Source organism: Delphinapterus leucas, chromosome 17 (assembly GCF_059928025.1).
Source record: "Delphinapterus leucas isolate spDelLeu-1000000601 "Yukka" chromosome 17, BTC_Dleu_Yukka2, whole genome shotgun sequence".
NCBI classification, from domain to species: Eukaryota; Metazoa; Chordata; class Mammalia; order Artiodactyla; family Monodontidae; genus Delphinapterus; species Delphinapterus leucas.
In genome coordinates this window covers 21,669,578-21,900,554 of record NC_143145.1, presented here as the reverse complement: position 1 = coordinate 21,900,554, position 230,977 = coordinate 21,669,578, and the positions used below count along the sequence as shown (strand labels likewise).

General features: G+C 40.1%; 2 protein-coding genes across 3 annotated transcripts in view; one reads left to right on the top strand and one right to left on the bottom strand.

The window, feature by feature from the left end:
- Positions 1–128,544: 128,544 nt before the first annotated feature.
- Positions 128,545–215,453, bottom strand: EIF3H (eukaryotic translation initiation factor 3 subunit H). Of its 2 annotated transcripts, none has more exons than XM_022555591.3 (8): positions 215,307–215,453; positions 195,516–195,672; positions 143,157–143,324; positions 141,535–141,634; positions 140,159–140,308; positions 132,633–132,753; positions 130,497–130,629; positions 128,545–128,768 (listed from the first exon to the last, which is right to left on the bottom strand). In XM_022555591.3, exons 1-8 carry the CDS (start codon positions 215,436–215,438, stop codon positions 128,671–128,673), a joined length of 1,059 nt encoding a protein of 352 aa, XP_022411299.1. In that variant the 5' UTR covers positions 215,439–215,453; the 3' UTR covers positions 128,545–128,670. The 2 variants fall into 2 exon arrangements, with proteins under 2 accessions (XP_022411299.1, XP_022411300.1); XM_022555592.3 differs by having other exon boundaries at positions 132,633–132,750.
- A 13,780-nt stretch (positions 215,454–229,233) lies between these two features.
- The window catches only part of UTP23 (UTP23 small subunit processome component), a 7,363-nt gene continuing 5,619 nt past the window's right edge, over positions 229,234–230,977 (top strand). The window contains exon 1 of the mRNA XM_022555604.2: positions 229,234–229,523. Coding sequence (XP_022411312.2) covers positions 229,336–229,523 — 188 coding nt within the window. The 5' untranslated portion in view covers positions 229,234–229,335. The remainder of the gene's footprint in view (positions 229,524–230,977) is intronic.

Genomic DNA, 230,977 nt, shown 5'->3' with positions numbered 1-230,977 from the left:
CTATAACTAGATGAGGGCAAGGCCCCGAGAGCAGGCTTCTGGACTTCTGCCTCTGCTTCAATCACCCCTGCAGTTCCACTTTCATTGATTTTATATACTAGATCCCATGTCAGAATTTATTAATTTTTTAAAGTCATATTGCTTTAAAAATTTTTGAATTGTTTAAAAATCAATACCCTATAACTAGCACATTACTCTATAACTAGTATGGTTTCCATACTAACATGCTTTCAGGATCTCACCCAGTGCCTGCCCAATAATAGTTATTCCATGACTATTTGCTAAGTGATTGGATTACTCTGGAAAACTGTAATAAACACACAAAACACAGCTAAGGTGGAAATCAAATCTATCCACCTTTAACCAGCACAAGCAGCTATGAATTTAAAGTGGACAGGATGGCTAAGGATAAGGATTGGAATCTAGAAGATTTTATTTACTGTTTTCAATCACTCAATCCAGTCAAAATATTAAGATGAGAGAGAAGCAATGTAAAGTAGGTGAACAGATAATTAGTTAAAAGAGGAAAAAGAAGCACAGACTCTGACGTCAGTCAAATCTGGCCTGAAATTCTTTGTTAGTTAGGTAACTTTGGCAAGTGACTTAATCTAGCTAAGCCTCGGTCTAGCCGTAAAGCGGGGATAACAACAGGAACTGTTTCATTGGGTTTTGTGCAGATTAAATAAGATATTCCATGGAAAGTTCTTAGGATGGTATGTGATACATAGAAAGCACTCAAATGTTAGCTGCATATATATATACACATACATACTCTCTCTATATATACACACTGTATATATATATATATATATATATATATACCCACTCTATGTGTATATACACACTATATAAACAGGTGCACACACTAAGTGAATATATGTATACATATATATTTCATTAGAATTTGAAAAATGAGGAAGATATTAAAAATCATATAATCCTGTGATTTTTAATAGGTGTTTATTAGCAGCAGGACCCTTCCTTCAAATACATGGAAGAATCCCAATGTGTGGATTCTCTGGTGCAGTCAAGAGGTTCGAGGGCCCGTTTCCCCCTTCCCACCCCCTCCACGCACGCACACGCATGCACCGCACGCACGCTATCTCACCAGCCCAACAAACACTCTCTGTCTTAATTTCTCTTGCTAGCACTCAGCAAGACTCTAAGGCTCTTTGGAAAAGCCTTAACCGTTAATCAAATCCAATTTCCTCATGTGTCAACAGCATAACCAGGCCCAGAATAATGAAGATATTTGCCTGACGTTTATGGAATATCCAAAAAGAACAGCTCCTATTTATTGATAGTTAACTACACACCGGGTACCATGTTGAGCAGTTTACCTACATTATTCTAATTTTTTCAACAGCCTTGTGAAATAGGTAGTATCATCATCACCATTTTACACATATGCACACTTATTAAATAAAATGGCCCAGGTCCTAGAGCTAGGTAGTTCAAGAGCCTGGATTTGAACCAGATTTGTATGATTCCACAGCCTCAGTTCTATTGCCTCTGACCTGTACACTTGGCATCTTGATTCCCTATTTCAACTTAAGTCCTGCCCTCATGTTGATCCAGATCCCCTTCTTTTCATTGGAGAATATGGAAGTCCTTCTCTCTGGTTCATAAAGGACTCAAGGCACAGTTTTCATAGGTCTGATGCCCCAGCCAGGGAATGTAAGCCATGTCTACCCAATCAGTACTGTTGGCGTCAACCCAATCAGCTCATGGGAAGCATGCTGTGAAACCTTGTTTAAACATTTGATTTTGGAGAAAATGAAGCAACAAGAGAGAGGGTCACCTAAAGTTTTCAGCTCTCTCCCGGCCATTTTGGTTTCCTTTCAAGAATGGCTCACTGTCTAAAGAACAAACATCACGTTCCCCTGACTTGCAGAGAGCACTTCTATGATCAGGTTCCCAAAGAGCAACCAAACAGTCTTGGAGATGGACTCATCTAGTTGTGTTCCCTTCCCATGAGCCCCAATAAAATAGGCATTTGCTACCATACTTAAAAGTCCTTATTAAATCATAGAAGACAACACAGGCATCCATGATTAAAAGCAAGAGTACTACTGTGATATTGGGTTTTCCTGAATGAATGAATAACACTGTTAGCAATATACTTCCTTGACTGTTTGTGTTTCATAACTCTTGCAGGCAGTTATGCCTGTAGGGTAACTTAACATTTCACTCTCTTATTTATTACAAATTTTTAAGCACTTACTTTGTGCTAGGCCCTGAGCTAGAAACTGAATATGAATTTTTTTAATACAAAATTCTCTATTACTTGAGTGTTTACCAGGGTTCAGGTACTATGCTAAGTGCTTTTCATATATTCCTTCATGTAACTCTCAAAACTGGGCTTGAAATTGGTATAATCCCTGGTTTACAGATGAGAAAACAGAGACTTATCAAGCTAAACATTTTGCTCCAAATCCCACAGCTATTTAGTAATGGTACTGGGAAACTTTGAATCAGAACGGGTTTTTTTTGTGTTTACTGAATGACCCCAGTGGCGTTTGACCCCATATGGTGCTTACCTAATGACCTCAGTGATGTAGACATCACAGAGTTCTTTGGAAATACAGTAGAGATTTTGACCTTTAAGAAGTCTATTGCTTAATTTTGTAGATCAGTGGTTCTCAAATGAGGGACATTTTGCCCCCAAAGGGACATGGGACAATGTTTAAAAGCAATTTCACGTTCACAATTGGGGGTGTGAGGATGCTACTTATATCTAGCAGGAGGAATCCAAGGATGCTATTAAACATCCTACGATACAGAGGACATCCTCCTGCAACAAAGTATTACCTGGTGCAAAATATTAGCAGAGCCAATGTTGAGAACCATTGTTACAGATAATACAACCCATAGAAAGTGAAAATCAACCAATAATGTACAAGTTGAATTATGTAAAGGCACTGCGGGGAAAAAATATTGGATTATGGAGAATGGCTCAGAGAGGAAAGCTTTGGAATTCACGGGCTAGAATACAAGCTTTGCAGTTGAACAAACCTGTATTTGATCCCAGGTCTGACCTTAACTGATGGTGTCGCTTTGGCCAAGTCTCAGTGTCCTCATCTTTCAATGGAAATAACAATACTGACCTTGCAGGAATATTATACCAACTGAGATGATGCATAAATTACCTATGTCACCCCCAAAAGTGATAGCCACTCTGGAGGGGTTTTACTTTTCCAAGTTACAAATCATATTGAAGTGACTAAAATAAATAAAATAGTGGGAGTGGGTTTAGTATGATGAGGTTATGTCAAAAATTTTAATGATATGAGGAGTCACCATGTGGTCTCTCAAGCTGATTGCTGCCCAAAGAGTTGCATTCCTGGACAAGCCCAGAATGAGAGTCCAGATGCCTGCAGTCTCACCGATACCCTTGGCCCCCTCATGTTCTTGGTCAGTAACTGGTATAGACCGGATGTTTGTGTCCTCTCCATCCCCTAAATTCATCTGTTGAAGCCTAATTCTTGATGTGATGGTATTAGAAGCTAGAGCCTTTGGGGTGATTAGATCATGAAGGCGGAGCCCTCATAAATGGGATTCATGCTCTTATAAAAGAGACTCCAGAGAGTTTCCTCGACCCCTTTCACCATGTGAGGACACAGCAAGAGGATGGCCACTTATAAAGCAGAAAACAGGTCTTCACCTGACACTGAATCTGCCAGTGCCTGGATCTCGGACTTCTGAGCCTCCAGAACTGTGAGAAGTAAACTTCTGCTGTTTATAAGCCAGCTAGACACTCAGGTGGTCTGCTGTAGCATCCCAAATGAACCAAGACACTTACTTCTCTCCTTTAGGCCGCTACACAATTCCTGAGTTGTACAATTCCACATATCCCCTTTGATTTAAAAACCGGGGTAACATACAATCTGAATGAGGACACTGAAAGCTTAGTCATTTTCCACGAAAGCAGTTCCTACCTGTCCTTCCTTTCTCCACTTTTCTCATTCCCCAGCATGCCATTCTTTCCAATGTGATTTTTTTTCTTAACAACCTTTTTATTTTGAAATAATTTTTTAATTACAGGAGGTTGCAAAATTGCATAGAGTTCCCATATACCTATCCTTCATCCAGTTTCCCCTGATGGTTACATCTTGCCTAAACCTTGTTACGTTTGTCAAAACCAATAAGTTAACATTGATACAATGCTATTAAGTAATCTACAGACTATATTCAGATTTCATCAGGTTTTTCATGATGTCCTTTCTCTGTTTTTATACAACCCAGGAGTCAAACATCCCACAAACTCCAGTGAGATCTGTATCCTCAGAGGATCCACCAGAGTAACCCTGAAGCCAACCAAAGATGAGTTCAGAACTCCCCAGACAGATTCAGGCCCAGGTCAGAGTCCAAAGGGTACGATGGATTAGGCCCTGGGGTTGGGGATGAGATTTAGGCTCCCTGAAGATGTGGCAGAAACCAACTTGCTGGGTAGGCGAGGTCACACCAGGGCCCAATGCGGCAACTGTAAATTTTTTTTTTCTGGGAACCTTCAAATAGTCCCACTTTCCTGAAGAAAGGAACCTGGAATATCTGGGACTTGTTGATGAAGCACTTTCGAAATAATCCTCCTACGTGAGTCTGAACACGTCGCTTTGCGAATCAAGAGATGGCAGCTGGCCCTTGATAAGCAGTAGATGGGCTTCCATTGCTCTCAGCTGCACACACACACAGGGCCCAGCAGGGCCTGGCCTGGCCATGGTCTTGCACCAACTTATCTATCATCAGCATAGAACCGGCTCGGTCCAGGCTTCACACACTGGGCCCTGCTCTTCTGCCTGGGCCCAGCCAACTCAGCTTGGAGCACGTTTGGTCACTTTTTGTAAAACACTTACTGAGATCTACCATTTCTCCGTGCCATGACCTTTCTATCACATCTAAAGTGGGAATTTGCCTCTCTTTTCACTGAAGAGGAAAATTTTCCTGCATTACATGTGTTCCTGACATATCCTGCTCTCTCGTGCGCTACAGGAAAAAGAACAGTAAAATCAGACAAGCAAGTGTCACTGTAGGACCCATCACCTGCTGAGTGAGCTGGGCTCACAGCCTTACGCTTCAGCATCTTTCTCTGAGACGTGGAGCAAATTGTACCTGTCTCAGAGGATTGCTTGGAAAATTAAATAAAGAAGTGAAAGAATATTTTTCAAGGTCCTTGCTTAATGTCCAGGACTCGGAAGGCACTCAATAAATGGTGGTTGCCGTTGTTATTGTTGTGATTATTATTGCGGTTGTTCAGTTCCTTTATCTGTAAAAAAATGCATGTTCATTCATTCGACACTGAACTAGGCTCCAGGGATACAGTGGTGAACAAGACAGACAAGATACTTGCTAGCATGGAAACTACTTCCAAAGGCAGAGACACAGACAATAATTAGGTGAAGAAATGAATGAACAACATGATTTTAGATGGTGAGAAGAACTCTAAGAAAAACACGGCAGTTATGGAGAAGGCCTGGTTAGAAATGCAGAACTACTGCAAATTCTATAATCACAGGAGGTTTCACTGAAAAAAATTACATTTGTGCTAAAAACTGAGTGGCAACAAGGAATCAGCCAAAGAAAGAATTGGGGCAGAGGATTCCAGACACAGAAAGCAGCAAGTGCAGAGGTCCTGAGGCAGGAACACACTTGAGGTGCTAGGGAAAAGAAAGGAAAGAATACCAGTGTGACTGTAGCACAGTGAGCAAGGGGGACAGTGGCTGAGATAAAGTCAGAGGAGCAGGAAGGAGTCAAACAGAGTAGGCCTGGAGGTCAAGGTAAGGGATTTGGATTTTATTCCAAGGGCAGTGGAAAGCCAGGGGGAGTGTTTAAGTAGGGAAGTGATGAGTTTTGAATTACAGTTTTAAAAGATCATTTAAACTTTAGACTTGACCATAAGAGGGCAAAAGCGAGGGCAAAGGAGTAATTAGAAAGCTAATATGCAGTAACCCAGGGTGAGACGCTGGTGACTTGAGCCACAAACAATTCTTTCCTTCTCCAAGTTGTTGCGAAGAATAAATGAGAGAGAGAGGCATGGACATATATACACTAACAAACGTAAGGTAGATAGCTAGTGGGAAGCAGCCACATAGCACAGGGAGATCAGCTCAGTGCTTTGTGACCGCCTGGAGGGGTGGGATAGGGAGGGTGGGAGGGAGGGAGACGCAAGAGGGAAGAGATATGGGAACATATGTATATGTATAACTGATTCACTTTGTTATAAAGCAGAAACTAACACACCACTGTAAAGCAATTATACCCCAATAAAGATGTTAAAAAAATAAAATAAAATAAATGAGATCGTGTAAAGGCACCTAGGACAATTCCTGGCACAGAGCGGATGCTCAAAATATTTTAATTCTCTTCTTCCAACACTATAATATAGCAGAGATCTCTATTCCCACAAAGCACCCTAAGAGGCAGATATAACACGTGTAAGAGTGAATGCCAGCATTCTCGTCAACTGAATGTTGATACAGCAACATTATAATAAGGCCGAGTAAATGCCAATTCCAGCCTGGTACATATTGCCTTGTGTTGCCATTTCATTAAAACTCCAAAAACTATTATGCTTGAACACTGTAAACTCATTTTTTAAGAAGTAGCATGGGGACCATAATGCATTTTGAATGCACAAACTAGGATCGCCATTCTCCTCTAGTCCAAAGAGAAGATTAAAAATTTTCCAATTTAAAACTCTACCAGATTTGTCCTTCAATTAATGCGGAAGCCACAATCCAGCTGTCTTGAATTAAAGCTACATGCTTTGTTATCAGCTAATGGATACTATAAAGGAACTGTTGGAAAATAAGAGCAAGAAATACAATGTTAATTGTAATTCAGATGAGGAATAAGAAATGTAATTGGTACTAGAGAAGCTTCGGATTGGACCATCCACAATGAGTCAGGAAATAGAAAGCATCACGTCATGTTTGAGAATCTGGGTTCTAAAGAAAGAAGACTTCCTGGGGGTGGTATCTGTCCTCCCCTCATTTAGTCTTATGTTTGTATGCCTTTGGGGAAGTCTCTTCACCTCTAAAAATCAACTCCTCATCTGTAGAATGTGAAAAATAACAATACCTCATCAGATTACGGCAAAGATTACACATGAGCATCTACTTGAAGTGTTTAGCATGATGCTGGCATAGGTTTTAAAGAAATACCAGTTATCTTTATTACCCTCCAGTACCCTGAGGCTCAGGTGAAAGAACTAGAATTATTTATTCTGGAATTGAGAAGGCTGAGTGTGTAATTTAGATTTTTACCATGAAAATTGCCACAATGTATGGAGTCCTCGGAGGCTAGATACTATGCCAAGGGTTTATGTTTAATAAGAGAAAAAAATGCAACCTCCAGCCTTCAGAAGCTGGCCTGGCACTCCCAGCAAAGTCTTGTTATCCTCCTGTTAGACATAAAACATCTCTCAGAATTCCATCCTCAGACGAGGTTGCTGGGAGACCATGACAAAGTGAGACAGAGCAAAGCCACTTCACAACATCGTCCAAGTGCAGACAAAAGCAAGGTCTCTGTGCCACCCTAAAAATACCAACCCCCCCCAAATGAGTGACTCCTAAGTATTTACCAGTCACACCTTTATACTCATGCTGGTCTCTGCTCCCTGTAGATAAGATTTATTGAGATACACAATCATATTGTGTATTGCCTCTGCTTTCTGACAACATCTAATGCAGAGCGAACCTTTCGCCACCCAAAGCCCCAATTCTATGACAGATTCTTTCTAACGCCCTCTTACTGAGCCATCCTACACTTGCCTGGACTGTGTGTTCTCCTCGATGCAACAAGTAATAAACCCAACCTGTTTAACTATAGGTGTTTTCCCAGTGGTCTTTAGGCGAAGTGCATTAATTTTTAAACGACAATATAAGGCATGTATTATTATCTCTATTCAACAGCAGAGGAAACTGTGGTTCAGAGCAATTAAGTATCTCGCCCAAGACCCTCCACATAGCAAGTGACAGAGAATGGACTGGAAGTCAGGTCTGTTCTATTGCAAAGCCCAGGCTCAGAAATGCCCCAGTTTTATCCTAGTCTTAAGGGGTGCTCAAACTCTGAGTAGGGTCCAACTGATGACTGAACAAGAAAACCTGTCAAGAAGCAGCAGGATGAATTAGATGGGGGGGTGCAGGATATTCTTTATAGGAAGGAGGTAGTATAAGTGTTGGAAAGGGGGACTAATTTTCCCACCGATGGAGAATTATTCTTTTTAAATTAAAATATATTTAGATGATTTAAAGAAGGTAGAGAGACATTTTGACTTTGGAAAAGTTGAGCAACCTGACAGGACAAGTTAGGGGAGAGACAGGCTGTTCTCACGCCCTGCAGCTCTTCTATTATTTGCTTCAGAGATCATGGTCTATGACAGAATGGTAACTACAATAGAAATGAAGATATGAAAGCCATTGTGGCTAATATCATCCTTTAAATGATTGCAAGCAGCTCACAGGAACAAGAAAGAATCGTTTTTTTATATTTCAAATTTATCTCAGTAATTGGATACTATACGATTTGATTTTATTATTTTTTCAAGCAGAAAGAGAATAACTGGCAGGTGAACATTTAATGGGGAAATATATAGCTTGCACAATTTAAAAATAAAATCTAACAGTTTGCCTGTTTAGCACCTTTCATGCAAGAATTTTAGAGCGGTTTTGTAAAAATGCATTACACTTCCTTCCCGCTCGCCACCACCCACGAAGAAGCTTGAGAAGTCTCTCGTGAGAGCGTGACAAACCTTGAGTGCCCAGGGATGTGGAGGCGTGTGGAAGATGTGGGAGTCCTGAGTTGAAAGGAAAGCTTGGATTGATCTTTTGAACAGGAGCCCACTCACACGTGTCATGCAGTCTCCAGGGAAACGAAACCGCTCCTTTGGGACCCGCTCTCCCCTCTCCCTTTGCCCCACTCAGTCACTTTAACCCCTTTGTCCCCCTCCTCTGGGACGCCACATTGTTTTTCCCTCCACTCCAGAAGTCAGATTATATCTGGTTTCCTTTGAATAGTCCTTAGAGAAATGATGGGGAAGGAGAAGATCACTGGGGAGGCAGGCTTTAAAAATCATGTCCTTGGAGGCAGCACCTACAAAATAATCAGACCTTCACGTGGCCATGGTAGGCTTTGTCTCAACTAAGCTAGTGTGAACTCCATCCATTTGCCCAACAAATATTATTGAGTATCTAGTTATCTAGGCAGTACTGTTCTAGGGAATACAGCAATGGATGAAACAGAGGAGAATCTCTGCCTTTATGGGGTGTATATTCTAGTTGAGGGAAAGTCAATAAATCAAACAGATTTATTTTTAAACCAAATTATATGATATATTAAAATGAGCTAAATGCTATGGGAAAAAATAAAGCAGGGAATGGGGTTAGGGACCTAGGAGGTTAGATTTTTAAATGACGTAGTTAAGGAAGACCTCATTTAGAAGGTGATGTTGGAGCAAAGATTTGAAGGAAGTGAGGGGCAAATGAGGGAAAGGAATAGTCTAGGAAGATGGAATACAGTAATAAAGGTCTTGAGCCAGGAGGAAACCTAGAGTTCCTAGAGCGTGGCTGAAGTAGAGAAAGTGAGGGGAGAGAAGTAGCAATCGTAGAGGTAAATGTGGAACAGGAGTCAGCAGATTGAGTAGGGTCTTGTGGGTCACTAAGGACCTTGGCTTTTCTTCTGTATCAGATGTAGAGAAATTGGAATTTTTGAAAACAGGAGTGACATCATCTTAGAATTTAAAGGGATCTCAATGCAAGTTGAGAGTGGAAGCCAAGAGTTCAATGAGAAGCATATTGCAACAATCTATGTAAGAGAAGATGGTGGTTTAGACCATCATCTTCAGAGGTGAAGGTGGAAAGTGTTAGGATTCTCAATATATTCTGAGAGAAAAGCCAATAATATTTGATGACAGATTGAGTGTGGGATATGAGAAAAAGAGAGGAGTTGATGATGATATCAAGCATTTTGGCCTGAGCAACCGGAAAGACAGAACTGCCATTTACCAAGATGGGAGAGAATGAAGGTGCAGCAGTTTGGGGAGGAAAGATCAGCAGTGCACTTTTAGCGATGTTTCATTTGAGTTGTCTACTAGACATCCAAGGGGAGATGCTCAGAGGCAGCCGAACATACAGATCTAGAGTTCATGAAGAGGTCGCAGTTGGAGATATAAATTTAAGAGCCGTCAGCAGATTGACAATATTGACAGTCATGAAAATAGATGGGAGCAGTGAGAGAGGATGTGGGTAACTAAGAAGAGGACCAAGCACTGAGCCCATTATATGTTGGGAAGATGATGAAGAATCAGCAAAGGAAACAGGAGCAGCTGTCAGTGGTGTGAAGAGAAGACTAAAAATGCGTAGGATCCTAGAAGCCAAATGAAGAAACCATTTCAAGGAGAAGGAAGTGACCACTGTGTCTCAGCGTGGGCACTAAAAGTGGAGCAATGGACTTAGCAATGTGAGGTTACCAGCAACTTTGAGGGAAAAAGTTTCTGTGGCATGATGGAGGCTTTAATCAGAGAAATAACGTGTAAATATTTGTATGCTGATGGGAATAATCCAGGAGAGGGGAGAAATTAATGATATGGGGAACAAAATTGCTGGAGCAATGACCTTGAGTAATGCGAGAGGCTATGGAATCCATAGACACATGGAGTGGTTGTCTTTAGATAAGAGTATGGACATTTCCTCTCTATGGTAACAGGAGGGATGCAAGAATAGGTCAGTACAGGTACTGGGAGGTAGCTAAATTCGGTGGTGGTATTCTGTAGGAAGTTATCTTTTGATTGCTTCTGTGTTTCCAAAAAAGTAGGAAGCAAAGCCATCTCTGGTGACACAGAGATGCTAGAGGTTTGAAAAAGAAAGAACGGGTATAAAACAGTTGTCTAGAAGAGTGGGGTGAATACATTAGGAAAAGGTAGTATGATTGCTGGGAAGCATTAGATATTCACATGAGGTTTATGGTCATAAGGTTAACAATAAAACCAGTCATTGTGTGTGTGTGTGTGTGTGTGTGTGTGTTTTCCAGCCACATTCAGTGCATAGGTACTGAATTAGGCAGAGTTGGATTTAACCAAGGATGGGTTTTTTTCCAAGTCAGTTCAAGGAAGCAAGAGAGTCAAAAGAATTGAGAGTAGGTACAAGGGTATGATTATAATAACTGAGCACAGGATTTAAGCTGGGAAGGGAGGAATTAGGATTAGGAGGAAGGGAGAGGAGAAAGGTGGTAGGATCAATAGATTGCAGGTCCCAGAGAGTTCAAGGAGTGATGGCGTCAAATATTAGAGGAATTAAGCTGAAAAGATAGGAAGTGGAGGTCAGAGGGTGGGATGTTTGAAACTGAAATTATGGACAGGTCACAGGAAGTCTAGATTCTAGTCTAGAGAAGAATCATGGGAGGGAGGGGACTAGAGGAAGAGTGTGGAATGAGATCACTGGAGGAAAGGAGGTCAAGGAACTGAGTGGCCAGGATATCAGAAGTACCCTCTGGATATTAAAATAAGGGAGAATTAAGAAAAGAGAGAATGACAGTCAACCAGGAATGAAAGTCTTCAACAAATGAACAGGGGTGATCCCGGGGTCCACAGACAAAGAAGGTGGTAGGTGGGATTGTCTAATGACACGGGAGTCAAAACTGCAGGGTTCTAGGGAAGAGGGAAGGAGAATGAACAGTCTGGAAATGGAAATGGTGAACTAGGAAGACACCCAAATGCACCTTCATGACCAATGGTCCAGGAGGTGATGGAGGAAAAGAGCCATGACCAGACAGGGCTGCAGGGAGAGCGGTGTGCTCAGAGGAAGTCCAGACCTAGGTTAGTCTAGTGCACACACCGTGCATACCTGCATACACTCTCAAGCACACACATACACATGCACACACACATGGAAACATAGAGATGGATGGATGTTTAGATGAGTGGATGTCATGGTATGTGAAATATACCTCGATAAAGCTGTCTTGTTTTGTTGTTTTTAAGAAGCACACGGAGACCTTTAAGAGAGAGGCAATCAGACACATTTTAGGGGAGGTCAAGAAAAGCCTCTTCAAGAAAGTATCTGATCAGGATGTCCCAATATGAAAAAAAATCTTATATTTGTAGCACATAATGATATTACCGTTTCCCCCTTTGGATCCACAGTACTGTCTGAATTTCATTCATGGCCCTTCCATGACAATCATTTGAGTATCTATCCTAAATTGTCTACAAAGTTGTAAGGCCCCTGTAGGACTAAAGAATGTGTCCCTCAGTTTGATATCCTCTGCAGGATGTAGGACCATGTCTAACTCACCAGAGACTCACACAAATATTTCTTCAAATGTGTTGAATTAATTTAAATATTTATTATTTCAAAGTATCAAAGTAACAACTTATGAAGGCATTTTCAAAAGAAATAGGAAATAGTTTTACCAAGTACTATTTATTTAAACAAAAAGTACATTTTCATATTTATTCATTTGAAAAGTAAATCAAACATAAATGAGAATATTTTGTGAGTTGTCATTAACTAATAGTCATCTTACGGTCAGAGGCAGAAAGAAATAGTTGAAGTAAATATCAAAAGCATATCTAATATGCAACTTTCAGAATTATATGGTAAAAAAAAACTAGTATATAATTGCCAGGAAAGTTATTTAAAGCAGAAATATGAGATTAAAAATGCCAAAGGTGTAAACAACTTTAATCTGTTAATTTATTACACATGCCTCTTAGAGCCAAGTTTTATTTTAAGATTAGATCTTGGATATTTTCACTGTGTTGCTGCAAATGAAACTAAAATTTTCTAAACTCAAATGCTACGCATGTTTCACCTTTTAGATGTCACTTCATCTCCTCTGAAACCAAGTTCATGTCTACAGTTTAAGCATTGTGACTCTACATATGTAATCTTTTCTTATAAGGACATACTTCTACAGTGTAAAAGGCACTATGACAATGCTTACCCATGTCTGTATTCCATCAACAGTCTGCATTAAGGAACAGGCAGGCTACAGAAATAAATAGAAGTTACTTTTTTATTATTAGAACAGCAAACATGGCTTTAACTAATAAAGATGATTCAGGACCACTTGCTGAGGAAAATCATCCTTTCAATCATAAATGCAGGAGGTGTGAAAGTGTATTATGGACCCCATATTACACACTGGACCCAATTACCTGCAGCTCTTTCCTCTCTTATGACCCAGATTCTGCTTTGGTTTCTGGACATATCTAATTCTGTTAGCTTAATCCTCTAGCTATATGAGGGAGCAGTCACAATAAGAAATCGAGATCCAATCAGTTATTTAAGAAGTGATTCACTACTAAAGGTAAGTGGCTTTTGACTAGGTCTATGTTCTCAAACTTTCCAACAGGGCTCTGCTACCTCTAGTCCTAAGAAACACAGTTCTCCAATTACACCACTATGAAATGTGACCTTTCCCTCCAGCTGGCACTAGGGTTTAGCCATAATCATTAAAAAGGTACGGGTGTGCTGACAGTTCAAGCCAGCACAACAGTGGCATCGTATAAGACTTGGTGGATGGGAAGTGGGAATTCACAGGAAGGCTTGCACAGAATTGAATCCTTAATATGACCTCAATAATGTGAGCTCTTTAAGCCAAATATCTGGCCTCTTCCCACTTCTTCCGTGAAATATCATGATTGACTGAGAGCCTATATAAAACCGCAGTTCAGGGATATGGTAGGATTTGAATGCATGAAGTACAATATTTGCTACATGTGTGCCATTGTCCAGTTGGACTTTGCCTCATCTCCTTTGGCAATGCAGTCCCCAAAAGGGTGTTGGGGTCACTGACTAGAAGAAGCTTCAAATCGTCCTGGTGACAAGAAAGGGCAGAACTAGGACCAGTGATGAAAAGCAGAAGATGGATTTCATTTCTCCCTATGGAAGGACTTCCCTATGGAAGCTTTCCATCACAGGAGGTGCTGAAGAGACAATGAGGGATCATCTCTTAAGACATCTTGGGGGACTGAGACTAGTTGACCTAAAAGGCCTCTTCAAGCTCTAAGGTTTTATTCCAGATCCGCAGGCAATACACTCTAATGGTGTCAGCATGTTTCCTGTTGTCTGACAGCACCATCCTATCTCTTACTTCTGAGCCTTTGTACATCCCATTCCCTCTGCCTGGGCACCCTTCCGCCCCCTCACCACTTCAAATAGGAGTTTATACGTCTCTTTCTTCACTTCCTTTACTTCCTTCCAGGAAGCCTTCACTGACCCAGCAAATTTAGGTAAGGGCACTTTCCAATACCCATTTATGGCACTCTACCGCTCCGCTCCCATAGTACCTACTCCACTTGACTGGACTTCCTTAAGGGTAGGGAACATGTCCTTGTCATAATTGTATGTCCGTCACGCACACAAGCCCTGCAGCAGAGCCCATTCTCAATGAATGTGTGCCAAATGCCTAAATTACTTTCTTGTTGAAAACTCTGCTGTGTCTTCCCCAGAATCCATTGCACCTAGAAACAGTTTAACCAGAGATACTTTATCTTGCTTAGTTATACCATTTTATGGGTCTCAAGTCCTTTTCCCACCCAAGAAGTGCTCCCAATAGAACACTGGTACCACTTACATGCTATAGACTTGTGCACTGTCGTATCACAAAGGGATCTTTAACCTAAAGCAGTTAATGACTATCTGTTAAGGCTTCACATGCTTAAAAGGCCAACAAATAAAAGTGAATAAGTGCATTTACAGCAAAACTATCTTACGGTCACCATCTATATGACCCAGGTTCTCATTTTGGGTGGGGTGGACCAAGTTCTAATTAAGAGTTCTGATGCTGCCTTGCCAGGGCCAGTCCCTACAAGGACCTTCCACTCCTGTTAAAAAATGCTCTGAATGGCTATGGTGTATAAGACACCTTGCTCAGCTACTTCCTGCAACTCTGTCCCAGGGATCGTGAGGATACATCAGAAACTGCAAGGAATGTGTGGACATCCAACCAAAATGCTTAATTAAAAGAAGATAGTTCAAACCACTTTTCCATAGGATGTGGAAGCCATTTCTTAGCAATACTAATTTAAGATGATCAAAATGAACCCAGATTGAGTAGTTTAAGTGACTAACAGTCAAATAAACAATTTCATCATTTCTCAAATACTTCCTACTTTTAAACTATGACTTTTTCATGGCTATCATGTGAAAACTACTCTAGTCATTTGAAACTCAGTAAGTGTAGGTGGTTGATAAGAAGAATCAGACAACTCAAGCAAGTGCCTCCTACCCACTGACCGTGACTGAAGATGAGAAATGTCCACAGTTAACAGCTCCATGACCAGCCTCCAACCATCTTCCCATTTCCTGATAAATCTGAGACCCTGTTCCCTCCCAATTCTTCCTGCTTAAGCACGATCTTCACTACCTTTACCCTCTGACACGTCAACCTCACACCTTCATCCCTACTTGACTATTGCCTGCCTAGACCAATGTTTCTCACACTGTAAGGTGCTTGGCCATCATCTAGGGATCTAGTAAAATGTAGATTCTAATTTGATAGGTCTTGAGTGGAGCCTGAGATCCTTCTCTTGTAAAAGCTTTTAGAGATTGCTGATGCTGCTGGGCCATGGACCGTACTTTAGAGTATCAAGGACTAAGGTCAAGGACTCAGCATAGAGTCCGTCAGTCTCAGCAACTTCAGCAGGTCTGCAAATTCCTGCAATTTTTAGCAAATGTTCTAGGGACAGGGTCTATAATTTCCATCAGAGTCTCAAAGGATGCTACACAAAGTTTAGGATCCATTGGCCAAGGCCACCACTGCTCTTCTCCTGGCTATGCCATGTCTCCTTCTGGTCTTCTTCCCCAACTCTCTCCCGCTAGCTGCTCCACAATATTCATCCAGCAATCCCACCAGCAGCTGGCGTTCTATGCCCAAGCAGATTGACATTATTCGAGGTACCTGGTATGCTGGACACATTCATTTTGAAGAGCACCAACAAAAAAAGAGATTTGAGATTAATGACTCTGAGATGCAAGGGCTACAACAGCATGATGTTGGGCAGAGAAAATCATTCTGAAAAGCAAAAAGAACTGAGTTTGAATCCTGGGTCTGTATCAACCTAATTCCGTGACCTTACATTAGTTAGCTTCTCTAAGCTTCGATTTGCTCCTCTGTAATAAGATCTACTTGTAGGCCTCTGTGAACATAACATAGCAAAGACAAACTTCCAGGCACACAGTGCTTCCACAATCAATTGGTTACCTGTTCCCTTCCTCTTTATCGTAGAGGAAGGGCAAGGATAAATTAGGATCTAAATTGTTAATAAATAATCTTAAAATAAGATCTCATAAGTTAAGATCACATTAAAAGAAATATCCATTAGGCTTAGATCCCGAATAATAAGAAAAATAACTATTTTTAAAATACATTTAGGTATTTTTAAAATACACTTAGGTATTTTTTTAGGTATTTTTTTCCTCTCGGATCTAAAATAGAAGAGAACTGAAAGTCTTGGAGGAATTTTTAAGGGAAAGTAAGGAATTCTTACACCACATTTCAACCTTTTTTGATTTAAGTAAATTGTGTTAGAAAATGCCTCCTAACCAAGAACTCACAGCAAATATGTATCCAATTTTAATACAACACTATAAAACTGTTCTGGAAAGTTAAAACTAGTTATTAAGAGAGTCTGGGTGGGAAAAATATCTCTAGGGGTGAAATGATTTCCCTTGTGAAGAACTAGGTTTAGGGACCCTTGATCATGAGCCTTTCGGATATTACATAATAAAAACGCCATTGGCTCCTTATCAAAGGACAACTCAGCCCTCACTAGCACATTTTCATTGAACCTCAACGCAGCTAATCACTGTAGAGCTAACGTAAAACATCCCCCATTTCATGCTCAGTGTGATATTACACCTTTACTTGTTTGTCCCAGAAAGTTAAGCATTTAAAAGATTTCATGGCCCCAACACAGGCTTTTAAGGGCATACTTATTCTTTTATCATATTCTATTTTTTAAAACTACTGGAAGAATTTGGAAGAAAAACTATCTCCTTGGTCCAATTTGTCAAATAATGAGAGTTCAAAGCTCGAGTTATCTCTTATTCTAAAATACTCTGTTATCCCTCAAGGATAAATTTTCCATTTCTGATAAGGTCCTTGTCGAATCCAAATTACAAGCACAGGAAGTCTTGGGGGGAAAATATGTTTACTTATTTTTCCACGTAACATCTTCAAAGAAACTTAAAGGAAGAAAGAACTGCTCCTAAGGATATCTTCCAGGAGTAAAAAATTCAGTAAGACGTTTTCCTCATCCTCCTAAAACAATCTTTATCTCCAAGGAAATTGAACCAATACTCAAGATCTTACCTCTCAAAGCAATGTTTTTCCAAAAGAGTTGTCCTTATTCATCTAATATAAATATCATCTGTGGAGTCATTCTCTATACCCCCAAGATTCACATTAAAGCTAGTTTAAAAATAATTTGCCATTTACATATGTTTTCACTAGATTGAAAGCCAAAAGCTCTTCAACCCTTGCCATTCCGGCAACAAAAGACAGAGCCACATTATCTTAGGGGTTTCATTCAGGAAGATAGAGCGCTGGGCCTCTGAAAGAGATACGTTTCTCATGGTGAAGGGTTAAAAGAGGACACCAAGCCACCCTCTGGAAGTCATTAAGTTACAAAGCCCCAAGAAGATAAAAGTTTCCATTTTCTAAAATGTAAATCAAAAACATATTCATTAGTATTGCAAAACAAACATGCAAATCTTCACCACTTGAAAAGCTCGGCTAAATATGTACAAGGGCTAAACCCAAAAATACATCTGGTCCTCGGTTACAGAACTTGCGTTTTTGGTTTTATCTAAAGAGTTTGTCTGTCTTCCATGGTTGGCTTCTTGGATTATTGCAATTCATAATAAGCCTTTTAGCTAAGGATGAAATAAACAAAGATAAAGTCTATGTCCTAGTTTTAAATGGTCCAGATGGGATGATTTTTCCATATGTTTAGCACACCCACTGTTTATTAATCATTGCTAGCAGAGCTTAGAGGATTACTGGGTTTATTGCCTGGGCAAGGGCTGAAATTTACAGTTTGTATAATCTCTGCACACCTTTTTAATAGTCCATCCTTTCCGGATTGTCCTTTGTGCTTCACTCAGGTTGGGTGTGCATCCAAATCTGTGTATGTGTGTGTCTGTGTCTCCGTGTGTGTGTGACATATTATGCAGCGGGGAGTTTCAGCCAACTGATCAAGAGGAGGTTTTTGTGCCCAAATTTGGATACAATATCAGACTTCAGGAATGTGTTACATCATAACAATGACAATGTGGGTAAAACTGGCAATACTTGACTCACTACCCTTTATAGTGATTTACTTAGTGTCTGGCAATCTGTTTTTCATATGATGTTTGTTTCTCATAAACAGTTTCAACATGGGAGAGTATGGTGTCAAGATAACAGTTATATCATTTGTCACTGCAGAACATCTATCGGGCTTGCCAAGAAAACAAGACTCTTTTATCTTGGGCTTCTTACAAGTGCTTGAGTTCTGGTGATTGTTTCTCTTCAACGTGCTGTATTATTTTTTGAAACCTGACCATCACCGTCTCAGTTAGATTGTCACTTCAATTTCTCGTAAATAAAGTGAAGGCTGTGGAAAAGTCAGCAGAGGGGAGAGTGGAGGAAAAAATGCTAAGAGTGACAGAGACAGAGTGAGATAGAGACACAGAGACAGAGCGGAGGTGATTCCCAGACAAGGTATAGCCTCTGAGAAAGGCACACCCCAAGCAGAGTTAATAATAATGAGTTTAAAAGCACCTTGATTGTTTCCTGTCATTTTTTTAATGGATAGGGTCTCAGATAAAGTGTATGACTTCCATTTTCATCAGTGTACCAAGTTCTTAAGCACATTTTTAGTTGTCAGATGGTTAAAACAACCATTTGGGGGGGGGGAGAAACCTCTGTCTTTTTATATCACAATCATAAAGCCACCCTGTCAATCTGAGGGAATTCTGACAGAAGGCTTCCATATTTGGAACACCCCCTAAAACTTGGAAGGAGAAAAAAGAGGGGAGATATTCTTTAAAATTTCTTTTAATAGAATTGGTTAAGACAGTTAATGTAGAAAACGTTCTATTAATCATGGATGCTTTTTATAGTATTTTTACATGGGTTTTGAGATGTGGTTTTATATCTTCAACAAATAGAGGAAAGGAAGGCCTCCATAAAGCATAAGAATAGACAGCTGTGGGTACAGAAAACTGAATATTCGGTCATTCCAAAAGGCTTTGAAATCATTCTGCTGGAGTCTTGTGTACAATAATTAAACTCTGAACAAGTATCTTTTATGATATCCTACCCTATGCTGTGGGCACATAACATTTGCCCTATAAAATAAAATAAAGAATGTGTACTCAGGAAACAGCATTTTCAAATGAGTTACCTAAAGGAGAAGCATCTCGCTTATGTCCATGAATGGAAATGATCTAACTTGTACTTGGAATATCAGTTCTATGACCCAGACAATGGTCAGATATTCTGGGAAATCTACACACAGAATCTCCTTCTGATAGTTCGCGTTAGTTTATGTAGCCAGGAAAGCTGCTCCGTTTAAGGCATTGTTGGCAGGCAAGTTGGTGCCTCAGCCTCATCCAAGGTATTTAGGCTAAGCCTACTTTTCTATTCAAAGAAAAAAAGATGTGAATATGACTAACCAAGGAAGGAAAATATTGTTCCTTTTAGGGATCTGGTGCACAAACAGCAAATCTCGTCAACTACCCTACCGACTTTGGGGCTTTCTGCCCCTCATCATGCCCTATCACTTTCATACTCTCAGCCTATCATTTCCCTTCTCTTTGCCTGTCCCAATTCTCCCTAACCTCAGTTCTAGCTCAGGTCGTTTCTGCTCCATGAGACCTTTCCCACTGCCAAAGTCCATATTGATGTCTCCCTTCTCTGTACCACTAATGTTCAGTCTGACTGACTCTAAAAACAGATACATAATCATATGTTGCCTTGCATCATTAATAATAGTTTCATGTCTCTTTTCTGTTTACTTTACTTGACTATGTGCTCCTGGATGACAAAGGATTTTTTTCTGAAATGCGCCAGTAACTACTGCATTGAGCACTTGCTATATGCCAGGCACAATGTTAGGCACGTTCCCTAAGTTATGTCACTAAATCTAGAGTATAGCTTCCATGGAAAGACATCTGTGCCGCCCACACATTGCCTAGTAATATGAACAGAACTCCAGTGCCTAGATCAACACTGAAGACCCAATTTTGAGAATAATTCAAATGCAACACAGGAAGTGCTAAATATACAGACACTTAGGAACATGACAGTCAATGGCCAGAAAAATAATTCCGGTAGAATGAAAATATTCTCTCCTCATCTCAGAATTGGCTCACCAGTGGCATTGGTTCATCTCGTGTTACTTTAAATGATCTTTTTTGACACTTCATTATTTGACCGTGATTTTCCATGGCTCCACCCATGACTTTCAGTCACTTGTTAGGACTTCCTGAGAGGACTGGCTAGAACTCAAAGTTTCTGAGTGGTCATTTTGTCTTTTGAAAATACCTGACTAGATTATACCGTTTAATAATAGTTATTTTCCTTTTTCCACACTTTCAGTAGTTCAATTATATTTGGGAAGAAAATAAGGTTCCCTAAACCACTTCCACTGCTTTGTGCCTCTCTCCTGGATTCTATTCCTTTGGTGTTGAAAGAACCTTTATACCCCTGTAGAAACGTAAGAGTATCCCATCAGAAACAGTCAAGCTGCTCCCTGACAGGCAAAATGTAAAAAATGCTGAGGCTCAAATGTCCCATGGAATTAAAATGGAAGTTCAGAGGTCAGGTTGATTCAGATTATAGATCTACACTGGCAAGACTATATCCACACAAACCCCACCCAGCACTGTACTTACATCTCTCAGAAGAGTGAAAGCCATGGATGCCAACTGAAATGAGAAATTATAAAGCCAGCCTTGGCCCAGTACGGAGATATATTTTATCCTACCACATTTTTACATTTGCATACATGGCACCCTTCAAAGCCAGGAGTTTATATTTTCCCACCAAGGCTCAGCATGTGTGAAAAACGCTTTCCAAGAAACAAAGGCTGGCCAAGATGCAAATGCAAATGTGAACTTGTGGGCAAGCAAATACCTTTTAACTTAACGGAGATCTTTCCTGCTTATCTTGGATGAGTTTGTTAATAACCCAAGTCTCCTCCAGACAAGAACCTTGAACCTCAAAGTCAAACAACAACAACAACAACAAATAATAATTGCACAAGGACAGAATCACTGGAAAAGCAAACACATTTCTCAATAAAGAACACTCTAACTTGGAAAAAGGGGGGACTCGGCAAGAGATAAGCATGCTCGAGGCTGGGAATTATTTGCTAGTTCATTCTTCCTATAAAAGGGATTATCTCTGTGGCCACAAATAAATTCCAAAGCCGCTGATTCCATGAGAGTTTTTTTCCCTTGGAAAAGAAACAGGTCTAGGATTCTACCCTACTGCTTTGCAACGCTAAAAGGATTCTCAAAGTAAGGATGGAGACAGAGGCCTTGTATTAAAGGGGGTGGTCAGATTCACCTATTTGCTTTCTCTCCCCACCACCCTACAAAAAAAGGCTTTCTGTAGGTTGTCAAATGTTTATACAGGTTTAGGTCTTAGAGGATATAAACATATACATAACACATATCAGAGCCAGAAGGAAGTAGCATACTAGGGCTAGACGACATGGAGGAAGTTGGGGCAAGTCTGAGATTCCTGCTATACTGGACTCCATCTTTCCAGGTCACTGGACCTTGACCCACATTATGTCACCCCTGAGCAACTTAAGATGATTTATCCTCAGTGGCACTGACTCTTTCTTTTTGTGTTTTTGGAAACAAAAGAAAAAAGATGTCCAAGAGAGATTACTTGGAGATTTGAAAAAGTTCTTTAATGCATGGTTATTTGCCTACATATGGCCTAGGCCTGTTTGGCAAAATCTGCCAAGTATCTTAAATGGTTCCCAGGAAACTCCCAGCTTCAGCTCCACTGCCATGACTTTTCTGTACCATTTTAATTGTTCCAATAAGATGCTGCATGGTGAACAGCCAAGCATTGATAAACCAGTAATTTGCCAATGTAGATGTTAAAACCAAACAAGAAATACAGAGATACTCCCTACTCAAAGAAGAATGTCTTTTCAGTGAACATTTTGCTTTTAACTTTTTTGCAAATAACATTTTATTTGGATCAGCTTCAATTGCCAAACATGAAAAATGACAAAAGCAGGCAATGGAGAGTGGCACTGTGCCCCCAGCCCAGGGTCCTAAGAAGTAAACAAATATTTCTGTGGTGTGGTACCAGGCCAGATCATACAGGGGAAGCCAAAATGCTAAATGATGGCTGAGCTCATAAAACTGTTCTTTCCCTTATCAAGATGAGGTTTTAGTCTCTCAGATTTCAAGGGTTTGCTTTGATTTTTATATTTCTTAGACCAGCGCATGTAGCTGTCATGTTTTGCCTTGGGCATTAATTAATATGGGTAACCAACACCTCACGTAGGAAAAAGCAAAATCAATTAACAAATAGGAGCTGTTTGTTAACTGCACACTATGTGCAAGGTTCTAGGCTAGATGCTCAAAGAACACAAAAGCACACGCAATGCAGCTACATCTTGAGTTCCTCACAGGGCTAATTGAAGAATAGAGATGAGAGATAATAACAATAAAATACACGTTAAGTGCCAAAATACAGTCAGACAAATCAGTGTTTTAGAAGTTAGAAAAGGGCCTGGGCCAGTTAAGAAAGGCCCAAGAAAACAGTTGCGATCTGAGCTGAATCTGAGAAGGAAGAAAACACAGACTAGCAGAAGAGAGAGGATAGACCTTCACGGCGACAGGTAAACATGTTAAAAAAAAAAAAAAAGTTACTGCTGAATCTGACATTGTAGTAATTAGAGCTTATACATCTTCTTTTCTCTAAACCTAATATAAAACTATTTGTAGTGGAGAACAGTATGGAGGTTCCTTAAAAAACTACAAATAGGACTACCATATGACCCAGCAATCCCACTACTGGGCATATACCCTGAAAACACCATAATTCAAAAAGAGTCATGTACCAAAATGTTCATTGCTGCTCTATTTACAATAGCCCAGAGATGGAAACAACCTAAGTGTCCATCATCGGATGAATGGATAAAGAAGATGTGGCACATATATACAATGGAACATTACTCAGCCATAAAAAGAAACGAAATTGAGCTATTTGTAATGAGGTGGATGGACCTAGAGTCTGTCATACAGAGTGAAGTAAGTCAGAAAGAGAAAGACAAATACCGTATGCTAACACATATATATGGAATTTAAGGGAAAAAAATGTCATGAAGAACCTAGGGGTAAGACAGGAATAAAGACACAGACCTACTAGAGAATGGACTTGAGGATATGGGGAGGGGGAAATGTAAGCTGTGACAAAGTGAGAGAGAGTCATGGACATATACACACTAACAAACGTAAGGTAGATAGCTAGTGGGAAGCAGCCGCATGGCACAGGGAGATCAGCTTGGTGCTTTGTGACCGCCTGGAGGGGTGGGATAGGGAGGGTGGGAGGGAGGGAGATGCAAGAGGGAAGAGATATGGGAACATATGTATATGTATAACTGATTCACTTTGTTATAAAGCAGAAACTAACACACCATTGTAAAGCAATTATACTCCAATAAAGATGTAAAAAAAAAAAAAGAAAAACTATTTGTATATTTATGTCCCTGTAAAGGGAAGCAGTCTTTGGGTAAATTAACAATAGGTGGAGATTGACCAAGGCCAGGTAAATGATTTTTCAGATACTGTGGGAACTATGAGAACACTAAAGTGAAAAAAAAATATGAATAAAGAATAATCAGTAATATGAAGAACGGCAGTGCCTGTGATATACATTTGGTCTGAAATCTAGATTCTTTCAGAACCAAGTTAAAGGTTAAATGTAGAATTCTTCATCCTTGTGAACAAAACTTCTGATGAGTTCTTTGAAAACTGGGCCTGTGTCATCCAGCTCTGCATACCAAGTGCCTAGTAAACTTTCTGAGTTTATAGTACGTGTTCAGTTAGTATATGTTAAACTGAACTGGTCTAAATCACATTTCAAGCTAATCAAAATGGAGACATTTGTGAGCTATAATTTCTCCAGTATTAATTGGTCTAGAGCAAACTATGCCTAGAACAACCTCAAAGCGTATTTCCTTATAATATTAGTCTTTTAATCTCTTCACGTTAATCCTCTCTCTTTTTTTTTTTTTTTGCGGTACGTGGGCTTCTCACTGTTGTGGCCTCTCCTGTTGCGGAGCACAGGCTCCGGACGCGCAGGCTCAGCAGCCATGGCTCACGGGCCCAGCCGCTCCGTGGCATGTGGGATCTTCCCGGACCGGGGCACGAACCCATGTCCCCTGCATCGGCAGGTGGACTCTCAACCACTGCGCCACCAGGGAAGCCCCGTTAATCCTCTCTTAATGGCCATCACGATAAGCATGATTATAAACACTCAGTCCATCTATGCCATCTCTGGACAGAGAGAGAGGAGTCAGGATTTGTAGGAGTCCCCTTATCCTCCTGGGTCCCTAATGTATTCCTTAAGTTCTTGTGTGAAGAAGAGCATAGCCCATGGGGTAGAGTGAAGCTGACCTCAGCATGATGACACTGATTAAAAAAAAAAAAAGAAAAACTTAGGTCATAAATTAGTGGTGTGCCGTTAGAGGGGCACTGGCTTAGAGAGGGTATACACGCAAATGAGTTTCAGTTTCTCTCAAAGCAACAACAATTCACAATAGAAATTATACAACATTCTGAGGAGTAACTGAGCCAGTCAGAAATTAAAGGAACTATGTATACACAACATAATGAACAGATTTATTAGGGGAAACACACAGGTGATGAGGGAACTCTTGAGCCAGAAAAGAAACGATGGAAAAGTTTGCCCAACACAGTTTCAAGGCTTCACATTGACTCCTGGACAGCCTTCTTGGTCTCCCAAAGACATAAGCTATTCAGAGCCTACTTTTGGCTACTAGGTCTTTTATTTCTTCAGAGATCTTATAGATCCTGAGTCTACATTTACTACCAGTTGACATGGGGGTCCTGTCAAAGATAAGGGAGTCAAAAGCAAAGCAGAAACTCAGCTTATCAGTAGCTCTGCATTCACGATCACTCTGAATTTCCATCTGGTTCTTTAATGAACACACTCATGATTAATGACTAGTGTTTCTAATTTTCCTGGCACACATATAAGCCTGGCATTTTTCAATTCCTATCCTCTGAATCTTTATTGAACAACAACCATGTGCCAGTACCTGAGCAGAAACTCCATCCCCAGGTCCCATGGACGCGATCATGAATAAGCCTTTGTCACTCCTCTCGAGAAGCTCATTATGATAGATACAATCAAATCCTCATGGCTGTGGACTTATAAATGAAGATAGAAGACACTCACTTAACACACAAATGGATGCTGAAACAACACAACAAATGATGGCAACACGAATTGATTCATATCAAGAAAAGGTTTAGCGTTTGGGACAGAAAAAATGGGTGTGATGATCTTGTGAGAAGAGCGAGTAACGAGCGCATAGAGGGGAGTGAAACTTGGGCAGGGAGGCATTGGGACCGACTTACTCCTGGGTCCTGTTTAGCTTTTGATGACCTTCCCACAGGTGTTATTCTGCTGCCACTGGAAGAATCACTTGGGAGGCAGCCAGGAGTCGTGTTCATCTTTGACTCTGCAGCCACACCCAAACCTACAGTGAGAGAACTCCCAGGCTGCGGTACCCACCTCAGACACAAAGGACAATGCAGCACATAAAGAAACAAGACTCCGGAGAAAGAGGGAAGGGCTGGTCAGGCAGACAAGGCTGGGACACGCCCTAACAAAGCCAGTAATGGCTAGTCCAGAGCTTCAGGGAGTGGCTGTCAACAAGGATGAAACCATCCCTGGGCTGCCTTGCGAGACAAGAGGAGCACTTAAGCCACCGACTCTTTAACAGATCACACTGACCCTCGTTTAAACTAAAAACATATCCATATGGCCTTGCAAACAGTTTTACAAAGTCACCAGATCTTCCAAATGCATATTTGGCCCTCCAGTATAGATGGAGTTCAGCCAAATAATGGAGCTTCCTCACCTCTCCCATTGTCCCTCTGATCCCTAGCTAGACAGAAGGCAAGACCTGCTCTAAGCCAATGGACCTATAATTCTCCTTCAAACTTCCATGGGGATTGGGCATTTTGGTTCTTTAAAATCTTCAGGTGGCGCAGTGGTTAAGACTCCACACTCCCAATGCAGGGTGCCTGGGTTCAATCGCTGGTCAGGGAACTAGATCCCACATGCATGCGGCAACTAAGAGTTCGCATGCCACAACCACGGAGACCATGAGCCACAACTAAGGAGACCGCCTGCCACAACTAAGACCCGGCACAACCAAATAAATAGATAAATATTAAAAAAAAAAAAAAAGACCCCATAAGCAGTAGTTTAAAAAAAAAATCTTCGGGTTATTTCTCTCGTTTGGCACTGCTGGCTTCTCAGCCTGGGGTTTCTGAGCCAATGCTAATGTTCATGACCCATTTAGATGCACCATTGGCTGCCACCAAAGAAGGCACTTACGTTCTCAAGAGCACCTCCACTAGGCCTCCTCCCAGACTTTCCTTTTCCATTTGTCCCTGAAGGAGGGGATGACAGATACCTTCCTAGACTTCCGATATCCTCTCCCTCCTCCCATCTCCTCCACCCCTACATGCCCCTCACCTCCCCAATCTCCTAAAGGCCCCTCCTTATGACCATAAGTTTGAACTGGCAAAGAAAGACGGCTCTCAGCCTAAGGCTTAGTCATTGGTTCACTCTATCACGGTACTGATTCAATTATTTTATTTAAGTCCCCCTACTAGGCCCTGTGACACACACACACACACACACACACACACACAAAGATCATCCATAGCCTTCTGCTTTTAAGGCATGAACAATCTAGCAGTCCTGTCCAAAATTAAGTATAAAATGAGATGCCACCATCACAACTAGTATCTGCAAGTTGCTTGGCGATTTGACCAGGATTTCCCCATTTATTATCTTGTTTAATCCTTGGAAAAAATGCTACATGATAGCAAGAGAACAATCAACAGCAAGCAGACTTGACTGCAGGAATTCCAACCCCAAACACTCTGCTCTTTCCCAAGTGAGGTGATGGAAGCAAAGCACAAAGAAGGTGCTATTGGAATTCAGAGGAGGAAGTGCCATGAAAAACCAGAAGGTTCTCAAAACCACATCACAGGTGAGTTTCTCCCCCAAGCATCTGGCTGCAGTGTCTCTAGTAACTGGTTTATCAAACAGTTGCTGCAAGTTCAGCCAACAGGGTCCTTCCCTAGAGCTGCTTCTCTGTCACACAGAAGAGGCCTTTGTGGCCTCACTATTGTTATCAATTGTTCTGGAACATCCAGTTCATCTTTATAATTGCTAAGATGTTAAGGTTGCCAGATTCCTGTATCGAACAACAAAAGCACTGTGAATGATCAGATTTTTAGTAGAAGACATGAGAGGAAAAGAGAGCCTCAAAGACCTTTGGGTGACTTAGCCATCTCTAAACTAGGAAGTTACAACATCAGAACTTCAATCGCTTTACTAATTCATTCATTCAACAAACATCACTAATTCCCTACTTCATGCAAGCCACTGGGCTAATTGCTGCGGTTACAAAAGTGAACTAGCTGATGTACACGGCACAGGCAAAAAGCATGTGTGCCTACCTCTGCACTATATACTACACATGTGAGACATTTTGCTTCCTGGACAATGGGAGAAGCCATTGACAAGCCATTCCAATTCAAAATAACCCTGTCTATAATAGATTCCTAGCAAGATGAATTCTGTTATTCAGTCAGTCAATAGCATTTCATAGTCCAATTCTCCAAACTAAACTGTGTCCAGAAATTTCCTGACCATGCACTTTGGGAATTCCTACTTTGATGGACTTCCAAGCCCTTTGGGGCCTCCTTGGGAGACAGTGACAGCTATGTCAGAACTGTCCCTCCTCCTGCCCCTAAAAAGCTTTCTCTCTGACCGTCTTAGAAAGATGGTAATCATACACTTGGAAACCAAACCCAAACTCACCATAGTTTCCCAACACAATTGCTGATAAAGTTGAAAAGCCATATTTCAGGCTCTTCCTCTCTCTGCCAGGAAAGAAGTGTACACTGCGAGGGCCTCCCACCAAGCAGGAGTGGCACGGAGAACTCCACTTTCAGCTTGGCATTTTCCATCATGCCGGTAAAAGCTTTCCTGTCTTCATGTCCCAGCAGTTGGGCTGTGGAAAAATTAGGTTCATTATTCTTAGGAGCCTAGCTTTTCTGCGATCTCTCTCCTCCCCCTCTTTGGCATTTTCAGTTTCTGCATTGCTCACAATGCAAAAGGAATTAGGGTTAAAAAACAAACAAACAAAAAATACTTTATTCTAGGAGCTCCTTTGCAAGAGCAAATATTCCTCAGTAATAAACATCACTTTTGCTGAGTTTATAAAAGCACTCAGGCCTCTGGGTCAGACCTACTGTGTTCTACAGTGGAATGAGGTATTTCCCACCAAGATGCTCTGAAAGGCCTTAGGGAAAAAGAAAAAAAAAAGGAAGCTCTTCAATGGAGCGGCTCTTGTATTCACAGAGAGAGAGAAATAAATAAAATAAAATAAAATAAAATGATGTGATCCTGGGTAAATTATTTGACCCTATCTGGATGTTCATTTCCTCAAGTTCCAAATAATATTTACATGTGTCTAAAACTACTGTGCCTATTGATGACTATTATGGAACTGCTCATTCTGATAAATGTAAGAAGACAAACACAGTAGAAAACTTTCCATGAGAATTCCATTGTCAAGGCAGGAAAAATTTACCCAAGGAAGCCAAGGAGTCATTCAAATCGTACATGTTGAAGCCTGGGAGGACACCAAAAGATCGTTTCCAAAGGTGTGTTTCTCAGAATTAGAATCCACCATCACACTCTCCCATAAGGTGCTCTGTGGTCTCACAAGATGGGGATACTCAACAGAGAAAATGCCCAAAGAACACAAGAACACTACTGTAGAAAAACAATGAGAAGTGCCATCTTAACCTAAATTCATTGAACCCTTCCTTTTAAAAATTTATTTCACCCAGATGTTGGATTTTTTTAAAAAAAGCATTTATTAACATTTCACAGATGGGAAACACTGTAGAGAAGGAAATAAATCCATCTTGAAAGAAGGATGGTTTCCCAAAACTGAACTGATTTCCTCAGCATGTAACTGGCTTAAGGGTATAGCAATGTCGTTATTATATGTCTGTCTAGAGCCTGCCAGGCTGAAGTCATGGCTGACGCATTTTTCCTTCTCTGAGCAGCATTCTAAGCCTTGGCACCTGGTCCTTAATCTGAATCACAAAACCCCACCTCCCTTCAATAAAGTAGCCAGCCTTACGGAAGCCACTTCTGCCTTGCACACAGCCAGCCTTCAGAATTTTTTTTAATATCCCTCTATGCCTGTAGCTCCTACCCCAGAGATGGGTGACCACTGCTCCGACCGTATTTCGTAGAAATCAGTATTTGTCTAGAACACATTAGCCCCACTCAGGTAGGGAGGCCGTCAATCAAAATCTAACTGCCTGGAAGTCAGCAGCCACTGAAGGTGCTATTGTTTGAAAGATGGCTAATAGGACATGCAGCTGGCTAGGAAGCAAGGACAATGGGAAATTGGACTGGAAAACCAACTGAAGGTGCCTCCCTCCTGCTCTGGAAATGAGCCTGTTAGAATCCCATGACTCTGGCTGTTGCAGCCTGGTAGAATTGGAAAAACATCTGCAGGGCCCGACGTGTGGAAGACGCCCTTCCAGATGGGGTGCGCGTCTGGGTCCCCAAACTCTGCTCTCCCATCAGCACACTGATGCCTTGCCCAGTTCACCAGGAGAAGAATACGCTTTCTATTTCCACGGCGTGTTAGAAGTTTAAAGTGTTTTCCTCCTGGTTTGCATCTTCGCTCTGAAACTTCTCAGAAGTCATTTTCCTCAATGAACTTTTGTTTTTTCTCATCTGCAGGAGGAGAACACTGGGCCATTTGACAGCTGGGATTCCTTTTTGCTTTTCATTCATTTGCTCTTTCAACACAAGGATTTGCTGAGTCCTCCCTAAGTGTCAGGCGGTGTGCTGCACACGGAGAGGTGGTCCCTACAGTCGATAAGGCAGGCAGATGTTTGATAAGGCAAACCAACCAACAAACACAATATTACCAGATCAAAATTGCTTTCAAGAAAATATATAGGGACTTCTAAGAGGAAATAAGAGAGAAGTCTGTAACTCCACAATGCTTCCAATACCCGTGGACAGAAGACAGACTGGGAATCTAAAACTTGCTGAGATATTAAGCTGGGAGCTTTCAGCCACACAGCTACCTTGGGCTCCTGGGTCCCAGGCTGTCACTTTCTCCTTCAACCCAGGGAGGTAATTCACTGCTTGCAGCCCAGCAGGGAGGATGTACAGTTTTTGAAGCTGTGCAGCTACAAGCACTGTGATTGAGAAAGGATGAAAAGGAAAGGGGGAAAAGGAAAGGGAAAAAAAAAAAGAAAAAGAAAAGAAAGAAAATTGCCAACCCCCCCCCTTCGAAAACCAAAAAATGCAAACCGATCAATCAAACAAACAAACAAAAAAATAATCCTCCCCCATCTACAATCTGGCTTGGCCTGACAGCCAGATTGAAAATCTAGGGCAGAGCACAAGGGACCTCCCACCAAGAACTATAGCTGATTATTCCATTCTACATTTTAAAAAAAAGAAAAGAGTGGGGGAAACTGCTCAGAAGTGCAAATGAGGCTTGAGTGTCAGTAAAGCACAATAGGCCACCATTTCTGAGCAACAGGGATTTCATTCCCTGCGTGGGGATAGGGTCTGACAAGATAAGTTCACTGCAGTTCACATCGCCGTCGAGGACAAGGGCCCAGGAGGCTTGCATCTGGGACTCGTTGCACACAAGCTTTACCACCATTACAGCTGTGGGTCATTATTAGCAATAATAATAGATAATATTTACATAGCCTGTTTCAACTAAAGATCCCAAGGCATATGATGATCCCTCCACGTTTAGGTATGTACAGCCACCCCCAATGACCTGCTGAGGGATGGCTTTCCCCCCAATGACACGCAGATGAAATGCGGACACTCCCACGCGTCAGCAGCTCAGGACGGAAAGCTAAAGGAGTAAAATTTCAATATGAATTTAGGGTTTGAAAAAAACATGGATTCAATCCTTAAGGAGAAGCAAGAGCATGGTGGATGCATGTCGTCATGCATTTGTCCAGATCCACAGAAAGGACAACACCAAGAGTGAACCCGAAGGTAAACTTTGGACATTGGGTCATGGGGACACACCAGCGTAGGTTCACTGATGGTTACAAAGGCACCGCTCTCATGCAGGCTATTTATGGTGGGGGAGATTCTCTATACTTTCAGTGCAATTTGGCTGTGACCCTAAAAATGCTCTAAAAAATAAAGTCTTTTTTTTTTTTTAAAGCAAAGAGGCATAGAGTTTCTTCATGAGAGTCTGGGGCTGGCTGGTTCAATATAACTCAGATGTCTTCTGCTTGAATCCCCAAATTACTTCAGAAAGCTTTCCTGAGGATTTCTGGATTTCTTCAGAAACAGATTTTGGGATTCAAGTGCCAGTAGAGTGGTTGGGAGGTGAAAAGGCTGAAGGTACCAGTCATGAGCTGGGAACTGTGGCGGGGATGGGAAAGAAGCATAACGGGTACTTTGTATACAGGGAGGAAGCACCTGGAGCTTGATTCCCATGGGGGACACTGGTAGACAGTGAGGGTTCTCCCTCAGAGTTATCCTAACTGAGGAGCAAGAAAGCTGTGGCTTTTATCCACCGATTCCTCATCCTTCATTGGCTGAAGCTGCTTCTGGAGAATCAACTCCCTAGAACTTCCAACTTACGCCACAGATCCCAGCCAGAAAAAAAGTCCCCAAGCAAAGAGTCACAGATGTCCCAGTAAGCAGCCTCTCGGTATACAGTAAGTCCCAGACATAACGAACCTTCAAGTTGTGAATTTCAAAGGTGTGAAGGTGCTTTCACATTTCATTGTCTGTGAACACGTCTGGAGGATTGTATAGAAGCTTCTATAGACAGCTGGGCATTTGGGTCCTTTTGAGGACCTCATTTGATCAGGATATATACCGTGTTAAAGAATCATCCTAATGTTTAGAGGATCTTTATGAGTACAGACAGAGGACATTTTATAAAACACAGAGCTTTTGCCTTTACAGTAAGTCCCCTACATACGAACCTTCAAGTTGCGAATTTTCAAAGATGCAAAGGTGCTTTCACATGTCCAGTCACATCAGTTCACGCGTCTGGCATACAATGTCACGTGTGTGCATCCTCTACTAGTGGTTATGCTTTTGTGCGCTTTACTGTACCATACTGTATAGAGTGCAGTAATACAGTATCTTTATTTCAAGCCCAGGATGTCCAGAAGCAAGCGTAAAAGCAGCGGTGATGTAGCTGGTACTGCTAAGAAGCATCAGCTGTTGTACTGCACTGCTGTACTTTTCAAGGTACTGCACTGTAAGATTAAAAATGTATTCTTTATTTTTGTGTTTGTTTTTTATGTATTATTTGCATGAAAAGTATTATAAACCTATTACAGTACAGTACTATATAGCCGATTGTGTTAGTTGGGTACCTAGGCTAACTTTGTTGGACTTACAAACAAATTGGACTTATGAACGCGTTCTCAGAACAGAACTTGTTCATATGTAGGGGACTTACTGTACAGGTGAATGCCAAAGAGGGTGTAGGTCGGTGGGCCCCTGACAGCAAACACTGCTCTGTTCCAGCCCCCAAACAAATAATCAATCCACCTACTCCAGCTAGTGAATTGGGCACAGGGACTCAGATGTCATAGAAGAAAAGAACATTTAGGCCCCTTTCCCATTCTTAAGAAAAAAGAAACAACTAAAACTGTAGATGACAAAAGGTTTCTAATATCCATGATTACATATTGCAATGCCTATCCAAAAAAGGTGGTAAATTATTTGTTTTAGTAATTAACAGAGCCCTCCGGTAAATAATCTCATTCCGTGACGAGAGCAGGGCTTGGTGGCACTGCACGTGGAAATTCTCACCATGGAAATATGTGGATGCGTTTAAAGCGTATCAGATTTCTAGGAGATATGTGAGCAGCCATGGTGGCACATAATCAGATAGGTCTCAAGATGTCCCCTTAAAACCACCGTTTCCTTCAAGGGGGTAAACAGTAACGTGAAACATGTTGTTTTGTGCTGTGAAGCTTTAAAGAACTGCATTAACCAGAATAATACTGAGGCTTTTCCCTTCATTAATATGCTAGTTAAATATACACCAGGGACAAGCCTGCCGTGCCTTATGATGTCCTGGGACAACATTAAAGAAAAGTTTTACATTGTCTGCTGCATCGATTGTGTGCTAAGCAGGAGAAAATAAGGAAAAGGTTTTTTTTATTAAGGAACACGATAAAAGAGATTTTTAAAAATCCTTCTACTTATAATACACATTTATGTTAAAGTATTATGGTGCTACTCTTGAAATAGCCGTTTGATATTAAAGACAGATCCCAGGTTGAAAGTGAAAGGGTCAAAGGTGACATAACACTGCCCAACAAGCTCTTCCAATCAAAACCAACCTTTTCTATCCCTTCATCTCCCCTTCCCTACACACTCCACTCCAAACCCGCCAAGCTGAGGCATACATAAGAAACATTGACAGGCCAAGGAGACACGAAAAACAAATGCTGTTTAAGAGATGGTGGCCAATGTTGAGCAGCCTAGAGGAATTAACATGGAATTTGACTCTTCTTCACGCGATTAGACATTATCTGAGTTTCTAAACTACAGTTTGGACAAGTGCAGAAATCCCCAGTGAAGAAACATGTTTTAATATGTTTAGATTGTTTTGTGTCCTCTTTTCACCAATTCGACTGAATCATTTCCAGCTTCGGTAAAGAACACTCTGCTCCCATTTAGAGACTTAAATTTATACACTGCATTAAGGGATTGATTTTTGGTTTTGGTTTTCCTACTGTGGAGGTCAAGGATCTGACAGGAAATAAACAACCTTTTAAGGGCCTGTCTTAAAAACTGCAGCTTAACAAGGAGATGGTAAACATCATACCCACACTAGGTTTCTTTTTTTGTTGTTTCGTTTGTTTGTTTGTTTGTTTGTTTGGGGTTTTTTTTTTGTTTTTTTGTGGTACGCGGGCCTCTCACAGTTATGGCCTCTCCCGTTGTGGAGCACAGGCTCCGGACACGCAGGCTCAGCGGCCATGGCTCACGGGCCCAGCAGCTCCGCGGCATGTGGGATCTTCCCGGACCGGGGCATGAACCCGTGTCCCCTGCATCGGCAGGCGGACTCTCAACCACTGCGCCACCAGGGAAGCCCCACACTAGTTTCTGCTTGAAGCCAGCATAGGTACCACTCCTTACTTCTTTATCTTCCTCAACAGTATGAAGCAGGGTGCCTACCACTGAGGGCCAGCAGCACCTGGAGTCCTTCGTCCTGGACCAGTTACTTCCTCCATTTCAGAATCAAAGCATTAGAGCAAATGTTTTTAATCAATCATCTATTTGTACATACAAATGTTTACTGGGTGCCCTCTCCAGACCACGCACAGTTCATAGCATGAACAAAACAAAGGCTCTACCTTAGTGTACTTTGCATGCTGGTGGCTCAGGTCCTACGGCAGCTCCTGTAGACACCTGGCTGACGGTTCTCCCTTCATGCTGGAGTAGAGAGGTATCCCGAACACTCACTAGTTCTCTCCCACCTGCCTTGAGGCCATTCTGCACTGACTTTGACCCATGTCCACCCCCCGAGTCATGTCCCTCTTCTCCTGGCCCTCACTGTTACTTAAACTTGGAATCTAACATTTCTTGTCCCATGGCCCCAGGAGTCTCTGCTCTCCAAGGACACTCTTTTAGAAATAAGCAAGCTAGGGACTTCCCTGGTGGCACAGTGGTTAAGAATCCACCTGCCAATGCAGGGGACAAGGGTTCGAGCCCTGGTCCGGGAAGATCCCACATCTTAGCTGCAGAGCAACTAAGCCAGTGCACCACAACTACTGAAGCCTGCACGCCTAGAGCCCATGCTCCGCAACAGGAGAAGTCACTGCAATGAGAAGCCTGCGCACCGCAACGGAGAGTAGCCCCTGCTCACCGCAACTAGAGAAAGTCCGCACCAGCAATGAAGACTCAGTGCAGCCATAAATTAATTAATTAATTAATTTTAAAAAAATAAAAGAAATAAGCAACCTAAACACAAACCTCAAATCTTTCCCACAGCTCCTCTCAATTGTGTTTAAAGGAAATTTTGAAGTTAGACCCAGATTCAAATGTGAACTCAGCCACTTTCTGGCTGTGTATTTTTTGGGAAAGTTATTTAACTTCACTGAGGTTACTTTCTTATTCTTCAGAAAGGATAATAATACCAACCTCACAGGTATGCTGTGAGAATTAAAGATAATATTTATATGCATTTAGCATAGTTCCTGTTATAATTCTCTCAGTTAGTGATGCTACTATTAACATGTAAATTAAGGAAAGAGATCAATTCATATATATATTGACTGGTCTTGCAATCTGGATAAACCATTTTCACAATATTATAGAAGACAATTTTGGTAAATACATGTGCAGCTTTCATCATGGGCGCTGGCCGATAAGGATATTCATTTACTTATTATGTAACAATTATTTGTTGTCATGTGCAAGCTATTGTGACTTGGTTAGAATTTTAAATCTACATGTATAAAGCATGTATTCTGTGCCAGGTATTGTATAAGCACATTGCATCCATCAGCTCACGTAAATCCCATAGGTCACGATTATCCCTGTTACACAGATGAGAAAACTGAGACTCAAAGAGATCAGGGAACTCACCCAAGACCAGTCCATTGGCTGGAAGTCAGAGTTTTAGGCCAGAGCTACCTGACTGCTCAATAGAGGGACAGGCTCACCATAGCAAAATCGCAAATTCGCATTCTTTAGCTCATGATCTGAGCAAACTCAACCCGAAAAATAGATATGGAGAGAAGTTCCAATTGTAGCCTAAATCCATAGGCCTCAATTTGAAGGAAACTGAGCTGAATTGCAAAAAATGAGGTTTCAACCAGGAGAAAATTCTATTTCAAATTGAAGGTAATAGCTTTAGATTTTTTCAGACTACATCTCTCTAGGACCTTCGTTTATGATGTAGGTAAGGGTGGAAGGAGCTGGGAGATATGAATCTGCCAGTAAAAACGATCTATAGCTGTGCTTCAACAGACCACAAATCTATGCTCCAGGATTCGTAGCAGCTGTTGTCAGAAGGCAAAATGTTCTCTTTTGCAAGCTGTTCACTAGATGTGAATCAAAGTGACTTAGACTCAAGGCTGTCCTTTGGAGAGAGAAGAGGATGGTGAAGAGCCACAAAGTCATTTCACATTATATCAAAGGCCACATGTGTTTCCCATTAAGAAGCAGTCCAGGCAAGTAACACAAGGTAGAGTTGTTCTCTTGGATGGTGGTATGTTGTCTGGCCTCCAGAAAACTCTCATCTACCCTGATTCTATGGGGTCTCTTGGACGCTGACTCTCAGCCTGTGCCCTAACCAGTTCTTTTATCTGAAACTTACCCCTTGCTATTTTCCATCCCCCTAAGTAGTAGACTTCTGCTAAATTCTTCTTCAGAGAGAATTCACCTGCTTCTGTAGTAACGCCCTGACACTAACTCCCTCCTAATTAACGGTCTCTGGTTTTGGACTCTATTTTGTTACTTACTGGCCCTTGCCTGACTCTGGCAAGGCTGACTTCCCACTGTGTTCTAAGACACCATCTCTGGCCTCCATTCCAGACCCAACCTGGATCATCTCTTCGGTTGAAATTAAAGAAATAGGAGAAATGTTTGAAGGAACGGAGATGTACTAACTGGAGAAAAGAAGATCCAAGGAGGCCACTGCAATTGTCTTTAGATAACCTAAAGGCTGCTAAACGGAAGAAAAGTCTAGACTTGTCTGTGGCTCCAGACAGAAACAAATGGGAAAGGCAGCCCTTTGCTCAATATAGAGAATTTTCTAACAACTGTGGTTGTCCAACAATGGAATATGCTGCCCCTATAAGTAATGTGTCCCTATAACTGAAGATATTCAGGCAAACGTTTAATGACCACTTCTTGGGAATGTTGTAGAAGAGACTGGAGAATCAAATAAGAACTGGTCTAAGTACAGCTAAGTCAACCTTTGCAATACTGTGACTTCATATACTGAAATTGTTTTTCTCAGCCAACGGATAACAGTACAACTCTCAAGAAAACCCCCTACTGGTGCAACATTTCCTGAATTATCTCTTCGTTCTCTTTTTCTTTTTATGAAGAGGGTTCAGAATGCTGGGGAGCCCTACACATTTCTAAGGCAGATGTTACTGTGAGAGGGGTGGAAACTCCCATTGCTCTCCCAGACACAAACAAGTGCTTTCAGTGCCCCTTTCAAGAAGGATGGGGCAAGGGAATCCCAAAAGGGTGCTCTGTTAGAATCTCAGGAGAAAGTTCTGGGTATCAAGACCTGAATCCTAGCTATTGTGGGAGAAGGCAGTTTGTGGCCTATTTCCCACCTCCAGTGGAAAATGTTTGTGATTTCAAGTTACCATCATTTAAAATTTCAAAAATATCTTTGCAGCACATAACCTGAGGCTATATTCAGAAACCAATGAAATTCCATGGAAACCATTTACCCTGATTAGTGGATTGCAAGCCTGTCTTAAACAAATGTTCCTTGCTCAGGGAATTTACAACACAGTAGAGACACTTCTCTTAAGTTAGTTACTCAACTTTACTGCTTCCACTCTGACTCAAAACACCAAAGGGGGGCCATGTGGCATTCCTACACCTCAGCCTTTAATATGCTTGCAATGATTCTTTAAGCTGTTGGGCTGAGACATTTTATCACCACAAAGTATCTCCTTAAAGAACTGCCCACTTCCATTTGGTGGAATATTACACAAGCTTTAAACATTATGTTCATAAAGAGTTTATAATAACATGGAACTACACTAATGTTATTTTTGTCAAGTAGACAAAAAGCAACTATGTACAGTTTACAAAGGAACAAAACCTGTGCGTTAAAGACTAGATTTCTGGTCAAGGTGCCACAGTAAGTCCATTCTCCATGCCATGGGCTCTAAACGTACAAAATGACTGATAAACTATAATAAAGAGAAACCAAGAAGGCATAGCTGGTTCAAAAACAAGATAAATACATTTGTATATTTGTGGACTACAGACGGGACAGAAGCGCAAAATGCCATCCTAGGCGGGACTGACAACTTAAGACTGGTGGATTCTGGGCTCAAATATGTCAGCAATAGGTAGGGGTGTGTCTCCTTCAGGGTAAAGGGAAATGGGGTCACAAGCCAGGCTAACTGCTTGAAGTCAGGGACTAGAGTGGCCTCTCTCAACCTCTTTACTGCAGAAGAGGCACAAAAGTAAAAACAGGTCGGGTCAATCTCTGGAGCAAGTGCACTTCCATAGATGTGAGTCCAAGAAGGCCGGTAGAAGCTGCCACCAACTCAACTAAACTCTGCCCCTGTGATGGTGCCACAGTATTCCCAATATCACCCTAATACTAATGCAGGGTCCTAGGCTGCCGTAACAAAGTACCACAAACTGGGTGGCTTAAAACAATAGAAATTGATTCTTTCACAATTCTGGAGGTGAGACACATGCTCCCTCTGAAGGCTCTGGGGAAGAATCTTTCCTTGCCTCATCCAGCTTCCAGTGGCCCCAGATGTCCCATGGCTTATGGCAGCATAACTCCAATCTCTGCCTCAGTCTTCACATAACTGTCTTCTCTTGTGAGTGTGTCTCTGTGTCCAAATGTCCCTCTCCTTTCTCTAAGAAAACATCAGCCCCTGGATGAGGGCCCACCCTCATCCAAGATGACCTCATCTTAACTTGGTTACATCTGCAAAGACCTTATTTCCAAATAAGATCGCAATTACAGGTAATGGGGTTAGGATTCCAACATATCCTCTTAGGGGACACAGTTTTACCCACAAAACACCCTGAGGCAGGAATCCATACAACTGCCTTTATCAGACCTGGCTATGGCTTGGGGACTCAAAGAAATGAATGAAGGAAACTGCAAAACCACGAGAGAAAAATAAACAAAACTAAGATCCCTCCTACTCAAAAAGAGCATAGAAATAAAATTTTCAAAGTGCACGGGAAAATATAATGCCCCAAACGATAGCCAATAAATAAATAACTTGAACACAAATGTACTCCAATATGAAAATGATTTTATAGAAATATCGAAGACTTATTTAAGTACATTAAAGAAGATGGAAGCCAACATGTCCATTAAAAAGTTCAAGGACTTAATAAGCAGCCAAAAATCAAAGAAGAGTAAGAAGCTATGAAAAAGGACCAATTAAGCCTAAAAAGTAAAAATTGTGGTCATTGAAATAAAAATGCCATGACAGGATAAATCTCGGACTGTTCCTAGTTGAAGAGAGAATTCATTCATTAGAAGATAGTCTTGAGGAAGTCACCCAGAATATGACACAGAAAGACAAAATGATTTTTTTTAATTAGGACAGCTCAGAGATTTGGATAAGAGAATGAGAGTCTCCAGTATTTAACTAATAGCAGTCCATAGAATAGAAAATGGAGGCACTGGCAAAGAAGCAATATCTGAAATGATATTTGCTGAGCATTTCAAAGTGAAACAAAGTGAGTTCTCAGAGCAATAATGTCTTCTGATACATAAAAATAAATCCATACTGACAGGACATTAAGGATAGGAAATCATCTCAAAAGGGCCAGAGAGAAGACACAGATTACACACAAATGTGCATGCACTAGCTCTCAAGAGGACTTCCAAGCAGCAGCCATAGATGGCAAAGGACACAGCAGTAGTACCCACAAAGTGCTGAGGGAAAAATAAGCATTAATCTTGGTACGCGGGCCTCTCACTGTTGTGGCCTCTCCCGTTGCGGAGCACAGGCTCTGGACGCACAGGCTCAGCGGCCATGGCTCACGGGCCCAGCAGCTCCGCGGCATGTGGGATCTTCCCGGACCGGGGCACGAACCCGTGTGCCCTGCATCAGCAGGCAGACTCTCAACCACTGCGCCACCAGGGAAGCCCGAGCATTAATCTTGATAGGAGTGTAATGGTGGAAGGTTGAAAAGTGCTTGGCTTCTGGATATATTCTGAAGGTAGAGATAAGGAACTTGTTAATCGTTACCTGTGAGCTGAGAGAAAGAGACCTAATTCTACACTTGATTTTTCCAGCAACCTCCTCCGCTCTCCAGGACATGACGAGGGCTCCTAGACATCTTCCTAATCTAGGCAAGGGCAGCCCCTTCTACGGATCTCTTGGAGGAGAGAGCCTAAGAGACAGACTCAGAGGAAAAAAAAGGCTTAAGAGGTGCAAACTTTGACTTGAGTAACACCATCTGCTAAACGTAAAGGCAAGCATTAGAAGCTGTTTCTATCCCTTTGATTGCTTTTATTTAAACCCACAGAGGTTCCAAAGGAGAACTGCTATCTGAAGTGCCCTGCATAATCTCCTTTTCTCCCCTTTCTCCACTCCCTGCATGATAATCAAATATTTGCCAAGAGGAAGGAGAGAATTTTGCAACAAAATACAATATACTCTTTGAAAGCTGTATCCCTCCCCACGATCCTCTGAAGGATGCCACTGCACACATCTGCTTTATCAAGTCTTTTCATAGGCAGTAATTACTCTAGCGTTAGAGATTTAAAAAACAAAACAAAACAAAACTGACTACGTCCCTATCTGTTTGGGTCCTCAGAGTTTCTTTTTCCTTAGTAAACACCCTGGTTAACTGAGGAAGGGAATCTTTTACTCCAAACCCTAACCAGACCTCAGTAGTATGAACTAAAGTTATATTCTAAAGAAGAAGAAAAAAGTCACACTATCATGTTGTATCTTTTTCATTTGAAAGCATGTTCTAAAATGGATCAGCTAGCCAAAGAGTTTAATATTTCAGGGGAAAAAAAAAAAAGACAAAGAGCCATTCTAGATAAGGGGGAGGGGAGTTTACTTACTATAGGTCGCTGGCAGACTGCCACGCTGTACACGTTTTTACATTTTTAAACAGTACTTACCCAATGCTCTCCTTAATCCCATTAAATGAAAACTTTCTCTAATTTTAAAATTAAATTTCCTGTATTCCCTGATAGGCTTCCAAGTTCTTCTCTCTCCCTCCTCCTCCCTGAGTCCCAGGGTATTTCTACAAGAAGGGGGGTATTAGACTCCTGGACAGATTCTATTCGGCATAATTGCCCTTGGCCTTGCTTTACCCCCCTGGGCTTTTCCATTGGGCACAGATTGTTCCCTTACTTCCTATCCTGAAGTAGTGGCAGTATTGCCCTAAAGCTCATGGCTTGCAGCTGTGAGGCTGTGACCATTCCACCTGCCACGGTGGGGCATGCTTCAGTCATGTACTCTTCAATAATGCAAGCATTGTACTCCAAAATTCTTTAATCACTCACCCCAAACATAAGTAGATTTTGAGCACACAACTTCAACATGCATATATTTATTTATAAACTATTCCCTCGCACTACTATACACATAACTTACATAATTTTATAAAATATAATGAAAAACAGAAATTAAATAAATATTGCTCTACTATGTTATATTTTAATAATAGAACAAAATGATTAAATTATTATTAATAATATTTTAGTGCAAACAAAGGGACTGAGTATCTGGCATTACTTGAAAATTTTGGTGATACTGCAATTCGATTATGTGTTTTTCAGTTCTGGGTATTTGGCATCCAGATATATAAAGCTAATTTATTGCCAGAAAGATGCCTTCCACAGATACATACCAGTGGAAGAAAGGCATCATTGGCTATACTTATATAGCCATGCTTATTAATTATAGTATTAATTATGCAAAGGTTTCGATTAAAATTCAGCTGGTAAGTTTCCATCTTCCCTTATGCCACTCATTTTTGCTTGCCAACTAATTGGAAGATGCTACATTTTTATGTTTCACAAATGGGTTAAAAATCCACTGAAACTCTAGACTTTCAAGCAGGTTAGAAAATTCTCTTTTTAATGTTATTTAATATGCAGATATAAAAGTTTTTGTAGACAAAACATGTAATCATTTTTGGAGACAAAGACATACCACATACAATCTAGTTTCTACACTTGCCTCTTTAAGAATATAAAAAAAGAATGTCTATATGTGTATAACTGAGTCAGTCTGCCGTACAGCAGAGATTGGCACAACATTATAAATCAACTCTACTTCAATAAATAAATAAATAAACTTGCATCTTTAAAACTCTCCATGGCAAGAATTTCTTTTGAAAATAGGTTATTTCTTATTTATTTTCAAAATATCACAGTTATCCGAAGGGACAGATTAAATGTATTGATATTTTCAAAAATATCTCTTAGGTAGCATTTTAGTGAGGGCCACTTGAAATAAATTTGAAATCCTTGTGATTTTGTAAAAATCAAACAAAGAAAAACATTAGCAACTTATCTTTACATTTGATAACAAAAAATTTGTAATAAGATTATTGTTGAAACTCTGTATAGTACAAGATATGGACATTCACCATCTCAATAAAAAATGTTAAATTTCTAGTGTTGTGTTAATCAAGGTTTTCCAGAGAAACAGAACCTATAAAATATATTTAGAGAGAGAGAGAGAAAGAGATTTATTTTAAGAAAATGGCTCACACAATTGTGGAGGCTGGAAAGCCCATAGAGCAAGCAGCAGGCTGGATATTCAGGTAAGGGTTGATGTTACAATCTTGAGTCTAAATTCTAGGCCTGAAATTCATGCAGGATTGTAGGTTGGAGTCTTCAGGCAGAATTCCTTCTTCTTTAGAAAACCTTAGTCGTTCTTAAGGCCTTCTACTGATTGGATGAGGCCCACCCACATTATGGAGGGCAATCTGCTTTACTCAAAGTCTATTAATTTAAATATTAATCACAACTAAAAAATGACCTTCACAGCAACATCTACACAGGTGTTTGACCAAGCAACTGGGCACCATAGCCTAGCCAAATTGATACATAAAATTAATCATTACATGTGTAGAAGTCTTTTTATTTTATATAAATACATATGTGTATACATATAATTTTATAAAATTAAACAATTTGATGCAACACCTAGCATTAATATGCATTCTGTGGCCATACATGGGAAGGAAATTAAGGTCACCATTGTTGAATGTCTGCATTGAGGGGTTTCCACCCTCACTTGGGGTACCATGACTGCCATTTGTGACCCATGAAGTGAGACTCTATGACCTAAGTGTGCAGTGCCAACCCATGTATTAAATGTAATTAAAACTTGCTTTCCGTCTTAATTTTTTAGATAAAAAAATAAAACAAAAATTGAACTGTTTTCTTACTACATGTCCATCTGGAATTCTTTGGTCTGAAGCTTTAGGAACTGATGAGGAAGAAGGTTTCAGAGCAATGATTTTTAGAACACTAAAAGATCACCTAAAAATTGTGTTAATAATCCATATTTCTAGGTGAGAGCCACTGAAACCTTTACTCAGTAGAAGGGGGTAAAATCCAGGGATCTGTGTTTTAAACCATCACCCGAGGGATTCTGATCTAAGTGTTCGTTCCAGGCATCACCACTGGCCTGTTCTGTCACATACCAAACACTCAGCTACAAGCACTGGTTGACTGTCCACCGAGGACCAGGCGCTCTGCCCAAGAATATGATGAATTCCTTACCCCCCAAAGGCACAGATTGAGACTAGTCTCAAAGAACTAATTTTGTTGGATTCTTATCTTTTGAAAAGTATTGATACAAGCCATTATTTTCAAAGCCAGTGAATATCTTCTGTCTGTAAGTCTATAAGGCGGCAATTGTTTAGTAAAAATATTTCTCACTTCTGCACCCTGCAGCAGGGGGTCAGAGAAAGTGCCCTGACTGAGGACAGAAAACCCAGCTTCCGGTTACAGTTCTGCCACCAACTACCAATGTGACCTTGAACAAGTTATTAAATCTTTCTATATCTTGGCTTCCCTAAATATAAAGTGAGTGGGTTGGATTACATTATTTGTATTAGTCAAACATTCTGTGACTCTGCCTGTACCTGGGAAATCAGTGTAGGTCTTTCTTCCTAACAAAAGCAAGGTCCATATTCAAATAATTTTAAAAAAGACAGATGTCTTCAGTACTTTTCATTCACTGAATTAAATTTCATCCAATTGATATAAATGAACAGGCCAGTGTTGCACCTCCGTCCTATTTCAATAGTGGTCCCATTCTCCAGAGATCAACCATATCTCAACTAAGTCAAAGAAGGATAAAGTGGAAAAGTGAAAACAACCCAAGACCAACCTAATTTGCCAGCCTAAGGCATATGTTTGCTCTGAGTCTGTCCCATGCTAAAATAAATGAACTTTATCAATTGCATGGGGGGAGAAAAATCACCCAAACTAGTTGTTTAACATCCTAGAAATAAAGCAAACCGCTCATACATTAAATTTATTTTTAATAAAAATAATTTTTCACTGATGGACTCATTTTACCATTATGCACATGCATTTTAATCTTTCTTCTGTTATCTGTATAATAATATAAAACTCTCCATTTAGATAAGGATTCATCAGGCAGTCTCTGCGTTCACAAGCTGTAGCCCAGGGCGAAATTGTAAAGTAAGTGATTTGTCTCCAACGGCACTCCAGTTTTCATCACTTCCAACAAGAACTATTATTATTGAAATAAATATAACATGTCTGATTAGTTCTTTAGATTATATGAGGCAGTTTCATATACATCATTTCATGAGGTCCTCAACCACCCTGAGAGTTATGCAGAGGAGATATTATCTCCATTTTACAAATAAGAAAACTAAGTTACAGAGAAGTGAAATGACTTACTAAAGTTGTATAGTAAAAAGCAGCAATTTGCAACCTGCACACAGGTTCCCTGACTCCAAGATTTAAGGGGGTCCCATGATAATGGCGCCCTGGTCGACTAGTGCACCTACCTGTCACCTGCAGCTTTTATCCAGGTGTGAGACCTTGTCTCCACATCTACACTCACCTCTCCTTAGTCCCATTCCTTATAGGCCTTCTTCCTGAGGCCATATAACTAAGTGAATTCTTACTAAAATGTTAATGGATGCCACTGAGTTTGTGTTTTCCACCTCCTTCTAGATAATACAGAAATAATCTAAGAGATGTCTAAAGGCAGTGCCTTAAATCAAAGAGTGTATTCTAATGGTGGGGAACAACCAGGCCAGTTAGGAGGTGGAAAGTGAGCATATTTTGGATCAAGAGAGCTCTTGCTACTGTTTGAGTATAGTCACAAAGGCGCATGGCATGCCCGAATGCTCTCTCATGAAGGCAGACCTACAAGGCAAAGAACAGTACAGATAACACCACTCAAATCCCACCTCAATGTAAGTCAACAATTACCGAGTGCCAACTACTTATATGGCAATGACCCACGTAATATTGAAAGTCAGGTAGCTAAAGAGTAAGACCCTTAATCAGCTATAGCCAGAGAGCCCGCAAAGAGAGACAAAAAATGGCAGGCCTTTCCCTTGAGGCCCCTGGAAAAGAAATAATTAGTGGTAGCATTCAGCAGAGAACGCCAGAGGAAAGGAGCTTCCTTTGAACAGAATTGATTTGATAAAGCTCCACTACTTAAAATACCAACTTTAAGCAATGGTAGACCAAAAGGCTGAGAATTAACTTCCCATAGCAATAAAGATCCCAATACGAAAAGAGCCTGATCCAAATATCACAAGACATGCAGAAGAGGGTCTGTAGAACTTGGACCCCAAAGAAAAGAAATCGAGACTTGGAACAGGGACAGACCCAACTGTCTGTCTTTCACCAGATTCACAGTGAGAAGGGGTTGGAAATTTATATCAAGCTTTCACTATGATTGTTGTACCTGATGATGCCTAAGTTAATAGACAGTAAACTGTATATATTTTCTATTACATGGCATAGAATTCAATCTATCTCAATTTTCTCTTTAGATGCCTTTATAAGGCATCCCTGTATTAAAGAAGCCTTTTAAGCAACTGATATGTTTAAGTTATTGACATGTCCCTGGACTGGGTGGATATTATCTGGCTATTATAGCTCAGAATTGAAGACCTAAAAAGACTTGAACAGACACCTCACAAAAGAGAACATCAAAATAGCCAAAACACATATAAAAAGATGCTCAACTTCATCAGTCATCAGAGGAAAAAAAAACATTAAAACCACAATGAGACACAACAACACACTCCCCAGAATGGCTAAAATGTAAAAGACTGACTATGCCAAGTGCCGACAAGAATGTGGAGCAACTGGAACTCTCTTACCTTGCTGATGGGAGAGAGAATCAATACATCCACTTGGGAGAAAGTCTTGTAGAACCTACTAAAACTAAACATACATAAGTCCCTTGACCCAGCAACTCTCCTGGATATAACCCTTACGGAAATGAATGCTTTTGACCACCAAAGCACATACATGTGCAAGGATGTTCATAGCATCTTTATTTGTAAGAGCCAAAGCTTAGAAGCAATCCAAACATTCATTAAAAAGTAAAAAATGTAAATAAATTGCAGTATATTTATACAATGGAACACTACTCAGCAATAAAAAGTAACAAACCCTACTGATAAATGGAGCAACATGGATAAATCTCACAGATACAATGTTGAGTGGAAAATGTCAGAGTGTATACTATATAATTCGATTATATGAAGTTCAAAAATAGGCAAAACTAATCGATAATGATGGAAGTCAGGATAGTAGATGCCTGAGGGTGGAGAAGGGGGTTACTGACTGACTGGGAGGGGTCCAAGGAAGACCTTTTAAATTCTGATCATGTTCTGTACTCCTTCATCTAGATGGTGGATGAGAGGGTGGGTATATATGCATACATAAGTAAAAATTAGTCAAGCTATACATTTAAGATTTGTGCACTTTCAGCACGTAAGATGGACAAAACCAGATGAGAACACCCTTAATAAATGTGCCCCTGACTGGGTTTTCCTAGTCCAGGTAGGTCTCATGCCCCTGTCCTCAAAATGCCTACAATCTAATCATAGGTGGGGGAAGGGATGAGTTCACTGTTGCACTACATTGGATTGCAATACGTAAAAGGAAGGCTGCAAAAGAGAGTAATTGCACAGGAAAGCCTTCAGAGGGTGGAACATTGCAGCTGGGCCCTGAATGATGAGTAGAATTTAACCAGCAGGGATGGCAGGGTTGGGGGGGCAGTGCATTCCAAGCAGTGAGCGTGCAGCATAAGCAAAAATGTGGAGATGAAAATGTAAATGGCTTCCTCTGAAGGGAAAAAAATGTAATTTGTTGTGACAGAAGCATAGACTGTAAGGGCAATGAGAGGGGTGTAGGAAGGAGAAATGTGGATTAGGGATGGACATGATGGGTCTTGAATGCTACGGTTAGATATTTTGGACTTGGAGCATGAAGCTAAGAGTTGGTGTCTGGAGACACTATGGAATGAAGACAAGGAATACAGGTAGACCAGTACAGGAAAGGAAGTACCTAATTCAGCTCCAAACCAGCTTTTTCAAACCAAAAAAGTCACCCATTTCTAAGACCCAGAAGTTTGCCCTGAAGCATGCACAATTTTCCGACCCACCCCAAACCTCCATAGCATGCTAAGACTCTCCCTAAGCCAGTTTTCTGGAAGCAACAAGTCTGGCTCTGAAAGTGATATCTTTGACTCCAATATATGCCCAAGATTCTGGACCCAGTGAAATGAACTATCAAATACAAAATTAGCCTCATGGGGTTAACATCAGACCTGGTTGAAGCCCCAGTTCTCAGTGCTCTCATTAACTATGTCTATGCAGAGAAAAATAAACAAAGATGCTTTTAGCAATTCAGCCCAAATGCTGCTCCGAAGCCAGGAGTTGTTTACATTGAGAAGAACAGACTGCTTCTACAGCACATTTGAGCAATTTCTCTTGTTCAAAGTATACCGTATTCAGAGTTGCAGCACGTAGTAATTAGCATGCTCTTTTAATACGTGCTTTATTAAAAAAAATTTCAGCAGTAGCAATTTTCTAACATTGGCCAATAAGTCTTTATTCATAGGGAAAAAATACAGATTTCCAGCTTTAATAAAACTTTGAGAATTATTTACTGATATTTTTGGTAACTAAATTATAATCATAATTTGTTATCATATAGTTCTTTTCATATCAACATAGTTAAAACCTATTAAAACTGTGGCAGAAGTTAAGCTCATTTATGAACCAGAGATACTTTTCTATGAAATACATCATGAAAACCGTTAACTAAAAAAATACATAACATGAAGCTAAGGCTCCAAGAGTTTAAAAGTGACCCACAATCACACAGCTAGTAAGAAAAGAAGCTGGGATTTTGACCCCAGATTTCTCAACGCAGACCTGACTCTCATTCTATCCTGGCCCCCCTCCAAAGGCAGCACACAGAGGTTATCAGCGGTATGGTCAGTGGGCCTAGAACTAATGTTAGCTAAAGATGCCTGAGGCAAAATGACAAGCTACAAAGGTCATCTTCCGTCTCCTTGCTCCTCGGGGCTCCCTTTCTTCTTGCTTCCAGGTTCTGTTCTGAAAGTTCCTCCAGGTTCTGTTCTGGCACTATCTAAAGCCACATTAAAGATCTCTCTTTGGGACTTCCCTGGTGGCGCAGTGGTTAAGAATCCACCTGCCAATGCGGGATTGGTTCGAGCCCTGGTCCGGGAAGATCCCACATGCCGCGGAGCAACTAAGCCCGTGCGCCACAACTACTGAGCCCACATGCCACAACTACTGAAGCCCGCGTGCCTAGAGCCCGCATGCTCCACAACAAGAGAAGCCACCGCAATGAGAAGCCCACGCACTGCAACAAAGAGTAGCCCCTGCTTGCTGCGACTAGAGAAAGCCCGTGTGCAGGAACGAAGACCCAACACAGCCAAAAATAAATAATAAATAAATAATTTATATTTAAAAAAAAAAGATCTCTCTTTAATGGAGATGCCATTAAAGCCAGCTCTCGAGGGGGGAGTCTCTGGTGTACATACAGTGAGTGCAACATGGGGCCAGGGACACATAACAGGGCCATCATAGGGTAGAGGTTCAATTGCTCTTCCTTGCCCTTGCTTAAAGTCTGTACCTTCTTCTCCAGTGTAGTGACTCTCCTGTGAATAACTCCACTATAGTACAAATCACCCTACCACGGTTTAGTTGACCATCTTCCCCAACAGAATCCACTTGCCAATGCAGGATTGGTTCGAGCCCTGGTCCGGGAAGATCCCACATGCTTTTAAACTGTTCCAAAAACAGTTTAAAAGAGGGGAAAAAAGTCTAGCTTACTGCATTTCCCCTTTCCAGCCTCTCCTTTCTTCTCAATTATCACCCTCTTGTCGGAAATACAAGTGCAGCTGTCCACAATACATGAGCTTACATGCCGTGGGATCCTAACAATATATTCTCTTTAGAAAGCATGTTGCACAAAGAAAAACACACAGCTTAATGCCCCAGAACTTCTAAATCAGCAAAGAGAACGAGAGAGGGGGTGAGAGAGGGAGCTGAACAGGGAGCAAGAGAGCAGGGAGAAGAGTGCGGGTCAGAGAACATCAACTCTGCTCAGGTGACCCTGTCTTCATCCCGAGGCCCAAACACACAGGACTTCATATCCCACCAAATAACTCACTCACACTAGGGGTATTAGCAAATAATGTGAATTTTACTGCAGAATTCATGGGGGGCAGGGAGAGAGGTGGGAAGGGGTGGATGGGAGAGTTTACATCATGTACCCCAAGCCCACACTTCAGGCATTCGACAAGCCTCTCTGCCATACCATACTATATATTTTTATAAATGTGTATATACATCTTTTTTTCTTTTCTGATCCCAGGACCCCTACCACCACCGCAGTCCTAGTATCTTTCCTCCTTTCCAGAGCAATATGGCTTTACCCAAACCTTTCCAAACATGTACACCACCCTGCACAAACACTTAGCAAAGGGCCCTCCAGTACCAAGATTCGCTCTCTCTAGGATCATAGGAGATTAAAAATAGCATTTTTCTCCTATAACTGATAGACAGACAATAGCTTAAGTAATTATGGAAAAGGGACAGACACTGGCATTTTCAAGCGCTTATGCTTGAATATGCTGGTGTTGTTACATATGCCTTGCCCAGTGGCAGTACTTAAGGTTCTTACACTTGGTGAAATGTATACAACAGAGGACAGATATACCATCCCCGTTTCCATTGCCCAAGTGGAATTTCCATCTCCAACCCTCTGAGATGTGGAATATGTCTACAATGAGAAAGTAAGTAGCGCTAATTTAAAGAAGGGTGTTGACATGACAGAGAGATTAGGAATGCACCGTGAGGTCCAGCCAGCTCTGGCCATCTTTTGAGGCTTCAAGATAATTCGGGATATTAGATGTGAAATGTTCAGTAAAAGAAATGAAAATGGCTGGGGAGCTGGACAGGAAGGAGATGTCATATCAAAATCTATCCTTTTCCAATGGCAAACAAGGTTTTTTTTTTGTTGTTGGCTCCAAATGACAACTAATTCCTTCCACTTAAAGAAATTCTATAATTTGCCCGCGACCATCCTCCACGTCAACATTTGGCGTAGCCGGGGAAACACGGAGAAGAAAACACTGCAGTGTTGGCAGGCGGGGCAGCAGCTGAGACTCCAGGGCCACAGACAGAATGACCTAATTTGCAGAAGGCTTTGGTGGACAGGAATAAAGACTGGTTCTCTGAAAGCTGGGAAGGGACATTTAGCCTTGGAGAGTAAAGATTATTTTATCAGGAAATAAATCAGAGGGCTGTACAATGACCACTTTTTTCCAGTCACATCTTGGTGATGAGGGTGTGTATTCAGACCACAGGAATCTCAAAACCAGCCGTCCTCCCCATTAGCTCTCTGGGACACCAGGCACATGGCTGGTGAAAGCCCCAGACAACAGCATTCTTTGAGTTTTCACTTCATGCCTTTATGAGCATGTGTGGTTTCTTTCATTTGTGTTTGTATTTGGCATTTGTTTGTTTGTTGGTTGGTTGGTTGGTTTGGACAGTCTCATTTGGAGGCTGGTGGTTGCCGTCCTTCCCTCTGGGAAGTGGCTGCCAAGGCACCGAGTGTCTGCCATGCCCTGCTTCAGCCCCTCTGGCCAGCCGCCAGGTCTGAGGTGATGGCTGGTGCTTCTGCTGGCCCAGCACACAAAATACCAAATTCCAGTGGGCACCAGGGAAGCAAGGAGAGGGGCACTTAGAGGCAGGGGTGAGACAGGAGTCTACCAACCTGTCAAGCAGTCCCCAGGGAAGAGGCAAGTGTCTGTCACAGAGATGTCCATTGAGAGTAAAAAGACTTAGGCTAGTGAAAATATCAGAGACAGGGAACACCTTACTCTCGTTGCCAGTCAATACGTCCTTTTGAATAAAAGTAACCCGCGCTCTTATGGAGGGGAGGGGGAAGTGGAGCTTGGGGTCCTAGTGGACATTTGTAAAAAGACAAAGGGGAGAGACAGAACTGCCAACGCAGTTGGACGTCTTCCCTCCTGTGGCCCAGAGGTGTGTCCCACTTCAAAACCTGAAATAAACTCGAACACCCCACCTTCAGAGAAAACGGAGTTATTTTTTAAAAATAACGCAGGCTTTCACTTTGAAGCTATTTCAAAAGCCTAAGATATAATTTAGTTTTGAGGGGGGAAAGCTACCAGAAAAGGAAAAGAAGTAGAAACACAAGTTGTAACAACAACAACAACAAAACAAAAATAAAGTCCTAGAATTAAATTTTGCAACCAAAACATAGGCCTTTGGGTTTCTCATCAATCACAGCTCTGTGTTGCTGTTTTGGTGAATAGATTTCTGAATTTTATTTTGAATGGTATAATTTTCAGATTAAGATTTTAAAAGAAGTACAGGCTCAAAGGGGGAAAGAAAAAAAAGGAAACTACTCCACACAACTACTTCAGACAAGTGAGGGCGTAGACACAGATGCGCCTAAAAGAATGTTTCTTCAAATTTTCCACTATCCCCTCTGCTCTTTGCACCCTCTGCAGTCTGTAAATTCTCTCTGCTCAGAGAGCTGGGCCTGTCTGCATATTATCAGAGATAACATCAGGTCAGCGCTTCAATTACCAAATCCCTGTTTTCAGAGACTTAACACAGGTATAAAATGTGTTTGGGGCTCAAACATGGCAGATAACATCTCAAGCCAGCAGTTAATTCTCTAAAATGTTTTTCAAGGGCAAACATCTTCTAACTGCTTATTTTCTGATCCCATAGTGCAAATAAACACAAGGTCATACATTAAAATTATCCATAGCATGTCCCAGAGCCAGCAGGCCCTGACTAATTGGATCCTGAGAAAGCCGTATGTAGAACAATGCTACTTTTCAAATGGGGCATTCTTTGTAGGGAAACATTCAACATGGAGACGAGGGTGGTAGGGGAAGGGGAAAGCTGTTATTATGAAACTTTTCTTGCAGTGTGTTTCTGGAATATCAAGAAGAAACCTGAAAGGAAAAGGAAAAAATAACTTCTTCATTTATCCTCCTCTAAAAGCTCTATAAAGTGTTTGTATTCATGTCTAGAGCTGACTGATTTTTTTCCTTTTTTTTTCTTCCAGCTTTATTGAGATATAATCAGCATTTAATACCTTTGTATGGTGACACATTATAACTAGAATTATGGTGATCATTTTGAAATGTATAGAAATATCGAATCACTATGTTGTGTAACTGGAACTAACATAATGTTGTAGATCAATTATACTTCAAAAACAAACAAACAAACTTATAGAAAAAGAGATCAGATTTGTGGCTACGGGGGTCAGAGGGTGGAGGGACGGGGGAACTGGATGGTGGTCAAAAATTACAAACTTCCATTTGTAAGATAAATGAGTACTGGGGATGTAATATACAACATGATCAAGGTAACTAACACTGCTGTATGTTATATGTGGAAGTTGTTAATAGAGCTGTCTGATTTTTAAAAGCACAGAATATGATATTATGATCATGTACCACCTTTATGCTGGGCATTCATCCTGGGGGCTTGGGTGACTAAAAGACAGAAGGCATGGCCACTGGCATCATGGTATCAGGTTAAGGATATGGAACAAATAAAAAGACAAGGGAAAGTATGTGGTGGTATCAGCCACATACTAAATATACTGGCAGTAAGTGGAGGGGGTAGAAAGACTAGAAATGGCCTAGTAGGCCAGATTTGCTAAATGGGGTTATTAGCGTGAACTTTAGAGCCAGGCTACCTGGGATTAAACCTGACCCTGCCTTGGGCAAGTTACTTAATCTCTGTGTCTCAGTTTCCTCATCTGTCAAATGAGGTTAAATATAATACTGGCCCTGTTGGAGCAGCGCCTGGCACACAGAAGCACTAAAGGTATAAACTGGTCTATTATTATAAGAGAGAGGTTTACGCTGGAGAAAACTGAAATGAAGGGAAGGGAGGTGACTGAACTGCTCTGCTCCTCTATTTTTTCTTCTTGAGTCTTCAGTGTTCCATAATCTGTTGCCTAAGATTCCTAGAAGATTATGGACAGTTCCCACTCCCCATTTGCAGATCCTATCAGTTGCCTGAGGAGAGGACAGCTGGATTCAAGGCTTCTTCTCCTCCACTTGTGTTGCCCTCCCTGATTCAGACCTGCAAGGGAGGGGTGACGTAGCTCACCAAACACCCTAGTTCCGCTATTCCCCTGTTTCCAAGCGTGACACGCACCAGTCCAGATTCTTTCAGATGCAAGTAGCAAAACTCAAACTCAAACCAGCTTTTGAGGAAGAATGGATTTGTAGGAAGGGTGCCGGGGAACCCCCATATGGGAAGTTGGGAAAGTGGGGACAGGATCCGCTCTGGGGGCCTCGGGCCTCAACCGGTCAGGATTTTCTTCACTTCCGGTTTGCTTCTCTGTGCCATTGGCTTTGTTCCTTCAGTCTGGCTTTCTCAGGAGGCAGGAACCAGGGCCACCAGCAAGCAGCTCCTGGCTCACTTCTTCCTATTTTGTCACGAGAGAGAAAAGGGGCCTTATTTTCTTAGTTTCAAGCTGCAAAATCCCAGAGGATGACTCTGGTTGGTCTTGGATCACATGTCCAACCTTCTGCTACTCCCTGTGGAAGTGAGGATGAGATACTGTGTTTGGGCCAGCCGTCTTCCCTAGAACAACTTCTGTGGCCAGGTACGTTGGGTCCAATAAGAACATGCCAGCTCTCATCACATTCAGACATGTTAGGGTTGGGGTTGGTAGAAGCTGTTCCCCAAAACAATGAAGTGCTGTTACGTAAGGACAAATTGGTGCTGAGAGGACGGATATCTTCAACATTACAGATTGACATTGTGGAGATGGTACTTTTACAGATAAGATTTGGCAGAACTGAGTAAAATATGTTGTTACCTGCTTTCACAGATTCTTCATCCCTCATCCTTCATGATAAATCAATCCCTTCTTATACACACTACTGTATTTAAAATAGATAACCAACAAGGACGCACTGTAGAGCACAGGGAACTCTACTCAATATTCTATAATAACCTAAATGGGAAAAGAATTTGAAAAAGAATAGATACATGTATATGTATAACTGAATCACATAGCTGTACACCTGAAACTAACACAACACTGTAAATCAACTATACTCCAATATAAAATACAAACTTTTGAAAAATAAAATAAAATCAATCAATCCCTTCTTTTTATTTCATAAAGGCAAAATGCACCTGTGCAGGGACACCACATCACACAATTCTAAAGGTCTCCATTCACTTTATATTCTGGAAGGTAGAACATAGAGTCAGTCCCTTGGAGATCTCTCAGTGCCTTGTACATGGTGGCTTCTCAATAAAGCCTTGCTGCCTGAACTTAGGAGTGAATGACTACAATGTAATTTTCTTTCTCAAATGCAACAGTGAAATTGTAAAACACATCAATCGTACACCTAGGTTAAAATACAAGTGCTGGGGCTTCCCTCGTGGCGCAGTGTTTGAGAGTCCGCCTGCCGATGCAGGGGACACGGGTTCATGCCCCGGTCCGGGAAGATCCCACATGCCACGGAGCGGCTGGGCCCGTGAGCCATGGCCGCTGAGGCTGCGCGTCCGGAGCCTGTTGCTCCGCAACGGGAGAGGCCACAACAGTGAGAGGCCCGCGTACCGCAAAAAAAAAAAAAAAAAAAAAAAAAAAAATACAAGTGCTTTTGCTCTTGCTGAAGGCAAGCTATTTTATCAATGTAAACCCCAATTACACCCTTTTTAAGATACAAAAATAATAATACCTCTCTCAGAGGACCGTCATAAAGAGTTAACCAACATAACAAACATGACAGTGAATACATATTGCTCAGGACGCTGTTTTCCTATTAACTTTGTCCTTTTTGTTTTTTACTTCACAACTGCCTCAACCCCTTGAGGGAAAAAAAAGGTAGCATCTTAGTACTGAAAGAGGAATTTAAAATAATTTAGTTCAATGTTCTCATGTGCAAATCACTGACTCCTCATAGGCTGTAGAATGTATTTTCCGGGGCCTTTGAGAACTACGCAAAGATTTTTACTTTTATTTGCTTCCCTTTCAAGAATTATGTCAAAAATTAATATAAGCATATTCTGGGTAAATTCAATGACCATCTTAAAAGCAAGTACTGCCACCAAGCTCCTACTAACACTTAGGATTTTTTTTGATGATAAATAACTGTCTAAGGGAGGCTAAACAAATTTTTATTCAAATCTTATTTATAGATTGACAGATGAATAGATAGACAGACATAGATTTGGACATATTATATATCATCTGAGTGCCTGCTTTGTGGCAAGCTCTCTGTTGGGATGTGAACTCAACTCATCCTTTCCACAGCACTCCAGATAGTGTTATTACCCAGGTTCAGATTTATGAGGAAACTGAGGTTTCAGCAAATTTAAGCAATTCGTCCAGGGCTTCAAAGCCAGAGAGTGGGGAGTCAGGACAAGCCTCATTATAGCTACTGTCAGAAAACCCTTCCTCCTTCATGGCACAGAATCAGCTCTGTGCCCCTTCAAAGCTCTCCAGCTATTTCTCTTCCCCAAAGTTTTTTTTCTCAGCCTTTCAAAATCTTATCTAACACAAAGAAGAAACTTACAGTAAAGAAAACAGAGAAAAAGAGTCGTGTCTGTGTTTGTGTGTGTGTGTGTGTGTGTGTCCCTACTGGACAGATTATTAAATGAATGAATATGGATGGATGGATGGATGGATGGATGGATGGACAGATGGATGGGTGTATGGAAGTCTTCTCTGCCAGCCTCTACTTCTTATCATTTAGGTTGTTTTCTACTTTTCTCTCCAGGATTCCTAATCCAGTAACGAACACCTAGAATTACCTGTTTGACTTAAAATTACTTACAAAAATGGAGAGACTTACATGAATTAGTAACTTAGACACGAAGTACTGTTAAAAAATGCTTTAGAAGGTTGGCAATAACTACCACATCTAGAACGGAACAAAGAATTTTCAAAGAAGACTAGCGTTTCCTAATATATCTTACAGTTTAGCATGATAGCAATAAATGTGTTCATGCATGTTTTCTGTTTCATCCTCACATCAAAGCCTGCAAAACAGATATTATTACCCCCAGATATTCTTATTCCTTATTTTCAAACAAGGAAACTGAGACTCAGAATAAATAACCTGCCCTAGGCTGTATATCTAATATTTGACATAGGCAGGATTTAAACTGGTTCTGCCTGGCTGTAGAACCCATGCCCTCCCTCCCTCCCTCCCTCCCTCCCTTCCTTCCTTCCATTATTCCTCCCTTCCCTTCCTTCCTTCCTTCCTCCTTCCCTTCCTTCCTTCCTTCCTTCCTTTCTTTCTTCCTTTCTTCCTTTTTCTTTCTTTCTTTCTTTCTGTATTGTGGTAAGAATACATAACTTGAGATCTATTCTTTTAACAAATTTTTCAGTGTACAATACAGTATTGTTAACCATAGGCACAGAGTTGTACAGCAGTCTCTAGAACTTACTCATCTTGTGTAACTGATGCTTTGTACCCATTGAACAGCTCCTCATTTCCCTCTCCGCTCAACTCCTGGTAACCACCAATCTACTCTTTCTTGATTATTTTAGGTATTTCATATAAGTGGGATCATGTAGTTTTTGTCCTCTGTGACCAGCTTATTTCATGTAGTAGAATGTCCTCCATGGTAATTCACATTGTTGCATATGACAAGATTGGCTCCTTTTTTTTTAAGGCCGACTAATATCCTATTGTATGAATTCACCCCATTTTCTTTATCCCTCGATGGACATTTAGTTGTTTCCATGTCTTAGAGATTATGAATAATGCTGCAATGAACATGAGAGTACAGATATCTCTTTGAGATCCTGATTTCAGTTCTTTCAGATATATATCCAGGAGTGGGATTGCTAGATCATATGTTGGTTCTATTTTTAATTTTTTGATGAACCTCCATACTGCTTTCCATAGCAGCCGCATCGTGTTACAGTCCCACCAACGGTGTACAATCTATTTTAACATCAAATTTGCCTTTTGTCTGAATCACCACTTTTGTCTATCGAATTTATATAAAGTTCAGTTCTCTCACAAAGAAAGTCAAAGATTATTCTGCGTCCACAAGACCAGTAAATTGGATGATAAATCACAGCACAGGCTACAGGTGAAGTTCCAACTCTCAAGGAACTTTTCTTCTGGAAAAATAGAGTGAGTCATATCAGCTTACAGAAGTTAAATTCCTGCTTCAGAGGAAGCACAATTTGAAAACTATTGGCCAAACTTCTTACTGAAGCAAAAGGGCTTTCATGTTTCAACCTCTCCCTTCCTCCCAAGCTCCATCTTTTGATATTCTTCAACCTGTACTCAGTGTTCCAAAAACTGTTTTTATTTCCCCAAACACTCCATACTGATCTATGATTCTGTGCCTTTCCTTATTCTGTTAACTCTGCCTAGAACAAGCTTACCACACACCACACAACCTATATTTCTTGTCTACCTGGAAAACTTCCAGAGAACCCAAAGAGATGAGTCTGTGAAACTTTCCAGACTCTCCACTTCCCCGACTCATCACAGGGACATCCTTTCTCTGCACTACCTCTAAGTCTTGAACATCTTGTGTAGAGCTAATTATGATGTTCTGTAATAATTTTTTACACACTTGTCCACTCTGCTGGACTGTGGGTACTTTGAGGACGATACCGGATTTTATTTTTACTGATATTCCCCTGTAGTGTAAGGGCCTGACATTAAGCTTTATGATCGCCAAGTCTTCCAGTTCAAAGACATCCATCTCAAAGAAACACACTGCCAGTCATATGACACATGTACTAGCAAACCAACTGGACAAAGAACTAGGCCATCCCCACCATGAAGTTCCCTTTTTAAAAGCCCTTGGTAACCTAGATAACTGACCACTTGAATGATCCCACTTCTCCCTTCCCACTCCCCAATTCTCACTCTTATGTTTTAAATTCGCCAATGAAGAGTGAACCTGCTAAACCCTAGACACCCCACCCTCAGACATTAATAAAGGCAGGGCCCCAGATCTGCACGCTCCCTTTGGACCCACACCCTCACTATGTGACTCTTGGGTGTGCCATGTACCCTCCAGGACCTGTGAGTAATAAATTTTGTTCTTTGAAGTTCCCTGCTGGTTGTTGCTGAAATGCATCCCACAATCATAATAAGAATCACAAGGGCTGGTCCAGCCACAACATTGGTCCCAGTGCGGGGAATATCCACAGGGGCTCAACACAAGTGGTACAGACCCTGGCGAGGGCCTCGGGCATTCCTAGCTGATAGCATCACTGTGAATAGGCTGGGACTGACACAACATGCCCCACAGTAAAGACCACTAATGATGTTTAATACATGACATTAGATTAAATCAAACTGAATTGATTGAAAAACAACTGAAAAGGTATAAACCTGAGATTTTCACGACTTCAGTTCCTTCTCATTTCTTTTGTTTTAGTGTTTGTCTCCTATGCACACCTATTTATATTCTGGAGAGCTTACCTCTGGGTAAGTTGTGCTTACAGGTGGTCCTTCCTTCTCTGTTCTCTTCCTTCATCCAACAAGCATTGATTCCTACTGTGTCCAGACACTGTTCTGAGCTAGGACAGAAAGATGGGTGAGCCAAGACGCCTGCTTTAAAGAATCCTGAGGCAAAATGGACGGATCATTGCCATGTAAGAAATACAACAAAGTGCCTTGAGGGGTCAGAGAAGAAAGAAAACATCCAAAGGGAAGAGTCAGAAAACACTATCCAGAGGAAAGGGTGTTTGAATGAGGCCTTGGGTTTTGAAAGAATATATGTGTTCTCTAAATTCCTCTCAAAACAAGATTTTTTTAAATTTAATTTAATTTTTTTTTTTATACAGCAGGCTCTTATTAGTCATCCATTTTATACACATCAGTGTATATATGTCAATCCCTATCTCCCAATTCATCACACCACCACCTCCACACCCTGCTTCTTTTCCCCCTTGGTGTCCATACGTTTGTTCTCTATATCTGTGTCTCTATTTCTGCCCTGAAAACCTGTTCATCTGTACCATTTTTCTAGGTTCCACATATATGCGTTAATATATGATATTTGTTTTTCTCTTTCTGACTTACTTCACTCTCTATGACAGACCCATCCACATCTCTACAATGACCCAATTTCGCTCCTTTTCATGGCTGAGTAATATTTCATTGTATATATGTACCACATCTTCTTTATCCATTTGTCTGTCGATGGGCATTTAGGTTGCTTCCATGACCTGGCTATTGTAAATAGTGCTGCAATGAACATTGGGATGCATGTGTCTTTTTGAATTATGGTTTTCTCTGGGTATATGCCCAGTAGTGGGATTACTGGGTCATATGGTAATTCTATTTTTAGTTTTTTAAGGAACCTCCATACTGTTCTCCATAGTAGCTGTATCAATTTACATTCCCACCAGCAGTGCAAGAGGGTTCCCTTTTCTCCACACCCTCTCCAGCATTTGTTGTTTGTAGATATTCTGATGATGCCCATTCTAACTGGTGTGAGGTGATACCTCATTGTAGTTTTGATTTGCATTGCTCTAATAATTAGTGATGTTGTGGAGCTTTTCATGTGCATCTTGGCCATCTGTATGTCTTCTTCGGAGAAATGTCTATTTAGGTCTTCTGCCCATTTCTGGATTGGGTTGTTTGTTTCTTTAATATTGAGCTGCATGAGCTGTTTATATATTTTGGAGATTAATCCTTGGTCCACTGATTCATTTGCAAATATTTTCTCCCATTCTGAGGGTTGTCTTTTCATCTTGTTTATGGTCTCCTCTACTGTGTAAAGGCTTTTAAGTTTCATTAAGTCCCATTTGTTTATTTTTGTTTTTATTTCCATTACTCTAGGAGGTGGATCAAAAAAGATCTTGCTGTGATTTATGTAAAAGAGTGTTCTCCCTATGTTTTCCTCTAAGAATTTTATAGTGTCCAGTCTTACATTTAGGTCTCTAATCCATTTTGAGTTTATTTTTGTGTATGGTGTTAGGGAGTGTTCTAATTTCATTCTTTTACATGTAGCTGTCCAGTTTTCCCAGCACCACTTATTGAAGAGACTGTCTTTTCTCCATTGTATATCCTTGCCTCCTTTGTCATAGATTAGTTGACCATAGCTATGTGGGTTTATCTCTGGGCTTTCTATCTTGTTCCATTGATCTATATTTCTGTTTTTGTGCCAGTACCATATTTTCTTGATTACTGTAGCTTTGTAGTATAGTCTGAAGTCAGGGAGTCTGATTCCTCCAGCTCCATTTTTTTCCCCCAGGAGTGCTTTGGCTATTCGGGGTCTTTTGGTTCTCCATATAAATTTTAAGATTTTTTGTTCTAGTTCTGTAAAAAATGCCATTGGTAATTTGATAGGGATTGAATGGAATCTGTAGATTGCTTTTGGTAGTATAGTCATTTTCAAAATATTGATGCTTCCAATCCAAGAACATGGTATATCTGTATTCCTTTTATTTCTTTTTCTTCTCTGATTGCCATAGCTAGGACTTCCAAAACTATGTTGAATAATAGTGGTGAGAGTGGACATCCTTGTCTTGTTCCTGATCTTAGAGGACATGCTTTCAGTTTTTCACCATTGAGAATGGGTTTGTCATATATGGCCGTTATTATGTTGAGAGAGTTTCCCTCTCTGCCCAATTTCTGGAGAGGTTTTATCATAAATGGGTGTTGAATTTTCTCAAAAGCTTTTTCTGCATCTATTGAGAGGATCATATGGTTTTTCTTCTTCAATTTGTTAATATGGTGTATCACATTGATTGATTTGTGTATATTGAAGAATCCTTGCATCCCTGGGATAAATCCCACTTGATCATGGTGTATGATCCTTTTAATGTGTTGTTGCATTCTGTTTACTAGTATTGTGTTGAGGATTTTTGCATCTATATTCATCAGTGATATTGGTCTGTAATTTTCTTTTTATGTAGTATCTTTTTCTGGTTTTGGTATCAGGGTGATGGTGGCCTCATAGAATGAGTTTGGGAGTGTTCCTTCCTCTGCAATTTTTTGGAAGAGTTTGAGAAGGATGGATGTTAGCTCTTCTCTAAATGTTTGATAGAATTCACCTGTGAAGCCATCTGGTCCTGGACTTTTGTTTGTTGGAATATTTTAAATCACAGTTTCAATTTCATTGCTTGTGATTGGTCTGTTCATTTTTTCTATTTCTTCCTGGTTCGGTTTTGGAAGGTTATACCTTTCTAAGAATTTGTCCATTTCCTCAGGTTGTCCATTTTATTGGCATAGAGTTGCCTGTAGTAGTCTCTTAGGATGCTTTGTATTTCTGTGGTGTCTGTTATAACTTCTCCTTTTTCATTTCTAATTTTATTGATTTGAGTCCTCTCCCTCTTTTTCTTGATGAGCCTGGTTAATGTTTTATCAATTTTGTTCATCTTCTCAAAGAACCAGCTTTTAGTTTTATTGATCTTTGCTATTGTTTTCTTTGTTTCTATTTCATTTATTTCTGTTCTGATTTCTTTCCGTCTACTAACTTTGGGTTTTGTTTGTTCTTCTGTCTCTAGTTCCTTTAGGCTTATGGTTAGATTGTTTATCTGAGATTTTTCTTGTTTGTTGAGGTAGGCTTGTAGAGCTATAAACGTCCCTCTTAGAACTGCTTTTGCTGCATCCCATAGGTTTTGGATCATTGTGTTTTCACTGTCATTTGTCTCTAGGTATTTTTTGATTTCCTCTTTGAATTCTTCAGTGATCTCCTGGTTATTTAGTAACGTATTGTTTAGCCTCCATGTGTTTGTGTTTTTTACGTTTTTTTTCCCTGTAATTGACTTCTAATCTCATAGCATTGTAGTTGGAAAAGATGCTTGATATGATTTCAATTTTCTTAAATTTACTGAGGCTTGATTTGTGACCCAAGATGTGATCTCTCCTGGAGAATGTTCCGTGCGCACTTGAGAAGAAAGTGTAATCTGCTGTTTATGGATGGAATGTCCTATAAATATCAATTAAATCTATCTGGCCTATTGTGTCACTTAAAGCTTGTGTTTCCTTATTAATTTTATGTTTGGATGATCTGTCCATGGGTGGAAGTGAGGTGTTAAAGTCCCCCACTATTCTGCTACTGTCAATTTCCTCTTTTATAGCTGTTAGCAGTTGCCTTATGTATTGAGGTGTTCCTCTGTTGGGTGCATATATATTTATAATTGTTATATCTTCTTCTTGGATTGAACCCTTGATCATTATGTAGTGTCCTTCTTGTCTCTTGTAACATTCATTATTTTAAAGTCTATTTTATCTGATATGAGTATTGCTACTCCAGCTTTCTTTTGATTTCCATTTGCATGGAATATCTTTTTCCATCCCCTCACTTTCAGTCTGTACGTGTCCTTAGGTCTGAAGTGGGTCTCTCATAAACAGCATATATGCGGGTCTTGTTTTTGTATCCATTCAGCAAGCCTGTGTCTTTTGGTTGGAGCATTTAATCCATTCACGTTTAAGGTAATTATCAATATGTATGTTCTTATTACCATTTTCTTAATTGCTTAGGGTTTGTTTTTGTAGGTCCTTTTCTTCTCTTGTGTTTCCCACTTAGAGAAGTTCCTTTAGCATTCGTTGTAGAGCTGGTTTGGTGGTACTGAATTCTCTTAGCTTTGGCTTGTCTGTAAAGCTTTTGATTTCTCCATCGAATATGAATGAGATCCTTGCTGGGTACAGTAATCTTGGTTGTAGCTTCTTCCTTTTCATCACTTTAAATATATCATGCCACTCCCTTCTGGCTTGTAGAGTTTCTGCTGAGAAATCAGCTGTTAACCTCATGGGAGTTCCCTTGTATGTTATTTGTCATTTGTCCCTTGCTGCTTTCAGTAATTTTTCTTTGTCTTTAATTTTTGACAATTTGATTACTATGTGTCTCGGCGTGTTTCTCCTTGGGCTTATCCTGTATGGGACTCTCTGTGCTTCCTGGACTTGGGTGGCTACTTCCTTTACCATGTTAGCAAAGATTTCAACTATAATCTCTTCAAATATTTTCTTGGGTCCTTTCTCTCTCTTCTTCTGGGACCCCTATAATGTGAATGTTGTTGCATTTAATGTTGTCCCAGAGGTTTCTTAGGCTGTCTTCATTTCTTTTCATTCTTTTTTCTTTATTCTGTTCCACAGCAGTGAATTCTACTATTCTGTCTTCCAGGTCACTTATCCATTCTTCTGCCTCAGTTATTCTGCTATTGATTCTTTCTAGTGTATTTTTCATTTCAGTTATTGTATTGTTCATCTCTGTTTCTTTGTTCTTTAATTCTTCTAGATCTTTGTTAAACATTTCTTGCATCTTCTCAATCTTTGCCTCCATTCTTTTTCTAAGGTCCTGGATCATCTTCACTATTATTATTCTGAATTCTTTTTCTGGAAGGTTGCCTACCTCCACTTCGTTTAGTTGTTTTTCTGGGGGTTTATCTTGTTCCTTCATCTGGTACATAGCCCTCTGCCTTTTCATCTTGTCTATCTTTCTGTGAATGTGGTTTTGTTCCACAGGCTGCAGGACTGTAGTGCTTCTTGCTTGTGCTGTCTGCCCTCTGGTGGATGAGGCTATCTAAGAGGCTTGTGCAAGTTTCCTGATGGGAGGGACTGGTGGTGGGTAGAGCTGGCTGTTGCTCTGGTGGGCAGAGGTCCGGAAAACTTTAATCCACTTGTCTGCTGATGGGTGGGGCTGGGTTCCCTCCCTGTTGGTTGTTTGGCCTGAGGCGACCCAACACTGGTGCCTCCCCGGGCTCTTTGGTGGGGCTAACAGTGGACTCTGGGAGGGCTGATGCCAAGGAGTACTTCCCAGAACTTCTGCTGCCAGTGTCCTTGCCGTCACAGTGAGACACAGCCACCTCCCGCCTCAGCAGGAGACCGTCCAACACTAGCAGGTAGGTCTGGTTCGGTCTCCTATGGGGTCACTGCTCCTTCCTCTGGGTTCCGATGCACACACTACTTTGTGTGTGCCCTCCAAGAGGGGAGTCTCTGTTTCCCCCAGTCTTGTCGAAGTCCTGCAATCAAATCCTGCTACCCTTCAAAGTCTGATTCTCTAGGAATTCCTCCTCCCATTGGTGGACTCCCAGGTTCAGAAGCCTGATGTGGGGCTCAGAACCTTCACTCCAGTGGGTGGACTTCTGTGGTGTAAGTGTTCTCCAGTTTGTGAGTCACCACCCAGCACTTATGGGATTTGATTTTATTGTGATTGTGCCCCTCCTACCATCTCATTGTGGCTTCTCCTTTGTCTTTGGATGTGGCGTTTCTTTTTTGGTGAGTTCCAGTGTATTCCTGTGGATGATCGTTCAGCAGTTAGTTGTGATTCCGGTGTTCTCGCAAGAGGGAGTGAGAGCATGTCCTTCTACTCTGCCATCTTTCTGATGCTCCAAAAAAGATTTTTCCAGCCATTTTTTACAAGTAAAATGGCCCTGACCTTGGGAAATGTTTAACCACAGCATTGCCAAGATTGTTTCCCATGTCTTCAAAGTCTATCTTGAAATCCCAGAAGGCATTTTCTGCCACCTCTGGCAGATCCATAACTTCTCCATGTTAATAAGCTGTCAGGATACTGAGAGCCTTGAAATACCACTATTACCTTGCTATCGTTGTTGTGACTAATGATCTTATAACAACACTGCCATAGAACACACTCTGAATGAACTACACCTAGAAACAAATGTTTAGGGGGAAAAAAAGAGATTTTTTCATCACATTCAAGTAAGATAAAGGAGGCTCAAACCTGCTGAATTGGAAAGACAGTGTCAGCAGGTGATAAGAAACATAAAACTCTGTGGTTATTTTTTGTGCTTATGTCTTTGCTGTTAAAAACATATATATATGGGAGAGATTGTTAACAAAGCAGGTCGCTATTATAAGTGATTCAAGTCTCCATGCCCCAGTGAATTTCATGAGGACACAAGAGAACCCCTAAGTGAATGCTGTTGGGAATTTCTGAGGAAAATGGGAGTGGGGTCTAAAACACTGGGAATTTGGTAAATGTTATTGTTTCAAAAAGTGTGCATAAGAATCCTCAGCTTGAGGCAAAGCCATATCCACCAAGCATGATTCAGATCTACTTTGGTATATCTACTTTCCCATCAGGAAAGTGTATTGAATGACAGCCTTCTAGAAGAGAACTCATTGTAAGAGAAAAAGGAGTCGAGCTGCCAAGTCTGGCCCCATCAAAATGCTTTGATTATTAGAGGGAATGAGCAAATGCCAGTTGTGAACCTGTCACTAGATTTGTCGGGAAATTGGCAATCTCACATATTTATAGAAGTGTGGTCACGTACCAGCTTGGAATCTATTCTCCCTTTGAAAGAAGGAGCAGGGTCCAGGAAAAAGTAACACCGAAGGATGGTTATATGTTTGTTTTGTTTTTATAATTCTATTCTCTGAGCTTGAACTGCATGCCAACAAAAAGACACAGATTAGAACTCTGAACATTGAAGGGAATTAAGAAGTGCTGGTTGTCCCAGCTTCTAAAATTTGCAAAGAATGGCAGAAAAATTCTAGTGGAATTAAGCTATTTCTTATGCTTGTTCCAGATGTGTTTAATTTATTTATCATTATTTTTCCCTTCTGATAGAAAAATGCTCTAGCTCTCCATTTGTAGTTTCTCTCAAAACCCCAGCACTGAGCAGAGATTCTGCTGATGATTTTAGCCTGCTGGGTTGAGAGACAGGAACAACTGGACTACAGAAGTTGTTTTGCTCCTTTTTGGGAAACCAGAGCCATTTGGAAGTCTGTTCTCTCTCCTTCCCTCATCCTAGAAAGAGCAGTAACTCAGTCACACTCAACAGCTCTAAGTGAGGCTGGTGTTTGTCAGATACACCTCAACGTTATGTCTGTTGTGTTTCTTAAACCCAATACTTTACAGTGAATGCAATGAGAAGGTGCGAGCATTTGAGCTTTGCCTATGGGGTTAGACTTAATGGCCTTGGGATTTTTTCCAGCTCTGCACTTTGTTGATCTTGAGGGTTGTACAAACTCCGATGAGATATAGAGTTATCACGGAAGGATTCAGAACCATTTACAAGTCTGTGTTGAATGTGGTAGACCAAAGAACGTAGGCATTCTTATCAATGTCACGTGTGAACAAATGGTTGAATTTTCTTGATTTTTTTAGAATGAATCAAAAGTTTTAAAAATATACCTACCCTTTGATACCACAACACCACTTCTAGAAATATATCCTAAGGAAATATTTAAGAATGGCAGAGTGTTTTCCAACACCACCAAGCAATTCTCCAATTCTCAGTGTGTACCTACTGGATGTCCCTGTGGAACTAGGCTGTGCCACCCTTCTGACGTGTGGATGCTGTTTACTAATCCAGATGTTCATCAAATCTCACTGTTCAAGAGTTTTTATAGAGCTGAATGGGCAGCCCCTGCTCTTTGCTTTTTCAGGGGTCAGTGAGTGGGGCTGAAAGTTCCAGTCTTCTAATTACTTGGTCTTGCTGGTGACCAGCTCCATCCTGAGGCTATGCAGGGTCCCCATCCAAACTCACCTCATTAGCACAAAGTCAGGTGTGCTCAAAAGGGCCACCTTATGAGTGAAGAAAGATGCTCCTATCACTCAGGAAATTCCAAGGATTTTAGTTGCCCTGTGCCAGGAAGCAGGGCCAAAGACCAAAAACATCTCTTATACACCACAAAGGTTTTCAAAGAATTTAGCGCTAAAATGTTCGTCTGATGTTTTTAAAAATAATGTTTAAAAACCAGAAAATATTTAAATGCCCAGCAACGGAGGATAGGTTCAGTAAATTGTGGCACATGTGTGCATTAGAATACTGTGCAGTCATCAAAAACGAGGCAATAAATGTATATTTATCAAAGTGAAAGAGCAGATTATAAAAACAGTATCACAGCATGATCCCAGGTTTGCAGCAGACACACCCACCATACACTGGAAAAAAAATCTTAAAGGAACTACACCAAAATATTAACAATTATACATTATTACCACTGGTGATGGAGTAACAGATGACTTCTATTTTTATCTCTTTATATTCTCTTTCTAAATTTCTACAGTAAGTAAAATTCTGTGTTTCAAAAAACGTTTAACAGACCTAAGTATGTATTAATACATGTATCAATCTCTGCGTGCAAAAGTTATTTACTGAATGTCCATTATTCAATAGGCCTGGTGGATATGCAAATCCCTCTATAAAATCTTCATTAACTACTCGAACATTGCTTTCTTAGTGATGTATAAGCAAAAGAAGTGCAGTGGTTAAAATCAAAAAACAGGTTGAAAATTTTATTTAAAATCACATAATGAATTCAAAACACCAGCCAGGACTTGCAACCTCATATTCTTGAAGCCAAACTCAAAAATATAGATGCTGTTCTCCTATTAGTCCTAATTTCTATTCATTGCCTTGACGTGGTAGCTTGAAGAAAATATTGGCCACCGCACTCTGCAGCTGTGCCCCTCGAGAAGCATCACCTATTCCCCACGCTCCAGTCTGGGCTGGTATGTGACTTGATCATGCCAGTTCTGAACCCAGGCCTCCAGAGACCTTGCAGTTTCCCCTTTTTTTTTTTAGAACCTTTGACCAGTACATGAATCAGCCTGGGCTAGCCTGCTGGAGGATGAGCAAGCTCAGGAAGAAAGGCTCCAGTCATCCCATGGTCCAGACGTGGCCATCGTAAGCCAGCCGACCCCAGCTGCCCCCCCAGCTGACCGCAGACATATGAGCAAGCCCAGCTGAGGTCAGCAAAGCCCAGACCCAACCCACAAAACCACCCAGAGGAGTCCAATCCCAAATGCCAAACCACAGAGCTGTGAGTTAAATAAATGTTTGCTGTTTGAAGCCACAGAGTTTCAGGGTGGTTTGTCATGCAGCAAAAGCTAACTGATACACCTCCCCAGCTCATCTACTCCTCATTTCTCAAAGGAGGAAACCAGTGAGGAGAACGGAGTCCCACTGAGAGTCACGGTGGTAACTCACAAACCAAGAGAAGGACCTCATTCTCCTGGCCACCATGCTGGTGTCCTAGCCACCGAACGCTCCAAGAAGGAAAAGGTTAGCAGAGTTCATATGCACGGACAGAATGAAAGCCTTGGCCAAACAAGGACAGGGAACTGGCTGCAGGTCTCCAGGAGCACCATGTCTTCCTGCCAGCTCAACAGTTTGGCTGCAGGAGAAAAAGGCAAAAGTACCACATTCTCTTCTACGCTGGTCCCATCCCAGTCAATTCCAGTATTTCCCAAAGAGACCCGGAAACTGGGCCCTGAGAGACCTCAGAAGGGTTTACTCTCTGTTCTCTCCCTCTCAAAAAGGCAGAGAAGCACGTCCTCTGACCACCCCACCCCCGTGTCTTTCCCTGACCTGACCCACCTCCTACACACCCCAAAGAGGTCAACACTGACAGAAAAATGAATCAAAAATCACAACCTACACCAAGCCTCAGGATTGCCCTACAACTGCTCATAAGATACTCCACTTCAAAGTGCTTGGCCCCAAACATTAGCCAATTAACACTGGCAGCCACCCTGCATGTTAATTAAACCTCATTATTCACAAGCTAGAGACCAGGAAAACAACACCAGAGAGCATGGCTGCTGTCCCCCAGGCCCACGAGGCAGGAGGAGACCCCGGGCGCTCCTGGCACCGAGGCCAAGGCCGGGCACTGACCACGAAGCCACAGCACACCTGCCCTACCCCCCGGCCCACTCCCACCCCTGGTGCCAGCTCTGAGGCTGCTGCCAAGGGTCGGCTCAAACTTTTCCTTTTCCATTAGCCACAGGCGTGTTTTACCACAGCCTAACTAGCAGCTACTATGGAGTCTCTGGGCTTTTCTAAACATGTGCCTTTGCAGACCTTCAAGCCAAGCCATTCCCAGCATCAGTATTTATTAAATCGAGCCACAGAAATGTATTGAAAATCACGAGCATTTTGAAACATACTGAGTCCTTTGTGGCTGAAATAATCTAATAGACAAGCTGTTGTTCATTTACAACCTTAATTTTCAGACACACTTCTTGAGTCAAAAGTACTTCCTGCTCTGTAATTCCTGTAGGGATACAGGTGGCCTCGGACTAAGTACACATCTACTGTACATTAAAATGTATTTCTTACTTAACTTAAACATTTCTGAAATCTCAAGTTTATGTCTAGACTATTTTAATCAGCTAAATGTCATAATAAGCTATATGTTGGTCTTGATCGGTTACATACACCAGCCCTACTCATAAAGTATCAAAAGGTGTTTTTAAAGAGAAGTCTGTGTTTGTTTTACCAAGAAAATCGTGCTTTCAGACTATCATATCAGACAGGCTGGCAGGCAGAAAAGGACCTTACGTAACTGGTAGAAAAAGTGGGGTTTTCTCCCTCTTTTCCTCCCATGTACCACTCCATCAATACCACTTTAAAATTTTAGAGTTTTGAAGCCACAAGCTTATATTGGTCTAAAGTGGTGTCACTTGACCACCATGCACAAAACATCAACACTTGGAGCAGGGTGGTGCTGAGCATGTATTTTGTTGCTGCTGTTCTCACGTTACAGGGGTTCTCTGCTGTCTCTCCATTCCCATCTGAGTTAGCCTGCAGGTCTCAACCCGCCAAAAAGCCACCAAGTCACCCAGACACAAGGTTGGTGGGAAAGTAAGAGCACTGCTGACTAAATAGCTATCCAAACTGTACCTGAGCACCGGTCACGACTCAGGTGTTGTGGTTAGATCTCTAGTCACAGAAATGACAGGAGATCCTGGCACCTGCATTCATGGAAATGGCAGTTTTACTGGCAGAAAGACGAACAAAAAACTCCGCAAATAATCACAGAAATACGTTTTCATTACAGCTCTGAAGAGAAAGTATTTGACACTATAGAAGTTCATTCTGGGGACACATACTGGCATGAACGAACAAGGAAATGATATGAGGCACTCACCTTAGGAAGAAGTAAGAGCTGGTTAATAGAAGGTGCATTTGGAGCTGGTAAAATGGTGATTGTATAGGAGATAGGAAGGGAGGCAAGGAGGGAGAGAGGAGGAAGGGGGAGGGGAGAGGGAGAAGGGGGAAGTGCATGAGGAAAGGAGAGGGAAGGAGATGAGGGGAGAAAAGGAGAAGAGGAAGAGGAGAAGGGAAGGGAAGAGAATGGATTCGAATCCATTAACTTCTTACTTTTAATGACAAGCCAGGAAGCATCAGAAACTATCTAAAATAACTTTGTTTCCAATTCTAAAGAAACATAATTGAAAAAGCACTTATTACTCACATTGGAAAATGAAAGCTTTCTGCTCAACCTAAAGAGGGTTCTTAACTCAAACTTTGAAGAGAGAAAAAAAAAACCACAAAATGATACTTAAAGGGAAACAGGTAAATTGGTTTTAATGTTGACACGATAAAATTTTATGAACTGTGGATTGTGAATAAGAGATCTTGCATATGGACATTTTTGGAGGTGAAAATGGCCCAAAAGCTTGTGCCTACCAAGCCTGGACAGAAACACAAGGGGAATTTGTTTCCCATGATAACACACAACCACATAATTGCTCTTGGTTTGCATAATCAGATGAGTAGGAAATGCTTTTTTTATGAGAGTATTTTTAAACGATGGTGTTTAGACATTTTCTCAGTGAATTCTCTGTCTTTCCCCACTGGAATGAGTGATCCCTGAGGGGAAGAGAATGTGGTAGCTCCACTCATGTCTCTCCGTCGTGTCTGCAAACTGCATTATGCCGCGTCTGTCACCATCCCAGTGCTGAATCAGGATCTACACTCCGATGAAGACTGTCTAGGCACTGGGGTAGTTTGGGTACTGTGCAACAACTATTTTTGGTTCTTCTCCTTCCAGAAAGATGGTATGATTACACTTTCCACCCCCTGAACATGGAGCTTGGCCATGTGACTTGCTGTGTCCAGTGAAATGTCAACGGAAGTGTGGAAAGTCACTTCTGAGTAAACACTGTCAGTGCTGGTGCAAGATTCACCTCTTTGTCTTCCCCTATTGCAGTGATCTGATAAGTCCTTATCAAGGTGGAGCTCTGTCATTAGAAGCCCTAAGTGATTACAGAGCCCCCTGCTGGCCGGCACTGCGCATGTCGCATGAGTAATAACATTCCATTAAGCTGCTGAGACCCAGGGGCGGTTTGCAACTGTACTATAAGCTAGCCCATCCTAGGTCCAGAAGGACTGATGTTAGGATCCTTTTTTTCTCATTTTTGCCTTGCTCGCTTCCCTTGTGCCACCCTCTCATGCAAAATTATCAGTTGGAAATGGGTTGACATCCTGGCTGTCATTTCCTTGCTATAAATTCTTGAGAAAATTAATTTGCCATTCAAATCCTGTTTCTCTACCTGTAAAATGGGGCTAATAACATTACCTACCTCATAGGGTTGTTATGATACTGCCTGTAAAGCACTTAGCACAGTGACTGGCCTGGAGTAATCACTCAATAACCATTCACTTAAAAGGAAGGGTGGGTGGGGGAATGGGAGGATGGTAGGATTTTATCTGAATGTCAAATCCTGGGGTTAGGGGAGGAATTCAGTGAGTTGTGACAGGTAGGGGAGAACAGGCTGGAAAGCATGAGTTGGGGAGACATAAACAGACGTGTCTGGGTAAATCAGAGGATATGATTAGGGAAACATGGAAAGATTAGAACAGTAAGTTGAAGTTGGACACTGGATCCAGACCCAGAAACCAGACCAGGAAGTTTGGGTTTTGTCTCACATTCTTCCTTATTCAGTAAAATTGGGCACCTTGTCTTTAGTTCTTATGAAAAATGTTTAACCTCAAAGTACATTTTCCCAATAAACCCAGATGCAATCATGAAAAAAACATCTGTTTTTCCCTTCATATTGTTCAGGAGCAAATCCCAGTCTGATTTTATATTCAGAAGTTTGTTCAGCCCTAATGTAAAAAGTACATAATGGGACTCAAGTGGTACATAAAACTATTTCAAAGGAATTTTAATTAAAAAGTGTTTAAGGAAGTCCCTTATGACCCCCAAAGATACCAAAGGTAAGTGAAGTCTTAGACTTTTCTTCCATTTTCTTTCCAAGATAAAAGCTTTTCTAAAAGAGTAAGTAGGAATGTGACGCTAATTTAATCTAATGGATAAAAGGTCACGTAGAGTTAGTGAAACTTCTGAATTACCCGATATTTTTAAAGTTATCTTAATACTTTCTAGAACTATACAAATCATAGATTAACAAGGTGTTTTCCAGGTAGACATCTTAATGAACAGATAATCATTGGTAATTTTGTCTTAATGATTCGATGTAAATGTGTTCTGTTGCAATGACTTAAAGAGTGAATAGGAAAGTTCTCTCACCCTTTAAATACAATCATACATTCAATTAGTCAGTATTAGGCACAAAACTGAATGAGATCAACTCCCTGTCCTCCAGGAGGATCACAGTCTAATAGAGTAAGCAAATGACGATAAGCTTCAGGGTGCTACAACAGAAGAAGAACCAGTCTTATAAACAGAGCACCTAAGGAACAGTCTCCTTGGTTCTTTGTATGATTACGTTGTTTAAAAATTTTCACTTTTCAGAACAGTAGAAGGTGCTGCTACTATTCAATCTAAGATTCAATGCCACTCTCACCAATTCCAAATTAGTGGATTCCAAACACATTAAGATCTCAATGCATGTAATATACAGTAAGTCCCCCTGCATACGAACCTTCAAGCTGCGAACTTTCAAAGATGCGAACATGCATTCCATCAGCGTCAGGCGTGAGTGAGATTGCAGCTTGCCCTCCGTCTCCTATTGCTGAGGATCCTTCAGCTCTACCATCTCCCACCTCCTCTCCCTCCTTCAGTCAGTAACTCTTCTTGCCTGTTCACTCGGTGCCAGCCCCTGTGTGCCAGCTGTTGTGCTGTACTGCTGTACTTTTCGAGGTACCGTAAGATTAAAAATGTTTTATTTTTTGTGTTTGTTTGCTTTTTATGTATTATTTGTGTGAAAAGTATTATAAACCTATTACAGTACAGTACCATATAGCTGATTGTGTTAGTTGGGTACCTAGGCTAACTTTGTTGGACTTATGAACGCATTCTCAGAAGAGAACTCATTCGTATGTAGGGGACTTACTGTATTACACTCACCTTCTAAAATCTTACCAACAGAAACACTGTCTTTTGCTCCAAACCTACCTACGTCTTTTGCTTTGCCCTTTCCTTATTTGAAACCCTGACACCAAAACCTTTGAGGGAAAGTAAGTATCTGCTTATATGTCACTAGGTTGAGAGCATCTTGGTGATGAGGATTGCAGCTTTAGTTTCTTTGATTCCCTAGATCCTAGAACAAATTAATAAAAAGTGAGAAAGAAAATGAGCAAGAGAATGAGTAAATGAGTGAAGGAGTGCGTGAATGAAAGAATATTTTAAGAAAAAAGACCTTTGTCCAGAGAACAGTCATTCAGTTGAGGGAATTTCATCTAATAACATAACTGTAACTATAACGGATAACAATTACTGAGTGCTCACCATGTGCTATGTTTTGTTCTGAGCACTTTGTTCATTTAATATTCATTGTACAAGGGATTGTCTTTATTCGTCAAATAAGAAAAATGGGCTCAGAGAGGCTACATAATGTAGGGAGCTGGATCATGTGTAAAAGTTCTCCAGTTGGGGGCTTCCCTGGTGGCGCAGTGGTTGAGAGTCCGCCTGCCGATGCAGGGGACACGGGTTCGTGTCCCGGTCCAGGAAGATCCCACATACCGCTGAGCGGCTGGGCCCGTGAGCCATGGCCGCTGAGCCTGCGCGTCCGGAGCCTGTGCTCCGCAACGGAAGAGGCCGCAACAGTGAGAGGCCCGCGTGCCGCAAAAAAAAAAAAAGTTCTCCAGTTGGGTATGTGGCCCCATTGGGGCTTTCAGGAACCTGCACCTAAATTTACATGCCAATTTTTGTGTATTTTTCTGGGGAGAAGGGTCATACTTGATTCAGATACCTGAAGTGGTCTGTGGCATGCCCTCTCCCCAAGAGTTAAAATACTTTATATGTTTCAATCTCAACTTAGATATTAATCTTTAAGGAATGAAGGAGTCACTAGCACTAAACTGACTATAAATCTAGCAGTAATATTTTAAAATAAGGGTTTTCCACGTTCCAACTCAATTTCCTGCAGGTTCACTCTCAAAAAAAAATGAACAAGCAAAAAGACCCTTAGAGAAACTAATTCCACCAAACTTCCCTAAATGTCCCATCAGGCATTTCCATAAAAGACAGAGAAAGAATTAATAATAAAACCAGGAAACTGGGAGATTGACATATACACACTACTATATATAAAATAGATCACTAATAAGAACCTACTGTATAGCACAGGGAACTCTACTCAGTACTCTGTAATGACCTATATGGGAAAAGAATCTAAAAAAGAGTGGATATATGTATATGTACAACTGATTCACTTTGCTGTACACCTGAAACTAACACAAAATTGTGTTAGTAATGTAAATCAACTATACGTAACTCAACTATATCCAATAAAAATTAATTTTTTTAAAAAAGAAAATAATTATAGTAATAATAAAACCAGGAAAGCACAACAGTGACCATCTATTTGCCATCCCACAGCATTCTCTCGGGTCTCCTGTATCTTGGGGTGGTACAAGATACGCTTCCCACCTGCCCGGAAACCGACTCCCTCCTCCAACTTCTAGCTCTACTCCTGTCTCTGATTCTCCCTTGGTCACCTTTGTTGGCTTCTCCTCCAATGGTGGGCAGTCCCCAAATCTCATCCCTCAATGCTCTGCTCTTTCTTCTTCTCATATTTTGTCAAAGCTCTCATTTCGTCTCATCACCTCAGTATGAACCTCTAACCGGGCAACTCCCCCGTCTTTGAAAGCCATTCGTGACTTTCCTCCAAAGGGTTGGTTATACACTTTTGACTGCACCCTGGACACTTCCAGTGCAGGTCCTGTTCTCGTCTCAAACTCAAAGCATCTGAAAGTTAACTCAGCATCTCCTCCATCAGGCCGACTCTGTTAATTATCCTCTAGCTCCATCAGTGATACCACCATGATTGAGAGGGTCTGTGCTTAAAATCAAGACACCACTTGGTGTGACTTTTTCTCTCTCGTTTCCCCATATCCTTTCACCATATTTGCTTCATCTGCCTCTTCCTTTCAATTCCTCCTGCACACATGCTAACCCAGAACTTCCTCGTAACATCCTCCTCCCAAACACCTATAGTCTCTTGGATTTGTAGGTTGTTTTTTCTCTGCTCGTATTCCCTATGCATCATTTGGGAGTTAACTCAAGTCCCATCTCTTTCACAAAGGCTTCTCTAAGAACTCTGCAATGCCATCTTTCTCCAAGTGAACAAAATACTTACTTGACACTCACCATAAAAACTCAACAGAGTTTAGGAAAGGATGGGATAACCTTGTATGACCCCCTATTTGACAGATGGGGAAACCAAAATAAAAAAAATGTTCTGTGACTTGCCTAAGGTCATACCACTAATCTGTGACAGAGAAGTTCTGGAACCAAGGACTCTCTACTCCTTGGAAGAGGAAAGTCCAGGTTGCAGTCTCCAGTACCAGGTTCTCTGCTCCTTGGAAGATGAAAGCATGCCTTTTACTTCTTTGCAGCCTCCTAAATGTCCCGCATAGTATTCGGTGCATAGTAAATGCTCAATAAATGAAAATAAGATGGAAGGAGAGAGAGAGAGGTGAGGAAGGGAAGGAACAAAGGCCGCCCAGCTAACCTGGCAAAGCTAAGACATCCACAGAGACCCTGGGCTGGCCAGGCGGCCAGGACCCACCAGCATGCCAGCCCTCTCCTGAGAAGAGGAGAGAAAGCCAGCACCTGGATCATACCTAGAGACCACAGGGATGCCGTGTCCCGGGCTCCGAGTTGCCACCTGCCTTTATCAGTACTGGGGGACTTTCCCAAACCTCCAGCTCCCCGTGTGGCTGGTGACTCAAAACTGCTCCTGTTGTCCAAGGTATCATTTGTAAAGTGCTTTCTTGGAAGAGAAAATGTTTGGGACAGCTGGAGGGGAGCTCCCTGTGCTGGCCACAAGGAGCCTTGTTGTGTGCAGTGTGAGAACGCAGGTCGCTTACTGCCCTCTCTTCCCCTCGGCTATGTTTATTTAAAGCTCCCACCGCCACGGGAGGATGCAGGCCCAGAACATCAGGCAGGGCTCGTGGAACCATCAGGGTGCAGGCCCATCACTGAGTGCAGGGACCACAGCTGTCACGAGCACAGGCCTCGGGGCCCGAGAATCGGGGAGCCTGGCCAGGACAGTGGGAGGCATTGGGAAAGAGCTGTTACTGTGTCTTTGGCAATCCTATAAATTATTGTGTTTGCTGTTATGATTTCTGTCTCCATTGCCATTGCTTTTGGTAAATCTGTTCCCACTTGTGTCTTCTACAGAGAGACCTTTTTTAAGAAACGTATTAGACAGTCGGGCCACTGGGTTGACTCCTCAAAGAACTTTGGGATTTACGAGGGGCTTGTCTCCCTGGGGTAGCTCAGGAGAGGGCAGAAGAGAAGACAGACATCTCCAGGGGAGAGGAGCATTCGTCAGCAGGACCAGGACCTGGGCTGCCCTCCCCACCCTCTGTCCTTTTGCTCAACGAGCACCTCCCAGTGGACTCACTGCTACAGACATCTCACAGGCAGAGGGTGTCCAAATGCACACGGAACCCTCCCTACTGCCTTCTGCGCATTAGTTGCTGCTCCATTAGGAAGTGAGAAAGAGGAGGGAATGGGGCCCAGAGCCTCTTTACGCTCCCAGCAAAGGGGCCCAAGCATCCCACCTCACACATCTCAGGACAAAGGGTAAAGCCACAAAGATGTCCGTGACTTACAAGAAGCAGCCAGACTGTTCTCTCCCTGTCGGAGTCTTCTGCAGACAAACAAATCGCAGCCCAGATCTCGCCGATCCTCACCTGGTTTCGTTCCCGGGGCATCTTCGTTTGCCAGGGGCAAACATTAGTAAGGCTGGGCTTTACTTTAATCTTTTTTTTTTTTTCTTTTCTGTTCCCCCAAGAGAATCTCCAAAGGCAAGCAGGATTGAGGCTTTTTAGAGTTAGGAAAATTGTCTTAATAATGACCATAGAGTGCTTTCCAGACCAGGGAGAGAAAAAGAAACTTATGTTTAGATCTGCAAAGATATGATTCCACAGTGGTGAGCAGATATTCAGTTACAGCCATGCTCCGCCTCAGCTTTTTCTCATCAATTTAAAGCCAAATTCGATTTTTCTGTTCTTATTCTACCGGGGGGCTGGTGAGATGTTGGCATTTATAAAAAGAGGAGAGCTCTCATAAAAGATAATTACTAGGTATTTGTAAACTTAGTACCAACTTTTTTTCCCCATTAAGACTAATAATGCAATAAATATATCCTTACATATAGTTGTTTTTTTTAAGCTGAATTTTTTCCTTGGAATAAAGTCCTAGGGTCAGTGTTACTGGGTCAAAGAGTAGAAACATTTTTATGACTCCTGATAGATATATATAATATACCTATATCTCCTCACACTGCTTTTTGAAAGACTTGTACCAGATCACAATGCTACCAGCAGAGTATGAGGTTATTCGTTGTTCTAGAAGGTCACCAGCACCAGTCATTACCACTTGGTATTAAATGGTATCTCAGGTGCAGTGTGTTATTGTATGTCCTTTTCTAATATCTGGTGGAAACAGATTTCCACCTTAACTGGTCTTCTTGCTCAAAGTTGTCTTTGGTTACATGCCCCATTATTGTTTCCAGAGGAATTTTGGGCAAACATTTTGGTAATTTCCAGGGCAAGAATCCTATGGTTATTTTGATCAGATTTGTGTATCTATACATTAAAATTATAAATCCACAAATTAACTTTAAAAGTAATAGACATATAGAAACATTCTGTGTTCCCATTCAAAAACAACATCCATTTATTCTTTTGATTTTTTCCCTACCCTTATCATGTCTGCAGCCACGTTGGCAGTTGTCGGATATGACAGAGAAAGCCCAGCGGTCTCCAATAAATGCATTTCTCCTCTCCTTTCTGGGCTCTCCCAGGAAGAATACATGTCCCAGGGTCCTTGCAGCCAGGAGCCGCCACGTGGCGTGGCTGAGCTCTGGGCAGTGGAATATGGGAGAAAGTGTGTGCCACCTGCAGGCTTGGCCTCTAACACCCCTGGTGAGACCCTCCATGCCCACTGCCTCTCCTCCCAGCTCGATGTAGAGGATCCGGTGGGGGGAACCACAGGACTCCTGAAAGATGGCAGAGCCACTGGGTAGAAATCTGGTTCTCTAATTCACCATGGAGAAGGCCAACCTGCCAATATTTTGTTGGATCATGATATGTGGGAAATAAAAATTTTAATTGTGTCCCACCCATTGAGTTTTGGGTATTGTTACAGCAAGTAACTTACTCTAATGCAATAGTGAAACCTCCTACCTCACAAGCTGAAGACTCAATTTAATTAAAGATTTTATTAGTTAGGTTCTCCCTAGAAACAAAACCAATAGGACAGAGAGAGAGAGAGATTTTAAGAGCTGCTCACACAGTTGTAGGGCCTGGCAAGTCCCAAATCTGTAGCGCAGGCTGGCAACCTGGAAATTCAGGTAAGACGTGATGTTGCCGTCTTGAGCCTGAAATCCACAAAGCAAGCGAGCAGGCTGGAAACTCAAGCAGCTTACCATGCTTCAGTCTTGAGTCAGGATTTATGCTTCTTAGGGAAACCTCAATCTTCGCTCTAAGGCCTTCAACTGATTGAATGAGGTCCATTGAATAAAGAGAAGGTAATCTGTTTTACTCCAAGTCAACTGATTATAAATGTTAATCACATCTAACAAATACCTTCACAGCAGCTACAAGACTGGCATTTGACTAAACAACTAGGCACTGTATCCTAGCCATAAAAATTAGTATCATAGGGACCAAAGCAATAACACTTAAGAAAAAAAAAAAGAAATTAGAGGCATCACGGTGTAATAAAAAAGCAATATGGAGTTTGCATACAGGTAGAACTATTTAAGTCACAAGTTCTTACCATTGCCATGCCCTCAGTCTTCTCATTTATAAAGTAACGATAATATAAGACGTTATGCAAGTTTGTAGTAAAAACAAAAGGAGACCATGTGCATAAAGCTGAGCCCACAATGCTTGTCACGTGAGAGCAATGGTTCTCCTCCCCTTCACTCAGACGGGAGGGGCGCCCTCTCTTCCAGTGGCAGCCTTAGAAGGACAGCTCTGCTCCCCAGCCCTCCACAGCCCATTCCTCAGAGCTGATTCACTGGATTTTCCAACCACTTAGTACACGTAGTCCATTTAGGCTACAAAAGCTACTTCGTTATAACATGGGGAATCACAACAATTCAAGAACAGGAAATCTATTTACAGGTAGGTAAATTACAGGGAAGTAAAATTCATGAGATCTTTCACTTGACCAGCTTACCAAAAATGTATGTAATTCATTTCAAAAGTCCACCCTGTTTTACCCACTTTCCACCTGAATTAGATTCCTGGCGCTGCCATAACAAAGTACCACAGACTGGGTGGCTTAAACAACAGAAATTTATTTTCTCATCATCTGGAGTCTAGAAATCTGAGGCCAAGATGTTGACAGGGTTGGTTTCTTCTAAGGCCCTTCCCCTTGGCTTGTAGATGAACCATTTTCTCCCTGTGTCTTCACATGGTCTTCCTTCTGGGTGTGACTGTGTCCTGATCTCTTCTTATAAGGACACCAGTCATAGTCTCCTCATTTTAATTACTTCTTTAAAGACACTACATCCAAATACAGTCACACTCTGAGGTACTGGGGGTTAGGACTTCAACATGTGAATCTGGGGTTGGGAGTGGGTGTAACTCAGCCCATGACTTACCCACTACCTGTATCCCAAGCACCCTCCCAAGGTGACCCACACAAACCTATCACGCTCCATTCTTAGCCCCTGGCTTAAAGCGACCGGACGCTGCCTCGCCTGCTACCTACTGAGACCACAGAAGTGATGAAAGATCAGAAGGGAGACACACACACACACACACACACACACACACACACACACACACACACGCACACCCTTTGTGATCATTGTTCCATATCACAAAGTCAGAGTGCAAACTTTGACCATGGAACTGAGACATCTAGGAACTGAACTGGCGACCTCATCCACAGAATTTGCTAACTACCCACAAATGGAAAGGGAGCATATTGCAAAATAATCAGAACAGGTAAGGGTTTCCTATTAGCCTATTTATCTAGGGATACCAACCATATTGCATTTTACTAGGAATAACCAATACCTAAATTAAATGGTCTGGAGTGCATGAACTATATCAATAAGGAACATGTATTTTAGATGAAAGACCCATAAGCACTTAATTATCCAAAAAAAAAAACAAATGAAAACGCATCTCAAGGCTATGCTAACAAAGAGGCCACTCTGCATTTTGAACAGGTTTCTAAATCAAAAAGGGCAGTAAATCATGTTACTTATCATTTAAAAATAACTAGGTTTTAAGAAATGAAATTAGACAAGTGATTAATGTGTCCGCTTCAGCCAGCGTTCCTTTGATAGTTGGAAGAAAATAAAAGCCAGCCAAGAAATAAACATTTCAAATTCAGGTGCTTTGCAATCTGTGCTCCAAATGTTTCCCCTGAGCTCGCGAAGAGGTGGCTTGCTCTGGATACACAGCAACCAGATTGCTGGCACCAGTCAGTTATCCTCAGAATAAGAGCATTGGCACAACAGACGAGAAGCCACAGCCACTGTGGTCAAAAGTCCGTTTGAGAGAAATGGTCTTGATAGTCAAAGGGCAGGAAGGCATTGGGGATGGGGGGAATGCCACTGGCCAATGGCTGGGGGTCTGTTAAGGTGCTGTTGAGAGAGGTTTGGGTTTTGTTTTTTTTTCTTGCTATTTCCATTTATATTGGAAATCCAAAGATGGAGTAGAGTCTTCCACAGTGAAACTGAAAGATGTCTATGATAGAGTAAGAAAAAAATGTAGGTGACAGGACAGCGTGTGCAAAGAGAGAACGAGAGAGAGGCAGAATTACGTGGTAGGTTAGAGCACGCGTCCTAGGAGCCCCACTGCGTGAGTCCAAATCCCAGCTCAGCCGCTTACAGGCTGGGTGGCCTTGAGCACTTTAACTCTTGATACCTCACTTTTTCCATCTGTAAAATGGAAATGATATAAACAATACCCATCCCTTTGGGCTATTATGAGGATTAACACATGGAAAGCACAAAGATTATATAGAGTTATACAGTAAGTGCTGTAGATGTGTAGACTCATCTTATTATAGTATGATTTGTGTGTGTGTGTGTGTGTGTGTGTGTGTGTGTGTGTGTAAAACAAGCCAAATAAAAAGCTTTTTAATAAAAATGTGTGTATTCCAGGGCCAGGGCTAGGGAGAGACAAATGAGGCAGGAGAACAGCAGAATTCACCTCAGGCACAAAATTTAAGGGGTGCCAAAAAGTTCAGTGATCCAGATAAATAACATTTCAATGTAATGTTCTAAAAATCAAAGTAATGCCAAAAAATCCATGAACAAAATATCAAAATTTTAAACAAAGACAAGATCAGTATCTTTGATTTTTTCCTTCGGCCTCAGGCAGAAGCCTGTATGGGGTGTATTCATTCATATCATAGTAACACATCTAGAAAGTTATACCCCAAACTTTGCTTTCTGGAGTGAGAAACTACATCGTTTCATTTTCTGTTTTATGTTTCTGTGTATTTTAAAATTTTTACCATGAGAATATATATAATAAAACAAGTGAGCATTTTTAAAGCTTAATTTCTTCATGAAATCTTGGAAGAAAAACATAAGATGATACTAAAGTAGATCTAGGCAATTGACTGATAAAAAGAAAATGAGGCCACACAGCCCACAGAGAATCCACTGGCAAACTATCCCCCTGCATTGCAGAGATCATTCTTTAAATCTACACAAAGAGAAAAGAAAGAAGAAACTGGGGATATAAGAAATAAGAGTAAAATTCACTTAAGCTTGCTGGGTCTCATTTTCCCCTTTTGTAAAAGGAAGGGGTTGGGGAAAGCCCGCAAGCAGTAGCACTGGAGGTTCTAACCAGCATCGCCCTTGGGTTGAGTGAGGATTCGCCTTGTCCTGTTTCCAAGGAAAGCGCAGGCCTTGGTCTGCTGTCCCGCTCCATCTCACCATGTCCCAAAGCCTGGTAGCCCGAGGGCCCTGCAGAGCCGGTGGCTGTGAACACTGGCAGAGGCTGGGATGAATACGTGCCTCTGAATCCAAAGGCCTGGTAATGCATCCTGAACCCATCCATACCCTGGCTGCTAGACTTTGAAATTATCCCTTAACCTCTTTGATTCTGTTTTTTCATCTGTAAATGGGAAATAATAACACTCACTTCAGAGGGTGGCTGTGAAGGTAACGTGAAAGAAGATATGTCAAGCATTTGATGCGTAGTTGGCCCTCAGTACATGTCATTTCCTTCCCTTCTCCTTTGCTTGTGGGGTAAAACTGTGAAACTATTCCAATTCAAAGGCCTCTTTGCTCTTTCAGGGAAGTAGTAACATGTCGGTGCCCAGCAGCAAATGATGGAAAAATGATCAAGATTTCACTTTGGAGAAAGGTGTGTAGCTTCTCCTTTGCAGTCCTCCTAATCACACATCCTCTGAACAAATGTTAAAGTTCTTTGAAATTTAATGAACAGGCTGAAGATCTGAGGTGACCTGGGAAGTGGGCCGTGATTAATGATTTGCTATGTTTAAATCCCCACAGCAGGTCAACAGGATGCAGGTAGTCAGAAGCTGATAGTAACCTCGTTTTTTTTCTTTATGAACTATTTCCAGGAAAGAGAAGGCACAACATTTCTCCAAAACAGGTAACCTTCAAGAAAACTTTACAAATCAAAGTAATACCAGAAAAGTGGGGATGGTACCACGGGTTATGAAACTTTATAGGAGTTTTTTTTTTTTCAAAGATCATCAATACACCACAACACACTGAAAACAATGAGAGAAAGTTAACCATAAACTGCTAAATCTCTCCACATACATGCAACCCATTACCCCTCAGTTTTTTTTGTTGTTTTTCCTTTTTTAGAATTTTTTTTAATTTTAATAATATTTATGACGATTTCCATCAGAAAAATTAAAAGCCAAAGTTAAAATGAGGCATAATCCTACTATCTAGGTAGCTCTTGCTGACATTTGAACAAGAAAATAAGAAGCAATGTTTCCACACGATTAGAATATTAAATACAGAAAGGTATAAAAGTAAACTAGAAGTTTACTGTCAACCACCCTTCAGGCTCATCCAGTTTTTTACCCCAAAATTAAGTGTAAGAGTTCTTTGGACAAATTTTCAATGCATATACCAGCCTTTATGTGTCTTAAGTTACACATAAAAGATTATACTAATCACAAGGTTATCCATCCTTCTTTTTCACCTATGTTAAGGTATGAATTGCGCTCCCTCCAAATTCCTATGATGAAGCCCAAATTCCTATGTTGAAGCCCCAACTCTGAATACCTCAGAATGTGACTGTGTTTGGAGATGGGGCCTTTAAAGAGGTAATTAAGGTAAAATGAGGCCCCTTGGGATGGGCCTTAATCCAATCTGACTGGTGTCCTTATAAGAAGAGGAAATTAAGATCCACAAAGAGACGCCAGGGCTCATATACACAAAGGAACAATCATGTGAAGGGGCAGCAAGGAGGCGGCTGTCTGCAAGCCAAGGAGAGAGGCCTCAGAGGGAACCAAACCTGCCAGCCCCTTGACCTTGGACTTCCAGTCTCCAGAACTGTGAGAAAATATATTTCTGTTGTTTAAGTCACCTATCTGTGGTATCTTGTTATGGCGGCCCTAACAAACTAGTACCACGTGTCAGTACAGTAAGTCCCCTACATACAAACCTTCAAGTCACAAACATGCGTTCATGTGTCCAATCACGTTAAGTTAGTTCACGTGTCTGGCGTACACTGCGTGCATCCTCTACAAGTGGCTGTGCTTTTGTCTACGGTACAGGACTGTATAGAGTACAGTAGCACAGTGTCTTTATTTCAAGCTAGAGCTGCAAGAGGACGACTTCATTGAACTCCTTGCTGTGCAACACAGGAGCTTACTAATGAAGACCTAATGGAATTGGAGGCCCAGAGAAATGACGAAGAGAGACACGAGGAAGAAGAAGTAACTGAAGAACCGAAGAGATTCATGACACAGGAAATGGCAAGGGGATTTTCTTTATTTGAGGAGGCACTGTTAGTTTTTGAGGCACAGGACCCGAACGTAGGACGGTACACGAAGGTTGCAGCAGCCGTTCTGAATGCAATCCAGTGCTCCCATGTCATCTATGATGAGAAAAAAAAGAGCTACTACCCAGACTTCACTGGATCGTATGTTCAAGAAGGTAGATAGAATTGAATCCAGCAAGGAACCAGAACCTGTGCCATCAGCGTCAGGCGTGAGTGACGTTGCAGCTTGCCCTCCGTCTCCTATTGCTGAGGATCCTTCAGCTCTACCATCTCCCACCTCCTCTCCCTCCTCCAGTCAGTAACTCTTCCTGCCTGTTCGCTCAGTGCCAGCCCCTGTATGCCAGCTGTTGTACTGCTGTACTTTTCAAGGTACTGCACTGTAAGATTAAAAAGGTTTTCTTTATTTTGTGTATTTGTTTTTTATGTATTATTTGTGTGAAAAGTATTGGTATTATAAACCTATTACAGTACAGTGCTATATAGCCGATTGTGTTGGTTGGGTACCTAGGCTAACTTTGTTGGACTTATGAACATGTTCTCAGAACAGAACACATTCGTATGTAGAGGACTTACTGTATATGTTTGTGATATTTCTATATCAGTATTCACAGATCCACATTTCATCAAATTATCACAATTTCTTTAAACTCTGCCCTACTGATCAACATTTACATTGACTTTGGGTTTTTGACTAATTCAAACAATGTTGCAGTGAATATTCATGCACTGATATCTTGGCATAATTTTGTAAGGAAGTGAATTTCCAGAAGTGGAATCGTTGGCTCAAAGTATAAAAACACACGTACTTAATTTCAATAGATATTGTCATATTGCCCTTCAAAAGTTTCTACTTCCACCAAAGGTGTGTAAAAACGCCATTTTCCCCACACTCTTGCTAGTACTAGATATACCTCACTTTTTCATTTTTATCAATCCAATAATTAAAAATTGGTGTATTGTTCTAGTTTCTATCTGTGGACAAGTCTGAGCATCTTAGAGAGTTGTCAAGAGTACAGGCTCAGGGGCCAAAGCCTGAGTTTGAATTCTGGAGCTGCCTTTTCCTAGCTGTGTGACTCTGGCCAAGTTGTGTAACTTCTCGATGCATCAGGCTCGTCTTCTGTCAAATGACATAGCAGTGGCAACTACCTTGTCACAGACTTCCTATAAGAACTTCATGAGTGAAGAGACGTCAAGTGCTTAGAACAATGCTTAGAATAGGGTACTCTCCAAATTAATGTTAGTTATTATTAAAAAATAAGACATATTTACTCTTAGCGTGACTGCCCTGCATTATGAACTGAATGTCTATGTCCTCCAGAAAACTCATATGTTGAAGCATTAACCCCCAACGTGGCTGAATTTGAAGATGAGGTCTCTGAGCAAGTAATTAAGATTAAATGAGGTCACAAGGGTAGGGCCCTGATCTGATAAAATTAGTGTCCTTATAAGAAGAGACACATGAAAGCTCTCTCTTTCTCTCCCCATGCTCACTCAAAGAAGAGATCATCTGAGCACACAGTGAGATGGTGGCCACCTACACGCCAAGGGAAGAGGCCTCAGAAACAAACCTACCTTGTGGGCACCTTGATCTTGAACTCCTCAGCCTCCTGAACTGTGAGAAATAAATTTCCATTGTTTAAGCCACCAAATCTGGTATTTTGTTCTGGCAGCCAAAGCAGACTAACACACCCTGTTTACATCTTTTACCCATATTTCTGTCCAAGTAGTCTATTTCTTATTGATTTGTATGAGTTTCTCTCATCCATGCTCCTTAACTTGATTTATAAAGACAGATGTGTTTGCCAAAGGACCATGGTTGAGAAATGAGGGCAAGTGATATCGACTTCCACTAGGGTCTCCCAAGCAGGAGAAGACTGAGAATGTGAATCAGGCAGCATCTGAGGTAGGATTTGGGGGCTAAACAGTCTAGATTTAAGGAGGCATGTGTAAATTCTGGTCCTCGATACCAGCACAAGTATGGCATCCCACAATCTCCTTCAAAGATTAAGAACAAGTACCAGGGCACCTTCCCTTGACTCTGATTTTTTTTTTTTTTACACATCTCCCTCTTTCAAAGAAAAATACAGAGGGTATCAGTTACTTCTTACCCTTGCTCATTTCCACATCAAAGTCTTGGTACTGAAACGCACTTTTTCAAATTTAAATTCAAAATTGTAATTTAATGTAGAGCAATTATAAGTAACAGATGCTGGAAGGTTTTCACTTTTTGCTTCCATAAGAAATATACACATTGGATCCAAATTTTCGGATATGATATCCAAACTAACTTAGGAGCTAGCAATGAAAGACTGCTAAATGTAAGCTCAAGCATACAACCTTTAGAACTGGAAAGTATGGGGCAATTGGGAAACCAGACACATAAAAACTACACTGTATTTGACAGACACCTCCACCCCCAACTTGAATGGCACATCAGACTCCAAAGGTAAAGTGACAGAATGTCATGGTAGAAGCATAAACCTCAGAATTGAAGTGCCGTGAAACCCAGGCCTACCACTTAACTAGCTATATGATCTTGACCAGGGTAATTTAACCTCTAGGATTCAGTTTCCCCAGCTACAAAATAAGAATGATATTACCTACCTTGCTGAGTTGTAAAGATTCTGTAAGTTAACGACTAGAAAGTCCTCAATCCCATGCCTGATGGATGCTAACTGTTCTGCAGATGACTAAATGTCTCTAAGACTTTCTCTCAGTACCTGAACCCTTTTATTTCTGAGTTTCTGTGATCCGGTCAATCCAGTTCCATATTCACCAATCGACCGTTAAGTGATTATTGAGTTCTAAGTGCCTAATACCACCCATACAAGGAATAAAAGAATAAGACCCTCGAGAAACTTCCAGCCTCATTATGGAGGCCAAATGGGTACCTATGAAACAATTCATGAACGATACAAGGCAGGGAAAATCAAGTGCGTCAGACTATAAATGCCCCCTGGAACTTGAGCTGGGGGGTGTTTGGGTGGAGTGGGAAGGAAAGTGCTTTCAAACCGTCAAGGTGGGAATGAGTCCCCAGGTCTGCACTGCTAACGAGCTGCGGCCAGCCGCTCCATTGACTACAATACTCCATCCTCACCGACCACAAAGCAGGACTCGTTTCTCACAAAGAGAATCCAGGGCACCGAGGGGCAGTGTGGACTCAGGCCAGTTAGGTCCCCTTGAGTCTTCTTTTCCATGTGGCCTGGGAGAGGGAGGGTGGACATTTCCTTTCCTCTGAAATACTTCCTAGATGCCTTTCCTGTGGCATCACCACGTGCGGTCATCCCTTCTCCTTATGCACAGGCTCCCTGACCAGGGGCAAGGCTCATAGACGCAGGGCAGGCGCTCCCTCTTCTTTGGCTCCCCACAGTCAGGAGTCCTGGGCTCCCAGTAATTGTCACATCCATAAGTAAACACCTAAATAAATACAGCAGTGAATGGAGTTCCTATGTTCCCACATGTCTGATGTCAGAGTGGAACAGGTAGAAACAGGATAAAATGGGAAATAAGGAAATACAGTTCCAAAACCTGCTTGTGGCAAAACTTGGACACAACTTACCAGGAGTCTATTCCAATGAGACTTGGTCACATCCTATGTTCTTTGTTTCCTCCATGGCTTGAGTTCCCCGCAATAAAGTTGCAGAAGCCAAAGAACATTCAGTTTGAAACACGGAGTTTTGTTTTCAGAGGAAGTGGCAGGAGGCAGGGAGAGTATTTTTGCTGTCATTGCAGCAAAATAAGCTCCCCCAAAACTTTAGTGGTTTAAAGTGACCATGTCTTCTTTCACACAGTCCTGCAGCCGGCTTGACCAGCTGCAGCCAGGCGAGTGTGCCTTGGGGACCCTTGTGCGGGCACAGCCAGAGGACAGCTGGGGCTGGAGTCATCTGAAGGCTCTACTGGGCTGCCATTCTAAGACAGTTTCTCCATACAGGTGTCTGCACCTCCCTCCTGTGCCCCTTGACCTCTCCCCAAACCCCACTCTCACATGGCATCTCCTCCTCCAGGGTCCCCGCACACACACATGGCTTCGGTTTCTCTCAACTTGGTGATCACACAGGAGTCTCACTCTCTCCACTGCAGCCGTCCTCCAAGAGGCTGAAAGTGGAGGCTGCCAGGCCAGGTAAGGGCTACCCTGGGGGTATCAGCGTCACGTCCACCATGCTCTATTGGTCAGAGCACTAGCAGGACCCCAGGGATAGGGCAATCGGCTCCACCTTCTGATGAGGGAGTGGCCGGTGCACACTGAGAAGGGCACGCAGGGTGAAGATGCTTCTGCAGCCAACTCTGGGAAATGCAAACTGCCACGGTTTGCTGTTGTCACTGTCACTGTTGATGCTGTAATCGTTCTTAAGGATCCCTGCTTAGTCAGACTGATGCGACAGAAGGCAGAAAACACCTCAAGCACAATTCCCACTGCCATCATGTTTGACGGCTGAATGACGGGGAGACAAAGATGCTCCTTGAAACAAAGATTCTCTCATTGGCCCCCGGCGCTCCTAACCAATGCCCCCCTCCAGCCGATGAAGCTCCTCTGTGTACATCTGACAAAGGTATCCCTTCCTCTAGGTCGAGGCACGGCTCGGGAGGGCAGTGCCTCCTGGGAGGCACACCCGAACATGCCACAGCCCTCCTCCTAGCATGAGGCTCCCGATGCAGCAGAAATGGACAGTTGATAATCGAGTGCCTGATGGAGCAAGAAATAGCCACGTTTTCCTTCCAACGCGGTGGCCCATGTAGTAGGAAGGGGAGAGCGACCAGGGAGCTGGGTCAGAAGAGAGTATCCCCAAGCCCCTCAGCTCCCACACGGGCACCTGAGAAGCACACCCCACAGTGTCCCCTCGAGGTGACAGGAACGACAGTGCATTTACAGCGGAACAGGATGCAGTTCCATTAGAGCCAGGAAATCAGAACTAGTGGCAACCGGCTAATCCAGGAAAATAAAAGTAAGAAGGACTGCGTTATTCATAACCTTAGTGAGGTGACAGGGCCAAAACAATAGTGTCTAAAGCATTACCAAAGAATCTGATTTTTCAGATGCATAGTTCCTTTTTCAGAAACACATAATTCACTAGGGTGATTTTAAAACACTGCCCTTTGCAGCTGTAATTACCATTTGTAGGTGCTTGACTTATCTGTTGGATTATTAAATCAGACCTTCGTTTTCCCCTCTCCAAGCTACAGCTATCAGTGTATAACTAAACTTTGGCAGGGTGTTTGCTCTGTCTTCATCATGGCTCAGAAAACTAACCAGCTGCAAGTTGAAATTTCTAGAAGTTGCATGCCTTTAAAATTCCTTTCCATATAAACAGAAAAATTGATCTTTTGTTTATATATAGGTATATCTACATATAAATTCTCCCCCTACTCCTGTTATCAAAAACTTGAGGGACTATTCATTTAGGCTGTTCACTCAAAGTGCCACAGCAGCCTCTATTCAAGCTCTCCCAGAGCCAATGGTGTCTCCTGCACACTCCCACCCCCAATTAAAAATAACCTAAGCAGTAAAATGTGCTTTCCGTGCAATCTATGTAGTGTCAGTTTGCATCAGGTAAGGCAAAACCAGAATCCCCAAAGCCTCGTGGATTTGGAAATCAACCAAATCACTTCACTCTACCCACCCAGTACTTCTAGGTATGTAAAAATGTAAATATTTTATTTTAGAGTTTATATGGGGTGTTTTATAGAGCAGAGAAGTCAGAACACCCTTAACATGACACCATAAACCCACCAGGCTCTTATATTGCTCGGCTGTATTCCTCTCTTTCTTCCCCTTATCAGGGATTAAGGGCAGCTCCTACACACATGAAAGCTTTTGACATTCCTCACAGAAGTTCCTGGAGAAAACTGGGTCATTAGAGTGAGTGTGTGGAAGGGAAAAGCAAGTCTGGAGCCCTCCCTCTCCTAAACTTGTAAACTTCACCTTAGGAAGCTCACCTAGAATTAAATGCAGCATCTCATATGCTAAGTTGAGCCAGTGTTTTACGGGTAAGAGCAGAAGCTGAAATTCACCACATGCCAGCAACCTCTCTGTCTCCTTCATTCTCAAACGGCCTATGAGGTGGGCATTAATGGTAATAACATCAACAGTAATAGCAAATATCCCTGCAGTGCTCATGCTGTGTCAGGCACCGTTCTAAGTGCTGCTTGTGTACCAACTTGTGTCATCCTTACAACAAGCCGATGATGTCGGTAGACCATTATGATCATCCTTTGATGAGGAAACAGGTGCAGCAAAGAGAAAGAACTTAGTCAAACTCACAGAGATAGTAAGTGACAGAGTCTGACTCTGAAGTCAGTGCTCTTCACTGTTATTCTACCCATTTCACAGATAAGGAAATCAAGGTACAGAGAGGCAATGAGACCTATGTTCACAAACCTGGTATGGGATCAGATGGGGTTCCACACCAAGTATGCCTGGTTCCAGAGCCTAAGTCTTGTTGTGACTGACAAATTGACACACAGATCAACCCAACCTCCTCTTAGTTTGAGAGTGACTCCCTGGGTTTTGCTTCCTGGTACAGCTGCTGCTGTTGGCCTCAGCTCTGCCTACCCCGGCAATACCAAGCACAATATCACGAAGGAACAGCTATAAGCATAGGTGAAAGTGAGAGCTGCCTACATTATATGAGTTCAAGAACATCTAAAAATATGTTCCTTCCTACACTTAAGGAGTCATTCCCTCGACTTTCAGCTTTGCCTCTTGCAGATGTAAAACATTACGCTGCGTCAGTAATCTGTACCTCAAATGCCTTTACCAGACTCTTCCTCAGAGAGGGAAGGAAAAATAAAGGCTTTTGGGGTGCGGGGGAGGAAACAGAAAACAGCTATCGGGCATCCCAGACAGAGCCTAAGCGGTATCCACCTCTGGGATTCAGATACATCTAAACAGATTTAATGAGCTAGTGGGGTCGGGTGCCAGTAGGACATTTGCATAAGGGAGTGACAGGCCTTCTGGGAAAGCTCTCACCTTAATTGGGAAGAGGGTCAGCAGACAAGCTTGGCTCAGTGACAAAGCCCTAGTCACAGGGAAACAGATTCAGTTTTGAGCGCTGGGTTCTATCACTCACCAGTCTGTATCAGAGAGAGAGGTGCCTTGGGGAGGGGGCGGAATTAGGAAGTGCTCCATTTAAGTGGTGGCCAGACAATCCGAGGTGAAAGCGTGCTGATTCACTACCCGTGGAACAGAACTTGACATAAGGTAGGGAGGGGTGTGCCCCCCAGGTGGCAGCTTGGATCCTTGAAGACCCCAGTTCGTCAGTCCTGTGATTGGGTGAAAGAGACAGCCCAGATGGGCAGCTATAGGTATTGAGAGGAAGTGGCAAGAGGGATGTTACCCCGTGATGTGGCAACCGTGTTCTGTGGAAGCAAGCACCCAGCCCAGGGAACTGGGATGGAGACGAGTAACAAGAACCAGCAGAACTCATCTGCGGGGTGATTGCCCGGCCTGTTAGAATAGGTCCATGTGCCATGGTCTGTTGACAAAACTGGGATGGGGGTAAGAAGACAAAGAAAAGTAGCACCGGAAATTCTCTCTTACCCTGTCATAGTCCAGCTCTTAGCTGAGGACCAGAACTGATGTCAGCCTTCCAACTATGCATTCATTGTATCTGTGATATGCGCGGCATAGACGCGAGGATACAGCAACTCACAAGACAGCTGTTTTCTCTAAACACATCCCTTGCGTCCCACCCTTTAGCCATATTAGCTTCCCTTCAGCTCCTTTCGCTCAGGCTCCACACCCCCTATTCCTGCTGCTTATGACACTTCATCCAAACTTCACCTTTGTCTTTGGTCTCAAAGTAGAAGTCACCTCCTTGCAGAGGCCTTCCTGGCTCACCTATTAATAGGGTCTTCTGTTATTCCCTTTCATATCACATATCACAGACTGTACATAGGAACATATTTGTGAGTTTCCCTGATCAAAGCTCCACTCCATCCTCAGCACCAGCTTCGTGCCCAGCATGCAGTAGGAACTCTATAAATACCTGTCAGATAAATGTTATTCACTGAACCCCATTTGATAGAGGGTCGCACAATAATAAACGATTGAACTCAGGATTCAAATGCAGACCTGATGGCATGTTATAACCAGATTCCACCTTATCGCATCACCTCAAGGCCCTCATAGTTTAGCTGTGAAAGAGACACATAAACAATAAGTAGAATCATGTGACTCGTGCTATCATAAAGCTCCGTCCAAAGTGCTGTGAAACTATGGAAGACAGTCTGATGAATTTGGCTAGGGAGTGATGAAAAGCTTCTAGACAGCTGACACCTGGGTGGAGCCTTGAAGGATGAGGTGGTGTGGAGGTGTGAAGGCATGGTGGCATTCTCACTCTTATCCCCATCAGTAAGGGTTGCTTATTCTGGACAGCTGCACAAAGATTCTTCACTTATTCATCCAATACGAGTTGAATGGCACTTATCAAAACACACATAGTCCCTGCCCTCTGAGGGAAAAGGGACAAATAAAAATGGTTGACCCATAGGGTCCACGGACAAAGTATTGAGAAGGTAACTGGAGGCCGGATCATGGAGGAGCAGACTGGGGAAAATCAAGGTGACCCTGTTTGCAGCCCGTCAACCCCCAGACAAGTGAGTGATGCTGTTCAAGATCAACCAGCCTCCAGCCTGCCTGCCCGCTATCCACAGACACGCAGAAGAGCCCAGCAAAGATCACCTGCCCTTCAGCTCCTTGCCCAAACCAGAGGAGCCTCCCAGACGGTCCACAGAACCATGAGCTAAATTAAACGTTTACTGTTTTTAGCCACTGAGTTTTGAGGATTATTTGTTGCTAATCAAAAGTATCAGTGTATGGTAGCACCATGCTAGGTACTATTCGGGTGGCACACATACACAAAGCCCTGCCTTTGCTCACGTTGCTCCATCCTACCTCGTATTTACTTATGTACAGCTCTGCTTCCTCATCAGCTCGAGAAGGAAACACCGTTGTACATAAATGAATATGAGATAGGATAGACCAAAATGAGTTCTCCAGAGAAGGACCAACATCTGCTAAGGGAGCACGGAGGATGAGATTAGCCCTGCCTGGGGGTGGGGGAGCACGTGTGAAGGAGACCATGTGACGGGGGTGCAGAAACACAGGTGTAAGATCATCAGGCAGAGGCTGAGGAAACAAGAGCCTCCAGGTGGTGAGAACATCCTGCTTAAAAACACAGGATGTGAGTAATCTGGGATGCTCAGTTGGAACATTTCTCATTTTCTGCCCCAATCTCTCCCCACACCAACCTACCCTTCCCAATATACTCCTTCAGGAGGTGTGAGCTCAGAGTTCACTTCTTCCAGGAAGCCCCTGCTATGCACAGAATTGTGCCCCTCCCCAAATTCATACTGAAGCCCTAAGCCCCAGTGTGGTGATATTTGGAGACGGGGCCTTTGGGAGGTAATTAGGTTTAGATGAGGTCATGAGGGTGAGGCCATCATGTTGTGATTAGTGCCTTTATAAGAAGAGATTCCAGAGAGTCCTCTCTCTCTCATTCTCTCTCTCTCTCTCTTTCCACTGTGTGAGGACACAGTGAGAAGGCCACCATCTACAAGCCAAGTACAAGGTTCTCACCAGGAACTTAATTGGCCAGCACCTTGATCTGCAATTTCTAGCTTCCAGAACTGTGAGAAAATATATCTCTGTTGCCCAGCTCTGGTATTTTGGTATGGTAGCCCTTGCCAACTAAGAACCTTCCTTGATGTGGTCCCCTCCACATCTGAATTAGGCTCTCTCCTCTGTATTTCTTCTCTGGAAGTTCTTCCCACACTTCATTGTGACTCTTCCCTTGTCTGTATCTCCCACCAGACTGTTATCTCTATGAGGACAGGGACCTCATCTACCTTCTTATGTTTGCTTTCTTATCTCTACTGCCTAGCACAGAGGCACATAGTAAGGGCTTAATAAATGTTTGTTGAATATGTGCTCCAAATTTGTCTTTCTGTGTGGTATCCCAAAGAATTCATGAAAATAAAACATTGGCTAACTCTAGATATAGTTGCAGAAATAACTCACACTCCTGCCCTTTTGCAAACTTTGCTATTTCTCTATTATTTCAATTAAGAGAATCCGTTTTGGGGCATCTAATTGGCTGTTTATAAAGACAAAAAATAGTTCACAACCTAAGCCATCTCATGGATGGAATATTTTGTCTGATGACCCAGAACAGCATGATCCCTAAATGCTCCTGCTGGTTTTCTATATTCTTTATAAATACTCCCTATCAGGACTTCCCTTGTGGCACAGTGGTTAAGAATCCGCCTGCCAATGCAGGCGACACGGGTTCAAGCCCTGGTCTGGGAAGATCCCACAGATGCCGCGGAGCAACTAAGCCCGTGTGCCACAACTACTGAGCGGACGTGCCACAATTGCTAAAGCCCACGCACCTAGAGCCCGTGCTCCGCAACAAGAGAAGCCACCACAATGAGAAGCCCACGCACCGCAACAAAGAGTAGCCCCTGCTTGCTGCAACTAGAAAAAGCCCTCGTGCAGCAACGAAGACCCAATGCAGCCAAAAATTAATTAATTAATTAATTAATTAACTTTTCAAAAGACTCCGTATCTATACAAATTTTACAGAACACTCACAAGGTTTCTGCTTCTGGAATATTGGCTAACCTTTACTTCAAGCATCACCAATCCCCCACTTTTTTTTTTTTACTAGTTAAGAAATTTAAACTCAATAAGGCTAAATAACTTATCCAGGATCATCAGTTAGCAAGAGAGAAAAGGGTAGAGCCCAGGTCTTCTACTTATGAGTCTAGAATTTATTGGAAGAAAGAAAAATGGAAACTATACAGAATTCAGAGAACCCCTGATCTAAAATATAGACCACATATATCTTCCTGTTAAAATGGTTAAAAGTACACAAATATAAATGTATAAGAAAAGAAGGGGTAGACAGGGGAACTCCAGTATTTATTACCAGCATTTAGGTATGTTCTTACAAGAGACAGAAACTGAGTGTCAATGTCCATTCTCTGACCTCTTACTGATGTCAGCACATGACAATTCTGGCTGTACCCAAAGGATGTCACCTGTACTTCACTTGCTGGAGTAATCACTGTGTAGGTCTCCTTATATGACACATTGTCAACTTCACTTCTAATCTGCACCCCCTTAGATTTCAAGATGATTTGCTGCATGATTTCTGATCTATGCAATTAGCTTGAGGGCAAAGTTATATATTTATATCCATAGGCGCCATCTTGATTTGGAAGTAGAAAGTGGAGGTAAGATAAGGAGAGCCAAAAATTAAAAAAACCACAACTCTTCTTTTTGATCTGTCACACTCTAGTGTAGTGACCCATCCTCTCGGTACTGGTGTAAGGTCAGTGACAAAATCAGACAAAAATTTGGAACAAGGCAGCATGCCCCTAATATTTCCAGCAGCAGTAATGCTCCTGGGTTTCCTTTCTTCATGGGTTAATTGCCAAGCATTTCTATCAGATGAGGTGAGGAGGCTTCCTCTTAGTCAAATGCTTCCCTTTCTCCCCCAGCTGCCTGTCTGGTTTCTTTCTTCTCACAGTAAGTTCTAGGAAGCCACCCTCTTATTGTCAAAACTCACAGTCATAAAAGGGTCATCCTTTATTTGATTCAGCCAACAGTTTAGAAATGCTTGAGCAGTGCGGATTAGATTACCCAGTTAGGGTCAGATCTGAGAAGCAAAGCAGAGAGATGACTGTTGGTCTACTACGAACACATGGAGGCTAAGTGGCTGAATAAAATGTCTGCCAAGTACCAGCACATTGCCTGGCGTGTTCTCAACATGCCTCTCTGAACTCCAAATGTCAGCGCACCCAACTCTGTTACAGCCTTGCCTCTTGGTCTATACTATCTCTTCACTGGTGACTCACGCAGGCCTGGGGCTCTAAATGGCCCCAATGTCTTCATGACCCCTGAATTTACCATGTAGTCCTGACCTCTGCTCTGAGCTAGAGTCATATATGCAATTGCCTATCTGACACTTCAGCTTGTATGTCTAGCAGGCCACCCCAAACTCAGCATTTCCCAAAGAAAGCTCATGATTTCCTGCTCTGCTTCCAAAATCTGCACCTCCTCTATCTCAGTAAAAGGGACCAGCATGTATCCAAAAGCCTAAGAGTCATCTTCAATCACTCCCTTTCTTTCGACACACCCTGCCCTTTCCATACGCACATCCAATCTGTCTTCTAGATCCATAGGCACGTCCTCCAAAATGTCATGAGCTTGATAACTTATATCCATCTCTCTGGTTACTCTCCTAATCCAGACCACCATTCTCCTTTCCCATGACTATTATAAACTAGCAAAATGGGTCTCCCTGCTCCCATTCTTGCCTTCCCATGATCCATTCTCCACAGAGCAGCCAGTGCAAAATTCTAAAACAAAACTCAGATCATCTTACTCCCTTGTGTGACAAATGCCCACAGCTTCTCCTTGCACTTAAAATAAAATCTAAACTCCTTGTTCTGCCTCTGAGTCATGGAAGGCCCTGCACTGATCAGCCACCTACTTCTCTCTTTCAATCACCCTTCTGCTTTCTCACTAGCTCCAGCCACGTTCCCAGCCCATCCATAACTGGTGAACTTCTGCTTTTCCTTTAAGACTAAGATACTGCTTCTTCCAGAAAGACTCTCCTGAGACTTGCAGCCTGAGTTGGATGCTCTTCCTCTGATGTCTGGTAACACATGTCTCTCTCTCTCTCTCATTCCACTCACACTGCCCACATCAAACTGGATTTACTTCTCTATTTAGGAACCATCAACCCACCATATTGTGAGCTACCTGAGGATGAAAATCATGTTCTGTTCATCTCTGTGGCCCCGCATAAGTGGTGCGCTATCAATGTTTATTGAATGTAAAGTAAATTCACCCCTCCTTCTGGCAATATGAACACCAGCATGCAGGAGCAGAAAATAGGGAGTTAGGTAGGCAGTACCTGCTGTTGCAGACTTTGCTTCTTTCCACGTGGCCAAGTCCCGATCGGAGACCCTTACCTCTTCCACAGGGCACACGTGCTCCACCCACAGGAGTTCTGGGTCTGGAGAATGCTGGGTAGTCATTGAGCCGAGGCAATGTGGGCAGACCCTATGCAGCTTGAGTCTCTGAGTTCCACCAGGTGCTCTGTCGTGCTCTGCGGATCACATGTGAGGCTCAGAATCCACAGTACACAACACATGTTTCCGTCCCCCATCTGCCCTGCAGCAACCCTGACTTAAAGGAGTAAGCAGAGAAACATATGGAAATCCAACGATGAAGAAGTAGCCACATGGCTGTATTTGGAATTTGCATAAGTTCTCACTTAATACAACTTTCTAGAAAATGTCAGTGAGCTTAGCCAGCAATCCTGTTGACTTGCCTCCAAACAAATGTGGAAAAAACAGGTAATGCCATTGCTTTGATTCCATGGTTTACCTTTAGGGCCATGACTATGAGGTTCAAGGACTAGACCTCTCCCCATAAAAGGGGGCACCTCGATTGCTTTAGCTGCATGGCTCAAAATCCACTGCAAAGTTATAAGAAATGGAAGATTCAGCCATGTCAGTCCCCACACAAAGAATGTGCCTATCTCCCTACTTTCTATAACAACACAAACTGGATGCACACCAGTATAAATGATATTTAGGATAAAAAAAGTTGGCAAAGGATCGATGCCAGGCGTGGCGGCCATGGGAACATATCTTGTAGACCTCTAACTATTACAAGGAGCATAATTCACCAAGGGATGCAGTTCTGAAATCCACTGCTGCATTTGTGCTGAGGCCACAATTCCTGGGAGCTGCTGGTGCATTAGGGATACCAAGGCCAACCTATTTCTGGGAAACACGGGTCTCCTGTGATGGCTAACTGTGGTTCAGAGACTTACCAGCAGCCTTGCTGGGGCTTCCTTAGGCTAGACAGTAGGCTAGGACATTAGGACATTTCCGCCCAAACTTCCCTCCCTCTTTTCTTCACTTGAGTCAGACTTGTATCACAGTCTGTCAACTCTCCCGAGCTTTCTTTTCCAGCTCCCTCCCCATTTTCTCTAATACAGGCGTTTCTCCTAAGAAAATTCTTGCACATTTAATACTGTCATGGCATCTACGTCTTGGGGAATCTGGACTAAAATACCAGGCAACATCAAATACCATGCTCGAGAAAAACACCAAACTAGAAAGTTGGAAACATGTCATTATCCCAGCTCTGTCCCTTTCTAGTGTGTCAGTCCACTTCTAAAAACCTCATTACCTCATCTTCCAAATAAATCAGCTAGAGTAGATGTCTCTAAGTTCTCTTTTGGCTTCCACATCTTGGATTCTATAGCTCCCATCCTGCCATTTATGACCACAGGACTACCAGCACCATAGGAGACAGTATCTCTCAGCATGAGGATGTCTCAGGTGAGGAGGTACATTTCCACACACTGCCCTTGTCAAGAGAAAGCTAAGAGTTAGCCAAGCCCTCAGCAGCTAATGTAAGGGTGTCCTTGGGCTGGGCCCCACTTGAGAACTGAGTGAATGGAACCTACATTTTGTAGCCCAAGTTGCTGTGTGAGAGCCTCAAAGCAATGAGCTCCCCTTGAGACTAGAACACTGGTATGCTACTCAGCTCAAAGAGATTCTACCCACCTCCAGAGGAAATGAGATGTGTCCCCTTTTGACCCCCTACAACACTGTGTCAGACCCATCTCTAGGCACTTAGCACTTGGACCTCACAAAGACCTTGGAGTCTGACAGATCCAGGCACCCCTCAGAGATATTGCAGGTTCAGGTCCAGACCACGATAAAGCCAACATCACAATGAAAACAAGTCACAAGAACTTTTTGGTTTCCCGGGGCATAGAAAAGTATGTTTACACTACACTGTAGTTTATTAAGTTTGCAACAGCATCATGTCTAAAAAACAATATCATAGGAGTAACGTCAAAGATCCCTGATCACAGATCACCATAGCAAATATATTACAATGAAAAGTTTGAAATATTCCAAGAATTACCAAAATGTGACACAGAGACACAAAGTGAGCAAATGCTGTTGGAAAAAATGGCATCTATAGACTTGCTTGATGCCGGGTTGCCACAAACCTTCGATTTGTAAAAAATGCACTGCCTGTGAAGCACAATAGTGAGGCACAATAAAACAAGGTTATGCCTGTATAAGTTAAAATCATTGGTGAGCCAGTGAGAGGTTACATCAGTTAGAATTAGGTGTGGCCACCTGTGAGAGAAAAATCCGCATTCACAGTAGCTTAAACACTCTAGATTTTACTCTCTCACAGAAAAAGAAGTCCAGAGGTAGACAGTCCAGAGTGATTCTCCAACTTCAGGACCTAGATTCCACTGGCCTTCTACTCTACTATCTGTTGATCCAAGGTGGCTGCTAGAGGTCCAGCCATCACATCTGAGTTTCAGACTACAGGGTAGAAAACAGAAGAAGAGACCACTTTCTCTCTTTAAGCACATTTTCTACAATTTTCACCATCACTTCCACTTGCATCTATCTTATTGGCCAAAACTTAGTCACATAGCTGTAAGGGAAGCTGGAGAATATAGTCCTTTAGCTGGTAGCAATGTGTTCAGCTGAAAATCAGGGTTCTTGTTACCAAGGACAAAGAAGAACTGGATATTAGGAGGTACCTAAGAGTTTGTATCACAAAGACTGATGGGAAAAACATACCTGGAGTGGGAAGAAAAAAGCGTTCACAGAGAAGGGGAATGACTCTACCATGGAAAAGAGGTATCACTCACCATTTGTGGGGACCATAGTTTGTGCCTGTCTTGAGTTTTTATCATAACCAAAAAAGAATTGGCAATATTTACTCTAAAAACAAATATGAATATGCCTTATATTGTACAATACATGGAGCTTAATTCGAGTGCCATATTATTTTATGTTGTTATGATTGAGACATATTTTTATACTGCTTTCTCTCAGAGTCAAGATGTAAAGTCACAACACAGGTGGGGAAGGTCTGTGGTATTAGAAGTGGACAAGAGCTTCTCGGCACATACCCTACCACCCCCACCTCTCCCACCAGTAAGTGAGATGCTCTTATGACTTAGATTCCCCAGTCTTCAGGTTCTTCACCTGCAAAATGAAGATAGTAATGCCAGGATGGGCTAGCATGAGGATTAAAAGTCATGACTGGGGGCTTCCCTGGTGGCACAGTGGTTGAGAGTCCGCCTGCCGATGCAGGGGACACAGGTTCGTGCCCTGGTCCGGGAAGATCCCACATGCCACGGAGCGGCTGGGCCCATGAGCCATGGCCGCTGAGCCTGCGCGTCCAGAGCCTGTGCTCCGCAACGTGAGAGGCCACAACAGTGAGAGGCCCGCGCACCGCGAAAAAAAAAAGTCATGACTGAAGAGCAGCCACTGCAGGTCTGGCTCATGGCTAAGTGCTCAGTAAAGGCTTTTGTTAGTTCTATATTGTTATTTCTGGTCTCCACTTCTAGGTGGAGGTTCCCAGAGAGGAAGAATCCGTCTTCTTTGTATCTCCTCCTTTTTTGTTTCTTGAATCATAATATTACAAAAAAAATTCTATTAAAAAGAACTTGTCGTGTCCCATTTAACATTTTTAAAGCTACATGCACGAAGAAACTATTTTCAACAAAACACAAACAGGCTTGGAAGGGAACTGTTGGGATAGTTACTCATTTGTTCATTTATTCAACATTTATTTGAGAACCAAGCATTGCGGACACAAAAATGAAAATGGCACAGCTCTGTATTCACAATGATTAACCTAAGAGAAGGCACAGGCAGAACAAATCATGAGATGCAATAATAACTACAAAGAAATGTAAATGGTGCTGTGGGAGCACAGAGGAGGGGCCAGTGATGCCCAGGAGACTCAGAGCTTCCCCCAAAAAGGTGAAATTTGTACTGGTGTTTTGAAGGATAAATAGGAGTTTACTAGATGGAAGAGGAGGGATTAGGAACTAACCTTAAGTATTAGATCTAGAAATCATGAATAATCAAGAGGGAAAATGTGGTTAATGCACTGAATCAGCAGATATGGAGAAAGAACTCTCTTCTAGTTAGAACAGTATGGAAAAGAAGATTGTGCTGATCATCGTCATCATCATCGTCATCATCACCATCATCTCTCTCTCTCACCTCATGTTTTGGAAGCCAAGCTGGTGGTACCCAAGGCAGTTAGCCCCTCACTAGGAAACAGCACAGGGGCTGAGTTATTACATGCGTGGTCTGAGTGCTTGCTGGCAGACTGAGAAGAAAAGACTCTTGAAAAGAACTTTCAAGACGATGCCAGGAAAAGACTCACAGTTAAAACATCTTCCCACTGCAGGTTTCAGAGACCCACATAAAAGCTCCATCCCACCAACCACCTGGTAGTGAGAAAGACGAGCATGGCAGTGATAGATGGCCTCCTCCATGGTGTGATCACTGGGTTCAGAAATGCGTTCCACTTCCATAATCCCCACAGTTCAGAACACTGCATTGGAGTAAGGAGTAAGGAAACAACTGGAGGAGACCAGTGTGAAAACTCGTACATCCTCTTTGAGAAGAAAGGCAGTCCAACCAATTAACACACATTCAGTGATTTGTCATGTCAAACCATTGCAGCAACTTGTGCAAGTAGAGGAGGTTCTCTGGATCTAGGAGCCAAGACGGTGCCACCTTACGGAATCTAGAACTCCGTAATGCAGAAACATCTTTCCAGGAAAGCCCCTATGCAATGGATATGGCACACTTGGGCCAGCAACCCCTCTCACTCTAGCACAGGGTTTATCAACGCGAGACTACAGTCCCTTAGGAAATCTAAAAGTCATTTATCACAACAAGCTTTTTTAAAATCATGAAATAGAATGGAATGGGGCAGAATGAAACATGATGAATGGCATGAGATAGAATAGCATAGAATTGGCTAGAGTAGAGTTGCATCGGGTTGGGTAGGGTGAAGCAGAGTTGAGCAGAATAGAATAGAATAGAATAGAAAGTATAAAAGTGCATTACATATAAAGTTAATACTGTTTCATAAAATGTGAACCCAGGGGTGCACATGCACACACACACACATACACAATCTGAGGGCTGATTAAAATGTATTTTTAACTTTGGTCTCCAGGCAAAAAAGTTCTATACCCACTATCCTAGCATGTCTTCTAAAACTGCAAAGACTGAAAAAACTAAAAACGGTATTTCCCATCATCTATTATAGCTAAAATTTGAACGTGATTTAGGTTGGCCGACCGTATATAACTGCGTGACATTTGTTACATGTAATGAAGGCAAAGGTCTCATTTCAGATCCTTCTGATGTTGCTGCTGATCAACTTCATGGCGGCACTGGGTTCCCTGCAGTAGCAATGCCTGAAGTCCCAATATCCAGTTGCTGAGTTCACGGAGGTAAGAGAAGGAGTTTTAGGGCTCATGATTTGCAGAGGTGGATCCGGAAGCTGTGGCATAGTTCCGGAGGCAGTTGTTGCTGTTGAAATCTATGCTTGGATTACAACCCAGAGAGTGTATTCCTGGACCCATCATTTGCTGTGTCAGCTTCCTGATTTTCTAGCTTCATGATTGAGGCTGAGGTGGTAGCTACCCAAGCAGGATGATTCTGGACATCACTCCTGAAGTCTCAGCCCACTCTCCCAACCATTCAAGGATTTTATGAGCACCTAATTCCCTTTCTGATTAAAAATAGCTAAGTTGGTTTATGTTAGCTACAACTAAATCCTGTCTGATAATGGAAAACATTCAGAGGCATTAAATAATTCACCCGAAGTTTCATCTCCAAGTTGAATTCATGGCAAGGCTGGTACTAGAACCCAGTTCTTTCAACACTAAGTCCTCTGTGCTTGGTATCCACTCAACTACATTTTGTAGGGATGGAAAGGGGGAATGAAATTAAGCCTAAGGAAAGGGCTTAGGTTTGGGATCAGGTTTGGTACCCAAATCTTACTCCCAACTCCCCCTCTCCTCTGGAGTTGTTGGCTAAGAAAGCATTCACACAGCAACAACTATCAAATAAAAACAAAACATTATTCTTTTAAAAACAGAACAAGCCTCTGACACTCCAATAACGTGGCTTCTAAGGTCAATGGAGGAGGTGCATGAAGTTTAGGCTTCTTCCCCTTCCAACAGAGACGGTGGGATCTCTGAGCAGACACCAAGCTTCTGACCTGGGCGGCCAAATGAATGAGGATGGCCAACCTGTAACAGGGGTCCTTGGGTGTGGTTACCACCTGGGGGCAGGACCCATAGGAGAACTTATCATACACATAGGAAGCAGGCAGAGAGAGAATGAACAATGAGTTCCATCGATGTCTCAGGACCTGACCACCCAGAGTCATAGCTCTTTCTCTTGTACTGCGGTGAGAAAGAGGAAGCTAGAAAATGGGTGGAAAGAACAATGGGAGGACAGGCAGAATTCTGCACCATTATTGGGAAGAGGTGAGAATATGGGCAGAAGATCCTGAGCATCCTTCTCCCTCTACAGAAAGCAGACCTGATGGGGAACTCCAAGTCCTGGAGTCTAGGGCATCTAGACAACCAGGGGAAGCATGAGAGTACCATATTCTGGAAGAATTGGAGGAAAATTTGAGGAGAGAAAGGTTAACGGAAAGATACAGGGCGTTGCAAAGATCCCTTGCCCTGTTTCACCATCATGCTCAAGAATCTTTCAGAATTTAGAACTCTTAAATCACATGGCTGTAAGAACACATAAATGTGGAGATGATCATCTCCTCCAGATTGGTGTTGAGGAATGCAAACCTCTTACATCTCTTGCTGGGCCAGCTTAGCTCCATCCCCGTCTAAGTGACGTTTGTTAATAGGCTGGCATTCATCTCACTCAGGCGAGTTTATTTTATCACAGACGCACTGAGGGAAAAAAAACTTTGTAACTTACCACAATAAAGTAAATATCACAAGATAAATGACATTGTTGGAATGGAAACCACTTAGGCACTCAGAATGGTCAGATGCAAACAGTTTTTAGACTATTAGCTGTTAAAGGTTATGCCTTACGTCACCCAGAAGGGTTTTCCCCTAGATTTATAGCATAATCTCCAGGAAGATTTATTGCCTTCTTAATTTTTTCCCCCATTTTAACTTTACGAACCATCAGCCTGGAATTCCTCCTAAGTCATTTAGGGATGAGGAGTTGCTGGTTTTTAAGAAATGCTTGTGGTACATTTTCTGCAACGTTAATATTCTTACCATGAATCAGATTATGATGCCCTTGAGTAAGAACCAAATCATCTTCCATTTGCTTCCCCAGATTTACTCTCTAATGTTTTCCACCCTGCTGTCTGTCCCAGGAAACTGACCAGCAGAGATACAGAGTAAGCGTTCTTGCCTTTGGTTTCTAGTTGGGTACAGACACAGGAAGAACTGGCCAGAGACTGGAGGGAGGGAGGCATTTATTCCCCCATTTCCCTCTTCTGTGCTCCATGGCTGACTGCTCCCTCGATGCAGTCACTGCTCCTGTCAGGCAGCCATCTCCTCATAACTCTCTCTCTCTCTCTCCGGGTTCCAGTAATCACTCCCTCCCTGTGATCGACTGTAACATTTGTTCACAAATTTCCATTTTCACTCTCAAGAGTATAACCCTCACCCTGCTGATTTTTTTGGACTTGGCCATTTGCCTGGCTTTGGTCAATGGAACATAAGCAGGTATGACATTCATCTCATCAGAGCAGAAGCATTATATGTGTTCTTGCATGGTCTGGCTCCGCCCCTCTTATTCGGCCTTCCATCAGGAGAATAGTCTCAGTCAAAGACTACTGTCAGCCTGGGTTCTCAAATGAGAAGATACACGGAGATCACCCAAGCCTAGCTAAGCCCAGCTGAGCCCGAGTGAACCCAGCCGAGGCCAGCAGAGTCAAGCAGAACCACCACCAGCCTACACCCTTCAGGTACCATGCACAAGGAATGAATGTTTGTTGTCATAAGCTACTGACTGAGGTTGTCTACTGCCACAGCAAAAATCAACTGATACACTCTCTTCGCCCCTCCAGACCTAGGGGTTTGACCAGTACCTACTGCTACTCGGTTCAGAGATTTGCAACACTCCTTGTGGCTGCCCTACATCCTTCCCAAGCCTTTATAAACAGTTTCTTTATTAAAGACTCCTCAATCTACACGATATGGTTATGATTCCTACTGAGACCCTGGCTGGTACCTGTCATGTTTAGAGCAGAGAATATTAGAAGAAACCACAAAGAAGCTTGATATGGAGTAATGTTTACCAAACTCTAAAAATAAACAATAGTAAGGAGAAAAAGAAAAAGAGAAGGTCACCCCCAGGAAAGTCCAGACAAATTGCTCCACAGCCTCAAAAATAAAGGAGAACACATCTAGTAATGGGTGGTAGGAAGGCCTCCTGATGACAGCATCTTGAAGGATGGTGGAGTGAGGCTGGTTATCCAAAACTCTTGACCAATGGATACCATAAAACCTTGCCAGCCAAGGGAAAATACATCAACAACTTTGCAAAATAGCAACAGATAAGTAAGCCGGTTCTTGCCTTTATAAAATGAGTCTCTGAGTAGCTTGATTCATTTGGGTTCTCAGAAGTTTGTGAAAGAAGCTCCATGAAACTGCCAAACATATGCACAAGTGATGCTGGGATCATCCACGGCGTTGCAGAAAGTAATGAACCCCAGGGCTCTGCTCTGAGTGAGGGATTAACAGACAAGTTCCCATTGTCTCTTAGCATTTTATTTCTGCTTCACGATTGTCCTCAGAGAGGTGACTGAAAGAAGGCTCCACCTTGCACTGGTCTTCCAGTCATGTGCTGTCCATTCACCAGCCTTTCATGGAAGTCTGCCTCTAGAAATGCAGGCAGATGAGCCACTATTCAGTTCTAACAAGCTTTTCGGAGGAAGCCATGCACAACCAGCTCTGCTGCATCACCAATGACTGCTTACAATCAACACTTTATCCACCGGCTACCGATTCCACTGTTGGATCCTCTAATTTTTCATTCCTTTCAGTTTCATCTCCTTGCTTGTAAGGACTTTCAGTCACCTGTATATCTGCCAAACTCCTTCGCCTTCAAAATGTGACCTCTTCCCTTGTTTAGTCCTTGCTGAGCCGGGATGAATGGCTGGTTGAGAAACATAACATTTATTGACCGCTTGATACGTGCAACCGTGTATCTACAATCTCCCTTGATCCTCAACAGCCCTGAGAGCACGATATTATTACCCCCACTTCACCAATGAAGAAACAGGATCAAGGGGTTAGGTAACCCCATGGTAACACAGCTCCTGGTCTTAAGACAGTCTTTCTGCTCCTCTTCCCATCTACTGTTCCTGTTCTGGTGTAGACCACCTGGAACCAGCCATGCACCAGCCGCACCCAGGGCCAGATGGTCTCAGGGAATGGTGAAGTCCCATAGAAACTTCTTCGTTGCCTGTGTTCAGATATATTGATATTCAAAAGCATTTAATGCCATCCCTGGGGGAAGACTTACAACCCTGCCGCATCGGCAGCAGCCTTGACAGTGCCACTTGATTTTGCCAGAGAAACATGAGCAAAGGAGATGTGTTCCACTCCCAAGCAGAGACTTTAAGAGCCAGCTGAGAGTTTGCCATATTCTGTTTTTCTTTCATTACAAGCAACACGACTTTCAAGGTAGAGGTTGTTCCATCAGTCTGTGTCATGGACTGAAGCCACCCACAATGGACACGAAGCATGAGTGCAAGATAAACCATTGGTTTGTAGGTCACTGAGATGGTATCATTTGTCACTGCAGCATGAATTAGCCTATTCAGGGCTCTGAAACTCCAAGGGGCAGATCCACTGCCCAACGTTTGTTAGCTTTTTAAATGTATGGTAAATAGTCGAGTGGGCCACGGGTCTACACTCAGAACGAGTTGGGTTTGAATCCTGACTTGCCATTTACAACCTAGCCATGTGCCCTCTTGGTCAGTTGCTTAACCTTTCTGAGCCTTCATTTCCTCACCTGTAAAACTGAGAATAATGGGGACTTCCCTGGCGGTCCAGTAGTTAAGACTCCACGCTTCCACTGCAGAGGGCACAGGTTCGATCCCTGGTTGGGGAACTAAGATCGCACATGCCATGTGGCGCAGCCAAAATATAAAAAAACAATGAGAATAATGCCTGCCACATACACATTTGGAGTGAAATCTAAGAGATAACAAATGTAGAGATCCTCACTCTGCTTCTGGTGCTCTATAAACATCCCTCCAGCCTTCCTCCATCTCTAAGTGCTGCCGCAACACAAAAACCAATGTGTACACGTATGCCCAGCACACCTTTGCCAAGTCCTCATTGCATTTACCCACTCCCTGTGAGCTCTTTCTTCCTGTCCTGTCCCCATGACCAGTGTTCAGACCATCCCCTGCCGTCCCCTACACTTCTGGACTTTCTCTCCTGTTCCCCTTCCCTCTCCCCTGCACCCACACCCAGACACTCATCTTCCTTCTGACGCCTTCCCTCCCTCTCTCCCTCCTCCAATAACAACTGTCTTAACTTGAGAGCCTCAACCTCCTTCCCTGCATCTGTAGTCATCACTGAAATGCTGAGCACAACTTGATTTTCAAAGCCAATGGTTAACTGCAGGGAGCTAAGGGTGACCCAATGGCAGTTTCAAGTATTTAGAGTGTGAAGTAATGAAGATGCTGGTAAGCAGACAGCCCGAAAATCAGCATACAATCCCCCTGAATAGTTTCCAAGGGCTCTGATGAAAGTGCCTCTCCCCGGCTGGTGAGGCTTGTGCTTGAGCTGGGACGCAGACAAGAGCCAAAGACCACCCCAGGGAGATGCACGGCGGGGAGGGTGCATCCTCAGACCTACAGGAGGATTTTGATAACTTCCCCAGTTACCATAGAAGCTGGGCTCAGAAAGGGTTACACAGGAACTAAGCAGCAAAATCTTTAATGGGGTGATGACCTTGAGGGCCTAAGTCTCCCCTCACCAGACATTGTGGTCCCCTCCACCCCATCACCATTAATGAGTGACCCCATTAACACCCCTCACACAAAGAACAGGCCTACCCTCCCCCATGGATGAAGAGGGAACCTGATCAAATATGTCATATCCCAGCTGAGCGTTCTGAAAACCTTGAGAACAGTCAGTCTGTGCCCCTATCATAACCTTCTTTGCCTAGTCCACAAATATTCAGACCACAATGGGTAGATAATACCCAAGGAGTATAACCATATTACCCTATGGGCCATCATATGGTCGTATGGATTTATCTGAATGCAGGGAAGTTTCCTGAAGAGTCTTCCACTTTTAAAATGCAGCAGTTTTTTAAGTATTTACTCTACGTCAGCTCTGGGGACAAAGCAATGAAAAACTTAAGGCCCCTGCACTCAAGGAGTTTATCATCCAAGGAGGAGAAACAGAAACAAACGAGCAATTTTAAGAGAGGTAGGCCCAGGAAGTGTGGGGAGTGGGGAATGAAGAAAAGTGCTTACCTTGTGACAAGTGTTTGAGAAAAGATTTAATGTGAATGAATTTTTTAACTGTGGAAATAATCAATAACTGGAACAACACACTAGGTACCTTCCTACGACAGGGCATTTGCACCTTCTGTTCCTCTGTTGGCAATACTCTTCCCCCAGTGACTACTGTATGAGTTTCCTGTTGCTGCTGTAACAAACTTCTATAGACTTAGCAGCTTAACACAACATAAATGCATTCTCTTACCGTTCTGGTGGCTGAAAATCTAAAATAAAGGAATCAGCACAGCTTCATTCCTTCTGGAAGCTTCAGAAGCGAATCTGTCACCTTATCTTTACCAGCTCCTAAAGGCCACCTGCATTCCTTCACTCCTGGTACTTCCTCACATCACTCTAACTTCTTAGCTTTGTTGTCGTATCTCCTATGACTGACTGTGACCCTTTTGCTTCCCTTCTATAAAAATCCTTGTGATGACCTTGGGTCCACCAAAAAAACTCAAGATAATCTCCCCCATCTCAAATCATTAATGACATCTGCAAAGTCCCCTCCACCAGGTAAGGCAGCATAGTCCCAAGTTCTGGGGATTAGGGTGTGAATATAATTGGGGGGCCATTATTCAGGTTTCTGAAACCCTCATGACTCCTGTTCTTTTTTTTTGCGGTACGCGGGCCTCTCACTGTTGTGGCCTCTCCCGCTGCGGAGCACAGGCTCTGGACGCGCAGGCTCAGCATCCATGGCTCATGGGCCCAGCCACTCTGTGGCATGTGGGATCTTCCCGGACCGGGGCACGAACCCGTGTCCCCTGCATCGGCAGGCAGACTCTCAACCACTGCGCCACCAGGGAAGCCCCATGACTCCTGTTCTTAACTTCTCTGCTTAGACACTACTTATTTCTGAGGTTTTCTTGGCCAATCTAGCATCAAATCAACATACTACCTGTACCTACAGCACTCCCTGTCTTCCTTACCCTGATCGATTTTTCCCCTTTATTTATTCCCATCTGAAATACTATGTCTTTACTCACTTATTATGTATTGCTCCCCCCTGCCAATAGAATGTAAGCTGCATGAAGGCAGGAACCTTGTTGACTCTGATGTCACCAGAGCCTAGAACAGTGCCTAGCACTTAATAAATATGTGTCAAATTAATGAAAACCTATAAGCTATAGAGGAGATGGCACTGATGGTGAGAACTTGGCCAGGCAAAGGGCTAGTAAAGAGAAAATGGGGGTAAGGAAAGTTCCAGGCAAAGAGAAATCATGAACAAGGCAAGAAACATCATTAGTTCCAGAAGCATAAAGAGATTAAATATCACTCTAAGGTGGACACTGTTGGTTGCCCAACAGTAATCCATTCTCCCATTTCTCTTCAAATGAAACCCCAGTTCTGAGGGTAAACCCACTACTCATGTACAACACCGCACATACAACGACCTGATGCTTTGTCCTATATCACACAGCCCCTGGCCCCAATGGGCTGCATTGCCCAGGTTCCCACATCAGCCACTGACTTGGCCCATGGAGGTGCTGGTAGGAGATAGGAAATGTAAACGACTATATTATGTCCCCTCAAAATTCATGTGTTAAACCCTTATTCCCAATGTGACTGTACTTGGAGGTGGGGCCTTTAAGGAGGTAACTGTGGTGAAATGAGATCGAAAGGGTAGGACCCTAATCTGATAGGACTGGAGTCCTCATAAGAAGGGGAAGGGACACCAGAGCGTGCTCTCTCTCTCTGCACACACAGAGGAAAGACCATGTGAACACACTGCAGGAAGGCAGCAGTTTGCAGGCCAGAAAGAGAGGCCTTGGGCTTCCCTGGTGGCGCAGTGGTTGAGAATCTGCCTGCCGATGCAGGGGACATGGGTTCGAGCCCCGGTCCGGGAAGATCCCACATGCCTCGGAGCAACTAGGCCCGTGAGCCACAACTACTGAGCCTGCGTGTCTGGAGCCTGTGCTCCACAACAAGAGAGGCCGCGATAGTGACAGGCCCGCGCACCGCGATGAAGAGTGGTCCCTGCTTGCCACAACTAGAGAAAGCCCTTGCACAGAAATGAAGACCCAACACAGCAAAAATTAATTAATTAATTAATTAAACTCCTACCCCCAACATCTTAAAAAAAAAAAAAAAAAAAAGAAAGGCCTCATCAGGAACCAACCCTGACAGCACCTTGCTCTTGGACTTTCAGCCTCCAGGACTGTGAAAATAAATGTCTGTTGTTTCAGCCACCCAGGCTGTGGTATTTCCATTACAGCAGCCTGAACAGACTAAGATAGGAAGGAAAGAGAAAGAAAAAGCCAGGATATTTCTCTCCCTTCTTCCCTGACTCAGACAGCTCTGTCTCATCAGTGGCTCCTGCTGGACAGGCCCACGTGGTCCCTGCTTCTGCCAGGTGACCAAAGCCCCATCTGTGGCCTTTGTCCCTCCACCTGTGACTCTCTGCTGCCTAATCTCTGGGTGGCCACATCATCCCTTGATGGCTTCTCAGCCCGTTTTTGCCTGTCTGATCAATTCCCTGCATTCAATCCCCTGTTTCAAGAATTCACAAGGGTTCCTCTTTTCCTGGTGGGACCTTGCTTGACATCTCTTATGGCACATAAGGTGTGTGTGAAGGAAGCTGCACCAGAGGACGCTAGAGGGTATTGCGGGGGCTAGTTCACCGAACTCCTTGCCCATAAAATTGCCAACGGCAACATCAGAGCTCAAGGTGGGGTGTATCCAGCAAGCAATAAAGGCCAACACAGAAGCATTTGTAGCAGGGGGAGGACCATTTTCAGGGCTCCATTTTAGAAAGATCATGTCACAAAAGTCATCTACCTGCAGCACCTGGAGGATTATTATTCTCTGGGGCTTACATTTTCCACATGGTTCCTCGAATGCTATATAGACACTACTTAAGATTTCTCTCCCAAAAGGAATGATAGTGGGAAGGAGAGGAGAGACAACACAACGATTAGAAGGCGAGAGCTGGCCCTCCCACTGTCTCTGGACCTAGGCATTCTGACTCGTAAATCATGTCTAACTCCTAAATCTTGACTAAACCACAGCTGAAATGGTTGGGCATGCAATGGAAACAACAGTGTCCCCATATCCACCCTTCCTTCCTTTACAAACCCCGAATTCTTGTGCTTAAAAGCCAAGAACAGTAGGGGCTGAAAAATACAAGCAAGAAACTCCCTGATCAGCACTTTGAATACAGGATTTATTGGTTCCAAGTAAGGGTGTCATATGGGTGATGCAGCAAATACCAGCTGGTAGCTGTAACTCAAAGGGCCAACATTTTTTTTTTTTTTTTTGCGGTAAGCGGGCCTCTCACTGTTGTGGCCTCTCCCGTTGCGGAGCAACAGGCTCCGGACGCGCAGGCTCAGCGGCCATGGCTCACGGGCCCAGCCGCTCCGCGGCATGTGGGATCCTCCCGGACCGGGGCACGATCCCGTGTCCCCTGCATCGGCAGGCGGACTCTCAACCACTGCGCCACCAGGGAAGCCCAAGGGCCAACATTTTGATCTGTACAATCAATCATATGAAGCAAGTAGAGGCCTATTTGTTCTTTGTCATCCTTCAGCAAAAGTTCTCCCGTTGATACACTTTTCTCCCTCTCTTTCCTCAGCTCTTTCTTTCTCATTCTTTTCGTTTGTTTGTTTTTTTAATATTCTTGGAAATGCTTTTCTGCCAATCACTGTCAGCAGCTACACAGGCCTTGGTAAAGCAACAGCAGATGCACGAGATATACAGACTTGGAAATGAGCTACGGAGGGTGCGTGGGAGGGAGTCTTCCCTGCAAAAAAGAGCAGATAAAACACTAGAGGCTGATACAGCCTAAGACAAATTCTAATCTAGTAAGAAACATTCTTCAGGTGCACAGACGGGCAGAAAACAGAATTGATCGCTTCACCGTGCAGAACTGATTTCTTTTAATATTAGAAATGTTATTTTCCTCCAAAGGAAAGCTGCTGAGATTTATACGTATTGCTAATATATTTAAGGCAGAAGAGGACAAGACAACAGCCTTCAACAGGATCACAGGAACTAAATGGAAACAAACATCAGAGCTCAAGGTGGGTCCTCCTGTCCCGAGAGGCCAGGAATCATCTGAGACGCTCTAATGCCAGGTGCCCTTGATTATCAAGGTCAGAGGGTCCAGCTGGGGTGAATAGATGAAGGGAAACAGGTTTTAAGGACATTAGCCTATTTTAGAAATCAGCTAAGGTTTAAAGAGTTTAAGAAAAGCCATGGATTTCAGAAAAAGGCTCAAAAGAAATCTGGACGATCTCCTGGTCCCTTCTCACTCAACACCGTTCTGCACGAACCTGTTTGTCAGTGTACACAAGCCATCCTCTGCCATCTACAGAGCCACCCACACGCCGAAGACTCAACAGGGCCTATGGCTAGGAGGTAGCAGGGTTGGGTGGATGAGATGCCATCGGCCTCATGCTTGGACTCTTGCTGTCAGTCTCCAAACATTAGCGTGTCATAGTGTGTCCCTGAGATACACTCGCAAGACTAATTTTATAACCTGTTTTGGCATTTCATCATTTTTTAATAGAGATCATTGGGGCTTCTCCTAACACTGAGAGGCCTTTGGTATCAAGGATTTGATAAAGTCTCATCAATAAGAACTGCATGTCCCAATGCCCCCCGAGAGGCAGATAAACCCAGACTTCTCTGATACTTTATGTACGAGGTCTGAGTTGGGTCTCCTTAGAATGTATGCTTGGGGTGGGAGTGGGGGTCTTTTTCCTGGAAAAAAAATGGAACCACTGAATCCCAAAGGAGAGAACATGAGGGAATAGGAATAATTCTTTTTTAAACCCCCAGAATTTCTATGACAATTTGTCAGACATCATCTCTGCTATCTCTACCCTTCTCTCTTTTCTATTCTCTCCCCCTCTCTCCCGCCCCCCTGCCGAAGGTCCATAGCCCCACCCTCTCACTCTCTCCGGAATACTCTTCTAGCCCCTCTTTACCTGGCCAACTACTGCTCATCTTTCCACCCTCAGCCCCAGGAAATCCCTTCCTCCAGGAAGCCTTCCCGACTTTCATAACACCAGGCTCTCTGTGATACCACCTTGGGGTCTCCGATACTTCTCCGTGGCTCTAATCACAATTGCAAATCACTGATTGCTTACGTGACTATTTGTTTGATGCCTGTCTCCCCCTCCAGACTGTCCATGCCAGGAGAGCGGTGTGGCAGCCCCTCAGGCCTCCTGCTGCAGGGAGGGCGAGTGACTGCTGGCCCCAGTCGCTGTGTTCATCTGCATCCACCATGGTGTTGCACCAAGGCCTCGCTCCCCATGGGCTGTTCCCAGCCACTGATCAAGGTCAGCACAAAATGCAGTTCGTTCCTGCCAGATGTGGGACTCCTCCAATAGACGACTTCACTTCAAGGGCTCCCTGTTCACCTGGCCAAAACTTTCTCAGAACCGGGCTGCAGTCCGAGACTCTTGCTATCCTGTGCTCCCCCCTGCCCTCTCCCCTTCACAAGCCCATCGGAAGTTTCTCCCCACCCTTCCAGCTCCCTCCTCTTTCTCTCTCGAAGGGCATCTGCTTCCTAAGGACCTGGAGAACTCGTACTGACACAGGCAGTAATTCCTGCTTATTCCCCACTGTTTCCCCAGGGCCTGGAACAAGGCCTGGTGTATATATAACAGGTGCTCAAATATATGTGTAAAATGAATACACGCTCACAGACATGGTGTAGATCAGTTGAGAGAGTGTAGATGAATCAGAGCATATCTAATTCATCCTCTGGGAAAACAACAACAGGAATATGCCCTATAGAATCGATACTAGTACCCCATTCCTCAGAGCCTTTGTAGTGTGAGAGTGACCATACCCATGGCTGGAGAAAAAAGCTGTTATCAACATCAGCACCAACACTACATTTTACTGAGCACCTTGTATGTGTTAGGCACTGACCACACAATTTCTAAGCATTAATTTATTGCCTTCTCACAATAGCAGTACAGGGTTGCTCTTACTCCCATTTTACAGATGAGAACACTGAGGCTAATCAGGATAGAGTTTTGCTGTGGTGATAAAAACCCTCAAATCTTGATGGCTTCAAAGTATTGTATTCAATACAGAAATACAAGTTCTGTTCCTGACATCTTGTTCCTCCTTCTAGCCTTTCAAAGGAGCTGATAAACCTTTTGAACCGTGCCAGGGGCTGTCTGACCTCTGCATCCTGAGTTGTTGAGGTCCTGCTTAGCTTGGACCTCGCATCACCAGGGAATATCTGTGACTTACTTGCTGGAGTCGGGCTTCTGGGGCCTGAGGTCATAGTGATAGACATGCTCTTGCACTGACACTCCCGGCTCTCACCAGTTCTGGTAAAACCAAATCAGTTGGCTTTCCACCCACAGTGCAAAGCCCACTTGCTAACCTTTCTTGTCCGTGATAAAAGCTGGCATCAGCCCTTCCAAAGACAAGGCATTTTATTATTTTTAGTCTTCACATTATCGCTGTGACTGTGTCCAGAATCCCCTCACTCTGAGCTTGTTGCTTTAGCCAGGCAACTAGGAAAGAGTCTACTTTTATTTCAGCCTTCCTTTGATAAACATTAAAATCTCCCTATCTCCCAACAATTTTTAGACTGACTAGTTATCCCAAGTGACCAAGAAAATTTGATTTTGAGCTTCCCTTTTGGCAAGTGCCAAGATGGGCAAGTTACAAAACCAACAGATTCCCTTTTTATTTTAATTTTCCCCAATACAAAATTAAACCATAATATTAAAAAGTGTATTCAAACTAAACCTAACACTCCCACTCCTCCAGCCCTGCTGGGGACACTTCTGGAGGTTCTGCTGTGCCCTCCCAGTTGGTTACTACTGTTCAGTAAGACTGCAAGAGACAAATGATATCACAACCATCTAGATGGGAATCTATTTGGTTCCAGGATACTTCTCCGGAGAGACAACCTCAATACAGGCCACTCAAGGGACGGAAGAAACCAGCTCATGAAAGAAAGAAAAGAGACCCTGTTTCCACATCGCGCCGCTTGTCTTTGACAGACTGCAGCCTTCCGACTCACAGCTCTCATGCTGCCAAACTTCTTTCGCCCTGAAGCAGCATCTGGTTTCCTGATTCAAGTCTCTCCTTTGTGAAAACGGGTTCTGTCCCAGCAGAGTCTCAGGTCCCTCTAATGCTTCTTAAGCCTAATTGGAGTAGGGGGTCTGAGAAGTCTCAGCCACTTTGGAGAGTCAGGTCGTCCCTGGGAGAGAGACCTTGTCCCATTCCTAGGACCCACCAGTTGTGTTGGCCAGAGTCCTACGTCCGTGATATGAGCCAATCCCGTAACCAGTTTCAGTACCTCAGTTTCCCCACTCATAAAACTTAGCTCTGGGACTTGGGAATCTTAATGAGCATTGGCCTTTCCTGGAGAAATTAACCAGGTGCCGGAAACATCTGTGGCTGGAAGAGGAGTCTGCTGTATAAACAGAATATAGTATTTTTATACACAGGACTGTAGCTAAAGCTCAAATACCAACTAAGCCTGACTTCATCCTAAGTCCTATTTAGTATGTCTCTTGGGAAAACGCAATCTCTCCTCCTCTGGACTAGGTTATATTTGAAGAACTCACCTTCTCATTTAGCTCACTCTCTTCAACTCAGGACAAAGGGTCTTCTGTAAAAAGTAGAGGAATCAATTTTTTTTTTTTTTTTTTTGCGGTACGCGGGCCTCTCACTGTTGTGGCCTCTCCCATTGTGGAGCACAGGCTCCAGACGCGCAGGTTCAGCGGCCATGGCTCACGGACCCAGCCGCTCCGCGGCATGTAGGATCCTCCTGGACCGGGGCACAATCCCGTGTCCCCTGCATCGGCAGGTGGACTCTCAACCACTGCGCCACCAGGGAAGCCCCAATAATTTTTATATCACCACTTTCCAATGAAATCATGTAACAACACTCCAGAAATAAATACCCCCAAGAGAATGTGTGCTCCATATGGACATAGACGACACCTGTCTTACTTACCACGATATCTCCAAAGTGCTGATTCAGAGGATACTAAGAAAGGATTTTTTGAACAAATGAATAAAGGCACAGATAATCCCCCTAGAAAACTAATACTATATGTTTGCATAGGTTTTAGACTGCCTTTATGGCACCTCCTTCCATGCTGTCCTCAGTTTATGAGCTTACTAGGGCAGAAAATACTCGATAAAGGCTCAACAAAGGCTCAGAGAAGTCAACTTGACAGAGCCAGTAGCAGATCAGGTCGCCAAATACCCAATTCTGTCTTCTTGCTTTTACAACCCACTGCTTTTCTTTGTCTAAAGTAAGGGTCAGAAAACTACAGCCCTGGAGCGAAATCCAGGCCATTGCCTGATTTTTGTAAATAAAGTTTTATTGGAACACAGCCACACCTATTCCTTTCCATATTGTCTGAGGCTGTTTTCCCACTACAACAGCCCCTGAGTTCAGTAGTTGCCATAGAGACCACATGGCCCACAAAGCCTAAAGTATCTACTATCTAGCCCTTTACAGACAAAAGCTTGCTGACCTCTGCTCTCTAGCAAACTTCGCCTGGAATCCCGTCAGTCCTGAAGCTCTGTGGTCACACTGATTCAGTCACATAGCTCACACAACCAACTGGCCCTTCAGGAATGCTTGCTCCTAGGAGTGCAAAGAGCTTCCACCCATGCTGACCTAAAACAAAGAGACCGCCAGTTATTTGTCCAGCAAAAATGGGTTTATTTGGGATCAACAGAGAATTGCAATTCTGCAACCATAGTAAGCTGTGTGCAAGTCCCCACATAGCAGGGAGAGGAGAACTCTTTTTAAAAAGGGAAAAGGAAGTTGGGAGGGCAATAGTGAACAGAGTCCGCTGGGGCAACTGAGAATTCAGAGTATAGCGGCTTTTCACTGGCTGAGCTGTGACAGTCTCTTATTGGCTGAGCTCTTGCCAGGCAAGAAGTCGTCGTCTTTCTTCCTTCTGTTGGGCTCTGCTATCGTAGGGCTCGGCTAAAAGCATAGGATGTGAGAGCGCCCTCTTCTGGCCTCCTGACTCTATTTTAAGTGAGGTTTCTACTCACTAATTTTTATACCCACATTATCCTATTTAATTCTCCCAACAATCCTATGAGGTATGCATTATTGTACAAAGACATATTGTGCTAATAGCACTGGACTAAGCAATAAGAAATTGCTATTTTTTTGCAGGTCAAATACTGGCAATTTCAGGTCGGTCAAGCTAATACTATTATCTCCATTTAGAAAATGAGAACACAGGGGCAACTGGCCCATCCGCACTCAGTTAAGGGAAAGTGCTCAGATACTAACCAGCTCTCTGCCTAGGGCAGCCACTAGCTACACTGCCTCTTCTTAAAACTTTACACTTCACTTTGTGTATTAAGGGTTGTGCTAATACTGAAGTAAAAAACTAGTCTAAGGCTGTTTAAGCAAGCTTTTTTCAAATTTATTTGACCAGAAAAGTTCTGGGGTTCCCCCCTCCCCCAAGTAGCACCTATGAATATCCCACAAAACCAGTCTTCCTTGGCAAAACACATTTTGGGAAACACCTCCACTCCCTCCATCCCCATCAAAGAGCCTGCAACACTTCACAGGCATTGTCATCCTCAGACCTCTGGCTGCAGCCACCTCCTGCCTCCCCAGAAGGCCCACACAACTGTTCTGGGCATGCGCAATTTGAGACACACTGCACCTTGCTCCACTGGCAAATGGAACTCCAATTTCACTAAAATAACCTGAATAGTTCTTGCTGTTGCTGCTGCCTAATTCCATTTACAGGAATAATGAAGCTCCATCCTTGTGTAGCGTTGGATGTTCACTTAATACACTTTAACCATCCCATACCTCCCATTTGTAATGCAAATAAACTGCATCTTCCATCCAAACTGCTTGCTCTCCCTCTAAATCCAAATTCTTCATAGAATTTATGTGCCGAATCAGTTTCAAGCTTTTTTCCAATGGCAGTACCCAAAATCTGAGATTGCCTTTTAGTCCAGGTCAATTAAAACAACGTGGTATATATACGCTTAGCGGGTTTACTTTTTTCCCTCCTTTTTAAAAGAAAATAATGGATGGTATATATAAAGTTTACAGTCAGGGCCTCATTTATTACAAATTTTCTTTAGGAATAATGTAAGTCCATAACTGTCATATGCATCCTCCCCTGCCCCCTCCTAAAATATTAATTTGGTGGGGAGGTTAGAAATCTATCATAACCAATGACAGGCATCAGGGCACAAAAATAGCAAGCCTCGAGTTTAACATTTTATTGCCATATTTTGAAACAACTGGTTAGGCAGATGCTACTGTTATCTTCCAATTACTTCTCATTTTTCCAGAGTTTTAAATGCAAGCTGTGACAAATTAAATCTAAATTTCTATATGCTTTTCTTTGGGAAAAAAAAAAGGCAATTTCAGAAAACACTGCAAAAAAAGAATTGAAACAGAGGGGAAGAAAGGGATAATGACAGCAAGCAAGATGAGAACTCTATTCTCAATGCCTCCAATGATTTGTTTCGATGGCCTCAAGAGATGCAGATCTGCCTTCCCCACGCAGGCCACGCAGTCTCCATCCCAAAAAGATTCTTTGCACCCGAGAATATGCGGTTGCTAAAAATGCACTCTCCCTACCAATTTTATAAAGGTGCTGAAGAAGAAATCCCATCACCGAATGCTGAACCTCTCTCATACTCTGGTGTAACACTCTACCAATGGTGCCCAAATATACAAGAATCCTCTCAAAAGATGTAATGGGTCATATTTGGGAGCTATCAGCTCAAACAGAATTGCGCATGATTTGGACTGACCACGGAGACAGCATACAGTATGATTATTTTTTTTCTAACATCAACGTGCTTTTCACCATAAACTTACGGGGACGGTGTTCAGCAATTACATTTTTGCTAGAAATATATTTGAATCGTCTCTGTTTTTTAAAAATCTGACTCCTTAACCCTAATTAGGGGGAGTTAGGGGTGAAGGTAGAAGGCAAAATGTCACAACTCCCTCTCCTTTCTGCTGTCGGCATTCAGATTTCAAAACAGAACTCATGTCACTCAGCCTTCGCTCAGTTCAAGGATGTTAAGTGGCACACGCTGGTTTCCTTTCTCTGCAGTGTTAACACCGCTGCCTCTAGGTGGCCGCTGCCATCAGCAGTCAGGTAAACAAAGCCCTGCTATAGCTATTGTCTCGGGCTCCCTGCGCACCTGCTTTGAAATGTTGGTGACTCTCAAGAGAAGGCTCCCTGGTGCCTGCGTACAGGGCTCTCTGGAGGCGTGGATCCCTCCACCCTTCGCCTTCTCCGTCCCTCTTCCTCTTCCTCCTCCCACTGCCTCCTTCCCTTTCTCTCCCACCTCTTCCTCTGTGCTGGTGTTGGCCAAGTATGCCTGCAGGCCTGGCTTTACACTGTCTGGAATCCTTCTCCAGGACTTGACATGACTATTACTCTTAACCTCTAATAGAGGTGACTACTCTAAAATAATTTATTGCATTCTGTCCTCCCCAAATCAGCTTAAAATAAGAAGAAGATTCCCAGGCCTATTTCAGACCTGACTTTCAACTTCCCAGGCAATAATGACACACAGCCAGATCCAGGGGCCACTGTTCCAGAGCAATCTTTCACAAGCCTCTGAAACACCTGGGCACTTGTTAAAGCACCGGTTAGGCTCCACCCTCAAAGCTCCTGATTCCGTAAATCTGGGCAGAGGCCCAAGAATTTGCATCTCTGACAAGCTCACAGGTGACGCTTCTCCAGGGACCACACTTAAGAGAACCACTGCCCATGGGTAAGTCCCTTAGGGTCAGGACTGCCTGCAATTCCAGTCCCAGGGTTCAGCACCATGTGGACACATTTGTCTGCTGAATGACCGCCAGAAGGTGCTCCAACATTAATACGTATAGTACGGAGGAAAACACACAGCAGTTACCATTTAGAAAATGTAAGTTTGTGATTCTACTTTCATCCCACAGTGATGCTCCATTTGCAAAGCTAAAACCCACTTGCCAAGTTAGACATAAAGAGAGACTCAAGCACTGAACTGACAGAGTAAGCAACACTCAATTCTTTTTAAGGAAAAACACTGCTCTCAACTGGTTGGTTGGCTGACTTTTCTTCCTGGAAGTAATGAGAGACAAGCATCTACTACATAAGAGCATCAGGAGAAAACTCATCCTGTGGTCCAAGTGTGCTTAAAGTGGGAGCAATGATTTACTGCTCACACTAAATATATTCAGAATCCAGGGAGGATTTACACGGCCGGCCTCTGATCACTTTCAGCAGAGCACCCCCCAGTCGCCACCGTCCATCCATACCAGACGGGAGATTGTCATCTAAGATTTGCCACATCAGGGCTTTGTCAAAATCCAAAATCAACACCTCCCCTTTCTCCTTCTCCTACCCCAGATGATTTCTGAATTTCTGTACATTTGTGAATTCACAGAAGCATGAGCAGAATGACATGAACATCACAAATGCAAATGTCTTTGTTCCTAACAAACTGCTCCAGTTCCCCCCTCCCCTCAGCTTGGGAAGGGGAGGGAACGCACTCCACAGGTCATTTCATCCTAAGTTTCAAAGGCAGAGAGGCAAAGGTGTGTCACAGCATTCCAACATGTTTGGTCAGGAGGATCTTTTAAACACACATACACACACCCCATCCAGTATCCTTTTTTTCCAATGCTGATTTGTACTTTGATAAAACTGACATCTGCATCTCTAAAGAAATATTTCACTGTCAAAAGAATCTAACTTAACTTTGTTTGCTTGAGATGTTTTCATCTCAGACCAAATTTAGAATACCCGGCCACCTGTTTACACCACCAATCTCCAGCAAAGCAGCAAAAGCTCACCTCTTCCATCCTCTTCCTAGCTGGAACAGTCAGGGTGAGGAGGAGATAAATTACAAAAGGTTTTTAATTAGCCCCTAACATCTTGTTCTTTCTCAAGAGTGTGACCTTTGTGCTCCAAATGCTTCTGAGAACACACCTCAACTCCAGGGGGCATCAGAGAGCATCTCAAAAACAGAAAGGCTGGGCTTCCCAGGTGGTGCGGTGGTTGAGAGTCCACCTGCCGATGCAGGGGACACGGGTTCGTGCCCCAGTCCGGGAAGATCCCACATGCCGCGGAGCGGCTGGGCCCGTGAGCCATGGCCGCAGAGCCTGTGCGTCCGGAGCCTGTGCTCCACAACGGGAGAGGCCGCAACAGTGAGAGGCCCGCGTACCGCAAAAAAAAAAAAAAAACAAAAAACAAAAAAAACAAACAAAAAAAAACCCAGAAGGGTTCAGCATGAAGGGATAACACTCAAGCTCTTGAAGAAATGCTGAGACACAGAATAATACAAAAGAAGAGTGAATGATCTAGGCTATTTTGGAAACAATATTTATAGCTCTTGAAGGCTGTTTCCTCATCGGTAAGTAAGAGTGTGTGTGGTGCCACTGCTATATTTAAATGGATAACCAACAAGGACCGACTGTATAGCACAGGGAACTTTGCTCAATATTCTGTAACAACCTAATTGGGTAAAGAATTTGAAAAAGAATAGACACATGTATATGTATAGCTGAATCACTTTGCTGTACACCTGAAACTAAACAACATTGTTAATCAACTGTACTCCAATATAAAATAAAAAGTAAAAAAAAAAATTAAAAACAAAGTGTATGTGGTGGCCAACAGCTCAGGCTGGGTTCCCTCCTGCTCTAAAATGTCATTAAGGTATTTGCAAAACAACTTTGATTCTTCTATTGCCTTGTAAGGCTGTACCTTCTCCAACCCATTCAGGCCTAATAGCAAATAAGCCTTAGTATATACATGAGTTGGATTAGGCATTTTTGAGGTAAAAAGCAACAGAAACCAACTCAAATTTGAAGGGGAAAAAAGGCAGTGTTATTAAGAAGATTCAAAAGTGTTTTTCTAAGACCCAAGGGCAGGAACACAAACAGGCCTCAGAAAGGGACTGGAAACAGAAAATCCAAGTGTTAAAGGAACTTGGAAGCATTCTTCCACCTTTGTACCTCTCTTGCTTCTTCCCCCAAGTTCTTCTCTGCTACTCAGCCCTATATTACAAAATGGTTAACAAGGTTAGATATTCTCTTGGCAAGAAATGAGCCCAAATGGACACTGGAATCCCTTAATCTCAATTCTTATTTATCAGAAAAGGATCACTAATTGGGTGAGGTGTACACCCTGCCTAATTATAAACATGGAGGTTGGGGGCTCACCACTGGGATTCTATGAATTTAGGGGGTGGGCTGAATTAGGGGGCAAAACAGTTTGCCAAAATTGGTGGGAGGAGGGGAGAGAGTGGCTCACCACAGAAGTGAAGCTTTCATACAAATGGGAAGCTGTGCTGAACTGAGAACTATTTCCCTAGAGTTGTGTTAAGGAGGGAGATTGTGCCGAGTACTCATAAGAGAAAGCAGGGCCTGAGCTCCAGTCCTGGTCCTGCCACCTAGCAGTGTGGGAGCTTTAGTTAGTCGCACCTTTTTGAAGTTTGGTTTCATCATCCCTGAGCAGGAATTACCAAGTACCAAACACATTGGCTTCATAACACATCCATACTCCTTTCCAATCTCAAATGAGAAAATACATGAGCAAGTACTTGGTGAACTGTAAAACAATGTATTAATGTAGGAAATCGTTCTTCAAAGAGCTGTTTCAAATGCAATGTAATTAGTCTATTCACTTTCCTTTCCAAGTATCTGGGTCTTTCACCTCCATAACAGGGGTCCCCTTCCACAGGTATGGAATATCAGAGGGACTACAAGCCAAAATAATACTACCCATCAAGACCAGACTAGATATTGAATGTAGGCAGCATATGCATTTTGTAGTTCTTTGGCCCACTGCCCCCTGAGAGTGCATTTCTGTTATAGTACGGTGGGCTAGAAGTCATCGACTGTAATTCCTCTCTGTATCTCATCAGAGATCTAGTTTCCCACCTTTCATTAGTAGTAATGGTGGATGCATGCATCAAGGAGAAAAACAGACCCTCACCATTTTGATCAGGAGATGAGGTTACTGGGACACCTGCCTGCTCGACTGGACAATTATGACACTCAGAGGTGCGTGATTCCATCAGGGAAAAAATTAAAATCTTTGTAACTGTTTAAGAAGAATGAAATGCAATTTAAAAGCCTCAAAATGGAGAAGGGCAAGAATCAAAACTAAAGAATCACAGGCAGACTGGATCTAAGAATGAGTTAAGCAAGTGAAAGCCAAATGACAAGATAAACAAAGGCGGGGAAAGATTACCCAGGGGATCTGACAAAACAAGAACTGTTTCCAATACATACAAAGTAAAACACTGGCAAGAAGAGACTCCAGTCCAAGAAGTAAAGGCAAGGACCATTTACCGTCAGAAGCAGTAAACACTGCTGAAAAGTTCAACAAATCCTTTGCCTCCAGGTCCACAAAGGAAGATGGAAGATGCCAGAAATGTCTGTGCCCTGGAGAAGGGTCAATGAAAAAAAACATTACTGAAGGAAACAGAAATGACACCTGGGTTTATGTCTTGAGGTTGACACAAATGCTAGAAGCAATATTTTCCTACTGCAATCAACTTGACTGTAAATAAGGACACTTGGAAATTGGCCACTCTGCATTAAAGGTCTTATGAAGTGCTAGGGTCCTTCACTTTTGTCCAAATGTAAAAACAGTGATTTTTAGAATAAAAGAAGAGAAAAATCATTTTTACATTTCTTTACGGTACAGCATCTGTCAATTACAATTCTCCTATACTTCTTTTTGGAGTAGGGGAGAATGCACATGGAAACTAAATGTGTATCTGCAACCTACTGAAAAGGACTTCCAACAAGTCCTAGGAGTGAGCATGGATTCAGCACCCCACCTACTATCCACTCAACTCCTGAAAGTTCCACAGAATACTTTAAGTTAGTGAGGCTCAGACTGCATTCAATCTTTGGTAGTCTGCTAGCCATTGATTCAATGAAAGGATTGAAAATGGGCTGCCTAACTCACAGTTTTAAGAAAATGCAATTGACCTCAAAATCAATCCCACCAAATCAAATTGTGATTCTAATAAACTGATCATGTGACAATTCGTATGAGAACTTAGTCTCTGAGAACAAGGAGGATATAGGTATTTAAAGAAATATCTAGGACGGACCAAGCCCCTACAGAATGACCCAAACTCCCCAAGCTGGGGGTGGTGGCTCTTGGAAGCCATTCCACATCCGGAAACTGTATTCCTAAAAATCACTACTGAGGCTTCAGTATAGCCATTCTGGGTTTATGCTGCAGAGCCAAGCAGGCTTAAGGTACATTATAGGGAGTGTGCATCTATGTAAAAAGGAAGATGAAGGCAACGGGTATTAGGCCACAGCTGTTTGCTCCAGCAAACGGTAATTTCCCAATAGCTCTGGCTCCCCATTCCTCCTTTCCTATCTCAAGTAACTTGGAGTCAGATCAACCCCTGTTCCAATCCATCCAAAGAGGTTCAGACTCCAATTTGGGAGTCATTGCCCAACAAGCAGGTTTGAACTCCTCCACTGCACATTCTTAGGCTGTGGGATGCAGAAATCATCTACTGCTTTTCTCCCATCTTCGTCAATATTAACAGACTCAGATCTTCATCCTTCCCTTCATTACTTATCTACTAACCACTGTCCCCCCCACTTCCATACATGCCAAATAAAGAAAGAATCCTCTGTTGGCAATGACGACTTGATTGTGCTTTCTATAGATGGGCACATGAGTCATTTGCTAAAATAAGCCTTTATAGGTATTTGGTTTGACCCAATTTGAGTATTATCAGCCCCATCTCTATGACAGAACTATCAAAGAAAAAGATGCCTAATGAAAAGAGAAAACTGATAAATGGTATATTACATATTTAATTTGAATGAGAAATATTTACTATAAGATGGAATTTACAACTTAAATAAAAAATTCTTTCATAACATTCTAATATCCACATCAGAGTTCAATGCCAGCATGGTTTGAAAGTAAAGCTGACACAGGTTTTCCAAAGAATGTTGTAAAAACGTACTGTGAACAGTGTAGTAACATTTCAGAAGACACTAAAACTTAAATATTTAGATGCTGCAAATGAGAAGTTACACCGAACTCCATTAATGACATTAACATTAGATAACCACATCTCCATTTCCAAGCTTCAAAAAATGGAGAAAAAAGTTCCTTTAGTTTACCTCCATATTAAAAAAATAAGGTATTTTGGGGAGGCTAAAGATTCATTCTCAGGTATTTTCAATTAAATATAATGTTACATTATCTAGAAACTTACAAAGTATTATCCATGATTATGAGGTTAAAGATCAAATAGGTTTTACTTTTCTTACTTTGTAACATTTAATTTTCCATTAGGTTAATATGCTAGTTTTTTCTGTTCCTCTTGTTCTTGGTTAAGTGAATGATTTATCAGACTTGGTACTCAGTTTACGAGCTTTTCTCATTTCAACTTGAAGAAACTGCAAATATTTATAGAAGATGAACCACATGTATTTGTTCCTGAAGGTTGTCAGAATATAGCACTCAAATCAAATGCCGAACAGAAGCTATTCCCTAACACTACATACTGTGGAGATTTAATTTCCATTGACATGTTTTCCTAAACAGTTTTTCCCACTACAGTAATTCCTAACTCAAAAACTACTGAAATCTTCTTTTAAGTGTGTACTCACACATTACTGAGTTATGAGGACCTAAACAGTCATACAGAATGCAGAAATAGCCACATCTTTAAAAAATACAACTGAATCCTGTTAAACATATACCATGAGTAAAAGAGTATATAAGATTATGTTTGAACTGACTTTCCTTCCTTCTTTTTTTTTTTTTTTAATTTATTTTATTTATTTTTGCTGCGTTGGGTCTTCGTTTCTGTGCGAGGGCTTTCTCCAGTTGTGGCAAGCGGGGGCCACTCCTCATCGCGGTGCGCGGACCTCTCTTGTTACGGAGCACAGGCTCCAGACGCGCAGGCTCAGCAGTTGTGGCTCATGGGCCTAGCTGCTCCGCGGCATGTGGGATCCTCCCAGACCAGGGCTCGAACCCGTGTCCTCTGCATTAGCAGGCAGATTCTCAACCACTGCGCCACCAGGGAAGCCCCCTTCCTTCTTTTTAGTTTGCTCTTTGATACTTCAAGGGCGCTTTGTTTATCCACAACAGAATTCCAAATCTAGGCAACTAGAATGCAGGGAAATGAACCAAGAGTATACCATCCACAAAGGCAGGGACCATGACCAGCTTTGTTTATCAATACACCCCCTCTGCCTAACACAGTCACACTCAAATGTGTTCACGCTAATAAGGAATCACCATGGGCGGGAGTGCAAATCAGTATAACCTTTCTTGACGGAAATATAGCAACTAAAAGCCTTAGAATTATATATACCCTTTGACCAGTAAGTCCGCTTCTAGGAATTTATCCTAGGAAAATTATTTACATGTGAGCAAGGACTTGAATTCTAGGATGTTCGAGGGCCAGATCTTTTTAAAAGCAAAAACCTGCTAACAACCCCCAATATCCTGAACGAGGGCCCAGGGCGCGCCCTGCGTCACAGCTCACTCTGAGGCTGCTCCACACCAACCACGGCTCCCCGTGGACTCTGTTAGCGCCCACAGCACCCTACACTGGTCTCCTTCTCTCACCTCCTCTGCACGAGGACAGTGAGATACAACGTGTCTCAGGACCCACTAAAGGGAAAAGAGCCAGGGTGCGATCCAGCTGACTGATCCCAGAGCCCCAGTCTTGCCTCGAAAACAATGTTACTGCAAAAAAAAGGATTTCTCAGCTCTTCTTACCCACCACCCATTCCTTTGATCATCTTCCTAGGAGCCGTGTCTTCAAAGGGAAAACCATCCATAAGAGTCTCATAGGCACACCTCCGCCGGCTGGTCAATCTCACTGATTTTGGGGTTATACAAATGGCAGGATTTTTTTTTTCTTTCAAATACAAAATTATTAAAATAGTCTTTTCCCTCCAGTGTAGCACTTGTCTCCCAATTCTTCCTTCCCCACTCATAAAACTTGTTATTAGCATAATTATATTTCACGGTATAAAAAAAATAAACATGAAGCCCTCAATTAAAAAGAAAACACACACAGAATCAATTTCATTTTCATACAAAAACATGGTCCTTTGGTGAAATGATTTTTTTATTTTTTTTTAATTCTTGTGCCCGATGAATGGCCTATGAGCATGGGGCCTGGGCAACCATCACCTGAAGAAATGAAAAGGCGGACCCACGGGAAGCACGCCAAGCGATTCTAGGCCTGGGAACCAGGGGTGCCAGGGCAAGCACACAAAGCCTGGGGCTTCAGGGGCGCTCACCTGGGAGCGAAGAAGTACTAGATTCACAGTAGGTACCAGGGCCTCTGGGTCGGGCATCGGGACAAGCAGCACTGGACTCGGTGGCTGAAATGTGGCACCACAGAGGTATAACAAAGGTGATGGAGCCTGTAGGTCTGAGCCTGGTGATGCTTCTGGTCAAGCCTGCTTTATCTTTGGAAATACACAGGTATAAGCTAAATAAAAATAAGAAGATAAATATAATATGTCTAAAACCAAATGAGCAAGCAGTCGAGATTATTTTATTATTATTTTATTATTTGCTAGAAAGACTTTTCAATATGCAAGTGTGTTTCTTCCGAGAATTGCCCCAATGTGATCTCAAGAGTCCACGTTAACTCCTTTTCTGGAAACTTCCTTTTCTTAGCTGTTGTATTCTTGAAGAGCCTGGGCCATGAAGAGTTTGCCTAAGTTTTGAGCAGTGAACTCCTTGATGTTCTGGCAGTAAGTGTTAATCTGGCCTGTGCATTTGGGAAAGTGAGAAAGAGAGTCATAATGTTCCACAAACTGTAAAATGACCCAGAATACTAGTCAAACAAGAAAATCAGCATAACACAGAATCATCAGAATGTTATTTTGTTATGTTTTGAACCAAAAACAAAAACGAAGCAGACACAGATTTAGCGAACAAACTAGTGGTTACCAGTGGGGAGAGGGAAGGGGGGAGGGGCAATATAGGGGTAGGGAATAATAAGACGTACGAACTATTAGGTATAAAATAAGCTACAAGGCTATATTGTACAACACAGGGAATATAGCCAGTATTTTGTAGTAACTTTAAATGGAGTATAACCTTAAAAAACTGTGATTTAACCTGGAACATATAATATTGTAGGGCAACTATACTTCAATAAAATCTTTTTTAAAAAGAGTTAAGAATTCTATTCGTTCATAAGGGATTAATAAAGAATATAAGTTTTTTTTTTTTAAATAAGCTATCTTCCACTCTTGGTTACACGGATAATGAAGAAAAATGACAACTTTTAAAAAGATTATCAGCAGTTAAGCACATATTAGCTGTCAATCAAAATGTACTGACTGTGCAGACCAGACCAACACTGTAACTAAGACAAGTGAGAAAACAGCACTAGCTCTTCTTAGCCAGGTAGAAAGGAGATACCAAATCACAGAACTGTAAACTAACCAGACCCACCTGACCCAGATGTTAACTACAGTAGTTTTCAGTCCGTGCTCCGGAAATATTAGCAGCCTGCTCCTGCACCCCCAGAGCCCAGACAGAGCATGAGCAAGGAGCCCATGTGAGGAAAGGGCTCCACCACTGCATTAGTTTTAAAACTAATGATCTAATCTGATGCAACAGTTACACATTTCTTGAAAGTATAAGAAATACAATTCTGCTTGAAGTGGCCCTTAAGTAAGTAAGGTGTCTCAGTTTCCCAAATCTCATTTATACAGGTACCAGAAAGCTTTAAGGAACTTGGAATTTCCCCCACACTAAAAATATATCAACAGAATTGAGAAATTGCAGAAGACCCTCTTTTCTCTGAGTTGGATTTTCACTCTAACAAATCTCTCAGACAACTGGCTGACTGAATCAAACAGTATTCAACAACATTCATACAGAAATAAGGTGATTATAGCTAAATAAGGGCATGAATGTTATATATTCAAAATCAAGTCCTAGCACAGGACACAACGGCTCTACTACCTTAAGGCAGTGTTAAATGTTTATCCCCAGAGAAAGTCCATGGAGAGTTACATTCATGTTGCTACAATACAAGTCAAAGTAAGGGAAATACTTCTTTGAGTCAAAAACTTCAGTTCAATTCAAACACCCACTTACAGACTGGGCTCAAGGCTAGGCTAGAACATCAAAAGTAAGGGGTTTGAACTCAATGGTCTTTTGCATTATGAGATGATAAACACTTTTTCTTGGTTTCCATGAAAGATGACTCACACAAAACCTTCCCATTTTAGAAAGTTTATATAATCCCATCTCAAAAGTGTTTGTTTAGATAAACACAGAGTGAAGCACTGAAAGGACCTTAGAAATAACAAAGACTGACAAATTCTTAAATTTCAGAAATTACAGGTGCTAGATTCAAGTCCATCATTTAACCATTTTAAATACACTAACTTTTAGATGTCTTACCCTGTGAATCTCTCACTGTCTCCTGCTTCCTAAAGAATAAAGAAAACCAGCCATGTTCTGCACTGGCTAACAATACCTGCAATGAGCAGAGAATCCATCCTGGCAGGGGGCTGATGTGGTTTGAAGAGTTTGGACAGATCCTCCTCAGGGAGCGGGGGTTCTCCTCGACTCTGGCGCTGCATATTCTCCTGCTGGCGACGCTGCTGATACTAAAATTCAGAGAGGAAATGACTGGGTTATTTTTCTCTACCTGGGGAGAAAAAAGACCTCCCTCACTTATGTGATTAGCAAAACTCCACTGCTTTGAACTCCAATCTCGGTTTTATAAATGTAACCCTTCGTAACTCTTGCTTCTAAGAGGCTAAATATGGTTAACAGTTAAAGAAAACTTCCTTGTTGTAAACTCTAGTGTCACTCTGAGCTCTAAGATTATATAACTAATGATTTAGAAAAACAAAACTGGTTATGTGAGAAACATGGGGCTTACAGGCAAAGAAGCTCAAGATTCATGAGCGAAAGGGAGTAACTTGACCAATTATGACAACAGGGTAAACAGCACTGCAAGTATGATTCATCTTAACTTGAAGAACTAAGTAATGAAATACCATATTGGGGAATTTTTTCAGCTTTATCCTTATTGACCAAAGTAACAATAATACTGATGATGTTACTATTATAACGTCACCATTCCTGTTATTACTATAACAGTAAATACTATCAATTCCTAACAACAGATAATCATCTGTGCTTTAGCTCTACACCGAAGAAAGAATATTAGCACAGATAATGCTTCAAAAACTTTCAAACTCTGGATTCTTAAGACTCAAGGCAGAGAAAGTGGGGTTATATATAAAGGTATATATCAACTATATACTTATAGTTCAAACTACAATCAAGACGCTAATAGCTGTGGATTGCTTACAAGAGCAGAGGAAATAATATCCCACACACAGCCTTAAAAGGTCAGATAATGGGAAACCAGGGTAGGCTAGTAAAAATTTTAAGTCCTTAGATAAGGGAAGTAACTTGCTTTGCAAAAATTTCTACTCATTATGGGGTATGAGAGTAGAAGTGAGACAAATCTAAAAAGGGTTATGAATGGTGCTAAGTAGGAATAAATGTCAAATGCAAAAATTTATGTCATACTAGAATTCTAAAAAATATCTCCTAAGATTGGTTTCCAGAATCAACTGTTTCATTGGTGACAGATTTTCAATTTGATCCTCCAGTTGGGTCTTTTACCTACAGGAAGAACCAGCAAGGGAATGGGATCAAGCTGGTTTTATTCTCCCCAGTTTATAAGAGACTTTCACCATCACCATCTTCACCACCATCTTTTCAGTTAAAAAAATGATACTTTATAGATTTATATGTGTTTTAAAAATTCTATGTGTGTAGAAACACAGTATTTTAAATTTCACTAAATATATGAACATTGGTATTAATTTTTTAAATACGATATTCTCAGAACCACTTAGTTGTGCTTAAAATCCTACAGTTACCAACATCTAATTTAAAGTACATTTTAATGAACAGAGTAATCAAACACTCACATATATGTACATTCTGGAATCAACTTATCTATGAATCAAATGCTAAGAACATTTCAGAGCAATATAGTCCTAAACAGTATTCCAGGAACTGTGAAAATCATGTGGTCTTCAGGCAACACTAATAAAGATTAAGATTAAATGGCCAGAGCAGTGTGGATGTGCATATGAGAATATCCAGGTAATTCCACATAAATCTGTATTATACTATCTATTTCACAGCAGTTGATCTATTATTTCCTATCAAAATTGCTTGCTCTTAATCACAATTGCTCAGTTTTTTAAATGAACTGAAGACTGCTAACTGTACTGCAATGAGCCACTAGCAAACCAATTATAGTTAGTAAAGAAATGAGCTGTGACCCTCTAGAATCTCTCTGCCTCTGATTTTCTAATAAATGTATCTCTCTTTTGCATAACCTTGGCATTACAATCTGAGCTTAATCTACCAGCTCTCTTCAAGATAGGTATTTTTAAGTACAACTTGTAAATAATATATTAGGAACATACTATATAAAGAATAATCTTTTAAAACATGATAGAGTTACTAGCTAAGAGTCAATGCTTTATCAAAGATAATTTAGATCGTTTTGAAGATGACTCTTGAAGCACCATACTTGGAAAGAAATTCTATGTTTGCTGAATTTTCCCATAATACCAACCTGATGTTTCTGCTGCTGCTGTTTACTCGTGTTCCTCATGTATGTGTTATATTTAACTATATCTTGGCTCATTTCATCCACTCTGTCCATCAGCAACTGGAGGGTCTTCCCCAAATGACTGCTGAAATATAAAGTAAGTATACTGACATGTCATACTTTACAGTTATAGCTCTGCCACTGCTCTAAGTGGTTTTGAGATATTAAACTGATCTGCCATTTGCTAAGAAAAATGAAAGCACACACATACAGGAAAGCAAAGGCAGAGGAGAGAATGAGAGTCAGCTTGTTATTAAACTTTCCATATCGAACCCACAACTATTAACTACAAGGGTATCTGAAATAGCTCAATTTCTTAGTGTCAGAGCATACACGTCAGAGTAGAAAGAGTTAAACATATCTAGCAGGGTATCTAAAATGGGTACTTTCTGAACAACCAAGTGTAACCTAGGCTCAGTACTCCTGAACCTGTTTCCTGAGCCCCGCCTCCGCTCTCCCCAACTGTGCTCCAGAGCATTCAAATCAGTAGCCACAGAAAGGAAGAACCGGCAAATGGACTGAGACTTCTGGCACATGATTTCTCTACCTAGCAGGTTCTGAAAGAAGGATGGCATTTATTCTGCAAGGCCAAATGAAGAAAGAGGGCTCCTTCTCCTCTGCCCTTCCTAAAATCTGAAGTACAGTCATTCATCTTTCTTTTCCTCTCCATAAATTTCTACTGCAGCTTACTTACCAAAATCTTCTTACAAAGTGATGCTAATGGTTAGTACAACAGCCACCATATTCACTGACTTCTGCCCACAACTATCTCCTACCATGTTAAGGCCCAGTACACGTATATGTACTCTAAAAATCACTAGCTGACAAATAGTACTCATTCATTCATTCCACACAGGTATCTACTAAACACCTATTATGTTCCAGCCTCAGTGTTAGCAAATAAGGAGACACTAGTGAATGAGACATTCCTGGTCTCGGTCTTCACTGAGCTTACAATTGATGGGGAGAGGGGAGGAGGGAAGAGGGGAGATAAGACACTTAGATAGTGTGGTCAGAATATCTCTTTTAAAAGGTGACAGGCTGGGGCTTCCCTGGTGGCACAGTGGTTGAGAGTCCGCCTGCCGATGCAGGGGACATGGGTTCGTGCCCTGGTCCGGGAAGATCCCACATGCCGCGGAGTGGCTGGGCCCGTGAGCCTTGGCCGCTGAGCCTGCGCTCCGCAACAGGAGACGCCACAACAGTGAGAGGCCCACGTACCGCAAAAAAAAAAAAGGTGACAGGCTGGAAGCACAAGATTAGAAGGAATCAGCCATGCAGAAAGTATTCTAGGTGAAAGAAAGCCCAAGTGCTGAAGGCCTGAGGTGGGTAAGAACTAGACAGGTAAAAAGAGGAGGCCTGGCATGGGAGGAGCACAGAGACAGGCTAGGGAGGCCAGACAAGCACACACCAGGAGCCATTAGCTGCCTCGCACAACACCCCAACCACATGGTCACTTAGTGTGAATGAGAACCCGCGACTCTGACATGAATCCCTGGTGACATGTTTTGCCTGAAATTTTAAAATGATTTTAGCCTGGCTGCTATGCAGAGAATACACCGGAGGATAGCAACTAGGAGACGGCTAGGAGTCCACTGTGGAGTGCTGGCAAGAATGTGGAGAAATTAGAATACTCGTACATTGTGGGGAGAATGTAAAATGGTGCGGCCACAGTGGAGAACAGTTTGGTGGTTCCTCAAAAAGTTAAACATAGGGTTACCATATAACCCAGCAATTCTACTCCTAGGTATATACTCAAGAGAACTGAAAACTTACACTTACACAAAAACTTGTACATGTATGTTAATAGCTGCGTTATTCAAAACAGACAGAAATTGGGGAAAAAACCCGAAAAGGATGAATGGATAAACAAACTGTGATTTGTCCATACAATGAAATACTACTGAGTTATAAAAAGAACAAAGTACTGATATATGAATGAAACTTAAAGGCATTATACTAAGTGGAAGAAGCCAGACACCAAAGGCCACTTACAGCATGGTTCCATTCATAGGAAACGTCCAGGGGAGGCAAATCCACAGAGACAGAAAGTAACTACTGGCTGCAAGGGGATGAGGGGAGGCAAAGTGACTATTTAGAAGCATGGGGTTTCTGCTTGGGGTGATGAAAATGTTTCAAAATTAGTGGTAATGATTGCACAATATTGCAAATGTATTAAAAACCACTGAACTGTATTCTTTAAAAATGGTTAAAATGTTAGATTTTATTTTACATGAATTTTATTTTAAAACTGTGCACGCGTGCACGCGCGCACACACACACACACACACACACACAGAGAATCTACTGTGGCATTGCAGAGAGAAGTAGTGGCGGCCTGGAACAGCCCAGTGGCAGTGAACATGGAGAAAAGTGGGCAGAACTGAGACAGGAATCAAGGGCGACTCCCAGTTTCCTGGCTTGAGCAGCTAAACGGTTGGTTACAGCACTTACAGAGAAAGAAAAGGCTGAGGAAGAAACAGACTGGGAATATTGGGAATGACTAAAAGTAAATCCAGTTAAAACATAGATTCCATCTGTAACCTGAAGAAAATAATTAGAAAGCTTTGGCTCTTTATCTTAAATAATAGAAAGAGCATAGATCTGGTGTGTGTGTGTGTGCAGATAAATTTATCTTTTAATCCCAGGTCTGGCACTATCTACCTTACCTCGATCCAGCAGCTTGGTCTAATGACTTAACTGAAGAATCAAGTGCTTTTTTCAAATTAAATTTTATTTCATATTTATCTTATTCCATTGTAATTTTGTGAATCACTTTTCACTTTTAAATATTTCTTCTTTGGACATCAGATTAAGTATTCACTTTTCTGTTCTTTTCCAATTTCTTAATAGTCTGATTTTAATTCATCCATAATTTGAGCTGATGGTGCAAGATCAGGAATTAAAATGATTTTTTTTTCCCCAATAGCTAATCAAATGTCCAGATCCACTGATTATTTAGTTACAGTGCTTTCCAAGTAACTTCAGGGCTGAAATTTAACTATACTGTACCCTCTCACATGCATTCTTTCAACACACATTACTGAGTACATACTTACTTTTCCAGTCACTCTGTTATAAGATACTATATAAGACATTGTTGCACTCAAAGCATTCTAGTGAGAAGCAAGGAACACAAAAAGAAATGCAACACAGTGGTAGTAGATTCTATAATAGAACAGAAGCATAAAAGATAGTTTGGTGGGATCAGATGAGACTTTCCAGATTATGTGACAGCTGAATTTTGAGTTTTTGCAGGAGCTGAAGATGGGAGTTGGAGACAAGGAAGATGCAGAGGGACACTGCAGATACTGTGTGTAGTTAACATGGTCAGAGACACTGGCATGAAAAGCATGATACATCTGAAGAACTGCAAGTAACTCAGTCCATCAGAAGAAGCACGGGAGAAGGGCAAGACTGGGAAAAAAGAGAGCAATGAAACTGAAGAGGCAAACGGTCACGGTGCAAAGACTCTTGGAAGTTGGGCTATAAGCTTGGATGCTACTCCAAGGACAATGGGGACTCAGCCAAATATTTTAAACAAAGGAGTAATATGATCATACAATTTGCATTTAGCAAGATCACTGCAATGAAAGAGGAAAAGGTTAGAAGCAGGAAGTTAGGAGACTGTGAAAGTAATCAGGAAAAGAAATAATGAGGCCCTGACCTAAGGTAGCAAAAGACAAGGAATAAGATGAAATCACCCCAGGAATCACACACAGGAAGACAGACCCCAAGGAACACTGATATTTAGGGATGAGCAGAAGAAGGTTGACTGTGGAGAATGAGAAGTAACCCAGAAGTAACCCAGTGGTAGTATCCTAAACTACAAAGTATTTCAGGAAGAAGGTTTATCAACATATTAAATTTTCAACACTCTATAACATCCAGCAATATCGTGATAAAGTCATCTTTTGCAACTTCAGCGAGAACTCTAACAACACAGAATAGATGGAATACCAAGTATTTAGGATAAGTGGAAAATGAGTAAATACAGACAGCGACATACAGAAAATCCTATTAAGAAGTTTGACTGTAAAAAAAAAAGGGGGGGGGGAGAAAATGAAGTAAAAGGTTAAAGGAGATGGATATTAATGGCACGAGGTCAAAAGGTGTTGTTTTTGTAACTTTGTTGTTTAAGATGATGGTGACTTTAAACAAGTTTAAATGTCCTTACTTACTCTTAGGAGATGCATGTTCAAGTATTTAGGGGTTAAGTGCCACGTCTGCAATTTACTTTCAAATGGTTCAGGAGAGAAAGTACCCATTTATGTCTAGAGAGAGAAAGAGAACAGGTGCAAATGTAGCAACACATACACCTGGTGAATACAGGTCAATGTTTATGGGTGGTCACTGTATTACTTATTATCCTTTCAATTTTTCTCAACTGCCGAGCATTAAAAAAAAAAAAAAATTAATGGGAAAATCCAGTCAATAAATGTAACAGAAAAGAACCAGTACAGAGAGGAGCTGGAGATACCCAAGGAGAGAGGTGCAGAAAAAGACAGACCTGGATGAGGCCTCAGCGGAGACACTGATCCCTCATTTTCACCAGTTAAAGAACTGAGGCCCAAAGAACTATATTAAATACAAGAAATACTGTAATTAACTACATGATTACTTGTTAAATAAGTCACTTATGTTCTTAAGTGAAAAAGAAATTCACAGAAGGGAAAGATCACCACCAATCCTTGACTGGGTGATCGAGGAGAGAGCAATGACACTGGAGAAAGCCATTAAGAAGAGTTAACTGCCATTGCAGAGAAAGATCTATTATTTTTTCCAGACCTTACATCTTGGAGACTCACTACACTGATTTTAGCAATGAGAAAGGTGCTACTAGAAGAGAACTTCCCTCTCTACTAAAAAGCGTCTTTAATGCGAAGTACTAACATTATGTGTTGTAGGTATATGTAATTATAGTGAAAGAGCACAAGCACAGGTATGTGGACTTTAAACATTTCATAACATTTCTGTTACTATAGTGCTCTTCAGAAACCTAACCAATAAGAAATACGTGAAAATCTGCACGGTACAGGTCCTGAAGGGCAAAAGGAATTAACAATAATACAGAACTATTTCACAGATAACACTCATAGGAAATCAGGTCCACTACCAAGAGCAATTTTATGGGGATCTTTTCAGTACCAGTTCAACTAGAATAGTGAAACGGAGTTATTGTTGGCAGTTTCAATAATGTAGTCTTTTCTTTTATTTCCAAGGAAAGAAAGAACTGAAAACAGATAACTTAAACAGATGTGAATGGAGAGGTGCAGTGATAAGTCTGCTCTGGCTACATTATCAATTTGTCCTTATTATCCTTCATGTATGATGCCCACCCTTAGTTTACTTTTTTAAAGAGGAAATAAGAACAGAATTGTTTTTTCATGTGTGAAAAGCCAAAGGCTTGGTTTTTAAAAATTAATAAAGGCTGTTATGAAATAACCATTACCAGAACTTCCGTCTAATAATATTAAAATTAAGAATTAGAATTTTTTAAATGAAAGGGAATGCAATAGGTTTTATTCATAGCATAAAGCAAAGTTATCAGGTAAATGAAAGAACTGGAACACGCATATGGGTTGTGATAAGCAAGACCAAGCAAAATGTTTAAGGAGCTACTTCAGAATGATTTCTGATGCGGTTTCTTAGAAAAAGTTTTATGGCAAATGATGGTTAGCAATCATCATGCTACTAATGTTAGAAATTAAAATTTGAGAGGTACAAAGGTTACATTTCAGTCTTTTAAATTAGTACTATCAATTTGGGCCAATGTAACAGTCCATTCGTATAAGCACTGCTTCAAGGTTGCTTCTTTTTTTTTTTTTTTCTTCTCCCAACAGGAACACCAATTTACCCTTTTAAATAACTTCACATGGAAAGCAAACATCTTCTCTTCCTATTTCATATAAAATACAGAAGATTAAAAACTCTAATAAAATATTTGTCCAGATCTTAGTTGCTATGGCGAACTGGGAACATTTTCTTGGCTATTCTAAATGCTGCTTTGGACAAACAGACATTACAGACCAGCTCATTGGTAATGGGAAAGCAGAGAAGGGCTGTATTTGTTTTGTATCCTCAATAAAGGAAGCTCGGGGAAAGGTGAAGACGTAAATAATACGTAAGCAAAAGCTTTCACATAGTAAATTTAAAATTATTATATAACTATATACTTAATACATCAAATTGCATGCTGAAAAAGGTTCTTAGCTCAATGCTTTAAATACAGGTGTGCCGAGTGTGTTTGTGAAAGCAATGAAGGAAAATATGACCTTCTAAAAGAGACAAATTAAAGGACTATTGTGAACATACATTTGCAGTCAAACAGTACGCTCTTTAGTGCCAAATGACCCTTGCAACCTGGCTGTATTACTGAGCACTCCGTTTACCATCCAGTTTCCATCTCCTTCCCCTGTTAAGACTTTCTAGTGGCCTCTGCGATGAATTCATGCAATGAAGGTGGCACTTCAACCACAGTGCCGCCCATCCCAGTGCATGGAGAAGAACACTGGGTATACTGGTCCTTCTGGGTTTACCCCTACTTGTCTTATATTGAAGAAGTACAAAGCCTGCATATTCTTTTGTACTAGCTTCTATCTGGGATAACTAGAAACCTGATAAATAACTGAGCTTCTGTTCCAAACTGGTTGCTTTATGAAAACACACCTTGTTTTTCTAAGCCATTCAGCAAATGCATACTGATAGATTACCTACTTGCTATTAGCCTTCCCCTGCCACAAAACAATCACTAACATCAGGCTTAAAGGGAATTTAAGAGGAGCTATATACATGACTCTGTTCATATTTCTGTTAAAAGCAATCAATGAGGGGAAATGAAACATTAGTTTCATAAAGGAAATAATCTGTTTTAGAACACCTCAGTCAGCATTTTATCAATATAATAAATAATATCTTAGCAACTAGATAGCCAAAGCAGTCACGATGAAGCAAATGATGTCACCACTGTCTAAGAAGCAAAAGCCAGTGTGAGGTTCAGAAAATTCTAATTTTGGTTGAAAATTCAAATGGAAAGCTTACTGCTGATAGAGTCTACATCTGAACAAGGGCAAATGCCACAGTAAAACAAAGAAGCATTTTGCTTTTCTCCCAAGCATTATTAAATATCCAGACCTAATACCACAGCCTCTAAGGATACTGTACAATAAATAAAGCTGAGCCAAATCACAAAACCCCTCCCCTGTGGGCATGTACCATCTCAAAGCAAAAATGACACAGAGAAGGCAGCAGAGCGCTCCTATAATAACAGGAGCTATTAGTATTCAAACACCATCTCACTTTATCAATAACCATGGTGTTTTTCCTTGGATTTTAGTAGAGCTGGACAAGTACTACATGTTGCTACTATGTCTTAAGAACCTCAAAATGTGCTTAAGTAATTTTCTTCTTGTTTCACAGGTTAAAGTCTAAGTAAAAGACTCTTTTGCAGAAAGTGATAAAAAAGGGACTTTTCATTAGACAGGGCCGCTTACCTGCTAGCAAGACTGAGCAATTCATGTTTATCTGCTACAGCTGACTTCTTCTCAAGCTCCCACATTAGGACGTTGATCAGATGTGAATTTTTAATTACAATCGGCACTTCTTCAAACATGTGCTCAAAGGTGATATTTCCCTTTTTCAATCTGTGAAGCATGTTAAAAATACATCAGTCTGGTGGTCAGAAGTAAGTGTTAAAGTGATTATTTCATACATTTTCCCGAATTACAGGCCCTCTTCAGGATTTTTGTTTGTCTCATTAGCACTTTTAAAAAGGGAGAGAAACTAGAGTTTTACAGAGTCAAGCCTAAGTCGAGTGATTTGAACAACTCTGAAAATGATCTGAGTTGGAGCTATAAGACTAGAAAATAAGACTCTTAGCAAAAGAAACTATTGTTTCTTCACAATCAGGTTATCTTCAAAATTTCAGATGCTAAAATGTAAATGCCATAGGAAATCATGCTATATAATCTATATCTAAAATATTTAAAATAGCTAGAAAAGAGAAATACTCTAGTTTTTGGAAAGTTCACTTTAAAAGCCAACTGAACTCAAGAGATTAACAAGTAGCAGGACACTCACACGCTACTCCACACGCGGTGGCTGAGAACACGGCGAGAACGCAACTCCTCAGAGTTTAGTTATAACTACCATGCCCAGGAACTGTTCAAGAGTTAGCTTTTCTTTTTAAATGCTTCGCATCTTAATTTCTTTAGGAGCCAAATGGTAAACTAGTAATGAATTGTCTGTCCTACATGAAGTCAAAAGCACTAACTTTAATAAGAAATAAAAATTCCTATAATTAACAGAAAATGAAAGAATTCTGAATTTTTAAAATTTTAATGTAAATATTCCAATGCCATTATGTAGGATCACAAAACAGCTTTTTCAATTAATTCTTTGCATACCTGTCACCCATAAAATATCCAAAAAATCCACATTCCTTACTGAACCCCCCAAAATATTTATATCTTTCCACACCACACACCCCCAATGAAACAGGTCAGAAAATAAGACAAACAGCTCTCGACTGTTCTGATACAGAACTTACAATCTGACAGCCACTGAACACTCACTCATCCCATCTCCCTTTATTTAATCATGTATTTCTTCAAATCCAGTAGCTAATTAATCCCCACTCTAACTGAATTCACTCATGCTGAGAACAACAGATGAGACATTCCATAAAGAACAGTTTAAACATGGAAAGGGAGAAATCAAGTGGCACTCAGCCATGCAGAAACTTCTACCGTCCACATGGCAAAAGCATTACCACACCACCACCGAGGATTCAATACATGTGGCAAACTAATATCTTAAAAGAAAAACACCCAATCCTTAACATATGCCTTATAGGCCCCCAAACACTTACGCTTCGGGAGAAAAATCCTTCTCTTTACAAACTTCCATCAGTTTAGGAGTCAGTCTGTATGCCTTTAGTGAGAGAGACCCTTGGGCAGTTTTTATGGGATCTCAAATAAGGAAAAGAAAAAGAAATTACTAAGAATTCTGTCACTATCAGTGCCCAAATGACACTGGTTCTGGGCACATTCTGTTAATTATCATAGTCTTTGCAAAATGAAGATCAAAATAAATAATCAGAACACAATTTGAAGCAGATTCAAACCAGCATAGCAAACAGTAAGTGAAAATGCAGGAACCTATCACCCTACTTATAATAGGCAGAATAACTTCCTCCCGAAAGTATAAACAGAAGATACAAAATACAGTTATTTTCAAATCTATTCCTCAGCTAGAACCAGCAATCTTGACAAAAATTAAATATAGCATATGTTCTATACATCTTACATACATCTTGTATAATTAGAAGGAAAATACTAATGAATATTAAACATGAATATTCACTGGACACATTGTGTAGTTCTTAGTCCACTAATTTAAATAAACAGCCCTTCCAAAATTTATCCATCCTAACAATCACTGTTCAAAGTTTTTAGTTAAAGCAGATTCTAAAAACAAAACCACCGAAGTCAAAGTGCAATCACAAGTGTCTCTTTAGTTTTAGAGAAACTAATTTTATCAAAGCTAACGCTTAAACACTCCGTGAGTAAGGGAGCTTAGCACTTGCTGCATAACGGCTCCGGCATGCCAATATTCGCCTAAAACCTGTGTTAACATTCATGTTGCCTGAAACTTAACACAGTGAAACTTTTAGCAATAGGTGATAAAATGAAAACCAAAATAGATTGAAACAAGTGGAAAATTCATCAAGGTCTGATGATGCAATGTTTCCAGCCAGTATAAGTACACTTTAACAACTTGTTCTTTACTGTAATCCAATTGTTAACATACTGAAACAATTTGGGGGCAGCTCATAAGATTGATCGTATTCATTAGTATTTTTTCTGACAGATACTCAGGACGTTACATTTACTTCTCAGCTGGAAACTATATGCAAGTCTGCCAGATATGGCAAACTGTGAGTGTTTGGGGAGGGGGAAGGCTATAAAGCTGTTAAATTGCCTACAGTTCTGATACAGCACAGAACATCTGGTCTGGAGAGCTTGAGGAAACACCATTAAATAGGCCGAAAAGAAAAAAATCTTTGTGCTAAGAAACAGTCCAGGTTTTGTACGCTGCTGTCAGAGGTATAAAAAAAAACTTGGCACACTGTGTTATGATTGGTCAGTCACGTACAGAGCCAGACACTCTAGCAATCGGGGTTTGTTAGACATCTGGTCTAGTTCCACCAGCCCCTTCAAATGAGGGAGGGGAGATGGAGGAATAAAAATGAAGCAGCTACTCCAGCATTCCAAAATGTACACATCAGGGCTCTGATAGCAAGAAAAATAAACAGAAAGAAGGAAACCCTGTCTAGACTTAGCTGCTGCTGAGGCTGCTGCAGAAACAGGGTTGGTATTTACTTGAGAAGGCCTGCCAGGCTGCTCTTAGAGGCGAAAAGACAGAAAGCAAAAATAGTAGTAGTAATAATATTAAGGGAAGAAAAGAATAATAAAGGAAACTCCTACTAACCGTAAATGAGAACGACAGATTCTTCAATGGCATGCTGGTAACTGAACTGAGAATCCAGAAGCGCCCGGGTGACGAACGAGCCGTAGTATGTGGACTGGTACCAGCCCACGTGGAGATGGTCGATGTTTACATGGCGAAGGCTCCGCATCATTTCCATCTGATATTGGACTAGATGATGGGGACGAGAGGGACAAAAGAAAAACTATTTAATGATATTACCCATATTAAAAACAAGCCTTTTTGGAAACAAATTTCTACACAACTGTTTAGTAGCTAAAGGGAACAGGTTTCCAGATTTTAAATTCATTCGCTTCACATATAAAGAAAACAAATTAAGCTTTCAAATCATTAGGGCATTCCTTTTCTCATTAACAAAAACACATTTTGTAGAAACAGTATTAAAAATCGAATAATAATGCCTTATTCCAAACAAGTAATTATTTATTAAATGTGTCTCTACTTTTAAGGAAAAAATTTGTGTAATTACTAAATTGGATGGTTGTAAGAAGTTATGTTTGAATTAATAAGTTGAGAGTAGTTATCAACGTCTTCAACACAGCTTTTAGAACTGAGAAGTTAAAACCATCAAGAAAACCAACAGGAAAACAATTAACTACCACATTATTTAAGTATGAACAGGACACAAGCTGTAGCTGATTAAAAATAGAAGAATTCATTTTTGCCTTCAACTGGTGCCCCCTGCTGCATGTGCTAAATTTAGAAAAGAATTCTTTTTTCTTGTCTGTGTGTTCCTTTGTGTTAAGTAATCAACAGTATTTTTTTTCATTAGAATAGTTATATTTTAATCACCATGTATAGAATGAAACAGTTGGATGACTTTTACATGTCAAATTAATGACTATAACGTATATTATTAACTCAAAGCTGTATTACTAGAAAAATGGGTGCAGACACTATAATAATGTATTCTGAAAAGCAATATAGCCCAATAATGAGTAGCAAATATGTAAAACAGGAGAAAATTTTATGGTTAACATAATATTCAAGCTATTTCTATTACAATAAAAATGCATGACTGTGTTGAGTAAACATATTTGCTTAACTCAAAATCTAACCATTTCATTTCCAAAACTCTTAATCAGGTTTTAGCAAAAGTAAAGTTAAATGTCTGTCATTTCGTTGGTTATAGCACTACGGTTTTACAAAGCAAACAAAATTCCGGATCATAAAGTATAGAAGAACCTTCCCCAGATGGACACGGTCTTTTCAACACTTGTTACTAGGTAAAGAAAGTATAAATCTGCTTATTCCAAGGAAGGTTATATTTCTTATGATAAAAGATGGCAGCCAACTCATCAACTACTCAAGAATTATGTTTTTTTGAAGTTTTCTTTTTATATACAATATGAAGGCTTCAAGAAGAAGCAGTATAAAATTAACATGGTAATCTTGAATCAATTACCTTTTATCTTAATTTTTTCGCTTCTAGCATATAAGATATCCCCCTTCCTAGCCAGTTTAACAGATTCCTATCAACCACATAAAACTGGGATAGAACCATTGCTATTGTTTCTTTCTGCTTTAAAATTTCGTAACTCTTTTAAAGTAAAATCACTGATTTGGCTAGTAAAATTTAATCAAATGTAACTTATGAGTGAAAAATTCTAGTATCACCAGTAAAACAGGAGCCAGAACTAAATTTAATTATTTATTTTAAAGGGATAGGAAAGAGGAGATGGGGAGCAATTACCAAGCAACTGACAGTACAAACACGATTTTATAGGATGAGTTTTTTAAAACTGGTACTTATAAAACATCTGTCAATGTACAATTTAGCTATAATATAAGCAGAAGACAGATTCTACCAACTGGCAATAGTAGAAAAGAAGAAAAGACCCGGAGTCCAGTGATCTAGGTTCTCATGTCAGCTCTGAGATTTCTGCCGTGGGGCATCTCGCTGTCCTTCTCTGATGCTCAGTTTTCCCATCTCCAAAAAGATCTGAGAGCTCATCCCAGTCAAAATGCTAAGATTCCACACTGTTCACTGGATATGCTAATTACAAGTAATGATTCTTCTATAAACTAAAGCAGGTAGCATGCATTAATAATTAAAATAAAAGCGCTTTCCTATGAAAAATATTCTGTAATCTTACTAAGTCAAACAGCCTGAATACAACAGATTTTATAATAGCATTTTCAGGATGCATGAAGTAGAAAACTTTACAATCAGTAGCAAACCTCCAGATTCCTTCTTCATCCAGAGTCTTACCTATCTTACAGCCCCTTGGTAACGATAAGGAGGAAAATGAAGTGTTTCTCTCAGCTAGAGAAGAGACTAAAGACTACAAGCCTATGAATGAAGCCTGTCGCCCTCGGAGTTACCATTGTAATAAATGCCAATGTATTTATTTCTGGGGATTGAGGGATGAATAAATAAACCTCTATATTACGGGTGAGGCTGGAGGTGGGGGGAGCACTTCTATTTTCCTCTTCTACAGCTTAGAAAATCATGACATACAAGATTTTACGAGGCTTTAATAAAAATTTATTTTTAAGGTCATAAGAGTTTTCATAGGATGAAAATACAAATCTAAGGGTTAAGACCAATGACAGGTGAGTTAAAAATTGCTTTTGAAAATCTACAATGAACTGGAATTACACACAAAAAAAAATATGTGAAATTTCAGGTCATTCTTCATCTAGGTTTAGACCTACCACCCCAATTTTTTAAATTAAAAAACACAACTTTTTTTTTTTAAATGCATGTCCTCTTGGAGGTATCGGAGAAAGAAAGGATCTAACTAAAAAGACTACAAGTGATCCTTGAAAAGGTGAGGGTAAGGGTGCTAGAGCTCCAAAGTGAAGTTGGGGTGCACTGAGGCCCAGTCCTCGCTGGAACTATACATATGAGGCTCCAATAAATGCACAGTTTAAAGAGGTTACTTCGATTTAATTAAAAAAAAATTTTTTAAGGAAGTCATATTTGTTCTATTATATGCAATCAAGAGACAACTCAGAAACAGCCATGTGAATTTTTATCTCTGCAGTGTTTTAGGTCTATGTCCTTGTTCTAATGTTAACACAGACATGTGACCCTTGTCTCCTTTCACAGTTTTTCCTCCTCCTCCAACCCAAGTTCTCAAAAAGTACAAAATAAAACCCTACAAAAGCTTCCCGGTAAACCAACGTGGGGATACGAAATGCACAGCAGACTGTCCCACTAAACTGTCTCAAAACTGTGCTCCCAACACGCCCATCAATCAACTGAACTGAGCTGCCACACCAGCTGACACCCATTTACCCTCTGACACGGAAAAAAAAGTCGTGATACAGTGACATGCCAGTAAACTTTACACAGGAAATAAGGAACGATCATTCCAGATTCTAATCTCCCAGGCAAATGCCACTGCTTTAGTGGCTCTGCTAGTCCAGTCCCTCTCAGGAGTTATGCTCGAGGTGGAGGGGAGGGATACTGGGGGTGGGCAGGTGAGACACAAACAAGAGACCCAGTTTAGCTAGGACACCGGGTAAACAGAAAGGGGAAGGGCTCATGCTATCTGGAAAGGACTGTGAGGACGGACGTGTGTCCCAGCCCGCAGGCTCTGGGGAGTAGGGGCTGGTGCTATTTCCTTCTCATTCCCAGCCATCCTCACTTACCCTCTCCCTGCCACCACCCGCCGCTGGAGTTTTAAAAGAAGGGTAGAAAAGATGTGGCTAGACAGATAAGGTTCACTCCTATCTCTCAGAAGGAAGAGAATTACAGCAAAAGAAACAAAAGAGAAAGGAGAAGGAAAAGAAAACCAAAGTTCCTTGATATTAAAGTGCCACACCTCCCTATAGTTGAGTTAATGCAGATCAATGAAATAAGAGACAAGCATTTACTGGCAACTCTGACGAGTTGGCTCAGGGTTAGAGACACTTTCATTTTTGTTCTAAAGTTCTCGTATTTAACAGAAGCCCAAGTGGCAATTTCAACCAACGATATTAACTTCTGAGTTAATGGCTAAATATTTCTGGAGAACTTTCCAAAGATGAATAGCAAGGGAAAACTTTTGGGGAGAGGGGGATTACTTTAAACTATGATAATATTCAATAGAAAGGCTCAGAATTGTGTAGTGAGAAGTTTAGGAAAGAACATTTTAAACGTTGTTAGTTTAAAAAGCAAACCCCCTGCCGACTGACTGAGGAGAAACAGTGCACAGCAAATGAATTTCAAAGACAAATTGGTAGTTACTACCAAGCCAACTCAAATTACTAATACAAAAGCTACACTTAGATGCAGTTGAGGTGGTGCTACAAAATTTGGAAGGATTATAAAAATGAGGTGAAGTTTTATAAATCTCTTCAACCTCTACAATTGCCTTCATTGCTTAAGCCGTTCCCAAGCAAAGGAGAGCCTGGTTTACAACACTGAGGAACTGCCCGCAATCTGGCACCAGTGCATTCACATTCACTTTTTCCAGATACCCTCTTTGCAAAACAGTCATTTTTAGACTGCCTAGAGCTAAACAGTCTTAACTGAGGCAGGCTGCCCAATAACTATTGCTTTCAAAAATCCACCACATTTGTTGGGCTTTCTCCCGTTTTATCTCCAAATATGAAAACACTGAATATACTATGCTGTCTTACATTTAAATGCTGTATCTGGACTCATACACTGGCAAACAATCGAACAAGAGTTTGAGATATGAGTTCTCCTTAAGATCACCGGGAAGGACACTGAATTCGAAGCTTTTCAGTTCAGCACAATAATTAATCAGCACTCTTTTCACCTCCAATTCCTCACCTTCATTTTAAAAACCATCTTTATTTTATTATTTTAAGTGAGTCCTCATGAAATGCAATTTATTGCCAAAAAACAGGAACAAAGAATTACCACAGTTGGCCAGGCTGGGATGAGCTGGAAGTAGAAAACTGAAGCTGAAGCATACTTTAAAACTATCTGTCTGGCAGATTGCACGCGCACGCGGCAGGGCGGGGGGGTGGGGGTGGGGGGTGGGGGGGTTGTTAGAGATGTCTTATTGGGGAACAATTAAAGGACCAAGTAATAAACTAATTTAAATTTTAAAAATTAAAAACAATTCAATGGATCTACTGTCTTATTTGACTACTTTGATATTGTATCAAACAAATCCAAATCATTTAAAAATATATTATAATAAAATCTTATTAAAAATATACATAGATATAGTCTGGAGGAAAAGGACAAGACTAAGCACCAGGAAAGAAACTAGCACTTAGTGAGCACTTATATGTCACACTTCCTGCTAAGTGGTCTACATATGTTATCTGACTTTATTCCTCACAATAACTCTAATGAGCTAATCACCGAAATCCTTTTAGAAAAGCTGTTTACCACAGCTTGTAAAGTGGCAGGACTCAACTGGACTTTAGACTTTCTGACTCCGAAGCCCAGGCAACCATCCATTTACAGAATCTCATCTCTTCTTTATTAGTAAAGTGTAGAGTGAATTATTTCTGAATCAATAAAGCATAACAGAGATAGAGCAGAAATACACAATTTCTAGGTTTTCAGAAACCACAGCTTGTGCATGTTTGATCACTAAATTAACTAGTAATTTAGCACTACCAGTAAGATTTTAAGTGATAAAACCACCTTCAAAGATTTTTAAATGTCAAAGTTGAAATTATCACAAACATGTAATCAAACTCCTAAAACACTGCATTCTATGTTACTATTTGAAACTAAGCACTGGACCAGATCAAAGATGACCTGCACAAACAGATCAAGAAAAGGAACAAAGAGAGACCAGATGTAGTTGTACATGCTCTTTGAAACAAAGAAACAAACTAAGCTCAACCAAGAGATGCAAAGGGCTTTAAAAGCAAACAAACAAACAAAACCCCACAATTCTGAAACAAATCAACGATAACAACAAACATGACAGGAAAGTAGAATACATCAAAATATATCTGTTCTAGCATTAGGGCTAACCTAAGGAGGGCTTTTAAGAAACTTATCACAACCCTCCTTCCCAGCAGCACCATGAGACACGGTGAGCGCGGACAGGCTATGAACTGTGAAGGCTCTGCCACATTAGTTAATAAGACAAACTATTCTGTGCTTTCCTCTTCATATCATATTTTCTGCCAAGCCACACATACGTTTCAGGCAATGCTCAAAGCTAGGAGCAGATGTAGATTTAAGCAAACAGAATGTGCATTTGAAAAAAGAATTAAATAAGAGTCTACTTCGGGTAGAGAGAACTATAGAGTACATATTTCTTAAAACTTCCATATTCTCTTCACCCACTCTGCATTACGTATTCATCCTTTTTTTGATCCCCCAATTAATACACCTGTTATTAAGGCCACGCTGGGACTGTTTAAGAACTATGGTAAGAGTTCAATTTCTCACAATATAGAGAAATATACAGTCCAATATAAATTCTACTCTACCTAGATATTAACCTGTTCTATTTAAAAAGAAATAACTAAAATACTGCCTTTCTTAATCTTACCGGAAATATTTTTTAAAGTGTTCATTTGTCCTGGGTGGTTTAATTTCTTCTTTAAAGTCTTTATGAATTCTGACAAGTAATTTCTTCTGTATGCCAAGCTGGGAATAAGGGAAGAGGATGTGTGTGCTACTCTATCTTTTAAAACTAGTAAGAGCTTTGAAAATTATTGGAAATCAGGGTTTTTTAGAGGTTTTAATGTATCCCAAGAAGTCTCCTATGAAATAAACTGGATTCTTCACAGAAAATACTATGTATATCCTGCAACAAATTCATATTGTATCTTCTTAACCAAATCATGAAACACAGCCAAGAAATCCTATTTCTTTGAGGTTACGAGAATTTTTTAAATATATATATACACTTATGTCCTTGGTCATGAAAACAGATGTGCGTAAGTGAATGACAGAGAACAGCAACTAAGTTAACTGTATGTCATTTGAGATCCATTTACACAAACAAAGTAAATTCACTTTGATGGGAGCAAGGGGATATAGACCCCCTTTCCTTACCTATCACCATGAAGAATTCTCACTTAAAGAATAACCTACTGACCACTGCTACCACTTGCTACAATTAGGAGCACAGTATGTTAGAAGACCAAATGAGAATCTTTGGGTTTAGAAAAATATATATTTCATGCTCTTTCATGAGGACAGGTAACGCCCCTGTCATATTTACAGCTATATATCAAGTACTTGTTTAATGCTGGCACAAAGTTAGGTACTATAAGAAATATTTCAGAAACCTAATTGTTGTTAATGTACTAGAGGATGGTCACAATTATTAGGAAATTATAGATCGATAAATCAATCCATCTCCATCTTACCATGTTCACAAAGGACATAAAGTAGCTTGCATTAAAAAGCATAACCAGTAAAATCACATCTAGGGAAAGTATAAATTAGATTAAAGAAGGTGGAAACTGAAGGTGAGGCAGAGACCTGAACAAAGTGAAGCAAGCCATAGATATTTTGGTTAAAACACACAAATTTAGTTCTGGGCTCTGGCAATCAAATCAAAAAGGGAAACATGGTAATCTATATTATCCAAAGGGAGAAAAACATAAGATCCCAAAGTAGTTTTTATCTAGTTCTTAAGCCTAAAATGAAATTTTCATGTGGAGTCTCAAAGGAAAACTATTGTACAGTTTTTTGAGAAGCAAAAGCATTCTCTAATAGAACAATCACAACTGATTTACCTTTTTTATAAATCTAGGTTTTTAAAGGAAAACAAGGAGAGAATGGCTCATGAGTCTTAAAACAGAAAACAGTTTGTACAAGTTACAAGCAGCAGCAGCAGAAGCAGCAGCAGGGGAATAAAAGAAGAAAGGGCTACCAAAATGAATTAATAGTTTCATCCTGTAAGAAACTACCTATCAGACTCAGGCTGTTCAAAACATAGAATGGGATGCATCAGCAGTGAGCACTAAATACTCAAAATAGAGAACAAATGATCAGTTTTTGGAAGAACTGTTTGCAGCATACAAGCAATACTGTTCATTCTGAAACCGTTTACTGAGTATCACCTGTGCTGGGAGCCTGATAAAAGTTATAGTGACATGAGCTTTAAAGGTACCCCCTCTTCAATAGGAGCTGGTGGTCAATTAACACATTTATCTCTCTGAACCTTAACTTCCCCACCTAAAAAATGGTGGTTTCAACTTCCAACCATATGATGATGGCAATTTTAAAAACTTACCTCCAGCCCAGATGGCTGTTTGCTTAACGAGCATTTTTCGGTGGGAGTTCCATAGGTAATGCACTCGGTAAAAGTATACACTGACTTTATCAATCCCACCCTCCATGCCTACTAACTGTTTTCTCCCTCAGTGAGAGGCCCTGAGTCATCAATCTTGTCCACCTTCTCCCACACTCAGCTCATATAGTCCTCTACTTTCTTAGTAGCTCTCAAATCTGTTTTCTCCAAGGCAAAAATCATTTAGAATGTTTCTAAAAATTTTAACTGGGAAAATGCTCGTGAGATGCCAAGATGAGGAAAAAAAGCAGAATATGTGAGTAACCTAGGTTGCTCCCTCCTCCGAAAGAGAAAAACTAGAAAGAAATATGCTAAAATGGTAACGGCAACAGCTCTCCGGGGAGTGGGATCATAGATGATTTTTGTTTTCTTACTTATTCTTACCCTTATTTTCCATGGTTTTCGGCAACAGAAGTGTGCAATACATACAATATTATAGGAGTACGTACACAAGTATCAACAGCATTTTCTTTTGCTGGCCAACTTATTACATTTAACATGGTCACCAAATAATCTGGATACCAGAGCTCCTAAACTGTGGGAGCAGAGAACAGAATATGGTACCAGACTATTCAGAAGAATCTGAAGTAGCCAACCTGGTCTGAATACCATCTGCTATGGACTGAACTGTGACCCACCCCAAATTCTTAGGTTAAAAGCTTGACCCCCAATGTGATGATATCTGGGGATAGGGTCTTTGGGAAGTAATTAGTTTTAGTTGAGGTCATGAGAGTAGGGCCCTCACAATGGAGTATGTGCCTTTATAAGTAGAGACACCTCAGAGCTTGCTTCCTCGCTCCATCCATAGGCAGTACTGAGTAATCAGGCTGTGTGAAGACACAGTGAGAAGGTAGCCACAACCCAAGGAGACAGCCTTCACTAGACATCAACCCTGCTGGCACCTTGATGTTGAACTTCCAGTCTCCAAAACTGAAAAATAAATTCCTGTTGTTTAAACCATCCAGTTGTTTAAACCATCCAGTCTATGGTATTTTGTTACAGCAGCCCAAGCTAAGATACCATCTTTAACACATATTAGTTGTGTGACCTATGACAAACTGTCTCAGCCTAGGTGTCTGCCATTGTAAGATGGGAATAAAAACAGTATCGACTTCATGAAGTAGTAAAGAGGATAAATGAAAGCCTTAGCAACAAGAGCTTGGTGCACTGAATAACCTCAAGAAGAGCTCAGTGGGCTTTCACCATCACCTATCATTCAGAAATGCTATTTATAATCTAGAGGTTATGGTGTTTATCTGAGTCAAAGGAAAGTTTATGTACAAATATCAATATGATCAAAAAACAGTGTACCGTGAAAAAGGATTACAAAAGGAAAAAATACTTCTTAGACACTAAAACTATAAGCTAATTATTTTCAGTACAATAAAGAACAGAGTCAATAAAGAAAGAGACAAGCTACAGAAATTAGATTTCGAGAAAAGGTAATCTTGGGTGTTCTATTATTACTGGGTATATAACAATATACTTGCATTGTGCTATATAAGTTTCTATCTCCTGATTGCATTTGTAAGTCTTCCAAACAAAGGAAATAAGCTCCCTGCCCCCTCCCCAACAGGTGACTTTAGAAACCGTACTGAGAATACGGGTGGAAATGGGAAGGAAGAGTGAGCAGCAGTGCCACCTTACACAAGGCACTGACTGAGTAAAGGTTACTGGAAATACTGCCCACCCAAGTGACGGAGCTAAACTCAGTTCAATATAGCAAACAGCTTTCTAATGTGCCACCTATCACTTAGTAGGGTGATCCACTCCTGCAGCCTCAACTGTCCAAAGATAGTGCCCTTTACCTTCAAACATCAGGACAATTTGGATTAGCAAATCAGTATTAAAGATGCTATAAGAAGAAAGCTTGAAGGACACGAGTCTTTTAAGAGTATCCTTAACTGCAACGCAAAGGGAAAGCTGGCAAGAATGGAAAATGACAGGAGTTAAAGAAAAGAAAAGGCTAGGAAGAGCAAATAATTTCCTATGGATTATTTATATCATAGAAACAGAAGGACTTGTAACCACTCTCTCCATCCAACCCTTTCTTACCCCCATCTCTTCCCCTACACACTCAGCTTCATGCAAACTTATTTTTATGGGGTAAGGAATAAAGAGGTCTATGCTGAGAAAAAGAACAAGCAGAAACCCACACAGCCACCACAATAAATCTGAGGCTTGATCCTTGTGGCTTGTTTTTAATGAGGCCATGTTACTTTTCCTGTTACAATCTCCTTTTCCCAAAGCCATACAAATATGCACTTTTGTGGAGAGAGGGTGTAAAGCTTTCACTCAATTCTCAAAGGGGCTAAGATCCAAAAAAGAGTAACAAGCACTGAGATGCAATAGAGAACAAGCCAAATGTGGTCTTGGCTCTCAGGGAACTTCCACTCCTTTGTGCACATGTAGGGGGAAGGTGGGAAGGAGGCAAGATGTGAAGCAGTAATCAATTCAGTTCAGGGGCAGCCAAACAGTAGCACAGACAGCACTGAGATCACCAAAGACACACCATTCAGGGAGAGTAAAAATGACAGGCCAAAGGTCCCAAGGAAACCCCAGCAGGACACCCAACAGATTGTCACTTTTACCCTTGTCCTACCAAAACCAGGAAGTCCATCATGTGGGAAGCTGGATGGAGGCTTCATCTAAACAACTCTGTGATTTAGATTAGTAATTCCCAAGAGAAAATACACTCCTTGACTGACCAGGTGATATGACCGGAGCTAGTAAGCTAAGACTGTTCTAAAGGCAAGGAGTGGTGATCCCAACAGAGAGGTAACCTTTCTCCATTTGAGAAGAATACACATTTTGGGGGAAAGCTGGTCTCTAGCAAAAATGTTATGTTATAAAAATATACTTAGCACAAACTGTATCCTGCTATGTTACAAACGTACCTTGAAATACAGTTCTACAGTCACACACTAAAAACCATCTTCAAGCAACTCAGTAATCCTGTTATCTTTTGGAGTTTTTACACAGCGATCTCTAGAAGCCATTACTGAGACTTGTCTAATCAGTTGCCATTATGTAATCCGAGGTTCCTTACGATGCTTTTCTATAGCGGACCTCTTGGATTAGAGAGGAAGATGAAATAGAGCACACAGGCGAGAAATAAAAATCATTGAAAGGCAAGAAAAGTATTACAGAAAGATGCCGGAAGGCTACAAAACAGACCAAATAATGCTCTTCTGCAATTGGCAGGCAGGATCCTGCCAGATGTTTGAAATAGAATTAACCTCTATGGGCTGCACTGACAGAAATACACTGCACAACTATAAATAAATAAATATCTAGGGAAGCATAAATAACTATCTAGGAAAAGGCTATCTTTGTTTTACTTTCCCTGAACTTGTTTCAGATCGTTCACCCCCCACTCAAACCGCCAAAAAAAACTGTCCCTCACTGCAGTGTCCAGATACAGAGCGAGCTGGGTATGCCGAGACTTGAAAAAAGATGCCATTTGCAATCTTTCAAAGCATTTTCAAACCAGGTAATATCACCTTAACAACAAAAAAAAACCCTCTTTTATCCCCAAAGGATATATATCTCTTCCTTGCAGAATAGATTTTGATGGTCAGATAAAGGCAATACAAACAGCTTACAGAGGCTTCCTCCTTATATTCTGAGGAAGAAAAATCTTGAACAGCAAATTCATACATTCATCCCTTCATACATTCACACAGCAAGTATTTATTTCAAGCTATAATGTGCTGGACTCTTAGGTGCTGTCCAGCAAGAGGGCAAAGACAGAAAAGGTTCCTGCAGCTGACATTCTAGTAGAGAGGAGCAGGGTGACAGCCAGCATTCCTGGGTCTACTCAAATGCTTAATGTTCCCTAAAGAAAATATCTGGATAATCACATATAGTTCTCTGGGCCTTTAAAATGAACAAACTCTCTCTGTTAATAACAACCAGGAAATCAAGCTTGGGAATCAAAGGCCTGGCTTCTTACTCTGCAAAATAATACAGCACAGAAGACTAGCTGCAGGCTGAGAAAACAGCAGACCTGAATGGCATGTTTGGCTTTGCCATTAAATACAATAAAATAAAGAGGGGAAAACCCCCAAATAACCAAACTGCCCTTAAAATTACAGTTTTAAAATCATCTAATTTTTAATGTATCTCAAATGAAAAAATGATTTGGATTAATGCTTATCACATGGTAACGGTGATCAAATAAACAGTAGTAAAATGGCAATGATTACCCTTGTGAGAAAACTGACATTTTTTAAAAGAGTTAAGGCAGGGACCAGATAAAAATCCCCCATGAATAAAACTTCATGTGTTTCTCTGCTAGGTTTTGAAATTGGAATCAACTGTCTCTATTGTGCCTTCAGGTGCTAATATTCCAGAGATAAATGGGGGACAAAGTCAGTTTCACTAAAACTATGATCTAGAAACCCTAACAATAAGAATGGTCAAAAGGAGGAGAGAAGTATAACAAGGATCACAGTTTAAGAAGTGACTAGAGTTCTAGACTACAGAGCGTAAGTGGGTTCCTCACACAGAAAACAGGCCTGAGGCTAATCCCTGAAGGAAGACGCAGAGGTTCAAAAACCATCATTAGATTTTCCTCCCAACACAATTTTAGTTCAGACAAACAAGCACTGGAACAACCTCTCTCACACGTGAATCATGTGCAGAACATTTAATGGACCTTTGCACTCATGAAAACCACTGATTTCAAGTTTTTAAAAAGTTATCCTAATTTTAATTATATAAATAAAAGTTTTAATGAAATTAAAAACGAAACAAAACTGCTGTATATCAGTGACAGAGATGATTTGCATTTACCTCCAGGGTTTAAATATACATACAGCCTGGAGATGGATGACTTGAATTACAGGTTATATATCTAAGAAGGTTCTTTTCTCATTCTATTTCTACTAAATTAGCAGCTCCTTACTCAGACTTGTAGCTCTCATCAGGAAAAGCAGCCAGCATTTCGTTACTGTCAGATGATGCTACATATATGAATGAAATAGACTAGATTCTAATCCTTGATTTCATTAAGCTCTGGAGCTATTCATATCCTGTTGCACTATTTAGATGTAGTTTAATATGTCTAGCAATCTCATCAATTTCTTCCTCTAATAAATTAAAATTATCAAGGCTTAGTAAAGTGGGAACACTTTCCTCATCCCAGTATCATAATCTCAATGTTAAAAACTGTGGTATTTTTACTCAAAATTAATACTATAAAACTACTCAAGATACTACATGTTTAGCTAAAACATGCCACTTTAGCAAATTATTTGAAGGAAGGAATGAAAATAGCTTTTACTGTCACTGACTGTTATGAAGAAGGTATAAAAATGTAACCTCTACTCTCATGTCAAAGATTCATACAGGTATCTTTACGCCTCACAGGCAGGTTAGAAAAGCAGGGTCAGATTTAATCTCTTCCCACACATTTTTCATTGAACATATTCTAAAGATAAGTATTGAAAGATTGAAATTTCAATTTTATTATCTTCACTATTTTCTTCCATACTAAATTAAGATTGAAAAGCATAATAGCATTATTTCATCAAGTCTAAAACTCCACTAAAGCATAAGAAAGGAAAGAGAGCTAGCAACTTTAATTATAAAACACCATGGATTAAAAAGTACATCTCAGGGCTTCCCTGGTGGCGCAGTGGTTGAGAGTCTGCCTGCCGATGCAGGAGACGCGGGTTCGTGCCCCGGTCTGGGAGGATCCCACATGCCGCGGAGCGGCTAGGCCCGTGAGCCATGGCCGCTGGGCCTGCACGTCCGGAGCCTGTGCTCCGCAACGGGAGAGGCCACGACAGTGAGAGGCCTGCGTACCGCAAAAAAAAAAAAAAAAAAAAAAAGTACATCTCAATTTCATAGATGTTCAGGTGCAAAAACAAGGGGAGGAGAATTCTAGAGCCATTGAAGCTGTTCCCTGTAAATAAAGTAGTGTGTGGGCAGGCACTGTGGCAGCAATGCTTTTTTCTTGCCAGAAATACAATTGTACTCTATCGGTACTCTAACACGCTTTTTCTAGTCTATATAACTCACAAAATAGTTGTTAAATAAAAACTCTTCTCTTGAATCATGGATTTTCCATAATGAACAAAAAATCACCTGGCACTTTTCCTTCATACAAGAATCACATATATGCTAAGGATGAATGCTTTTGTGCACATCAACAGTGAAGCTGAGTATATAGTAACATGCACATTTACTAGGAAGTGCTTTTGCATGTTCTATGTGATTGAAACTACGAAATATTAACTAACAGTAGTTTTGTAAAGGAAAGGATATAGGTACTCTGCTTTCTCTCCAAACACAGCATTTTGTCATTAACTTTACAGCTGCTTTTACAAGGTTATCTGCAATAGTGCAACTTCTACTTGTGTTATTATTTTTTAATTTACTTATATTTTATTTATTTATTTATTTTTGCGGTACGCGGGCCTCTCACTGTTGTGGCCTCTCTCGTTGCGGAGCACAGGCTCTGGACGCGCAGGCTCAGCGGCCATGGCTCACAGGCCCAGCCGCTTCGCGGCATGTGGGATCCTCCCGGACCGGGGCATGAACGTACCCCCGTCCCCTGCATCAGCAGGCGGACTCTCAACCACTGCGCCACCAGGGAAGCCCCTCTACTTGTGTTATTTTTTAAAAAAAAAAAAAAAAAGTGCTACTTTGAATGATGCTCTGGTAGTTGGGACTCTTGTCCACCTTTAGCAACAAGATTCATTATTTTTGGAAATAGTTCTTTGGAAAGTATTACATTTGTCCTGGAAAAACTTTATTGATTTATAAAAATTGTCATTGGAGTTTTAAATCACACGTTTTGGTGGCACTGTGCCACCACTTGACAAAGTTTCTTAAATAGCCAAAAACTTTGGGGACTAGGGGCAAATTATTCAAGAAGTCCATAAAACCTACTTTTGAGGTATGTGCCACAGTGATTCTTATTCACTATCCTTTTATTGCTTGTATAAATCACCACATTCTTAGATTCTCATTCCTAGCATATACAGATCCACATTCCACAGAGGCCAGAGTTTCTGCGGACATTCTGGGCCAGATAGTTTTTTGTCATGGTGGCTATCCTGTGCGTTGTAGCATACTGCACAGCACCTCTGCTTCCCACACACTGGATGCCAGCAGCGCTCCCCAAAGTGATAACAGAAAGAATGTCTCCAAACACTGCCAATGTTCCCTGAGGAGCAAACCCCAACTCTCCTCAGAACACTGATGCAGGCACTGGAACCCTGTTCGATTATCACATATTATTCTGAGACACAGTGATTTTGTTACTATTTTTACGACTGAATGAACCATTCCGCCCCCCATTCTTGAGATGGAAATTCAATACAATAATAAGAATGAAAAATTCAAATTCGACAAACAAAAATATGTAAATGATGTAAAAGTGGTAACCAAAACAAACTACCATATGTAACTATCATCTGAGACACACTGACCAACTCACTATCCTTTAGAGCACACATACAAGCTTTAAGAACGATTATTAGGAATGTAGAGAAGTCTTCTAGGAAAGTCATAATCAACCTTACACTTCAATATGTAAAATGTATATGACAATTGTCTCAATGCCTTTTCCTCTGAAAACACCAAAATCTGAAGGCAGAAAGTGAAGGATAAATTTTTTAATGTTCACATTTTAAGTGTTTTAATATAAAATTCACTACTATCAAACTGTGATATAGGCCAGGGACATGAAGGACTTTCAACTGGTTTAGAAAAACTACTAACAAATACATGTGCAGTTGAGATCTGCAAGTTGGGGGCCAATTATGGCGATCATGCTTTCTTATAACTTGTCTCTTGATAGAATACTATTTACTAACACTAATTATAGAAAGACCGGAGGGTGGGTAGACCACAAGCCTGAATTAATACAACAGTACTAATATACATGGCAGACAAGGGAAAGGCTAGACATATATTACTCACCTTTCAGGTCTTAGCTCAGAAACCCCTTCTTTCTGGAAACTTTCCAGGTTCCCTAGTCCAGGCTAAGTGCCCTTACTTTGTGTACCGTGCTCCTGCTTTTATAACATTATTCCACTACGCTATAATCACCTTGTTGTGTTTACACTTTCACAATAAAACCACTGTGTCCTCAGCACCAAGTACACTGCCTGGTACAAGTGGTGCTTTAGTAAGTCCTTCTTAAAAAAAAAAACTCAGATGAATCCTATGATAGCTTTCCTTATGATATACAAAAGGAATAATAATAAATGCAAGTTTATCCAGAGTAATTAATATCAAGGAAAGAGAAAAAAAAATCCTGAAAGCAATCTGGAACACTGCAAACACTGGATTAGAAACCTCAATGAGCACTGCAGAAGACTGTCTATATTTAGAAAGAATGAATCGACATTACGTAGCTAATTTACTTATGTCTTTTTCAGAATAACATATTGTGGGAAAATAAAGATAATATTTAAGACTATGTTGTTTTTTGTTTGTTTGTCTTTGCGGTACGCGGGCCTCTAACTGCTGTGGCCTCTCCCATTGCGGATGTGCAGGCTCAGTGGCCATGGCTCACAGGCCCAGCCGCTCCGCAGCATGTGGGATCTTCCCGGACCGGGGCACGAGCCCACATCCCCTGCATCGGCAGGCGGACTCTCAACCACTGAGCCACTAGGGAAGCCCTAAGATTATGTTTAAATGGAGAATTTTACTCCATTGGGCAGACTATAATTCAACATTATTTGTAATCAAATAAATTTGAACCAAAATATGTCAATTTTCACCTGAAAAATATGTAACTTTAAAAAAATATGCACAATTATGGTGAAGATGTGGTTTAATTGCAGGGTGACATATGTTCCAAGTGTGGCTGGGCTCCAGTTTATATTTGTCCAAAGCCCACATTACTTGGCATAGGTTTGGAACTAAAGTTTCCCAATTTGTGTGTTAAAGTATATGGTCACACTTAAATGATACTCTCATATACTACTAAGAGCAACAACCTTTAAGGAAAAATGCTGGGTCTAAGAAAAGCTTCTACTTACTGAGCACCTATATTTCAATCAATAAATCAGATACTCCCTATACTTTATATGTAAGGAAGATACTACTTTTTCCATTTGTTACATGAGTAAATTGCCCATATAATAGGTAAGTGACCACCATGGCTCAAAGCTAGATGTTCCCAGCTACCAAGCCCACATTCTTTTCAATATACCATAAAAATATTTATGTCCTTTAACTCTGATTCCTCTGCTGGAAATCAGCAAAAAGGTTATAATTCATAACTGGAGGGAGGGGTATGTTTTTAAGTGATCATCAAAAACTGTTTATAACAAAAAATTAGAAATTGACTAATATGTCTGACAATAGGAAGAAGTTGTGATACATTTATGCCTTCAAAAGTTCACAATACAGGGGCGTCCCCGGTGGCGCAGTGGTTGAGAGTCCGCCTGCCGATGCAGGGGACACGGGTTCATGCCCCGGTCCGGGAAGATCCCACATGCCACAGAGCGCCTAGGCCCGTGAACCATGGCCGCTGTGCCTGCGCGTCCGGAGCCTGTGCTCCGCAACGGGAGGGGCCACAACTGTGAGAGGCCCGCGTACCGCAAAAAAAAAAAAAGTTCACAATACAGCTTTAACAATGGTGAAAAGCATTCAAAAACACAATAATATGCAACATAATATGAAACAGATACAAAAGGTAAAAGCACTCTAAAATTTAAAATGTTAAAGCATACTTAGAAGGAAATATACCAAATCATTAACCACCATTATGTTAAAGATAAAAGATGGATAATTTTTCCTCTTTTCCAAATTCTCTGAAATATTGTTCTATTAATTTTTTATAATTCAAAAAGCTTATTTAAAAAAGAAAAACTTAGCAGGGGCTAAAAGTTCAAACAGAGTACATTCTGTTCTCTAATTCATAACAAAATTCACATGCTCACAAAAATGATAGTTAACTTTAAAGATATAGATAAGATAGGAAGAGAAAAAGCAAAAAAGAGATGCAAGAATTTGAGAAGTTCAGTAACAGAAGCATTTCAAGAGGTAAACCAGATGCTCCTATGGAACTGCAGCAGAAGGTCCAGGAGACAAATTCATAATGTCAAAGGCTATATTATACCAAAGAGCATAAAAGTAGGGTCCATTTGCTACAGAACTGTCCGTTACACTGAAGAGATCAAGCCACACTAAGCTCTCAGCAAAACTCACAATTAAAATCAGTTGAAAGCTGTTGAGTAAGAAAGCAATGGAAAGATGAGAAGGCTGCTTCCTCAAGCATTTCACTGGGAAAAGGACGCTTGGGAATCGGGTCAAAACAAAGTGGTCAAAATTGCATAAGTTAAGTGAACAGTGTCTCATGTGAGGCCATAAAAAGTTAAGTTACCAACAGTAATTAGCAAATATCCATGATATTTGCTTTCAGTGCCACAATGCCTCTCTCTCTAAGCATCTCTCTTCTGTTTTACTTTTCTTTAGATTAGGCAATGTTACCGTCCTTTCTCCAGGACTTCTCAAAACCAAATGAAAAACTCTTTAAAAAGATATCGGTGTCTTCAGAGGCAGCATGGTTCAAATGCCCTCACAAAACATTTTACAGGTCACATTTCAAGAGGGTAGAAGATGCATACTCTGGTGAAATTACTCACAATAGGTAAAAAGTAAAAATTATTCTAAGTGTTTGGTCTGTACCTAATAAATTTACCTTTCCTACAAAATTAAAATGGAATTTTATTGAGGACATGCAGGATGGTATGAAGCCAATTGAGCAGGAAATACTTGATTTCTTGGGGGTAAAAGTCTTAGCTTCCAATTGCCTGTTACTTCTATTCAACAACCTAATCAAGAGAATATATAAAAATGAAATGCTGTGATACGTTGTTTGCTATGGTTGTGGTGCATGAACTTTTCCTGAGACCTCTGCTTAGATGATAATCATCTGACGTTGAATTATGACTCCTATATTAAGTGCCTGTCCAGAGAAAATCAACTAAACTCACATGATTGTTTAAGGTCAAAACATCTCAGAATACCTATCATCCACAAACAATAACGTTTTACACGTGGTGTCATAAAACAAAAATTTCAATAGATATGTGCTGTATCAGGAATAAGGACAGAGCCATACCCCAGACATTAAACAGAATGCCTTTTCATTGTCACAATGCCCTATATGATGAATGTATCCCTTTAGTATGAGAGAGATCAGCTTCCTTCCTACCTAACTACTCCAATTCTGAGCTTCCCTTGGGCTGCCATAACAAAATACCAGAGAAGTTTACTTCCTCATAGTTCTGAAGGCTGGGAAGTCCAAGATCAAAGTGCTGGCTCATTCGGTTCCTGGTGAGAGCTCTCTTCTTGGCTTGCCAGCCTTCTCCCTGATGCCTTCACATAGTGAAGAAAGAAGGCGAGCAAGCTCTTGGTATCTCTTCCTAGAAGGACTCTAATCCTACCAGACCAAAGCCCCATCCTCACGGTTTCATCTAACTCTAGTTACCTCCCAAAGGCCCCATCTCTAAGTACCATCACATTGGGGGTTAGGGTTTCAACATATGGACTTTGGAGGGACACAAACATTCAGTCTATAACGACTTCTATTTAAATTTCTCAATTTGGCAATGGGGTGTGTGCATAGGGATGATGACATAAGCTAAAACTGTTTATTTAAATCATAACAATTTTTGAAAACAAAAGGTTGATATTAATATTCATAAAAAGGACTATAAGAAAACAATATCACAAATGGGCAGAAGCAAAAAATAAAAAATCCGGTTATCATGAAGATGCTGTTTTGTAAATGCTCTGGTCACAGCATATTCAGTGATTTATATAACCCTGGCAGGTTATATATGCTGAATTCTTTTTAATTTTAGCCAGCTTTATTTTTTTAAACCACAAGATGAATAATAATAGCCTACATTGATTATTAGCCTACACACCTCACATGTATTTATGATAATCCTCCCAACAGTTATATTGTGTAGGTACTATTATCCCCATTTTACAGACAAGGGAAGTGTAAGAACTGTCCACTATAGTAGTACAATTTTAGAATACAGAGTTTAAAAGAAGAAAATAAGACCTGTCTCTAATAATTCTCTATCTGGAAAAAGGACTATTCACAAATCTGCAGCCTTTCATTTGACTATTAATAAAAAGAGCCTGTCTTTGTTCTGTGTTTTAATCTCAAAGAGAAGCTATTATGCTATAACCACTGGAGAGAGCCAAGATGAAACTGGGCAGAAAGGATCAAGTTCTCACCAGATGGAAGTCTTGCAGACATGAGAGCTTTTACCAAAATATTTGATTGAAAGTAGGAAGAAGGGAGAGTGTATCTTCTGAAATGCACTATAAAACTGTTCTTGCTGGATCCACCCCCCTACAGTGAAGATGTAGAATGAACACGAAAAAAGCAAAGTTTCCAAAAGAAAAGATGCCAGGATTCCTCCCTTTCTCCAATTAATACACATTTTTCAATTACATTGCAGCTATTATATTCATATTATTCAAAAGAAACAAGATGATGCATTCCTCGATACTGCTACTTTTACAAAGTAATGCTTCTAATGTTACATAAAACTGCTAAACCATTACTGATGGGAAGGAAAAACACAGAAATTTGGAATATCGTGGAATCTTTTCCAGACTCAGAATTATGACTAGCGCTAAAATTCAAAGATTGAAGGAAACAGATAAGAAAATAATTCTTTTGAACTGTAAGCATACACTACAGGAAGTATGCATAGCATGAGAACATTTTATTGTTTTTATAAATCAACATCCTGCTGATGTTATGATTAAGAATATCCACAATTTGTTCAATTATAAAATGTTTTAAATTGCCAAATTAGCAAGAAACTCATATCTGCTTCAAATGCTTTTTTGGAAGGAGTATGTAAATCATAAATAGTTGTTGCACAATCAACAAAGAATACTACTTGACTGTTTATTTCATAAGAAATAAGTATACTGTTGAAATATATATTTCCCAAACCTTTTCAAACAGAATATACAGGCAATATCAATTCCAAAAGGTAAAATGTGGCTGCAGCACAATTTATTTGATATTATGCAAATCACTCAGTCTTTCAGGTTATAAAAGACTGTGCCTTTTCTCTTATTTATAAACAACCACAGTCTGCCTAAAATAAACTTCAAATTCTGATTTCTTATAGTGTGTGATACAAGAAACTAACCAGAAGTTTGCCCTAAAGAGAAATGGAACATCTGGTGAAATGAGTAACATGCTTCAGGATCACATCTGTTGCTAAGGTTAGTATTCCAATGTGATGGCTGTAATCTCCATGCTAAGTGGTAAAAGCCTAACGGAGAATAAAAAGGTACTAAAGAGGCATCTTCTCCAACCCCAGAGTGCTTTCTTTTTCTCAGCAATGTTCTAACAACTGGGCCTCACAGAGTGCTTGGAGAACTATTTCTGTAATAAGTAAATCCTTCAGTTCAAAACACGGACCTATTCAACAGACTGCTTCTACCATGGGATGGCTGATTGCGTCCCTTCCCCCAAGTATATTAATCTAGGACATTAATCAAGACAAAATGTGCGCTATTTCTTGTCTGTGATTCATCAATCTATTCTGCTTTTATTTTTCAATTCACCAATAAGAGAATCTGGAGTAGAAGAAATAGGAGAGAAAAACTGAGAGAAAGCCCAGGTGACCAGGAGAGATGGCATTATTAATTCAAAAAAGGCTGCTTTCACAAGCACACCATGCTCAGTAATCTTTCTCCTCCATTTACTTTTAACTTTCAATTTTACGCCATAAACAGCAACAACAAAATTCTATGCTTACTACAGTATAAATTGCCTTACATTTGTGACACTTTTTAAAGCCCCTACCGTGCCATCAAAGGTTCCCAAACAAGGAAAGATCTGTACAGCAGGAGAGGAACCCACTTACATTTTCTAACAGCTGTGAAGGATCAGTCCCCTCGAGTAACAGAAATCAAATGCAAACTGAAAAGTGTTTAGAAATCAAATGTTTCCATCACCTCACACTATCAGCTACTTCCATTAGTATCCATGAAAGAGACATGGATTTTATACAGCATTTCAATACAATAAACTCTACTGACAGCAGAAAAGAGAACACAATTACAGACTAATCCTACTATTAAACACAGGAAGTCATCAATGAAGAAAATGAATACTCAACTTCCCATTGCTGCCGCTTCTCTACTGGACTAAACAACTAATCACAAATGCCTTAGGGAAGAGTTTACAAGTGTTATTTATGAAGCTTATCTGGGGTTCCATATTCTGAATTAAAACCATATTACTTAAAATATAAAACATTTAGCATCACATCAGGAATTGATTTTACACCAAGTTCAAAGTCAATGATAAGCCCTATGGAGGGAATTTTATATAATTTGTGATGGTTCTGTAAATATCTTGACTACCTACTAATCAGAAAGGATAATACAGTCTACATATCCTGGAAAATAAAAGATGAGTGACCAAATGGGCTCAAATCATCCATATTATGCTAAAAATAGGAGGATGTGAAAAGATTTTCAAATGTCATTACAGAGTGAGTCTCAACTCCAGTTCCAGATGACTTCTGCCAGCATTTCCTGAGCACCTATCTCTTTTTTTAGGCACTAAGGTAAAAGCTGACAGCCAGCCTTGAATCAAGACATAATCTTTGCCTTCAAGCAGTTCAGAGTAGGTAAGAAAGCCACATTAGCAATACCATGTGATAAATTCAAGGTATATGGGTTGCAGAGTTGACACAAAGGGAACTATGGGGATAGGGGCATTAGGAAAGGCTTTGCAGAGGTTCAAAACCTGCGCTAAGTTTTGAAGGATGGGTAAGAGCTTGCCAGACAGAAAAAGTAAGAGCTGGAGTCAAGCCTGAGGAAACCACCATGCAAGGCACAGAAGTGTAAGAGACTCCAAATTTTTAGGGAACTCTATAATCTCATACTATATAACGTGCACAGGAAAAAGAGTAAGAAAGAAGGTGGAAACCATATGCCTGAGCCAAATCTCAAAGCATCATAAGCCAGGGAGACACGGACTTTACTGTGCAGGTACAGAGGTGCCAGAGAAGGGTTTTAAGTAGGAAAGTGACACTCTGAGACTTCTGGGTTTTTTTTAAGGCATCACTTTAGAGGGGAGAATGGACTAAAAAGGAAAAGACTTGGGCAAGGAAACCTGTTAAAAGGCTACCACCACAATAATTCAGGCAAGAGATGATGATGAAAGCCTGAAGTCAGGTAATGTAGACAGACTGAGCAGTTAACATGAAAAATGGAATATGCTCAGCAACTTTACACGGTAACTTTAAAACTAGCTCGTGCAAAAAGTTTAAATGAGCCACCAAGAAAACATCAAAATTCCAAAAGGCATTTTAGGTTGTGTGCCACATTAAAGGAATACTGCAAAACAATTTCAATTAGTAGGAATCAACAAAGTTCACACATTCAAGAAAAGGACTAGAAATCCACATCTTGCCTGCTCCAACCTTGGTGCTCCAGCAAAAGAAACACAAATCACAAAGTGGTGTCACAAAATTCACAAATCAAAAGTGCAACCTGAAAGTTTCCAAATAAATAACTGCGATAATTTATGATTACATAATTTGTTACTATATTATCTAAAGAAAAATACATGTAGGACTTCAAGAGAAACTGATGCAGCCATTTGATAGGCTTACGAAGTATTTTCTACTTGGCTCTTAAGTTTTTCTTTTTTTTCCTTTTAAGAGAAGGGCCAAGAGACATTTGTTTAATCTGAGGGCATTTTTACGGGCTTTTAAAACAGCATCATTTCCAAACTGCTTTTCCCATGACTGCTTTCATTTCTGGAATAATTTTCGAATATACTGAAAACCACCTAAATTTACAAAAACCTCTAACAATGAGGGTTGCTAAGTTATTTATATACTTCATGATTCCTTTTAAAGATACTTGTAATAAAAACTTGGTCACAAAAGCAATCATTCATTCAAGTAAGAAACCTAAAATGCCCAAGACACTAAGCTAGAATGAATCAGGTCTGACTACTGCCTACGTATACTTATAAAATACAAGCTAAGGTTAGTTAAAAATATAGTACTTCAGAAGGTCAAGAGACACATTCCGACCACAGCTTAAATGCAACAAGACAAAATGTTACTGTCAACGCAAAGCAATAAAAAATAAAGATAAATACCATATTTAGTCAGCCCAATTTAACTCATAATTTCCCTCACTTTTATCTATATGATATTCATATAACGCAGAAAAACTAAAGAAACATTTGAATACCAAGGGAAAAGTTCCAAAAACTTTGCAACAAGCCCCTACTGTCAAACTCACCACAAATATATTAGACAGTAGTGAAATGCCTTCTTCTGAATATGCTCAAGTACGAGCGCTAAACACATAATGCTGTCTAATCTCTCTGGTATTCATACCTTAAGAAGGAGTCATAAATGGTCAACTTTAGCATACAAAATGTTTTGACATATACAGTGCTTTTAAAAACCTAGAAATTTCACATAAAAACTGCAAACAATTCAAATGCCCACTGAGGACAGAATGAATGAATAAAATGTGATATATTCAAATAGAATACAGCAAGAAAATAATGAATGCACTACAGAGGATGAACCTCAGAAATATAATGCTGAGTAAAACAAGCAAGACATAAAGAAAACATATACTGTCATTACACTTATAAAGTTCAAAAACAGATAAAATTAAATTCATAATGCATAAAAACATACCTGGTAAAACTATAAAAAATAAAGCTTCAGAAAAGTCAGAATACTAGTTACTTCTAGGGGGAATGCAAGGGAGTTATGATCAGGGAGATTCTGTGGTGCTATCCATGTTCTATTTCTTGACTAAAGTAGCCGTTATGTGGATGCTTGCTTTATAATTATTCAACAAATTGTGTTTGTTTTATGTACTTCTCCTGTAAATAGACGTAGGAATTCAAGAGAAACTGACTCAGCCATTTGATAAGCTTTATGAAGTATTTTCTACATGGCGCTTAATTTTTTTTTTTTTCAAGTTAGAAGGGCCAGGAGACATTTGTTTAATCTGGGGCATTTTTACAGGGTTTTAAAACTGTATATATTCTTAAAAACTCAAATGTAGTCAGAAGCCCTATCACATTGAAAAGTCAGATCTTCTGCATTTTAATTAAACTATTACAGGTGAAATGAATCTCACCAATAGGAAAGTGTATATATTCCCTGGTGATGCAGTGGTTAAGAATCCGCCTGCCAATGCAGGGGACACGGTCCGGGTTCGAGCCCTGGTCCGGGAAGATCCCACATGCCACGGAGCAACTAAGCCCGTGCACCACAACTACTGAGCCTGCGAGCCACGACTACTGAAGCCTGCATGCCACAACTACTGAAGCCCGTGCGCCTAGAGCTTGTGCTCCACAACAAGAGAAGCCACCACAATGAGAAGCCCGCACACTGCAGCGAAGAGTGGCTCCTGCTCGCCGCAACTAGAGAAAGCCCGCGCACAGCAAAAAGGACCCAAAACAGCCAAAAATAAATAAATAAAATTTATTTTTTAAGAAAAACATGAACATATCCCAGAAAATCGAAGGGGTCTGATATCTTAATGCCATATCTACTCCTCCCACAAATGAGAATATATTTCTACCCAAAATAATCACTATCACTTTAATAACTGCTGAAAATCACTTCTACTTTCACAATTATTACTAAAAGTCAGTCATACTTGTTCTTAGAAGATACCAAGCCCAGGACCTTCATCTCACTGGCCCTGCTTCTTTATGTTTTTTTTTTTCCTACTATTTGGCCTTAAGCAAAAAGCAAAGAGCTGGCCTACGACTTGGAGCTGACAGTTCTCTGATGGACCACTAACACTAACTACCGAAGTCACTAGTCTATTTCTGAAAATATAGCAACCTAAAACAATCAGATGGAGGGCAATAAAATTAAAAAGAAAAATAGCTCCTCTCCTTTATCTCTCAACCCCAGCACAATAGCACTTGTTGGAAATGCGGGGCGGGGGGCGCGGGGGGGGCAGGCTAAGAAATTTGAAAATAAGTTCTAGCTGAGCTAAGGCAACTTACTGAAAGGGTGCAGACACTGAAGCCCAGGAAAGGGTATACTGGATTTATTAATCCTTCAGACTGCTGTTAACATTACTTTTTGATCCCAACTACCATTTCTAGGTTGACTTACACTGGGATCTAATTATAACCTACTTTACTTATCATTCTCAGCGTGTAAAAGAAAAATGTCTAATACAATTGATACAGCAAATATTCAAAGATTAGTTCTGCTCTGTGTATTCGTTTTAAATAAAGAGAAAATTTAAAACACAGGTAGAAAATGCTTTAGGTATATGTGCTAAATTAAGCAAGTGACTAAGAAGAAGGCCATTATACTCAACATATGAAAGGCTCTGACAATCAAATAAAATGTGAGAAAAATATGAACAGGTATCATGGCTAATCCATAGAATTTTCACCAAAATTAGTGACAGTGTTGTAGCTCTGAGAATACACTCAACCCCAATGCTCACTGTTCAGGTAAACATTGTTTCCTAGTGTTCTTAGATCAAAGGTGCATTTAATAAACAGCCTTAGTGCAAACATAGTTTATTCCATTACTAAGCCTGATGGCAGCTCCTAATGACAGCAAACACTGCTTAAACTATTAAGAAATGCAAGAAAAACCTTCATTTTCCATTTATAAATAACAACCCATTTGTACACTGCATCCATGATACACATACATACTACACTTTGAAAACAATGCTGCTAACAGTGCTAAGAGCAGACTCCAGTTCAAGACCAAATCCCACCTTTTGGGTTTGACCATCACTCCCCCACCCACTACAAACCTAGCATGGGGGGGGGTGCGCTTATAAAGCCCCAAGGACACTCCAAATAATGTACTCAAGTGTTCTTTGTTTTGGTTGTTTAACATGTACTAAATAATCTTGCAGTTCTTGCCTGTCACTCTACATGTACTCTTCAGTCATTTAAATTTTAATTTTGTTTCAAAACACCACCATAGGAACCTCTATTAAAAAGAAATAAATTTTTTAAAGCCTACAAAAGAAATGTCCTTCTATTTAAAAAAAATGAGGAGGGGGATGTACAAAGTCCCTATTTTCAATTTTAAGGTTTGGTAGATTAGACAAAATTACTTTTTATACTATTCCTCTTGGAACAGAGGTTCTTCTCATAGCTAGTGAAATCACAAATATGAAATTGCCTCTTCCCAATGCTCACTTTTTTACACTGGCAGATAAGGTCTTGTGTTCTACATTAACAACCTCCTAAGAAATACTCCCTAGCATCCCACTGTGGCACAACCCTCTTTACTTACTGGACTGAACTAAATCTAATAGACTACAGGGATAAGCATAGAAGGGTATACACATAATTTTGCAAGCACTCTGAAAGGCTCTCAAAATCCAATAAAAGTTTACCATGACGTGAATAATATGAAACAAACTGAAAGAAACTAGAGGAAAGAACCACTCCCTTTATAAAACTCACCCAAGAATCCTCTTAATGGCAAATTCTCAGTGCACTTGAAAAGACTGTTAGATTTACAAACATATAAACTATGCATTTTTTCAGGACCTCAATTATACAAAAAAAAAAAAAATCAATGCAGTAAAGGCCAATTAAATTTTGGTTTACAGAAAAGACCACCTTGCTTATTATCTTCTACTAAAAGTAAGTACTGCCTTAAAATCAAACCTAAGTGGAACTTAGGCAAAACATTTAGAGAATGTATTGGCGTAATAAATGACTAAGAATCAAGACAGGATTCCACACCACAATTAAGGAAGACTCAGGAAAAGTATTATCTGTCTTTCAAAAAAGAAATCCTTTTCCTGCTACCTTCACTGTATATTCATCTTATATAGTGGCACTGAGATGTTTATTTACAAACACTCTTCATAATAATATGCTTAATGAGTTGAAACACGTAGGTCTCCCTCTCACTCCTATGCCCTCTGACATCACCACGCTTTCTGGTTTATAGATGTATCCTTAAAGAGGTAGTCTTAGCATATACAAGTCTGTTACACATAAAGATACATAAATTCACATATTTTCAACAAAATAGTAGCATGCTCAAAAAACTAACAACCGAAAAACGTACTCCCTTAAAAATATATCTGAGGGGTTCTCCACACTTGTTCATAAAGCTTTTCATATTTTTGTACAAACGTGTGGCATCCCACTGAATGGATGCACCATATATTAATCATTCCCTTACTGGCAGGCATTAAGTTATTTCAATCTTTTGATATTAAACATCCTGTAATAAATATCTTTGTACATACATCACTTCACATACGTGGTAAGGAGATGTGCAAATCAAATTCCTGTAAGTGAAACTGCAAGGTAAAGAACTGTGAGCAAACATTTCCATTTTTGATACCGCCAAACTTCTCTTCATACAGTTTGTGCCAGGTTAAACTCTCGTCGGTAATATATGAGTGTATCTGCTTCCCTACACGGTGTCTATCAAATTCAGTGCAGTGTGCTATAAAATTTTTTAATCTTTCCAAATCTGAAGGGTGAAAACTAGTATTTTCTTATACATTTTAAATTGCATTTCTTTCATTATGAAAGGTTGATTTGTTTATCTTTTCCTATGAACTGCCTGGCACCTTTGGCCCACTTTTTCTAGTGGTCTGTCTGTTTTCTTTTCTCCCCCCATTCGATTTGTAAAAACAATTTTTATATAATTTAGAAATTAGCCTTTTGTCAGTGCTGAATTGCAAATACTTTCTTTTGCTTTGCCATATATGTTTGTATTTTTATTCTTTGAATTATCAACCATTCATTTTATGCCTTCTGGGTTCTGTAACATACACAGAAAGGTCTTACCTAATCTAAGACTGAATATTAAATAATTCACTTACATTTTCGTTTAGTTCTTTCATGATTTCATTTTTTTGTTTTGTTGAAATCTTTGACCTATATATAAATTATTCTTGAGAAGTAGTTCTACAACCTCTCCTTAAAAGTTCCCCTAAAACTAAATCATGTTCAGATCAGACAGAAATACTATGTGATGCTAATAGTTAGTTTAACCCTTCAAAGAAGGAAGCATGAGCTAAAACTCACTCATGAAGGGGTACTGCAACACAGTAACAGGGAATAAGAAAACAAAAGTTTCTCTTCATGCATCCTCTATTTATCCCATATCCATGCCCATACTGTCTTTAAAAACAAAACAGCAATAAGAAAATCCCATCTAATGCAAAGGTCTTAAAAACTAGGGTCAAAAAAAAAGAAAAAAAAAAAACTAGGGTCAATCTCCTAAATTCTTGTGCCTTACTGTGCACAGGTAATTAATTTAAGAAGTGCACAGCCTGGGCGTTGCGGGGGGGGGGGGGGGGGGGGGCGGAGATGCAACAGTCCAGAGCAGAGTGTCAGAGCCCAAGCAGGTGAACAGGCTGTCCAATACTAAACAGAGTAAGAAAGGCGGCCTCACAAGGCAGTAGGTGGCATGGGGAGTCAGAGGCTCAGTAAAGTTGGGGGCGCAGGAAGCAAAGCAAAGAGCGTCACCATCTAAGCAGGGTGACGAATGCAGGGCAACCGAGGGACAGGTGGTCTGGCATAGGGTATCAGAGCCCAAGTGAGGTGAAGAAGGTCACATGGGAGAAGGGGATGGAAGGTGGAGTCAGAGCCTGAGCAAGGTAAGGAGGACATAGGCATGGGAAAAGGTGTGACAGCAGAGACAGCTGAATTACATGAGGAAGAAATTAACCAAATAAGTAAACATATTAAGAATAGCAAAGGCCAGTGTTTTCACTGTCAGAGAGGGGAGTTATAAATATGGAAAGGGAGAAACCTAAAATAAACTCTGCTGCAGTACCTGGAGTTGGCCATTTCAGTGTGAACTCACGGTTTTCAATACAGATAAATAAAGAAGTACAGATGTGAATGTGTTTTCTGTGTGTTATTTGTGTACTTAAATACATACATTCCCTAGATCTGTCAGCCTCAAAAGGCCCATTGCTGTACTCCAATAGCAATGAGTACACTCAATGCCCAGTTCTCTCTTCTAGATACCATTCTTCTCTACGAGGATATGGGGATCCTTTGAGAAATGGCTGATTCCAGAGCTGTGACACGGAAAGTACAAAATGAGCCTGGAACATCATATTATGCCACAAAGCAATAAAATGCTCAACTAATTGATGGAGACATTGCTGAAGGACACAGCCACCTTGAATGATAACCCACTGATCAAACAGGATAAAATGAACATCAAAATAAAGTGATAGCAACATATAGTAACCCACTGAATAAAACAGGAAACCATGGAGTATATACACATATAAGGATATATGAATAAACTGAAAATTTTTTTCAAATAGCATACTTTCAAAGTATCCCTAAATACTTGGAAAATCCCCCAAAATACTTGGAAATAAGATTTTTCCTCATACTACTCAAATTTTTCTAGCCCTATAATTAATAATCATGAATAATAATTAAGGCTTGATAAAAGATAAGCATATTTCATGACTACATCAAGAATCAGATCCCAAAGCACTACACAAATTGTTTCTGAAATAATTCATTATTTCTGCCTAAAATACAGGGTTCAATGACTAGCGCTTCAGAATAGTTACAATACGGGTGAGGGGGGAGGTGCTGTTAGCATGATATTGAATTTCCACTACATACTCATATATTTAATCCTTGTATCATGCTTAGTCTCCTTGAGAAAAAAAAATCAAAATAATTTGAGGGTAAAATTGATGAAGTGTAAATCTGACTACAAAATATGTAAGGCAGAACACCCTTGCTCCAAAAACAGAATGAAAAGCACAAAAACCAAAAAAAAAAAAGTTTTTTAAGAAAACAAAATAAAATTAAAACAGTTAAGGCAGTACATGCAGTCAAATAAAAAAGGCTAGGACACCAAGCCTGCCTGTATTACAATACGATCATTACAGTAAGGGCACAGACATAATAGTCTCACTGTGGCTTTTCCAAGGGGTTCCAGATCACCCCTAAGGAAATACTGGGCCCGGATGAAATTTTTTTAAAAGAAAAAATTAAAAAAGGATAGAGCTTTAGGATTTTAGAAAAGCCTTTTTTTTTTTTTTTTTTTTAATGCATGCCTATTTGCATACATATGGACACTGAAGACCTACTGTTGCCTTCACCAACCCAAAGTCTGGCAAATTTGCTCACTTTCCTCCTCTGTTCTGCTACAGACTGGGAACAAAGCGGAGTTCACTCCACCAGTGAGCTTGTGAATTAAAATGGAATTAGGATGACCACAGCCCTCTGAGTCTGTACTCGAGCCACTTTCCCTATTGCTTAAAGCCACTACCAAGAGGTGAGGCTCCCTCTGCATTATGTTACAACATTTTTTTACCCACTTTACCAGGAACCTCTAGCTGAGCCTGTCCTCCTCACACTGAATTAGTACTAAAGGTTTATGTTTCTTCCCTCAGGGCCTAAACCTTTATTTGTTCCTATTACATATCACACTGTTTAAAAATCTTCTAAATTTCAACTTGCCCTGATTAGTTTGAATTATACAATGCAAATTAGACTACTCAATAAGGCTTGATCTTGAAATGTGATAAACATAATCTCAACTGATTAAGTTAAATTATGCTCCAGTAGAAGGCAGACTCTACATATTTCATATGCCTCCAAGCTATAATGAACTCAAAATTTTACCCCAAATGCACCCAAAGTTATGCTTTTGTGAAAAATAACAATACCTAACACTCATTAAGTGTTCACCATGAGTCACGTACTGTTTTAATGTTTTACATGCATTCTTACTTAATCCCCAGAACAACCCTGCAGGTAGATGGTATCACCATGGTACAGATCAGATCACATTCAAACACAGCAAGAGCCTACCCCTGGACCATTACACTAGAGAGCTATTATCATGTTTTGTCTATTAGGTAGCTATTGTTTCACATGCAAAATAATTATAACTGCAGTAATTTTTACCTTTAGCTTTAACAAGTTGATCAATGTGATATAAAATAAATTTGACATGGCTGATTATTCAAAAAAGTAAACCTATACATTTCTCATACATTTAATTCAAAACAGAATTTGAGCTGCAATTTTCTAGATCATCATATTAAGTCTAGTCTACAAGTCAAGTTAGCTGTCGCTCACTAATGCAAATCACTCCTTTACTCAGAAGTCATCAAATTTCTCGTATCTACCCCTTCTCTCATTCCCACCACCAGTGCTCAGAATGGTCTTAAAACAGATCTGAACTGTCATAATACAAAAAGCTTTCATAGTTGCCCACTGTCAATGGTACAAAGGTCAAACTCTTGAACAAAATGATCAAAACTATATAAATCTATGTTGTAGGTATCGACTGTCTCCATTTTACAGATGAGGAAAGTGAAGCTAAAGGACTTTTACCATACTCCGCATCTGTCTATCAGTACCTTGGTCATGTAACAGCCTCTATTTTAAAACTTCTCCCCGCAATCAACCTCTTTCCCCATTCTTAGAAATCCTAATCTGTCATGTGAACGCCAATTCTTTAATGCTGCCAACCCCTAAATTTCATTGTTTATTATTTTTTTCTACTGAGATGCAAAACACTGATAATATCAGTGGCTCATCTTAACAAGGGACAGCAGTGGGGCTGTTAGGAATTTATACATATAAATTTTACACACAGACATATATACATTTATTTGCGTGTGTATGCCAAAACTCACTGAGTTATAGGTCCCATTTTATTAATTAAAATTGATTTGATAACATTTGCTTACATTTCCATCCATTTCATAATTCAATTTCCCAACAATTTTCGTCATCAATAAAACACTTGACATTTGACTCCTCTAAGCTCAACAAACTTTTTCCTTAACAGTTTATTTAAATGAACACATAGGTGCTCTGATTATTCTCTTCGAATGACAAGGGGCCTTAAAATCAATGGCAAATGACAGTGTCGGGTTTTTTTAATGGAAATAATGAAATAGAAGACAGTATTTTAACAGTCTCAAGTAGCCAACGATAATCTGGCATTGGAGCAAGACTGCTTAACCATCTAGGGAAAAAAGCAGGTAACAAAACTCATCCTTAGTGGGATGGTGGCAACTGCAGCTGAAACAAAAGATTATCCAGTTGATTAACCAATTTCAATCTCCTGAAGTCTTCAACATCTTCTTAAACAAAACTCCTCTTCACTTTTTAGTCACTACTTAGCAAAAACACCAATGGTCAAATGCAAGTATGGTTTATTGTTCCTGTTTTTAGTGGATCAACCGACACTCTTTAAAAAAAAAAAAAGATTCATACAGTTTGAAGGGAAGCCAGAAGCATCCATAAGTAAAACCGGCATCCAATATGGAAGTTAAATTTAGCATGCTTGGTGTTCAGAGAGTCCATTTATATTGCAAAAGCTAGGTTAAACATAACATTTGTAACTTTTAAACACCTTTTTTGAGAAATGGGATGGGATTTTTCTATCACTGCTAATTTACTTAGAAATTATATGCTTTCCCAAGTTAAATCCACCCTTCTAAATATAGAGCATGCTCAAAACATTCAACCAGCTATCATATAATAAGACTTCTGGCCTAAATTTATTTTGTTAAATTTCTTTCTTCTAATCAGTTCTCCTTCAAAGCTAAGAAAAAAAAATACTTTTTCTATATATGTTAAAATTAGGGAAGAATGTATTCTTCAATCACAAACAAAATTAAAACAAAGGAAACTAAAACAGTAAAATTTTTTGTCACATTATTCAAACACTGTTAATACTATTCTGCTACCTAAAGGATCAAGTTTAACTAATTTAGCTTTGTGTGCAATTTACAATCTCCTTTTTTTGGTTCTAGCCATTCAACAAATATTTTATTGAGCATTTACCATATGCCACTGTTCTACATACAAGGGAAACAATACATCAGTCTTAGTTCCTGAGCTCAATAAACATCCAGTCTAATAAAAGTGAATAACTGAAAAAGATAATTAAGATTAATCCTGATAGTCCTCATAATATTTATTAATTACTGGGGTGTTTTTCACTTACCTCCAAAAATTCTTTGCTACTTGTCCCACCAGGAGATGGAACTTAACTCCCCTCCTCTTGAGTAGTAACTCACTTCTAGGGAAAAATAGTAAATATTCAGTGGAGAAACCTGGCAGTCACCCCCTAAACTGAGCGGCCAAGGTTAGTATCACCAGTACTAAAACACGTTGAGATGATGTACCCCCTGATATGATGTGATGAGAAAGGCACTTCTTTTGTATTCTTCCCCAAATTCTACAACCTCAATCTAACCACGAGAAAGCATCAGACGAACCCAAACTGACAGACAGTGGACAAAAGACCTGATACTAGTACTTTTCAAAATGTCAAGGTCAGGAAAAACAAGGAAAAGGCACAGATTGCAGGAGACTAAAGAAACATGACAACTAAATGCAACATGGTATCTTGGATTGAACCTTGGAACAGAAAAAGAACATAAGTAGGAAAACTGGAGAAATCTAGATAAAATCTGTACTTTAGTTAATGGTCCCAATTCTTAGTTTTGACAACACCGTGGTTATGTAAGATGTTATGGTTATATAAGATGTTAACAGTAAGGGAAACCTGGTGAAGGGTATACAAGAACTGTCTGCAATTTCTGTAAATCTAAAATTATTTCAAATTAAGAGAACAGAATAATCCACTAACAAGACAGATCTTGGTCTGGGTAGAAAACAAGTGGTTTAGCACAGCTGGCATATTAGGGGGAAAATTGAGGGTAATGTCGAAGGACATGTCAGAGAGAGAAGCAGGAACCACACATCTTCAAGATCTAGTGCAAATTCCACTAGTTCCAACCTAGTGCTCAAGTGACTTCCTCTTCTGAAATCATTTCCTATACAAGCCATTTGTATATAACCAAGTATTGCCTGGGAATAGTACAGTACTTACTTCATAAAATAGCCATGGGGATTATATTTAATGCATACCAAATGCTCAACACAATTTTTGGCACTTGATAAGTGCTCAATAAATGCTAGCCATTACAACTGAGGTTGTAATGTTATCATTACCAATAATAATGATGATGGTGATGATGATGACAACATTCAAAGATTACTGCCTCCCCATGGCTAACTTTCAAGATTTTTAGTGATTTTTCCCAGTTAAAAAGAGAAAAAAGACAATTTCTTCCTACTAATAGCTAGGAAAAATACCTATTTTACTAATAATAGTAAAATCTTGATGTACAATTGTTTTTTTCCCCATACAAAGAAGAGTAATAAGGTTAGTCAACAAATATGAAGAGATACTTGGAGTCAATAATCAAACAAAAGTTTAAGAACTGCAGAAAACGGAAATCAAAGGAATGTCCCTAAAATTTCAATACAGGCAGCTTCCATATCCCCCGTGTTCCACACCTGTGGATTCGATCAACTACAAATTGACAGTATTCAGGGAAGGGGGAAAAAATTCCAGAAGGTTCCAAAATAAGAATATATAAGATAAAAAACTTGAGCATCCGTGGATTTTGGTATTCACTGTGGAGGCCCTAGCACCAATCCCCTGTGGATACCAAGGGATGGCTGTACATCCTTTCTTATTTTCTTAACTGGAAAACTCAAAATTTGTAGTTTAAAAGCTGAAATGTTTCAAACATCCCAAAGAAAACACAAGCTATTTAAGGCTGGTTTTTAATTATTTCAAGCCTTTTTTCTTCACCTCTCAAACAATTTCATAGACTGTATAACACCGTGTAGCTCTCACAGTGGTAGTATATGCTATGTCAGTGGACAAAGTTGTATTCACACCAAATGTAAAAGTTTGGCGAGTTCCTTTGTACCAAAGGCATTTTGCAGTGGATACAAACTATTGCCAATAACACTGTGTAGGATCACACATGGGAAATGATAATTTCTGCATCAAATATTCCTGATATTGAAGTGCTGATGAGCTACAATGAATGTTCTCCAACATCTAATTCATATTCTGTCAGAGATAGATCCCAACTGGCCTGAATGATTTTAGATACCCAATAGTATGTCTAAGATGGTATAGCATAAAAGTAAAAAAAAAAGTTCATCTAAACTGTGAAAAGTTACATATTAAGGCACATAACACATAACTCTGCCCATGTTGTTTAGCTATTAAACTATTAGGAATAGACAGTATAAGGAGAAAAGTTGTTTCTTCCAAGAGAGAAACTCTAATTTTTCAGCCAAAACATCAATGTCCTAAGGTTTCCGTAAATTATAAAGACTTCCAAGACAGAGTGATGATTCAAAAAGGATATCAGACACCACCTTACCCATGTGACAAAGTTAGCATCACTAGTGATGTCATGTGGATAACATTCTACCCTCCAACAGGATGTAATAAGAAGAGCACTCACTGTTGTGGGTCTACCCTTCAAAACTCCAGTCTAATCATGAAAAAATATCTGACAAACTCAAACTGAGGGACATTCTACAAAACACTTAATCAGTACTCCTCAAAATTACCCATATCATGAAAAACAAGGAAAGACTGAGAAATGGCCACAGACCAGAGGGGACTAGGGGGACACAACAACTAAAAGCAATGTGATGTGGTATCCTGGACTGGATCCCAGAAAAGCAAAGGACATTAATGGAAAAACTGGTGAAATCTGGATAAAGTCTGGAGTTTAGTTAACAGTAATGTGCCAAAGTTGGTTTCTTAGTTACACTTATGTACCACAGGAATGTAAGATGGTAACATTAGAGGAAACCGGGCTGAGGGCTATAGGAAAACTCTGAACTATCTTTGCAACTTTTCAGTACACCCCAAATTTTTCCAAAATAAAAAAGTTAATAAAAAATAAAAACTTCAGACAAATTTGTTTATAAAAGTTATCTAGTAGCCACAGATAAACTTTCTTGGAATAAACACTATCACCAATGCATTCAATCACCAAGCTGAGTTTTCATGAATATTTCAAATACACGACCAAGAAGAAAAATAAGTCTTAGATTAAATCACAGAATTATAAAGAACATGATAGTCATTAACTCAACCATTTAACTTAAAACCCTTCAGTTCAGTAGCCTCTTGCTGCTTACTAAACAAAACCTAAATTCCTATAAGGCTCTGAATGACACAGCCCCTTATTTCTAATTCAGAAGGATTTATTCAGACGGCCTAGCTTTCTAAAAGTTGCTAAACAATGGCAAGCTCATTCCCACCTCAAGGAGGGCCTTCACACTTTGTTTTCCTCTACTCCTGGCTCTCACACACCTGAATACACCTCAGTATCAGGGACTCTGAAGGGACCCGTTTAAGGTGGGGCACCACCCACTAAATCATCTGTTTATTTCTTCCACACTACTTAACACAATTTGTAATTATTTTATCTGGTTAACTGTCTTATGTCTCCCTCCTCAACGTGTTCATTATGTTATCCCTCAACATGTGCCAAAGTTCCTGTGGCAGCTGGCACTCAGTAAACATCTTTTAAATGAATGAATGAATCCACCAACTTGTAAAAACTATTCTCAAGACAGGACACAACTGTCTAAAGAATTCCATCCCATGAATGGACAGTTCTGTTGGAAGAGTGAAGTAAATCTACTTTACTCTTTATTTCTATTTTTAGAAGGTCTTAGTTCTGCCCTTTGGAGCTTTATAATAAAGATCAATCCTCTCTCCTTAAGACAGCCCTAAAAATATCAATCCACATCTATACCATATTGACTATTCCAAACAATGCATGTACTTTTCAAAATGGCCCCGAAAGCTCCCTTAATTGAAAAATCTTAAATATTTAATATTTTAGTAAAGCTCGTATTGCCCTGCCGGTTATCAACAGCTTACATTTACTGTACCCACCTGCTCTGTCATACATACCATTATCACAGAATGGGTGCTGTTTACAAATTATTCAAGAGGAAAAGGGATGACAAACAGGATTTAATTCTCCTAGAATATGTCAGATATTAAAGCTATTTGATACATGAAGTCAATCCCTCAAAATATGTGTATAACCTTGAGCTCAACCTTTTACAATTTCTTCCGTCTCTCTAGTATTCACCTTTTCATTCTTAATGCTACTGCTCACATTTCATTCAAACCTTCATTATCCATCTGTTTTTCCTGCCTCTAGACAAAAAAAATATTGATTTTATACCCTTACACCTCTGCTGGGGAACCCAGAATGACACACAACTGTTTCAGGTCTAAGCCTCTTTTTCAAGCATTCTGTCTTCCATAATCTGACCCTATCTATCATAATTTCAGACCATTTCCCCAAACTAAGTCTTTGCTCTAAGTGACAGACCTCACTTTCCTATGTTTGTATCACATGCTTGTTCCTAAATCTATGCCTCTTCATTTTGTATGAGTTCACCTTTCCTCAATGAGTCACAAACCTCTAAAACTTAAAAGTACTACCCTACTTTCAAAAAACAGAAAGTTACACACTCTTGGTAAGCAATCTTTCCAATGCTCAAATCTCTTCCTATTTTTAACGCTCTTCTCCTTTGTCTTATCAGGGAAAACAAAAAGGCTGTTGATTGTCACTTCCATATGTCTTTCAGTACCAAGGGCAAATCAGTTATATTAAAAGAAGTCCATTACATTTTTAAGTGCCCTTCACCAGGCTTAAAAGTTACACTGGGACATGGAAACTTCAAGCCAAACTACAATAATTGTAAGAGTACTCAAAAATCAAGACCGGGGGGGTGGGGGGTGGGGGGATCAAGACAGTGAAAATTGATCAGCACATCAATAAATGTACAAAGCATTTTACATGTAAATTTTCAAGACAGCACTTTTAATAATGATTATTATTACTATCATGCTAAGGACAACAATATCTTAAGTTATTAAATCTTCCCTCCATTTACTAGTCCAAATGAATATTTATTTTCCTAAGCCGAAACATTTGCTTAACTACACAACAAAGATACTATTAAATACCTGTGAAAGACTATTTCTAAAATTAGTGGAAGGAAAGTCTGTTGATTTTGATGAATAAAATTTCATTGATCTATATTAATAGGCTAGCTAAAGTTTAAAATTTCAAGTTCAAAGACAAAGCAAGACAATTTATCAAACAAATTAAATTCTGTGATTAGTATAATTCATTCATTATGGGCGAAGTAGTTAAAAATCTTTCCATAAATTCTCAAAGATGCTCATCAAAACCATTTAATACCAGCTGAAGGGAAACCGATAGCAGTTAGTTACTACATTCTCAAGACATGAAATATATATTTAAATGGATGTATTTATATCAAACAATAATTAATTGAATTACACCAAACAGCATTATAGTGCTCCACTACCACAGGATAAACAAAAGTGTAATTATGATCCAAGCAAAAAACTAAAGAGAAGCAAGGTCGGATGAACTTGATACTCAACTGCTGCACTTTCAAGCTTTTAATTTTGTTTAAAAGGTTTTCTCGTTCTAAGGTTCGCTTAGCTGTTGAACTTGCACCTCCCCAGAATCTCAGCTTGGCCAGAGCCTTTCTTTTAAAAAAATCTCTTTGCAGTGAAAGAAATTATGGTCTAAATCACAAAGATGACAAGAAACCTTAGCAATTTAAATAGACAAGCCTTGAAATAATATTGTGATCAAAGTATCAAGCAGCCTAATAAAACCCAGGTGGCTCAAGCTTATCATATACGGTACTCATTACCACAATTGCACTATTTAATCTACTTCCTGGTGTCAACAAAAACTTTCTGTTATTAATTCCCTCCAGTTATGGATCTGCTTAAGTTACTGCAGTTTTCTGATAAGACATCTCTTTGTCCAAAAAAATTTTTAAAGAGGGAGCAAGTCTCATTTTAAATGTTTTAGAACTAGAGCCATGGTCGGTAAAACCACAGAAACCACAGTGGCTTTGTATTATTAGTCATCTATATAAGGTTATGTTAATTCCTAAGGAGGTACCAGATGACTCATGATTAACAGTTTCATAAGAGCTCATATGTTTACATCAAAAAGGTAACCATATGCACACACAAAGAACTGTTTTACAAGTTATAAGCCTCAAAGCCAAATAAGAGATTTACTCACTGACAAAGGTATACAGGATAGATTCTGCCAGTCAACTCCTCTTACCCATACACAACTTCTCCATCATTCATATGGTTGGTCCCCTGTTGGTTACAACTTGTAAGATTTTGAAGCAATTTTCCCATCTATAGGTCTTACTGACCCTTTTTAAAGTACTTAATTGTTTCTCAGGAAACTTGTTTTATGGCATAATTTGTTTCCAAAAAGATTCCATTTAGGCAACATAAAAATGCTAGCTAGCATTATTAAATCTACCTCAACAATGGTGTCAAACACTGAAGCAGCAAAAAGATTTTATATTAAAAAAATAACAGAGAAAAATAATAAGAAGCTGGCATGATCATGGTTACCATCCCTGGATTTTCTAGTTGGTCTCAAGCATAGGTACCACAACATCCAAAAGGGGAAGTCGAGAGCTGAATGTATCGCAAGCCTCCAGTTTACAGACAGCTGGGTGTACTGGTGACAAAAGAAAATCACTCACTGCTTCGTGCTTCATGAGTGGCACCCAGTGTTCACACAGATTCCTTACAACTTACTAACTGATCCATTTCCTTTCCATGTTCTCTTCTCTCTCACTCTGCTTGCGCAGATGGCAGTCACAGCAGATTGGAAGCATTGCACAACATATCACTTAAGCATACTGTGTACTCAGTAAAGAAGGAAATTCACATGACAAGCTTTATCAGTATTGTCTGTTTAAGTCATCTGCAAAGCAATGTATTCTAGAAAGTCTTCCTGTGTCATCAGTCAGAGGCTGATCTCCTAAGTCAAATTAAACCACCTATTCAACCTATTGTTTATAACTGCATTCAACAGCATTTAATAAGAATGTGTTTTTCCTCCCTTAACCCACCCAGACCAATTTATACTTTCAATTAGCTTCTCCATTCTTTCAGCATTGAAATGATCTTAGAGTGCCGGAGGTGACTGTATATATTCAACTACCACTAATTTTCTGTTGACCTAAAGGTTAGAATTGCCCTTCATTTTAATTTAATACCTAGTACACAGGCAGAAACTTAAGAAACTTTCTGAATCTAGTGTTAAATTCAACAAACATTTGTTTCCAGCTGTGCTGAGAGTAAATGATAACACCAAGAAGTCACTTTTAAGTAAATACATCATGCCTACAAGTCACAATTGCATGCATCTATATCACTCACAGTGCTTTCAACAAAATACTGGCATTACTGACAACCCTCCTAAATTGTGTGAATTACGTATTAGATGGGCACGTTGGAATTTCTAGTTCTGGATTAGCCACTCACTTTAAACTTGGGCCTCTTTGGGCTTCAGTTTCCCACGCGCAAAAAGAATCACAAAAGTTCCTACTGTGATCCACTCTGCAAATGTGAAAATTGAGGCTAGAGACAAATGATTACAATCAGTAATAAACCAGAACTTTACCACAACTCAGTCTAAATTCCCTTCCTTTTATGCCTTTCAGAAAGTTTGCAAGAGCTGTATAAAAATGATTTAAAATTTTTTCTCAACTAACAGCTATGATGGTAAATGTGTACACACACCATTTCCATATATATGGAATTGGCTACTACTTATTTTTTATCAGGCTGCCCATAGGATGAGGAGACAAAAATGAAATACAAATCTGGCTTATAGCAAAACATCATTCTCACGGTTAATCATGTCAAACATCTCCTAAAGGAGCAGGGAAGTAACCCAGACATGCTTACCGTGATTTTAACATTTCACAATATGTAACGTTTCACAGTATGTCTATACCATCCCATTCCTCATTCATTCACCAGAGAAAATGGCTAATACCCATAAAGGTGTTATATCACCACTCTTCATACAACCCTTCACTCTCCTCCAGTAATGACTCTTTTTAATGTTTTGCTTTATCTGTGTTTTCAAGGTAGGAGTGGTGATAAGAGTGTTATGAGGAGGAAAAGAAGAAATGAAGAAATAATTCACCTCACCAAAAAAGTCTTGCTAATAGACTTTTAAAACTGAGTACATTTGATTATAGATTAAATTACTGACAAAGAAATTTTCATCTAAAATTTTGGGAGTCCCTACCAAGTGACATCAAAAATAAAAATAAAATATTCCTAATATGAAAATGAAAAACATGATGAGTTTACAAATCTTTAGGAACCAAATTAAGTTACAAAATAATGGAATCACTCTGAATCCCAAACTTGGAGATGTGTAGGCTTGCAGACACATCTTTATAAACCCAAGTCATTCTCCAACTACACAAAAGTTTTTCTAGACACTTGCACCTGAACAGCAACATAATCTTCACTTTATACCATAACCTGGTTTCACTAACGTAATGTGCTAACCAATCTCCCCATGCTTCAAGTCAAACACATTGCTTAGAACAGCTAAGTTCTTCAACGAACACTTCAGGAAACATCCTTAGCAGATATAGGCACGAAATGGCCAGTGGAAATGCCTGGCACATAGTTCCCACTGAAATACTGACTTGATGAATGAGTAACAATGGAATAAAGAAAGAAAAGAAAAGGAGAAGGTACAGTGAGAACAGAGGAGCCTGGAAGCTACAGTAGCGTGAGGACAACTGTTATTTGTGGAGTGACTGCTGCCTTTGCTGCCTGCTGGGGTCGCTGACACATGCCCCAAATCCAAAGTTCCCTAACTAGGACGCTGCTGCCTGACTCTTCTGACCACTGCTGCTTGTGGGACTAGTAGCCTGCCACCAAAAACCATGTCCACAAGGTCCTCACCTTTCCAATTCTACAAAACAGCAACAAGACAGATACATTTCTGCAAAGACCACTGGAGTAATTTTGTGATCCTCTCACTGATCAAGGAGGGAAGAAAGGCTGTCTGTATATTAAAATGTCTGTAGTTACATATTAGAGAAAACAAAGGGTGAAGATGTATGGGGTGAAGAAGGGGGGAGATGTAGGGCTGCATTATAAACCCATGCCATCATATTGTTACTTAAGTCAAAATAAATATTGTCTTTGTTCTCAAATGTATCAGAAAGCACCAAAAATGTACTGAGTAAAAATTACCAATTTTAAAAAAGGGCAGCAAATAATCCTCATGTTGAAAAGGGATAAAGGTATGAAAACACCAGTCTGAAACTGATAATAGGTAAGCCTTGAAGAGTAACCTCAAACAGATAAAAGTTTCAAGAGCTATGAAAATTTCACCTAGAGAGATGAAAACAAAACAAACAGAACACTTCACTGGCATGACTAAGATATCACTCTATATTAAAAGGCAGTTTGCAAAACTCAGTATTAGCACCAAAACGTCAAATCTAACTATAAGTAATCTATCAATCTATAAAACTTGCAGATCAGGTAATGTATTTAATTGGGGGGCGGGGTGACGCCAGGTAGCACTTCTCCAGGGCAAGACAGGAAGCTTGAACTGTGATGGGTAGGACAATTTTTGGAAAAACAGAAATAGCAAAGGTCTTTGATTACACACTGTAGCTGTGGCTTTTTGACATTTTAATTAGTGCCAAAACAGCTCATTTCTAATGGTTATTACCTTAAAGTTTAGTAATAAATTCAAATATCTATACCTAATGTCGTTGTGGTTCAAAAGTAAGGCAATTTTTATTTAATTAAAATTTAAACCACTGGGAATAGTAATTTAAGGATTACATTTTTAGACCTGGGAAACTTAGGAATTTTAAATACTATTTAAGTATTGTATCCACCTGTAATTTTCAAATCTTAAAGTATTACTTTAAGTCTGGACAAAATTTGAACAGGTTTTACTTGGCTTCTTTCCAAACCATAGCACTTACGCTTTAGGGACTGAGGGAGGGTACAGTGTAAAGCACTTTAATTTCTTAAAGCAGAAAAATCTTTTACCTTGACCACATTTTCAATAGTATATCCTTCTATGCACAGGAGTTTCTCATTTAAAAGGGGGGAAAAACCCTAAATTTTAAAACATGCAATAAAAGCAAAAATATTTTTCAAGCTTTTAAAATGAAGTCAGACTTTGCTCCTACTCTTGTATTTAAAATCTTGAGACGCCCAAACCGAGAGAACAAAAAAGGCATTAAAAATAATCAGGACTGATGCTTTATATTTGGATTCTACTTCTCATATTCTAATCACCCTAATAAGCCAAAAACTAAACATATAAAGTAAGGTTAAGGTTTTTAAGTTAGTTTCAAATCACAAACTATAGCTTTCTGAGTGAGCAAAATAATTTAAGTAAGCAATAATCTAAAGTTCATTACCCTGAATATTCAGTGATAAATCACTCAATGTGAATGGTTTAACGTTTTCAAAATACTACCATGAATAACAACAAAGACGTCAGTACCCTGGAGAACTGTGCCATAATTCAGTGTACAGATTCTCTCTAGTTACCTGACTATACAATGTTTCATTTAAAATGAAATATATATGAAACAGGTTATTAAATATTTAAAATTTATTAAGTATCCTATTTAAATATTTATTAAATATTTTAAATAGAGCTAACTGCAGCATGGGTCCTGAGTTTCCATAAACAAGGCACTCAATTATTATTGTCAAGCATCTTTTTATGTATCAAAAGAGCCTAGATGTCAAAAACAACTTCTCCACCTAATACAAAATCAGCAACAAAATCTGAAAAATATTATCAAGGAACATAATTAGCTCTGAACAATAAAGATGCCAAAATGAATATATATTAAATTCTAGAGATGCTTGTGTTATTTATGAGGGCCCAGAAATGTGAATAATTGGAACAAACTCACAAGACATAACTTCCTTAAAAATTACTTAAAATGCAACTAATAACCACCTACAAAATCAAACTTTACCTCCCCTGTGAAGTCATCCTCCAAAAGGAATTAGTAGCTCATATCTGAGTGTTGCCATCATTTTTCCCCTTCCTCACACTAGACTTAGATTAATTCTGTTTCACAATTCTTTATTTACACACTTGTCGCTCCCACTTAAAATCTTTCAAAGCAGTAACTAGGATTTTATATCTGTATCTTTTTCACCACCCACTCAGTGCAATTTTTTTTCACCACCTACTCAATGCAATTTGCTGGATAAAAGCTGAAAAGGAATTTTTTTTCTGATATCTGAAACATTATCATACCTCCACTTGATGATCTGAGATCACAAAGTAAACATGCTCCTACTTCTCCAGTAAGTTTCAAAACACACTTCAAAACTATCTATATATAATATTTCCAATATTTCCACCAAGAAAAGCTCTTTGGGGGGGGGAAAAAGCAATAAAACAGTATTTTTTAAAAAACGAAATCTGTCGAACAGACCACAGTGATCAATGACTGTTCATACAGATAGAAGATAATACAAAATAGTAAGTAAACATCATGTCTTTTTACAAAATGTCCCCATCTGTCTGAAAAAACATGAAAAGCTTTCTCCACTCTGACTCAACCCTTCCCTGAACTCCAAAGCAATACAAAGCCGAAAGAGTGATCATCAGCTAGGGTTAAAGCAGTTTTGCACTCAGTGTGGGCTGCAAGCAAACTAAGGAGAAAGAAGGTGAGACTTCAGGAAGCAAGTAATTAAGCAGAGACTTTCTCCAGTGTAAAATATAGCTTACCTATGTAGAAAGTATTGCAAGTAATATAACTATACAAACCCACTCTCTCCGAACCCAGTGATAGAAAAATAACACCTATGCCATGAAAAATTACTGTGATTACGTTTTATTTTAATTACATTTTTGCCAATTCTTATTTTAGCCTCTGAAGAGTCTGTTTAAGACAATACTACTTACTGCTCTTCTGTTGGCAGCTTAATGATAAATGATAGCGTATAACACAGTCTTTAGTAGTGTTTCCTGGTCTAACACTAAACTTGAGTTTAAGAAAATAATTTTCAAGTACCTGAAAATAAACAGAAAGGTTAAGAGCTATGTGCGTGTACATATCACTTCACTGTGTGGAATTACTTCAGTAATTACACATGCTGCACACGTCAATATTGTCTCAGTTAGGCATCACTTCATTCCCCTAACTGCATTTTAATAGCACAATACAGTCTTCATGCTTCATTTCTGAAAGAAACTTATTTGAAGGCCAAGGATCATCCTTTGTGACTGACTTAAAAAGAGCAAAATAAAAAAAATTGTCTATTCCAAATATGAAAATTATGGATTTGGCTCTGATGCAGAATAAAGTAAGCTTCTTGTATCACCTGCAATATTATATTGATTTAGTCTGCTGAAAAACAAGACAGTGAGTTATTGGATCTGTGTTTAATTCACTGCAATTTATAACATATTTAAGGAATTCAGTTGTATAAAACAGTATCTGAATCTTATCAGATGAAAATATTTTTCCCTTTTAGCAAGCCTCGGGTTGCATGTCTAAGAAAACAAATGAGTCTCCAGTTCTCCTAAGCTTGATAATAGTGCCCCCTAATGGGAATTTTAATATGAGTTTTTCTACTTAATTTTTAAAAAATCATATATTCTCTAATATGAGCATATTATCTCTCTAGAAAGTAAATTCTGTAACATAAAAGTTTATCGAGATTTAAACCACTCAAAGGAGAAGTTATCACATATGCAAAAAAAAATGTGAATTCATGGAGAGAACAAGGGAAACTTCATGCCACAACTGTTTCTTGTTTTCTGTATCAGCTTATTGTAACATCATCCATGGTAGCACTACCCAGAAAGTTAATCTCATAAGGAAATTATCCTTCAGTTATGTTCCCAATGTTCAGTATATAAGCAATTAATACATGCTTGATGAAAAACATTAGTGAGTCAGATAAAAACAAGTTCAGAAGTGAATTATTCGGCGTCACACAGATCCTAAGTATAGAGCTGAAATTTCCAGCCGGGTTTTCAGGCCTCATACCACTGCCTTTCCACAACACCTGGTCACAAGTCTACAACCATTAATTGAAAGCCTTTCTTCCCTGTTATCCACAGACAGTTCCCACATATATCAATAATATGTGGGATTTTTTTGAAAAGAAAAATGCATTAAAATTAAAGTAAATACCATTCTGACACTTTCCAGGTGCACCAGAGAAACAAACACCTGATAATACCAGCATTTTCATTACAGTGCCCATAATACATTCTGGATGAGAGTCAATGTCAAGGGCAACATCTAGAAGAAATAAGTAACAAACAAAAAGCCATCAATTTATGATGAAAGAAGGAACTACCTTTAACTTTTGAGAGCAGGAAAATAACAAGAAAAAATTATATATAAAAAAGAAGTGGTCAAACTTTCTTAAAGAACCAGACGGTAAAAAAAAAAAAATTCAGGCTCGGTGCCCATACGGTCTCTGTCACAACTACTCAACTAAGCCACTGTAGCAGGAACACAGCCACAGAAAATACATAAGTGAATGGGCATGACAGTGTTTCAATAAAACTTTATATGCAAAAGCAGGCCCACAGATCATAATTTGCCAGGCCCTAATTTAAAACATCTCTCTTTTGGACCACAGATTAGAAATCTCAACTTTACACGAGGCACAAAAACACACAAACCAAAAAAGCCCAACCTAACACAACTCGAAATACATAATCACTAAACTTATTAAATGTGTGATGATTTTTACTTCCATAGGCTGAAAAGCAGAGGAAAAGATCCTTCCCTGAATAAATATTAATTTTAGCCAGCATATAATACCAGAATAGCAGTAAGCAAAACAAAAGGCCTTTACTTTAGCATGATTTAAAATAATCAACATGCAGGACTACAATGGGAAAATTTAGCTTTTATCAAGGTTTGATAAACATCTAATGGTGACTGCATACCAATGCCCATTAAGATAAATAAATGGGGACTTCCCTGGCGGTCCAGAGGTTAAGACTTCGGCTTCCAATACAGTGGGTGCAAGTTCAATCCCTGGTCGCGGAGCTAAGATCCCACATGCCTCTCCACCAAAAAACCGAAACGTAAAACAGAAGCAATATTGTAACAAATTCAATAAAGACTTTAAAAAATGGTTCACATCGAAAAAACTTAAATAAATGGATTAAGTGAGAGAACCTAAAATTTAAGACTACTACAGGAGGCTATGAAGAAATACAGAGCATTGACTTAAATTATTCACATATATAAGAAAAATGGCAAAACCTACTAGCTTCCAAAGGCAAACCAAGAAAATCTAATTCAAATTCAGTTGTTTTTCCCAAAAACAAATTTAAGATATAGAATAATGATGCTCTGCACACAACACCCTTTAATCACTGGCTTCTACTTCATTAAATTTCTAAAATCAACACCATTTTAGTGGGAAAAATCATGGGATTTGGGACCAGGGACCCAAAGATCTCAACCCCTATTCTACCAACTGCCAGTTAAATGATTTTGGACAAGTTGGCCTCAGTTTCCTAATCTGGAAAATGGGACTGATAAAACCTTCAACTATGTAGAGTAAATGATTATAGGAAATGTACATATAATACACAGCAAACAATGCCCTGTAATTTTTTTATTATTATTTAACATTAAATTGAAGTCTGTCCTAATCTCAGTGTTATTAAAGCATTTTTTAATGAGCTTCTTAAAGCACACGTTAATGAAAAGCTACAAAGGCCAATTATCTCAAGTCCATAAAAGAAGCCAGCTTCCATAGAGAACAGTATGGAGGTTCCTTAAAAAACTAAAAATAGAATCACCATATGACCCAGCAATCCCACTACTGGGCATATACCCAAAGAAAACCATAATTCAAAAAGACACATGCACCCCAATGTTCACTGCAGCACTATTTACAATAGCCAGGTCATGGAAGCAACCTAAATGTCCATCGACAGACGAATGGATAAAGAAGATGTGGTACATATACACAATGGAATATTACTCAGCCATAAAAAGGAACGAAACTGGGTCATTTGTAGAGACGTGGATGGATCTAGAGACTGTCACACAGAGTGAACTAAGTCAGAAAGAGAAAAACAAGTATCGTATATTAACACATATATGTGGAACCTAGAAAAATGGTACAGATGAACTGGTTTGCAGGGCAGAAATTGAGACACAGATGTGGTGAACAAACAAATGGACACCAAGGGGGGGAAGCAGCGGGGGGTGGGGGTGGGATGAACTGGGAGATTGGGATTGACATGTATACACTGATGTGTATAAAATGGATGACTAATAAAAAAAAATTTTTTTTTAAAAAGCAGGAAAAAAAATTAGCTTCCAATGATCAAGATCTAAAATTAGTCAGACATTTTGCTTTATCTACCATATTTGCACTGAACAGCTATTTCTTGCTAATATTCTAAATTGAGAATTTTATAAAACAAAATTAATTAGCCAAGAAAGCCACGTGACAATGTAAACTGTTCAGGAATGGATTCTGCTCCCAACTGTGCCACTAACGAGGAAACTGAGTAAGTCATTTCAAATGAACCTCTCAGGCTCCTAACTTGTAAATCAAAGAAATTGTGCTAACAATCCCTGGTCTTCTCCCTTGTCTTCCAGATCTAAATTAGTTATTACTGAATTATAATTAAGTATCTCCAGAGAGGCTGGTGAATATGGGAATAGAGATAACTTAATACTGCCAAAATGGACTAAAGAGAAATCCCAACCATAATCCTATGTGAGTATTACACACATTTAATATTAATATTACAGTAGTTCAAATGAAACAAGGAGATCCTGACTGGTTTAAAATAAAACAAAATAAAATGCATATTGCACGGAAGTTTTTAAATAATGCTAGTACTTAAGTGCCTAGAATAAAACAGCCTTGGTTAGTTTCTAGAAGTATTATCTTAATGAAAAAAAGATGTGTAGACCAAACTGCAATATCAAGGTTATTATATTAACCTCAGTAAGAATATACTTCGTGTTATTAAATGTTCAAGGTACTATGAGGATGTGAAGTCAAATGAGATAACATTTTATCAAAGTTAAAGTTGATCAAGTAAACGTTATATAGAAAATGAATGATAAAAAGAAATTTAAAAGACAATCTCATTTACAATAGCACCAAAAAGAATGAAATACTTAGGAACAAACTCAACCAATGCGGCACAACACTTGTATACTGAAAACTACAAAACACTGCTGAAAGAAAGTAAAGACGACACAAATAAATGGAAAGACATCCAGCCTGTATTCATGGACTAGAAGATTTAATGTTGTTAAAATGTCCATGCTACCCAGTGTGATCTACAGATTCAATGAAATCCCTATCAAAATCCCAATGGCATTTTTTTTTTTTGCAGAAATAGGAAAAAAACATCTAAAATTCATACGGAATCCCAAAGGACCCTAAATAGCCAAAATAATCTAGAGAAAGAAAAACAAAGCTGGAGACTTCACACTTCTTGATTCCAAAACATATTACAAAGCAACAATAATCAAAGGAGTATGGCACTGGCATAAAATTCCTAGAAGAAAATACAGGGAAGAACCTTCATTAACACTGGTCTTGGCAATGGTTTCCTGGATGTTACACCAAAAGCAAAGGCAACAAAACCAAAAATAGATAAGTCAAATTATATTAAAGCTTCTGTGCAACAAAGGAAACAAAAGAGTGAAAGGAACAAGACATCTACAAACCATATATACGAGGAGTTAATATCCAAAATATATAAAGAACTCCTTCAACTGAGCAACAACAACAACAAAAAATCCTAAAGAATTAACAAAGGACTTGAATAGATATTTCTCCTTCTAAAGAAAACATAAAAATGGCCAACAAGCATATGAAGAGATGCTCAACATCACTAATATCAAGGAAATGTAAATCAAAACCATAATGAAAGATCACCTCACACCTGTCAGAATGGCTATCATTAATAAGACAACAAATAACAAGTGTTGGCAAGAAGATCAAGAAAAGGGACCCCTCACGCACTGTTGGTGGGAATGTCAACTGGTGTAGTCACTGTGGAAAACACTATGAAAGTTCTACAAAAAAAATTACACACAGAATTATCACACTTCTGACAAGATTATATATCCAAGAGAACTGAAAATAAGATCTTGAAGAGACATTTGCAGCATTATTCACAGTAGCCAAGAGGTAAAAAACCATCTAAATATCCATCAATGAATGAATGGAAAAAGAAAGTATAGTATATACATACAAGGGAATATTATTCAGCCTTAAAAATGAAGGAAATCCTGCTGTATGCTATAACATGAATGAGCTTTAAGGACCTTAAGCTAAGTGAAATAAGCCAGTCACAAAAAGACAAATACTGCACAATTCCACTTATAAGTGGTATCTAAAGCAGTCAACCTCTTAGAAACAGAAAGTAGAACGGTGGCTGCCACGGGTTTGGGGAGGGCAAAAAGGGGAGGAGTTGGTCAATGGATATGGAGTTTCAGTTTTTGCAAAATGGAAGTTCTAGAGACCTGCTCCACAACAAGTGGCATAAAGCTAACACTATTGTACACTTAAAAATAATTAAGCTGATAAATGTTATTTGTCTTAACTGCCATTAAAAAAAAAAAGGTATCCGGCTTCCCTGGTGGCGCAGTGGTTGGGAGTCCACCTGCCGATGCAGGGTATGCGGGTTCGTGCCCCGGTCCGGGAGGATCCCACATGCTGCGGAGCGGCTGGGCCCGTGGGCCATGGCCGCTGGGCCTGCACGTCCAGAGCCTGTGCTCCGCAATGGGAGAGGCCACAACAGTGAGAGGCCCATGTACCGCAAAAAAAAAAAAAAAAAAAAGGTATGTACAAAATGAGTTCTGAGAGTTCAGACAAGTGAGAAATTATTTTCAACTAGATTTTTTTTTTTAATCCTTTAGGATGCTGACCTTAGCCTTTGGTATGAGCTTTTAACTACTATTAGCCTTTGCTAACAAAGCAACTATACCTGTAGCACAAAAATAAAATGCTCCTGAAATACTTAAGGAGTGTCGTCTTTCTGAAGTAGATAGCTCAACTCATCTTTTCTTAAACAGTAAGCCAAATACTATAGTAGGAAATGGGTGTTGGACACAATAACAATCCCTGTCCTTCACAATGTATTTGGCAAGCTGATTTCATAATGGGAAAGTTAACTTCAGCACAGCTCCTATCCAAATTATGAGAATCACAAATTCCAAATAAGTAAAGGCCAGACTAATGAAGTGTTTTATAATAAATCTTCATTTCAGAGAATTTGTATAATTTTTTTTTCAAGAAACTCAAAACTAGGCTACCCTGATAGACTCCCAATAACAGAACATCAAAGGTTATGGTGAACATTGGATTAATAACCATTTGTGTGCACTGCAAAGACACAGTAAGACGAGTACCCTTACCTTCATCAAAGTCAGCATCATCTTCAGTGTGCTGGGGGAAAGGAAAGCAATTGGTAATTTCAAGCCGATCTTCGACAACAAGGCCCAAAAGCACTCCTTGAACGACTTCAGTTCCCTGTCCTTCTTCTTGGTAATGTTTGATAATCTTTAATACCACCTAAAAGAAAACAAACAGAAAGAAGCTTAAATACCATCTTACAGTTTACACTTCCTTTATTTCAAAGAAAAAATAAAACTTGCCTAACCAGGGCTTCCCTGATGGCACAGTGGTTGAGAGTCTGCCTGCCGATGCAGGGGACACGGGTTCATGCCCCGGTCCAGGAAGATCCCACATGCCGCGGAGCGGCTGGGCCCGTGAGCCATGGCCACTGAGCCTGCGCGTCCGGAGCCTGTGCTCCACAACGGGAGAGGCCACAACAGTGAGAGGCCCGCGTACCGCAAAAAAAAAAAGAAAAAAAAAAAAGTGTCCATGTATAGCACTCACAACCTTCAAGTCAAGGGTCCCTAAAGGTCTGGCATCCAAGAGTTCCTTCACTCAAAACAAACATCACCTCAACCTGAGATCATTATAAAGTGATCCTGTTAACCTTTGTTAATAGTAAGATAATTCCTTGCCACAGATGATAAAAGTATCAATAAAACACAGAGATAAAGAACTCAATTATCTGAATACCTAAAAGCAGAACCCTCTGACAAATTCTCAACACCTCAAGATGGTTCCTGAACAGAGCATCTAATTAATCAGAGGAAGCAACAATGGGAACATGTATCTAAGAAGAATCTGCTTGGTAACAGAGAACACAAAGAGAACCCAGTCTCTAGCACTACCTAATTTTTCTCAACCAGAAGGATATACCAAATAATCTCTAATGGATTAGTCAGCTCTTACTATTACTCTCTCCTTTAATATTTCCATAAAGATAAAGAGGTAACATGATTGAACAGGTAATTAATTTAAAAGTTCACAGTAACAGTAATGATTAATAATAATTCCTACAACATGAGATTGGTATATATTAATGGGCTTTGAATAGTGCTTGGCACATAGTATTTATTAATAGTAGTCTATTATTCAGTACAAGTCCATGGCCTGAAGACGAAAGGGCAATACAGTCTACAATATAATGGAAAGTCCTCAGAGGGAAAAAATAAGTCTAACAACAAAATGATAATTAGTATCTTACTGATTAGCATTTAATTTAAAACAAGTATATTACTGACAGAAATAAATCATTGGTAACCAGTCAGTAACACAGGTTACAATTATTGAACACCATGTGCCAGGCAGTATTCTAATTATTTTACATGTATTATCAATCATGTAATTCTCACAACTACCTTAGGGAAAAGGCATTATTATACTCATTTTACAAATAAGAAAACTGAAGCAGAGAGAAGTAAATGACTAAAGATCACACATCCAGGAAATGGAAGAACTAAGATTTAAACCAAGTCAAACTCCAAAGCTCATGTGCATACTTTAACAAGGACATGACTTTCATATCAGTAACTTAATAATTAAAACCATGAGTTAGGAACAGATATGAAGCAAGGACTCTGTGATGAACAGACCCAAAAAGACTTTACACCAGTGTAAGATCCAGACCTCCTAAGAACAGCAAGCTGTCAGCAGGGAAGAGCTTTATGCGGAAGGACTGGCAGTACTAGCTGGTGTACTACTTCAACACTGTGAAGTGGGGAAAGTGTACAAACCTCACATATTCCTGTATAAAAGACCTCTCCACTTCTTGAAAGGCACAAAATGGGCTTAAGGGGTCATGCAGGAATAGGAATGATTTACAGCTCTAGCATTTATTAGCTGTGACCTTGGGAAAGCTATTTAATCTTCCTAAGTCTTAGACTTCTGACTTGCAAAATGGAGCTACTTCATAGCATTACTGACACTATTAAAAATGAGAAAATGTACGGTAAATACTTCACACAGGGTCTGCCATGTAATAAATGCTCAATAAATCATCAATATTACTGACTTTATCAATAAAAAGAAAACAGAACTGTTTAATTCCTATTCAACTTGACTCTCTGCCAAGAACAATCATTTCACACACTTAAAGAACAGAAGAAACATGAATGGCTAAGAAGGGATAAACAAAACTGATAAAGAGTTATCACAGACACACCTACCAACTTGTGTAGTTTACCTAGTTTCCTGGATACTTAACCCTATTAATGAGATCACTGAACCACAATTGAAATCAAAGTAAATGAGAGATGCTAGAAGATATCTGAGCTTAAGGTAGATCTTTGCACAAATCCTAGAACTGATTCCTAACAGCTGGTTCCTGTGTGTGCAAAAAGCAGTATTGATGACTAGGGCCCAGCATACTTTCACAAAAAGTCAGGCCAAAATAACCTTATTTCCTTTTATAAAGAAAACAGAGATAAGAAAAAATAATTATTATGTTTAAAAACAAATTAGCATAGTTTAAAAATATCTTATGGGCTTCCCTGGTGGCGCAGTGGTTGGGAGTCCGCCTGCCGATGCAGGGGACACGGGTTCGTGTCCCGGTCTGGGAGGGTCCCGCATGCCGCGGAGCGGCTGGGCCCGTGAGCCATGGCCGCTGAATCTGCGCGTCTGGAGCCCTGTGCTCCGCAGCGGGAGGGGCCATGACAGTGAGAGGCCCGCGTACCGCAAAAAAATATATATATATATATCTTATACTGAAACACTGTCTTCACTCTTACCAAAGTGAACTGTAAAGGGGTTGGGAGCAATGTAACCAAACAGCATAGCAGCCTGATATGCTTGCCCCAAGAATCAATGCAATTTATACAGCATCTACAGAAGTACAGTGCTCCAAGTAGAAGAAATTATTGTCTCACTCTTTCTAGCATCACTGACCTGTTACAGCCAGTTCTCTACAACAATCAAGAGAAAATTTACCAGTAACAGTATTCAACTGAGCAACGGGAAAAGCACAGTGGTTTAACCGTCAGCTAAACACAATCAACATGAATAAGTATACCCCAAAAGGGCTAATTATTAGACAGAAAGTTTAAAACTCTGTGATGAGAACCAGTTCAATGAATTCAAATCTCTCTCCAGGCTAGGGACACTCATAAAGAGCACTTTGCACGGGCTTCCCTGGTGGCGCAGTGGTTGAGAGTCCACCTGCCGATACAGGGGACACGGGTTCGTGCCCCAGTCCGGGAAGATCCCACATGCCGCAGAGCGGCTGGGCCCGTGAGCCATGGCCGCTGAGCCTGCGTGTCCGGAGCCTGTGCTCCGCAACGGGAGAGGCCACAGCGGTGAGAGGCCCGCGTACCGCAAAGAAAAAAAGAGCACTTGCCAAATAGTGAAGCACTAGAGGATGCGTCTTACTTTGAAAGACAAACTAAGGACCACAGGTGACAGTTTCAGAAGAGAGTATTTCAATTTTAAAGATGAATTCTCTCTAGCATTTATGGCTGTCCAAAACAGAAGCCTTTAGGAAAGGCCTGGTGATCACTAAAATGATCTTGCCAATTTAATAAAATCTGATGAAATAAAACATTCAGAAAAAAAACAACTTTATCAAAACTAAGCAAACTCATTCTTCATTGTGACATTTTAGAGCCTTCCTATTTCCTATATACACATTAAAATCTCAATTCTTTAGTTCAAAAAATAATGTACTGGAATTGCATTACAAACTTCAGAGTAGGCTCATTTAGATGTCAAAAGGAAATTCCTGAGCAGAAGGAAACTACTGACATAGAGGCTTCTGAAATTCTACACAAATAACCAAGAACTTACTGTATATAGAAAAATATTCCATATATTATTGGTATTTATAAGTAAGAACCCATGTACTGCTCATGGTCTCCCCTCTTAAATGTTCTCGTAAAAATGAAGGGATGTTTTTACTCACTGCATCTTCAACACCCAACACAGGTACTAGCACATAAAAAATACTCAAAATATATTTGCTAAAGGAATGAATGGTAAACATTTATCAGTCGCTTATGCCAAACACTCCACCAAGTGCCTCACATGCAATTAACTCATTTAATCCTCAAAATCACTATACAAAGCCAGTAATATTATTTTCCCATTTTACAGAAGATGAAACAGATAATCTGACATAGATTTATTAAATCAGGAAAGTGAGATCTGACTTCTGACACCAAGGTACATTTAATTACTTACTTCACAGTAACTGAGTAACTTTTGGCTCCAAATATGTTTTTCAAAACAAGACTGAAACAGAATGCAGTGGCGACAGCTCTGGAAGAAGTCTCTGTAACTAAGTTGTAGACGCAGGGCTTCTGCATGGAGTAAGAAAAGTTCAGTGAAAGATTTACAGGGAACTGCAGCAAAAAGACTGAGGGAGGGCTTCCCTGGTGGCGCAGTGGTTGGGGGTCCGCCTGCCGATGCGGGGGGCGCGGGTTCGTGCCCCGGTCCGGGAGGATCCCACGTGCCACGGAGCGGCTGGGCCCGTGAGCCATGGCCGCTGGGCCTGCGCGTCCGGAGCCTGTGCTCCGCAACGGGAGAGCCCCAACAGTGAGAGGCCCGCGTACCGCAAAAAAAAAAAAAAAAAAAAAAAAGACTAAGGGAATGGTACTGGTGGTCACATTTTTTGTGCCCTGATAAGAAGTATCATGAACAGGAAACTGCCACTGATTGTAAGAATGCGATTCAGCTCTTTATCTTTAGCAGCACTATCCTCACAAGCCACAAGATGGGAACGTTCCACCACACATGTCCTGTTTCAGTCATGCTTACTAGCCTTTCATTTTTCTCTCCCTCCAACCAATCATATGCGTCTGTCCATAAAGCAGTGCTGATATACTTTTAATTAATCCTGTTTATTGATGTCATGCTACCTGTTCTTACTCTTAAAAGCAAGATACATGAAAAACTTAATAGCTCCCCAAAACAAAAACATACTCCTCTATTATACTTTGTTTATAAGCATCATAAATGTTCTTAGCTTATCAAAATGACCTGGGGAGCTTTTTTAAATAAATGAAGAGAGGTCTTCACCCTGGCTACATATTACAGCCATCAGTATTTTTAAAATACTGATGCCTGAAACCCAATCCCTAAAAATCAGAGTTAGTTAACCTGGGTTGGGGTTCCTATATGGTTTTTTGGGTTTGGGGTTTTGTGGGCGCTTTTTTTTTTTGGTTTTGGTTTCTATTTTTGTTTTTAGATTCTCCAGGTGATTCTAACATCCTACTTCATTCTAACTTTTAATGAGGTAGTATGGACCAGCCTTCCTTTTTTGTTCTGTTTTTTGTTGTTTTTTTTTATGAGGTGGGTTTTTTTGTTTTTATTTTTTTGGCTGTGTTGGGTCTTCGTTGCTGTGCACAGGCTTTCTCTAGTTGCGGTGAGCGGGGACTACTCTTTGTTGTGGTGCGCGGGCTTCTCACTGTGGTAGCTTCTCTTGTCGCAGAGCACGGGCTCTAGGCGCACGGGCTCAGTAGTTGTGGCATACGGGCTCAGTGCTTGTGGTACATGGGCTTAGTTGCTCCACGGCATGTGGGACCTTCCCAGACCAGGGCTTGAACCCGTGTCCCCTGCGCTGGCAGGCAGCTTCTCAACCACTGCGCCACCAGGGAAGTCCTTTTGTTCTGTTATAACTTCTCAGGTGATTGCAATGCACTCAACTGGTTAAGCCACAAGTTTTCTTTCCTGTTTTAAGACTCCCTGTGTTGCTAAAAAGTGAGTACACTGAGAAATACAGACCCAAGAATGAACCTTTTATTTATAAAATCATAAAGAGAAACTCAAGCCCTACTTGGAAGGATCCCTACAATAAAAAAATGAGAGGAAAGGTAATGTGAGCAGTTCATCTGAGAAGTATTCACGTGTCTATAGCAGAGTAAAAGTTACTCTTTATAGCTTGACCCCATATTTATGACTACTTATGAACTACTACTACTTATGAACCAACCAGGTTCCTTTATCCTATAAATTAGCAGGTAAAGGAAGATTCTTCTACAAATTATGCCTTACGGGACAGAAACAAACTGGCCAGCAGAATGTGAAATTACCAAATTCTTCTACACCTCCCCAACATGGTCATATTTGGAGTCTAAATGCTTATTAACCTCCTTGATATGCCCTGCATAGTAAGTACTGTTCTTGGAATAGGTCAGCAGTCTCTAGAACCATCTCCTAGCTTTCTGAAGTTCGCATGTTCTCAGGATGGGCAAATCTTGCCAAAGAATCCCAACTTGCAAGACAGTAAACAGACTTCCTGTCTGCTGAAAGTACCCTAGAGGAACTATTTTTTCCTACTATTGTTTACTATTCAGTGCAGACAATTTGAAAAAGCAAAGCAGACTATTTCTAATCTCCAATGAACAAAATACTATTTCTTTAAGTGTTTGGCATTTAAAAAAAAAATGAAAACCTAACTTTGCCCAAAAGTCTAAAAGCAACAAAGAATTTAACTTCCAAGACAGAAAGTATTCTCAATACTATAGGACAAAATATAAATAATAATCTAAAATATCCAAATAAATTAATTATACCAGAAGTCAATCAACCTAAACTTTGAGTTAATTAATAAGCATGATGGGTTAAAACTTCCATCCTTCCTGGAAAGGAACACTTAGCAGAATCTCTAATCAAAAGCACATCAGAAACTTTCAGTCCCATACCAGGGAACAATTTAAATCTTACCAAATCAAAGATTATGTTTTCTGATGAATTGGAGTAATTTTCTATCAAATATGATGTCTGCAAAGACCCGTTACTACAGAAAAACTTGGAAGCCCTGCATAGAATCACCAGAATTCTGTTATTTTCAGTTTCTTTCATTCACTCATTAATCCATTCACCCAGATATTTGCTGAGTGACTTCTACAGGCCAGTTATAGCAATGCCAGGCCCTGTGAATATGAAACTAAATCAAATACATAAGGCCTTTATTTTCATGGGGCTTATATTTTAGAACATCAGTTCTCACATATTTTGATCAAAGGACCCTTTTAACACTCTTAAAAACTACTGTGGACCTCAAAGAACTTTTATATTGATATTTACATATGAAAATTCAAACCAAAAATGTTCAAAATACCTTATTCACTTAAAACAATAAATGCATCACAAACTAACTTAAATTACATTTTTATGAAAAATAACTACTTTCCAAAACAAAAAAACTTAATCAGGATACAAAAATGACATTGTTTCACATTTCTGTAAAACATTTACCTTTTCAAAAATAAATTTTAACCAGGATAGGAGAATGACACTGTTTTACAGTTTTGTAAATCCTATTAATGTCTAGCTTAATAAAAGACAACTGGATTCTCCTATCTGCTTCTGCATTCAGTCTTTTACATAACACATCATGTAAAATCTGAAAACCTCCATTAAACACTCATGAAAGAATGAGAGTAAAAGTGACAAATAATGTTTATAGTTATTATTATGAAAATAGTTTAGATCTCAGACACCCTCTAAAAGAGTGTTGGGGATTCTCACAGTTTAAGAACCACTATTCCAGAATGACAATTAAGAAAATTAACGTGTGTATACATTGTTAAAAGCACTATGAAGAAAATAGAGAAATGTGCTGTTAGCTAGGTTGATCTGGAAAAGGCCTTTCTCTGAGATGACCCCTGAGCAGAGAGCTGAAGAACAAGCAGCCAGCCCTACGAAGAGCTGGGTGAAGTGAATATTTGCCAACTATGGGTTTTAAACACTAGCTCAAAAAAATACTAATATTTGTTTTTCATAAAATATACAAGTTGTATTTTAAGGGAACAAAAAGGCCTAAAGAGGGATGAACAGTAGGGTGGGAGTAGTACACTTTCACGTTTTTACCAAAAGCTCTGGTATATAAATAATAAACCCAATCTCCTAGCAGACTCAGTTACATCCTAAGATAGTACTACATAATTCAAAACTAACAATTTCATATCATTTTTGTTGATGAATTATGAAACAATATATTAATAAAATCCTTTCAGGAAAGGCTTGCCATGGCTTTTATAATCAGCGATATTTCTAATACCACTGTCAAGGTTAATCTTTACCTGGTAAACATACGTCTACGAAGTTACCACCCAAAATTCTTCTAATCAAGGTAGCAACTCTAATCAAGTTCAAAGTTAAAAAGTAATTTAAGAACTGAATCTGGAACTTTCTGGCCTTGCAACATACGAATACGAAGTACCTCAACTCCCTCTACTCCTGTGTGCATGCAGAAATGATGAATAAGCTGCATTTCTGAAAAGCTTACCAGACAGTCAACCAAGCTAGAAGAGAAAACTCACAGACCAGAGCATTAACCCTGTGAGTTAACACAGCAGTATCCAAAGGTACAGCAGACCTAGATACAATCCCCAAGGGCAAGGAACTGGGCTGCAGCCCAATCTCTGTCCTGGGTCAGCAGATGGGGTCTTGACTTGTTTGACTCAAGGAAGTGGAAACTAAGACCTTTCCAAAAAGCTAGAGCTCCATGAAAATTGTTGGTGGAAAGATAGAAAACAGTAATTGCAGTGTCGTATAGTTAAATATAAACTTACTACATGATCCAAATTCCTACTCCTCAGAATTTACCCAAGAAGAATAAAAACATATTCACACAAAGATATGTTCACAAATGTTCACAGTAGCACTATTCATAATAGCCAAAACCTGGAAGCAACCCAAAAGTCTACCAAACACAGGTGGATGAACAACTGCAATAGGCTATCCATTCTATGGAATACTACTCAGCACTAAAAAGGAACAGAGTGGGCTTCCCTGGTGGCGCAGTGGTTGAGAGTCTGCCTGCCGATGCAGGGGACATGGGTTCGTGCCCCGGTCCGGGAGGATCCCACATGCCGCGGAGCGGCTGGGCCCGTGAGCCATGGCCGCTGAGCCTGCGCGTCCGGAGCCTGTGCTCCGCAACGAGAGACGCCACAACAGTGAGAGGCCCACGTACCGCAAAAAAAAAAAAAAAAGAAAAAGGAACAAAGTATCAATACAACAACAGGGAATCTCAAAAGCATTATACTGAGTGAAAGAAGTCAACAAAATGCTATGTACTATATGATTTCCTTTATATGGAATTCTAGAAAAGGCAAAACCACAGCTGATAAGTGGTTGCCTTGGGGCCAAGGTGAGGGGGAGGATACTGAAGGCAGAAGGTCACAAATAATTGTATAATTGTGGTTCCCATTATATAATTATTTACAACTACTAAAGTTCATCAAACTGAACGTTTAAAATGAGTGGGTTTTATTGTGTATAAATAATACCTTAACTTTAAAAAACTGTATGTACTTTTAAAATGTCTATATGATGAAGAAACAATTTATATGTGCCCACTCCAAATTTTATCCCCAATTTCAGAGTTCAAAGATCCCCTGAAATGCTATAAGGCCCAAGGAACTAGATTAAGAACCACCGCTATATTCTGACATTATTTATATTTTATATGTGTATATATAAACTCAAGTTTAAAATAACTCGTTTACAATAAGCCTAAGTAATCAAAAATAAAACAAAATAAATCAAAAATAAATCTGTATCATTTTAGAAGTCAAAGTATAACATTCAGAATTTTTCTTTTAAAGTGTTTTAGAATTTAATGAGATTAAGTAATTAACAATTTCAGTTACCTAGAAAAATCTGTTTATATAAAAATAATTCACCAGAAATTGGATGTTTACATGTTTACAAACACACACACACACACAAAAAAAAGACATGGCTAAAAAATATCCACACTACCCAAAATTCTACATTAACAAGTATACTTCTCCAAGTCTATAAACCCTAAAAGCAAACATTCAAACCTGAAGGTCACAAAGGAACTTGAAGGAGATCTAAGAACCTCTTAAAATCAAATGCAATATTTTGTGTCTACATACTTTAAGGGCATTTTCTTGGAAAAAACGTCCATGGCATTTGCCAGATTCCCAGAGGCCCATGACACACAAAGGGTTAGAAAGAGTTTTAAAAAGTAGTAAAAAAAATGTATTATATATGTGCAGTTATGCATTTATGTTTGTATGAACAAGAATGGTGTGGAAGGACATACCTTTTCTTCTATGAATCTTTGTATTATTTACTTAGTCCTAATAAGCATGTATTTGTTTTTAACTCAAAAAACATCAAATAAAAAAAATTAAGGGAAATGATTTTAAAATACAGCAATCACTGCAATTTACTGTATGGAGTTGCACAAAGAAGAGCAAACAAATTTAATTTCCTTTTTTGACAGTGCTCCTGAGTTGACAGAATGGTGTGGACATAATGTATCTTGATTTTAGCATGTTCTTTGGGGTACATTAAAAAAATATATGGACTGAATGAAGCATGGTTAAGTGGCTCTGAAAGGAAAAGAAAAAGAAAAAATCCACACACTATAAGCCGGAGCACCTGCAGACTTTAAATTCTAATCTCTTGTTGATACGGTTACTCTTCAACTCAATTCACAGATGTCGCTGCACACATAACAAAAATTACCAGAAAATATGCATATGTACACACCATCAAGGTCAAAGAGGTAACTTCCAGATACATAGACTGGTTTTCAACAAGCAGACAGGTCTGTTTAAGAGAAGCCTAACCTAAGCCAATTATAAATCAGCAAAATATCAATTCAAACTTATGGCAATAAATCTTCACCAGGAAAAGCAGCAGGTTTCCCACTGTCTCTGCACTACACATAAAAAGGATCTGTTGAAAGCCCAGTTTAAATGATTTGGGACCTAAGTAGTTCCAAATTGTTAGAACTATACCATCTATCATTTTTAACCTTCTTTTATAAAGCTGAGCTCATAAGGACTGCTCTGAGGTTGCAACCTGTACTGTGCATCTAGGGTAAACAAACACTGAATCTATCTGTTCATCTTGTTAGAGTTCACAGATAAGAAATGTTGACATTATTAAAATGTTCTACCATTAAACCTGATAATAAAGTAAAAGTAGTGGTATTTAGTGATCACAATATTATTTTAGGTAAAATATTATTAGTTATAGGAAGTGGCCTTCCTCTGGTTATAGGAAGATGCTATTATCTAAAATAGGCATAAAAATCATTTATAACAGTGCTTCTCAAACTACAAGCAGCAAAGAACTCATTTTCCTCCCGTCTACCACAGACCAGTATTTTAGTCAAAGAATAAAGATTACTTACTAGAATGTGAAAACATATTTTTAAAGACATAGAGAATACAAGCCCAGGGGTCACAAGCTTGGCTACAAAGCAATATTAAACTGCTGTCAAAGTTTCTAAAGACTTAGTCTGAATCCCGTGCTTGTCTCAGGCAGACCAGTAACAGTTCACACTTAATCAGCACTGGTTTATAGAAACTGTAACGTTAGGCAGGTACAGTTCTCTCCCAACTCCAGGAGTGGAACATTGAGAGTTTATAATCAAACACTTCCTAATTTATGTCACTGATAACGAAGTCTCTCAAAATATAACATTATCTCAATAGATGTGAAGTCTAAACTGTGTAGCTATCAAACCCATAGCTTCCCCCCAACCCCCGCTTGCTACAGGAGAGGACAGGCACTTGCTGGGCTCAGACCACTATTCTCTTAGTTTTGATTCTATTCTGAACTCTATTTTTAAGAAGGGTAAAAACAAACTCATTTCAGCAGCAGAACTCCACTTTGAATCACATGCTCTGTAAGACAGAAGTAAGACAGTAAATCATTTATCAAGTGAGCGAGCCCAGCTAAAGCTCCAACATGCAAACCTTGATTTGCTGTCTTCCATTTGTTGTCTAGTACACAGTAACCCTAGAATTAATCTTTACTTTTGTGGAAAAAAAATAATGTTCAAGTGAGAGAGAAAACTTTAGTAAAAGCTTAAAATTAATTCTTACAAGTACACACAAATGTGAACCTCTGGTCTGTACAAACAGGAAAACCATATAGCATAGTTTAGTCTGGGCACTAGAATTCAAAATTAAGTTTGATCCGTGGCCTTAAGCAGGTTACCTTACCACCTATCTCCTATGGAGATAAATCAGTCAGTACCTATTCTCACAGCATAGTTACAAGGATTAAAAAATAACCCACCCAAAGTACCTATCACACTGTGCCTAGTAAAGCCTCAATAAACGTTAGCGACTATTACAACCACTAGTTTACAATAAATATTTTACCTAATCTCTTTCATTCATCCATCCATCTATCTATCCCACAAATATTCAGTGAGTGACTGAATATTCCAGATACCCTCATGGCACTTACCCTTGTCTCCTCAGAGTGTTCACAGTCTATTCCTCAGAGATTTTTTTCAGTCTTATAAGATATAAATATGACTTATTAAAAATCAGCCACTTAACGCCAAACTTCCATTTTTGTTTAGACTTATCAGGCATCTGTACCTATCTCTTATAACAACCAATACCACAGGGTTTCAGGACAAGATTTTTTTAATCTGCATTAAAAAGTCAAGAGTGTGAGTAAACTGATTAATTGATTTATTCAAAATATTGTGTATGGATAGATGGATGTAAGTTTCCTTAAAAACATCATTATCCTTGCTAAAAATAAAGACTAGATCCACTACAAGAGTGTCTTAAAAGTCTGAAATAAAAAGGTAAAGCCCAAACTGCACCAGTTGCTAGCCAGACAGAAGAGGTCAGACAGGATGCATGATTCCTAGCTGGCTTTATTCCAGTTTTGTAGATTCTGGGAAGTAAGGTCCACAGCCTGAATTTCTCACATCAATCACCGTCAAAGAACAGCTATTACTGTAGAAGAATTTTAGTCTCAAAGAAACTGTAATGCCACAGAATCTCCCCTTAGCATATTCTGTAAAGTCAATATCTAGACTTTCATTTAATTCTGGCTTCTCTCACTGACTGATCTGTGAACTTGGCAGTTTTCTTATTTGGTTAAGCCTGGATCATTTTTTCTAACACTGAACAAAGAAGGTAGTTACTGCCAAAATGTAAATTCAAAAAACAGAAAGCAGCATTAGTCTTAAATTTAACACATTTTATGGCTCAAGTGGGATGGGGTTCCATTTCATAACTGGCTGAGTCAAATAATAAATAGGATTTAAATCACTGCTGTTAAGTTTTGATGTGAAAGAAATTCAAGTAACTTCAATAAGAAGAAGAAAAAAAAAAGATATTTTGCTCCTGACACATATGGGATCAGTTACAATGTTCCAATACACTTAACCAATATCGCTTCTATAATATTGCAGTTGAAAGACTGTATTTCATAATTATTCTCTTGGATCTAATGCTCATTGATGGTCCACAGTTTTAAAGTTAAATCAACTATTAACTGTTGGGGAAAGGGGAAGAAGAACAACGCAGCCTCAAGAAATTCAACAGAATAGCTCTGCTCTCATCATAAAAATTAGTCATCAGAAAGTACAATGATGCAATCAAACATACAAATGTATAATTTCAATTAAATGTTAACTGAGAAGGATATTTAACTTATAATATTAAATTTTTACTTTACCAACTCAATATACATAACCAAGAAGCAAATTTTCCCACATATAGCTAGAAGATAATTTTCCTAAAGTAAGAGGCTTAGCTGGAACAAAATTCATTTCCCCTCTCACACAAAACAAACAAAATTTCAAAGCTGTTACAAGCTGTCTGCTTTCCAACACAGTTTAAGCTTATTATATTCAGGAGCGTGAACCACTGCTTAATTAGAAGGCCTTAAGGTGATTTTTAGGTGCTTCAATTACAGTTTGTTTCTGCTTCCTTAACAGGAGGCAATACTTGCCAAAATAGGTCCAGAAGGACATTCAAAAAGAGTAACTGTGACTCTGCCCCTGAGAAAAGGGTGGGTGAAGATAGGAATGAAAGTGACAGTTTCTTTTCACTACCTACTCTTTTTTGCGTTTTGATTTGTGTACCATGTGTACCCAGAGAAATGGCTGTGTTTAATTAAACAGGTTTAATAAATTAAAAGCACTTCAACTTTCCAGCATAAAAAGTATACCACAATAATCCCAGGGGGAGGTGATTATTCACCTTCTTTATCCTCAAGAGGTCCTTCAGAACAAAACTGAAGGTTATGCATTTCTGAACAAAATCTAAAATGGGTTTTCTTCTACCCAAAAGAAAAAGAGGTTGGTTTTGTTTTAAAGGCTACCCTTAAACCAGACTTGAAAACAGTGTATCTACAAGCTCTCATTTGGAGGCTATAAACAAAAGGTAAAGAGGATCTTAGAAGTCAGGCTGTAAAGTTTGATGTTATTTTGTGTAATGAGGATTTTTCCAAGGAGTTTCTGCATTCTAGGACCACAGCTACTAAGTAAGTGACTTTGAGAGAATCCAAGGGAAGCCCTAAGGAACAATCAAAGGTAATACCAGAAGGCTGGGTGACTTGGGCAGACCTGTGAGTGTTATCACTATCGGACAAGAAATGTTTACTGAACTGATGAATCCCTGCAACAAGCACACTAACATGCGTACTTAATTTTTAAAATAAAGACTAAGATTTTTAGAAACCATAACTTTCAGGTGGCAATGGCGTCAAGAAACAGCACTCTATACTCTGTAAGTGGGAAAGCACACTGAACTATACAACTATTCTGGAGAGCAGTTTGGCAACGTGCTTAATATGCTTAAAAATGTGCACAACCACCTTTAACCCATTAACTTCAACTATAGATCTTTATTAAAGCACTGAAGAAACGCTAGGGAAGAAAATTCCGAACTCTTAATAGTGTACCCACCCTCAAGTTATGAGCATATAAACTGATTTCCTTTGTGTTTTTTATATTTCTCCAAATTTTTCTTACTATGAATGTATACCATTTTTTGTTTTCTAAAACATCCAATTTTAGCACATTACTGCTATCCCATAGATAAACAAACATTTGCTACTCATATCAAATGAAACTAGTTGGGGACAGGGATAGAAGGTAAAGGTATTGAGAAAAAACAATGTTTCGTATTAATCATCAAGATACAATGAATACCTGTGGCTTTTGGTACTATTTGGGAGGAAAATAAATCCTTAAAATTTTATGTCAAAATACAGTTGATATTCAGACTCAAAGAGCAAAAAAGTTTTATATTTTGAGTAAGTTAATACTGAGTTACCACTATTTTGCTAAATCCATTTTTTTTTCCTTGTATGCTTGGGCTTGGTACCAACATCAATAAAACTCCAGAATACGGCTCTGGTATATACCAGTACGCACTTCAGCCCTTCGGTTTTGATGAAACAAGTACAGTTTGTCATCAAATAGATGGATATGTAAATTGCACTATACTTTGCTATCAAGTCTAATCTTTACAGGAGATAACCATTTTATAGAACAATCTTCTACAAACAGTAGTTTGCAGGGGGAAAAGATAAAGCTATTTTCTCTTTAAGTGTATTTTCCCATATCCTGCCAAATGAAATAATATCCAAGTACCGTAATTTAAATATTTTACAAAAACAAAATTATGAACTAATTTCCCAGAGAAAAGCAAATGCAACCAAGTTTTCATGTAGTGCTGAAATCAGGAACTTTTATCTAAAAAACTATCTAAAGGAGACTTGGTAAAGTAAAAGTTAGAGTATCTGACCACAAAAATAAGAACTGGCAAACATCCTCTTCAAAGCCTAATGATTTATAGAGGCTTTTCTCCCCAATATCGGTACTAAAGGCCCAGAAAAAGGTTGCCAAGGCTTAAAATATCTGGATAAACTTATGAAATCCTGGATAATAAGATCAGAACTTCTAGTTATACAGGAGCTAGTTGAAGCCAAAGGTGACAAGAAAGCAAAAGATAAAAAACCAGTAGTCTGATGTAAAAGACTTACTGTGCCCACACCTTTTAATGTCGAAGCAGGCATTTGGGAAGTGATATATGCCATTTCATCTGGACTGCAACAACTATAGTTTAAATTTCTCAACATATTCCATTTACTTGGTCAGGCATCCAGTTTGGAATCCCACTGTAACTAATACCAACTATTAAAATCAATCCCAGCTACTAAAACTGTTATTGACAATGATTAAACATCAGTAGGAAATTTTACATGTTAAGATTTTATTTATTACAGTAGGAAGGCCATGCCTTATCCTCACATTAAAGCAGAACAAACTAAGGTCCAGAAACGCTATTTATTAAATCATCTCCATGTCAAGTACCACGTATGCTAAGCTCCTTCAATCATCCCCATATAGCTACAAGGAACACCACTAATATAGCTCGTCACCAATGGTGTACATGCCATAAACACAGGAAGCAAGCACTGTCATGAAGTTTTTTTAAAAAAGGAAATGAAAAAAGAAAAAAAAAAAGGAAATGGATTTCAACAAGCTTTCTCGCCTTAAGGGAAAGAAACAATGTCCAGGATGTCTGCAGGGTTATCCAAACCTTGGGAGCAACCAGAGATGAAAAAGTCAGATGGACTTAGGTTTGCCTACCTAAGGCAGGTAAACTACCTTACTTATGGATACCTACTAGTACTCCGCCTGACGTTCCTTAATATACAGTAAACCTTTCATTAACAGCATATGATTACACGCCAAGATGAGCAACACAGGCCGTCACCACAAAAAGTTCAGAGAAAGGAAGAGATCGATGTGGCCCAGGGCAGTACTACTCAAACATTAATATGCTACAAATTACCTGAAACAGTAGATCAGGAAAAATTCTGAAATACTGTATTTCTGCATTTCTAACAAGCTACCAGGCGAGGCCAATTCTGCTTGTCTTGCTGGTCTTTGGACCATACTTTGAGTATCAAAAGTATAATGTACATAAGTAAGGTAAGATTCAGCCTGGTTTGGGGGGAACAAGGTGGGTTTTACATGAAAAGTCCAATAGGAAGAATTAGCTTGATCTTCTCTAGGAACAATGAGAGCACTTGACTACAATGAAGACTCACTCATCCGTTCTACAAGGATATACTGAGCACTGACTCTGCACAATGTACAACAAAAGACACACTGACAAGCCTGCTGAAATGCACAATTAAGATTATTGAGAGATATCATTTCACACAACAAAAACAAGCCATCTAACTGTCCATTAACATTTAGATGAGGAAAATTATGTTCTAGTCATACAATGAAATGCAATATAGTAATGAAAATGAATGAATTATAGCTCCTCACTCTAGAACAGAATAATCTCAAAATCATGGTATGAGATATGCATATATATGATTCAAGACACAGGCGAACATATACTATGATTTAATTAATATTTCATTTTTTATTAATATAAATAGAACAAACTAAACAAATTGGGAATACTCTGTGTGGTGAAGCTATAGAGAAAACTAAGAAATCACTGAAACAAAGCTCACAGGAGTGATTATAGGTTTTGAAGAAGGGATGGGAGAAAAAGATGAAACAGGGGAAGGGGCTTCAAAGGTACTCAATGTTCTATTTCTCAAGTGAAATGCCAGGTAAGTGGATGTTTACTTTGTGATTATTTAAATTATGTACTACAGACACTATTTTGCATGTATAATATATCTTGATTTTTTTTTTTTACAGTTTTTTGATAATGTTATCAATGACCTTTTTAAAAACTAAGTCAGGGACTTGGTGATGGCAGATTCTAGTAGCAGTGAGTTAAAAAAAGAATGGAAGACCACAAATATAGACAAATTCTTTAACCACTGACCTCAAGGAAAAAAGTGGGGACTAAGAATGAACACAAAGTACTAAGTAAAAAGAGACAGGGCTGAACATTTTAATATGGGAAAGTCTGACAATGGTCACATGTTAAGAGAAAGGTAACATTAAAGATACAGAAAAAATTGATGAAACAGGACTAAAGCTTAGAAAGGAAAGGCCCAAGAAAATAAGAAGAAAAACTGGCCTTGGCCATTACCAAGACACTGGAAACAAATGTGATTAAACATGAGGCTAACCAAATTAGTCCTGTGTGGCTGGAATGAACCCTTCCTACGTAGAAGCTTGGAAATAGTAGCAAATAAATGTGAACACAAAAGCAAGGACAACATCTTGGTGGGCCTTGAATTCATTGCAAAGTCACTAAAAACATTTCAAGGGACTTCCCTGGCAGTCCAGTGGTTAAGACTCTGAGCTCCCACTGCAGGGGGCACAGGTTCAATCCCTGGTCAGGGGAACTAAGATGCCACATGCTGTGCAACGCGGCCAGGAGGGAAAAAAAAAAACCATTTCAAGAGGAAAGTTAACAAGGTCTGAACGTTCACATTAAGTGAATGTTTTAATAAAAGTATGCAGGCTAAGAAAACAAGTCAAGATACCATTAAAATAATCTTTATAAAAGAAGATATCGGGACATGAAACAGGAGCAGTACAAAATTCATCAGTTTATCCTATCTATATCAATTAACCTTTTCAGTTTTGGAAATAGAATAGGTGAAAAACCATAATCCCTGCCTGCCCTCAGTAGCTTACATTCTAGTGGGGGGGGCCAAACAAGAAAGCAAACGAGACAATTACAGGCAGTAGAAAATACTACAAAGGAAATAAAGGTGATGTATGCAGAGTGATGGGGATGGGACTATTTTTTACCAGGTTGTTAGGCAAGGCCTTTCTTGAGATGCTGACATTTAAGCCAATACCAAAAGGCTCAAAAGAAGCCACGGAGAAGGAAAAATATTTGAGAGAGTATTTCAGGCCAAGAAAACAAAACTCTGAAAACTCACTGTGACTGAAGCCTAGAAGAAAGTACAAGGTGAGTTTGAAGAAAGAGACAAGAGTAGCAGGACCCTCAAGTCTGTATAAGAAGTCTGTATTTTATTGTAAGTGGATGTGGTTGGTGGCAGAGAGATGAGAAGCAGATGAATTTCATATATTTTGAAGGTGAAACAAACAGAATTTGCTGACGGACTGTATGCTGAGGGTAAAAAAAAGAACATGCATACATTAATCCCTAGGTTTTGACTTTTTCAAATGGAGAGATAGTTCCATTTATTAAGATAGGAGAGACTGAGGTAAGGTTAATGAGTGGGAGAGAAGAAGGAGAGGGAGAGTCAATAATTTTATTTTGGACACGTTAAATTTGAAGTACCTATGAGATATCCAAACAGTGATAGCAAGCAGGCAGCTGGATATATAAGAGTGGCATTCAAGAACCAAGTCAGGCAAAGAATATAAATCTAGGTTAAAGCTTTGAATAGGGGCCTTAAGGAAAGTCTACCACTGTAACTTCTACAAATAATAACAGTAGCAGCTAAAATTAAATGGTAACACGTTTTACCATTTAATTTACCAAGCAGAAAGAGATTAAGTAACATGCCCAATGTCATTCAGCTAATTTTAGAGCTGGATTTCAACCCAAGCAGTCTGACTCCAGAGTTGTGCTTTCATCTACTTTGTCAAGCAGAGACCAGGTGGAAGGAAGCCTAAACCCAAATCCTGAGGCACTCCAACGTTCACAGATAGGGAAAGCAAAAGCCAACACAAAAGATATTTATTCCAATTAGGCGGTTTCAGGTAAGCGCTGAACCACGGGCTCAAAAGTGGCTACAAAGTAAATCTCCACTTGTGAAGTTACAGATGTCAAATGCCAGCAGGGAAGCAATAAAGTTTACTCTCCCCTTCCAAAAGCCCTAGAGTCCTAGGTCCCTCTCGACACCTCCGTCACCTACTTGTCTCCCAGAAGAGTCATTCTCCAAATACCCTCTCCCAGGCATCTCAAAACAAGACCCCAAGAATCTGTCACACACACACCCTAGCCTAGGTCCCCTTTTTCAGCCCTCACCTCCCCCATCAGATGGCAGAGAAGGCGGCCGCGTCTCCCGAGCAGAAAGTGAAGATAAAGAAAGGTTTTAGGGAAAAACCTTGTCCCAGCCTCAGCAAGCCCAGAGGGGAGGCTGACGGGAAGCACGTCTGGCGAAACCGGGCTGGGAACTGAGCTCCCCACGTGGGCCTGGGGAGACGGAACCCCACTCACCAAGCCATCTATCTGCACTTGCTTCACGGCTGAATCTCCGGACCCCCCTTTGCCTTTGCCTTTCCCTGCAGCGCCGGTGGTGGAGCTGGAAGAGGTGGCAGCAGAGCCGGTGCCTTCCTTGCGGGACGCCATCTTTCCAGCCGGACAGGAAAAGAGAGAAACGTGAGTAACCGGAAGCGGAAGTACACGCTTCACGTGACGTCAGACGCAGTCTGGCGTTCGAGAGGCGGAGCTCTTAGGAAAGGCCCGGGGAGGCCCCGCCTCCTTTCTCACTTCAGTCACCTTCTTCGGCAACGGAATCCTCTGCACATGCGCGTTGTGCGTTAGCGGCTTTCAGAAAGCTTTAAGAAAGGAAAAAATGGACTTTTTAAAATGTTTTGCACTTTATGTTTAGTCGGTCTCAACTAGGCAGTTGATCATAACTGCATTATAGCTCACATTTATGTACCGTCCCATTCGTAAAAAATCCTTTTACTTCTAATTTTTAAAATTAATCCCCATTTCCAATCTTGGAAACTATGAAGAGCTATACAAACTCCCATGTTAGGAAATTGAGACATGATTTGTCTAACGTCATTCTGTTAATTAGTGGTGAGCCATATTGCAGTTTGTTTAAAATTTCTTTGAATTTTTGTCCTTTTAAATATCCCACTAAGATTTTCCAGTCATGTATGCTAAACACACTACATGGGTTCTTGTAATCTGAACAAAGTGTATGTGGGCCCTCTGCATGAAATAGCCCAGAGCCAAAAAATACAAATACAGAGACAGAGAAAGAGAGAGAGTGCGAATGAAGTAGAATTTTAAACAGGAAATCAATATGATCACCCTAACTAGAAAGGGTCTAGAAGCAATGACATTCCTTCACTTGGATTCCTAGTTTCCTTCCCATCTCACTGACTGATCCTTTCTTCTCAGTCACCATTGCTGATTTCTTTACCCTTCCCTAATTTTAAACTTAAAATTTAATTTAATTTAATTAATTTAAGAACAGCAGCAGTGTTCAGTCCTTGTACATCTTCATTCCCTTATCTTTACTCCCTATCTCACGGGTCATCATGCAATGCTAATGATTCCCAAATTTATATTTCCTCAGACCTCTCCACTGAACTCCACACCAGCATATCCATCTGTCTATTCAACATCTCCACTTAAATGTCCCACAAGCACCTCCAACTTAACCTTTCAAAAATTGAGCTCCAAATACCACCTCCCCTCGAAAAAAATGTTCTTCCCACAGTCTTCCCCCTGTCATCTGATGACAGTGTTATTCTTCTAGTTGATAAGAACAAAGCCCTTGGGGCCATCTTTGACTCCTCTGTTTCCTTCACACCCTACCCCTGCTCCATTGGAAACTTCTGTAGGCTCCACATTAAAAATGTATTCAAAATCCAGACTTCTTTTGGGAAGATGAAGTAGAAATATTTTTTCCTATTCCTCCCTATGAGTACAACAAAATCCCAGGGTATTATATATAAAAGAAACATAAGAAGACTCTGCAAGGTGAAGAGAAGGAGAAAGACTGGTTAGGGACATGGGGACCCAAGGAGCAACACAGTTGTGATTTCCCAGTTTCTATTTGCCGCATATATCCCAGACTTGGAGCTGAAGTCCAGTCACCTGAAAATATCAACAGGCACAGATTTAAAAACTCCAACAAAAGTCTGTTCTCTGCACACTGCCAGTAGAGACCATGTGGGGAGCTTGAACTTTCACCCCCACCAGGCAGTAATAGGCACCCACTCCATCCCCCAATGGAGTGATGTCAAAGAAGGCCTAGTGGAGACTAAGGATTTCACCACAGCTTGTAATGAGGCCACCCACTCCTAATGCCAGTGAAGGAAACAAGAAGAGCAGTAATGAAGCATTACTACCCCTTCCATCCAGGAGATATAAGTTTACGGGTAGTGGGAGCTGGAACTCCCATCCTCCAGCAATAACAAGGAACTAGTCCTACCCCCAAGGAAATCAATGGAGGCTGAACGTGAAACTTCTATTTGTACCCTTCTAGGGCAGTGATAAGAAGGACTCCCTCCTCCTTCCATTGCCAGAGCTGTGTCAGAGGAAACCAGCTAAAACATGTGTCTCAAGATCCAGTGTTCTGCACAAATAACAAATGTTGGCGAGAATGTGGAGAAAAGGGAACCTGCATACACTGTTGGTGGGAATGTAAATTGGTGCAGCCACTGTGGAAAACAGTATGAAGACTTCTCAAAAAACTAAAAATAGAGCTACCATATGACGCAGCAATTCCACTCCTGGGTATATACCCGAAAAAAACAAAAACACTAATTCAAAAAGATACATGCAACCCAATGTTCATAGCAGCATTATTTACAACTGCCAAGATATGGAATCAGCCTAAGTGTCCAATAACAGATGAATGGATAAGGAAGAGTGGTATGTATGTATAATGGAGTACTACTTGGCCATAAAAAAGAGTGAAGTTTTGCCGTTTGCAGCAAAATGGATGGACTTGGAGGGCAAGTGGTTACCAGTGTGGAGAGGAAAGGGGAAAGGAGCAATAGGGGTGTGGGAATTAGAGGTACAAACTATTAGTTATTAAATAAGCTACAAAGATATATTGTACAACATGGGGAATATAGCTAATATTTTATAATACTGTATATGGAATATAGCCTTTAAAAACTGGGACTCACTATATACCTGTAACCTATATAATATTGTACAGCAACTATACCTCAACTTTTTTAAAGTTTAAAAAATAAAAAAAGAAGATCCAGAGTTCTGTAACAAAATACCCAAAAGTCTATGTCTTAATTTTAAAAAATCACTTATCATCGCATCAAGAACCAGGAAGATCTCAAACTGAATGAAAAAAGACAAATAGAGGCCAGCACTGGAATTACAGAGATGTTAGAATTATCCAGCAAGGATTTTAAAGCAGTCACCATATAATGCTTCAACAAACAATTACGAACACACTTGAAACAAATGAAAGAGTGTCAGAAAAGAAGTTCAAAGTCTCAGCCAAGATATAAATAAGAATGAAACATAAATTTAGAACTTAAAAAAATACAATAACCAAAAATAAAAAAACTCAATGGATGGGCTTAACAGCAGAAAAGAAAGGACAATGGAAAAAAATCAGAGGACTGGAGATAGAATGATAAAAATCACCCAGTCTGTACATAAATTAACAGAATATAAAATGGTACAGCCACTGTGAGAAGGAGTACGGCAGTTCCTCAAAAAATTATCATAGAATTACCAATTTCACTTCTAGGAATATAGCCAAAAGTATTGAAAGCAAGGACTCAGACAGGTATTTGTACACCAGTGTCATAGCAGCATTATTCATAATAGCCAAAAGGTGGAAGCAACTCAAATGTTCTTCAACAGATGAATTAATAAATAAAATGTGGTATTTACATACAAGGGTATATAATTCAGCCTTAAAAAGAAATGAAAGTCAGAGACATGCTGAACCTTTTCAACGAGGATGAACCCTGAAAACAGTATGCTAAATGAAATAAGCCAGACACAAAAGAACAAATATTGTACGATTCCATTTATATCAGGCACCTAGAATAGTGAAATCTGTAGAGAAGAAACAGTAGAATAGCAATTACCAGGACTTGGAAAGAGGGAGGGATAGGGAGTTATTGTTTAATGGATGCAGGGTTTCAATTTGGGATCATGGAACAGTTCCGCAGATGAACAGTGGTAATTGTTGCACAGCAATGTGAACATACTTAACGGCACTGAACTGTTCACTCAAATAAGGATTTTAAATATAAGTTTTTATGTTATGTATATTTTAAAAACAACTTAAAAAAAGGAGACTGGAACAAAAAATGAACAGAGACTCAGAGGTCTTTGGAACTATAAAAAATACATATCTAACAATCCTGTCATTGACGTCTCACAAAGACAAAAGAAAGAGAGCAGGGGTTAAAAGGTATTCGAAGAAATAATGAATAAAAACTTCCCAAATAGGGCAAAAGTCATAACCTACAGTTTCAAGAAGCTTGAGTGAATGCCAAACAGGATACATCCAAAGAACTTCACACCAAGACATATTACAGTCAAACTTCTGAAAACCAAAGAAAAAATCTTGAAAGCAAAAAAAAAAAAAAAAAACCTTATATATATATTTTTTATTTTTTTTGCGGTACACGGGCCTCTCACTGTTGTGGCTTCTCCCGTTGCAGAGCACAGGCTCCGGACACGCAGGCTCAGCAGCCATGGCTCATGGGCCCAGCCGCTCCGCGGCATGTGGGATCTTCCCGGACCGGGGCACGAACCCGTGTCCCCTGCATCGGCAGGCGGACTCTCAACCACTGCGCCACCAGGGAAGCCCCAAAACACCTTATATTGATATAAGAGAAAAACAATTAGATTAGAGTGGATTTCTCAACAGAACCCACAGAGACCAGAGGAAGTTGCATAATATTTTCAAACTGGTAAAAGAAAGAATTACCAACCCAGAAACCTATATCCAGCCAAAATATCCTTCAGGAATAAAAAGGAAATCAAAACAGTCTTGGATGAAGGGAAACTAAAACAATTTGTTACCAGCAGACCTACCCTAAAAGAATGACTGAAAGAAGTTCTCTAAAAAGAAAAGACACAATAAAAGAATAAACCTTGGAACATCATAAGGAAGAAAGAACACAGTAAACAAAAATATGAGTAATTACAATAGACTTTCCTTCTCCTCTTGAATTTTCTACATTATTTTTGAGAGTTAAAGCAAAAATTATAGCATTACCTAGTGTGGCTCTAAATATACGTAGAAGAAACACTTAAAGGAAATAAGGGCTGGTTAAGGGACATATAGGAAGGTCAGGTTTCTACAAGTCACTTGAACTGGTTAAATGACTTAACAGTAAACTGTGATGTTGTTTTTATCTAATGTAATACCTAGAGGAACCACTAAAAATGCTTTACAAAGGGAGACACTCAAAAACACCATAGATAAATCAATATGAAACTCTAAAGAATGTTCAAATAACCCACAAGAATGCAATAAAAAGAAAACAGAAATAAAAACAGAGAATTATAGGGGAAAAAAATGAAATGGCAGTCTTAAGCCTAAACATATCAATAACTAGATTAATATAAATGTTCTAAATACACCTATCAAAATACAACTATTGGAAGAATGGATAAAAACAACCTAACCATAGGCTGTCTAAAATAAACTGATTTCAAATATAACGATATAGGCACATTGACATAAAATGATGGAAAAATCTATAATGCAAACATCAATCAAAAGAAGAAGGACTGGCTGTATTAATATCAGATAAAAGAGAATTCAGAGCTAAGATAATCACCAGAGACAGTGGGAAATATATAACGATAAAATGGTCAATCACCAAAAGCACACAGCAATTCTAAATGTGTATGTCCTAGCAACAAAGCTGAACTTATGTTGAGAAAAAACTCATAGAGCTCAAAGGACAAATAGACACACCCACAGTCATAGTTAGAGATGTCAACTCTCCTCTCTTAACAATTGATAGAACAACTAGAGAGAAAATCAGCAAGGATATAAAGGAATTTAGCAATGCCATCAATCAACAGGACCTAATCAATATTTATAAAACATTCCACCCAACAGCAACAAAATACACATTCTTGTCCAGTCCCCATGGAACATAGAGATCATATCCTGAGTCATAAACCAACCTTGACAAATTTAAAGTAACTGAAATCTTTCAGAGTATGTTCAGCAACCACAATGGATTCAAACTAGAAATCAAAATATAAAAGTAAGAGAAAATTTTCCAAATACTTGGAAACTATACAACGTGCTTCCAATAGCCCATGGATCAAACAGGAAGTCTTAAGAGAAATTTTAAAACACACAGTAAACTGAATGAATATGAAAATATAAAATGTTAAAATTTGTGGGACACAGCTGCGTCAGTACTGAGAGGAAAGTTTATAGCTAAATATATACATTATAAAAGAGGATATATCTCAAATCAATAAACTAAACTTCCTCTTCACGATCCTAGAGCAAAGTAAGCCTGCAAACATGCAGAAGAAATTAAATAACAGAATACTGAATATATTTGATCACCCAAAGAAGATTGCTCACAACCATTAAATTGTACTTTAGCCGCCCTCCAAAAGGCAGTTTTGATGTTGTGGTTATTAATTTCACTGTGGATATTCATATACCAGATAAAATAAATTTATCCTGTATTCCCAATAATATGTTCTTCATTCTCTCTGTCACTGGAGCTAAAGTTTTTAGCATACTTCTATATGTGCTGGAAATATTTCAAATTTAGTCAGAGGCAAAAAGAGAGAGGATGGTAAAGGCCTTCCAAAGCAAGCTGTGGGGCCTGTCCACGGTGATTACCGCATGAGGACAGGAAGCAAAGGATAGCCTGCCATGCCTGAGAGAAAAAATGAAAAAATAAACAGTCTGACTAGTTCTGCTTTTGTGGCATAGTAACTCAACCCATTCGGAAAACACAGCCCAGTGAATGTCAGACTGTGACCAGTCCATGCCTTAGACCCAGCCAGTACTAGAGCTGTTTTCCTTCACTTGGCTAAGATTTACCTAAATCCCTTTCAAGGCAATAAAATAGAAGAGTCAAGACACCAAAGATGAGCCAAAGGATTTTTTTAAATGTCACTTTATTCCTATTCAGTATTCAGATGAACCAAAGGATTTTTTTTTTTAATGTCAGTTTATTCCTATTCAGTTGTTGCCTTCTTCCAGACCTCTATGGAAGGCAAGGTTCCTTTGGACATCTTGACAGTCTGAGTTGAGCTCAGGGTTGGCAGGCAACCTCTATAGGACCAACTTAGCATTGGTTCTAGCCTTGGTATGAAGGAAGAGGGTAGAAAGTCATCTGACCTTTCTATTTACTGTCCCTCTGGAAAGTAACCACACGTTCGTGACATACAACCGAGGAATTGTTCTGCTTTAGTACCCATTAGAAACAAAGGAGTCAAGGAAGCACCATTTTCGATCAAATTTTCAATGAAAGCCTATAAGGGGTGTATGTTCTTATCTCTTCTTTGTAGATTATTTTCTAGGAAAGGAACACAAAGATCTTTTTTTCCCCTTGAGAAGGAGATACCATTATGGCATGGTGACAGGATCTCCCCAAACAACAGATTAGTCACTCCATTGTTAGGGAGTCATAAGTAACCAGGTATAGAGAGAAACAGGAAGCCTACCTTCCAATAATATTCACTCATAAGGAGGGGAGCAGAAACTCCCTACTCTATAGAAATGGGAGGAAAGGGCAAGAGCCGTCCTATCTCCTCCTCTCCAAAAGAATATGTGGTGCCATCACAATTCATGAACAAGGCCTGGGACACAAAAATTGGACATAAGCAAAGCCAGAAGAAACAACGTATAAATAGGGCAAAACTAAAGCTCTGAATTAAGTTCATAAACTCTTTACAAGTCCACAAATATTCATTTGGCCAAAAGAAATCATTTGGCTTAAAACACTAAATGCTTTCCTTAATATTTAACTAGAATGGAAAAAATGCCTTTGGGAGATAGTTGAAAGCAGCTAATAGCAACACTTAACTTTGCATCCCAGCCTCTTCACGATGGTGTCCAGGACAAAACAAGAACATATGCAGAACATCTTAAACTTCTTTAAGGTAAAATATTATACAGGTAATATTATCATTTTCCCTTTAAAAGTACATTTTCTTGCATAGATTTAACAAATATTCCATCAGGATGCTTTGGGCTACAAGCAACCAAAAAAAAAGTAAACAAAAAACAATTTAAATTATTTTAAACAAGAAGGAAATGTATTCTATCACATAACTAAATGTCTAGAAGGGGGCAGACTCCAAATGAAGCAGCATAAAGACTCCAGTTCTTGGCGATACGCGGGCGCCTCACCGTTGTGGCCTCTCCCGTTGCGGAGCACGGGCTCCGGACGCGCAGGCTCAGCGGCCATGGCTCAGGGTCCCAGCCGCTCCGCGGCATATGGGATCTTCTCGGACCGGGGCACGAACCCATGTCCCCTGCATCGGCAGGCGGACTCTCAACCACTGCACCACCAGGGAAGCCTCTTGACTCTGTCTTTTACCATGTTTTGGTTCTGTCCACAAACTGACTGGCTACCCCTATAACCTCAAAATACCTGCCAGTAGCAAAGAACACAATGTGCTTCTTTTTAAATGTTTATTGTAAGAAAAAGAAAACCTCTTCTCCTAACCATGGGGAAAAAGTCTTTCTCTTTAGTCTGGGATCAATTTAAGTCATCTGTCTTCTTCTGTGTACATACATACTATGTGAGGTTATACTTTGAAGAACAAAGTGATTTGTTCAAAATTATGAAAAGTCACAATAGAGAGGGTAAAGAGAGAGCCAATAAAAAGAAAATAATATTCATTATTCCTATGACTCAGCATGTGGGTATTTTCTATATGTTTGCTAAAATAATAATTTTAAAATGACGTTTGATCTTCTCATCCCAGTATTTTGATGTATGACTTATCAACTAATATTAAAAGAAAGTGATCTCACATTGAAAACATTTGCACAGATTCTAAGAGCGACTTTTATTTGGTATAATATCATGTAACTAATACCTTGTATTGGTGTAATTCAATTACAAATATAAGACTTTGAAATAATATTCTACTGAATTATTGAAAGCCTTGCCACCAGAAGTTCAGTTTCTGCCCTGAAGTCCTCCTGCTGCTTAAAAATATATACGAAACCATGAGTGAAAGGGTTGTCTTCAACATTTTGTTCAATATAAATAAATAGTGTTTTTAGGAACTCGTTTAATGCCATAATCTGACATAATTCTCAATCTTTAAACTCCTTTAAGTAACAGTAATAATATTTGCTTACTTAGAGTAATTTTATAAGGATTCATTAATCTTCTAAAAATGCTTTGGTAGGTTAAAAATGAATGACCCCATACAGTGTGAACTTCTCTACCAGTTTCAGTTATGATTTAATTAAATTTCAAAGGGCAGTTTGTTATGTATGTATCAAAGTAAAACATTTTGCACATTGCTACCACTTCTTAACTTTTCTTTTTTCTCTACCATTGTATGTTTTTACTACTTCAATTAATGCCACTGAACATTTTGTAGTAAAATCCCAATGGAGAGCACTATGCAGATCTATTGTGTAATAATAAATTCCTTTCAACTTACCTCACATGGCAGTATTTGTTCTCTGTATAATTTCATTCAAATAAACTATTTAGCAAGCAAATTTGCTAGTCTAATTTTACAGCCATCTGACAACAGTCATCTGATAACCAATGGTGAACTACTTCCTGATCACTGTCTTGCTTAGAAATATCCTTGACAAAGAGCAATCCCTTGAAATTTTTTTCCAAGAGACAGTTTCTCCTTTGTCATTTAAGGAAGAGCCCACTGGTACTAGCTGGGCCAACAGACAGAAATTCTGCTCGCTTTCTTTGATTGACAACTGGGTGACACTAACATTTCCTTGATGTTTCTTGCCCAAGCAGCTGGGGTTCTTCATATTTAACTAACTTTTCCAAACAGGAGATATATCCCACTGACATTCTCAGTTCAAATCAAATTGTTTATACGTTCAAAAGAAACAAATGTCAAGATAACTTCTATAGTATGTAAAATGGATTTAGTTTATTTTACTTTGAAAAAGTTTTTTACCTTTCACAAAACTTATAAACTAGGATTTTGAACCTGTTCAAAGAAAGGGTAATTGTATTGGCAAACACTAACCAACATCAAACTTTTATCAAAAACATCTGCCAATATAAAATTCTCTAATTCTGGCAAGTAGTTTTAACATACTCTGTCAATTAAGATTGGGTTTGGCTGCATATAAAAGAAACAATTTATCAATGTAGGTTCCTTCTTGGTTGAAAAAAATGTACCATTCCGGTGAGTGATTTTTTTTTTAAAAATCGTTGCTGCACACGGGCTTTCTTTAGTTGCCGAGAGCAGGGGCTATGCGCAGGGTTCTCTTGTTGCAGAGCACGGGCTTCAATAGTTGTGGCATGTGGGCTCAGTAGCTCCACAGCATATGGGATCTTCCCGGACCAGGGCTGGAACCCATGTCCCCTGCATTGGAAGGCAGATTCTTAACCACTGTACCACCAGCAAAGTCCTGAGTAATGCTGATAATGGGGGAGGCTATGCATGTGTGGAGGCAGGGGCTACATGGGGAGTCTCTATATCTTCTTTTCAATTTTGTTGTAAACCTAATACTGCTCTAAAAACAACAGTCTCAAAAAATAAAAAGAAAATAATTTTTTAAAACTAAAATAGAAGTTTATTTTTCTTCTCATGTAAAACAAGGCCAGAGGTAGAAAGTCTAGATTTGGAAAGGTAGTTTCATAGTCATTGATGGCCCAGGCTGCTTCTGTTATCTACTTTGCTGTCTTAGCACATGGCCTCCATCCTCAAGTTTACTTCTTGGTCTAAAATACACTGCTAGGGTTCCCTTTGTCACATCCAAATTCCAGGGAGTGGTTAGAAAGGCAATGGAAAAAAAACAAAAGTGCTCATCACCAAGTTAAGTTCCTTTAAGCAGCTTTCCCAGAAGTCCCTTGTCACACTTATACTTACATACCCTTGGCTAAAACTTAATCGTTTGACTGTACTTGACTGCACAGAAGGCTGGGAAATGGATTCTCTTTTCTGGGCACACTATTGTCCAGAATAAAATTAGGATCCTATTACTAAAGAGAAGAGATATTGAGCATCATTTTACAGTCTGTGTCACAGTCATTATGTTAAATGTGGTGATTTTGTGGGAAATTTCAAGCAGCCATTAAAAATAATGAATAAGAACTATGCCAACTGACTTGGAGTATGTGTGGAGAGGATTTCCACAAGGATTGTTGGGTAAGAAAAGCAAAATGTACAGAAGTGATAAAATACGATTCTATCTTTGAATAACATAGAGTGACAAAAATCTCTACATATGTAGGCAAATAAGTATATGAATATTAAAAAATTACAGAAGTTACACAGTAGATTAACATGTGTTATTTGGGCAAGGAAGAGTAGATGAATGTCCTGTGTTGTTCCATTGTTCCTCTTGTTATAACAGGCATGTGTTATTTTTGTAATTTGAAAACTGTAAGGATGATTTTTAAAAACGTGGCAGCCTCCAGAACCAACCTTCATAACACCTTCCCCTATATATAAAAACTCACAGTAAGCAAGTCCCAGATGGAGTTCATCCTAGGGGATCTTAGTGAAGGACTAATAAGCCCTCAATACAAACCAGTTTACCTAAGTTGTTTTAAATTATTTATTTCAGGAAAATATTTATTTAAAGAATATGTTAGCTGGATAACGTTAGGGAAAATGTTGTATTCCTTTGGAGCTAATGGATGTTAACAAATATTTAAATATGAATATAAGGCAGAATAATATCACAATAGATATCTTTGCTGAATTATTTGGTATACTAGTATTTATGAAATTAAACAAAATAACCTTTATGAATTGTATTTAATATTTACCTATTTAATTCCATTTAGGACATAAATCTTTCATGAAAATTCTTGTTTGGGAATTAGTCATACCTTGCAGGAATAAATCATTTTCAGGTCAACTTGGCTTCATCAAAATTTCATGAAGGAAGAACTTCAAAATCATGTACAACAACATCATATTATAAATTATATTTGATCCAGATGTAATAAAGAATATGAAGAGTATGAAAAAATAAAGAAAAATAAATGAATCTCCTACCCCAACTGAATGTCTATTTGGCCTGGAAAATATCCAGTGTACTGACCTGAGGAAAAAAATAGCAGCTAGCAATGCTGAGACATTACTGTTCCTGCACTCTAAGGTCAAAAAAATTTTCAATGACTATTAAAAATTTTTAATTAAAAATTTTTAATAATATTATAATAATTTTCAAAGTAAAATTTCAGATTTAAACTTATATCCAAATAGTTTCTCCAATAATGGCAATATTTGGCTTCTGCCTTTTGTTGTGGCCAAATATTGATTTTCCAATACTAGGTCATTTGGCATCAGGCCAAAACGTATTCAGTGGACCATTTAATGAAAATGTCCCATTGGGTAAACAGTGATGCTTTACTGCAGACAGTCCTTCTGGAACACCAATATGCATAATAAATGACTTGGGGATATTGTAATAAATGTCACTTCCTCTCTGATTAGTATCCCTCTCCCTCAGTACTTGTTTTGAATCAGAAATGGGCATATTAAACAAGCACACTAAGAACTTTTCTGCAGGTCCCAGGATCATGTTTTGAGAAACACTGCTGTAACAGAAAATTCTGTTTTAGACTTGATAATCAGCAGTATAGACTGTCTTCTTATTTGTGAAATAAGGGTCAGTTGTGTAAATAGCACTGTCATATACATAGAGCTTGAAAAAAATGCTACAGTCTAGTAAATTAAAAAAAAACAAACAAAAAAACTGGAGTATGACTCAAATCTCTAGTCCTGAACCTCATTTTTCTTAGTAGTGAAACGTGGCTAACAGGATGGAGCTGGTAGATAAATCTGTGAGCCTGTTTTTTTTAAAACTGTTTTAACTGTTTTGCAAGGCTGGGATAATATATTTTCTGTCTTTGGCGGGATTATAGTCGGAGTGGGGTGTTGGCACACAGGGATAAAGAGAGTATTCAGATTGGAAGGTCATGAGCAATTATACTCAAGAACCATAAATCCAATCCTACAATAACTCTTCATGTCTTCCAATTCCTAAATTTATTTTCAGTTAAATGAAAGCAGTCATCTAAGGGGTGTTGTGCTGTGAATCAAGACAGGGTTAACATTATAGAAGATTTTGGTTCCAATTTCATAAACCTAGATCTTCAAATAAAACCCCAAATGCAAATAACACATCTCGATCACTTTGTAAGTTATTTTTCTGCATTGGTTCTTTCTCTCAATCTTTAGCTAAAACGAGATTTGGGACAGATTCCAGGCCAGAAATAAAAATGCAAAATTCCATACTCCCCATTCTTTGGTTATTTTGCCTAGAATTGAAGTGGATATGTGGCAGTTAGCCACGGGGGAACTCAAAATTTTCAGATTTACTCTCTTCATTAGTCAAGTTGAGCAAGTAATTTCTAAACTTTCGGTCAGCTTTGTACCTCCCTGTTAGTAGCCCAGTATGTCGTTCTCCTACCTCAGAGACTATAGACATAAAAAGCGTTCTTAAAAGTCATCTAGTCCTGCCAACCTATTTGACAGTGAGGAAGCTGAACCCGTTTCTTGGGGAGTTGCTCAAGGTCAAATGGCTTGGGTGAGGGGCAGAATTAGCACTCTAGTTTAGGGACACTGACTCTTGGAAAACGAAGTTCTTGAATAAGTCTTCCGGAAACACTCCATGCGAGTGATTTAGGATGGTCTCCAGGAGAAGAGGAAATGCAAAACGATGGGGACTTTTTGCCCTGACATTTGTCTTTTCAGTGGGAGTGGTCCTATGGCGGGAATGTGTGCGGGAGGTGAGGAGGAGTGCAAGAATATTTGAACTTCAGGCAGGCGACCTGAGTTCCGGTGATAGTTCTGACACTAAAGAACCACGTGCCCTTAGTAAACGTGCTTAACTTCTTTATAGGAAGGCAATCACTACAAACCTGCCCAATCATAGTCGCCCAATATACTTTGGTCGCTTTCTTCCCTCATTTGAGAATTATTAACATTAAAGGGAAAAATATAAGGTATCTTACCTAGAACAGTGCCTAGGACATATTAAGGCTCAATATTTTCACTGCGGATTTTTCAGATGCCGTGCCAGGTAACGCGCAAGAGGCAGTGTGTATTTTTTTTTTACCTGGACCATGACTGCGCATGTGCGCCTCTAATCGAGCACTTAGTCGTTTTCCCACTTACGCGCAAGCTCCGCCCCCGAGGGCGTGTCCCTTAAAGCGCGGGCACCGGGTAAAGCGCGCTCTCGTTTGGGAGTGACGTAAACCAGGCCCACAGATGGGGCGTTTGCTTCCGGGGCCAAGGGTCCTTCATTTCCGGGAGAAGCCAGTCTTGCCGATAGCGGGCTGTGTGGGGGGCAGTTCGCTGCTGCTTTCTGGTTTGGTGGCTCGCTCCGGGAAAGGCAGGCATGAAGATCACGAGGCAGAAACACGCCAAGAAGCATCTTGGCTTCTTCCGCAACAATTTTGGGGTCCGCGAGCCGTACCAGATCCTGCTGGACGGCACCTTCTGTCAGGCGGCTTTGCGGGGCCGCATCCAGCTGCGGGAGCAGCTGCCCCGCTACCTCATGGGGGAGACTCAGCTGTGCACCACCAGGTGGGCCTGGCTGGTCCGGGTGCAGGCGCGGGGGCCCCGCGGGTGCGGTAGAGGCGAGGCCGCTGCTCGCAGGCATCCATTGGGAGCCCTCGAGGGGCAAAGCGCGCCGCCCACGAGGAGCTGACAGTTCAGCGGGACCGCTAAGGAGGGTGGGCGAGTATCTACCAAGTAGATAGACAGTATAAGGTCCGGCGAGTATTCATCTTAACCTGGAGGATAAGACACGTGCTTTGCCGTTCGACCTGGTTTCCAATATTGGGCCCAGTTCTACCAGCTTTGTGATTTCGGACAAGTTACTTAACCTCTCTGAGCCTTGGATTACTCATTTGTAGAAAAAAGCTCGTAACTACTTACACACTTCCTATAAGTCGGACGAGGTATAGTATATGTAGAGCGTTTATTGGTATCTCAGACCTGTATTCTCTAAGTGATTGCTTGTTGTTTGCATAGCTTTTCCCAGTTTAAGAATTTTTCAAGCTTCACAACTGCCCCATGATGTAATATCTTCGATTCCCAGAAAGATAAGTCAGGACTCGATGTTTCCTAACTTTGTGCAAGGTCATTTGTTTATTCAACTGTGTTTATTTTGCACCAGCCATACGCCAAGCACTGCTCTAGCAGAGGATAACTTGGTGAACAGGATGATCTCCCAGCCCGTATGGCCAGCGAAGTGCATAAATCAACCTCTAATTGGTGTGTTTTGACCCCTAGCTTTCTCAGTTCTTCAAAGTGTGGGAACACCTAAGATGGAATCTTGGGGGGTTGATTGGAGGAAAGATGGAATCAAGGAAGGTTCCACAGAGGAGATAACTTTTGAGCCCAGTCACGGTTCAGTTCTGAGGGGAAGGACATTTTTTGAGTGAAAGAAAAGAGAAGTGACTTGTAGGGACCTCTTGAACAAAGGAGTGGAGTGGAGTTGTGAAATGCCAGGGAAAGAGATTAGAGCACAGCGTATATTTGGGAAAGAAGCTGATAAGAAGATAAGTTGAGTCTGCATAATGAAGAACTACTATTCATAAACTTAGTTTTGTTTTTTTTTTCCTTTGTAGAATATTTCCTTTAAAAAGTGAACAGAGAAAATTTAAATGACCTATAATACCACACCAGTGACTTACCACTGTTAGCATGTGGTGTATCATCCAGTTCTTTACACACACACACACGAATGGGCTCTTACTCTGCATGTGATATTAATGGCCTGCTTTTCTCACATAACACTACTCCATGAACAGCTTTCTATATTCAGAACTTCATGTGGGTTTCATTCAAGCAGAGCCTCAAATGGTCATAGATACCCCCTAAGTTTTGATCCCCATCTCCTTCAGAGCTCCCAGACAAGTTCTCAGATGGTCTGTGCCCCAGAGTTGATTGCTTCTGGCACAAGCCTTGTCTACTTACCCCTGTCTGCCATAGAAATATTAACATTTTTAATACAGGGCTGTAATATAAAAAAG

Bases quoted from the DNA above. Each gene is read 5' to 3' on its own strand.
- EIF3H (XM_022555591.3), bottom strand. From the start codon at position 215,438: ATGGCGTCCCGCAAGGAAGGCACCGGCTCTGCTGCCACCTCTTCCAGC. The intron at 130,630-132,632 runs GTTGGTATTATG...TCTGAATTTTAG, and splicing joins AGCAGCAGCAGAAACATCAG to TATCAGCAGCGTCGCCAGCA. The intron at 128,769-130,496 runs GTATTGTTAGCC...CCAAATGCACAG, and splicing joins GGATTCTCTGCTCATTGCAG to GCCAGATTAACACTTACTGC.